We start from the raw sequence: 215942 nt of genomic DNA, 5'->3' as shown, positions 1-215942 counted from the left end.
ATCAGGAAAGAAGATCTGCTCACAAGTTATGATTATCCGAGGTGATATTTAAGCAATACCTGCTGCAAGAGCTGTGTGTGTGTGTGTGTGTGTGTGTGTGTGTGTGTGTGTGTGTGAGAGAGAGAGAGAGAGAGAGAAAGAGAGAGAGAGAGAGAGAAATCATTATTACTTCCTCTCCTCCGAGCCTCCGAGATAATAAAGAGCTGATTTAATGACCGAGTTTAGGAGATTAACTTCAAGGCCAGCGAGAAGGCTGAGAGCCCATACATGCACTTGTGATACTCCCTGTCTAGATTACACGGTGACATAGACTGTGACCATTTTCTTCCATTATTTCAGTCTCACATCTAGAAAGAGAACATTCCATATCCGAGACTTTTAGTTAAAAACCTAAGAAATAAGATATTAATTTTTCTTTTCTAAATCTTATGTTTTATCCAAAAGTTTGGCCACAAATTTCCAGCACATTGCTGAAACCAGAATTCTTCCAGTGACTACTTTTGTGAAGGAACCAAATGTTTTCATAAATCAAGTTTAAGGAGTTATGAGTCTAATAATCATCATTATTGTCATCATTCCAGATTTTCATGGAATGCTACTATGATCAGAATGGGATGCCTGAGATACTGCCTGTAGGAAGCAAAGTGGCTCAAGGTGGGAAGGACTTAATAATTCATAAAAATCAAAGCTCTACTGTTTACTATACATAGGGCTGAAGTGTCACATTGTTAAAGTATTAAATTGGTATGCATCAGATGTTGCTGCAGACGGGTTATGACTAACACCCTTTGAACCCAAATTATATAGACCCAGGCTCTTTCCTGTTTTCTTATCAGTCACTTACTGGCTCTACTTACTCACCTTGACAAACACCTGAAGGCTTTTTTTTCTGAACTGTCTGTGGTACTCACCTGCTTACTAAAACTCCAGCTATCACCTGAGACCTCTTAGGTGACCGCTCACTAACCTATGACACAATTTTGACGCTCCTTACAGACTTTTTGAAGGAAGTCAGCCAGGTTTCAGGGAGATGAATATCTGTCTGTTTCCTTCTGACTCACTGAAATGTGAGTAAGTGTTTGGAACAGACCTGTGTTTGGGAGTCAGGACAGTTCCTTTAATGTGAGACAGGAATTTGTGCTTTATCTCTGGGGGTGGGGGGAATTAACACGCATCCTTCTTGGGTTTTGTTCTCGGAACTGGACCAATTACCATTACACTGGCATGAAGTGCAGAATAAGTCAGGAGCTATGATTTTCCAGAGCCAGGTAAAACTTTTAAGAAACAAAGAATAAACTCCTGTCTCACATTAATTTTAAGAGGATAAAGTGTTCCTGAGACAAAGTAGTTTGAGAACCCCTTCTGGGGTGCTTTCCTGCCTAGGTGCAGTTGTGAGGGACACCACACTCAGAGCAGGAAATATGGAAGGTTAAGCTGGGGCTTCTCAAACTCTTTGATCTCAAGAGTCCTTTACTCAATAAGTCCTTTAACAAAAAGTCTATTATGTGTGAACATAAATCATGTATATTTTATGACAAATAACTATATTTCTGCAAATGAAAGAATCCAGGAGAAGAGTGGCATTGCTTTACATTTTTACTAATACTTTAAATATCTGGCTTAGAAACAGACATTTGGATCCTCAGATCTGCTTCTGCATCCAATCTGTTGTGGCATGTAGTTTTGGTGAAATTATATTGCTTAATCTGGTGTTACACAGATAAGGACTTAGAAAAACAGGAGATAATTCTGGATGGATAATCCTCTGATACTACACCAAAACTTAACAAGTGGTAGTTTCTTAAAGTTGCAATGTGGAATCGGAAACCATATCAATGGTTTCTCCTATTCCGTGGCATTAAAATTCACTGATCTGCTGGCCTCTTCCTGTCCCTCTCCCTTTCTCTTCTTGTGAGTGCCCAGTGATGAAGAATACGATGACCACCAGTCCCCATCCTTGTTCTTGCACCATCAGGGCAAATGTCAACACAGTGAAAAAGGCAATAATGTCTCAGTATTGTTATGAAAATAGTTTTGACTTCACTGGCCTCTTGAAAGGATCTTGAGAGACCCAGAGACCCTACTCCGAAAAGCACTCAGGGGTCAAGTGAGGCCTTTCCCTTTTTTTTCTTTTCCTAAGAAAATAATTTTGTTGGGAAAGATGGCTCAAGTAAGTTTCCCCAGTGTTTCCTTCTGATCTGTTGTATTGTCATGCCCTGTTCTCCTTTGCTTATCTCATTTTCATATAGACAATCACCCAAACCAGAAACCTCTGCTTTCTTCCCCAGGTGCACCACCAGCCCCGCTGCTAACATCCCATACCAATTCTATCTTTACACCCTACTAGGGTTTTCTGTGCCATCTCCTATTTTCTGTTCCACTGCTAATCTCTTTGGTTCAAACCCTTTTGATTTTTCACCATGATGACAGACTCCCAGATAACCTCTTTGTGCTTCCTCCTCTCCTGTTGCAGTTCATCTTTTATACCTGTTGTCATAGTTATCCAAAAATGCAGGATTGATCTGCTGAAAATCATTAGATGTCTTCAGGACCTTCAAAGTACCCTAGTGTTTAAGGTCACGATTTGGCCCCAACCCACCTCTGCGGCTCCGTACCTGTCTTTCCCTCTTACACACTATGTTTAGACCAAATTCCCCAATTCACTTGCCTGCCTTTCCCATTCTTCATGTCAATACCTTATTTTTCTACTTAGAATAGCTTTCTTTTTTTTCTTCCATTGTTTCAAATTGTACTTCAAGGCTTCAGTCAAATTTTATGTTATTAGCCCAGCCTTTCCTATCTTCTTCATTGAGAACTCATCATTCTTCTTTCTTGGCTCTGGTTTCCTCTAGTTTTTTGTTTTGTTTTGTTTTTTCCCCCAAATAAACTTTCTTTTGTATGCATTGCAGAGTAACTTAAATTGAGTTACATATGTATACCTTCTCATTTAAATGCAGCGTCTCTGAAATCTTATACATTTGTGTTATAAGAGGCTAGTCCTATACCTGGTAAATAAATTTCTAATAAATATTAATAGTTATTATAATACATTGAAATGAATTTCCTAACAATTCCACATTCTTCTTCCTAGACCTGAAAAGGATTGTAAATATGAACTTTTAGGTAAGTCGTAGTAAATCTGAAGTGAAGTAACCAGTGACTTCTCAAATGTTACTCAATGACTCCATGGCATGAGTAAGTAAAGCTTAGAATCCATTGAGCTTGACTCATACACAAGTCTCTAAGCACTGGCTGGGGTACATAATGGCCAAAATAAAAGAGACACTCCTAACTTAAATACAAACAAAACAAATAAAATAATTCTAGGTTTCCTAGCTTCCTGGACCTGTCAATGCACCGATGAATCGTATTCATATTTCAATTCTAGCACTACTACGGTTGACTGGCCTTACTTGTTTTCATGCATGTGGCAGACATGCAAAGCTATTTGCCAGCTCTGTTAATAGGGCTTTCTCAGAGTCTTCTACAATTCTCTTCTAGAAGACACTGAGTCACATAATCCTGCCTCCTTGTCACTAAGCCAAATACCTGACCAAGCTTGATCAATCAAATTCTTTCTCCTAGGGATTTATATTCATGGTACAGAGATTCTAGAATCTTTGCTGATGACATGAAATGGAAATTTGTGTTCACTTTGTACAGTCATTTTCTCTTTCTTTCTTTCTTTCTTTCTTTCTTTCTTTCTTTCTTTCTTTTGTTTTTGTTTTTGTTTTTGAGATGGGGCCTTGTTGTGCTGCCTAGACTAGAGTGCAGTGGTGTGATCATACTTCATTTCAGCCTCAAAACTCCTGGGTTCAAGTGATCTTGCTACCTCAGCCACCCGAGTAGCTGGGACTACAGGCATGCACCACCACACCTGGCTAATTTTTTAATTTTTCTTTTTATAGAGATGGGATCTCACTGTGTTGCCAAGGCTGGCCTGGAACTCTTGGCCTCAAGCAATCCTCCTGCCCCATCCTCCCAAAGTGTTGGAATTACACCCAGTCCACTCATTTTCTTCAATTAGTGTAGAAAAAGCCAGTCTGCACTGTTTATCAAAAACAGAGACAGATATGAGAGACCGAGAAACTGAGGTGTGCATGCATGAGACAGACAGACAGAGAAAGAGACAGACAGACAGAGGAAGACAGATACACAGAGAGATTGTTCTAGTTCTTTAATTTTGTTTGAAGTTGTGTGAGATCTGGCTGTTCTTCTTAGGTTTACTTCCATGAAATATCTGTGCATCATTCTATTACTTCTAATGGCAAAAACTACAATTATTTTTGGACCAACCTAATAATAGTTTCTCTTTTTCTCTGAAGCTAATTTGAGCAGGTTTCTAGTCCTTGTACTAGACTACCTTTAAGACATATCTGTCTCTCTTCTGGGAAATCTTAAGGACTTCCAAGTTAACATGTCTCATTAACTTCTTTCACTCACATTTCCTAAAATAGGGGCTGACATAGAGTTGATGCTCAATGAATGTTTGTTCCCCAAATGAATAAACATACTTCTTCAACTAGTGACTAATGTCTTGATTTGTTAAGATGAACCCAAAAAAAGAAGAAGAATTTTATCTCCATGGAAAAGCTCAACGAGGGGGAAACATTGTTCATCCATACTTTGGACTTTTTTTTTAAAGAAATGTGTCATATGAAGGATTAAGGCTGCTTATGGCTATCTGCTACTCTGCTCTGTGTGGAAAACTTGCATGTTCCAGTTAGAGAGCAGTTATTTTTCGGGCGGGGCGGGGGGGGAAATAAACAACATTTAAACTAGCCCATGTCAAAGAATAGTTAATTGCAAGGATATGAAGAAATTTCTGAGAACCCAAAGACAGGAATTATAGCCCTTGGGTACTTAAAGTGGAGACTGGGATGATAGGAACCTAATTAACTCTCTGCAACTTTTAGGGCATGCAGGACTTGTTGGCTTTGCTTCTCTGTGTGTACCTGGTCTATTCTCTTCTCTGTAGGCTGACTTCCTCCTTAATGACTCAACATTTCCATCACCCCAGAACTTCAACTTGCCAGTGCCTTTAGTTTTCCATGGCGCGTCTCTGGTTAGGATTCTGTAAGACCTAATTTTAACTTAGTAAAGAAAGGGTCTTCTTCAGTTTGATACACTATGTGACCACACTAGATGATTTTTTCTTTTTTTAAAATTTCCTGCCAAGAACACAAACTTTTGTTCTTTAGGTAGTTCTTATTCTTTTCTGAAGCCAAGACCTCTCCTTTTCAGCCATTTTGCAATTTAACTTCTAGTGCATCTTGAGTGACATTAACTCCTGTTTTGTTTGAAGTAATTTGTTGGTACCATTTAGATTGGAGTCTGGCCTTTTAGGTGGAAACACATTTCAAATGTGTAACATCAAAAAGTCAAACGGAGCCAATTTTACCATTAGCATCTATTTGACTGGCAGACTGGTGAACTTTGCTTGCCCATCAAAAGAATGGAATCAGTGAAGCTGGGAGAGCCTAGAAAGATTTTGAACTTCGGTTTTGCCAGGAATCTCAATTTTAATGACAATCTAAATCTTTTCTGCTTTCACATTTCCTACCATGCCGTATGAGAAAGCAACAGCTAGTATTCCTGGCTCACAAATGGTGGCCTATTTCATGGTCTCCTGATATTTTTCTCTAGGTTCTTTCATACTTCTTCTCCAGACTTTCTATCTCTTTTTCTCACAGATTCTTGTTGTTTCTAACATTATCTTTCACTTGGATTAAGTTGAGAATCTTGCAATCTCTTCAGTTTTTTAACGTTCACTCACTTACCACATATTTATTTAGCATCTACAATGTGCAAAGTATTGAGCCAAGCACCGTGTTGAGAACCAGTCATGACCATCCTCAGTGGCTGTGCTCGATGGGCTTGAAATCTCCTTACCAGATATTGTCTTCAGAGTCTTGTTCTAGCTGAAATCATATACTTGGATATGAGCAGAAAATACGGAAGTTCAGTCTGGTTCATGCTATTTAGTGGAATGCGTTTAGGCACCTTTTAAAAAAATTATTATTATTATTATTATTATTATTATTATTATTATTTTGAGACAGAGTCTTACTCTGTTGCCCAAACTGGAATGCAGTGGCATGATCTCGGCTCACTGCAACCTCCGCCTCCTGGGTTCAAGTGATTCTCCTGCCTCAGCCTCCTCCCAAGTAGCTGGGAGTATAGGTACACACCACCACACCTGGCTAATTTTTGTATTTTTATTAGACATGGGTTTTTTTTTTTCATGTTGGCCAGTCTGTTCTTGAACTCCTGACTTCAGATGATCTGCCTGCCTCGGCTTCCCAAAGTGCTGGGAATAAGCATGAGCCACCATGCCCAGCCTAGGCACATTTTCTTTAGATGCATCAGGAACCTTTATAAAAGTACAGTTATATGGAAGGTGGCTTGTACCATCAAAAAACTCTGTATGTGTAGATAAATGAAGACATTCTAAGGCTTAAATTTGAGAGGAACTAATATTTTTAAAGCCCCTAAAACCATAAGCTTTCACATGGTACATCATGGTGATGCAGTTTATTTTCTTCTTGTCATTGTGACCTATACATAGAGGCCCATTTCCTTCTTAGAGTTGTGGCCGATAAACCTAGAGGTAGTGACTTATACTCATTAGTAAACTGAAAATTATCAGCCTCACCAGCCTTTCGGTACAAATGAGGTCCTATCCATGCAAATGCCCAGATGTCCTCCTCTCACCGTTTCCGCTTGTATATATAGGGCCCAGCTATGGTCTGAATGTGTCCCCCCAAATTCATGTGTTGGAAACTTAATCCCCAATGTAACAGTGTTGGGAAGTGGAGTCTTTGGGGAGGTGTTGAGGTGAGGGCTCCACTCTCATGAATGGATTAAGGGCTTGGTAGAGAAAGCTTGAATCCATTTTGCCCTTGCATCTTTTGTCACATAAGGCTCCAGCAAGAAGGCCCTCACCAGTTGTTGGTGACTAGATCTTGAACTTCCCAGCCTCCCGAATGGTGAGAGAGTACATTTCTGTTCTTTATAAATTCCCAGTCTGTGGTATTTTGTTGTAGCAACACAAATGGACTAAGTTCCTCAATCCCTGAATTATTCCTCACTGTGCTTAGAGATCAGTCCTGGCTGCTGTTGGCCTGTTATTTGGCGGCCCATGTAATTCTCCATCACAAAATCGGAGTAGATCTCTGTCCATTTCAACAACTTGTGATGACACTGGATGTTATTGTGCCAGGTCTGCTTGTGAGTCTGTCTGAAAATGAGGAGACTGCTGCTTTCCCTCAGACTAACATTTTCTTAGAGGGATTCCAGAGAAGTCTTTCGTATGCCCCAAAGTGTTACACATCCTTATTTACCTGTAGTCAATTTCCCACGCCCCACTGGCAGGGTACCTATATGCATCCAGAATAGCTGGGTCATCAGCATTAAAATGAGAGGAACTACTGTAGACTCAGAAACACTATCTCCTCCTGACCTTTGGTTCTGTGTCTGAATCTGGCTCAGAATTTTCCCTCCACATTTCCCTGCAGTTTGGCTTCTGTTCTTTTCCATTCTCTGCCTTCTCCAACTACCTAATTCCACATTACATATATCACTACATCTCAGCTCCAACCCTACCACAAAACCCTGCTGCATGTGTATATTTTCTTTTAAGAATGAGATTTTAATAGTGATTTTATATATTTTTATTTAACAGCTGCATTGAGGTATAATTAACAATTAACTGCATACCTTTAAATTGCACAATTTGAGATACAAAATCCCTGATCACGCTCTTCAAAACTACAGGAAGAATCATCACACATATGCAGTAGGTCTTTTATACAGCATATAGGAACTGAGTACATTTCTTCCTGAATAATGCAAGGCATGTAAATATGTTCATACCAGGCATGAGTCTTCCTAAAGGACCGTATTGTCTGATAGGAAATACAAAGTGGAAAAAATCCAACTATGATATAAACAAAATCCCTTTCAACCCACCACACATACAAATATTACAGACAAGAAAACAAACTAATTGACATAATCGCAAAATACATCCATAGGATGGAATACTACTCAGTAATAAAAAGGAATGAACAATTGATACATGCAACAACATGAATGAATCACCATCACAAACGAATGCTAAATGAAAGAAGGCAGATACAGAAGGTGATATACTTTATGAATCCATCCATATGACAATCTCAAAAAGCCAAAACTAAAGTGACAGAAATCAGATCAGTTGCAGAGGCTGGGAATGGGGAGAGGAAGTTGACAAAAGGGGCACAAGGAAACTTTTAGAAGTGATAGTAAGATTTTATATCTTGATTGTGGTGGTGGTTACATGACTATATCAATTTTTCAAAACTCATTGAACTGTTGACTTGAAAAGGATAAAGTTCGCTGGGTATAAATTATACCCCAATAATTATGGTTAGAGCTTGAAAGTGCAAACTAAAAAGAAAATATAAGTCTTTAGAAAAGGAGACGAGTAGGGCAAAAAGTCTGGTCTACAGTAATGCCGTCTGGGAAGGAGCTGTGGTGGAAGGGGACCTTAGGATGCAATTGAAAGAAACAAAACGCCAATATTAATGCCACAATGTCTAGAAAAGGAAAGAAGAGAGACTAATTCTTCATAGGTAATTACTTACTTAAAAGGCATTTTCCATCTATCTAAGCACATTTGGCTGCCTTGACTAGAAAGCGATAAAAGAGAACGGATGTTTCTTTTTATACTCAGTGAAAATAATATTTAAACATAAAAGCAAAATGCCTCACTGGAGAACTAAGTAGCCGCTAGGGTGTCTGAAGCAGTCCGTCTTCCTTAATTATTCCTATTAATCCAAAGAAGCCTCCCTGACAATACCATCAAATGAAATTCAGTCATGTGCTGGAAAATCTGGTGTTCATTTTCGTTTTTGCCTTCAGCCAACTTTCAAACCCTGTACAGTAAGAAATGGTTCTTTCTTCATGCTAGATAGGTCCTGTTTTCTTCCATTCAACATGTATTTATTGAGTTCCTGTTGTGGCCAACTACTGCATGGAAAGCACAGTGGGGGAGAACCAGAAGTGCAACGCGTCCTCTCCTCAGGAAGCTGATGGTCAGCTGTGGAGTGAGAGATACTCATGCAGTAAAACCTCTGACTCTGGATTGGTGAGATAATTCACTGGGAGTCAACATGCTCTCTGGATTGAGGAGCCTCATGAATGTTGAACTTACCTTAATTAAGAAGACAGACAAAGCAATGACCTAGAATCTGAAAGAAGGGACTACTTTGATTACTGAAAAGTGCCTGGTCTGGCTTCTGTTGGTGAGCTAAAACAAAGAACAGAAAGAATTGGAAGAGGTTATTTCTAAGGGTCAGGAAGCAGGAGACTGCAGTTCACAGAGTGTCCATATATTCGAGGATATTTGTGACTGTTCATATCAGCCCAGTTTTACCTTCACATGGGCCTATAACAGATATTATATGGGTAAATGCAGATAAATAAAACAACATTTATGCCACAAGGACTGGGGTAGACTGTAATTGTCATTGAAATTCAGAGGAGGGAGAAGTCATAGACTACCCTGCTGTAGGACTTCCCTGAGAAAGATAAGATCTGAGCTCTGGAGTTGACATTTCACTCAAATCTCTGCAAAAAGCACTTTCCAAAGAATTGTCAGAAAAGAATGTTGTGCTAATAAAGCATCCTTTGATATCTCTTTGAGGGAATAGTGACATTCGGGTTCATTATCACACTTTGAGCTGATGATTTTCTGCAAATGGGTAGGTACTTAGAATTTCCTTTTGAAAATTATTTTATTTTTGGTCAGCTTTGTGTCCACAAAACAAAATTTACTAATTTTTATTGCAAATATAGAGAGTTTTGACTTGTATGCAGTCATACAAGTATCATCACAATAACAATGTGAAATTTTTCCGTTACTTCAAAAAACTTCTCACATGGTTGTTTGCAGTCAATCCTGTCCTTGTGTCAGCTATGGGCAACTGCCTTTCTGCTTTCTATCACTATGGTTTTTCATGTTCTAGAATTTCATACAAATCATTCAATATGTGGTGTCTAATGTGGTCTTCAGCATAATGCTTTTGAGATTAAACTATGTTGTTGAATATCAGTAGTTCTTTCCCTTTTTGTTGCGGAGTAGTATTCCATCGCATGGCAATACCACAGCTTACTTAATTACACTCAATTTTAAGCCATCTTAAATTGAATTTTCTGTTATATGAGGCCAAATAAATGTTTATTTATCCTTTTATGATAATGGAAGATGATTTGTCTTAATGTTTTGTAATATTTGGATATTATAGCTTTAATAGCATTTAAAACTTTGGAAAAATGTTAAAGGCACTTTTAGTGATGGAATTCTTCAAAGCCTCAATTCCCCATCCTCTGAACACCATTTAAAAATGTTTCAGAGGGTGGCTGGCGAGATGACCGAAAAGGAACAGCTCCGGTCTGCAGCTCCCAGCGAGATCCACCCGAAGGTGAGTGATTTCTGCATTTCCAACTGAGGTACCCAGTTCATCTCATTGGGATTGGTTAGACAGTGGGTGCAGCCCATGGAGGGTGAACCGAAGCAGGGTGTGGCATCACCTCACCTGGGAAACAGAAGGGGTTGGGGAACTCTCTCCCTAGCCAAAGGAAGCCATGAGGGACTGTGCGATGAGGAACACTGCATTCCAGCCCAGATACTATGTTTTTCCCCATAGTCTTCGCAACCTGCAGACCAGGAGATTCCCTTGGGTGCCTACACCACCAGGGCTCTGAGTTTCAAGCACAAAACTGGGCAGCCATTTGGACAGACACCAACCTAGCTGCAGGAGTTTTTTTTTTTTTTTTCTTCATAGCCCAGTGTTGCCTGAAACATCAGTGAGACATAATTGTTCACTCCCCTGGAAAGGGGGCTGAAGCCAGGGAGTCAAGTTGTCTAGCTCAGCAGATCCCACCCCTCTGGAGCCCAGCAAGCTAAGATCCACTGGGTTGAAATTCTCGCTGCCAGCACAGCAGTGTGCAGTTGACCTGGGACACTTCAGCTTGGCGGGGGAGAAGCGTCCATCATTATTGAGGCTTGAGTAGGCAGTTTTCCCCTCACAATGTAAATAAAGTCACCAGGAAGTTCAAACTGCGCAGAGCCCAACATACCTCCGGAAAGTCACTGTAGCCAGAGTGCCTCTCTAGATTCCTCCTCTCTGGGCAGGGCATCTCTAAAAGAAAGGCAGCAGCCCCAGTCAGGGGTTTATAGAAAAAACTCCCATCTCCCTGAGACAAAGCACGTGGGGGAAGGGGCAGCTATCGGCACAGCTTGAGCAGACTTAAACGTTCCTGCCTGCCAGCTCTGAAGAGAGCAGTGGATTTCCCAGCACAGTGCTCCAGCTCTGTTAAGGGACAGACTGCCTCTTCAAATGGATCCCTGAACGCTGTGCCTCCTGACTTGGAGACATCTCCTAGCAGGAGTCGACACATACCCCATACAGGAAAGCTCTGGCTGGCATCTGGCAGGTACCCCTCTGAGACGAAGCTTCCAGAGGAAGGAAGAGGCAGCAATCTTTGCTGTTCTCCAGCCTCCGCTGGTGATACCCAGGCAAACAGGGTCTGGAGTGGACCTCCAGCAAACTCCAACAGACCTGCAGCTGAGGGTCCTGACTGTTAGAAGGAAAACTAACAAACAGAAAGGACACCCACACCAAACCCCATCTGTACGTCACCATCATCAAAGACCGAAGGCAGATGAAACCACAAAGATGGGGAGAAACCAAAGCAGAAAAGCTGAAAATTCTAAAAATCAGAGTGCTTCTTTTCCTCCAAAGGAACACAGCTCCTCACCAGCAATGGAACAAAGCTGGACGGAGAATGATTTTGACAAACTGAGAGAAGAAGGCTTCAGATGATGGGTAATAACAAACTTCTCCAAGCTAAAGGAGGATGCTCAAACCCATTGCAAAGAAGCTAAAACCCTGAAAAAAGATTAGATGACTGGCTCACTAGAATAAACAGTGTAAAGAAGTCCTTAAATGACCTGATGGAGCTGAAAACCATGGCACGAAAACTGTATGACTCATGCACAAACTTCGGTAGCTGATTCGATAAAGTGGAAGAAAGGATATCAGTGCTTGAAGATCAAATGAATGAAATGAAGTGAAAAGAGAAGTTTAGAGAAAAAAAGAGTAAAAAGAAATGAACAAAGCCTCCAAGAAATATGGGACTATGTGAAAAGACCAAATCTATGTTTGATTGGTGTAGCTGAAAGTGACAGGGAGAGTGGAACCAAGTTGGAAAACATTCTTTAGGATATTATCCAGGAGAACTTCCCCAACCTAGAAAAGTAGGCCAACATTCAAATTGAGGAAATACAGAGTATGCCACAAAGATACTCCTCAAGAAGAGCAACTCCAAGACACATAATTGTGAGATTCACCAAAGTTGAAATGAAGGAAAAAATGCTAAGGGCAGCCAGAGAGAAAGGTTGGGTTACCCACAAAGGCAAGCCCATCAGACTAACAGCCGATCTCTTGGCAGAAACTCTACAAGCCAGAAGAGGTGGGGGCCAATATTCAACGTTCTTAAAGAAAAGAATTTTCAACCCAGAATTTCATATCCAGCCAAACTAAGCTTCATAAGTGAAGGAGAAATAAAATCCTTTATAGACAAGCAAATGCTGAGAGATTTTGTCACCACCAGGCCTGCCTTACAAGAGCTCCTGAAGGAAGCACTAAACATGGAAAGGAACAACCGGTACCAACAACTGCAAAAACATGCCAAATTGTAAAGACCATCGATGCTATGAAGAAACTGCATCAACTAACGAGCAAAATAACCAGCTAACATCATAATGACAGGATCAAATTCACACCTAACAATATTAACCTTAAATGTAAATGGGCTAAATGCTCCAATTGAAAGACACAGGCTGGCAAATTGGATAAAAAGTCAAGACCCATTAGTGTGCTATATTCGGGAGACCCATCTCATGTGCAGACACACACATAGGCTCAAAATAAAGAGATGGAGGAAGATTTACCAAGCAAATGGAAAATTAAAAAACAAAAAGCAAGGCTTGTAATCCTAGTCTCTGATAAAACAGACTTTAAACCAACAAAGATCAAAAGAGACAAGGCCATTACATAATAGTAAAGGGGTCAATTCAACAAGAAGAGCTAACTATCCTAAATATATATGCACCCAATACTGGAGCACCTAGATTCATAAAGCCAGTTCTTAAAAACCTACAAAGAGACTTAGACTCCCACACAATAATAATGGGAGACTTTAACACTCCACTGTCAGTATTAGATCAATGAGACATAAGGTTAACAAGGATATCCAGGACTGGAACTCAGCTCTACACCAAGTGGACATAATAGACATCTGCAGAATTCTCCACCCTAAATTAACAGAATATACATTCTTCTCAGCACCACATCACACTTATTCCAAAACTGACCACATAGTTGGAAGTAAAGCACTCCTCAACAAATGTAAAAGAACAGAAATTATAACAAACTGTCTCTCTGACCACAGTGCAACCAAACTAGAAATCAGGATTAAAAAAGTAACTCAAAACCACTCAACTACCTGGAAAGTGAACACCCTGCTGTTTCCGAATGACTACTGGGTATACAACAAAATGAAGGCAGAAATAAAGATGTTCTTTGAAACCAAGGAGAACAAAGACACAACATTTCAGAATCTCTGGGACACATTTAAAGCAGTGTGTGGAGGGAAATTTACAGCACTAAATGCCCACAAGAGAAAGCAAGAAAGATCTAAAATTGACACCCTAACATCACAATTAAAAGAACTAGAGAAGCAAGAGCAAATACATTCAAAAGCTAGCAGAAGGTGAGAAATAACTAATATCAGAGCAGAAATGAAGGAGATAGAGACACAAAAAAACCCTTCAAAAATTAATGAATCCAGGAGCTGGTTTTTTGAAAAGAACAACAAAATTCATAGACCACTAGTAAGACTAATACAGAAGAAAAGGGAGAAGAATCAAATAGATGCAATAAAAAATGATAGAGGAGATATCACCACCGATCCCACGGAAATACAAACTACCATCAAAGAATACTATAAACACTTCTATGCAAATAAACTAGAAAATCTAGAAGAAGTGGATAAATTCCTGGACACAAAACCTTCCCAAGAGTAAACCAAGAAGAAGTTGAATCCCTGAGTAGACCAATAACAGGCTCTGAAGTTGAGGCAATAATTAATAGACTACCAACCAAAAAGGGTCCAGGACCAGACAGATTCATAGCTGACTTCTACCAGGGATACAAAGAGGAGCTGGTACCATTCCTTCTGAAACTATTTCAATCAATAGAAAAAGAAGAAATCCTCCCTAACTCATTTTATGAGGCCAGCATCATCCTGATACCAAAGCCTGGCAGAGACACAACAACAACAAAAAATAATCTTAGGCCTGTATCTCTGATGAACATCAATGCAAAAATCCTCAATAAAATACTGGCAAATTGAATCCAGCAGCACATCAAAAAGCTTATCCACCGTGATCAAGTTGGCTTCATCCCTGGGTTGCAAGACTGGTTCAACATAAGCAGATCAATAAATGTAATCCATCATATAAACAGAAGCAAAGACAAAAACCACATGATTATTTCAATAGATGAAGAAAAGGCCTTTGACAAAATTCAACAGCCCTTCATGCTAAAAACTCTCAATAACCTAGGTATTGATGGGACTTATTTCAAAATAAAAAGAGCTATTTATGACAAGCCCACAGCCAATATCATACTGAATGGGCAAAAACTGGAAGCACTCCCTTTGAAAACTGGCGCAAGACACGGATGCCCTCTCTCACCACTCTTACTCAACATAGTGTTGGAAGTTCTGTCCAGGGCAATCAGGCAGGAGAAAGAAATAAAGGGTAATCAGTTAGGAAAAGAGGAAGTCAAATTGTTCCTGTTTGCAGATGACATGATTGTGTATTTAGAAAACCCCATCGTCTCAGTCTCAAATCTCCCTAAGCTGATAAGCAACTTCAGCAAAGTCTCAGGATACAAAATCAATGTGTAAAAATCACAAAGATCCCTATACAGCAGTAACAGACAAACAGAGAGCCAAATTATGAGTGAATTCCCATTCACAAGTGCTACAAAGAGAATAAAATACCTAGGAATCCAACTTACAAGGGATGTGAAGGACCTCTTCCAGGAGAACTACAAACCACTGCTCAACGAAATAAAAGAGGACATAAAAAAATGGAAGAACAGTCCGTGCTCATGGAAAGGAAGAATCAATATTGTGAAAATGGTCATACTGCCAAAGGTAATTTATAGATTCAATGCCATCCCCATGAAGCTACCAATGACTTTCTTCACAGAATTGGAAAAAAACTACTTTAAAGTTCATATGGAACCAAAAAAGAGCCCACATTGCCAAGACAATCCTAAGCAACAAGAACAAAGCTGGAGGCATCATGCTACCTGACTTCAAACTATACTACAAGAATACAGTAACCAAAACAGCATGGTACTGGTACCAAAACAGAGATGTAGACTAATGGGATAGAACAGAGCCCTCAGAAATAATATCACACATCTACAACCATCTGATCTTTGAGAAGCCTGACAAAAACAAGAAATGGGGAAAGGGTTCCCTATTTAATAAATGGTGCTGGGAAAACTGGCTAGCCATAGGTAGAAAGCTGAAATTGGATCCCTTCCTTACACCTTACACAAAAATTAATTCAAGATGGATAAAAGACTTAAATGTTAGACCTTAAACCATAAAAACCCTAGAAGAAAACCTAGGCAATACCATTCAGGACATAGGCATGGGCAAGGACTTCATAACTAAAACACCAAAAGCAATGGCAACAAAAGCCAAAATTGACAAATAGTATCTAATTAAACTAAAAAGCTTCTGCATAGCAAAAAAAAAAAAAACAAAAAAAAACAAAAAAAAACAAAAAAAACAAAAAAAAACAAAAACAAACAAACAAACAAAAAAAACTACCATCAGAGTGAACAGGCAATCTACAGAATGGGAGAAAATTTTTACAATCTACCCATCTGACAAAGGGCTAATATCCAGAATCTGCAAAGAACTTAAACAAATTTACAAGAAAAAATCAAACAATCCCATCAAAAATTGGGCAAAGGATATGAACAGACACTTCTCAAAAGAAGACATTTATGTAGCCAACAGACACATGAAAAAATGCTCATCATCACTCACCATCAGAGAAATGCAAATCGAAACCACAATGAGATACCATCTCATGCCAGTTAGAATGATGGTCATTAAAAAGTCAGGAAACAACAGGTGCTAGAGAGGATGTGGAGGAATAGGAACATGTTTACACTGTTGGTGGGACTGTAAAGTAGTTCAACCATTGTAGAAGACAGTGTGGCGATTCCTCAAGGATCTAGATCATGTGACCCAGCCATCCCATTACTGGGTATATACCCAAAGGATTATAAATCATGCTGCTATAAAGACACATGCACACATATGTTTATTGTGGCACTATTCACAATAGAAAAGAATTGGAAACAACCCAAATATCCATCAATGATAGACTGGATTAAGAAAATGTGACACATATACACCATGGAATACTATGCAGCCATAAAAAAGGATGAGTTCCAGTCCTCATGGAGGGAGCTGGAAACCATCATTCTGAGCAAACTATCACAAGGACAGAAAACCAAACACTGCATGTTCTCACTCATAGGTGGGAACTGAACAATGACCACACTTGCACACAGGATAGGGAACATCACACACTGGGGCCTGTCATGGGGTGGGGAGAGTGGGGAGAGATAGCATTAGGAGATATACCTAATGTAAATGATGAGTTAATGGGTGCAGCCCACCAACATGGTGCATGTATACATATGTAACAAACCTGCACGTTGTGCACATGTACCCTAGAACTTAAAGTATAATAATAATTTTAAAAAAAGAATCTTGAAAAAAGGTTAGAGGAATTGCTAACTAGAATAATCAGTTTAGAGAAGAACATAAATGACTAGACAGAGCTGAAAAATACAGCACAAGAACTTGTGAACCAGTATCAATGGCCGAATTGAACAAGTGGAAGAAAGGATATCAGAGATTGAAGATTAGTTTAAAGAAATAGTGAAGACAAGATTAAGGAAAAAGAATGAAAAGGAAAGAAAAAAGCCTCCAAGAAATATGGGACTATGTGAAAAGATCAAACCTACGTTTGATTGGTGTACTTGAAAGTGACAAGGAGAATGGAACCAAGTTGGAAAACATTCTTCAGGATGTTATCCAGGAGAACTTCCCTAACCTAGAAAGACAGGCCAACATTCAAATTCAGGAAATGCAGAGAACACCACAAAGATATGCCTTGAGAAGAGCAACTCCAAGACATATAATCATCAAATTCACCAAAGTTGAAATGAAGGAAAAAATGTTAAGGCCAGCCAGAGAGAAAGATTGGGTTACCCACAAAGGCAAGCCCATCAGACTAACAGCAGATCTCTCTGTAGGAACCCTATAAGCCAGAAGAGAGTGGGGGCCAATGTTCAACGTTCTTAAAGAAAAGAATTTTCAACCCAGAATTTCATATCCAGCCAAACTAAGCTTCATAAGCGAAAGAGAAATAAAATCCTTTACAGAAAAGCAAATGCTGAGAGATTTTGTCACCACCAGGCCTGCCTTACAAGAGCTCCTGAAGGAAGCACTAAATATGGAAAAGAAAAACTGGTACCAGCCTCTGCAAAAAGATATCAAATTGTGTAGACCATCAACACTATGAAGAAACTGCATCAATTAACGGGCAAAATAACCAGCTAGCATCATAATGAGAGCATAAAACTCACACATAACTATATTAACCTTAAATGTAAATGGACTAAATGCTCCAATTAATAGACACAGACTAGCAAATTGGATAAAGAGTAAAGACCCATCAGTGTATGCAGGAGACCCATCTCACATGCAAAGACACACATAGGCTCAAAATAAAGGGATGGAGGAAGATTTACCAAGAAAATGGAAAGCAAAAAAAGGAGGCATTGCAAACCTAGTCTCTGGTAAAACAGACTTTAAACCAACAAAGATCAAAAAAGACAAAGAAGGGCATTACATAATGGTAAAGGGATCAATGCAACAAGAAGAGCTAACTATACTAAATATATATGCACCCAATACAGGAGCATCTAGATCCATAAAGCAAGTTCTTAGAGACCTACAAAGAGACTTAGACCCCAACACAATAATAGTGGGTGACATTAACACCTCACTGTCAATATTACACAGGTCAACGAGACAGAAAATTAACAAGGATGTTCAGGACTTGAACTCAGCTTTGGACCGAGTGGTCCTAATAGACGTCTACAGAACTCTCCACCCCAAACCAACAGAATATACATTTTTCTCAGCACATCACACTCATTGTAAAACTGACCACATAACTGAAAGTAAAACACTGCTCAGCAAATGTAAAAGAACAGAAATCATAACAAACAGTCTGTCAGACCACAGTGCAATCAAATTTGATCTCAGTATTAAGAAACTCACTCAAAACCGCACAACTACATGGAAACTGAACAACCTGCTCCTGAATGACTACTGGGTAAATAATGAAATTAAGGCAGAAATAAATAATTTCTTTGAAACCAATGAGAACAAAGACACAATGTACCAGAATCTCTGGGACACAGCTAAAGCAGTGTGTAGAGTGAATTAATACCATTAAATGCCCACATCAGAAAGCTGGAAAGATGTAAAATCAACATGTCAACATCACAATTAAAAGAACTAGAGAAGCAAAAGCAAATAAATTCAAAAGCTAGCAGAAGACAAGAAATAACTAAGATCAGAGCAGGACTAAAGGAGATACAGACATGAAAATCCCTTAAAAATATTAATGAATCCAAGAGCTGTTTCTTTGAAAAGATTAACAAGATAGATAGACCACTAGCCAGACTAATAAAAAGGAAAAGAGAGAAGAATCAAATAGACACAATAAAAAATGATAAAGGGGATATCACCACTGATCCCACAGAAAGACAAACTACCATCAGAGAATTATATAAACACCTCTACACAAATAAACTAGAAAATCTAGAAGAAATGGATAAATTCCTGGACACATCCACCCTCCCAATACTAAATAAGGAAGAAGTTGACTCCCTGAATAGACCAATAACAAGATCTGAAATTGAGGCAGTAATTAATAGGCTACCAATCAAAAGAAGCCCAGGACCAGATGGATTCACAGCCAAATTCTACCAGAGGTACAAAGAGGAGCTGGTATAATTCCTTCTGAAACTATTTCAAACAATAGAAAAGGAGAGATTCCTCCCTAACTCATTTTATGAGGCCAGCATCATCCTGATACCAAAGCCTGGCAGAGACACAACAAAAAAAGAGAATTTTAGGACAGTAACCCTGATGAACATCGATGCAAAAATCCTCAATAAAATACTGGCAAACTGAATCCAGCAGCACATCAAAAAGCTTATCCACCACAATCAAGTTGGCTTCATTCCTGGGATGCAAGGCTGGTTCAACATACACAAATCAATAAATGTAATCCATCACACAACAGAACCAATGACAAAAACCATATGATTATCGCAATAGATGCAGAAGAGGCCTTCTATAAAATTCAACACTCCTTCATACCAAAAACTCTCAATAAACTAGGTATTGATGCAACATATCTCAAAATAATAAGAGCTATTTATGACAAACCCATAGTCAATATCATCCTGAGTGGGCAAAAGCTGGAAGCATTCCCATTGAAAAGAGGCACAAGACAAAGATGCCCTCTCTCACCACTCCTATTCAACATAGTATTGGAAGTTCTGGCCAGGGCAATAGGGCAAGAGAAAGAAATAGAGGGTATTCAGTTAGGAAAAGAGGAAGTCAAATAGTTTCTATTTGCAGATGACATAATTGTATATTTAGAAAACCCCATCATCTTAGCCCCAAATATCCTTAAGCTGATAAGCAACTTCAGCAAAGTCTCAGGATACAAAATCAATGTGCAAAAATCACAAGCATTCCTATACACCAATAATAGACAAACAGAAAGCCAAATCATGAGTGAAATCCCATTCACAATTGCTACAAAGAGAATAAAATACTTAGGAATACAACTTACGAGGGATGTGAAGGACCTCTTCAAGGAAAACTACAAATCAGTGCTCAAGGAAATAAGAGAGGACACAAACAAATTGAAAACCTTCCATGCTCATGGATAGGAAGAATCAATATCATGAAAATGGCTTTACTGCCAAAGTAATTGTGGATTCAATGCAACCCCCTCCAGCTACCATTGACTTTCTTCACAGAATTAGAAAAAACTACTTCAAATTTCATACAGAATCAAAAAAGAGCTCTTATAGCCAAGACAATCCTAAGCAAAAAGAACAAAGCTGGAGACATCATGCTACCTGACTTCAAACTATACTGTGAGGCTATGGTAACCAAAACAGCGTGGTACTGGTACCAAAACGGATATATAGACAAATGGAATAGACAGAGGCCTCAGAAATAACCCGCATATCTACAACCATCTGATCTTTGACAATCTTGACAAAAACAAGCAATGGAGAAAGGATTCCCTATTTAATAAATAGTGTTGGGAAAACTGGCTAGCCATATGCAGAAAACTGAAACTGGACCCCTTCCTTACACCTTATACAAAAATTAATTCAAGATGGATAAAAGACTTACAAGTAAAACCTGAAACCATAAAAACCCTACAAGAAAACCTAGGCAATACCATTCAGGACGTAGGCATGGGCAAAGACTTCATGAATAAAACACCAAAAGCAATGAATAAAAGCCAAAATTGACAAATGGGATCTAATTAAACTAAAGAGCTTCTGCACAGCAAAAGAAACTATCATCAAAGTGAATAGGCAACTTACAGAATGGGAGAAAATTTTTGCAATCTATCCATCTGACAAAGGGCTAATATCCAGAATCTGCAAAGAACTTAAACAAATTTACAAGAAATAAACAACCCCATCAAAAAGTGGGCAAAGGATATGAACAGACACTTTTCAAAAGAAGACATTTATGTGGTCAAGAAATACATGGAAAAAAGCTCATCATCAGTGGTCGTTAGAGAAATGCAAATCTAAACCACCATGAGATACCATCTCACACCAGTTAGAATGGTGATGATTAAAAAGTTAGAAAAAAACAGATGCTGGAGAGAATTTGGAGAAATAGAAACACTTTTACACTGTTGCTGTGAGTGTAAACTACTTCAATAATTGTGGAAGACAGTGTGGTGATTCCTCAAGGATCTAGAACTAGAAATACCGTGTGACCCCACAATCCCATTACTGGGTATATACCCAAAGGATTATAAATCATTCTACTATAAAGACACATGCACATGTATGTTTATTGCAGGACTGTTCACAATAGCAAAGGCTTGGAGCCACCCAAATGCCCATCAATGATAGGCTGGATAAAGAAAATGTGGCACATACACCCCCATGGAATACTATGCAGCCATAAAAAAGGATGAGTTCATGTTCTTTGCAGGGTCATGGATGAAGCTGAAAACCATCCTTCTCAGAAAGCCAACCCTTGAACAGAAAACCAAACACAGCATGTTGTCACTCATAAATGGGAGTTGAACAATAAGAACACATGGACACAGGGAGGGGAACGTCACACACCGGGGCCTTTCAGGGGGTGGGGAGCTAGGGGAGGGATAGCATTAGGAGAAATACCTAATGTAGATAATGGGTTGACGGGTGCAGCAAACCACCGTGGCATGTGTATAGCTATGTATACCTATGTAACAAACCTGCACTTTCTGCACATGTATCCCAGATCTTAAAGTACAATAATAATAATAAAAAAAGTTTCACCATTTTTCAATTTTTGTTAAAGATGTAAGCAAGCCAGCTAATGTTAAATAGTTGTGATGTAAAACATTTTACCCATTCTCATAATAATACAAAGATCAAAGACCTTAAATTGGTAGTATTTTTTGGATCAGCACCATATATAAGCTGCTATGCTATTTGTAAAATGCATTTCTGTCACCTTATAACTTTAATAATTCTGTCAAGGATTCACTTGTCTTGTCACTGTGAGAAAAGGTCATTAGATGCAAAATGCATCATAACTATGCCTTACTTATGTTTGCAGCATTATACGTTGTTTGGATTTTTATAATAGTTTATTATATAGTAATCTTTTTTTTTTTTTTTTTTTTTTTTTAGATGGAGTCTCACTCTGTCACCCAGGCTAGAGTGTAGTGGTGTGATCTTGACTCACTGCAACCTTCGCCTCCTGGCTCACGTGATTCTCCTGCCTCAGCCTCCCAAGTAGCTGGAATTACAGGCGTGTCCACCACACCGGGCTAATTTTTGTATTTTTAGTAGAGATGGGGTTTCACATGTTGGCCAGGCTGGTCTCGAACTCCTGACCTCAATTGATCCATCCGCCTCACCCTCTCAAAGTGCTGGGATTATAGGTGTGAGCCACCACGCCAGGGTATATAGTAATAATTCTAATATTGCTTTATTTTATCCAGATATTACAGCCCTAATACTGCTTCTTTATTTTTTGGATGAAGGAAAACACTGGTTTGAGAGTTCTGACAGTTAGTAGAGGGTAAATACATTGAGAGACATTAACTGGGGAGGCGATTTTAGGTATTAAATTAATAAGGAAATGGAAAAATTAAAGTCTTACTTTGCACAATGGGTAGTAAGTTTATGGAACTCATTGCCCTAAGTTAGATTTAATAGGTTAAAGAACACTTAGATAAATAGAGACTTTTGGTGATGCATAGCTAATATTAGAATTTGAAATAAAAGGATATACTCTCAAATAACTAGTGCTTCACAAAAGCAGAACAGAAGCTGCAGCTGGGGTAGTGAAGACCTTACGGTTGAAAGTGCCCAAGCATAGACCAAGTTTCACTGTTGGGGATGTTGTAAAGAAGTTTCCAGTACTGCATGATTTTTCAACTGCCTCCAAGGGTTCAAGTCTATGATTAGTGACCATTTTGTACGTTCATGGTTTCCTTGCCAAAGAGATGTAAGTGAGCTGAAAAAATATAACTATAAAACTTTATTCACCATCATGATATTCCCCACGGCATTGCTTCTGACTGACGAACTCACTTCGCTGCAAAATAAGTGTAGCAGTGGGCCCAGGCTCATGGACTTCACTAGTCTTACCATGTTCTCCACCATTCTGAAGCAACTGGGCTGGTGGAACAGTGGAATGTCCTTCTGAAGACTCAGCTATAGCACCAGCTAGGTGGCAGTACATCAGAGGGCATGGGCAAGATTCTCTACAAGATTGAATATCCTCTGAATCACTGTCCAGTATATGGTGGTGTTTCTCCAATAACTAGGATTCATGAGTCCAGCAATCGAAGGTGGAAACAGGAGTGACTCCACTCACTATTACACGCAGGGACCCGCTAACAAAATTTTCGCTTTCTGTTCTCATGACCTTGTGCTCTGATGGCCTAGGGGTCTCAGTTCCTCAGGGAAGAATCCTCCCACCAGGAGACACACAAATGATTCCACTGAACTGGAAATTAAGACTGCCACCTGGCCCCTTTGAGTTTCTTGTGCTTCTGAATCAATAGGCAAAGAAGTGAGTTATAATACTATACTGGGTGAGGTGGCTGATCCTCGCTACAGAGGAGAAATTCAACTGCTACTCCACAATAGAGATAAGAAAGAACATGCTTGAATTCGAAGAGATCCCTTAGTGTGTCACTGAGTATTACCTTACCTTGTGATTATAATCACTGAAAAGCTACAACATCCCAATCCAGGAAGGACTTCTAATGGCTCAGACTTTTCAGTAACGAAGATTTGGGTCATTCTACCAGGTGAAGAACCATGACCAAATAAGGAGCTTGCTGAAGGGAAAATGAATATAGAATGGCTAGTGGAAGAAGGTAGCTGTAAGTATCAGCTACAAGTGACCAGTTACAGAAAAAAGAGGATTGTAATTGTTATGAATAGTCCTCCTTATTTTGGTTAGAATGTGAATATGTTTTAAATATATTTATATTTGTATGTATTAAGAAAATATCTTTGATTTTCACTCTCTCTGATTCTTCTGTCATGTAACAGCAGATGTATTGACTTTATATCATAGGTAAGTATTGTTAACTTTCAATCATAGTATTTCAGTTACAAGACATCAAGGAGAAGAGTGAATTCCAAACACTTTGCCTCCTTTTCTGGGGAAGGGGTTAGTGCATTTTTGGTGGTATGCAGGATAGTTGTATCATGTTTGGTGAAATTATGACCCTGTTATTGCCTTTATTTTGAGGTTAAGTATGGCTTAAGGAGATGTGTACGGGTGACAAGTTCACAGAGGTGGATTTGTGATGATTAATTTTATGTGTCAATGTGACTGGGACATAGGGTGCCCAGATATTTGGTTAAACATTATTCTGGGTAAGTTTGTGAGGGTGTTTCTGAGTGAGATTAGCGTTTGAATTGGTAGACTGAGGAAAGCCGATGTCTGGTGTTTTTAGTCCTTATCCAGTCTGTTGGAGGCCTGAATGGAACAAAAGGCAGGGTAAGAGAGAATTTGCTCTCTCTGCCTGACAGTTTGAATTGGGATATCAGTCTTCTCCTATCCTTGGACTGGGACTTCCACCATTGGCACTTCTGATTTTCAGGCCTTTGGACTTGGACTAGAACTACACCACCAACTTTCTTCCACCACTTACATCATCACTTCTTCTGGTCTTGGGCCTTCAGACTTGGACTGGAACTATACCACCAGCTTTCCCGGGTCTCTAGTTTACAGACCGTAGACCATGGCACTTCTCAGCCTCCATAGTCATGTGAACCAGTTCCTTTATAATCTCTCTGTCTCTCTCTGTGTGTGTGTGTGTGTGTGTGTGTGTGTGTGTCTGTGTGTAAGATATAGACATCTCTCCTATATATACATATATATGTATATATCTCCTATTAGCTCTATGTCTCTGGAGATCTCTGACTAATAGAGTTGATCAATTCTTGCATCCATTCAGCAATAAACAAATATTTACTGAATGTTACTATGTGCCGAGTACTGCCAAGATAGATGTGTGTTCTCCTCTACCTCTCTGTTTTCATTTCTCTTCCAGTGACTTCCTCTCAATTTCCTGTCCCTGGGGAAATAGCTTTGGACTCAGATAGTTCTTGGTTTTTATTTCTACATCACTACTTACTGGCTTTAGAGCCTTGAAGTAGCTCCTTAGGTCCTTTGGGTCTCAATTACATCATCTGTATAATAGGAATAATAATAATAATAATATCATTTAGTGTTGCGGACGGGATTAAAAGGCGTGATGCTGGAAAATTGCCTAGCTCAATGCCTGGCATGTGGGAGGCAGACAACAAATGTTAGTCTCTTACCTTTCTTCCCCTCCCCATAGAAAATTGAGACACTTCACCAGTCACCATCAGTTTCATTCAAAACTACCTACTTTCCCTGTATTACTGTCTTACATGTCCTGCCACTTTCAGAATTCAAATGACTTCCCATCTAAACATACAATCTTCATTCATGTGTTTGCTCACATAGGGGCTCAGACATATTCACATAGAGATATATATTCTGCTTAATGGCAAGTCAAGCGGACAATAGTGAACTCAAACTTCAAAAAAAATTCTGACAAGATGTTGGCAACACAAGACTACATTCTTTACACCATTTATTCAGTGGTTCATCTTAAAAGGTGGAAAACCTGATCAGCCGTCAAACAATACACTAATTGGAATCTTTGTAGAATTACCCGCCTTTTAACAATGAGGTATGCAGAATGGGCAGGAATAAACGAAGGGCCTGAAAAGTGTGTGAAAAGGGATAACAGATGGTACTTGAGTGAAAGAGAATAGAAAATCTGAGTAAAGGAAGGAAGAAAACAGAAAACGAGAGATTGAGCATGCAAAGCTAAAGAGCCCTGGGCGTTTTATCAAGGATAGTTAGTCCTTGGACTGGCTAGCTTCCAGCTTCACTAATTACTGTCTGATGGCTGAATCTGGTTGCTATTTTTGTTTACCAAGTTGAGACATTTCCACTTTTGCCTTTGGAATGCCATTCTGAGTTGTGGTATCTAAGTGAATTCATGCCACACATTCAGTTGAAAGATACTACAAAAACAAAAAAATAGCTGAGTGAAGTGGAAGCTAAAGACAAAACCCACAGATATTTCAATGCTGCTTTTATTAATTCAAGCCAGCACTTGCCAGTGAAGTACAAACTAGAGACCTGGCACATGACCAAACTGCATACATCTGTAAAGTGCTTGGAAGCCCAGGTGCCTATGGACTATGATGCCTCCTCTATTATCCCTGTCATTGGGGTAGGAATTAGACCATGGTAACCAGAATCTGTGTAGGTTAGGGATCCCCCTACACATGAACTTAAGACAAATTTCAAAGTGGGGTGGCTCCGTGGATTCTTCCTTAATCTGAGTTTTATTTCGGGTGCCAATGGTCCTTGAAAATCTACAGGACATCAAAGTCAATCCAAACAAAAAGCTAGAATTTCTACATGCTTAGCAGATTTCCAGGGGTCTCTGTCTCCCTCACAAGATTAGAATCTTCCTATGCCTGAAACTAGACACATTTTAAAGTTTATTTTGTCTGATATAATAGAGCCACTTCAGCTCTCTTATGGTTACTATTTGCATTGTGTATTTTTATTCCATCACTTTTCCTTCAGTCCACTTGCATCCTTCAAGCTAAAGTATTACTCTTTTAGAGGGCATATAGATCAACTTTATTCTTTTATCAGTCTGAAGATCTCTGCTTTTTGATTTGAGTGTTTAGCCATTTACCTTTAATGTAATTATTGATATGCTCAGAGTTATATTTGCCATATTGCTGTTTGTTTTCTATATGTCTCCTGTCTCATGTGTTCCTCTGTTCCTTATTTACTGTCTTTTTTTTTTTTTTTTTTTTTGCTAATACTTGTAATGATGCCAGGTCTTTTGTTTCTGGCAAAAATTCTTTCTTTCTCTGGGATTATTAATAAAATAATACATTTGGTTTACATAATAAACAAGGCCAAATATGCTATCATTCTTGGTGATATTACCTTACCCATCTTTCCCCCTTCACTCTTTGCTCTTTGCCCCACCTCACTTATGCTTGAAGAAGTAGGTAAAGAAGTAATTATTCTCCATGCAGACTACAGAGAATTCTAGTGTGGCATATGTATATGTGTATAGTGGTTATTGGCTCAGAAGGAGAAGGAGGTGAGTAGGTAATTTTCTTCCTTATTGTCAACTTCAAAGCAAGGGAAAGTATTTGGTGACTATCATCCTTTTTTAATAGAGAACAATTAAGAAATATATTATTATATTTTTTAAAAGTACATAGTACTATATTCTTTATGATTTTTAGCATGTAATTTCTGGTACTGGTATGATGGCTATTTTAAAATTATTTCTTGTGGTTTTCAAATTACCTACATGTTAGAATATATCCCCCTTTTACCATAAATGTTTTCCTCATTTAAAATTAATATTCACATATTTTTAAGCAATTAAAATAATATTGCTCTTATAAAGAATAGACATAATCTTCAGTCTTCTTAATTCATGATCACTTCTGTTTGATGAATATTACATTTGACATCTGCCTATGAGGATCACATTATTTTCATAATCAAAGTAGACGAAGGTAAGAAAGTAAATGATATGCTATTCTCTGGATGTACAAATAATAAATCTTGATTTATACCATTTATTTTCCAGTGAATATATCCAGATCTTCCTTAGTAACTCCACCGTATTCTCTTCCTGGATAAGGGGTGAAGAGAGAGAAGTAGTACTTACTTTATAGTAAGGGAGAAAAGATAGGGCAGTGAAAATGTGCTCTGTCAAAACTTAGGCGGACAACCTGACATATAACCTCTTCATAATTCAGTCTGTGTCTTCTGTAACAATAGTTCCTCGCTCACCCCACAGCATAGTTTAGGACGAAATTTTAAATAAGATGGCCATGCGTTATTTTTACTAAAACTTCTTCCTGTATTTTCTTCTGGCCCTAATATGTTAAGTAATTTTATATAATAAACTATAAATTCAATAAAGAAAATAACTATTTTTAAATTTCTTGATTTTTTAAAATCTCACCTATGTAGTATAATCTATGATTATACTGAAGACTATTTATTATTAAAATAGCTCATTAAAAGAAGATATATAGTATTATAGATCCTGTGGTTTTTGTTTCAAGTTTGCAAAAAAACTATTCACATTGCTAAATCTTGTACAGGAAACACCACAGACAGACTTAATTTACTTTTTGCTTTTTCCTTTTTGAGCATTAAAGTGAAAACCTGCCAAAGCGTCAAAAAAAAAAAAAAAAAAAAAAAAAAAAAAAAAAAAAAAAAGGTTGTAGCTTCAGAAGTCATATTAATTTTGGAAAAAAATATATATACACATACAAATCACAGCAATCACATTCTTCTTTGAAAAAGTCATTTTTTTATTTAACATATAAGACAGGATGCTCATTTACCTTGACGTAAAATACACAGCTGATGCACCAGATAAGATAGAATTATACAAAAATACCAAAGCTCTGACCTTCAATCAGTGTACAGGATATGCCATACATAGGACATTCAGAATGCTTTTTTACTCTCTCAGCTGTTTCTAATTATATCAGATTAAATGACTATATTAACAAAATAATACATTTGGTTTGCATAATAAACGAGGCCAAATATGCTATCATTCTTGGTAATATTACCTTACCCATCTTTCCCCCTTCACTCTTTGCTCTTTGCCCTGATTTCTTTACAAAATGGGTTTAAATGAAGCATATAGTAAATTACTAGAATCAACAAAGGTTATGCTTCTTTGTTCTTGAATGCAATCGAAACATTTTCTTCTAATGAGTTTATCCAATTAATGTCTTGTAGAAATGCACATTCCCTTAAGTTATTCATTTTAGTGAGGCAAATAAAAAATGAGCAATGAAATATAACTTTATGTTAGATCAGGCACAACAGTTTATTGGAGTGACGGATGTTTCAGGGCAGTAGTTCTTGCATGCAATATTTTTTTTGCTAATAAAATGAATATAATTCTTTACACTGTTCATTAACAATTTTACAGTCTCACAGTAGTAATACACAGTATACCATTCTCCTTACAGGCCAATTTTTCCTAATAAGGAATGCAGAGCATCTCTTGCATCCTGAGTAATGTCAGGCAGTACCAGAAATAAAACAGTAAATGTTGAGTTCTCTTGTATAAAATGGTTCTTGAGTGAAGAGGGTCTGAGATATTGCTGCATTAAGTGATTGTTTGTACTTGAATCCAAAGTGTATTAAACTCCACGAAATTAGTCTTGCTTGGTTAATCTACACATCAGAATATACTTTTGCTCTTATTTAATCAACAATTTATTTATGCAAAGTACATGTGTTAGTATTGTGGGCAGGGTACATGGGGTCTGAGTGGGCTTAAAGTATTTTGAGGAGTAAGGATGTAGACATAAAAGAGAAATAGTCATCATCTCCCACTCCCTCATCCCCATTTTTTTTCCTGTCTCTCAAGGTGCAAAATGCTGCAGCAGCATGACAGAAAGATTGTCACCTGGCACCGGTCCTAAGTGTGGTGGCCCCCTTCTGCACAGTTATTCTGTAGAGGAAAGGGACAATTATGTTGGCTCACTGCTTCCCATTAATCTCTCTCTACCTCTTAAAAAACAAGGATGAGGACAAGTAATGCAATAGAGATATTTTTCAAGAGCACAGTTGGCTTTCATTGTGGTGTCATTTGGAAGATTTGCTTTTAAAAATCTGTCCCCAATCTAAGGGCTCAGATCAAACTGAAATAAAATGATTTAAACATTGGGTCTCAGTCTATTGCAAAAGAGTTCCTACAATTCCATACTTCGTCTTTTCCCATAAAGATATTACCTGAAATATGCTAAAGCCAAATGTAATCGTAGTTATGAATGTCACGGGTCTTTAGTTGACTGCCAAGATTTCCATGGTGTGTCAGATAATTAAAGTATCTTTGGGCATCTGCTCACCAACAAAGATAACATCCCACCACCCAAGACCCTGCTATGGGCACAAGGCAGAGAATAACCTTGCTGAGGAAGCCCCATATCATCCCCACTGTGCTGCTGAGAAGAAAAGGCAACTGGAAGGCCGAAGGAAGAGAGATCCTACAAATTGGCTCTGGCTCCTACTGCCCAGTCTCATAGCATTGAAATTCTCCAGCCTGTGGGAGGAGAAAAATGCTAGGGAGTCTTGTATAAAGTTCTAAATTCATTAGCTACTGGGGAAAGCTTTTGGTATACGTAAAGTAGAGAGAAAAAAAATACTGATCTCAAAGCAAGGAGTCCAAAGTTAGGAGTGATGAGTCACCCTTACATAGTTTTTGGTACAGTTAAAATATCAACGAGAAGCATTCCTGGGTGCCTGATGGAAGGTGCAGATCCTGGGGCATAAGAACGTTGGTGGGTTCAAGGGTTGAGCGTAGGCCCTTTATAATGGGAAAAGGATCCATTCCCATTAGTTAGGAACTGGACTTCCTGGGTACCAGCTGCTATAGGGGAAAACAGGGCTGGGGCTTAAGAGACTCCAGACGCTACTTCACATTTTCTTCTAGGTTAATGGTTAAAGGCTGTTACTTTGAATTTCTAAATTTAAGATTAAATTTTAACCTGAGGATCAAAGATGCTGATTTGTTCATCAGATTACAATGTTACAGTTTAACCCTATTTTTCTTATTCTCCCTAAGAGTGTTGTACAACAGTGCTTCCACTTAGAAACAGCAGCATTTAGCCTTTTGTAATGTGCCTTGGATTTCCTTTCACTGCAGTTAACAGAATTAACACCTGGTGATGGTTTCAGAAATTCTGTGTGAAAATGGTGTAGAATCAGCAGTCTGATTGGAAGGACTCACCTTGAAACTGTTTGCATTTAAAAGCCTGCTATTTAGAATTAAACTGTACATTTTAGTTATAAATACAGCATCCACGTGAAGATTTTAAGGCCCTTCTTTTCATTTTTTAGATGATTTCCATGGGTGAGGTTGGCGATTGTTGGGTGCATTTGGAGGGCCATTGAAGAGCTAAATCCTGCTAGCTTCCCCAGGCACAGTTGCTGATAGTATCCCATAACAGTTTGTAAATGTCTTAAAGATGTTCCAGCTTGGAAGTATATTCTGCTTTGCCCCTCCTCCATTATACTGCGTGAACCCTTTAGAACACCACTGCAGAACAAAACACTGAAATCCTGTATAAATGACTGAGTCACTGAAGCTGGAACTCAGAGCAAATGCTTTATTAACACATTTTTCTCTAGTAGTCTTGAAAATCTCCCCCGGGGGAGAAAACTGGCAAAAGGGGGCCTGAGAGTTGTTGGGAGAAATGAAGAGTACATAGGATGCTATTTTGAAAAACTGATTTGTCAGAGGCCACTTTATTTGAGCAATAATGTGACTGCACCTGGCACATGAGACAGGCTCTGGGCCTGTTTCTCAATTTGGTGGTGAAAAGCAAGACAGTCAGTTCCCATGGAGTAGATTGTAACGTGTCGGACAAGGACATTCCCCTGTGTGAAGGCACACTCCATGGAGCCAGCAGGGCCACCATTCACAGTGTGCAAGCTGTGGCCTTGGAGAGAACACGGGCAGGGCTTTCCCAGCCTCTACTATATCCCAGCTTTACTCCATTGATTACAACAATGGTACTTTTTTCTTTTGGTGTAAATATTTCCATTTTCCAATTGAACCTAGACTTTGATTTTATAAAAGGAAAAGAGAACATGCATATATGTAAATATCTACATGTGAGTGTATGTATATATGCATTTATAGATAAAATTATTATGGCTGCAGAAGCCTCAAATTTTGTGAAAATATCTCTTTACTACAAGCCTCTTTTCAAGCACACTTATGACACAGAAAATATTCAGAGATTAAATTGCCCATGAATCTAGTGCTCAGAGGAAAATAGCTTGGCACATTGGACCAATGAAGTTGAAATCTGATCACAGAAGTTAAAAATATTTACAAAGTATCATCTTTTGTAATGTGTCTCACTGGATTCTGGATTCCTTGTGAAAATGAGACAATTTTTTTGTGGCTGCTGTGTAGGTCTGATTTTCACTGTGGATCACCCTTTGTGTTTTCCTTCTTTCAACTCCTTCCTTCTCCTGCAAGTTCATAACATTTTATTAATATCAAAAGAAGGTTATAATTTTAGAAATCAAAATTAAAGAATGGGTGTTGTGTAGCACGATGTCTACTGGACTTGATATAATCAATACTTTTGGCATAATTTAAAATATGAACATACTGTGTGTCATTGGATATTTATATAGACACAACATATTCTCTATCAGTCTCTATCTATCTGTCTATCTGTCTGTCTATCTATCTATATCTAATCTATCTATTGTGTAATCTGTCTCAGTGGTGTGCTGAAGTCAGCTCACACTGGTTGGTAAGAGCTGGCAGATACATTTCCAAGAATTTTGTAAGCTGATTAGGGTCACTTTGGTAGTTTGAAAATGAAGAGAGAATATTTAGACCATGGAAATTGGCAAATGATACAAATCAGAGGCTTCCTTTCCTTCCTGGACAGTGTGTTGTTAAATAATTTACCAATATACCATTGTAGTTTGGTCAGAAAAGAGAGCGCATACATGGTTCAGTTTGCAATGGGAGCAATAATCAATTATTTAGAATACCAAAGTTAGAGAAAAAGAACATTTTTGGCAATTTAGCCAATAAGTTCATAAATAGTCTTAAATATCATTTTCTAATTAAATGTTTTAAAAGTAAATGATAGAGTCTAGTCTATTTCTTAATCATTAAATATGTTTTATAGCATTTGTACAAAGCTATTTTGAAACATCTGTTGACTTTTTTAAATCAAATGCTCTGAACTTGTTTTTTAAATAATTGCAGAACTATAAGTTAAACCTAAATATTAATAAAAATGAAACTATATGAAAAGCAGATGAATCAAAGTTGTCTTGCAAGTATAGCTTTTGTGTTTATTTTCTGGAAACTCTGTTTTTTGGTGTTACCGAGCTATTTTTGTATTCAATTTATATGTGTACATGTGTCTGCACATGCACACACACACACACACACAAACAAACCTCAACAAATTTTAATATTAGAGAAATGGGACTTTTGGTTCATGAAATAATGTACTTAATAGCCAGGAATGACTTATGTTAAAAATTGTGCCAGGTTTGTAAGTATCTCTGATCTGGCCAACAGCTCTTCCTCTCTTTTCTAAAAACTTCAAAATGCCCTCATTTCTATTTTTTACCTTTCAGTTAACAATTTAGTTTAAAAGTGCACACTCATGGTTCAGTAAATGGGCTTTGTCTAGTAGTCACAAATGCTGAGTATGAATTTCAATGGATCTGTTAGCTTTACTACTAAGAACTTGCTGAGATCGGAGCAGGGCTTCTGGGTAGGCTGAGCACTGGGGGTGTGCAACATGGTAACTCCGAATAAGAGAAACCCTGAGTTCTACTGGGCAAATAAAGAATAAGTGGAAGGTATGATTTCTGAACCTGGAGATAGCGAAAATGAAGGAAATTCCAAAAGCATGTATTTCCGAATAATGACAAGCTAGCAAGAGGACACCAAACCTCTAAAAAGAAGTATTCTTTCTTCCAGCTACTGATGGCTTTGGCGTCCCATAAGCACATCCCTTTGACTTTCAGGATCTTAGATGCAGATGTGGAGAGTCAAGAGGTAGGCTGACTCTGAATCTTCAGCTACATTCTTTGAAAATTAGTTTGAAAAAAATAAATTTATAACATTTAATTTCTTTGTGGATTTGCTCCTTTTTGAACAAAGCAGACCCCAGGAGTTTCTGGATAAATACATGTTCTGGTCTTGTTACAGGTTCTGGTAAATCAGGTGGAGAAATGGAGTTTTTGCAGAAATGTCAGCAAACTTTACAGCAGTAGTTCACACATGCAGCTACTATACATTCATTCATTGCTATTTTCCTAAGAAATGGAGCAACCTAGGAGCTTATGCTACAGTAGATTCCAATGAACCATAATGACTACTTCAAGAACAAAGAAGCACATACAAAGGTGTGTGATATCTTTATGTTGGTTTGAGTTTTCAAACCTGAAATTCTTTAAAATACATTTCTGGGATTTTATTTAAATATTGATGCACTGCACTTAAAAAGCAGTGACTTCTTGGTAAAATGTAATACTGAAATGGAATATTGTCTTTTCACAAAAATAAGAAATGTGTTTGGAAATTAAATACCTTTAAAAAAATTAAGAATAAACACAATCTCACAGCTTGGGGGTTTGAATGAACCCTGTACCAAGAAGTGGAGACAACTCCTTCTTTGGGTCACATACTGGAACCCTTAGCATTCAAAAGCTGCTCAGTAAAGATAATTTCAGCATTTCAGTGGCATCTTTCTCTGCTGTCATGTTTCATTCAGACATTTTAGCATGTCCCCCACATATGGCTTTTCATGACAAATCACTGTGATGCCATACAAAACTGCTTTAAGTGTTTTTTCAGTCTAAAAGAGTTTTGCATTTAGAGCTCAATCTCAAAATTAAGTATGTTCTGTAAAAGCTTAATTTAACCCATTTAGTATACTTGTTTTTAAATGAGTCTATCCTGATTTTCCATCGTAGATAAAATTTCAGCTCAATTGCAGTACTTTCCAATCACCTTGGGGCGGGGAAGAAACTTTTTAGGTATAGAACCCAACACAAAGATGCTAAATGTATTCTTTGTGACTTAATTTTCAATCCATATTGTATATGGATTCTACCAAGGGAAAATGCTCTCATTTGGATCGGGAGAAATGATCTTTTTCAGGTAATTCTTTTCTTGGCATTTCCAAGTGCTGACTGTCATGCTGAACATGGATATCCAACAGGAATCAAGGGGAAAAGCTTAATTTATATTGTTTTGAAAATAGATGTTTCCATGATCATAACAATCTTCTTATGTATTCCTTAAATATTTTGGATGGTGATTTAATACACAAACATATTTGTACAGGATTTTTTAAAAACACTTTGTAATTTTGCTTACTCAACAAAAGTGAGTAATTATGTAAAATATTTTTTATCATTTTATAAATTATGTCTTTTTGGTATTGTTTTTGGATAATGCAGGACCTGTCATTTTCCAAATAATGAATCCCTGATGGATTACATAGTTATATGACTATGTCATGAACTATACATTTCTTGTCACATATTTGAGGCAAACCTGAGGATAGATTATTGAATAATTGTTATTATTTTCTTTTGTAAAATATTTCATTTCTCCATTTTCTTTTTCAGTGGTCTTTTGAAGAATCCAATCTGTTGAGAAAACACAAAACATAACACAATTAACTATTTTAATTTAGGTAATAAATATTAATCCTTTTGGATAGAATTAAATTTAATAATATATTGGCAATGCTGGACACACAACTAATATAATTAAGACATATTTTCTCATTGACCTATTAATATTCAATGTCAAAAAATGACATTTATTAAATTGCTGTTTCTTTTTTTTTTTTTTTTCTTTTGAGAAAGAGTCTCACTCTGTCGCCAGGATGGAGTGCAGTGGGGTGATCTCTGCCCACTGCAACCTCTGCCTCCTGGATTCAAGTGATTCTCCTGCCTCAGCCTTCTGAGTAGCTGGGACTAAAGGCATGTGCCACCATGTCCAGCTAATTTTTGTATTTTCAGTAGAGACGGGGTTTCACCATGTTGGCCAGGATGGTCTCTGTCTCTTGACCTCGTGATCTGCCCGCCTCGGCCTCCCAAAGTGCTGGGATTACAGGCGTGAGCCGCCTTGCTGGTCCGCTGTATCATTTTTAACATTTTCATTGGTTAAATATATCATGACCCCTAGTAAAGTATAGTATACATATTGAACTAATTAAAAGTTTCTGGGAAAATATTTTGGGTGACAAACAAACTGAAATTAGCTAGCATTGTCTCAACTTTGCCGTCATCTTTTTTTTTTTTTTTTTTTTTTCAGGGATGTGGCAGAGAAATTTCCATCAAATGATCGATGACTGTAGGTTGAAGTCATTAGAGATGGTAGCGAATCTGACAGGTATATTATGACTAGAGCGTTAGGGAGATTTCTGAGTTGTCTGTATTAACTTTAAATGCATCAGGATGTCTGCTTAGATCTGATATAAAAAGCCTCTTGAAATACACTACGTCATTTGGAAATAAAAAATGAAGTCATTGGCCATAAGAGAAATTTCACATTGTGGTGAATGGTGAGCCATATTTCAGTACGCTTTGCAATTTGGGGCATCATAAAATGCTCTAAGTGTTGCAATTGTTTCCCATTCTATAGAATAACAAAACTAAGTATAGGGGATAGAAGGGATCTTTACAATGATCTAACCTAAAATGCTTAGTTAAAAAAAAAAAATTAAGGGTCATAGATAAGTGTTTTTTCAAATTTGTACATATTTTTTAAATTTGAGAGAGAGCTATAATAGATCGAGCAAAGGCAAGGAGTTAATTCTTTGAAAGTGTGGTACCTCTATATCATTTTAATCACAAAATTATGGCAAATTATGCCAGGGAACGATGTATTTATAAAATAATTATTAAGCAACTGAGGGCTGAGAGGGGATAAACCCTCAAAAATATGCACTTTTAGGTTAGAAAATTTTTATTCAGGGCTTATGTCTTCTATTATGCCATCATCTAGGTGGTGGTAGATGAAGAAAAGGTGGTAACAGAACAAATACACATGAAAACAATAAGTTTGTCTTCCCCAAATGCCAGCTCTCCTACATGTCTCAGGCTTTTTTATATGAGCCAACTGTTAAAGTTCCAGATTCACAAACCATTAGGCTTCTCAACTGGTGCCTGCATGTCCTGAGTCAAAAATAAACACACAAGGCTTCACAAAAGCAGGTGATGGATTCTAAGACTTTTTCTCCTTTTCGTTCTGCTTTGCTTCTGATCTCTCACAGATCTTTTTGCTTTTTTACAACACTCCTTGGCTTCTACACATTAAATGTTCTATTTTAAAATAACTTCGGTTATCTAAGCATTCCACCCAACCAATTAATATGGGTTTTTAAGAGAAGTTAAGTGACAAAGAGTGGAGATTAGGAGAATATAGTTTATAGCTTCAAGGTGGACTGGGCCAATCCTAGCCCAAATCTGAAACAAACAGTTTGCTTTCAGCCCCAACACTTTCTTTGTAGCTCTGGCTTTCCTTTTTTTCTTCCTGTGTTTATTTCATGATCCCTTGTTCAAAACCCTATGGCAAAGGGTCTGATGAAATGATCTCTGTCAAAAAAGTAGGTGCTTAATGAATATAACATGGAATAACTGCTGAATAAACAAATTCACACTAATGTATAAAAGACTAAAAAGTGGTGAGATACCAGTCCCCATCCACACCGCCCAGAACATGTATATTGAATGAAGAATAAACCTTTAGGATTAATAAATAAATCATCATTTGAGGAACTTCAGGCATCATTATGACGTCAAGTTAGGAGAGAGGAACGTTCTGAATCTCTCATGGTTCCTCGTGGGCTGAAGTCATTCTACTTTATTGGATATGTTGGCCTGGCTGGGCATCTCCCCCAGCGTGTAGTACCATATTTCAGGACAAGTTTCTCCACCTATTTAAACCTACGTCCCCTACAAGATTCCTCCCATCAATCATGAAGTGTACTAGGCAGCTACTATCACTTTGTCAAGCTTTAATTTTTGTCATGTGTATGACGAAGACAAAGATATAAAGACTGTGTCTTTTGAAACTGAATCTCTGCTCTAAGAGAAATTTTTGGCCTGTCTCTCACACAGAGACTCAGACTTTGGAGTCCAATGAACCTCCAAAGTGGTGGGATTCAGGAGAGGAAGGAAGAAGGGATAGTCCTGAGGTGTCTGATCCAGATCTAGTTAGTATAAAAAAGATGTCTGGGATAAGAGTAGCTCTTCTGAGCCTACTGCAACTGAATTCATGCTTCAGGGAGCTTCCAACTGAACTTTAAAGTAGGGGGTAGTAGGATTAGTCCTAATGGAACTACTGAAAGTCTGAATCCAACTAGGGACCCTCATTCCAAAACCAAAGACAGTATTATGTGTTTCAGAGAGTTCATGACCCTCTTGAACAAAACCCGACTCCTGGAGCTCCAGAGTAAAGAGCTCTGTTCTACAGCCTGCAGCAGTACGACATATTGGAAAAAGAAAGAGCTCTGTAGATCATTCCTTGAATCCACTCATTTACTAGCAAGTAATCGTGGGCGAGTCACTTTACTTCCCTTTGCTTTAATGTCCTCAGGTGTAAAATGTAGTTAAAATATTTGGTCGAAAAGATTGTTGCAAGGACACCAGAGGGAATGAAAGCAAGAGAGAACACGGAATGATAATAGTCAGTGGTTTTGGCACAGAATTCAGATCCTTACTCTGAATCTCACTATGTGTCTTTGGGAAATACACTTAAATTTTATGTTCCTCATTTACAAGAGGAGGTTCGTAAGACCTCATAAGGTTGATATGAGTATTAAGTGGAAATGCTTAAAGCAGAAGTGTTTAAAACAGTTCCCTGCACATAGTAAACATTCAGTAAGAGCTAGTTTCTTCCCTTCTGCTTTGGAATCACAGTTCTGATTGCTGGGCCTCCCAATGAAGTGGTTGAACTATTTCTACTGGGTAAGACAGCCCAAAGTTTGTCAAATGACATTCTTTTGGGGCTACAATAATAATAATAATAACCTAAGAAGCTGTCAGAATGTATCAACACATCATTATCTGGATGAAATAATGCGCTTATTTTTACATTTATGCTTTTTCAGACTACTGACTGAAAAATAGGTAACTGAAATTTCCTATTTGTTTGTCTGAAATAGAGGTACAAGGCTGGAAAAAACCTATTCAAATATCAGCTCTGGTTTTCCTCTTCTCCTGTCAGTGGTGTCCTAAAACCATACAGGTAAGTGCAGTGCTCAGAATAGAAGACTATGCTGAAAAAAATCAACAGTAACACTCTCTATTAGAGGTGCATAGAAATGAAGAAACCACTTCCTGTATTTCAAGTACAACCTTGACACAAATAAGCCAGGCCTTGGGTACCACACTGTGGCAAAGCTAGGTATTACACGGAGAACACTGATCCCTTAGAAGTAGAAGGAAGAGCTAGACATGGATATAGTGGAGAATTTTGTTTGGGGAACTTTGCTGGAGAAAAGCCGTGGATTCTATTTACTGAATTAAATGCCACTGACCTACATCTGGCTTTGTTTGCCGTCTCCTCTAAGACTAAGCCCCTCAAAAGAGGAAGTGAGTCATAGGAGAGTAAGAAAGGATAGGAACAGTTGGTATTTCAGTGGGAGAGAAACTTGCTGTTTAAACTATTTGATTAAATAATTATGTTGCTCAGGTAATAGAATAATTAATATGTAGCCACAATCTATATTTTTAACATAAGTTAACTATTTAACAAAATAATAGGTAAAATATAGGGGAATATTATGCAAGAATAAATACCTATTTGATATTTAATTGAAAAAAGGTTCAACTTTGTATGGGATGTTATTCTCTATTCAACTTATCCCAAAAGCTGTCATTTCAGTTCTGCTTAATGTGAAAATTATACAGTTTCTAAGAGTTTTAAAAATCATGTCTATTTCAGCCTAAGCAAAATATCTACATAAATATCCAGAGCTACTTGACACAAAATAGGTGGTTACTGACTTTTATCATAGAATTTGAAATAGGAGTCTGTGAAACTTAAAGACCTCCCCTACATCAGCTGATCCCACACCCTCCACTCAGGCACACAATTTATTACATTAAATGTTCCATGTCTATTTAAACATTAAAGAATTATTTGATGTTTAAGACACATAGAGATGTGTGATTAAAACAAGGCTTATGTTAACCATGAATCTACTGCTTATATATCCTTCAATTGGCATAGGAATTCATTTTTCTTTCTCTATAAAAGACAGTTTTCATTGTTCTCTACTTACAAAATAAATACATACTTGTTATAAAATTTTAATTGTTACAGATATATGAAAGTCCCTTATTGTCCTAACTCTAGAAAGATACTTTTGAGATTTTTGAATATTTCTAACCCCAAATAAGTTTTTTTTTCCTTCGCAAAAATTGGTTCAAGTTGTATGCAGTGTTTGAAATACACATTTTTCTTTTTTCTTTCTCTTAGTCATCATTTCAACATTTGTTTCATTGCTGTGATAATACTATATTGCATAGTCTGAATAGATCATAGCTTATTTCTCCAGTTTGCTCTTGATGGTTGAAGTAGAGAGTCAAAGGAATTTTGGTGTTTACCTTCCACAGTGCTAAAATGAGCAGCATTAACAGCAATAATCCAGCAAAAGCACTCAGCAGGATGACCCATAATGGCACTCTGCCCGGTAGTCCATCTTTGGATATTTGAATAGCAAGCTGAAAATTATTAAACAAGATTGTTAACATGATAAACACCTATTAGAACTCCTGGAATATTGAGTTCTTGCAGGCTACAACTCTCTACCAGTGCATTAATCTCGTTCCTATATACAGAGAAAACATTAAGTTTACATTAGAAAATGCCCTTCATCTAGTCTAAATCTCTAACTATGTCAAATTTATTATTACCGAAAGGTATTTATAATCTTATCCTTCAGAAATTTATACATAAAGAGTTAAATGTCAATGAATTGAAATGCTCAAAGGGAGGAGTGAATTTCTGTTTAACTCAGGGAGAACCAAAGTATTATGTGTGTTAAAAATTAATTAGTAGACTATTGTATTATCACAACAGCATTAATTTAGGTTGGAATGTCACAGTTTGTTGTCATAAAAACCTGAGAAAGTCTCCTTATTTTATTTCTAGCGTGCTTCATTTTTTGTTTATAAATTGAAAGTATAATGCATAAATCTCAAGTGTACGGATAAGTGAATATTTGCATATATATTCACTCCCAGTGTGCTCTTCATTATACCACAATGTCTCTTTTACTTGACTTAATACTGAGTCCACATTAAATCAGGTTTTAACTGAAGCAAACCTGTAAAATGGACCGCTTTTAGTGTTCCAGCTACTCAAACTCTCTCAAGGTGGCACTCAAACCTCAATGAAACCTATCTGCTCTGTGTCCCATCCCTGGGATATTTGAAAAAAGTTAATTTAGGGTAGATATCAATGGCTAGTAATAGTTTGAGCCCTGTACTTGCCTTTAACAGTAACACCTCAATTTCTTTACCCAGAGGGAAGATTAGGGAGAAAAATAAACCAATAGGGAGAGATCAAATCACTCCAGGTAGGTGACAGAGCTGGCAAGAATGTAGACATACACAGCATCAGACTATTATGACAGTTTCTTAAAACAAAACAAAACAAAACACAGACAGGGTTTCACTATTTTGCCCAGGCTGACCTCAAACTCCTGGGCTAAAGTGATCCTTCCATCTCAGTCCCCCGAATAGGCTAGGATGACAGACATGATCCACTATGCCCAGCAAGGCAGACTTTAAACACATGCAAAACAATTCCCTGAACTTACAGACATGGAAACTGGAATCTAGATAAGATCAGTGACTTTCCTCAGATCACACAATTACAAAATGATCACTTTTAGTAATTTTATCAATATAGATACATTTTTCCTTTAGGATGAATGCAGAACAAATATTTCCAGGGGAATTTTAAACTAATATTTAGGGGAAATAAAACTAATTATAAACTTTTAACACACATATTTAGGAATCAAAATCACTTTCCCAATATAAACCATACTCAAACTTTTTAGGTTTTAGTGATATGTTGGCTATTCTATGTAAGGAACAACTTTGCATTTTGCATTGCTTATGCTAAACACCCTTTATGACATAAGTAAACATTACATGCATATATTTTACTTTTTCTTGAAAAGTGTATACTTATCAGAAGTCATTGATATTGGAATAATTTGAAATAAGCAATTTGAAAAGAACATCTGAAAGTTAGGGAGCTTCCAAATTGAATTTTATGAGTCACATGGTGCTGTTTATCCACATGGGACATTTAAAGTCTCCCATGAGAAGGGGGGAGATCATGCTGAAGTGCCTGCATGTGTAACAAGTACTTATTTTATTTTATTTTTTTAGAGATGGGGTCTTACTCCGTCACCTTTGCTTATTAATTTATAAAAGGACAAGAGTGAAAAACTCAAACCTTTCTATTTTTACTAAGGACTCAAGTCCGAATTTGTATTAGGAAATACCATCTCATTTTTGTTTCAAATTTCTCAATGAAATTTGAAAGAAAACTTTAAAAAATGTACATGTTTTCCTGTACAATATAAAGGCATTTTTTATAAAGAAGTTGTTTTTTGAGGCTGCTCTTCAGATGTCAGCTGCATTTTATAATGTCAGCTTTTAAGGAGGAAAATTACAACTGCATCATTTGTTATCAAAGTGAAAGTAAAAACATCCATTCACCATGATAGTTATAAGTGATAAAGTCAAAAATGGCATGTGAATTGTAAATATCATGATTTTCCCAGTTTCTTACAAGGAAGAATAAGACTAAAATCACACTTGAAGCTAATGAAGTATAATTTGAAGCAAATAGTGTCTGTCACTTACTGAGAGCAATACCAGTCACTGCTTAAGGGACTATCAACAATTATAAAACATTATGTCACAAAATTCAGAGTGAAATGCATAATGTTTTCAAACTCATTGTTGCACTTACCTCTCTTTTTTGATTGCTGCTACTTAAAACCAGTGATGTATTTTCACTCCGAAGTTCTCCCCTTATAGTAAGATTTAAGCTGGAAAAATATGACTGAAAAGCAAATAGGATTTGTTCTTAATATATTATGCTAATCAAAATGACAGCTAGTCATGTTTGAGTGGGACATTTATAAAAGCTAAGATTTTTCTGAGAGATTAAAAATTCCAATTTTGTTAACTTCCAAATGGAACTGGTAGTATCAAATAATAACTGTGCACTTGTCCTCCCTCGTTTGCCACTGAAAATCCTTACTTAGATCCTGGTTATGGAATGAAAAATTTTTTTAAAATATTTTCTATTGATTTATCATTAGAAAAAACAAATCTCAAACTGCCTACCTTTAATGTAGCAAGACATGAAACAGCTACATTCTGGTGATGAAGTTTATCTAGGCACTTATTTAGGATTAAAAATGAAATTGATGATCTGGGGGGACAAGATGGCTAACTAGACACAGACATCTCTCCCACTAAGAGATGCCAAATTATCAAGTAGACAATATAATTTAGGCAGATCTGATCTCTAGGGAGAAAACACTGAGAGTGTGTGGAGAGGCAACACAGATGCCAAGGCTGAAGATGGAGAAGCTGGGAGCCCTGTGTAGGGTATCTGAATGCTTGGGCTACTTCCTGGCTCCAAATGGCTCCTGGAGAAGGGGTGAGGGAGGGGACTGAGGGACAGCTCACTCTAGCCACAGACATCTGGGATCTAAGCTACAGGGTACCCAACATCTCCAATGGATGTGTGAGCTGGCAGGTGGATTTTCCCAGGGAGTAGGTAGAGACAGGGCTTCAGCTAGTGTGCAGCCCAGGAGCTTTTGTGAGCAGGGCACAGACATAGGTGCTCATCTCCTCGGACTCCCCATCTCCTTCAGGGAGGCTCTAGCCCCCGGTGATCACAAGCCAGGAGAGAGCAGGCTTTCCCCATGGGGCTAGGGCATGTCTGTTCTCCAGCCTCTCCCGTCTGCCAGACCCTCCTAGAGTCCCTGCCTAACTGCCCCACAGGAGCATGTACACAGCGCAGTCTCTGCTGCCCAGTATGGGTGCTGCACCCCACCTGAGTACTTTCCCTGTGACCTGGGAGCACTTCGGATCCTCCACAGCAACCAGAGCCTGACTCTGAACTGTGGGGTGTCCTGGAGACCCAGAGATGGTATGTCCAGCTCAGAAGTACCAAGCTGAGATCTATGGCTGGCACTCAAGGGGGGAGCAGCCCCCATCTCAGACCACTGAGACAGGTAACACACATGTATTTGTGGGCCAGTGAGGGCCAGCACTGGGACAGGGCATGACTCCCTCCACAGGGCTGGTTCGGAAAAGGTGTCACCTATCTCCCTGCCATGGCCTCTGCCCGAGGGAGCCTGTGGCCCAGAACACCTAACAAAAGAAGCATGGGTACAGTGCCAGTGATCGGAGGAGGCCTCTCCCCACCCAATGCAGAGCACACCTGCAAAAATGAGCAAATACATGAGTGGCAAGACTAAGAGCCTATCTACTGCCCATTGCCCTTTAGTGCCCTCTACTGGATCACTGCTCAAACAACAACATCAAAAATCACTGCTAATAAACACTCCTGTGAGCATTCACCCACAAATAAAGATCCTGTACAGAGCCTTGGTCCTCTGAAAGCATCCAAAAAACAAACCCAAATGACCACACTCAACTTACACCACAGTTAAAGAACATCAGTCCCCCAATGACAGCATCAAAATCTCATATATCAATATGAACCCTGAATGTAAAAGGGTTAAACACCCCCTTAAAATACATAGAGTAGAAAGGTGGATAAAAAGACAAGGCCCAACTGCATGCTGTCTTCAACTCATCTCACAAGTAACAACACTCACAGGCTCAAAGGAAGCGGATGGAGAACAATGTACCATGCAAATGGAAAACAAAAATAGGTAAATTCCTGGAAACATGCAACCTCCCAAGATTGAAGCAGAAAGAACACGAAAATCTGAACAGACCAATAACAATTTCCGAAATTGAGTCAGTAATTAAAAAACGTATTAACCAAGAAAAGCCCTGGACCAGATAAAGTCACAGCTGAATTCTAACAGATGTACAAAGAAAAGCTGATACCAAATTGAAACTATTCCAAAAAATTGGAGAGGAGGGGCTCCTCCCAAACTCATTCTATGAAGCCAGCATCCTCTTGATACCAAAATCTAGCAGATACAAAAACATAAAAAGAAAACATCAGGCTAATATCCCTGATGAACAGAGACACATTTTTAACAAAATACCGGCAAACTGAATCCAGCAGCGCATCAAAAAGTTAACACATCATGATCAAGTAGACTTTTTTCCTGGGATGTAAGGCTAGTTTGACACATGAAAATCAATAAATGTGATTCACCCCATAAACAGGATTAAATGCACAAACCATATGATCATCTCAATAGATGCAGAAAAAGCTTCTGATAAAATCCAACACCCCTTCATGATAAAAACTTTCAACAGAGCTGGTAGGTGGATTTTCCCAGGGAGTAGGTAGAGACAGGCATCAAAGGAACATACTTCCAAATAATAAGAGTCATCTGTAACTAATCCTAGACAATATCATACTGAATGGTTCCAGCAAAAGCTGGAACCATTACCCTGGGGAACTGGAATAAGACAAGGATGCCCACTCTTGCCAGTCTTATTCAACCTAGCCAGAGCAGTAAGGCAAGATAAAGAAATAAAGACATCAGAATAGGAATAGAAGAAGTCAAGCTATCTTTTTTCACTTGTAATATGATCCTATACCTAGAAAACCCTTAAGACTCTGCCAAAAAACTCCTAGAATTCATAAATGACTTTAGTAAAGTTTCAGAATATAAAATAAGTGTACAAAAATTAGTAGCATTTCTATACACCAATAATGTTCAAGCTGAGAGTCAAATAAAGAACAACTGCATTTACAGAAGCTACAAAAAAGCACTGAAATTCCAGGAATACAACTAACCAAGGAGGTGAAAGATCTCTAAAAGGCGACCTACAAAACACTGCTGAAAGAAATTAGAGATGAGACAAATAAAAGAAAAATCTTTTCATTTAATATCATTAAATGGCCATACTGCCCAAAACAATTTATAGATTTAACATTATTGCTCTCAAAGTATCACAGAATTAGAAAAAAATATTCTATTATTCATATGGATCTAAAAAAAGAGCTCAAGTAGCCAAAGCAATCCTAAGTAAAAAGAACAAAGCCAGACCCATCACACTGCCTGACTTCGAACCCTACTATAAGGCTACGGCAATCCAAACAGTGTGATACTGGTACAGGAGAGTCACATGAGCCAGTGGAACAGAATAGAGAATTCAGAAATAAAGCCACATACCTATAGCCATCTGATCTTTGATAAAGCCAACAAAAGCAAGCAATGGGGAAAGGACTACCTAGTCAATAAATGGTGTTGGGATAACTGGCTAGCCATATGCAGAAGAATGAATCTGGACCCCTAACTTTCCCCATATACAAAAACTAACCAAGATAAATTAAATATTTAAATATAAGACCTTAAACTATAAAAATATTATAAGAAAACCTAGGAAATACCCTCCCTGACATTGGTCTTGGCAAATAATTTTTGGCTAAGTCTCTAAAAGCAATTGCAACAAAAAAATGGATAAGTGGGATATAATTAAACTAAAGAGCTTCTGCACAACAAAATACACTATCAATAGAGTAAACAGAAAACCTACAGAATGGGAGAAAATATTTACAAACTATGCATCTGACAAAGGTCTAATATCCAGAATAAGAAACTTGAACAAATCAGCAAGCAAAGAACAAATAACCACATTAAATAATGGGCAAAGGACATGAATAGACTCCTCAAAAGATGACACATGGGTGGCCAACAAACATATGAAAAAACTCTCATTATCACTAATCATTAGAGAAATGCAAATCAAAGTCAAAATGAGGTACCATCTCATTCCAATCAGAATGGCTATTATTAAGAAGTCAAAAAATAACAGAAAAACAGAAAATGGTGAGGCAGTGGAGAAAAGGAAAAGCTTATACACTGTTGGTAGGGATGTAAATTAGTTCAGCCAGTGGAAAGCAGTTTGGAGATTTCTCAAACAACTTAAAATAGAACTACCATTCAACCCAGCAATCCCATTACTGGGTGTATATACCGCAAAGAAACTGTTTACCAAAAAGACACAGGCAGTCATATCTTCATTGCAGTGCTATTCACAACAGCAAAGACATGGAATCAACATAAGTGCCCATCAACAGTGGCCTGGATAAAGAAAATATGTACATATACACCATGGAGCACTGCACAGCCATAAAAGAGAACAAAATCATGTCCTTTGCAGCAGCATACATGCAGATGGAGGCCATAATCCTAAGCAAATTCCACAGGAACAGAAAACCAAATACCACACGTTCTTACATATAAGTGAGAGTTAGGCCTTGGGTACTCATGGATATAAAGATGGGAACAGTAGATACTGTGGACTACTTGAGGGAGCTGACAAACTACCTACTGGGTATTATATCCACTACTTGAGCGATGGAATCTGTACCCTAAACCTCAATATCCTATAAATATATCCATGTAACAAACCCATGCATGTATATTCCCTGTATCTAAAATTAAAGTTGAAATTTAAAAAGTGAAATTGCCAATATTAACAGTTAATGACATAAAAATAGCAACTTACTATGATCAAATTCAAAAATGGCAATGTCATATGTTCAACTAAATACTTCTTGAGAAACAAATAATACAAAAAAAAAGTTTTAAAGTAGCTTATTGTCAGACAGATTTGGCTTTATAAGGGGTTAAAAATGTCTTCATATATACCTGTATATTATAAAATTACATATATAATAAAAGTCTGATAAAACACAGTAAGTCTATGGTATGTGTTAGCTCTTTCCCTTGTTCCTGGGGTCAAAGGTTGCCACTTTATTATACTCTGCACATTAATTGAGTTCCAAATTATTAAGATAAGTGCAAGCTTTGGTACTGGAAAGGTATTTATGTCTTAAGGTACAAAGAAAAAGGATAGGAGAGATTGAAAAAAGTGTGTCTCTCCAGAAGGGACCTTGGTAATATCTTAGTTCTTAACAGACAGGGAAGATGAGGCACACATAGCTGGTTAAATAGAGCTGGGGCTTGGTGACATCCTCTTAGACTTCCAGTCTCACATTCTTTCTAACAGCAGCATAGTGTCTTGCATATTCTAAGTGGTAAATGAATATATATTGATATTATTCAATCAGTGCATAGAACAATGTAGTTACTTACTTTTATAAAAGTTGGTTTCCACAAGATAAGTGAAACATTCACTTGGCTCATGTCAGAAGGAGTGAGATTACATGTGATGGTAGCAAATTTACATGGATTGCAGTCCTGTTTAAATGTCCAGAGATACATATCAGTATTCTTGCCATTTTATCAAATATACTATATTTAAATACTTCAGATGGTTTTTCTAGATTGATATCAATTTTATTCATTTGGAAAGCAAAAGGTAAAAATAGCATTTGTCTTAATTTACCAGAATTGTGCCTTGTTTGAGATGGTCAGTTGATGTAGTCATTTTCTTTCCAGAGTCTATACTGAAAGGATCCTCAAAGATATGGGGTCTGCAGTTTGCATTCTAGAAATGAAAATATTACATTTATTAGACAATGCCAGATATCAGAGGAAAAAATGACTTGCAGCAGTAGTGTGAATAATCTGTGAATGACAGCCATTGCCATATATTAAACATCCATCTTTGTAAGTGTGCTATATGGAAAAGGTTGTTGTGCACCAGCCATACATACATATATATCCACCCCAAGATAATATGTATTGTTACCATGCTACTCTTGAATTGTAATGGACACTAGTGAGGTTGTTATGGAAAAGAAAGAATGCTAATAGAAGTTACTATTACATGATTAATACATTCATTAATTTATTACTTTAATCAAAGATAAGCTTATGAATTCTATACTACAGAGAGAGAAAAATATTTAAAATTCTACCGATAAAAACAAAAACAATTGCCAGACATGGTGGCTCACATCTGTAATCCTAGCACTTTGGGAGGCTGAGGCGGGTGGATCACCTGAGGTCAGGAGTTTGAGACCAGCCTGGCCAACATTGTGAGACCCCCCCATCTCTGCTAAAACACAAAAATTAGTTGGGTGTGGTGGTGAGCACCTGTAGTCCCAGCTACTTGGGAGGCTGAGGCAGGAGAATCATTTGGACATGGGAGGCGGAGGTTGCAGTGAGCTAAGATCGTGCCATTGCACTCCAGGCTGGGTGACAGAGAGAGACTGTCTCAGAAAAAAAAAAAAAAAAAGGAAACAAAAACAACAAAAATACTTGTTCAATATTATGGCTCATGAAACAATTGAAAAGAGAGGGACCTTCATCTGTACTTACGTATTCATCCAATAATACTTTTGATTCCCTACCCACCAAGGATAAGACACTCAGTCTACACAGGAGGAAGACGTAAGCAGACAACCCGATAGATGTTAACATATTATGTTTAAATCCTATGTTTATAAGACAGCTGGTTCTAGACTTAACCTAGTAAACCTTTTGCTTCCCCAGTACTCTCAACCCTTGATAAAAGTTAGTAAGATTAAAGTTTCCTAAGCAGTATGAAAAGTACAATTTTTTTTTTTTCTCTTCTGGATTTTCACAAACCTGCCTTTTTGGATTAGAGGGAAATTCCAGAGGCTTATTTTTTCTTTGCCCTTAGGAAAACATTTAAGTGGTCACAAGCCAATTAGCACTGTTGCTATTTCTTGATTTCTGAGAATACTTTTGAAAATGCCTGCAAAGACAGATTTTCAAATTCTGAAATCATGCACACATTAATTCAATACTTACGATGATTTTTTTGTTTTAGACACTAAACCATAATGAACTATCATATAGTCTCATTCAATGCTAAAAATATAAAGGGGGTGCAATATTGCTATTATTTGGGATGTGAGTAAATACAATTATACTATTTTGTTTGCAGCTGTGCATGCTTAGGCACAATTAAGAAGCCACTTTATATATAGAGTTGTTTGATTACCACAAACCAAGGAAAAGGGTAACAAACATTTCATAACAATGGATTATCTAAAATCTGCTCTAGTGGATTGAACAGTGGTCCCCAAAGATATACCTAAATCCTCCTAGAACTAGTAAATGTGACTTTACTTGGAAATAGGGTCTTTGCAGATATAATTATATTAAGGATCTCCAGATGAGATCACTGGATTTAGGGTGGACCCTAAATCTAATGACGAGTGTGCAGAAACCCAAAGAGAGAAGGAGAACACACAGAAACACAGAGAAGGCCATGTGAAGACAGAGGCAGAGATAGGAGTTATGCTGCCGCAAGCCAAGGAATGCCTAGGGTTGCCAGCTGTCACCAGAAGCTAAGAAAACAGCATGAAAAAGAGTCTCTCTTGAGCCTTCAGAGGGAATTAACACTGTCAACACCTTGATTTTGGACTTCTGGACTCCAGAACTGTGAAAGGATAAATTTGTGTTGTGTTAAGTCACTTGATTTGTGATAATTTGTTACAGCAGCCCTAGGGAATAATACATCTATTAGTATTTGCTTTTAATTATCTCAATACCTGTCCATGTTACTTCGGTAAAACTCTTTATTACAAGTATCATGCCGAACAAAAGGCTTAAACATAAAGTGGAAAAGATAACAGTAATGACATAATTCCAAGGCACACATGACTTACATCAGAAGATGACAATCCAGTTGGGTATAGCACAGGATAACCATTTGATGTCATGTTGGGGAATGAAATTGACAGCTTAAGTTCTGGCATTGGAAAAGATCCACTTTTTCTAATCTACAAGAAAAAAATGGAAATGTAATCTTTCTTCCTCTTTTAATAGAATTCTTTCTGTCTTATGTAGGACTTTGTTTTCTAGCTGATGAAGTAAGTTGTGTAATATTTTGAATCCCCAAATGAATGTAGATCTTTTATGGTGCTGTACAGAGAATTGGCATAATTCAGCTAGCAAGAAAATACGGACACTTAACAATCAGTAGCTGTATATATCAGCTATAATCATATTGTTCCTCCATCCCCCATTCTCTTAATAGACCTGGGATTAATAGAAAAACAGAATTGGAAGTTTTTATCAGTTATTATGTTCTTGCCATGCTCATTTTTTTTTTTTAAACATACCACTCTTTTTGAAACTGGAAAGAAGGGAGGACCATGGAACAATTTAGATTTTTGGTTGCCTTTACCCAGTTTGACATAATTCCCTAAACCCATAAATCGTCTCTAATACTGGCTAGATGGGATGTATCACTACTATACAGGCAAACCAGACTCCCATCTGCTTCCCTTCACAATTCTACCCCCAGCTAGGGCTACTGTGCCACTGGCTGTTGATAATCTGGTTTTATGAGAGTCAGATTAATTGTCTCCATTCGTTTTTATCCACTAACCCAAAATTTCCACTTAGCATCATGTTCTGCTACCAGTAGTGAGTATAGCTCAGAGGAAAATGTGGGCAGGATGAAGTTCAACAGGAAACTGAACTCACTATCCAGAGGTCTTTGCCTGCTTAGAAGGTGCAACTGAACTGGGACAACCAGGTGCAGTGGTCCCCTTCTCACTGCTGAAGCATAATCTGCAGGCCCGAAGCTTACGGCATCCCTGTGCAGCATCTTTACCTGGGTAGGGAATCCCTTGATCTACATAGATAGATGCAAGGAAAGCCAGTGATCTACCCAACTGAGCCTTCCAGACTGATAGCTCCTCAGATCTGAAGCAATTTCCTGGGTTGGTAAAGATTAAATACATCCTTTAGTCCTGGAATTCCGGGGGTTTCTGACTAGCTGCGCCTGGACTTTTAAACATGCTCCCTAACTCTTATCTTCCTGATTTCCAGTCACATTCTGTTTCCTGATATTCAGTCAGAAATCCTGTGTTCTGTAATTACCATTTTTTTTTTGATTAAAATATGTTCCTTGTAGAAACATTGGAAAATACTGAAAATAAACAGAAAATAAAAGTTTCCTATACTTCAACTACCTTGGTAACATTTTAGTGTATGTTACCTGTCTTTAGTATTTACATATATGCATATTTATAAAATTTGTATCACAACAAAATACAAAGTTTCGTACCCTGTCTGTAAAATGTATTATGCTATAGCATTTTCCTTTAAATGTATAAGTTTATTGAGAATATGACTGTTCATAACAACCACAATATCAATATTGTTGACTATGTGCCACACACTGTGCTCATCTTCTTATATGCATTATTGCCTTTAACCCTGTTAACAACTCCAGGAAGCAGATCCTCTTATTATCTTTGTTTTTTCTATGAGGTAAGAAGGTTGGAATGAAAATTAAGAACTTTCTAAGATCACAAAGCTAGTACAGAGCAGCATTATGGTCTCTTACACCAAAATGTGCCTTCTAAAATATTACATAAAGTAGTTGGTGGGACTGTAAACTAGTTCAACCATTGTGGAAAACAGTGTGGCGATTCCTCAAGGATCTAGAACTAGAAATACCATTTGACCCAGCCATCCCATTACTGGGGACATACCCAAAGGATTATAAGTCATGCTGCTATAAAGACACATGCACACGTATGTTTATTGTGGCACTATTCACAATAGCAAGAACTTGGAATCAACCCAAATGTCCATCAGTGACAGACTGGATTAAGAAAATGTGGCACATGTATACCATGGAATACTACGCAGCCATAAAAAAGGATGAGTTCATGTCCTTTGTAGGGACTTGGATGCAGTTGGAAACCATCATTCTCAGCAAACTATCGCAAGAACAGAAAACCAAACACCGCATGTTCTCACTGATAGGTGGGAATTGAACAATGAGATCACTTGGACACAGGAAGGGGAACATCACACACCAGGGCCTATTGTGGGGAGGGGGAAGGGGGAGGGATAGCATTAGGAGATATACCTAATGTAAATGACGAGTTAATGGGTGCAGCACACCAATATGGCACATGTATACATATGTAATAAACCTGCACCTTGTGCACATGTACCCTAGGACTTAAAGTATAATGAAAAAAAAAAAGAAAAAAAAATTACATAAAGTCTCTCCATTGAATATATGATAATCTCTTCACTAAATATATGATAATTTATTTAAGTAATTTCATTGTGTTAAGTGTTTAGATTGTGCCCATATAATTAGTTTTTAAACTATTATAAATAACATTGTTAAGAACATCCCTGAAATCTTTGTTTCTATCACCAAAAATTTCCTAGGGAAAATTTCTAGCAGTAAACTTACTGAGTTTCATCTTAAAAAAAGGTCTTTTTAAAAAACTCCGTTATTCCAATTCTAGAATTTACTTCAGCAAAATAATCAGAGATACACACATAGTTTTGTGATCAGGAAGATTCCTAGCAATGTAATTCATATCAACACTTTAATAACAGAGAGCACCTATTTCAAATCTGGACCCTAATAAGTTACAATATATAAAGATCTACAACAAAGTCTTTTTGTTTTCTTTCTTTTTTTGCTGAATTTTCTAGTTCAGGGAAAGTGAATGGGGCTGGAGAAATCTGATAGCCTGAATTCCAAAAATCTATCCTAGAATCCAGTAGAGTGATTGGCATTTATGCCAATTTCCAGGGTATATCTTGTCGTAGGAATTCTAGCAAAGAGTACAAATTTTAAAAAATGAAATTAATCTTGGGAGTATGTGTTTATTTATATTTTGTGAGATAACTTTTTTTTGGGGGTTGGCAATTCCCAAAGGGATTGAGGCTATTTTCATTTATAATTTTGTTGCATTATCTCATATTTTTGAATACATATTTAATCCATTATTTGAATTGTGTTCTCTTTTTTCCTTGAGTAATTTTAACTTGAGTCTGTGTCAGTAACTAGCCATTACCTAAAATAAAATTCCATGATTGTTTGCCATAGTGGTTAGGAAGAGTTTGTTATGAAGGATTTAAAAGGAAAAATAAATGTAATAGAAAGCATCACTTAAGGAGGTGGTAGTACCAACATGAGTGATTGATAGTACAATGCATGTGAAAGGCAACAATAAGGAGAACATGATACATATTTATTTGTTGCGTAAAAAAATTTGCCAAGACAATTGTGATAACAAATTTCTGATATAGTCATAATTAATGAAAACGTACTTTTTTCAGTCAAACTGGGAAAATAATGCAAGTAAAGTCTACAGGTTTATTGGTAGCTACTATCTAGTTCCATAGTTTATATTTTTTTCTAGAAAGCCATTCTAATGGTATGTCATTTTGAGGAAATTAGAGACTTAGATCTCTAAATTGATTTGAAAATATAATTATCACAAATTTAAACATTCAGTGGAATTACAAAGAAAAACATAAATGGAAAATTATAATTATATATAATATGCTTATATTTATATTTATGAAATTATAAAGAGAATATGCTGGAATATAGAGACTAAACATTGAAGGAACATGTTTTTATGCATCTGTTAATACTTTAATTTATATATTTACAAATAATTCCATTAGAATACTATTTTAGAGGTAATTTCTTACCAGGTAGAAGATATTAATTTCATTTCCAATGTCCTCCGTAGAATTAATAACTTCAGGGACTGTCTCATTGGCAGCAATTGAAATGTGGTATTCACTTGCAGAGCTTAAAAGAATTAATTAGAAGAAGAAAAATAAAACATAATAAAGTTTAACTTTTATTTGGCCTCATTATTTTCTTTCTCCATATCATGTAATTCCACAAAAATATTTGTAGGGATTTCAAATCACAGGGGAATTCATTTACCTTGAAAGCTAAAATTAAATCTTTGAGGAGAGTGAAAAGGATTATATAATTTAGTTCAATAGTCACTGATGCTTATTTGTCCCCAAAATGCTAGAATATGAGTTTTAAAAGTTAAAATTTCATTGTTAACAAGTGAAAAATTTCCATAAATTCACTAATACCATTTATACCTATTGAAAAATGAAGTTAAAATGTAATGCTGAATTATAAATAGATTTAAAATTTTTGCCATTTCATAATTTAAAGTCCTATATTTACTGCTAAACTTAAAAGTTTAATCTTCTCCACACAGTCACCATCTTCTTTGGATGAACTTGGTAGAGTAAAATAGCATGTTTTTAAGCCGCACTTCAGTCAAGGGAAGACAAACATATTTTTAAGTGTTCGCCAAAATTTGATTTTAAGTAAATGGAAAACTCTTGGGGAAAAGTCAGTGCATCAATAGAAGTGCATACAGAAAAATAGAAAACAGCCAACAGAATTTAAAGGCTGAGAAATATTAGCACAATCTATATGTATATCCTATAATCATGCCATTTTTGTAGTCTCCAGTTAGTACAGAGAGAGTGCCATAGATAATAAATGAAGCCAGAAGGAAGATATTGAATGTTCCCAATGCAAAAAAAGATAAATGTTTGAGACGATGCATGTTCTAATTACCCTATTTAATTGCTATAAATTACGTGCATCACAACATCTCCAAGCACCTTATAAGTATGTACAATTATTATGTGTCAATTTAAAATAGTTTTCAAATTAAAAGAAAAAAAAAAAAAAAGCATGTGAAATGGTTTAAACTAACACTTCCTGAATATATAACCTTGGGTAAATTAGCCTCTCTGAACCTCAAATTCTTCAACTGGAAAATGGAGATAGTAGTTGTATTTGAACCATAGCATTATCATAAGGATCAGATAAGACAGAACACAAAGGCTCAATAAATGTTAGCCACCATTTTTAAAAAATTAATAAAATGATAAGACTTTTAGAATAAACCAACTTGCCAATGATTCTTATACTTTATATATACATTGCACATGTTTATTTAGCAAAAGCTTGGAATTCTGCTTAAGCAGGGAAAATTATAGAGAGAAAGTTTGTTAACATGGTTTGTGTTTGGATAGATAAGAAGTTCTTAAGAGAAAGAATGGTTTATGAATGGTGGAAGAAATAAACAGTTCTTATCAATGAGAAATGCTTTAATCTTGTGTGTCCAGATTGAGAAGACTGATCAGCTTCCACAGGATGAGAACAATGACCAAGAAATATGCTGGTGGCCTCTAAGAAAATATTGTGTTTTGTGTAGGATTTTTGGGTCTTCAACTTGCATTCAGGAGTTAATGCTGGACAGCGAATGCAATCTGGAATCACTAACACCTAACATTTTGGGTTATGCATTAGGATGCATGAGAATTACCTGGAAGGCTTGTTTAACCCCGTCCTCTGAGTTTCTGATTCGGTAGGTTTCGGGTGGGGCCAGAGAATTTGCCTAACAAGTTTCCAGAAGATGCTGATGCCCTTGGCCAGCCAGGGACCACACTTTCAGAACCACTGGGTTAATAGAAAGGCATCAACATAAAAATGCAGTTTTCTCTTACCTGTAAAACTGTAGTCCAACTTCATATTTTACCGGAATAGAAATGTTTACTACATTATCAGAAAGGGTTTCAGGAGGTTCTTCACTGTCGCTAGAAAATACACAGCACATTCAGACAAACCATTAAAATCTTGACTATTTAGAGATATTTCTAAGTGTTTGAAAGAGAAGCTTGTCCTGGCAACTAAATAAAAGCATCTAAGAGTATAATTTTTAATTATTTTTTAAATTGGGGTGAAGAAGGAGATCAGAAATGATTGGCATGGTTGAACGTTCCCAAGTTGATTCTGATGTGCAACTAGAGTTGACAATCACACTGACTTACGTTTTTCAAAATTTTATGACTATAATGATGAGAATCCCTGGGTTTAATTGTTAAAATACAGAGATAACTGGGCTTCCCTTAGAAATGTGGATGTAGTGGTTCCAACTTGGGGCCCAGGAATTTCTGTTTTTAACCACATATCTACCCCCAGGTGATTCTTATTTATCACAGATGAGGACTTAGCAAAGATAAGTGATTAGGGTCACACAGCTGAGAGTAAATCTAAAATCTTTCGTTTTCTTCTTTAATAGTCTTTCTATACTAAGTACTTGATGATCATATTATTTGTTAAGCACTGATTTATTCCTTTGATTTTGGTTATCACTTTAATTACATATTATGTAAACACATGTATATATGTGTATACACACATATACATACTTCTTCATATTAGAAAGCACATACAAATGATACAATGAGTAATGAACACTGGCTCCGGGGCCAGAGAATGGGATTGTTCTTGGACACTGATATATGTTGGTCAAATTACTCATCTGTGTTTGCCTTGGTTTCTTCATCTATAAAATGGGATATTAAATGAGTAATACATGATGATTAAATGAGTAATAAGTATAAAGTGCTTAAGACTGTGCTTAGGACATAGGAAATCTTCAGTGTTAGCTTTCATTATTACTATCACACATACCCCTCCACCAACTGACCAAGCACCTAACATATTGTCTCACAGAATGGGCATAAGAGTACTTTTTAATGACTCTGGTTATTCCCAAATGTGTAAAGTGGCTCAGAAGCAGCAGGACAGAGAAAGCTAGCATGCTGCCTTGGATTATAGGTATTTGTGTGACTCAGCTCTTAGCGTGAATGGTCCCCTTTTCTCTCACCCATTCCACACAGAGCCTTCCTAAATCAGTCTCCATGAGCAGCAGCTCTGTACAGATGACTTTACCTCTCAGAAACTTTACTGGCTTTTCATGGTCTGTTCAATTCAGAAATAATACCTTGACTGACATTCAGTGCCTAGCGTAATATGATAGAATGCACACTTCCTGCTTATTTCCATTGCTACTTTATGTATTCTTTATGTTTCAGGGAAAATTGATAACCTTTTTAATTAAGCTGTATATTTTGCCTGAAATGCTCCACCTAGTGCTATTCACTGACCTCTCTGTGAAAGGCTGTCTACCCTTCAACGTCTTTCTCAATTATAATTTCCTTGATAAAGCTTTCTTGGGTTCCCATTGCCAAGTAGAAATTATTTCAGCTTCCAGTAATTTTCTGACACAGCTTTATATCTCTATAATGGATTGTTTTTATTCTATCCCAGGTTACAATAATTTTATGCTAGTCTCAACCTCCTACTGTAATACTTACCTTATGTAATTTTTATATTCCTTACAGTGACTAATTCAGTATCAGTGACCGATTCAATATCTTGTGCATAATAGTTGTCAAATAAAAGTTTGTTGAGTTGACTTAATGTACAGAATTAATTAATCCATTAATTCATTTCTCCAATTTATTCATTTAGTCTACATCTATGTAGTGATTATAATATGGCAGGCACAATGCTAGTCACTGTGAATAAAACAGTAAAAGACACTATCTCACTGGAGACAGGTCAGTGGATAAATACAATTGGAAGAAAGACCACTATTTCACTTTCCTTATTGGGCCTTTGCTGTTGTTATTCTGTGTGTTCTATGATACCTTTCAGAAGTTCTGACTGATTTGAATAAAGTATATTAAATTACAAAAGGATATCACAAAACTTTAAGTCCATCTAATGATTCATTTGACCTCGATGGGCAGTCAGTGAAAGTTTTTAAATTATCAGTAAATTTTTTATGAATTTAAATGCAAGTTGGCAGATATAAATGATATGTGATTATGGTATCTTCTATAGCTCATTGATTTAATCTAGTTAGGTGAATCATTTCTATTAAATGAAAATTTCTTTATTTTACTAATCATTCATAAGGGTGTTTTTGTGAAGCAAAGTGGTTAATTGCCTTCCACTTCTACTGATCTCCTACAACCTGGAAGAAACTGTCAGTGAGTTTATAGAACAAAATATTCAAAATACACAGAAGCAGCGATATACATTCATATACTTATATTTATACACATGTAAACCCACCTTGTTGCATTTAAATAAATGGTCACATTTTCCATGAGATAGGATGTGTTAAACTGAAACAATATTTTGAAGGTTACCTATAAAATAAAAATAAGTCTTTAGTAACAGATAAGAAATTGTTTACTTTGACTAAAATATTCAATTTCCACAAATGACATTACCTAAACTCAAATTATGAAGTTATTTGAGAAACATTGTCTTACAAAATGAAACCTTATTGTATCTCAAAAATAGAATAATATATAATATACACATTCTTTTCAATGTGAATGTGTACCATGTTTTACATATTGCTATGATGTGAATGTTTCCCCTCAAAATTCATGTGTTGAAACCTAAACACCAATGTGATGATATTAGGTGATGGGGCCTTTGGGCAGCTGATGAGATCATAAGGGCAGAGCCTGCATGAGTGGGATGAGTACCTTGTAACAGGGGACTCAGGAAGCTGCCTCCCTGCTTCTGCTATCTGAGGATGCATTGAAAAGACGTCTTCTATGAAGCATGAAATGGGCCCTCACCAGACACTGGATCTATCAGTGCATTTACCTTGGACTTCCCAGCTTCCAGAACTGTGAGAAATAAACTTCTGGTTTATAAGCTACTCAGTTTATAGTATTTAGTTATAGCAGCCAGAATAGACTAAGAAACATGTTAAATAAAATGTATAGAAGGTCACTGGTTTGGACTGAGCTCTTGCTCTAGGCCCAACAGACTAAATAATGCTTAAGTTCCACACCATAAAGCCGAAATTGAATCACTTGTCTGAATTTTTGAGAGATGAGGAAAGTGAGAGATAATCACCAAATCCCCAGTCAAGCCAGTTTCAGACAGCATGATAAGAAAATCCCCTCTACTTTCACTTTTACAAGGAAAATAACTTTGAAATGACCAATCAACTTTTCGTTCTGTTTCTGCTTTCTTTAGACCTTTTCTGTCTGTAAAGCCAACATCCTCTCCTCAGCTCTTCCATCACTCATTTTATTTTACAGAATAAGGTGTTGCCTGATTCTAGAACTGCAAATAAAAGTCAATTAATATTTGGAAACTAAATTCATTCCATAGAAAAAGAAAGTAGATTAGTGGTTGCCTGGGATTGGGAGAAAGGCTGTTGAGGAAAATCAGAGTGACTGCCAATGCATATGTGGTTTCTTTGTGGTGTGTGAAAATGTTCTAAACTCAATTGTCATAATGACTGTACAATTTATAATTTGGTGAATGTACTAAAATCCAATGAAATACACACTTTGAATGAGTGAACTCTATGCTACATGAATTATATCTCAATAAGGCAATTGGTTTTTAAAAAGAGAGAGATGGAAGGAGAATTTCTGAATTAAGTTCTACACCAATCTATTTGAAGCATTCTTTTTCTTGAAGGCCAGAAACACCTACTACCTAGGAGACTCCAATAACAGAATCTCCCAGCTCCATTTTATGAGATATGTTATCTAATATAAATTAGATATATTACATAGTATAAACTTTAAATCTTGTCTTGGTGTTTGAGTTTGCCTGTGTGAGAAGTGTTACAAGGTTGTTACAATATGTTTCTGTTATTTATAAATTGCCTGGTATAACGTATTGTGTACCTTATACCTTGTACAAAATACCTTACACCAGGCAATTTATAAATAACAGAAATATTTTGCTCACAGTTCTGAGGGTTGGGAAGTCCAAGATCAAGGCACCAACAGATTCAGTGTCTGGAAACACCCAGTTCTCATAGATGGTACCTGCTATGTGTTCTCGCATGGTAGAAGGGATGAGCAGTCTCCCTCAAGCCTCTCTGATGAGGGCACTAATCCCTTATGAGAGCTCCACCCTCTGGACCTAATGACTTCCTAAAGGCCTCATCTTTTACTACTATCACATTGGGGATTAAGTATTAACATACGAATTTTGTTGGGGCACAAACATTCTGACCATAGCATATTCCAATCTGTCACAATTTTGAACTGAACATTTTTCATCTGTATTATCCTAAACTACCATTGGAAGGATTTATATGTTTGTCTTTGCACATACTACTTTTCATATTCAATTTCCACATGTATTTTGTATAACCTGCTCACCATCTCTCCTTTTCTCAGGAAGGGATATCCAACTTTACATGTGATATTATGATTGGATTCACAACTGTCTTTTTGGATAGCCTAGGAAGAGAAAGTAAACAGAATCAGAGCGGACAAGCAGCTGAAATACTGAAACGTGTTCTTTCAGAATTTTCCCAGATGTGTCTTGGTGACTGCCTTGCCAGTATTTTTGTCTTGATTTAGCTGGAAGAGGAACAGAATTCTGGGACCAGCTGTTCTACACTCATGGAAATCCTAAAACACCACTTGTGGGTGCCTGAAAGACAAAGCATATCTCACAATCCTGCCTACATCTTCAGTTTTAAAATGGAAGTACTAATAGCACCCCCTCACAGGGTGATTGCGGTGGCCGCATAAAATAATCCACACAGCCAAGACTGGCACAGAGCAGCCTTCATTGAATGTCAGTCATTGGAGGAGTTTAGTGCAGTGGATAAGAGCATAGGCTCTGACCCATGACCACCAGAATTTAAACCCTGACTGCACAACTGTTAGCTTTATCCTTGTTAAGATTCCTCACCTCTCTCGGACTGATTTTCGTTCAAGTGGTTTAGTCATATACTCTATTTTGTGCAATTTAAAATGCCATTGAACATGAGATATGCCATTATTTTTACATACCCATAAGAAGGAAAAATAACACTGCCAGGTAAATAAACATGTTATCAATTGTAAAATGCAATTACAAGAATGTTAAAACAGGAAAAAAAGGTTTTAGCTTCGCTTCTCTGCAGTACAGTCATACCTACTTACAAAATAATTAGTGAAAATTAAATAAGTGAAACCCTTAGAACAGGGCCTAAAACATGATGTGACTCAATAAATGGTTGCCATCGTTATTACCGTTGTTATTGTTAATATACACAGAAAAGATGCACTGTCAGATTTTTAGCTATGTCTCTCTGCCAGGCCATTAAATCAGCTGAGGAGGATATAGGCAATAGTTTTTAATAGAGAATAAATTTGTGGTAATATTTTCCCCAAGATTACTTTGTACATCTATATTTATAATTTTAATAATTATTATTATTTTTTGAGACAGAGTCTTGTTCTCTCTCTGTCACCCAGGCTGGAGTGCAGTGGAGTGATCTCGGCTCACTGAAACCTCCGCCTCCCAGGTTCGAGCAATTCTCCTGCCTCAGCCTCCCAAGTAGCTGGGACTACAGGTGCATGCCACCATGCCTTGCTAATTTTTTGTATTTTTAGTAGAGACGGGGTTTCACCGTGTTAGCCTGGAAGGTCTCAATCTCCTGACTTCATGATCCGCCCGCCTCAGTCTCCCAAAGTGCTGGGATTACAGGCATGAGCCACTGTGCCCAGCCTATAATTAATATTCTTAATTGAATCCAAAGTATAGTAATATAGGACATTATTTTTAGGTTTGTCTTAGTCATCATGTCTCTAAGTGACATCCTAATAGATAGAGAGAAATGTCCGTGAAATCTGAGTTTACAGAAAGTAGACAATAGTGTTTTAATACTACATATAATATTAATAAGTGCATTGTTTTTAATATAAATTGTATGTAATATTAATTAATATAAATATACACAAAATTTTAACTCAGTGGGATTCATTTGGAGATCAGAATTAAAAGCAAAGTTCAAATTTGGAAACGCTGATTACCTCTGATATAGCATCTTACACAGATTAATATAGTTTTTTTGCCAACATAACAAAAGAAACTTCTGTTACGAATCAATAAGACACAGTTATTTAATACAAGTATCTTGCCAAAGTAAGGACTTTGCATAGAAAGGGATATATGACATCTTGATTTTCCTGCAGGTAAAATTGTTTTGCTCAACACAGAGGAAACTCTCTGTACCTCTGGTAAACTGTTTTGGCTTTGACTGTTGTTGTTTTCCTTGACTCCGTTTCAGTTTCAGTGGTTTCAGGATTTTGTAAAACATACAATTTTTATACATGAGCTATCCTTTCCTCATACAGAATCTAAGAAAAGACATACATATTTGAATAAATAAAACTTTTTTAAAAAGCTTAATACTTTCACCATTGGTGAGGACTAATGTAAAAAATTCCTTCTATTCTTTTAAAATCAATCTAATAAAAGCAATTATCTCAGTAGCATGAAAAGTAGGCTCGGTAAATGACTGTTAAGAGAATAAATAAATGAAAAACTAAAAGTTTACCTCAATTCCTGAAAAAACTAGATTTGGAGAATAATGCACTATTGTCCTGGTATTGTAGGCACTGTCCTTTGTATTTTTGACTGTGAGGCTAACATTGAACTTATCATTCTGGGACCGGACAATTAGCAGGTCCTTTTCTGTGGTGGCGACATGCAGGCTGAGGTCCGAGATACATTTTTCCTTGTTTCCACAATCTTTGGCAAAAGGAATCTGAAATGATGACAGGAAAGAATTTTTCAAAATTTCGCTACGCATTATTGAAAATTACCCATCAATTTGTGTAACAAAAATGGCATACAGCCAAAGTAAGTTAAGCAACTCATAAAGAAAATTTCCCTGCAAAAATCTTAAGGGATTTTATAATTATCCCTATAATTATAGAATAAACTTTTTTTTTATTCTATAAAAAAAGAAGAAGAAACATTTACTTATGAATGTAAATCGTGCTAATCCTTTTAAGAATGAACAATTTTCATGGGTGCTTTGTACTGGCTTTTGTCTGCCAGGGAAGGGCAGTTTTGAAATACAAAGGCAAGTACTGCAAGATCTAAATCTATTCACTCTAATTATGAGATTTTTCTCTTAAAATCAATCAAATACTTAGGAATGTCATAAAGCTCAGTTGAGAGGGTGGAAAATGGTCAAGCCACAAATCTAGGAGTTTTGCTTGATTCTTCTTCATTGACAGCCTCTCCACCACCACCATATGTAACTCACCAAGCCCTGTCCATTCTACTCCTCTTCTAAATCTCTCTCCAATCCTTTCTTGCTTTTGCATTCCCACCACCATCTCTCGCCCAAGAATTCTCATTTCCTCCCCGAACTAAAGTAATAGCTTCCCACTGGGCTCCCACATCCACCTGTTTCCCTCCAACCACTCTTCACTCTGCTGCATCCTGTCCCATGACTGAACCAAATAAAAAGCTTCAAAACACCGCGCTGCTCTTTCAAAAGTTTAGAATTTGTGCAGCGGCACCAAGTCCCGAATGACATGGCCCCTGCCTTTACCTCCAGCCGCACCTCACATCCCCTCCTTTCTTGCTCTTTAGTGTCAGTCACACTAGCGAGTGTCGTTGTTCCCTTCATGCTCAGGACTTTCACACTTAGCATCCCCTCTGCTCCCCAAACTCCCCTAAATAGGGTGGAAATCGCCCTATCCTTCAGGGCTCCACTGAAATGGCACAACTGCAGGAGGGCTCTCCTGACTTCCCAGCCTAGGTGGAAGTTCCCGTAGAGCTCTGAAATCCTCCTCCATAGCATACGCTCTAATTACTACTTAATACCTGTTTCCAGTGTTAGACGGTAAGTTCCAATGCCTGGTGTGTATAAGATAATCAATATATCTGGTAGGAAGGAAGAGAGAGTGGAAGAGAGGTGTATGGGGAAAAAGAATTCCCCATCCCTAATGTCTCCTCCACTGGAGCCACGCTAGTGACACCCTCCCTCTTCTCTCCCCTCACTCACTCTCAGGGGTGGCACATGGACTCTAACTTTGGGAACAGGAACTAAGTGAACACAACTCAGTCCCCTTCTCTCGTTTCTATTCTCAGAGCAGCTGTGTACCCACAGGAAGCCCACATTTGGCTCTACTCCATCTGACAAGTTTTACAAGGTGGGCTCCATGAAGAAGGACAGAGATGGATCAGCACTGCTGATGATGTAGGTGGTTATCCGTGGTCTAAGTCAACGCTTCAGTGTGACGACTATCTTTATACCTAAACCATACACTGCAATCCAGTGCTAATTAGAATAACAGGGGAGATTTCTTTCCATTGGTCCTAAATTCAAGCGAGGTGAAAATGAGTGTCATTTATTAGTTTTCTTAAACTCCAACAATAGGAAATTAGAAGGATTGGGAAAAGTCTAGAAAAGTCTAATTCTTTTTTAAAACACTTCAAATTGATTTAGGGTTATGTGTGCATGGGTTTCAAGATTTTCCTAATGTTACCAGGGCAAACCTGGAGATATGGCTGAGAAAGTTCATTATTTTCTTAAACAGCAGATATTGTTCATTATTTTGTTACACAGTAGAAAGTTCATTATTTTGTTCATTATTTTGAGAAAGTTCATTATTTTGTTACACAGTAGATAGTTGAGAAAGTGCATTTTTTTTAAGCAGTTTTTTTTTTTTTTTTCTGTTGTATTTATCGGTAGGTAAGCTTTCTGAAAAACAACTCCAGATGGCCTGGGAGCTTCAGGACATTTTGCCAATTACCAGAGGAAGATAAAGCCATTGAGAAAATGGAGCAAACAAGAACCAGCAACCCCTTTTTACCTTTAGATCATTAACATGTCATTATAGGGCTAAAGTCCCTGCCATAGAAGAAAATGGCCACAATTTCTTGAACATATGTTGTATAAGGAAGCATGTTTATGATCTGTACTTGTACATCTGGAGTTTCTCTCTGGACATGCTTACGTATACCTCCCTGCCCCACATCTAACTCCTTAAAATTCCCCAGGTTTTCACAGCTTGAGGAGAAGGAGGTCTTTAGAGCAAGAGCTCACGCTTTCTCCATTCCTGACCAGGAATAAAACCTGCTTGCCTTTTTTTTCTTTCTTCCAGTTGGTTGTTCTTTCTTTGTGACCAATGCAGAGTAGTGAAAAAACACAGTTTACTAGTGACACTAAAATATTCACAAGTTGGTATTTTGCATTTTAAAGAAATCCGACCTACATATTCATGTACTGAGTTCGGTAGAGAATCATCAAGAACAGGCCCATTTTCTGGATCGGTAAGATTAAAGTCCAACGTTATTCTCACAGAGTCCTGAAAGTCATGCTTGTCCTAGAGGGTGAAACACAATATATCATTGGTATCATATTTACCAGGTGTTCTGATCTTGTTATGCCTCCTTATTATGTCCCCAAGAGTCAGGCTTACTGCAACATTTTTGTGCATCTAATCTGACATAAGATTTCATCAGGCTTTTACTTTCCTGGAGAGGGATTGGCATTCTGACAAGGGGCATAGGAAAATGTGGAGGTTTCAGAGTATGACCTGTTGACTCACTTTCAGCTCCTCAGAGGGCCTTGTTGTGTCAACATATGAGCTACCTACATCACAGTGTAGTTTTTCTTGAGACCTCAAGCCAAAGATCATTATGTAATGCTTCTGGGAACATTTCCTACCTTCAGAAGGGCAAACATTCTATAAAATGAGTTACATTTCATTAATATAATATGTACCTAGAGCTATAAGTTTTTTTTTTTTTTTTTTTTTTTTTTTTTGAGACAGAGTCTCTCTCTGTCACCCAGGCTGGAGTACAGTGGCGCAGTCTCAGCTCACTGCAACCTCCACTTTCCAGGTTCGAGTGATTCTCCTGCCTCAGCCTCCCGAGTAGCTGGGATTACAGGCATGCGCCACCACACCCAGCTAATTTTTGTGTTTTTAGTATAGATGGAGTTTCACCATGTTGGCCAGGCTGGTCTCGAACTCCTGACTTCAGGTGATCCACTCACCTCGGCCTCCCAAAGTGCTGGGATTACAGGCGTGAGCCACTGCGCCCAGCCAAGACTTTTATAATGTAAAATTTTTTGGAAAGGATGTGAATATGATTAATATTATTAACATGCCACCAATAACAATAATCATTTGTAGTATTCAAAATTATGAGCTTTATATACATTATTGCAAATTATTTCAACAGTCCTCTAAGATGAGTAACTATTATTGTCCTTATTTTATAGATGAAAGACTGAGCCTCTAAGAGAACCAACAACTTTGCCAAAGTCTCTCAGAATGTGGAACATTTGGGATACAAATTCGACACTGGCTGACTCCAGAACAAATTTCAAAGCGCTTATTCCAAACTCCAAAACAATTTTGGAAATGTTGAAAACATTTCAGTCCTTTAAACACCAGTGCCTAGACAGAGCTTAGACACTGAATTTGTGGACAAACATAGACTGAGATGATTTTTAGCAGGTTGGAGGCAATGCCATATCTGGTTTCATACCCCTTCAAATTTTATCCACATTCGAATTCCTAAGTGTTCAGTTCTGGTGAACTAAATAGGAGGGGCAACTCCAGTGTTACTTTATCAAATAATAGATTGATCCGGTGCTGACAGAATAAGCTTCATGATAAGTATCATGAAGCGTATCAACATGAAAATCACTGAGGAAGAACAAATGTGGCACAAAAGGATGCACATTTTCTGTCACTCCCCTGCCCCTAACTACAATTTTCAGAAAACAGACTATGAATATATCAGTAATACAGAAATAAGTCAGAAGTGGGAAAATTGGCCTGGTTCCTTTAAAGCTCCAAGTTCACCATCAAGTCTCTAAGTCTTAATGTCAGTTACTAAAATCAGTTTCCTCATTACCTTCATGCTGCTTCTTAATTTTATCACTCTCATGTACACTTTAAGAAAATGTTGAGGAAACTCCTGCCCTCTGTTGGGAACATTCCCCATCTACACAATGTCCCAACAAAACACATTTTAAATGGTTCACACTGGCTTACCAGCCATCTCTCAAGATTAATAGTTTGCTTTCCAAACCTCCCTCATCCACTAAAATTACAACAAAAACCAAAACAAAACAAAAAAACCCGAAGTAGCACAAAGCCTACAGATGATAGAAAATAGCAGATAATTTTCCCCTTTGCTCTAAAGTCAAACAGCGAGATATATAGTTACATGAATCCCAGAAAGCGTACAGCCCAGCAGTCTGCCCCCCAGAGCAGTCATTCACTTATCACCCACAACTGACAGACAAAGCCCACAGAAATTCAGTGTTTTCAAGTTGAAGGAATAAATGAATGAATGAAAGAAATGAAGACACGAGTAAGGTTTCTTGTCCACTAGAACACTGTGTCTTTTTTCTGCCGTTCCATACTATATGGATGTCACAACGCAGACAGGGAAGACTAGAGATAGTTTTACAAATATCTGGAAATGAGAAAATTAGACTTGCGATTTTATGATAAAAATGAACAAACAAGATAAAATTTCCTTTATGACATCGTAAGTGCATTTTGAAATAAAACAGTAAGAATTCGATTGACTTGAAATAAGACATCTCTACTATATTCTTGATTTGGAATAAGGCAGCTACGATATATGATTTACTTGCCAACATGTAGAAGGAGTGCTTAGTGCATTCTGATTTTCGAACTGTGATGTTCCTTTGAACTTTTCTCTCTTGAGTTCCAGAGAAAAAACTTCGTGATATTTGCCTTAGTGAATCTAGGGTGACACGGTACTGCAAATCTACAAAAATTTTAAAAAATAATTGATGGAAATGTTTATTTGAAGTGATTCTCATATTGTACAGATTATTAAATTAGCATTATAGAAAAATCTCTTCGGCAATCAATCGAAAAAGATTCTATTGTTCAGCATATCCACACTATAATAACAATGGTATTAGCAGTCATAAAGATAACCTTGAGGAACTCTATAGAACTGCTCTCTGAGTTCACTGTGCTTTCAGTGTTTAACTACATTTCTTGTTTATAATTCTTATACACACACATATACACACATGCACACCTATCATCTAATTTCCAGACCACCACAGTAATTATTATATTTTCACTTAAAATATTCCTTTTAACTTTAGAAATGCTGGAACCCTGTTAGAATATTGATTATGTTATATTTCAATAGAGGCAAAAATATACATTAGTTACTTGTTTACAAATATATACATTTTAATCTATTTCTATATAAAAGGATATTATCTCAGCTTATGTTCAAGCCACTATTAAGCTTCAATAAAATAAGCGTACTACAATAAAGAAAATAAGTGAAATCTTACACTTTATATGAAGGCTACAATAATCCTTATTTGATCACTTAGTTACTTTGCAAAAATTAAGTAAGACTGAAACAAAGTTACACATAAAACACAAAAGTCATTACTTTATATTCCTATATCTCATTGATCTTTCTAGTCAGGAGGCTATTTCAGAGCATATACATGCACATATGGAACAAATCAAGGAAAACAGATTTTAAGGATTAATGGTTTTTCTCATTCTGCTTATATTTGGTTACAGAGTAAATTTTTCTTCTGCAGTCAATGGTCTTTATAGCTTTGATTCGAGCATATTTCAACATCATTAAAAACCTGCCTTAGAAAGTGGAGAACAAAGGGAGGACGAGGAAGTACAGGCTGACCTGATGCACCTGAGAACACACACACACAGCAAGTCTGACTCTCAGAAACTAGGGTCACCTCAGTGGAGCAAAGGATCTCAGAAATGTGGGAATGGTGAAGTATTCGGGTTCTCTGCAATACCAGTCTTTCCCAGGAGGGGGCAAGAAACGGGAGAGAAGATTCTTTGCAGAAACCCACAGGAAGGAAAACTGGGCCCATTTGGGACCCAATTTCTAAACTCTACCTCTGAATCGGTATTTTTTTTCTTAAGCCTCTGATTGTACATAGTAAGTAGGAGAGCCAGACAGACACTATGCAGTGTTGAGGGCGCTGCATACAAGCATGTAATTTTTGCTCCAGAATTGACTGGGTTCCATAACCTATTCCTTTTGCAGCAGAATTTTTTTTCAAGGTTCTACATATTCACTGGGGCAAATATGATGTGCAGCTCACCATGGTGGGGAAAATGCAATATCCTGCTGGGTTTCATCATGCTGGAGCAAATACATCGTCCTCTACCCAAAAGTACTTGCTATAATTATTTTGCTTACCAGCTTCATAAATCGTGTCTTCTTTAGATTTTAATTTCACATCAAAACACACTGTAGCATTTATGCATACTGTTTCCTTTCCCTCCATATGGCAGTTTTTCTTTTGAATATTCACTTTATTTGGTTCAAAATTCATGGTCACTTTAACTACGGCCACATCTCGGGACCTCCAAACAAAAACAATGGGATTACTCACACATTTTTACATTTAATGAATGTTATCAGCTTGGGTGTGCAAAGTGAGGGCATGGAAGGGGGTCTGCTTCGTGTATAATACAGCACTCAGGACTCTGTTTATTTAATTAATCCTTGTGACAGAAGAGATTATATCTGATGTTCTAAGACATGCAGGTTATATTTGGAAACCATTTGGGGCTTTTGGTTCAAACGCCAAAGATCTAGTTTTGCCTGTGATGGAAAAGAGATGGAACCAAGTGCCCAGGTGAACCACAGAATCAACTATATTTTGGGGATTTACGAGTTTGTTCCCAATTTGAAAGAAGTATAAAGGTCCCTGAGTAATTCGTAGGCCCCTGCTATCTCTCATCTGGACTGTAATATTGTCAGTCCTTGTGAGTTCAGCTCTTCCTCTATTTCTAGGAAGGAAAAGCAAAATAACATTTGAGGCAGTGTGCTAGACATGGATGTTATTTCATTGAATTCTTAAGATTAATTATAAGAAACATCATTTCTGTTTTATGTTTGATAACTGGGGCTCTGAAAGGTTAAATATTTTACGCCAGGTCAAAAGCTATTAAGAGGAAAAACCTGGGATTTTAAACTCAATCGTTTTAACTCTAACGCCCAATGATGTCTACTAATCCAAAATGAGATCAGAGTAAGATCTTAGACATGGGGAATATATGGATCCTGAGGCCATTGTTTTATATCCAAGCTAGAACAATTATTGCACATTTTTACCTGGTTTCTGCCTTGTGGCCAGAGCTAGCCCCTTGTAACTACGTATCTTGTGAATAATGAAGTCACTACTTATGCTTTTGCTTTAAAAAACGGTGGTTTTCTTTTTTCTGTTAAAACAATGTACTCATAGAAAATATAAACATCATAGAAATGCATAAAGAAAACACAAATAACTTGTAATACTACCACTCAGCAATAGCCACCATTAACATTTAGTACACTCGGTGGTTTTTTCTTTACAGAAGAAAATGTGCATATACATATACACATGCATCCATATATATATGTACAAAAGCACATCTTCATATGTATGCATACATATTTTTAAAACATTATATTACAGTGAACAACTTTCCAATATTTACATTTTTCTGAGAATACGATTTTTAATGGAAGTTATTTTTTTTAATGGGAATAGACTATATCAGCATATGCACATACCATAATCTATGCATTCAGTCCCCTCTCATTGGATATTTAGCTTAATTTAAGAAAATGGTTTCTGAGTATAGTGGTAAATTTAACATTATTAAAAGGTAGTATTACATACAGTGCTGTGATGACATCTTCAATCGTACTTCTAGATTGTATCTTTACATTTTTAGGAAATTAAATCCTTGGTAAAAAGTAGGAACATTGGAATGCTTTTAAATACTTATTGATAAAGACCTTCTAATGAGTTTCAACCAGTTTACCCTTTCATCAGCAATGAATGAACATGCCTAGTTTCCTGTTTAGTAATAAGGATTCTCCAGGCATGAAGCTGTCTTGACCATTATCTACCCCACACATCCTCTCTGCCCCAGCCACATCTTTCTTGGGGGTCAGTCCAGGTCTCATGACAAGACCCTCACTATTTGCTTCCAAATGTTCTTCCTATTGCCTGTCATTTGTATACACTCTCACTTCTTGTTAGGCATTGTGAATCTTAGTCTTCGTGTCCCAGTTTTTTGGTTTGGTCCATTCTTCTGTCAATGGAGCCTGGACTATGCTAGAGAAATGACCATCATTTTGGCCCATCAATGCCTTGATTCGGGGCAGGAGAGGCCATAAATAGGTTTGCAAAGCTTTGCAAGAAGGCCTTGAAACAAAACTGGAGCATAAAAATCCTGAAAACATATTTTTAATATGAGAATTCATAAAATAAATATTTGTGAGCTAAAGGGAGCATAATAAACTAATTCAGGATTAACAGTTCAAACAAAATTGAAATATATACATTGTCTCTGACACTGCTGCCTTCTGGTTTTGAACCTTGGTTTCTGGCGAGTCCTCCCCAAAGTCCCAGCCACTCGGCTGCCTAATATTCCCTTTTCTTAGGTATCACCCCTCAGTCTTCTTTCCCCTCTACTGTAAAGTTTTTTTTTTTTAACATAGTGATTATTGTATGTGCACAATTTACTGTACCATTCTAACTTGACCATTAGTTCTTAAGCATTATGTTAAATTACAGCAAAGTCATTTATTTTCACCTCTCTATCTTCATCTTTCTTTCACTGTTTACTATTCTTCTAGGTAAATTTTTGGGAAAAAGAGAATTGAGGTATGTTTCCACCTGAATTACAGTAAACCAATGCATTAATTTAGGAGAATCAACATGCGGACTTCTCATAAGGTCACTTGGAATAGACATTTTACTTATGAAACTCTTCCTTTATATTTCTTAGTGAAATTTATTATATTTTTCAAAATTATCATGTGGGTTTCTCATTAAGTTGATTCTTGACTTCCTAGTAATTTTTTTTCAAACAGAACAGTTTTTGAAATAGGATATGTTAGCTGGTTAAAGCTATGGTTATTAACGTTATTGCTTACTAAATTATTATTTTATTCTTAATAAATAAAGCATTATGAATGTATGTATCTGAAAGAACTGGGCATATTGGGGGATGCGGACATTTTAACAGCTGAGCAAAGATATTACTTAAGATGCCTCTAGGCTTGACAACAATATAAACAGTCAGAGAGTGCTGCTGGATTATCTGTTTCTATGTATCAGACCAATGAATAAAAAGTCGATTATCTCTAAAACCTTGTAAGCAACCCAATATTAGGGATGGTTTATTGTTTATATACATCCTCTGTAAGATCTTCTCTTCCCCTATACCTCTCCTAAAACAGAATACCTATTTTAGTGTAAACCACATAATAGACACACCAAATTAAGAGTTCATTCTACTTGTTTCTTTCTTATAGCTTCTTTGTTCTTAAGATATATTGACTCTTTCAGCTCACTCAGCTGAATAACTTGTATCTGCATAGTGGAACACAAAAGGAAATAGATATTTGGTATGATACGAGCTCCAATCACGCTGGGAGCTCGGCAAGTTCTGGGTGACCCAGTCTCAGATTAACAGGATGTTATTAAAATACTTACCAGAAGAGGGCAGCACCACCAAGGCCCCCAATAGTCACATCTGTCAGGCCGTCACCATTTAAATCCATTTCTCCGTGGATAGACTGGCCAAAAAATTTCAGTGTCTCACCATCCCCACCTGATGGAATACGCTGTGAGAATCCAAAAAAAGAGTTTCATATGAGAAGAGTCTGTTCAAAACAGTTTCAAATAAATCTGAGAATTTAAATTGTTTAACAAAATCAAAATTAAAGATCTTTTGGGAATCCGCCCAAGAGGTCCCTCACGTGGAGATAAGAGGAAAAACTCAGATGTTCCCAGAGGATATTGCTCTTTTTATAGTACAGACAAAATCATTTCAAGGTCACTGACACCAGAGACAGAGGGAAAAATTATATAATGTCATTTTGTCTAATCCTCAAAGGAAACAGTATGAGTAATTGGTTCTGTGCTTTCTGCTTCCTAGCCAATCCCATCACACAGACATATTTAAAGGTACTGGAGATCTTGAAAACATATCATATTAGGACAGCGGGGAGAGGAGTAGAAGATTGCTCTAGGGGTCAATTTGGAGTTCACTGAACTTTGTGGCTGGGTATAAATGATACATCCCATCAAATACATTTTCCAATATGTAATCTCTACTGTCCTTCAAAAATTGTCCTAAAAGTTGAGGGCACGAGACTCAATTCCACTCACATGTATTCACAACGTTGAGATGGCACAAATGAATATGTCTTGAAGACAGATCTGTGCATATTACCATACATAGTATGTTTGATATCTGTACTTCCTGACTTAGCATTGGTTCAAGCTGAAGCTAATGCTTTTAACAGAAGTCCATGGCAAGCAGACAGGACTTACAAACCCTCCCTAAACTTCAAGTCTTCTCAGATTCTTGTTTTCCACATAAAAAACATAAAATAAGAAGCCCACTAAGGAAAACCAAATGGAAACAGTTTTCATGCTTAAACAGGTTAGGCTCATTTTAAAGTTGTTTTTTGTTGTTGTTGTTGTTGTTGTTGTTTTTGAGACGGAGGCTCGCTCTGTCACCCACGCTGGAGTGCAGTGGCGCTAACTCAGTTCACTGCAACCTCCGCCTCCCAGGTTCAAGCACTTCTCCTGCCTCAGCCTCCCAAGTAGCTGGGATTACAGGTGCGCACCACCACTCCCGACTAATTTTTTGTATTTTTGGTAGAGACGGGGTTTCACCATGTTGGCCAGGCTGATCTCGAACTCCTGACCTTGTGATCTGCCTGCCTCGGCCTGCCAAAGTGCTGGGATTACAGGCATGAGCCACTGCACCCAGCCATCCTCATTTTTTTAAGCGAAGAATTCAGGAGATATCTGCCTCATTGGTTCTATGGGCTTGACTGTTTGATTCTGGATTATCCCACACATAAGCAGCATCTGGTTCTCATGGAAATGAGTAAGCACATCTTCACCTATTCCTTCAAAAAGCATTTTGCCAGTAATTAAACAAATCCAACTCTAATATTCTTTTTGTTGTTTTTGTTTAAAGTTGCATCTTGATTTATCACTATTTAGAAAACAAGTTGTTTATGACAATCTATTTCATCTCACAATGATTTAGCTTTCCTTTTCTACTTCAAATGCTACCCCATTAAATTTACAGGATTGACACTGAAGGAGTAAAGTGGAAGAATATAAGAAAGAACTTCTTCCTGTGTTTCCTAATTCCATCATGCCCCAGTCATTAATATTGCCTGTCTCTTGTTACGTAAATAATGCCATAAAGATTTTCAACAGAAACAAATTATTTATCAAATGGCTACAAGTGCTCTTATTGAAATAAGCCCTTTATTCTGTTCACTATTGTTGTTATGGTTTTATGAAAAATCACTCATGTTTGCATTACATGAATAGATTTTGAGAGCTCTGTTGACTACAGAACCAAAGAGAACACTCAAATAGAAAATGAAATAATTAACATTCTGATTTCTTTTCAAACTATGTAAGTTAGAAGGTAGTGAATTCTGTTTTATTTGTAAGTAGCTGTTCAATATCTAACCGACTATGATTACCTAAAAACAGACAATTACGTTCAAACTCCTTTAAATTATTTTGTTTTTATAGTGCATTTAGCACTTTTGTAACTTGTTATTTTTCTAATGCAGGAAAAAAATACGCTTATGGATTAGAGCTGTTAACTGACAACAAAGTACAAACAAGAATAACAGAAGTTCCCTGCGGCTTAAACTTAATATTCAGATTTATTTTTCCTAAGGATTACTTGTGAGAAAATTATAAATCTTTAGAAATCCTAATTCACTTGAGGAAAATATAACAACTTAATGGATAAATATGAACTTAATGCAATTTATTATAACAGCATGAACATTAAATATAAAATCAAGAATCGAATTTCCTTTATTGGTTAAGTCATATAATTATTTTTGCCTTATTCACAAAGCAGTGCCCTCTATTTAGAATGGGACACACTGAAGATGTTCAACAGCATTGTTACAAAGTATTCTTTTGTTTTTTACTGTTTCAAAAAGTCAAATCCTGGAGACATGGAAAATAACAACAGAAAGGAAATTAGATAAATGTATAAAATATAAAGTAATTAATCTATAAGGAGCACTTAAAGAGAATTAAATCTAGTTTCCCAATAAGGTCAGGAGGAAGAAATTAAATAACTCATGAAGTTAGACAGGTAATACCTGGCATCGAACTGACTTATCACTGAAGGGTGGGAATCTGTAGGTTTCAACTCTTACTTGTGCATACTCTTTCCTTATCGTCTTGCCACTTCCATGATAAATGTACACAGCTCCCCCGTGATCATCTTCCAGCGGAGCTCCTATCACGATGTCATTAAATCCATCAAGATTGAGATCTTTTACAGCAGCAATAGCAGTTCCAAAACGAGCCCCGCATGGCTCATTTTTGTTTTCTTTTGTGCATGAATTGTGCTGCCGAGATGAACAGCACGTCTGCTTAGTAGGTTCCAGGCTCATTTGATATTCAAACCTTGTCTGGAAGAAAGATAAACAGGATATTTACAGATTTCCATCATTACTACAGCAGAGTAAAAATTTTAAAGTATACTAAATCAGTGCTATTAACAGCCATTTGTACATTAGTGGTAAGGGTGGTAAAATTTCTTTAAAATTGTGCCTATCTGAGAGCAAAGTTAGGGATTCCAAAGAGCAGATTGTAGAAGTGTGGGAGACATACTTTAATGGAATCTCTCTTTAATGCAATTGAGTGAGTATATAATTCAGAGCATCTTTTTCAGGCCAAATAATATTTAAATCCTTAATTTGTACCACTATCCCCTCTTCACCCAATATTGTGCAAAGTGAAAATTTATTCTGCTTTAAAAGGAAACTTTCTCTAAAGCTGCCTAGCGTGGAAGAAAAAAAAAAAAATCCCAGACAGAAAGTACTAGCAAAGGTGATCGAGAATACACTTTCTTGAAAAAGAACACAACAGCCTGGGACAAAAAAAGTTGACAGGAGGGAGCCAAAAAATGATAGGAAGAAAGATATATGATTTATTATTTAAAATAATCAATTTAGGAGAGAATGTACATATTTGGAAAAGCTAAATAAACACTGGCTTTGCTGTAAAGAGCAAAACATTCTTCTAATGAAGAAATTAAAAATTATTTAACTTAAAAAATGATGTCTAAAGTCAGGCATGGAAGACAAAATCTCACTCCAGCCCAGTGAAGTATTTCCTGGAAGTCTGCAGTGTCGCTGCCTTGAAACTCATGACTTTTCCCCCTCAACCCTATCCGATTTAGCTGCTGAGGTTATTATCCACCTCCAAGCCAGAGCTGATAAGCTTCCCAGCCTAAATAAGCCTTGTGGGTTTATTTAACAGTTTAGTGAGATTTATATTTACCTCCTTTATCCTATACAGTGTTAAACATAATTCATGTTTCCAAGCAGAAAATATCTAAGGGTTGGAGCTACTTTATTATAATTATAAATGGTCATTTCAAAACTGAGGGGTTGGTGGAGTGAATAAATCCTGATAGCTTCTTTGCTCTGTTTTTTCAAAGTGAGTGAAAAAGTAGAACCTATTATTCAAAAATGAAGAGAAGGAAGAGATTTTACTGGATTTCTACCAAACTCAGACACCATTACCTGATTGAGAGCATACACATACACTTTTCCTTGCTCCTCTTTCTCCGTTCCCATGTACATAGGGGCTCCGACTAGAAGAATGTCAGTATTAGAATCCTTGTCAATGTCAATTGTTGTTAAAATACTGCCAAAGTAGGAACCAATCTAGGACACAAAATGAAACAAAGCAGCCCAATGAACATCGGAAATTCTCAAGGAAGCTGAAATCTACATTTGTTTTACTTCTAGCAATCTAGTAGAGGAGCTAGTTGGCAAAGGAAATGAAAGATAGAAATTGATGCTCTCTGAAAGTTATTTATTGGCTCTTTCGTGAGGATAAAGAATATTAGTCGGTTCCATCTTTGAGGATGAACAGCTGTTACAGATTTCATTGCTTGACAGTAACAAAATGAATTTCTTTAGATTTCACTCTAACCTCTCTTTCTTCTCCACAAATCAGAAAAGGTCAGTAATACTATAGTGATTTTTTAAGGAAATAAAATTAGATAAGCAGTAGAATGCATTCTGTAATGGTTGCATATATGTTTAAATACATTATAAGGAACTGAGTTGTCCTGGAATACTGGTGTGGCATATTTCACCTCATAGTCTTGGAAGATTGTCTTCTCAATTAAATGATTAAGTGTTATCCCAGCAGCTATGGGATATAGAAAAATATGGAAGGATTGCAGGGGGATCATCCCTTGTAGCAATATGTTTTCTCTATTTAGACAAAAGCAGAGAACTTACACTTCATTACCTAAATGCTTAAACAAGTTTTTCAAATATTATTCTATGTTTAATATTTGATGCTCTTAATAATTATCTTATTGTACATCTCCCTGTAGTGGCTTCTGTGATTTTACTCTTACAATCTTGCTTCTGCCCCTGTGGCATAGACACTCTTTCATATTTACTGGCTTCTTCCCCCACTCCCATTTTCTGAATTTTGGCCTTTTCTAAAGCTCAGACATGTAGCTTTTTTCCATTCTCTTACCCTAGATAACCAATCCTTCTTAAACATTTCTACTAAGGCAATTGCAAATATCATTCTGTCTTCCTTCTCAAGGCTTCAGTTCTACATTTCTAGACATTGCTCCTAGGCATGTGGGCAAAAGACACTGCCTTTTGAGTGCACTTTTCTCACAGGTTTTTGAGGGGCTTAAGAGGTCTTTTTAAAAGTTGAATTAATTATAAACATAAATAAAATAGAAGATCTTGCAACACTGGGTTTTCCTTCCCATATGGCAACTTGGGTCAACTGGAGCTCGGTGGAATTTTACAAGCTGCCCAGGGCCATGATTCCCACCACTTCCTGTGTTTTTTCACCCAGCAGCTTTACTCATTGACTTTACCTATTTTGATTTTACTTTACTGGCACATGCAAATATCTGAATTTGTGCTTACTGTTACAAGGAACATGTCTAAAAGCCAAACGTCACTGTTAAAAATACCTAAATTGCTTGAGGTGTTGACATTCTAATCATGGAGCCACCTTTCTTTCAGATTCCCAGGCTGAAACTGAAGTCATTCATGATTTAAATCATTCATGATACTCTCCTCAACTTTCATAGGTAAATTTTCATAAAATTTGACACTTCTTGTCTTGTAGACAATTAATGGAGTGATAATGGAACTAAGATGTCATCTAAAATGTTTCATTTTACTATTGCCAATTTCTTCTTATTGATATCTGTCATGCCCCTTCCTTTTCCATTTTTACTGCTGACGTCTTATTTTACGTTCTTCTTACCTCCAGTTTGAGCTATAACAATAGCCTTACTCTAACTGTTATGCATTTTCCGAGTATAAATGTGGGCAAAGAGTTAATAAAACCCTTTCACCTGATACATGAGGATCTGACCTTTAGTTACTCTAACTCTGTTGCCCTGGGAATCTGCTGAGGCTGGGATTTCAACTTTACCACTAAGGCTAAGCTGTTGCTTTTACCCCTGATGGGGTAAAAATAACCTCTTATTGGGATATTGTATTCAGGCTGTGTGGAACTATAAATGATTTATAAGGACCTGATGAAGATGACATAGTTTTGACTTCCCAGAGTGCAGTTACTCTTGTAGCCAGCCTGCCCTTTGTAGAGACCCTGGAAGCTATGTCTATGGTGCTGTCATAAAAGATACTGCTCCTGCGGGGCATGGGGCTAGAAAGCCAGTGCAGTCTGTGGACGTTACTAATGTGAATATCCCCGCACCTGAGCTTTACTGCTGCGCTGGGCTGCAGCTCAGACTCCTGCAGAACAGCAGGGCTGATGCGGCCCTGCCCCTCTAGTCTAAAAGTTGGAATATTTAGTGAAGGCTAAGAAGAACCCCTCTCCCACCCTCTGTAAAAGGACCGTGGAATAAAGTTAATAAATCCTCCTTGTAGAACTGTTGAAAAATACAGAAAACTTTTTAGAGATAAAAGTTCCCTGAGCTATCACAATTCAAAAATAACAACAACAAAAAGCATGGTTAGATCTTTCTTTCAGTTAATATGTATGTGTGTGTGTGTGTGTGTGTGCGCGTGTGTGTAAATGTTTGCATATTTATGATGTTTCTTTCAGTTTATATATATACATATATAAATGTTATTTCATGTATAATTTCCCAAATTTCTTTTAATATTCAATACCACCTAATAAGAATTTTCCAATTTTAAATATTAGAGCCAATTTCCCATTACCTCCAGGATAAAATCCAAGCTCTTAATTTGCCATTCAAAACCTCACATAATATGAGTCCATGTTATCTTTTTAACTTTCTCTTTCACTGCTCTTCCTACCTATCTATATTCTATCATCCCTTGTAGATTCAGCCCAAATTTCATCTTCTAAGAAGCTCTTCTGCACCAATCCTAGCTTAAAGCAATCTCATCATATTCTGACTGTATTGTCTGGGCCACTGGTAATTTCGTACCTCTTAATGTTTTGGATCTCTTTTCTTGTGTATGTATTTGTATGTCTGTATCTACATCTATTCTACATCTTTTTTTTTTTTTTTTTTTTTGTCTGAGATGGGGTTCCACTCTTGTTGCCCAGGCTGGAGTGCAGTGGCACGATCTCGGCTCACGGCAACCTCCACCTTCCAGGTTCAAGCGATTCTCCTACCTCAGCCTCCCTAGTAACTGGGATTACAGGCATGTGCCACCACGCCCGGCTAATTTTGTATTTTTAGTAGAGTTTTTTTCTCCATGTTGGTCAGGCTGTTTAGTAGAGTTTGGTTTCTCCATGTTGGTCAGGCTGGTCTCAAACTCCTGACCTCAGGTAATCTGCCCGCCTCAGCCTCCCAAAGTGCTGGGATTATAGGTGTGAGCCACCGTGCCCAGCCTATTATACATCTTACCTCCACCCCCATCCAACATGAAGAGAAAGATACAGACACTATACATCACTTCCAAAGAACCTAACATGGGGCCCTGTTCCCAGTTTTTACTGAATATGTGGATAACACATTTTTAAAAGTTTAGGACAATAGACAGTAAACATACATAGAGTATGAATAGATTAGTTTAAATAAAACAATATTTTTCAAGTTTACCTGTTCTCCACTGAGTGTCTGGAGAATTTTGATGTTTCCATCTTCCATCCTGTAGATAATGACCTGGCCTGTATGATTGTACCGAGGCTGTCCAGCAATATAGAGCACATCTCCAGAAGAAGCAGTAGCAGAGTTTACAGTGTAACCTAACAAAAGAAAGATTCCAGATATACCACCTGGACCCTTAAAGTCTTCATGTAATAAATTAAAACTCTTTCTAAATGACCAAGAGAATCATTTTTATATGGTTATATTTTGAAAATAATATTTTTTCTTCAGTGCATGTAAGAATTTGTTCTGGTGGAGGCTTTTAATGTGCTCTCTATCTACCACAATTGCTTTCTCCGGAGAATCTATTTACCCCCAGTCTGAGTTTTTCATTATTTAAAATCACAAATGATACAACAATGATGACACACACAAAAACATTGCACACCCCCACCCCATTTTGTAATAAATCGATTGTATTTCATTTGGATATATGTGTCTGCACTACAGAATTTAATACTTTTTATATAATTAGATCAGAGAAAATGTAAACTTTTTCTGTGCTGCTACTAGCTTTTTAAATTGTAATTTTAAATAATTGAAGATGATTTCTCTTGGTTAAAGCATAAAGACATTACATTTATATTACATGAGCATTTCCCGATAAAACACTAGAATTCAGGTGGTTTTAATATTTTTGGTATTACACTTAAGATTTCAAAGACACCTTGGTGCATTTAAATTTGTCCCTCTTCTGGATTTTTTGACAGTAAATTTTAAGGAATAGATCACTGGATCAAGTTTTTAATGATTCTTATAGTGTCTAGAAAATTGTTTCCAGAAAATTTGTACTACTTTGTTCTATGAACAGCCATATGAAAGACAGTTTCATGAAACTGTCCCAGGCTTTGTGTATTATCACTATTATTTAAATTTGTGTATGTTTTAATAGGTGTTAAACATTGTCTAACAACAGTACCTTGCTGTGATTTTAATGTGACTTTATTCAACAGAGAGCTTGAATCGTTTTTCACATATCTGATCTTTCCTCTTTTTAATTGAGCTTCCATGCTCTTTAAAATTTTGAATTGTCTTTTTTCTACTTTTGATTTTATTTGCATATATTTTATATTGAAGTTATTCCTGGGTCATTAATTTTGTTTCTTCAGTTTCTTCTGGAATACCTTCTTCTTCTGCGCAACCTCCTCCTCTGGTTTAGAAAAATCTGTTCTATCTCAGTAAGCATCATCTCAGTGCGGTGGGTGCGACAGTGGGGGTGGAGGTCACATGTGGGTTAATCTGACCATGAGCCCTGTAAATAGAGCCAGTGCATCTTGGCTCTATTTCGCCCACCTAGATGTACACAATGATCAAGAGAATCTACATGCAAACCTTTAAGATCAGCACTGTTTTTTATATTTTTAAGCATGTGCAACAAACTTTCAGCACTCTTTTGGGGCCATAAACCTTCTGTCCAGCTCCACTGTTTGGCTTCGGGCACATCTACCAACTCCACCATTGCAATGATAGAACAGCACACACTGCTTCTGGAAAGTCACATCTTTCAGATACTTGCTGGCTTTTCAGATATACACACTCTTGATTGCCTGGGTATTTTCATGGATGTTCTTAAAGTGAACATGAAGATTTGAATCTCTTGATTTGCATAATTTTTTGGGTTGTTCTGGGTCAAGTGAATAGTAAACCATTTTAAGAGATCATCTCAGGCCGCTTACAGGAAGAGCATAAATTGTGTCTTTAAGATTAATTTTTGAGTGAAAAATCAGATTTGTTCTTTGTGTTTTGAGAACACAGCAACATCAGTGAATAAAATTATCACATGCAGATTTTGATTTTATAAAAGGAATAACTCTTCTAATAACCAGATTTCTTCAGTGCAGTAGAAGTCAGATTATTTTTCAAAATGCCACAGAATAGCACTTCTCACTGAGAAAAATATCATTTTCTAACTCACTTACCAAGTATTTTACTATAAAGTAAGTTTGACTTTCTTCCAAAAGTGTTAAAAAGGAAAAAAAGTTTTATACAATATGTTTATTCTTACAAGTGCTAAAGGAACACAGTTACACACGCATATTATCCTTTATGAATATTCCTCACATTCTCATTCCTTCATCTTTCTTTGAGGGTTTTTTTATTATTATACATAATAGAATCTAAAATATTTTTTCAAACACGTAATGTGTTATATGTTTATATTACTAACAACAACATTGTTTTAAAATGAATCTTTCAGGCCATGTTTATACATACATAAAATGGAAAAGAAGAATGTGCAAAACGAAGGCCATTTTATTTCATGCCACTCTACTAAGAACTATAAAGAAGGGAGTAGAATGAGAGTGTTAGTACGTGTGTGTGTGTAATTTGCAGAGCTGTGAATGTAACTTGATAAAAGGCCTCTTTTAAAAATAAGTTGAAAATTTTGTTTGAGGCTAGGAGTTGTGAGATTATTTAGTTAACTCTCTTTGATGACTAATACTTCATAAATAAAAATATTAGTTGAAATAATCTCAGGGACAGTTAGCATAGTTACTAATTGAGGCTTGGGTGTCTAAAGACAAGAAAGAAGAAAAGAAAAAGAGAGCCAGAGCCAAGTAAAGCCTAAATTTAGTAGAAGGAAAATAATTATAAATATTTAAGCTTAATAGTGTTTCCTGAAAAAGAAAAGAATAAGATGGACAAAAAGGGCTGGGCGCAGTGGCTCACGCCTGTAATCCCAAAACTTTTGGAGGCTGAGGCTGGTGGATCACCTGAGGTCAGGAGTTTGAGACCAGTCTGGCCAACATGATGAAACCCGGTCTCTACCAAAAATACAAAAACTTAGCCAGGGGATGGTGGCAGGTGCCTGTAATCCCAGTTACTCGGGAGGCTGAGGCAGGAGAATCACCTGAATGCAGGAGGTGGAGGTTGCAATGAGCAGAGATCGTGCCACTGCACTCCAGCCTGGGCAATAAGACAGAAACTCTGACTCAAATTAAGAGAAAAAAAAGAGGAAGAAAAGGCCAAAATGGGTGGCATAGCCCTTTGCATGAATTTATGAAGAATGAATTCTGTCAGTTCTCATAATTCACTTCTGGAGTAAAGGGCCAGGATCTAGTGAGGTAATGGGAAACAGGTATGATCTGTCTTGATGCCAAGACATTGCCTCAGATCTTTCCTTCTCCTTTGGAAGCTGTTGGCAGGAATAGAATTCAGCAAACTGTGGGTGGAGGAAGCGGGGGAACATAATCCCAGCTGTATTCTCACCACCAAATCCACTTGCAATGCATATTGGCATAAGGCAGTTTGGGTAATAGAAAGATAGGGGTACGATTATGTCCCGAGACAGATGTTTGACAGCTCACTGATCATTATGGATAAGCATGGGATTTTTCTAATAGAGCCTCTGCCTCTCTGCTTCCTTCATAAGATTTTTCATAGTCTTACAACTTGCAATCCATACAGATTTACGAAAAAATACATTCAGTGTCTTCTCAATTTGTGACCCCCACAAAGAAACATTTTGAAAACTTCATTTCAGATTTAGAATATTATTTTGGGTGAAAAAAAAAAAACCAAGGTATTTGTCCTGCCTTTTGGATGCTTTTCTATTTTGAAAGAAATCCTACATGTATTAGACTTTATGTTGGCAAAATGTCACATACCCTCACTTGTGAGTAAGCTAATGAAATAATTTCTGAAACAGAAAAGGAAATCTCAGCACACTGTAGAAAACATATCCAAAAATTTCCTTTTTGGACAGAGAGAAGTCATATATTATAAATACTGTGGTCAGAAATGATTCTTTTAATATTTTCTCACTTACAGTGCCATCTTTAAGTTGAATTATCCAAGTCTGCTTTAAGCAACGTTTAACCAAAGCTTTTTGGGAATGACAAACTTAGGATTCTTAAAAGTTTACTTATTTTAAAGGAATTTAATCACATACAATTAAGAATACCAAAAACTACAGTGCTATCAATTAAAATATGTGGGCTTCCTAAGAGTGGCAACAATATCATACACATCTTTGTGGGCTTCACACAGTGTCTTTAATTTTGTAAATACTCAATACTTACTAGTAATAGTACTAATGTCAGCTACTATTATTATTTTGTATTATGTATGAGTTTTCTATTGCTGCTGTAACAAGTTACTAAAAACTTGGTGGCTTAAAGCATCATAACTTATTATCTTACAATTCTGTATATTAGAAGTCTGGCATAGAGCTTCCTGGACTAAACATCAGGATATTGGCAGGTCAGTGTTCCTTTCGGGAGCCTATCAAGGAGAATCCATTTTCTTGCCCTTTGTAGCACTGGAGCCATCCATAGTTTTTGGCTTGTGGCCCCCCTCCATCTTTAAAGCCAACAACATTGCATCTGTCTGACCATTCTCCCATAGTTCTGTCTCCCTCTGGCCACATCCAGGAGAGGTTCTCTGATTTTTAGAATGCTTGATTATATCAGGTCCAGCCAGATATCTGAGGATAATCTTCCCATCTTTTCCTTAATTTCATCATATCTGAAAAGTCCCTTTTGCCATGCAAAGTAACCTATTCATGGGTCCAGGGATTAGCACATGGACATCTTTGGGGATCATTATTCTGCCTACCACAATACTAATAAGAGGAATGTTTATTATATAACATTACATAATAAAAAATACTAAATAACATTTACATAATAAAATAATAGACAACACCCATTGATTGTTAACTGTGTGTCAGGCACAGTACTAAATACAGTCATTACTTAATCTAACAATCCAAATGATATATATGGTGTAATTATTTCCAGTTTAGAAATAGTAAGATTGAGGCTTTCAGCGGGAAAGTAATTTCCCTAAAGCCATAGCCAGAGGCAGAATCAGAAAACAAACTCAAGTCTCTATGACCTCATGGCTATCGCTAATTGTACATCTTGTACCATAACTGCTTCAAGTCTTTAGTATCAGCAGCTTTATAATTTTTATTTTTATGAGTGTACAATATTTGTTAAGTGGATTTACTATTTACTTAACTATCTGCATATTTTGGGGCATTTAGGATAATGGCATTTCCCTTAATACCATAAATAATAATACAGTGGAAATAACTGTTCACTTGGCATTCTTAAATATTGGATTTTTTTCCTTAGGTTAGGTCCACAGAAGTGAAATTTCTGTATAAATGTGGTATGAACATTTTTATAGCTCTGTAAACACACTGTCAAATGCCTTTCACAAGGAGTTTTACTAATTTATATGTCATCCATTATATAGGAAGATAAATGTTCTATATTTATTCTACATAGAATACAAAGAAGCCTCAGGTTAAGCTGGTTCTTGATTCCAAGGTATTTCACGTAAACAGTCTCATAGAACCTTAGGATGTAGCGAACTTTTAGAAGATATCTAATCTAATCCCCAGCCCTCTTTTTTTAGATATTCTGTGTCATAGCACATATCATACTGATAGCGATTGCTTGTTCCATCATTGTCTCTCACCCAAAAAAGTAAGATTTATGAATGTAGGAATTGACCTGCCTCATCTATCTTCTTATTCTCTATAAACTCAGTGTTTGGCACATTGCTGGTACTCAGTATTTGTGCGGTGCTTTCTTAATCAACCCAGAATCAGTTATTTCAATATTGTGATATGAACACTGACATAAGAATCAGGAAGTCTCAATTGTGGTTTCACACCTGTCATAGGCAGCTGGGACACAATTGTTCTATCTCTCAGTTTCTCAATTGGAAATTAAGACTACATGCTCCATAGGATCTCTTTTAATGCTGAAATTTGAAATGAATTTTAAGCCTAACCCCTATATTTTATATCACAATCCTCCAAATACTTAAAAGACATGCAATGCACACTTTGTTTTCTAACCTTCAATTTCTTTAAGTTTTGGAGAGAGTGAGACTTGTAGCAAGGAATTGCTTCTGGAGCTAACTTCTCTATGTAATCTTTTACTGGCACATCCTAGTTTGTCATTTTCTCCCTCTAGCATGTGATACTTAGAACAAGATACTCTAGCTGTCGGCTGACCAGAGTGGAATGTAATAGGATTTCTATGAGAAACAGAGTAGACTTTCATTCATGCAGTTCTACATGTCTTAAGAGATTTTAGCAGTCACAGTGTAGCTGCTGTTGACTGTTACATTTTTAGTCATCTAAAACTATAGTCCTTTTATTCTTCTTAAGTCCTGCTGCCCCTACAGCTTTAATAGGTGTCCTTAAATAAGGAGATGTATAAACACCGCAGTAAAGACCTGCCACCTTCCTGGTAAAATAGAAAGCAACTGGGACAGAGAGAAAAAGACTTGCCTCTGGGACAGAAAGATCTCAGAGAGGAATGCTAACATGTGAAACTGAATGCTTCCAGGCCAAGGTATTCTTTTTCTTTATCACTGCATCCCCAGCACTAAGATCAATGCCTGGGGCAAAAGAGGAGCCTCCAAATATTTGCTGAGTGAGTACGAGCTGGGAATCCATATCCTGATGGTCCTTTCTATTCTAGATCCTCCCAATCGTTCACAGAGATCTTTGTTCAGTGATGGGAGAGTTCCCTGGCATCCCCTAGGCATTGCTCAGCTTGGTATAGATCCCAAATAAAGTGGTACCAGACATATACCTCCTCATTTCTGGCAAGACACTGGGAAAGAGGATCATGTTACATCACTGGGTTTAAGTTCAATATTTGTCTGATTGTGAATGGAGCTATTAAAGAAGAAGTTACATGACAAAATACATTTTTCTTTTCCAAAATTAGGACCCATAGAGAGAAATTAATGATAGGAGACATTTAAGACAATACGCGAGTTTGGTTTTCAGGATATAGGAGAAGTTGAGGTTTCCTTTTCTACTCTCATTTCTTGTCCACAGGTTCAAAGCTCTTCTTGAAGTTAAAATTGATACCAGATACAGAGAAACTGAACATATCAGAAAGGGTACATATCATCCAAAACCATTCCCTGCATTAGATAGCCCTGCTAACAAACAGTGTCTTCCATGTGTGTCATTTTGACTAACTAAAGCTGCTCAGAGGCCTGAAACTTTGCATGGGTTCTGAAAAATACCCGACTCATTGAAATAATCTTGCTATATGGTTGCAAGCCTATAGAAACATAAGCAAATAATGCTAAAGGTAAAAAATTGAAAAGTAAGACAACTCTTTTATAATTATATCCAAGCCTTACCTAAATAAGAAGCAAGCGGTTCATTCTTTTTGGTAGACTCAACGTTAAAGGTTGTGTTTCGAGGGATGATTATTTGACTAGCCTTCTGCATGACAACTGTTCCATTCCAATCATAGGCTCCTACTGCTCCAAGCATGACCCAGTCCTTACATGCAAACGGATAAGATAATTATATTTAATAAAAATAATAAGGGGAAACACTTAAACACCATTAACAATGTGTATAGGTATACCATTCAAAGTGCTTCACATTTATTAGCTCATATAATCCTCATGATAACTCTATGGGCTAGATGCTATTGTTACCATACCTGTTTTACAGAAAAGGAAATCGAGGCACAAATAACTTGCCCAAGTTATACAGTAAAATTGCACAAAAAAATGTCCATATTCTGGACCCGGGACAGCCGAAGAGGTAAGGGAGCCAGACCTACATCGCATTGGGGGGGATCTGAATGGGCCTTAGTTATAAATTTCTTTTTAAAAATAAACTTCTTATTATAATTAGAAACTGTACCAAGGATGGTAAGATTGTTGCTCAAAGTCACAAAATCAGGTAGTGACTGTCCTCTAAGTTTGATCTCTCTACCCACTTGCCCATTGGGGTTTTCTATTCTGTTTTTTCACGTATCAGGATCTGGACAAAAACAAACAAACAAATAAAAAAGCTTTCTTTGAAAAAAAAAAAGTCCATATTCTTTTGCAAGGACCATTATGCCTTTTCTTTCATTACCTGCAAATGATATATTTTTAAATCTCGCCTTTCTACTTTATTCTGGGTGCCAAGAATTGTAGGTCTTGAACACGGAATTGTAATAAGACCGTTGAATTCCTTGACACTGTGGAAAAATTTCCACATCTGTAGCAAATATGTTAAATTATTTCATTTAGACAGATACATAATTACAAGGCACAGCTCACACTGTCTGATTCACAACTATTAATACAACAAAACGAGCTGTGTGAGAGAACATGTTTTTCTAATAAGAAGCTTGTGAAACGACGTTTTCCTGTTTGAATTAGCAAACATCACCATAGCCTGCATAATTGTTTAAGCTATGAACTGCACGTTGCACTTACAGTCCTGATGGCTAGATGTTGGTTTTGGGAAAGGAAGTCTTGCAGACATATATTTCATTTTCCACAAACTGGTCAACATACCTGTGAATAATGAGCACTGAAGCCAGTCTGAGACATTTCCATTTCAAATGAAGCTGCTGACTGGTCAGCTGTAGCTATAACATAGGAAAATATCACTGTAAATAAGTAACAATGCCTTTTCATGCACTACTGACTTGCAGAATACAGATACCTTGTAGGACTTGTGGTCTTACCAACCAGAACTTCAAACATTTTAGGGCGTTTTCAGCCATACATTTCTCAACTCAAAATTTCTAGGTAGGCCTGGGTAGAAGACAGAGAAAGATAGTCAAAGGGCTCATGTCTCAAATTCTTGCTCATTAGTGGCCCTGTCCTTGCTGGAGAGGTTGAGAAATCTCCATTCTTATACTGTAGCATGTTGTGGATCCTATGGTGCTTTGGGTCCACATGGTTTAAGTTGGATGTACTACAGGAGGAAATTCCTATCCAAATCCATGCCTTGGGAACACTGCCAAGAAATTCCCTTAATATGTTACGGGACTGAAAAAAATTTCATTCACATGTTTGAGGAGGTTTCTCAGCTCCATCAGTTCCACCCATATTCAGGCCATAGATCCTGTCAGAGTTTCATTGAGAGATAAAGGGTTTAGGTATTTTAGTATGCATTTATTTGCTCTAATCACTGCTGGTAAGTGTCACTCACAGATCAGGAGGGGTCTTTGGATAGGGCTGCCCACATGCCTTTCAATCATATATATTTAAAAGATCCTGTAGCCATTTTGAAGCTCTTTATTGAAATGCAGAGACAATTCAGAGCATTTTATGGCAGTCTGCTACTCTCAAATTATTCTCAAAATATTCACAAACCCAAAGCCACAATTTCCTGAGGGAGTTGATGGAATGTTGATTTATTTGCTTGCACTAGGGGTTACTGATTTATTTGGTCTTGCAGATAAGTTAAAAATAGCACTTAAGAAAGTCAGTCTGCCCTTTCGTTGAGGCAAGAGAATAATCAAATTTGTGAAGGTAACTGTATTTGTTAGTTATTTACATGGATAAAATTGTGAACAAATACATCAGTAATTACCTTTGTAGGACTAGATTAAATAGGGCAATCAATAATTCCAATATATCATTTTAATCTCTTGTACGAATTGTCCTGTAATTTAAATGACTGAGATGCACTTTAACTTTAATTTAAACATGTATTTTTAGTCCACAATGCTTTCAGGGGTTCTCTCACTTATCTGCAAGATCAGTAAGAATGCAGCAACAGAAGCCTGCATTATTTCCAGCACCTGCCCTGCTGCTATTCTGTCTTCAGCTGAGAACAGACAGAAGGAAGCTATGTGAAGTTCTTCCTGCTGCAGTGGCATCATGATAAGAGGTCACTATATTCTCCTGGGCTTCTTGTTGCAAACTCCTCCCTGGACTGTTCATGGGTGTTTGGGCCAGCCCCTCTAACCACTATGCAGCCTCTGGTTAGGAATGTTGGCATTTTCTCCCAATGCTCAATGGGAAATGGAGACAGTAGACCATTTTCTGATGTACTAGGCAAGTCCTTGGCATACTTGCCTCAATAGATGGCACTGTCCTTGACAAGCAGAAATTTCTTAATCACAGCTATTTGTCATCTTAAGATACATGTTGACAGGAAATGGAGATTTCCCAAGCAACAAGGAAATAAAGTAAAAATCTCATGAAAAAAAAAAAAAAAAGAAATAATCTAGTCAAAACACTGCTTTTGGTGTAGTGTAGCAACAAAGATGATACAGAAGACATTTTTAATCTGTAAAGTTCCTTATAAAATGATGTCATATTTAAATATAGAGACTTCTTGGAGTGTTTGGGCTCTTCAACATGTCACCTTTAACCCATGGTGTAGTCAGATTAGAAACAATCTGAAATGTCATTTCAGATCATTGATCTCCCCCTCCCCCAGCTGATGTGGGCTTCATTTTTGCCAGTCTTAGATTACTTGCTTATTTAAGAGGAGATTTAGAAATGACACTGTATTCTTTTGAACTATGAAATGTAACTATGTAACTTTTTTAAAAAATTATTTTTACAGATTGTTTCTATCATATCTTAGCCCATGTTATTAAAAATAAAAGTACACAATGAGTTGGAAGACCTTATGTATTTTCCTTAAGGCCAGCCAAGTTCATAATCTGGTTTATTGGTAAATGACACCGGGATAGCTGTTGAGAGACCAAAGCCACTTAAAAATGACTTGTACACAGAGCACAAGACAGCTGAGTTCTTCAGAAGCAGCTGTAACTCCAGACTCATAAACAATTAGAGTGTTCTGTTTCTAAAGGCACAGGGGAAAGAGGCCAGGGGAAAAGGGAGGCAGAGAAATTCAGTCTGGCTGGGCAGTAGATTCCTATCACCTCTAAATCAAATGTTCTAAGTACGGATTGTGACCCAGTCATGAAATCAACAGACTGAGTATAGCCAGCATTTGTTTTCATTGAAAGAGATTAGGGTAGAATGGAAGAGATGAGAAGCCATCACAGTGTATCACAAGATAATAAGAATTATCTTGTGAAACTTTGCCTTATTTTTAAATGTATATATTTATGTGCACTGGGTCAAAAAGCAACATGTAGTTATTATTGTGAGTCACACTCAAAAAAAGTTTGAAAGCCATAACTCTAAATAATCTTCTTTCCTTTCTAGACATTTTCATAGTCTCATTTTTCTGCATTTTCCCAGTCCCTTGATGCTCAATCAAAATGGTCCACTTTCTTCAGTTATGTCTCATTTCCATTTTGTCTTTCTGTTTCCTATTATCAATCATATCAGGGAGACCAAGAAGGTGCTCTTAAATTTCTGCTTTTAAGATGCAGAAATAACAGTCTTTTAGTGTGTCCTTACAAGGACACGATCAACTGGATTTGGATGTAGCCTAAGGGGAAAAGAATTCTCTGGTGGTTTCTCTCCCTAGTTGGAGAAAAGGCGCATGTTCCCTGAGGCTAGAGATCATCAAAGAATGTGAAGAAAGAAGCTTTGCCAGTTTGCCTGGCATAACAATTCTGAAGATTTTTTTAGGAAAGATCTAGTTCCAAAGTAATTAGCTACTTGACATCCTCTACCGAAGGCAGAATGGGGAATGCCATAACTTGTTATCCTTAACAGCAAGTCACCATTGAAAAATCAAGGGAAAATCTGCAAAGAAGTAACATGATTTAGACAAATACAGTGAACCAATGTTTCATTGCCATGGATTTTAAGGCAGAGTTCCATGAAGACCTTTAAACTGGGCAAGGAGCAAAATACAGAGAAAATAAATGAACAAAGAAGTTATTGCATAAGAGCACTCTTGCATGTAGCAGCTCAATATGAAACGAAGAAACAATTAAAAAAAAAACAAAACCTGAGATAGTACCCTCATTTTCTAAATCTATGTTACAGAAAAGGAATAAAGCACATGGAAACATTTTTGTCCTGGCACATATACATTGACCATTGTCTTCATCGGCTGTCCCATCAGCACTGTCCTACCGTGCCCTTACAAAGAGAGCCTCTAGCAGACACAGCGTTCTGAGAAACAGCTGTCTCAATGACAGATTTATATAAAAGAGCATTGTTCCATGCTAGCTATTGTACACAGTAAAAAAATGTATTACTGATGTGTTAGGAATAAATACAAAAATCCCGTTACATTGATTTTGAATTGCAGAGAGAACAGGCAGCAATAAGATAAATAGACATACCTTCCAGGGCAAATATTCTTTCTCCCAGAGTTTTAACAATGGTGACTAGAGCCAATTCATCAGAGACATTGAAGAAATGCTTTTCAGTGGGTTCGCTTGCAATTGATTTTATTTCCTCCACAAATTTTTCAGTGCTTAAATTTCCTCGGTTATAGCTGCCAAGAATCTAAGACACAACAGGAACAGCAAGAATATATTTTAAATTATATGTGTTAAATAAAGGATCTCAAGCATTTTGTCAGTAAACAACAGGGTAGAGTACCTTAGCATAAAGGAATTTTTATGTACTTTCATATTTATGGAAGATTGATTTTCAAAATTTGTAGACTCCCTAATATTAACTGTTATATAAACACCACAATTGGTGTAGAAAAATATAAAGGGCAATTGTGTATGTGTGTGAAAATTTCTCCTCTTGTACTCTGTGTCCCTGTTACTAACAGCTGTATTTTAAAAATCTGACAGTTCAAAAGTAATGTTATATTCATAGTTTCTGAATGTCTTTGATATTATTCCAGCTAGTGATGTCATTATCTGCTGGCAAAGGCAATCAGCAAGTGAGTTGCCTGCTCTTGAATGAGCAATTCTTCCTGAAACTCTTACCAAGGCACAGCCCAGCACATATATATTTTAAACACATACTGGACTAAGTGGTGATCTAAATTGGCAATCTAGACAATAAACAATTGAGATATTCTTGTTTGAAACCAAATGCTGGAGACAGGGACATTCTTTTTTATAGAGAGGAGAGAGAAGTAGGAGTTATATATGATAGTTAATTATAATTATTTAGCTGTCCAAGCAGGTTTTCTCAAACATTTAGTTTTTTTTTAGGTAACGTTTATTGCAATAAATTATATACAGTAAAATTCACCCTTTTTAGATGTACAATTCTATGAGTGTGACAAACCAATATAGTTGTGTTACTGCCATATCATGTAGAATATTTCCATCACCCCAAAAAGCTCCCTCCTGCCCCTACAGTCAATCCCTTCCTCCCCTCGTCCACCTTTGGCAACCACCGATCAATTTTCTGTCCTTACAGCTTTGATTTTTCCAGAATGTCAGATTTAAGGAATCATATAGTATGTAAGCATTTGTGTCTGGCTTCTGTGACTTTGCACAATGCTTTTCAGAGTCATCTGTGTTGCTGCATGTAGCAGTAGCTGGGTCCTTTCTGTTGCAGAGTAGCATTCCATTGTATGGATGCACTACAATTTATTTAATGAGAACATCTGAGTTGTTTGCAGCTTCAAGATATTCTGAATAAAGCTGTTGTAAATATTCACACATAGGTCTTTGTAATAGACATATATTTCATTTTCTCTTGAGTAAAGAACTAGGAGTGAAAGTATTGGGTCATGTAATAAGTGAATGATTAACTTTATAAGAAATTGCCAAACTGCTTTCCACAGTAATTGCCCCATTTCGCCATTTTACTATTCCCATCAGAAATGTATAAGAGATCCAGCTGCTTTGCGTGCTTGTCAATACTTGTTATTGTCAGTTTTTTGTTGTTGTTGTTGTTCACTTGTTAGTTTTAGCAATTGTGTTGATGTGTAGTGGTGTCTTATTTAATTTGCATTTCTCTAATGACTAATGATGTTGAGACTCTTTCATACACTTATTTGCTATAGTATTTCTTCTTTGGTGTAGTTAGTGTCTGTTCAAATCTTTTTCCCCTTAAAAGACAATGAGATGTGAATTTTCCCTTAATTGTGTTGTAAGAGTTCTGTATATAGTCTGGATGCAAGTCCTTTCTGTGTTTTGCAGATGTTTTCTTCCTGCCTGTGGGTTGTCTTTTCATATTCTCAACAGTGTCATCTGAAGAGTAGAAGTTTTACATTTTGATGAACTCCAACTAATTAGCTTTGTTAAGGTTTGTACTTTTTCTGCCTAAAAAAAATTAGTTTTTAATGTAAAAATTTCATATTATGTTAAAACTTAGTTTTTAATATAAAAATGTTTAAGATAATGAAAACATTTTTAAAACAATATGTAAAATTTAACATGCAAAAAGTTTAAAAATCCCCAATATGTAGATATGACCTAATTCTATTTTTTAAATCACATAACTACATGGGCATTAAAAAATGTGAAAAAATGTGTATCATAATTTCTTATTTTTTATTTCTGTATATTAGGACACTAAGTGTTTCCTTATATTTGCTTCAATATATTTTTTAAAACCTTATAATAGAAAATCACTTTTGTAATAAATAAAAAATTAGTTTTTATCCTAACATTTGTAGTTGCAAGCATTACCTGCAGATTATCACTTTGGTTTTTATTTTTTTATATAAAATTTTAAAATTCTATAAATTTTTAACACTAACAATGTATATTATTATATTACTGTTATTTACAACAATAACTCAAACTGGACACGAGCAAAATATCTGTAAACAGTAGAGTACAAATTGTGGTCTATAAAATAGATAACAATAACAAAAAATGAACCCCCCGTACACAAAATATCACAAACAATAATTATGTTGAGTGAAAAGCTAAACACACAGTACATACTATACAGTTTTGTTTATTTGAAATTCAAGAATTGGCAATCTAAGTGAGCTATAAGTGGTAAGTCACATCAGTGGTTACTACAGGGGGTGTGTATTTAAAATGAAAACAAACAAACAAACAAAAAAACATTGCTGGGTATATATCCCAAAGAAAGGAAATCAGTATATTGAAGAAATATCTGCACTCCCATGTTTATTGCAGCACTGTTTACAATAGATAAGATATAAAATTAATTGTAAGTATGGATCAACAGATGAATGGATTTAAAAAAACATGATATGTCTTCAGAACAGAATATGATTTATCCACTAAAAGGAATGAAACTTTGTCATTTGCAGCAATATGGATGGAACTGAAGAGCATTATATTAAGTAAAATAAGTCAAGCACTGACAGACAAATATCATTACATTCTCACTCAAATGTGGGAGCTGAAAATGTGGATCTCATGGAGGTAGTGAAGAGAGTGGTGGTTACTAAAGGCTGGAAAGAGTAGTGGGGAGGAGCAGGGATGAAGAGGGGTTAGTTAGTGGGTATAAAACTACAATTAGATGGAAGGAATAAGAGCTAGTGTTCAGAAGCACTGTAGGGCAACGACAGTAAACAAGATTGTATTTTTCAAAACAGCTAGAGGAGAAGATTTGGAATATTCCCAACACAAAGAAATGATAAGTGTCTAAGGTGATGGATATTCCAACTGCCCAGATTTGATCATTACCCACTGTATGCCTGTATCAAAATGTCACAGGTACCAGGTAAATATGTACCATGTATCCATAAAAATTAAAAACAAATTTTAAAAAAGAAAGCACAGGAAACTTTCTGGGAGTGATGAAATTGCCCTATATCTTGATTAAGGTCTTATGTGGTTGCACACAATTGTCAAAACTCACCAAATTGTTCACTTCGTGCACACTTTTCACACTGAAACCTTGCATTTCACTGTATTGTAAATATCACCTCAATTTTTAAAAACAGAATGAACTATATGGATACGCAACAATATGGATGAATCTTAATATAGTATTAAGTTTCAAAAGTTCCAAAATATTATATACAGCATTACACCCCTTTTATAATGTTAAAAGCAATGAAATATTCTTAAATTTTTTTTTTTTTTGGATATGTATGGGTGCCTAAATATTATTTTGAAAAGTAGAGCAAGCGTTGAGGAATATAGAAAGTGGACTGATGGTTACCCAAGTGGAGGAAGGCAGGTGGTAAATGCGCTCACATGTAGTTGTCAAAAAAGAGAGCTAGCTCTTGATTTGGGTGGTAGGTTCATGGATGCTTATAATATTATTAAAATAAATACACACAGATAGTTCTAAACAGAGAAACAAATAAAGTGAGTCACACTTCAACAAATGATTACAATGTGGCCTGAACAAAGCAAGGATCAGGATTAATTCAAGGCTATGCTCCTGGAATCCGAAAAACGAAGGAAAGACACTGAGCCCTTTTGTATTGTTTGATTTTTTTTTTTTTTTTTTTAATAGAATATCCGAATCCTCTAAGAAGCAGGAGAGTCTTGGCCTCCAGTGACCATTAAGGTACAGGGATTTTCTGACTTCACATTTCTTTTTCCAATAATAGCCTTGTCTGGCATCATTAAAAATGCAGAGCTCCATGGTGCTGCCTTCAAAGTCCTGTTACAAAACAGACCTCAAACACCCTTCTGACCACAGTTCTGCACTGTGGCCTGGAAAGATAGTGGGCACAAGGGCAATAGGCTTGAGGGCTGCCCCCACCCCTTTCCTTCAGGTCCGAGGCTCCCCCTACCTACCCGAGTAGCTCACCCCCACTGTACATCTACATGTAGTTTTTTAAAGTTAGATTTATAATGATAAATTAAAAAACTGATATTTTGATTAAGAAGGATACAGATTTTTCACTTATAGAAAGTTAGAAAAGAACTAAAATTACTGTTTAAAGTGTTGCTGTTTATGATCTACAAAATATTTGTTTATTTGTATCATTAAAGGGATAGTGGGCTGGGTGTGGTGGCTCCCGCCTGTAATCCCAGCACTTTGGAAGGTCAAGGTGGGTGGATCCCCTGAGGTCAGGAGTTCAAGACCAGCCTGACCAATATGGTGAAACTCCATCTATACTACAAATATAAAAATTAGCCAAATGTGGTGGTGCGCACCTGTAGTCCCAGCTACTTGGGAGGCTGAGGCAGGAGAGTTGCTTGACCCCAAGAGGTGGAGGTTGCAGTGAGCTGAGATCGTATCACTTCACTCCATCCTGGGAGACAGAGCGAGACTCCGTTTAAAAAAAAAAAAAAATGGATAGTGGTTTAGAGCAACGACTGAAATACTATAATGTACACTCAATGTTAATGTGAGAAAGTGAGTCTTGCAGGCAGTGCAGTGGCTTTTGAATGTTCCTTACTAGAGAGAAGGCAGTGGTGGATTTATTCTCAATTCTTTTCTTTTGCTTCAGTAAGGCTCTCATCCTTTTCCCTGGGGAGTATCAGTGACTATCCCAGAGGAAATACCACATGTCTCATCAGAGGACTTTAAGCCAACTCTGCTCCCATCGTCTGGGACCCCCCAAGTCACTGGGTGCCCTTGCCTCTTTCTCAGCTCCCTCACCTGCTGTTCCATGAAGTTACGGGAATAATGAGGTTACAGGAGTAATGCACTAATGTCTGGGAAGAACTTCAAGCTGCTTTGAAGAAGCACACTGTTAAAGAAAACTAGAACTGGCTCTGAAGTAATTGGCATACCATTTGGGCAACTTTTTTATTTTAGAACTTGTTCCCCAATAGAATGTCTACATTTTAGGTAGAAAGGTCTACACCAGGAGCTTACAAATTGCATCAGAAAACAAAAATTCATTTCCTGTCTACTTCTCCGAAAAGCCAAGTGTCAAACATCAGAAGTTATTAATATTTAAACAGAGATAACTGGCACTTGCCCACACTTTAGCTAAGTGATGGGGGAAGATAATTAATGAAAAAGATAGTTGAAAATTGCTCAGAATGGAAAGGGAAGCCCAGTGGCCTCTGCTCTTGTTATATCGAACAAATCCTCTCTCTTATTTAAAAAGGCAAAGGCATTTTTCCCACCTTCCCACCTTGTTCCCTTCCTTTCCTTCTCCTCGTTTTCTCTTCTTTTTTTCAGTCCTCTTTTTCTCACCCTTCCTTCCTTCTTATGTTTTTGCTTCCTTCTTCCTCTTTTCATCTTTCCTTATTTTCTTCCTTCCTCAGTTTCAATGATTGTTTGTTGAGTGTCTGTTTGGCCTGGCATTGTGCTGGGTACTAAGACCCAGAGGGAGCAAGATCCAAGTCTGTCCTCACAGGGCTTACCTTCAAATGGAGACCTTTCTCTTTTCCAACCTGGTTTGTGTGACTTTCATAAAATGACCCCAATATGCACACAGCTCTTCTCTACACCCAAGAGTTTGAAAACATCTCTAGCAACACACTTACAGCTATGGAAAACCGTTGAATGTTTTCATCTTCACAGTCTTGAATGACCTTCTTCAGTCGATGGTTGTCATGGGACTCTCCATCCGTCACAATAACCATGACTTTTTTAACTCCTCTTCGGGCACCCCGGGCTTCCGTGAATGCCTCCTTTCTGAAGTAATCACAAACAACAGAGAGGTTGACCAGACACCACTTTACAGTAGACAAAGTAAAAAACTAAACAAAAACACTGACTACTCTAGGTAACCTGGTGCTTCCCTCCAAAATTAGCATCAATGCCCATCATTCAAGCTGGGAGGCTTGATGAGCCTTGTTTGTAAGAGTTTTCAATTTATTTCAGATGATGGAGAGGTCTCCATTTTGCTAATCACCACACATCCTATATATAAAAAGGCGCCAGTATTTTGTTCTTTGGAAATTTCAAAGGGAGAGTGTGACTGAGGCATACATCAGGGTCAGAGAAGGCCAGATCTGTAAACACTCCCCTAGCCGCTCCTTTCTCTGTAAACACCCCTTCTCTCATTTGACAGGTCTCTTTTCTTCTGCTTCTAGCAGAAACTTTCGCTTGAGACTTCGCTTCCCCCACAGCTACTCTGACATTTGTAGAATGGCTCAGAAATCCTCTAATCTGGGGAGGAGAGATGAGAGAGAACAGAGTATTAGTGGGGCTGTGAGGGCCTGAGAGTGTCCTGGGTATAGGGACATCTGCAGTCTTTCACATGGGAGTAAAAGACTGCAGATACTGATGGTCTGGGTCCATGGAGTAGTCAGTCGTGTTTTAGGGGTCAAAAAGTGGTTGGCGGAGTTACAAAACATTTGGCCTGAACTATGTGTTAGGACACAGGCTGCTGAGAGCAGGGTGGGAGAAGATGGCATGGAGAGGAGGGGAAAATGCTATAACCCAACTGCAAAAACATCCGAATTTCAGAGAGGCCGAGGCGGGCAGATTACGAGGTCAGGAGATGGAGACTATCCCAGCTAACACGGTGAAACCCCGTCTACTAAAAATACAAAAAATTATCTAGGCATGGTGGCGGGTGCCTGTAGTCCCAGCTACTCCGGAGGCTGAGGCAGGAGAATGGCGTGAACCCGGGAGACGGAGCTTGCAGTGAGCTGAGATTGCACCACTGCAATCCAGCCTGGATGACAGTGCGAGACTCCGTCTCAAAAAAAAAAAAAAAAAAAAAAAAAAAAAAAGCCAGAAATAAAACGAATTTCAATTTAATTAAACAGCGTGTATGGAAAGAAACAGAAGACAGGGAAATGGAAAATTTTTGTCTTTTATGTATTCTATATAAATATATACACACACTTCTCCCCTCCCCCTTTATTTCCTTTTACTCAAACCTTTTCTCAAAGCTGGAGTCTTGGGAGAGATGAGTATATTTTATTTAGGACTAAAGTAATGAAAGGATTTCATATATTTCTAGGATTTTGGTACAAAGTACATCGATCTTTGTACTGAATGGTCCATTTAGATATTTGGTTGTACAGACAAACTGCTGTCATTAGGGATAGATTTGCTAAGGAAAGGCCTGTCTTAAGCTAACATTCCAAGGAGTTTGCACAACAGATACACAGTAAATATACCATAATTGATATCTTTAAGCAGGAAGAGAGGATTCTGGTGAAGTGGGCAAAAGGATTCTATATGATTACTTTTCCCTTCAAAGGACTTAAAGCAAATATGACAAGATGTTGACAACTGTCAGTTCTGAGTGTCGGATATACAGGATATACAGTTGTACTAACTTTTTACTTTCTTTGAGTAACTATATCTCTCTGCCCTCTATACTTGACAAAGACCCTCTCCTTGACCAAAACTGAGTCTGGCTCCTTTATGTCTTCTTCTAGACTGGGCTCTGACCCTGGGCTGTGTTCTTTACCCACTTAGTCCAGTTTTAGCAAGAATCTGGCTTAACCAATTTAGTGGAAATCCCTCATCCTTGTTATCTGATCACATTCCTCATTCCCCACCCTCTAAATCTTATTACCCTGTTCTGTGATATTATCTTTTAAAAGAATTGAATTTATAGGCAATTAGGCTGAGATAGCTCCTGTGACTTATGTTCCTATGTAAGCAAACCAAAATCCAATTCAATGTAAACAGTAAAACAAAACTTAAACATTACCAATTAGAAACTGCCAACTAACTTCTAACTAGAGACTTTACCAATCAGAACCTGGCAAGTAACCTCTAATTAGGGACTTTCCACCAGATCATACCCAAATAAGTTAAATGCCTAGCTGTAGCCAATCAAGTCATTTCTTTAATTTGATTTTGCATTCAGCCCATAAAAGCCTATTGCTCACACTACTAACATGGATCTTTCCAAGTCTCTTATGGTTCTGAGTGCTGCCTGATTCATGAATCATTCTTTGCTCAAATAAACTCTGTCAAATTTAATTTGTCTAAAATTGTCCTTTAACATATAATAAATATGTATTTGGTCTCTGCCTCTGGTTTCTGGTGCAGAACTCCTAAAACTCTTATAATTTCCTGAGCAATACTGGTGCGAGGAGCATCTTTTGTTCTAATATATGGCCTTTAACCTGGGTTTCTGACGTAGATATTCTAATCTGTTGAATTTTCTGGGTGATAGGAGTATCTTTTGTTCTAATGAAGTAACTCTTGGTGGGCTCCTAAATGGGAGTTGGTCACCAGAAGGACCAGGCCATGATCAGAAGCTTGAAATGTTCAGCCGCAGCTCTCATTCTCCAGGAAGAAGTGAGGGGCTAGAAACTCAGTTAATAATCAATCATGCCTATGATCAAGCCTCTGTAAAAATTTCTGAACTACGGGTTTCAGAAGTTTTCCAGGTTGCTGAACATGTGGAAGGGGGTACACCATGAGAGGGAATGGCAGCTCTGACCCCTTTCCCTTATAGCTTGCACTATGTATCTCTTGCTGTTCCTGAGTTATATCCTTTTATAATAAACTAATAATAGTAAGTAAGATGCTTTACTGAGTTCTGTGATCCACTTTAGCATATAATCAAACCCAAGTAGGGAGTCTAATTTGTAGCCACATTAGACAAATTGTGGGTAACCTGGAAACCTTCTGGCTCTAAATTGGAGGGAATTCTTGAAGGACCGAGCCCTTAATCTGTGGGAGGTCTGCACAAACTCTAGTTGGTGTCAGAACTGAATTGAATTCTAGAACACTCAGCTGATGTCAGATAACTGGTCAATGTGGGAAAAATCCACACATCTGGCATCAGAAGTGATGTGTCAAGTGTTGAGAGCATAGAAAGAGAAAAACAGTTTTATTTTTCCTGCTATTTATCTGCCTTCGGCAAGAATCCTGTTGAGCCAGTCTAGCAAGAATCCCCCAGCCTTGATGTTCTCTCCAATCCCTGCCCTGCTCCTTGACTGCAAATGCCCACTTGTCCTCACTGTAGCCAAAGCTGAGCCCAATCTCTCTTCCCTACTGCAATACTTTCATTGTAAAGTCCCTCTTGAGTGATGTCTTCCTTACAATCTTTAACAAGTGTCATGAATAATTTTTAACATACTATACAGGTAGATTTTCTGGCTTTTTTCTTTCTTTTTTTTTTTTTAAGGCAGAGTTTCACTCTTGTTGCCCAGGCTGGAGTGCGGTGGCGTGATCTCGGCTCACTGCAGCCTCTGCCTCCCGGGTTCAGGTGCTTCTCCTGCCTCAACCTCCTGAGTAGCTGAGATTATAGGCGCCCACCACCACGCCCGGTTAATTTTTTTTTTTTTTTTTTTGTATTTTTAGTAGAGACAGGGTTTCACCATGTTGGCCAGGCTGGTCTCAAACCCCTGACCTTAAGTGATGCAGCCACCTCGGCTTCCCAAAGTGCTGGGATTACAGGCATGAGCTACCGCACCCAGCTGATTTTCTGAATTTTTAATGTATACAAACAAAGGTGAAAACAGATGTTACACATTAGTCTTTAACAGATCTTTGTATTTGAGTATCATATAAGATTCAATCATTTTTGAAATTCAAATTCCTTAGATCACTAAAACTTCCTAATTCTCCTAAATATCAAGGTTACAACTGAACTGAATGAACATCAGCTGAAGGAGATGATTAAGAAGCCTTTCAGAAATAAAATGTGGCTGTTCTAAAATCAGGGCTGGCTTTACGTAATGGAAGATTAGCCATTGGCAGAACTCCTGAGTACACCGTTTCTGTTTCAACTACATTCCTTAACAAATTGTCCTTGTCCTCAAAGTACCAGTATCCAGTGTCCTTTCTTGGCACTAAGCACTGACTTTCCTGCATGCTTTAAAAAATTAAAATATAGCAATAGTGTCCCTTTCTTTGAGACAGGAGAATCCAGGCCTTATGATTAAGTCCTGTAAGTTTACTGACAAAAGTAAAAATTCGAGATAGGGAGAAGGGAACACACACACACACGAAAATTTGAACTGGGATTTACTGAAAATGAAGGCAAAGAATTCTAAAAATATTAAAAATATTGTTTGCAACTGGCTCTGCCTGAAAGGGATAAAAAACAATTAAAATGTGCTTAAACATGAAAAAGTAATTAATGTAGGAGAAAAATACTTGGTACTGTCACTACAGACTTTTAATGTATAATCAACATTCAATCAATTCTGTGTCCCACAGCTATACCCTTTGTGAAACACAGAGGCAAAAAACATATAGGGACATGGTATTTAGAGCAGTATTGATGCAGAAGCCAAAGCAGCCAGAATATTTCTTCAGTTAGTTTTCAAAGATGAGTATTCATTCTTAAATGGTTGCCTTTGGAAAATGTACAGCTCCCTACAGGCTCAGAGGTTTCAAAGAACACTTTGACTTACTTCAAATGCACAGTCACATTTAATCAATTATTGAAGGGGGTGCATTCAGTACACCTAAACATGTGCACTCTGTGTGTATGCAAATTGGTGATCCAATAGTTAGGTAAATGTCAAATTACCTCCATCTGTTTGTGGTTATTTTCTCTTGGGCCCCATATAACTAGAACCACATGACTTTCTAACATTCACGAGGCAAAAGCTGCACATGAAATTTTAAAATTTTGAATCCCATTCTTCGCAGGATCATTATTAACTTTTTTAACCTCCTTAAAACACTCATCTTAGCAGGCAGATGAAATGAGAGCATGGAAAATTAGCTTTCCACCTGAGGTGAGAGTTCAGAAGTTGAAGACATTCAGCAGAAAGATTCTTAACATTAGTCAAATTACTTATTACATTTCCTGTGATTTTTGTATTGTTTTGAATTTGTTCAGAAGTTTGCTAGTTTAATAAATGAGATAAGAGAACATACAGGAAATAAAGTGTTCTACATTTGTAAGAGAGGACAATTCAGTTGGTTCTTATAAAATGAAATTCAACCACAGACTGAGTTATGTGTTCACCATAAAGAAAACTGCAGATGGAAGAAAGGAAGGATTGTAAATTGAAGGGAATCTAAAGAAAGAAAAAAAGGAGAAAGAGAGCATTACAAATGATAAGATCCTTTCCATTTCTTTCAATCTTTGCACTAAAAATGATTTCAAATAGACAATATTTAATTTGGCCCCTTAAAACCTCTTATCTGATAGCTTCAATAGCAGTAAATCAAGTACTGAAAATACATGGACAATCTAGAATATAAATATATATTGAGTACAGGTAGACATATTTTTAATCCATTCTTTTAGATTAAGACTCCTAGAGCCTGAAAACAAAAAATAAATGAAAACAAATATTACCTAATATTGTCTTAGTATCCAAGAATATGAAGTTATAGATGCAGTGATATTTTAAAATGAATTCTCTATCAATTAAACCCTTGTAAGAAGAGAAGGATAAGAAGGATGGTGAGATTGTGTTATAGAAACATCTGATCTTGTAACCATTATCTAATCTTCTGAAGCTCTTTTTAAATAAAATGGCTTTAAATATTGTCATACTAAACTTTCAATTGATATGCCAAAGGACTAAATCATGAGCAGTTATTTTTGCAGTCTTTTACTTTAGTTTATTTTTTTATCCATATACCTTGCTGTGTCTATTCCAAGAGCTGTCATAGTCTGGCGGCCACCTCTCTGGACTATTTTCTTTGCTGCAACAAGTACCTCTTCGGTGGAAGAATACTTATTGAGGTTGAACTCATGGGTCACGTTTTCTCCATACTGTACAATTCCAACCTGAAATACCAAGCCACTGTGAGTTATAGATCAATCCAAATTTCCTGTTCAGATTTCTTCAGTTTAAGCATGTGAATCAGATATAATACATTTTTGTGTTTCAGATGAGTTTGCAAACCTATCAATACACAAATCCTTCTATTTTGACAGTAATAAGCATAGCCATTCTGTGACTCTTCATAGTCCAAAGAACAAAAGTAAACATGCTGTGATGCTGTTACTAAACTTCTCAAATGATTGGTTTATCTAATTCAACAGATTTTGCAGAGTGACTCTGATAGGCCTTGGTATGTAGAATATGAAACACACTGATATGGTCTCTGCCTTCATGGAGCTTCTCTTAAGCTAGAGGGAGAGAGAGATTAAAAACGTGATCATTCAAATACATGAACAATTGCAAACTGTTGAAAGGATGGTATTGGAAAATCCCTAATCAACAAATATAATCTAGAGGCCAGATTGAAAATGGGGGCCCAGGGAAGGCCTCTCAGAAGCTGAGACTGCAAGAGTGGGTGCTAGAATGGCAGAACGTCCATACAGAGAAAACCGTGTATGTGAAGAAGACCAGGATGGGAAAGAGATAGATCTACCCTAAGAACGGAAAAAAAGACAGTGAGCCATGGCCAGGGCTGTGAGGAAAGAAGAGGGCACCATGAGGAAAGAAGAGGGCACCATGAGGCTGGAGGAATCAGCAAGTTATGTAGCCTGCAGAGTTACACACTTGAGCAGTGTGCTTTGTCTAGCCTAGCAGAAGCCTCATTTCTCCCAAATCAGCCTTTCCCAACTCCACCTTCTTTCCTTGTTGTCTTCCTTTCCTACCACCTTCCTCCTTTCATTCCCTTTAGTGCACAGACCATATAATGCAGGCAGCTAACTGCAGAGCCTTCATGAAGTGAAATACAGGAGGGAAAGTGCCCTCAGATTCGATTTCCCTTGCTCCATATTCTTCCTCTTCCCACCTGCCTCCTGGCCCCAGAAATGGCTATTTCTCCTACCCTTTTTTCCACATCCCCCTTTAAAGGTTGATGTGAACCAATAAACTAATCTGCATGAAAAATTGTAGCTGAAGATGACTTTTTGTTTAACCATCCTATCTCAAAATCCAGACTCAGACAATTCTTTGCCCAAAGGAAGGTCTCTTTAATTCAGGAATTTCAGGTGCTTCATTACTTGGGTAGGGGAGGTAATTTGCAACAAGCCTGCCTTCTTTCCAAGGCAATTGCCTATTTTGCCTGTTGGTGAAGTTGCCTCTATTACTTGCTTTAGAGCAAATCCTATTTCTGAGTCTAACCTTATTCTGAAGTAGCAAGAAGGCTCAGTAACTGGTTTCCAGCCTCGTCTGCTGATATCACTGACGTCAGAAAGTTTTAGTATTAATTTCATGTCTGATTTATACATACATTTTCTCACTGGGTCTTTTGGAAACTAAAAGCATAATCTGATGTTTTAGAAACAAATACGAGAAGCCAAAATTTAAAGCAATTTTTATCATCTTTGAGTTACCCTCTAGAGTACACTGGTTATCTTGGAGCAATTATGTCCTTATGCTTAAATAAGAATACTATGATATGTATTTAATGGTCTTTTTAAAACTTTTTTCTCTAATTATTTAAATTATAATAATAGAAATATGATCATGTTTTATAAGTGAGGAAACTGAGTTGAAAACACCCCATCCCTATAGTGAAGTGATGGAAGGGGGGTCTAGTCTAAGATGTGTATCCCTTATCCCAGGGTTCTTTCAATCACCCTACTTCCTTTCAGTAAAAAGGCATCTATCCCAAATCCTCCATTCTTTAGTCACCTCTGTTGTGGGAAGTCAGGAACCCCGAATGGAGGGACCTGCTGAAGCTGTGACAGAAGAACATAAATTATGAAGATTTCATGGACATTTATTAGTTCCCCAAATTAATACTTTTGTAATTTCTTATGCCTGTCTTTACTACAATCTCTGAACATAAATTGTGAAAACTTCATGGACATTTATCACTTCCCCAGTCAATATTCTTGTGATTTCCTGTGTCTGTCTTTAATTTAATCTCTTAATCCTTTCATCTTCGTAAGTTGAGGAGGATGTATGTCGCCTCAGGACCCTGTGAAGATTGGGAGGATGTATGTCGCCTCAGGACCCTGTGATGATTGCATTAACTGCACAAATTGTTCATAGAGCATGTGTGTTTGAACAACATGAAATCTAGACACCTTGAAAAAAGAATAGGATAACAGTGATGTTCAGGGAACAAGGGAGATAACCATTAGGTCTGGCTGCCTGGGAGCTGGGTGGAACAGAGTCATATTTCTCTTCTTACAAAGCGAATAGGAGAAATATCACTGAATTCTTTTTCTCAGCAAGGAACAGCCCTGAGAAAGAGAATGCATTCTTAGGGGGAGGACTCTGAAATAGCCGCTCTGGGAATGTCTGTCTTATTATTAATGTAGATAAGGGATGAAATAAGCCCTGGTCTCCCGTAGCACCCCCAGGCCTATTAGGATGAGGAAATTTCTGTCTAGTAAATTTTAGTCAGACTGGTTGTCTGCTCTCAAACCTTGTCTCCTGATAATATGTTATCAATGACAATGCATGCCCGGTGGGACATGAAACTTCATTAGCAATTTTAATTTTCCCCTGGTCCTGTGATCTCGCTCTGCCTCCATTTACCTTGTGATATTTTATTGCCTTGTGAAGCATGTGATCTCTGTGACCCACACCCTATTCATACACTCCCTCCCTTTTGAAATCCATAATAAAAACTTGCCAGTTTTGTGGCTTGGGGGACATCACGGAACCTGCCAACACGTGATGTCTCCCCGGGACACTCAGCTTTAAAATTTGTCTCTTTTGTACTCTTTCCCTTTATTTCTCAGACCAGTCAACACTTAGGGAAAATAGAAAAGAACCTACGTTGAAATATTGGGGGCTGGTTCCCACGATACACCTCAACCTGCTAGCTTCTGCTGAGTGCCACTGCCATTTAATGGCTACTAAATGAATTTGACTAACTAGCTAGTTAACTGAGATATGTTAGAGTATATGATGCAACAAACACACAAATACATATATCGTATTTTGTAAAAATAATAGAACATATAAATTCTCTCCTAAAGCTGCTTAGTTAAGTATAAGATTAATAAGAAATAACTAGAGAATATACGTAATTGTAAGAAGAGGTTATATTATCAGCTGAATGAACATGCACTCTGCTCAATCCACGTCCAGGTTAGCCGTGTTCTGTGAATTTATCTTTCACCCAATATCCTTTACCACCTATTCTGAGAGAGCTACTATATTCGGAATAAAGGTGGCCAGAAGACCCTTTGGGAACAAGATAGGATACAGCCAATTAATTACACAAAAATAACAAAGTAGATAAAGACACATCAATGACTCCAATTCAGGATATTTTCTTGATTTATAATAAAATGTGAAGAACATTTTTATTACCCTCTGCATAAATTTAAAATTATTTTTTTCAATCACCCTAAAGCTTTTGATTAGTAATCCTTGGGGACATTGAATAATTATTAAGGGACATATCCATGGATATACATGTCTTTGTGTATATAAATGTTAAGTGTAAATAAAAGCAAAATGGTTTTGTTACTTGGATAATCATTATGGCTAATTCTAGGTATCAAAGTGAACAAACACTGTCGTGGAAGTTAATTGCTCATCAATTAAGGACATCTCACAGAGTCTGCTTTGTTTTTATTACCCCGTGTTTTTATCTGATTAAGTAAGAGGCTAAAGAACTTTGAAAATTTTCCCTCTTACTCCTGTGGTTTTACTTGAAAATTTTAGAATCTACTTAATAATCTATCAATCTAATATCTACTGATAATCTATTGAATATACTAGTATCTATTTCTTTGACCTCCCCAGCATCAGTAATGTTTCCTCTAGCCATCTTCTCCCAAGGTCTTATCCTTGACCTTGTCATTTGGAAGACCTTGTCAGCAGCTGAATTCCAAGTTTAAATGTCCTTCTTTTTGACCATTAACTTTGGCTTATTTCACTAATTCCTTGACTACATCGAGACCTCCAACTAATTCATTAATATTGCCATTTTTTTGTACTTAGACTAGATTCCATGGTCCAATCACTATAATCATTTATTTGCAAACATTTAACTCCTTTAACCTTTTTTTTCCTCCATTGACTCACTTGGCTAACTTCCAACTCTGGTTAAATCCAATTATCTCCTTCTCTGTATATGCTTCTGTGGCTTTGAATGCTGCTTGACACAAGTCACACAACTTGTAACCTGGTCTCCTTTTAAAGGAATGACCATGAATCTCAAAGGAGGTTGCACATTTGAGTGCCGCCAAACACTACTACTATTTTTTTACTAATGAGTGCACGTTGCTCTCATTTATTGGTTTTAATCTAATTGTCATAAACTGCCAACTCCTTGAGAAAAAGGATTATCTCACTTATATGTGGGGATGAGCTCACATGAGAGGAGTTGAAGGGATGCCAACTTAACAAGACTGCTTTGTGCCACATGTGTGTTAATACTTTACATTTACAACACACTTTACATATCTTAAATAACCTACTATGAACTACTGGATTATCTGGAAAAATTATCTTCACATTAGGAATAGTAAAAAACTCAAAATGTTGATAAGTCAGAAATCAGTGCTTTAAATTTTACATCTCTATCATCCACCTATCCACCTCCAATATGTGCCTGGCTTCTAAAAGCTTATTCTTTGTAAATCTTAAAATATAAGATGAGTTATAACTGCCTATTCCCTTATCTGCTCTGGATACTTTGCTTCTAACAACTCTACCTGAGACTCTCTTCAGATGACTGCACTTGGGCTACTAGACTGCTTTACCCCAAAGACTGAAAGAACCAGGAGTGTCTGGGAGTCCCCTGCCCTCCCCAGCTCCCCACCACCCTGATCCACAGGTAATGCTGAGTGCAGGAAATGAGAAATCAGCCCCGTGACTCAAGTAGAAACTCTCCTTCCAGATCAAGCTGAGGCCTGGATTCCACTTGAAATTGCACTTTCCTTTTTCCTCTGTTGATACATTGTTTTGCTTCCCCAATTCTTCGACTGCTTTCTGTTGGAAATGCTTCCTCACAAATAAATCACAATCATGTGAACCGTCCTCTCAACGTTTGCTTCTGGGAGCTGGACCTAAGGCAGCTGTCAACTGTGTCCCTTCATTCCTACTCATGCAGGACAGGTGAGCCCCAAAATGGGTCTCAGCCTATAAGGGTTCTTGGTTTTTGCTCAGGAAAGAATTCAAGGGCAAGCCAGAGGTGGAAGAAAACACCTTTATGTTGAAGCTGCAGCGTTACAGCTCTGGTGGCATTACAGTTCTGTGACTGCTCCTGCCAGACAGGGCTACCTCACAGGCAGAGAGGAGCAGCTCAGGACAGTGTTGCAGTTATATTTATACTTAACTTTAATCACATGTACATTAAGAGGTGGTGTATGCAGAACTTTCTAGGGAAGGAGTAATAACTTTTGAGTCCTTGGGTCATTGCCATGGAATGGGACAGTAACCCCTGGTTGTTGCCATGGCAATGGCAAACTAACATGGCACCCTGGTGGGCTTGTTTATGGAAAGCACCTTCTGCCTCATCCCTGTTTTAGCTAGTCCTCAATTTGGTCTGGTGTCAGAGCCCGACTCCAGAGTCAAGTCTCGCCTCCTACCTCATTACCTTAGCTCAGGCCAGACATCATTGCTTTGAAGTTGGACCATGGCAATGGTCAATCTCTTTGCTGCTGATTTCCCTCTCTTCATTTCCACTCTCTTCAAATCCTTCTACATATTCCTGGCAGACTAATTATCCTGAAACTCTGCTGTCATCCTATAACATACTTGTTCAAAAACCTCCAATAACTCTCCATTGCCTGTATCAATGACTTTGAAATGTACTTTAAAAGATAGATTTTTATTCTAATATATTTTAAAATAGATAAAACTTCAAGCTACTCCTTGAAATACTAGGTCCATATGTTAAAATCCAGTTTTCTCCCCTTGACCTTCAGTCCCTCAATATTCCAGTGCTAAATTCTCCATTCACCCTCATCTTCAGGACACCCCAGTAAGAATTCCACTCCTACCAAATGCTCTTCTTTGTCCCTCCTACTAAGCTAATCCTGTAAGATTTAATTCAAGTTCCATCCTCTCTGCAAAACTTTTCTTACCTTGTTGCCAAGGTAGCCCATATTGAGCTTCCCCTTCTTGGAACTCTGAAACAAACTTGTCTGTGAGTATTACATTCTTCTCAACTGTTTGAGTGCACACTTTATCTTCCCAAGTACATCCTAACTTTATAGGGACAGGCAGGGGTAAAGAGTATGGACTATGTCATGGCTTTTGATATTCCCTTATCCTTCACTGCTGTTTTGCTTTGCTCACAGCTGACCCTAAGACATTCTTACTAGATGACTGTAACATTTTGCATAAGCAAATGGAAAACTGAGATAGCAGGGAAATAATGATAAGCGGAAAAAGAGAGATACAACAAAGTCTGGGAAATGTGAAGAGGGAGCAGTGGAAAAACTCAAGTCTCAGGGAAATGACATTCAGTGTAGGTCCCTGGCTGATACTGGGGTGCTTGTTTTCCTAGGAACCAGACAGAGTCAGGTCTGCTGTGAATCTTTCCCAGAAAACGGTACCATTTATTAAAAGTAATGGCAAAACCGCAATTACTTTGGTACTAACCTAATATTAATTTTCATTACAGGCAAAGAGTCAAATCACAAAACAGACAAATGTAATGTTGTGCCGAATATTGGTGAGATTCAATTCAACAGAGATAGTTTCCATGTCACCTTAGCTTATAATTTAAGGCTAATAAAACAAGCATAAAATGTATATGTATGTAGCAGAATCAAATAAGTATGAGAATTAAATAGCAAGTTAAAAAGTAAGGCAAGTAATGAATATTGTGAGGAAGGAAGAGGAGAGAAAATCACAAGCATAGTTATTCTCTCCCACTGAAAATCCTCAAGGAGGAAGGAGGACTCAGCTTCCTGAATCTGAAAGCCAGCTCAAAAATAGCCAAGAGATTATGAAAGTACTATGGAAGGAAACAAAGTGGCCTCAGCCTGGAAAATACGTCAGAGATGATAATTAAAGGAGTTTAAGTCATCCTAGAAATTGAGAGGAGAAAGGAAAAAAAAAACAGTAATTGTAATATTTGACTTGAAATAGCCAATTACATTGGAGTTATACAAAAGTCAGAGTGGAAGTTGGATAGAGGGCTGGTGACAACAAATAATGGAGGTGGAAATATTTTAGGCATTTTGATGAATGGAAATGGGTATGCAGGGATGACAGCTAAAAGATGCAAGTGGGTTGAATGTGGACATTCTTTCCCAGAGATTGTAAAGAGCAGTTTATGGTATCAGTAAAAGAGTAGATGAATATAGAAACAACAGTCTCTTATAATATCAAGGGGGATAAGGAGTCACATGCGGAGGGAAAATTCCTTTTCAGAGACAACTGAAAAGGACACATTTACCTCCTGAGGAGATGTGTTTTAAACCTCTTGATTAAGTAGAACAAAATAAATAGATGGGTATATAATTACAGTCCAAGGCCGAAGAGACCTAAAGACTGATTCAAGCTATGGCATAAATCAGGTACACAATTGGCTATGGATTTTGTTACATGAACAAGAGGTTTGTAATATTTATTAGAACATTCCACTTAAATATGAGATTTACAATCATGTTTTCAGGTAAGTCCCTAAGCAAATATCCACTCACTTTTTTTTTTCCCAGGGAATACTAGTATCCCTTTGTATGTTACTAAGTTTGATTTAAAAAAATAATTTTATGGTCAAATAATCTTGGAAAACAATAAGTAAAATAAAGTATATATCTTTATAGCAGACTCCTCCCCATCTCTACCTTTCTCCTATCACTATGAAAACTGTCACAAATTGCAAATGGTGCAAAAGAGTAAGGTTTTCTCTTAGTCCTATCCCCACTTGTTCTATCTAGACTTATAAGCAAATTCTTTCAAAAGTTTTCTCGGAGTCTTTAAAAACAGGTATTGTGGATTACTTATTGGAAGACCTGGTATATTTTATTCTTATTTAAAGTAATATTTTTTCTGAGGATCATATTCAACATCTCAGACTGGGAAACATTGTTCTACAACAGTAAGAGTTACTTAATTGTCAAGATCAACTAATTGTTCTGTGTTTTAAATTCACCTTCATTATATTTATGACCTACCATCATGCATTGTAGCTGTCCCAATATACGATTTTACCTCATTTCTAAGTTGGAAGATTTTGAGATCAGGAACAAGATTTCAGTGATTTTTTTTATTGCTCTTCACAGCTAGCAAAATACCTGATCGACCAGACACTTTATAAATATTCACTCAGTTCTGTAAAATTAATTATCCAATGACTTCATTTCTTTCATGGGTAGAGAAGAAAGAGGGAGAAAAGTGAGTGTGAGAACATGAAAGGAAGGACACTATCAGAAAACACTGAAAGGAGGGCCTTTTGGATTAGTCTTTTACGAAACTGAAAGTCATGTTTAAGACTTTAAGAAAGATCTTAAATGAAAAGAGTGTTTAAGAAAAAGAAGTGTCTAAAGTAGCTATGAATTTCTGCTATGGCTTGAATATGGTTTGTCCCCACCAAAACACCAAAGCTCAGGTTGAGGCTTGGTCTCCGATGGAGTGGTGTTGGGAGGTGGTGCCTTTAAGAGGTAAAAAAAGAGTCAAGAGGGACTTTATCACCGGAGTGAGTCCTCACTCTTGTGGGAGTGGATTAGTTACTACAAGAGAGCAGGTTGTTATAAAGCGTGGCTGCCTCTTGTGTTTCATCTTTTTGTATATGGTTGCTTCCTTTCCTGTTTCTCCACCACGTTATGACACAAGCGCAAGGCCCTCACGAGAAGCTGAACAGCTGCAGCCACCCTACCTTGGCCCTCCCAGCCTCCAGAATCATGAGCTAAATAATCCATCTTTTTTTTTTTTTTCTTCAAATTATCTAGTCTTGGGCATTTTGTGCAAAGTCAACTAGGATAAGTATATTTAGTAAAAGAGTTATGAAGGAATGGAGTTATTTATTCATTAATAATCATATTATTATCTTCTATATCTATCTTGTTAAGTCAGGGTTACACCAGCACCTAAATTTTAATGCCCAGCATAAGCTAAGTTTCTGGGCTTTCATTCAATTACCAAGTCAATGGTTTCGTTAGGGAAGTAATGACAAGGTGAAACAATGAGGTTTTTTTGTGTGTTTCTGTAAGATGCACAATTGCTTAATATGAAAAGAGCTCAGGCTTTATGTCTGGCCAATGTATATTTTCTTTTATCAAACTATGCTACAAAGCCCTACCCTACAACATGCTTCCAGTGTGACTAAGTCAGGATATGAATGTAGTAATTATACAGGCTACAATCCCAGTTAACTGTTAGCAAAAACCATTCTGAAGCTACGTTGGCAGAGGCCAGGTTTAACATTTTGTCGTTATAAAGAGGGATATAAATGGGACTGATTTACAGGTAGACGATCATTTCCTAAGGAAACAAGTTTTCAGAAACATAATAAAGTTGATAAATAATAGATACAGGCTCTAGAAAAAGGGTGTCTTTATCTGGCCTCTTGCTTCATGGAAGATGCTACAATGAAAGTGACCTAGGCTCAAAAATGCAACGATAGGAGAGGTTAAGATAAAGTTAATTCACTGTGTTTGTGGAGAAGGGAGAGGGCTATAGGAGAAATTAGGTCTGAGGGGAATGGGGCTAGATGGGTAAACACTTGCAAAGAAAAGACTGAAATACAATGTAAAGGGTTGTCCAGGGAAATCCCTAACAAGCAAGTAACTTCCAGCTCAGTAGATCAATCAGACTTCATGAAGCAGAGTAAGGGAAAGACGTCATTAAAACAATGATTTTATACATGAGAAGGTAAAAATTCAAAAACTCTCATTTTTTCAACATAAAAAAGGCTCACGTCATGTGCTAGTGTATTTATGTATTCTAAAACCCTAGACTATCTTCCATAAATGAAAAGATTAAGGCACAATTCTGTCGTCATGGAATTCATAGTCTACTGGGAGAGACAGACCCAAAAAACAAAGAGCAAAGCTACAGAGTGATAAGAGCAGTAAGGAAATATGCTCTCACGGTTGCAGATGCTATGGGAACATAGGAGGTGAAGGCATTTTTCTCAAGAGCAGTGGGTAGGATAATCATAGAAAATTACAGAGAAAGTGACATTTGAAGTTCTTCTAGCATACAGTGCTTGAGACGGAGCAGGGAATCTCAGGAAAAGCAAATAAAAAGAGCACAGCACTTCATGACCAAGGAAGGCAAGGGCCCAGGGATGGCTGAAGGGTAAGCTACTCAGGAGACCGAGGCAGGAGAATAGCTTGAACCTGGGAAGCAGAGGCTGCAGTGAGCCGAGATCATGAGCAAAACTCCATCTCCAAAAAAAAAGAAAAAAAAAGAACTGAGGTGGGTATAAGGGGAAGTAGGATGCATGAGGAGTGGCTGGGCCAGGTAGTCAGATGTCAGTTAGTGCACTAGAGAGCCTGGATATTATTTAGCAAGGAACAAGAGGAGTTGTTTGTTTGTTTGTTTGTTTGTTATTAGGAAAATGTTCTGAACTTACTTTGGAATGATTATTCTAGTGCCTGATGGCTGGAGGGGTGGGAGAATGGAGACTAGAGGCTAGTGAGAGAGAAGATTCACCCCATTCCCTATACCACATTTGGAAACTGTAGCCAGACTGACAAAGGTATGGCTGCCTGGCTCCCTCAGGCTTCTTTTCAGACCTGAAAACAATGAATCAGGCCTCAGATTTAAGGCTTCTAGGGAAATGGCCATAAAATCAGCAGTAAAAAGAAAGATAAATAATATTCCTAAAATTTAATTAATTTCTCTCTTTCATTTTGCCTGGTTTAATGCTACGCTTACACTTTTGATGTGAACAATCTAGACATTGTTCCATTAGTATATTTCACTTTTATATCAAGCTTCACAATTTACTGGTTTTATTTAGGGTAATGCACTCGTATTTGACATATTTATATTATCTTCATTTATTATTAAAAGCAATGTTATGTTTAGGTATTGAGGATCAATAAGACCTCTATAATGTTTTACCATCATATCTTTTATGGCAAGCTCAGAGTGCTTCAGGTTTGTTTTTATAGGTGTTTTTTAAAAGGCAATTTTATAGCCTTTACTCTGTCTTGGGTAAAAAAATTGGGTGACAAAAATTCCTTAACTATGCTTGCAAAAGTCTTAACTGGGCCACACAGAAACATAGAATGGATTTTGAGTAACTATTTAGAGTGAATATATTTCCCTAATGCATACTGAATTGTCACATGGAAAACTTAATATAAGTTTCTTTCCTTTCTTTCCTTCCTTCCTTCCTTCCTTCCTTCCTTCCTTCCTTCCTTCCTGCCTTCCTGCCTTCCTGCCTTCCTGCCTTCCTGCCTTCCTGCCTTCCTGCCTTCCTGCCTGCCTTCCTGCCTTCCCGCCTTCCTGCCTCCCTCCCTCCCTCCCTTCCTTCCTTCCCACTTTCCTTTTCTTTTTTTCTATTTTTGTTTTTTGGAGGTAACAGTTACTTTGAGAAATGTTCCATATCTTTGACTCTGCCTTTTTATTGCTTGCAATTACTAAATGACAAATCTATGACTGCAGAGAATAGGAATCATATTCAATCTATATCTATTGTACCAAATGTGTAACTAATCAATACAGCAAACAAAAATACAGGAGGTGTAATTAGAATACAACTTTTATTTGTGGCCCACCAGCCCTTCAAAATTTATTCAAAGTGAAGTATTTTCCTATCCCTAGATGGAAAGATAAATATCTTAAGATTTTTTTTAATTCTTAGTTTTAAAATGTCTGTTAATTTACAAAGTTATATATTTTAATTTAGCCTGTACCAAATGAAACTGCTGTATTTGTAGGTTGGAAAGAAAAGATCAAATAGCAATACTTTCATGTGGTTCTGTCTAAAAACCAACAAGGCGAAACATCAAAGCACATTTGTAGTTAAATCTTCTCTCCTACTTCTACTAAGGGCTTACATGAGGTGAGAAGCCTGTAGTTGAGAAAGATGCATGACTGGCTTTTATTTGTTTTCCTACTTGTTTTCACTCAGATTGCTAACTGTGATTTCTGCCCTTCCAGGGACAGAGGTAGGGAAGATAAATAAGGATAGAGAAATTATTACTGCGTTGGTATTATCCTAAGATAAATCAGGTCCTAATAGGTATGTACAACTTTTTCAAGGGTTCTTTGGAGAACTTCCTTCACTAAGATGTCTCACGTACACCCCTGCCCTGAGTGAATGCATCCCACTGCCTCAGTCCCTAAGAATTACAGAGATCTTGTGCGTTCTCTGCAGAGGCAGCCACTCACTTCCAGTAATCCCTATGAACAGGCTCTGACATGACCTCACGCTGGCTCTTCCTTTTGAGTACCCATGCCAATTCTGGGAAAACACATGCATTCTAACAATCTCTGGGGATGCAGGCCGACTCCAGTGCAGTGACCTCTGCTCTGACTTCCCTGTCAGCAGCTAGACGTAACAGCTGCTGTCATGCTCTGACAATTCAGGCAGGAGTTAGGCATTAGTCAATCAACTACGTGTCTGAACTCCAGTATACACATACCAAGATGTGTATGACCCCACTGAAGTCTTTCTGAGTAGGCTCTTTCTACAGAGAAATCTTCTCTACAAATCTTATCAACTACATTAATAGTCTTTTAGAAATTTGGTATGGATGAGGAGTCTAAAAGTTCTCTGTCTGGCTCTTAGCTTTCTATCTTTTGCACCTTCCTCTGGGTAATCTTTCTCACAATTCATTTTTATATCTGCTCCTTTCAGAAATGGAGATAGAGAGAATACATAAAGGGGAGAATAAATTCCAGAAGCTAATTTTGCCAATCATAGGGTGGAACTGAATGCTTTCATTAAAAGAAACAAATAAAACTAAAAACAAACAAACAAAATCAAACAGATTTAAATTACATTAGCAACAAATCAATAAAAAGAATTGGTTGTCAAGCAAACTGTTTTTGGAAAGAATTACTGTAAGACTACATGAAAAGATAAGCATGCTTTTCAGCACACATTTTCTTTGAAGAGAAAATGTCTTTCCAAATTTTCTATGACTAGATTTCTTTTCTGAATCCACTGAATGATGATCAAACTTTAAAAAGAGTTTACATGCATTATACTTAAAACCCTATTAAACGTGGTTTAGCAAAAGCAATGGCTTGGTAAATATGTCCTTTCCAATCTCTTTATTTTTTTTTTTTTTTTTTTTTTTTATTATTTTTTTTTTTTAATTTATTTATTATTATTATACTTTAAGTTGTAGGGTACATGTGCATAACGTGCAGGTTTGTTACATATGTATACTTGTGCCATGTTGCTGTACTGCACCCATCAACTCGTCATTTACATCAGGTATAACTCCCAACGCAATCCCTCCCCCCTCCCCCCTCCCCATGATAGGCCCCGGTGTGTGATGTTCCCCTTCCTGAGTCCGAGTGATCTCATTGTTCAGTTCCCACCTAAGAGTGAGAACATGCGGTGTTTGGTTTTCTGTTCTTGTGATAGTTTGCTAAGAATGATGGATTCCAGCTGCATCCAAGTCCCTACAAAGGACTCAAACTCATCCTTTTTTATGGCTGCATAGTATTCCATGGTGTATATGTGCCACATTTTCTTAATCCAGTCTGTCACTGATGGACATTTGGGTTGATTCCAAGTCTTTGCTATTGTGAATAGTGCTGCAATAAACATACGTGTGCATGTGTCTTTATAGCAGCATAATTTATAATCCTTTGGGTATATACCCAGTAATGGGATGGCTGGGTCATATGGTACATCTAGTTCTAGATCCTTGAGGAATCGCCATACTGTTTTCCATAATGGTTGAACTAGTTTACAATCCCACCAACAGTGTAAAAGTGTTCCTATTTCTCCACATCCTCTCCAGCACCTGTTGTTTCCTGACTTTTTAATGATTGCCATTCTAACTGGTGTGAGATGGTATCTCATTGTGGTTTTGATTTGCATTTCTCTGATGGCCAGTGATGATGAGCATTTTTTCATGTGTCTGTTGGCTGTATGAATGTCTTCTTTTGAGAAATGTCTGTTCATGTCCTTTGCCCACTTTTTGATGGGGTTGTTTGTTTTTTTCTTGTAAATTTGTTTGAGTTCTTTGTAGGTTCTGGATATTAGCCCTTTGTCAGATGAGTAGATTGCAAAAATTTTTTCCCATTCTGTAGGTTGCCTGTTCACTCTGATGGTAGTGTCTTTTGCTGTGCAGAAGCTCTTTAGTTTAATGAGATCCCATTTGTCAATTTTGGCTTTTGCTGCCGTTGCTTTTGGTGTTTTAGACATGAAATCTTTGCCCATGCCTATGTCCTGAATGGTACTACCTAGGTTTTCCTCTAGGATTTTTATGGTATTAGGTCTAACATTTAAGTCTCTAATCCATCTTGAATTAATTTTCGTATAAGGAGTAAGGAAAGGATCCAGTTTCAGCTTTCTACTTATGGCTAGCCAATTTTCCCAGCACCATTTATTAAATAGGGAATCCTTTCCCCATGTCTTGTTTCTCTCAGGTTTGTCAAAGATCAAATGGCTGTAGATGTGTGGTATTATTTCTGAGGACTCTGTTCTGTTCCATTGGTCTATATCTCTGTTTTGGTACCAGTACCATGCTGTTTTGGTTACTGTAGCCTTGTAGTATAGTTTGAAGTCAGGTAGCGTGATGCCTCCAGCTTTGTTCTTTTGACTTAGGATTGTCTTGGAGATGCGGGCTCTTTTTTGGTTCCATATGAACTTTAAAGCAGTTTTTTCCAATTCTGTGAAGAAACTCATTGGTAGCTTGATGGGGATGGCATTGAATCTATAAATAACCTTGGGCAGTATGGCCATTTTCACGATATTGATTCTTCCTATCCATGAGCATGGTATGTTCTTCCATTTGTTTGTGTCCTCTTTTATTTCACTGAGCAGTGGTTTGTAGTTCTCCTTGAAGAGGTCCTTTACATCCCTTGTAAGTTGGATTCCTAGGTATTTGATTCTCTTTGAAGCAATTGTGAATGGAAGTTCATTCCTGATTTGGCTCTCTGTTTGTCTGTTACTGGTGTATAAGAATGCTTGTGATTTTTGCACATTAATTTTGTATCCTGAGACTTTGCTGAAGTTGCTTATCAGCTTAAGGAGATTTTGGGCTGAGACAATGGGGTTTTCTAAATATACAATCATGTCATCTGCAAACAGGGACAATTTGACTTCTTCTTTTCCTAACTGAATACCCTTGATTTCTTTCTCTTGCCTAATTGCCCTAGCCAGAACTTCCAACACTATGTTGAATAGGAGTGGTGAGAGAGGGCATCCCTGTCTTGTGCCAGTTTTCAAAGGGAATTTTTCCAGTTTTTGCCCATTCAGTATGATATTGGCTGTGGGTTTGTCATAAATAGCTCTTATTATTTTGAGGTACGTTCCATCAATACCGAATTTATTGAGCGTTTTTAGCATGAAGGGCTGTTGAATTTTGTCAAAAGCCTTTTCTGCATCAATTGAGATAATCATGTGGTTCTTGTCTTTGGTTCTGTTTATATGCTGGATTGTGTTTATTGATTTGCGAATGTTGAACCAGCCTTGCATCCCAGGGATGAAGCCCACTTGATCATGGTGGATAAGCTTTTTGATGTGTTGCTGAATCCGGTTTGCCAGTATTTTATTGAGGATTTTTGCATCGATGTTCATCAGGGATATTGGTCTAAAATTCTCTTTTTTTGTTGTGTCTCTGCCAGGCTTTGGTATCAGGATGATGTTGGCCTCATAAAATGAGTTAGGGAGGATTCCCTCTTTTTCTATTGTTTGGAATAGTTTCAGAAGGAATGGTACCAACTCCTCCTTGTACCTCTGGTAGAATTCAGCTGTGAATCCATCTGGTCCTGGACTTTTTTTGGTTGGTAGGCTATTAATTGTTGCCTCAATTTCAGAGCCTGCTATTGGTCTATTCAGGGATTCAACTTCTTCCTGGTTTAGTCTTGGAAGAGTGTAAGTGTCCAGGAAATTATCCATTTCTTCTAGATTTTCCAGTTTATTTGCGTAGAGGTGTTTATAGTATTCTCTGATGGTAGTTTGTATTTCTGTGGGGTCGGTGGTGATATCCCCTTGATCATTTTTAATTGCGTCGATTTGATTCTTCTCTCTTTTCTTCTTTATTAGTCTGGCTAGGGGTCTGTCAATTTTGTTGATCTTTTCAAAAAACCAACTCCTGGATTCATTGATTTTTTGGAGGGTTTTTTGTGTCTCTATCTCCTTCAGTTCTGCTCTGATCTTAGTTATTTCTTGCCTTCTGCTAGCTTTCGAATGTGTTTGCTCTTGCTTCTCTAGTTCTTTTAATTGCAATGTTAGAGTGTCAATTTTACATCTTTCCTGCTTTCTCTTGTGGGCATTTAGTGCTATAAATTTCCCTCTACACACTGCTTTAAATGTGTCCCAGAGATTCTGGTATGTTGTATCTTTGTTCTCATTGGTTTCAAAGAACATCTTTATTTCTGCCTTCATTTCGTTATGTACCCAGTAGTCATTCAGGAGCAGGTTGTTCAGTTTCCATGTAGTTGAGCGGTTTTGAGTGAGTTTCTTAGTCCTGAGTTCTAGTTTGATTGCACTGTGGTCTGAGAGACAGTTTGTTATAATTTCTGTTCTTGTACATTTGCTGAGGAGTGCTTTACTTCCAATTACGTGGTCAATTTTGGAGTAAGTATGATGTGGTGCTGAGAAGAATGTATATTCTGTTGATTTGGGGTGGAGAGTTCTATAGATGTCTATTAGGTCTGCTTGCTGCAGAGATGAGTTCAATTCCTGGATATCCTTGTTAACTTTCTGTCTCGTTGATCTGTCTAATGTTGACAGTGGGGTGTTGAAGTCTCCCATTATTATTGTATGGGAGTCTAAGTCTCTTTGTAAGTCTCTAAGGACTTGCTTTATGAATCTGGGTGCTCCTGTATTGGGTGCATATATATTTAGGATAGTTAGCTCTTCCTGTTGAATTGATCCCTTTACCATTATGTACTGGCCTTCTTTGTCTCTTTTGATCTTTGATGGTTTAAAGTCTGTTTTATCAGAGACTAGTATTGCAACCCCTGCTTTTTTTTGTTCTCCATTTGCTTGGTAAATCTTCCTCCATCCCTTTATTTTGAGCCTATGTATGTCTCTGCGTGTGAGATGGGTCTCCTGAATACAGCAGACTGATGGGTCTTGACTCTTTATCCAGTTTGCCAGTCTGTGTCTTTTAATTGGAGCATTTAGTCCATTTACATTTAAGGTTAATATTGTTATGTGTGAACTTGATCCTGCCATTATGATATTAACTGGTTATTTTGCTCATTAGTTGATGCAGTTTCTTCCTAGCCTCAATGGTCTTTACATTTTGGCATGTTTTTGCAATGGCTGGTACCGGTTGTTCCTTTCCATGTTGAGTGCTTCCTTCAGGGTCTCTTGTAAGGCAGGCCTAGTGGTGACAAAATCTCTAAGCATTTGCTTATCTGTAAAGGATTTTATTTCTCCTTCACTTATGAAACTTAGTTTGGCTGGATATGAAATTCTGGGTTTAAAATTCTTTTCTTTAAGAATGTTGAATATTGGCCCCCACTCTCTTCTGGCTTGTAGAGTTTCTGCCGAGAGATCTGCTGTTAGTCTGATGGGCTTCCCTTTGTGGGTAACCCGACCTTTCTCTCTGGCTGCCCTTAAGATTTTTTCCTTCATTTCAACTTTGGTGAATCTGGCAATTATGTGTCTTGGTGTTGCTCTTCTCGAGGAGTATCTTTGTGGCGTTCTCTGTATTTCCTGGATTTGAATGTTGGCCTGCCCTACTAGGTTGGGGAAGTTCTCCTGGATGATATCCTGAAGAGTGTTTTCCAACTTGGTTCCATTTTCCCCCTCACTTTCAGGCACCCCAATCAGACGTAGATTTGGTCTTTTTACATAATCCCATACTTCTTGCAGGCTTTGTTCATTTCTTTTTCTTCTTTTTTCTTTTGGTTTCTCTTCTCGCTTCATTTCATTCATTTGGTCCTCAATCGCTGATACTCTTTCTTCCAGTTGATCGAGTCGGTTACTGAAGCTTGTGCATTTGTCACGTATTTCTCGTGTCATGGTTTTCATCTCTTTCATTTCGTTTAGGACCTTCTCTGCATTAATTACTCTAGCCATCAATTCTTCCACTTTTTTTTCAAGATTTTTAGTTTCTTTGCGCTGGGTACGTAATTCCTCCTTTAGCTCTGAGAAATTTGATGGACTGAAGCCTTCTTCTCTCATCTCATCAAAGTCATTCTCCGTCCAGCTTTGATCCGTTGCTGGCGATGAGCTGCGCTCCTTTGCCGGGGGAGATGCGCTCTTATTTTTTGAATTTCCAGCTTTTCTGCCCTGCTTTTTCCCCATCTTTGTGGTTTTATCTGCCTCTGGTCTTTGATGATGGTGATGTACTGATGGGGTTTTGGTGTAGGTGTCCTTCCTGTTTGATAGTTTTCCTTCTACCAGTCAGGACCCTCAGCTGTAGGTCTGTTGGAGATTGCTTGAGGTCCACTCCAGACCCTGTTTGCCTGGGTATCAGCAGCAGAGGCTGCAGAAGATAGACTATTTCTGAACAGCGAGTGTACCTGTCTGATTCTTGCTTTGGAAGCTTCCTCTCAGGGGTGTACTCCTCCCTGTGAGGTGTGGGGTGTCAGACTGCCCCTAGTGGGGGATGTCTCCCAGTTAGGCTACTCAGGGATCAGGGACCCGCTTGAGCAGGGAGTCTGTCCCTTCTCAGATCTCAACCTCCGTGTTGGGAGATCCACTGCTCTCTTCAAAGCTGTCAGACAGAGTCGTTTGCGTCTGTGCAGAGGTGTCTGTGTGTCTTAGTTTACTGTGCCCTGTCCCCAGAGGTGGAGTCTACAGAGACAGGCAGGTTTCCTTGAGCTGCTGTGAGCTCCACCCAGTTCGAGCTTCCCAGCAGCTTTGTTTACCTACTTAAGCCTCAGCAATGGCGGGCGCCCCTCCCCCAGCCTCGCTGCTGCCTTGCCGGTAGATCACAGACTGCTGCGCTAGCAACCAGGGAGGCTCCGTGGTTGTGGGACCCTCCCGGCCAGGTGTGGGATATGATCTCCTGGTGTGCCTGTTTCCTAAAGCGCAGTATTGGGGTGGGAGTTACCCGATTTTCCAGGTGTTGTGTGTCTCAGTTCCCCTGGCTAGGAAAAGGGACTCCCTTCCCCGTTGCGCTTCCCAGGTGAGGCAATGCCTCGCCCTGCTTCAGCTCTCGCTGGTCGGGCTGCAGCAGCTGACCAGCTCCGATCGTCCGGCACTCCCCAGTGAGATGAACCCAGTACCTCAGTTGAAAATGCAGAAATCACCGGTCTTCTGTGTCGCTCGCGCTGGGAGTTGGAGACTGGAGCTGTTCCTATTCGGCCATCTTGCTCCGCCCCTCCCAATCTCTTTATTTTAGAAAATTATTTATGAAATTAGTCACCGATATAACATAAGCCAAAATAGAAAAGAAGATTAGAAAAGACTGAACACTAGAGAATCAAGTATAAAGTAATATACTTAAAATAATTTTTAAAATACCAGTTATAGAAAAAAGACTTATTAAATGTCCAATAATCAGAGAAAAATCCAAAACTGGACTCATTATGATACAAACATTTATTCAACAAGTGCTCGTTGAGGGCTTACTATGCTACAGTAAACCACTGGGCTGGCCACTGGTGAAGACAGGAAGATGATGCAGCCTTTGCTCTTGAGGTCCCTACTATCTACAGTATGCAGCAAACACAGATAGACAGACACACACACACACACACCCACCAATATAATAATTATGGCTTAGTCCAGTGTTTCTCAAACTTTAATCTGTTTAATAATCATATGGGGCCAGGCATAGTGGCTCAAACCTGTTATCCCAGCACTTTGGGAGGCTGAGGCAGGCTGATCATTAGATCAGGAGTTCAAGACCAGCTTGGCCAACATGGCGAAACCCTGTCTCTACTAAAAATACAAAAATTAGCTGGGCATAGTGGCATATGCCTGTAATCCCCGCTACTCGGAAGGTTGAGGCAAGAGAATCGCTTGAACCCGGGAGGTGGAGACTGCAGTGAGCCAAGATTGCACCATTGCACTCCAGCCTGGGTGGCAAGAGAAACTCCGTGTCAAAAAAACAAACAAACAAAAAGAATCATATGGGTTGCTTATGTATAATGCAGGCTCTATGGCCCCACCCTCAGAGATTCTGATTTTGAAAATTTGGGGTATAGTTCAAGCATCCCAGTGATTTGGAAGCAGAAATTCCATGAGCCATAATCGGAGAAACATTGCATTAGACAGAAGCACCATTAAGGCAGCAGCCTTGTCTGTCTTATTCCCCACTATTATCCAAGCTATAGCATAGAACTTGGAACACAGTAAGCCCTGAGTACATACATCTGAATAAATGAATGAATGTATATGGTTAAGCTCCACAATCAATGATGCAAGCAAGATGTGACATAAAAAAAATAAAACAGAAATATAATCAGCTTCTCTCTTTAAAAAGCAGGTTTCCTTGGATGAAGTCAGAAGATACTGTAAACGACACTGTGCAGAGTGTTTCATTCAGAAATATTCTTCTCTGTGGAATGAGGTTCTGAATCTGAGTAAATGCAACTGAACTCTTCTGCCTCAGGGTAAGATCATTTTCCTCCCATTCAGTGGTAGCATCTGGACCCCAAGGGCACTCCTGCATGTGTCTGAATAGAGCCATTGTTCCCTCCAGGAAAGACATATAACTTCATGTTGCCCACCCTAGCAGGCTAGAATTCCTCTGGTGGACAAGAAGAATAGCTCCTCTTTTAGGACTCTCAACACAGGAATGTAAATTAATTATAGTTCTAACTGAAAAACATCAAAATTGCAGAAGAAAAGTTGAGCATATAAGCAATTGACTGTTATTTATTTCTTTACAAAATGGAGTCACTGGCATAGATCTTCACAGAAGCTGTGATCATTAGTCTAAAAGAACCATATGGATTTTCTTTCTAAAGTTGTGGACTGACTTCAAACATGTCACAGCTGCACTGATTTTCACAAATAGCTACTAACAAATTAATTTTTAGAGTAATATATATAAGTGAATTTAAAGGTAAAATAAAATATTTAGATGGCTGTATAATAAATTTTTAAATATATTTCAAGAATGTTATTAGCTTTGGAAGGAAAAAACTGGATAAGAAGATCAAATGGGATGGACAAAACAAGAAGAAGGAAAGAAAGCACATCATGGGCAAAAGTGGAGAAAGCGGGAACACAAGCCATTTCATTTCAGGTATGTTAGTGCAGGGAGCGAAGCATTGCCAAGCTTAGCATTGTTTCAGCCAAGAGGCTGCCTGAGGAAGGATGAGGACAGTCATCCTCTTGAGATGGAAAGGGATTGAAATCTACTATTTAGGGGCATTAGATGGTACGGGCTCTGAAGCTTCTCTAGAAGTAGAGCTCTCAGAAAGAAAAACAACAACAACAACAAATTCAACTACAATTAGAGAACTGTGTGCTCTGATCTGCCATCAGCAAGCAGGAAGACCTTAAACAAGTCAGTTAGCCTCCGTGTCACCTTCATAAATTGAGGTTTGGGGTCAAATGACCTTTAAGATTCCTTCCAGCTTTAATTTTATGACTCTATGCTATCTTATTGGCCAAGGAGAGATGGGATAGAGGAAGAGAGGAAAGGAGGAAGGGAGAGTGGTCCTCAGAAGGGAAAAAAGGAGGTCCATGCAGAACAGGTGCCGGAAGGAAGAGCAAGTCACATCCTGGAGCGGGTCTGTTAAGATGCAGACTGCCCTGAACCCTGTACAAGAAGGGATAAAAGGTCCCCTACCATCCACTAGTAATTTCACTTGAGAAGGTCAATCGCAAATAAGTCACTTCCACGGAAAATTACATTTTGTGGTATGTAAAAGCCCATTTCATTTTTAATGATTTTACCCTGATTTCAAGAAGTTTTCTATTGTCCAGTAGGATGTATATAACCTTACCCTTCCACTTGCTCTCTACAGAAACCTATTCAGTCTTGGAATGCACTAATACATTTCACTTTGAGGTCTGAGTTCAACTTTGAAATTTTCAACCACCATCCTTTTAGAAAATTATACCTACATATATATTAAAATATAAAGAGAGACATAAATAGACACAGACACATGAAGACACATGTATGTATATATATGTGCATGTATTATGTTCCAAATTTAATGTAGGTGTGGCAAACATTAATGCACTCAGACCGCTTTTTCAGTGCCTCAGAAACTTCTTCCAAAGTAAAGCCCTCAGGAAAAAAAAAAAAAAAAAAAAAAAAAGATGATCACTGTACTGATTGCAGTTCTACAATCTTAAAGTCTCCTATGCTCTCCACAGCTTTCAAACCACACAATAACCTTTTAGGCTCTGATTCTAGGGCTAATTCCTGACCTGAGGCATCGATTTAATTTTGACATTTTATTTGCCTGTTATCCATTATGTCTGCTCTGTATTTTAATATATATGCCCATATAAGTTTAATAAACATTAAATCAGTCAAATGTATTTAATTAAATGCAATTAAACTCAGTATCTAAAGTGGAAAAGCTATGTGAGAAGTTCCACTTCATTTAGTGGCAATAAAGGAGATGTGTTTAGAAATAGATATTAATTGGGGGAATAAACGAACAACTATTTGATTTTATGGAGAGATAGCCAGGGGCATTTGCTTTTAACTTAGGGAAAAGAAATTATTAATAGAGAGGACAACATACTTTAAGTAGTATCCTCTGGTCAGTTACTAACTTATTTATATAATATGAGAAGAGAGATTATAATGTGATGGGTTCTTTGGGATGTCAGATTGGTTTCTACAAACTCTGACACCCTGCTCTGATATTACCAAAAGTAGCTATATCCATTTTAAGTAAGAATTAAATTATGAGTTTATAGAAATCTATAGGAGTTATTTTCCAAGTGCATTACAAATGGCAGCTTTCATAATATTTTTGTTTAGAAAATAACACAGCCTAGGTTGGGCACAGTGGCTCACGCCTGTAATACTAACACTTTGAGAGGCAGACACAGGTTGATCAACCAGAGGCTAGGAGTTTGAGACCAGCCTGGCCAACATGATGAAACCCCATCTCTATTACAAAAATAAAAATTAGCCAGGTGTGGTGGCACATGCCTGTTAACTCCAGCTTCTTTTTTTTTTTTTTTTTTTGAGACGGAGTCTCGCTCTGTCACCCAGGCTGGAGTGCAGTGGCGCGATCTCGGCTCACTGCAAGCTCCGCCTCCCGGGTTCACGCCATTCTCCTGCCTCAGCCTCCCGAGTAGCTGAGGAATATGAATTGTTTGAGCGTGGGAGGTGAAGGTTGCAGTGAGCCGAGACTGCACCACTGCACTCAAGCCTGGACAACAGAGTGAGACTCTGTCTTAAAAGAAAAAAATAGAAAATAACACAGCTTAAAGTAATGTCCTTTTTATCAGAAATAAGAACAGGAAAATGGATATAAAATTCATTCTCAACGTTAGTTGTATTGATTAATTTGCTTTCAGAATAATTAGTTTTGTTAAAAATTTTTGCATTTTTATCTTTAGAACAACAGAAATCAAAACACAAAGTCACATACCTGTGTCTGTTTAGGACCAATATCCATTCTTTCAAGAAGGTCATTTAAAAAAGCTGTAACACTGTCCCATGGGTAAATACTGTTGGAACCATCTAGCACTATGACTATGTCCAGTTGAGTGCTGCATTCTGCAATAAAAGGAGTCAATTGTGCAAATTTGGAATCTACTTTTTTGAGAGGCATATGAAGTGCTTTCATGGATGAAAGAAATTCATTTTAAAAGATGAACTGATGTTCTACAAAGTAGATACACTGCATTAGCAATAAAAAATAGTTTTAGAAAAAGTAAAGGTGATAAAAATATTAATTGCTTTCAATAACAAGTGGTGTGGGGTCTGTATCAAGTAAAATTCATACCTACTGAGTTTTAATTAATTTTGCATGAGAGGCCGGGCGCGGTGGCTCAAGCCTGTAATCCCAGCACTTTGGGAGGCCGAGACGGGCGAATCACGAGTTCAGGAGATCGAGACCATCCTGGCTAACCCGGTGAAACCCCGTCTCTACTAAAAATACAAAAAAAAATTAGCCGGGCGAGGTGGCGGGCGCCTGTACTCCCAGCTACTCGGGAGGCTGAGGCAGGAGAATGGCGTGAACCCGGGAGGCGGGGCTTGCAGTGAGCTGAGATCCGGCCACTGCACTCCAGCCTGGGCAACAGAGCCAGACTCCGTCTCAAAAAAAAAAAAAAAAAAAAAATATTGCATGAGAGTTATCTTTGCAAATTTTCTCAATATGAATTTTATATAACAGTTTTTACAAAACAGTTTTTGTGCATATCTCAAATTAAGTTACTTCTTTCCTCAAAGAGACCCACTCTTTAAATATAAGCAGCATAAGAGCTTCATCTATGAAGTTTAAAAATGACTTTGAAAGTTATTTACACTAATATCAATTGCAAAAATAGCAGTCAGATTTTGTTATACACTGGTAAAGCAAACATTTACCTAAATTGGTAATGCTGGTAGCTAAGAAAATACTTTAAGCTTTTTGGTATGCTCCTTTGTATACATATGTGTCATTCATTGCTTAGGCTTTTCAAACGTGCAATAACATTGCGTAAAATCTGTACCTCTTACAGGGGCAATGGAATTCACGACTTGAAATGTGGGACTGACGTCAGAACAGATTCCAGTTGTGTAATGCAAATGTCCACATCTATAGGCATATAAGGGCCCACATGCCTTTAAAAAATTATTTTAAAATTAGAAATCATTAGACTGAAAATTATATAACAGATCTTACAAAGACTTAAAATGATAGTATATCTGTTGTCAATAAATATCATTATTCTTTCAGTTCTTACCAAAAATCCTCCGTTTGGGTTGGTGACTAAAGTTGATCCAAATGTCATGTTCTCTTTTACTTCTGTGACATTGGGAATTGATGTATTAACTAAAAATAGAACAAAATTTTACGAGGGAGAAAAGTTTCACAAAGTGAAATTAAGCATCTCTCATTAAGACATTCTATTTGTTTTGCTCATATCATAGCACATTCTTCTTTTGGTTCAACTAATTAGGCTTCCAAGTATTCTTAAAGAATATAATGAACAAGTTAAGGCTGAAGAGTTGGCCCATGTCCCAGAAACTATTTCAGATAGTTTTGCTGAACTGTGAAAGAATGCAGAACTAGTAGGGCAATGAGAATGTGGGATTGATTTTTGCACGTTCTTGCTAATTAAAACAAAGTTTTAAGTCTCATAACACTGTAGTTATAATGTAGTCTCATAACTTTGTTATAAAAGACCAGTGATGAAACATGATTTTTGGTAAGAAAAGGGGAAATGGGTAGAAGATCAGAAAAGAAAACTCAAACATCAGTTTTTTGACCATGACTTCCAAAATCATGAGGACATCCTTTGGGTGACAAAGGAAACTAGAGGAATATTAGAGCAGTGTCCAGGAAGTTTCAATAAAGAAAACACAGTAAAGAGACTACATTTGACATTCTGAAGGGAATGTTGGGTCCTGAAGCATGAAGCATGCCAGCCTGACAATATTGGTAAGAAGTTCCACTTTCTCACACTAAAAAGAAAAAGAAAAAAAGACTGGACAGGAAAAAAAAGAACTTCTAAATCTTCTTAGTAGAGTGGAATATTAGAAAGAGGCAAAATTCAGGTTGAGAAAGATTTGTCTCACTGTTTGTTCCAGAAGTTGTTTGCACGTTAAGACTGTATATGGATTTAAAGTGGGGAATGGAAGCAGAGATTCTGAAATGGTCAGTTGGACTTCCTGATCTGAGCAATGATCTTTGTCCAAGAGTTTAGTCTGGTTTGCTTTGAAAGCACCTGGAGCTGGGTGATTATATGCACTGATCTTGAGTAATCTGTATTAGAGTTTTATATACAAAGCTTGACCCAGGAAAAGCATTCCTGGGACAATTAGGGAGTACAATGGAAACTTCCCTACTGTTCTTGATGTGGCTAAAATCTCTAGGCTAATTTTAAAACTATTCTAATTTCCAGTAAAGAAGGAGTAACTCCTATCAAAACAGCTCCTCTGCAAACCACAACTATAAATTCTCGGAAGAATAAAAAAAAAAAATTACATGAAACAATCACCCGAAGGCACTAGAATGGCGGCAGAAACTGGAGGGGAATCCATACTTGGAAGAAGATACTGGCACTAAATGAGTTTCCTGTCTTTGTGTTTTGTTTTGTTTTTGTCCCTCACCCCAACACACCCCCCCACCTAGGGAAGGTCCTAGTCAGTGGCTAAAACTCAAATAGAACTCCTAGTCTTACTGTATTGAATAAAAAGAGAACAGAGATTAGGGGCAATGGCAGCAACTGCAAAGTGAGGAGGAGAGTAGTATATCTTCTAAAAACAGCCACAAAACAGCAGTTCTATAATATGCATACATATTTTATCCAAATAACTAGATGACTTGCATAGTAAATGTACAGAGTATATTTCAAATAGCCCAGCTGAAATAAAACCTGAATAGAGATTTTAACTACTTGTCATTGCAAGAAAGTCAATGCTTGGAAATTGAGTTGAGCCAAGTAAATTTCCTGCTAATAAGAAAAGTTAAGACTATTCACAGGCATATAACAGAATATAGAATCTCCACACCTGTAATTAAAAAACATAATACAGGTTATGATCCAAAATTACTACCCACAAGACAAGACAGGAAAATGTGACGCAGCCTCAAGGAAAGGTAATAAATGGAACGTGATGTTGAGATATTCCAGATGTTGGAATTATCAGGCAAGGATATTAAAGCAGCTGTTATAAGTATGCTTATGCATGTAAAGAAAAAAAAGTTCATAATAACAAACAAATAGAAAATTGAAAAAAAGAGAACCAAAAAATACAATATCTGAAATAAACTTGTGGGACTATAAATCATTTCCATAGTATGTAATATTGTATATAACATTGACAGGGTTCTAATTTCTAGATAATTTTAGTAGGAATTTTCCAGTCATGTTCCAACTATTTCTGTCAAATACATCTATTTCAATATAAATTTATCTTGTGCAATTCCATTTTTAAAATTAAATCTATCTATTACAATTCCTTTGATTCTATTTCCTCTTGGAAATCAGGCACTAAGTTAAATTTTGTGGAGGGAATGTGGTGGGCAGGTTTATTTGGAGAAGTTCTTTCACATTACCAGTGAATTAGAAAGAATCCTGAAAAATGCAGGGAGTTAAAAGTTATAAAATTAGTAAGATATTCTAATTTATGTATGCTCCTTGATGACTTTCTAAAGCAAATTAAGGACAGAGGGAATCGAAATGGCATTCTCTGTGAATCTGCAAGATAAATGATTATAGAAAAATGATTATACATTATAAATGATTATATGAAAAATGATTATAGATTACTTCTAATATTTTCTTGAATTGATTTAAATCTGTTTTCTTTTCTTTCTTTCCTTTTTCCTTTTTTTTTTTTTTTTTTTTGAGGTGGAGTTTTGCTCTTGTTCCTCAGGCTGGAGTGCAATGGTGCAACGTTGTCTCACCGCAACCTCTGGCTCCCAGGTTCAAGCGGTTCTCCTGCCTCAGCCTCCTGAGTGGCTGGGATTATAGGCATGCGCCACCACGCCCAGTTAATTTTGTATTTTTAGTAGAGACGGGGTTTCTCCATGTTGGTCAGGCTGGTCTCGAACTCCTGACCTCAGGTGATCCGTCTGCCACGGCCTCCCAAAGTGCTGGGATTACAGGTGTGAGCCACTGCACCCGGCCCAAAATCGGTGTTCAGTGAGAATACTGGGTATAATTTAAGAGCAGATTTTTTTTTTTTTTTTTTTTTTTTTTGAGACAGGGTCTCACTCTGTCACCCAGGCTGGAGTGCAGTGGCACAATTACCATTCAGTGCAGTCTCAAACTCCTGGGCTCAAGCGGTCCTCACACCTCATCCTCTTGAGTAGCTGGGACTACAGTAGTGCACCACCCCACCCAGCTGTTTGTGTATTTTGTAGAGATGAGGTTTCGTCAGGTTGCCCGGGCTGGTCTCAAACTCCTGGGCTCAAATGATATGCCTGTCTTGACCTCTTAAAGTGTTGGGATTACAGGCATGACCCACTGCACCTGGCCTAAAACCAGATTTTTTTATTTTACATACCTGGTAGATCCATCTTTACACAAGGTAATGATTCACCTCTCCCAACTGGACACTTATAGACATCTCCAGTTCTGTTTTTGGGTTGGCCAACTAAAGGAGAACCAATAAGCACCCTGAAAGTCAAATAAATCAATAAACAATTTTGAACATTGAGAAACAGTTTATATGAGTTGTTTTAAGACTGATTTTAAGATAATTGACAGTAACACTCATAATCAGATAATAATCATGCTATTAGTAATTTAATGTTATCTGAACTAAGCAGAGAGCCTACTTCTTGCATATTGATGTGGATTAAAAAGTATATATAGACACACACACATACATATACACATATACACACACGTATATGTGTGCATATACATATATATGTGTGTATATACATGTATGTGTGTACATGTAGGAAAGATATTTCAGAGATTTTGTTTCATTATTTTGTTTATCACTTTATCATATTTTTTACTGGGGCATTGACATAATCAATAGTTATTGGCTAAGTCTGCTACTGTATTAGCTTATAAAACACACGTGGAAGTATAAATGACTTTTTCTGATGATAAACTGTTAATTTTATAGAGAAGTCAGGAAATATAAACATTGGATCATCATAAGATTTAATATTAGCATGTGCTAGTTTATAATTGCTTAGAAAATAAGGATAGTTTATGAGATCCAGGTTAAAATCAATTACTTTCCTTTTAAACAGAATTATAAAACCATTCTAATAATAATTAATGGAAAAAATATATAATCACAACTGATTTTAGTTCCAACAAGTCATTTAAGTCAACCATGATATCTTCAGGAATTGAATGAATTGAAGTAAATAGTAAGATACTTGGGTGGATCCACTGTTGCTGATTTACTGCTGGCCAAGTAGCCATATCCAAAATCTCTGACTGATAGCAACCAAAGGACTGTAATTACGTAATATGATATTTTGTACTTGGGATTGTGTTAGACTACAATTTTATTTATTTTTTAATTAATTAATTAATTTTTTTCTTTTTTTTGAGACGGAGTCTCGCTCTGTTGCCAGGCTGGAGTTCAGTGGCCCCGTCTCTGCTCACTACAACCTCCGCCTCCTTGGTTCAAGTGATTCTCCTGCCTCAGCCTCCCAAGTAGCTGGGACTACAGGTGCGCGCCACCACACCTAGCTATTTTTTGTATTTTTAGTAGAGAGAGCGTTTCACCATGTTGGCCAGGATGGTCTCGGTCTCTTGACCACGTGATCTGCCCACCTTGGCCTCCTAAAGTACTGGGATTACAGGTGTGAGCCACCGCGCCAGCCAGTTTACAACTTTATTAATGACTTTAGTGAAGATATAGAAAGTATAAATATACTTATCAATCAGCACCGTAAGACAGAGCAAGAAAAAAATACTTATCAAGTTTATCAATATACATACTTGGGAATTCAGATGAATCTCAACATTCTGGAACAATAAACATAAATAAACTAAAGTTTACTTAGAACCTACATAAATAACCTACATAAATAACAATTGCATACTATTATTTATATCAGTGCAGGATGTGGGAGCCCTCACTTAATGGGAGTTCATGTGAAAAAGGCGTGGGGGATTTAGATGACAGCACATAAACATGAGCAACAGCGTATTTTAGTGCCAAAAATGCTAATGTGACTTTAGTCTGCAGTGCTGGAAATAGATGCCCTGGTCAAGCAGTGATAGCCCCTCTGTGTTCTGTGCTGGTCAGGCCATGTCTGAAATATCTAAATTAAGGGGACATAGGCACAATGGAATGTATTTAGGAGACTATGACTCAGATAGTTAGGAGTCTGGTAAATTTGTCAGACAAAAGATGCTGGGAAAGTTCGGGACGTTTGGCATGGAGAAAGAATGTCTGCAGGAGAACTGAGAAGTTGCACTGAGGTACAAATGGATTAGGCATACATTTTGAAAATTTAAAGATTTGAAAGTCTGTCATATTGAAAAGAAATGGGATTTATTTTGTGTAGGCGCTGTAGGCATACTAGTATTAATGAAAATAAATTTAATAAAACAATTGTAAATATTAAGCTATTGAGACTCTAAAACATAGTTTTAATATAATGCCTTTGGAGAGCAATTTCTGATGTGTAGAAAGAACTATGAAAATGTTCAAACCCCTTAATACATAATTTTTACTTCTGGGAAACTATCCTAAAGAAAATGACCTAAAATAAGAGGGAAAAGGTTAATGCACAAAGATAATGCTCATGGTGTTATATATAATTATGAAAGAGTAAAAGAAATATGGTAAATAAAAACTAATTATTGGCCGGGCGTGGTGGCTCACGCCTGTAATCCCAGCACTTTGGGAGGCCGAGGTGGGCGGATCACAAGGTCAGGAGATCGAGACCATGGTGAAACCCCGTCTCTACTAAAAATAGAAAAAATTAGCCGGGCGCAGGAGCGGGCGCCTGTAGTCCCAGCTACTTGGGAGGCTGAGGCAGGAGAATGGCATGAACCCGGGAGGTGGAGCTTGCAGTGAGCCGAGATTGTGCCACTGCACTCCAGCCTGGGCGACAGAGCGAGACTCCGTCTCAAAAAAAAAAAAAAAAAAAAAAAAAAAAAAAAAACTAATTATTACAGGATCATTCTATAGCATATTGTACATTCATCGTATGGTAGGATGAAAAATTATTTATGATCAAACTCAAAGTGAAAATTTATCTAAGTAAAAATCTGTGCCCTAATTTAAGCTGAAAGATACCAAATTACTATGTTCATTATACTACCACTGATAATAACAGCTAGGCTTTATTGAATTTATACCGTGTGTTAGGCCCTGTTCTAAGTGCTTTCTGTGTATTAAATAATTTAATTTTCTCCATGAAATATAGCATGAACTTTGGTGCCAGCCTATATGAGTTCAAATTATGGCTTTACCATTTACTTAGCTGTATGGCTTAGGACAAGTCAATTACCCTGTCTGTGATTTAGTTTTTTAATCTATAAAATGGAGATCATTTCAGAGGATCATCAAAAAAAAAAAAAAAAGTTAATGTATATAAAATGCTTAGAACAGTATTTGGGTTATAGTATGTGCTGTCTAAATGTTAGTTCTTTTTATTATTATTATTATGTATTTATTTCAGATGATTAAGCAACTAACATGTATGTTAAAAGATTAATCAGGAATATATCAAGAATATAACAAATTACATTAATGAGGCTATGATTATTTTTTCTAATATTTTCACTTTTAAAATATGTAATGGAATAAATTAGTTTTATAGTTAAAAACAGTTTAGAGAAAAAAATGATCCTACAATTATAGAAAGTATTTAATTTGAGGCTAGAGTAATTAATGTTCATTAACAACATTTTACATGCTGGGCATTTATGCCAGGTCCTGAGGATATAAAATGACATAAAAGTGAATAAAACACAATTTTTAGTTTGCTTATAACTTGGAGAGAGAAGCACAACTATACATGTACTATTGCAATACTGAATAGGTCTGAACTTGATGCAACTTCAGCAAAGTCTTAGAAGTAAGAAGAACACCACTGCTTTGATAAATGCCAAGTAGCTCAGTATAGCTGCAGTAGAAGTTGAGTCTAGAGAGGTAAAACAAGTCCAGATCATGAATGTTCTCATAGTCAGCTTTAAGAACTTCGGCTTTATTCTATGTAGGGGGAAGTTGGGAACCACTGAAGCTATTAAAAAGGGGTATAACATGATCACCTTTTTGATTTACAAAGCTTATTTGCTTGAAGTTTCATGAGTAAATTGAAGAGGAACAAAATCAGAGTCAAAGGACAAGATACGAATTCCTAAAGTAATCCAGAGGAGGATTTGAATTCAGGAAGTACAGAGGATGGAAGGACTAACTCTATAAATATTTAGAATATAAGCTGTCTTAGTTCCGGTTTCTCCAAACGTAGATCCAAGGCAAAAAACTTTGGTACAGCTAAGTTTTTTGGAGGCAATTCCAAGTATGCATAAGTGTGGAGATGGGGAAAAGAACAGGGGGAAGGAAGAAAGGCCAAGAAAGGATGCACTGATAATGAGTTACTCCTGTGGGCAAGTGGACTCAGTCTTGCTGGGGAACATCTCAGAAACCATGTGGAACACGTATGAGCATGATATGAGCATGGTTGAGGCCCTAAAAGTCAATATTACCACCTCGAAATATAGTGAGAAGAGCATAAAATGCTGACATCTGAAGGTGAAATAACACTTAAGGTTTCAATGAACAAAGGAAGAAAACTAGGTAACAGCAATCAGAAAGCGAGCAAGAATCAGAAAACAGTGGTGTCACAGAAACCAAACAAGGAAATAATATAAATAATAGGAGGCAAGAATGAGAGGTATATGTTTGTGGCAAATTTCATTTCAAGTAACTTGGCTAAAAATGAGGGAGATGGGCAGTGTTAATAAATGTGGCTTTTTCTTTGGGGGGGGGGGCAATGACAAACCATCTTGAGGTGTGTCTAAATTTATCATGGAGGCAACCTGCATATGGCTAAATGATGGCAAGAAAGAACCAGTAACAAGAGAAACCCTGATTTCAGAGGAGAGGGAGTAGAATCTCTGAGCAGGTAGACAGGGTGGATCCAGAAAGAGAGGTTTGTCTTAAAAATGAGGAAGAGTGACCATTCCCTAGGCAGCACTCTGGGCGACCCAGTATTGAGCTGTTTGCAAGGGTGGTTGATGGTTTGGAATTGTGTACATTTTTGCAACATGACTTTGACTTTTATTATTTCATGAGGTAGAATCTGTTTTTCCACCCATTGAATCTAGGATTTGTTTTGATAAATAGAATACATCAGAAATGATACTATGACTTCTGAGGCTAGGCCTTAAAAGGCCTTTATAGATTCCATTTTACCTGTTTTTGAAATCTGAGAACATCATGATATGAAGAAGCCCAGTGTCGCTTAATAGAGGATAAGAGGCCACATGGAGCAGAATCGGTGCTTTAGCTGACAGCAGGAACTTCCAGACATGTGAGGAAAGCCAGCTTGGACACTCCAGCCACAGTTGAGGGACCAGATGATGAGCCCAGGCAATAGGGGAATGCCCATTCAATCCTCAGAAATCTTGAGAAATTATAGACCATTGCTGCTTTAAGTCACTAAGTATTGGAATGATTTATTATGCAGCAATAGTTAAGTGAAACAGGAAATGAGGATTAAATTTTGACCTAGTAGCTTCTCTCTCTCTGTCTCTCTCTCTCTTTTTCTTCTTTGGAAAATAGTAGCTGCAGTCACCTAGTGAGATTTAGGGAAGAGGTAGAGGGGTGCTGGGCTTGCGGAGAGCGATGAAGATTTAAAATGATAAGGCAAATGTAGATCTGTCAGGCAGCTCCTCTGGTCAAGATGAGGTGGGTTGCAGCTGGCCACGGATGTTTCGGAAAATGGTTTTAATAGTGGATGGGAGGTAGGCCCTCAAAGTCCTTTCCAATTCTAAGATTCCATCATCTGACTAAAACAAATACAAGTTTGTAGAGAAGAATTGACTCACTAGTTGGAAAACATGTAATATCAAGTGGGGAAAAATCTAGGATAACTGATGAAAAGTGAGTCTTGTACAGCATGCTAATAGGAGAGCTATTGTGGATTGTAAGGCAGAAGGAAAGGGAGATATGGATAGCTCAGGGAAAAGTGTGGAGACAGGAGAATGAAGATTGAAAAAGGAAGATAATGAGAAAGTATGGGTGTTTAGAACTCAGGATAAAGCTTGCTTATACACAGGAACAGGGAGCTTGAGATTTGGCAAGAATTTAGCTTTGAAGGAAAAGATCTGGAGTTTATGTTTGACCTCTAGGGCAAGAGAAGTACTTAGAGTATGGTGATAATTGGAAACTGACCTGATAACAGCAATCTCAACCACGGCCTATTGCATATTGTAATATAAGTGAAGACTGCCGAGTGAGCACTCAGAAAGTGGTAGAGTATAGGAGCCCAGGATTGAGACAGGGAATTTGGGAGTTGGGACTAACAGTAAAGACTAGGTTAGCAGATCGTAGGACTGCTAATTTTCTGTATTTTCCTAGTATCTGTTTTCTCTGAAAACAAACATGAAACTTTTAATAACAAGCTTGAAAGTACATGTATCTTACCACTTTAATCCTAAGTAAGCCTCACTTTTCTCAAACTGCATCAAAATAACAAGATCCTAGAAAAGTGTCAGCATAGTGTTTATAGAATTTCAGGAATCTCCAGCATTCTCAATCTATTATCTTGCTCAGTTTTTTCTCACAACACTGATCCTATTCTGGCATTTGATGTAAACTACCTGTTTATTAACTTCATTGTTTATTTTCTGTTCTCTATTCCCTAAAAGAATATAAGCTCCACAATAGTAGGGATTTGTTTCTCTATTTTGTTCACTAACACATCCTTAGTGCCTATACTAGTACCAAGCAAAAAATAGGCATTCAATAAATATCTATTGAATGAATGAATTAACGACTGTGTCAAGTACTTAAGAATCTGAATAAGGCAGACCAGGGAATTTACACTTATGTGACCAGCCAAGAGATCTGGATTGCAAAATCTTTTTTTCCATTTTAGAGGATATATATTCTGCATAAGTGGGATGCTATACATGCCTTTGAGTGACACCAAAGGCATTTCTCCAGGTCAAAGAGCTAGAGAATCCTTATTGCTAGAGGTAGACAATTGACTGAAAAGTCAGAAGGCTGGTGTTCCATATCCTGACCCCGTGACATACTTGCTATATTAAACCTTTGGACATTCATTCTCTGTTCTCAGTTTCCTGTCTAGAAAATACAGATGATAACAATCATATCCACCCAAACCCACAGGGTCAATGTGAAGGCCCAGGCACATTGTTTTATAAACTATGAGTATCATTATTCTAAAATTTAATGCAAGTTAGTTTTAACTTATTACATTTTATTTCTATTAGATCTTGCTTTTTATATGGCAGTTTTGCAATGACCTGTATGCAGATTAACAGGATCAAAACATGTTATGGATATCATTACTGATTTCTGGAGAAACATCTGATCAACTCAAGGATCATTAAAGTGAGAGAAACATATTTCTCCATGAAAAAACTACAATTATAATAATATTTAGTAAGCAGAAATATTTGCTATTCACAATAGTCATCTTGTTATTATGTCCATTATTATATTTATTTCAAGAGTAGCTGGTGTCTGATGTCTCTGTTTCATATTTATGTTTTATTTCCTGTAAAAGATAGTTTCTTGGAGAAGAGCGTCTTATATTTACATTATTTCATTAAGATCCTTTTCACCTAACTTTACCTTGATGTCTAATACATAGATCAAGCCAAAGTCACTCTCAGAATGCCAAGCAACTTCTGCTCGCCTATTTCTTTTTAAATAAATGGAATAAGCATTTTTTCGTCTGAGAGAATGAAACTTACATGGTGACCCCGTCAGCTGCAGTGATTTGCTCATAAAAGGCGGAGGGGTGGAAAAGAAGGGAGCCAAAGAAATGACGAGTTTGGCAATGAGGAAATTTCAACCTCAAAAGGCACAGAAGCAATGTAAAATAAGCATATTTAAATCTGTAACAAAAAATTGTGTAAACCCTTAAAATGTCTCTCCTCCCCAGTCTGGAATAGTTCCATATCAGCCGGGATTCTTCTTTTCTTTTACGGTACAGACATATTGGGAATAGGGCATCAATCACATGAGCCCATTGGTACCCTGACCTGGCATAAAGTAGTGTCCTCTAGGGAAAAGGCATGAGTTCAAGATAAACATTGGGTTGAAGGTTGGCAAGGATGGATCCTGAAAATCTACTTTGCGTTCAGACAGGTCCAGTGAAGTCACTGAAGCCCCCAAGAAAGGTTGCTTGAAAGGCAATTAAAAGGGTAGGCATACATGCTGGAAGGAATGAAGCAAAGCAGCAACAGATTAGAGTGGAAAGCCCCAAACAGACATCTCACATTTTCCCATTCAGCTGAGACTTGGCCATGCTGATGTTTACCACTAAATCTGGAAATCTGGAAGGCTTGTGCTGTGCTGAGCATGTTTGAATTTCTTTTCCTCAAAGCAAAATTATGAAGGCAATTATGTACTTTCTGAATTCTTCTGAACCACATTACAATTACTTGGATGCTCCAGCTCATGCTAAACATAATGAACAACGGCTGATCTTAATCAGATGTATGATGTGTTCTGCTACTGAGAAAACATGTGGCTTCTGAGCCAAAGATATAAATTATACTTCACAGCAAACTTCTGAACAGCAAAGAGGACATAAGGCTACCTTTTCGGTTAACTTATATTTCTTTCGTAAGAATTAAAGCTATGTTTTCAAATACACAGACTGTACTTGTCATGGGCCAACAAGTGCTCCTTCTATAGGTGTACTATAGCCACAATGTAAGATGGGTCAGAGTGATTTTTTTTTTAAATCTGAGGTTATGAAATTCAAAAGCATGAGCAGTAAATATGACTTATGAAGGTGCCTACCTCTAGAGATAATTAAATAACAAAATCCATGTTCCTCCAAATATGTCGATTATTCTGTGGTGCATTTCTTGAAGTAAGTCTGCAATCTATCTGATTTTATAGGCACTTACAGAACATCCAAACATGTTTCTACATTTATTTTGCACTACCAGATCCCAGATCTCTTTAGAACAATATGCTGCTACCATGCCATCTTTAAAAGTTGGGAAATTTAGGTATTTGTAATTTGCTTACTTTTAAATTCAATTGCCCATATCTTATTGGTTGCTCTGATTTTTCACAACTTTTCCATAAAATCATTGTAAATAATAAATGTCAGTGTGAGATTTAGGTTTCTGATATCATTGACATTCAAATGCTTACAAATGCACACATATTAATATGTAAAGTCTGATACCTACCACAAAAATAGGTTTTAACAACATTTACTTTTAAATATAGTTCTAATGAAGAAAAAGGCACAAGGCGGAGTGTAGAGATGAAATCTATTACAGCTCTGGTCCTAAGTAGTTTCATTTCCCTAGGAGAGCCACATTTAACTCTATTTTTTAAGGAGCTTTTTTTTTTTTTTTTTTAAATTGATGATAACAAAGTGTCAAACTAGATTTAGTTGTTCAGCCAACAAATAATGATTGAGTGCATATTATGTATAAGGCCTCATGCTAGATGTGGGGTAGTGCCCAGGGTTACAAGTGGGCTGCAAAATCAGTCTTTGTTTTCTAGGCATTTCCGCTAACACATTAACTTCTCCCTCTTACCTACATTCCAGTTTGAGGTTTCCCACTACCTAGAAATCACCTTGAACTCAAGCTATTTAAAAACAGACTTATCCACTTCCTGATAAGTCGATTTCCCTTTCTCTGTCAATGACAACCCACTTCCCAATGAGCGAGCACAGAAATTTTGGAATCTATCTGACCTCTCCTACACCTTCACTGACCATTTCCAAACTTCCACCAAGACTTACTGATTCATCTTAATTTGTCTTGAATACATCTTTCTTTTTTTTTTCCGGTTGCCCCTAATACAGCCTGAAGGCTCATCCTTTAAGTAGCAGATTATAGTTCTTGAGTGTCTATATATTTCCTAGTTTTCAGGCACCCCATTATCCAATCCAATTTATATGTAACTTCCCAAATGAAGTTTCATAAAATGGCAACTTACGATGGCTTCTCAATGTCCTCATATTAGGTCCAAGCTCCTGTGTTTGTCTTTCAAGATCTGCCACCATCCTTTCCTTTTCTTTCATCTCAATATGAGGCCTGTTTACTTACCAACACACTCACTTATTCTCAAGTCTGTGCCCTTGCTCTTGTGGCTTCCCAAGCTTGGAGTGACATTTTTCTTCTCATATTGAAAGTTAAGTCATCTTTCAAGATTTAAGTCAAGAACCAAGAATCATCTCCTCATGTTTTGAATTCCCGTTGAATTTATAGTCTTTTCTGCACTGGTTGTTGGCACTATTCCCTATTCCTAAGCATTTCATGTATGTCGTTGATTAGGTTAAAGCTTTTATATTTGCTTTACATGTAAACATTTCCCATGGAATTTAGCATAATGCCAGACACATAAAATGTATTACATAAATACATGTTGATTGACTGACCCACATTTATGCTATGGCTAAATAAAAATACCTTAACCCACCAACAAACATTTTCAGAGACAATTCAACTCAGTTTTATGGGTAAGTCAAGATATAAGGCATAGTCCCTCATGTCTTATTAACATTACTTCACAAATGCATGTAGAATTCTGATGGTTCAGTCCAGTCTAGATTCATTCAGACAGACCATTAGCAACATCCTTTTTGCAACCTTACTCTTACTATCCAATGTATGCACTCTTTTGTTCCTTTCCCAGTGTTGGCTGTCTTCCTTTTTCCTCATCCATACCTTAACCTTCTACAAAGATAGAATAATCTTAGCAAGGACATTCCTCATTACATCAAGGCTTCATTCAGGCCTGGTTTCTCAATTTTCCACTGCTTTGACTTCTGGTGCCTTGAAAGGAGGGACTGTAGAATTTAGAGGGTGGAAATCTCACAATAGGATAGGTTCTTATAATGAGAAACAGTGACTGAAGAGATCAAATGGGGGCACTAAGGCTTCTAAAAAGAAATATGAACCCCTTTTCACTCTACTAAGGTTCATTCATATAATTAAGGACTTCTGACATCAGATTTTTCTAAAATCACAAAGAAAGGACTAGATGAGAAAGAAAACATATAGGTTTTTCTCATACCAGAAACTGAAAATGAGAATTTCATAAAATATTTTAGCAATATTTAACCATCCTTTAAAGGGACACTTCATTTTAAGTAGGTGGTTTAAGTCTTAAAGCTTGCTGTTTACTATATTCCTCTTTAAAATTTGTGTAACTATTAGTAATTAGTGAAAATTAACTTTTATGTGTTTATGTAAAGTTAAGGTTTTGAAGAATAACATGAACTGCATTTCTGTTTATTATAGCTTATGCACAAAGTCTGGCCAGTTGGTCTACTCACCATTACTCTCCCAGAGGTACCTGAATTGAAGGTATAATTCCTAAAAGAATAAAGTTGGTGTCTAGAGGGACAGCTGTACTCATTTAACCTTAAAAACTGGGAGATGGGATGGGTGGAGAGTATAGGAGGGAGGGAAAGATAACTTAAAAACTTAGCGTCTAGCATTAGGTTTGTTATCTGAGATATATGTAAGGAGAATGAAAGAGTGAAGTATCTCAACAAATTCTACTTTATACCTAGCATAAAATAATGTACTTAAAAAATGTGAGAACTCATTACTTTTTATAGTCTTTAGGGCATTATTATCAAATTAACCAAGTCTAAAAGATAAAATGCAGAAAATCCACATATTTTTATTAGTGAAATAATTATAGTGATTCATAGATCCTTGTTATCCAAGTAGATATAATCTGTTTTTGCTTATTATTATAGCTACTAAAAATATAGGCTTGTTTAGTTTAAATTATTAAACTAAAGTTTAACTAGCTACTGCTCTTTTTTTCTATAATGTTCAATTAAACAAAAATTGCATTTACTAAAAATTCTATTAAATATTAAGCAAAAGAGCTCTAATATTCAGTTTATATAATTTTCAACAAGTTAGTTATACTTTAAAAATCATATCTATGGCCAGGAGCTGTGACTCTCGCCTGTAATCTCAGCACTTTGGGAGGCTGAGGCAGGTGGATCACGAGGTCAAAAATTCAAGACCAGCCTGACCAACGTAGTGAAACCCCATCTTTACTAGAAATACAAAAATTAGCAGGGCATGGTGGCACGTGCCTGTAATCCCAGTTACTAGGAGGCTGAGGCAGGAGAATCACCTGAACCCAGGAGGCAGAGGTTGCAGTGAGCTGAGATCACACCACTGTACTCCAGCCTGGGTGACAGAGCAAGACTCCATCTGAAAATAATAATAATAACAATAATATCTACAATGAACTTAACCAATATTAAAGGGTTTGAAGGTAGATATAAGAAACCCTATAAAGTTCATTATAAACGTTAGACCAAGCTCAATAAATCAGTAAAGCCCAAACTCACGGAAGTGATATTAACCCTTTCAGAGCACCACCTCATTTGCCTCCAAATCCTTCCTACTGGATTTCAAACAGGTGCATTTAAGCTACTCTGAAATGAGAACAATTAAAGAATTCTTGCCAAAAGAACATAATTATGGAACAATAGCTTTTTTGGATACAGAACTTCCTTGAGGTCAATCCAGGCATCAACAAAAATCACTAATCCCTTCCTCTAATATTGCCAAGGAATTTTTTTTTTTTTTTTTTTTTTTTTTACTTTAAGTTAGCTTCCATTGCCAAATGACTAGATTGCATTTTCCACCATAAATAATTCATTCTGTTAAAGTTTCGTTCATAAAAGAAACTGTAATCAAATAACATTTCCCATTACCTTGTAAAATAAGTAAACAACAACAAAACCCACGGACTTACCATTTTCCTTCTTCATTTTCATATTGTTGAACAGTATATCCAAACATGTCTTCCACTGGGCCGCTGAAAGTCATCGAATTTTTCACATCAACATTGAATGATACGCAGCAGCGTAGAACAACTTTAGGAGAAAAACAAAATCCAGTTACATAAAGTTAACTAAGATTCCATCATGTTTTGAGTTATGGAAGGCATTGTTGAGGTTACCATCAAAAGCTGCTTCCATTAAAAAAAAAAAATGAAACGGAAGGTCCCCATTCTTAACTGTATTACTAACTGTAAATCAACATAATGATTTTAAAGAACACAAATACTAACATTCAAAAAAATTCCATACTAATTTAATATCTGTACCATTCCTAGAGCTAAGGATTTCAGAATGTGTGGAAAAGAGCAGGCAGAAACTCAGATTCTTATATGACTAATACAGTTGCAGATAGTTTTCCAGCAGTGAGCCCTGCAGAAAACCATGGCCATCAGTGAACTCTGAACAGCTCATTTTCCCATTTCAACTATAGAGAATGCACATATCACCATGTAAAGCTTTATAAAAATAGTTGTTCTCCTTGCTGCTTCCAAAGGAAAAGGCAAGCTGATGCTTTCCACCCAGAGATGGCTTCCCATGCAGGCCTGAGATTTGCTGTGTTTCCCTTCCTTAATCAAGTGTTGGATGGAAACTTATACTAATTCTCTGAAGCTTCCTTATAATATTGGTGTTGATAAATTCACCAGTTGTTATCCAGATTAAATCACATGATATATCTAAAGGGTCTACCCAACGCCTGGCACATACTACATATTTGATGAGGGTTAATTCTTTTTAATTTTCTCACAGTACAGGTTGTGGAAACTCTTAGTAAGTGAGACTGTCTCTTAAAGAAGTTCTAGAATCACCACCTCAAATGGATGGTGCCAAATTCCTGCTTTGGTTTTGGTTTTTAAAGTATACTTATGAAGTTCCAAAATATTCTTCTCCTAGATGTAACTAAGAATTCTTTCCAGGGGGCCACAATGGCTCATGCCTGTAATCCCGGCACTTTGAGAGGTGGGTGGATCACCTGAGGTCAGGAGTTTGAAGCTAGCCTGGCCAACAGGATGAAATTCCGTCTCTACTAAAAATACACAAAAATTAGCTAAGTGTGGTGGCGTACACCTGTAGTCCCAGCTAATCGTGAGGCTGAGGCAGGCGCACCGCTTGAACCTGGGAGATGGAGGATGCAGTGAGCCAAGATTGTCCCACTGCACTCCAACCTGGGCAACAGAGAAAGACTGTCTCAAACAGACAAAACAAACAAACAAACAAAATTATTTCCAAAGAACACTGTCTTATAAAATTATAGAGCCTCATCAGGTACATTCAGAGGTGGCTAAATTCAGTCTCCCTTGTTAAAACCACCATATAGCCACATAGATTCTGAAAAATTATCTTTTCTAGTCTTATAAATTGTGAGTGGATTAAATCACTCTAATATTTTAACCCTTGCTCACTATGAACTTTTTTCATAAATGTACTTTAAGTCCACACTACTCTAAATTTATAATCTTTAAATTTTGGCAACAATAGTAACTGCTTTTTCCTTGAAGAATAAATTCATCAAAGAAACAAAAAAAGATACACCTGTGTATCTATCTGTAAAGTCTTTCTTGACCTCCCTACCTAGAAGTAATCTTTAAACTTCTAAAACCTCCTTTCTTATTTTTTAAGAAACCTCTCATGGAGATAATTATTGAATACTATACAGTTATCTGTGTGAGGTTCCCCCCCTCCCCAGATTGGAAAATTCCTAGAAAACAATGACTCTCTTACTTACCTTTTTTTAATCCTTTATCAAAATCTCGCACAACTCCTTGTACACAGATGGGCAGTAACATATTTTCAGACTGACAGATAACACGTTGAAGGAAGAAGTATGCCACCTCTAGTTAAAGATGAACTGGCAACTATTTCATCTTAGTTAAAGAAGATTTTATGGAGATAGAAATTTTCAACTAAGATTTTTAAAGAGAGAAAGAGATGAGATTTGGCAGTGAAAAGAAAATGTGTACCGAGGATTTGAGAGGGTCTCTGCAAGTATTAAGACACAGGTCAGGACAAATATGGTTGCAAGATCATGAAGAGATTTGTCTAGCTGGCATGAAGGAAGCAGAAAAAGAACGGGTGAATTGCATGGGTCCTTTTATGAACATTCCCTGTTCATTCTTCAAGGGTGATAGAGAACAGCTGGTTACCATCTTCTGCATAATAGTCTTTCATATATTTGAAGACAGTTTTAAATGCTGCTTACTCTCTAAACTAAATAGTCATGCACTGCATAATAATGTTTCAGTTAATGACAAACTGCATATACAATGGTGGTGTCATAAGATTATAATACAATAGCTTTAGTGTACCTGTACTTTTCTATGTTCAGATATGTTTAGACACACTAATATTTTACTTTTTTTTTTTTTTTTCTTTTTTAAGGCTGAGTCTCACTCTGTTGCGCAGGCTGGAGTGCAGTGGTGCAATCTCTGTTCACCGCAACCTCGTCTCCCGGCTTCAAGCTATTCTCATGCCTCAGCCTCCCAAGTAGCTGGGATTACAGGTGCCTGCCACCTTGTTTGGCTAATTTTTAAATATTTTTAGAAGAGACTGAGTTTTGCCATGTTGGCCAGGCTGATCTCAAACTGCTTGGCCTCAAGTGATCTACCTGCCTTGGCCTCTCGAAGTGATGGGATTACAGGTGTGAGTCACTGCGCCCGGCCACCATTGTTTCCGTGGCCTACAGTATACAGTATAGTAACCACCTGTAGAGGTCTGTAGCCTAGAAAACTTAGGTGATATACCGCCTAGATGTGTAGCTCTAAAATCTAGATTTGTGTAAATATACTCTATGATATTCGCACAACGATGAAATCACCTAAGGAGACAGTTTGCAGAACACATCTCCATCACTAGGTGATGCATGACTGTAGCAGATGCTCCTATTCTTTGCTCATAGGTTTTGTGTATCTATTTTTTGAACAATTTCAACGAAGTATTTTTTGATACAAGAAATGCATAAAATAATACTTCTGTAGGAGGGTTTCTCAACTTTGGTACTATTCATGTATGGGTCATAAAATTCTTGTTATCGGGGCTATCCTGTATACTATAGAGTGTTTAGCAGCATCCTTGGCCGCTACCCACATGAAGCCAATAGCGCTTCATGAATTGTCATAATCAAAAATCTCCAGACACAGCCAAATTCCCATGAGGCCAAAATTGTCCCCAGTTGAAAACCACTCTTGAACAGATGAAGCGCAGAACATCACCACCAATTATTTTGTTGAAGAAGATGACTGAAAACCAACCATGGCTCATAAACCAGCAGAATCTGCATCACCTGGGAGCTTGTGAATAATGCAGAACCTCAGGCCCTATCCAGATTCCCCGAATCACTACCTACGCTTCCACGAGATCCCCAGGGCAATCATGCCTATTAAGGTTTGAGAAGCACAGCTCTGTAACGTGGTATCTCTTTTTCATAATGTCAATACAGATAACCTAAATAAAAAATACTCACTATGCTGTAGAGAAAAGGGGAAAAGGATCCTCTTTAATCAGGGTCAATTTCACCCCCTTGAAGGATTTTTCTAGCATGTCATCATCTTTAGTACATTTTCTCCAAAAGCCATTTGTGGTACCCCTCCTCAACGTAAGACCAAGCAGTTTTGGTTTCCTTTTTGGGCCTGTTTATTTATTCTACATGTTGTGTGGAATGCCCGGGGGTGTGTGCTGTACTTCTTTTTTCATTTCCTGTCCTTAGAGTTCTACAGGCAATTTGCCCAAAATGATTGTAAATCAGACTCTTTTATGTTTTCTGAGGCACCAAAGAGCCTAAAGAACAGGAGATGACATAAACAAAATAGTTTACATCTAGTTCTTTTGATTTAAAGGAGTGAGTAAACAGTAAAAGTAGCCTTTCATAACTTTTAGTTCAATGTGCATTTTGTTATACTATACTATTCAGAACTTTATGTACCAGAAGTAAAGAAAAATTGTACTTATTCACAACCGAGCCTCTGTTTCCACTCCCAAAAAAGCAAAACACAGAGGTGGTTTCAGAGACAACATAGAAAAAATACAAAAGATAATGGGAAATAAACATAGATAAGACAGATATCAAAAGTAAATTCTGATTTCACATGTACCAGCAATTGAAAACCAGTATTTTTTCCCCTAGCAAATAATAACTATATTGTGTACTGACCAAGTGTTACTCTCATTTAATTTGCCAGCAACTCTATAATTAAATACCATTATTATCATCATTCTGAAAATAAGAAGAAAGCTTGGGAAGGCAGAGAAATGTGCCCACATTTCCACAGGCTTCCAAGTCCAAAGTAGTGACCAATATTCATATTAATTCAATTTTTACATCTTAGGCCTAAAACTAGAAAGGGCTATGCAAAGTGATATGAGGATGAGCTTAGAAGACAGCCACATATTAGTCTGCATAACTGCATCTCCTGAGAGGCAAATTTGGGGAGGAGACTTTTCTACAATAGCAATGGGCTGGAAAGGATTTGGGGAATGAGTGGAAAGGCTGGGTAAGGAGAGAAATCCTGGCCACAGAGCTCCAGATCTAACTTCTTGAAGGACTTCAGCTACAACTTATAGGTCTAGGTAGAAAAGAAATGAAAAGACTTGCTCCCATTCAAATATGGTTATATATGCGATATATGTAAGTGTTAAGAACAAAAGAGAAAGATGAAATTGCTGGTGTTGAAGGGTATCTCTTATAAAAATAAATTATGAGCAATTCCTTTACCCCAGGATGGAATTTGATATGTAAGAAAACTAAATGAGAAAGAGAGAGAAGCAACCTACAGCTCTACCGTACTTTCTGCTTACAAACATTTTAAAATATAATAACATAATAATAATAATAATAACCGTAATGATATTGAGCTATTCAAACATTTGTGGAGGTGAGGCAGGACAGCAGACATTCCCCTCTTTTTGTATATTAGGAAACTGAAGCTCAGAGAGGTTGAGTGATTTGCCAAAGGCCAGCCTGCATTAATGGCAGAGGCAAGATTTCAACATTGATCTTATGAGGCCAAATCATAGGATTTCTGTAACTAGAGTGCTATTGAGTTGGTCTGATTAATAAAAATAAAAGTAAAAATAACCCAGCTCACAACAATCCTCAAAAGGCTCATGATGGCTCTTAATCATCTTGTAGCTCTGGAGTATTTGACAATAGGACTGGCAGAAAAAGGATAAATGGAGGTGACAGAGGCTGTTGACAGATGGAAGGAAGCCACCCTCTTGTACGCATCCTTGAGTTCCAAGAAGTGTTACTGTAGCCCGTTTAGTTGTTGGCTTCTTAATAAAGAAAGTCTGTCTTTGGACCAGGTAGGTCAGACTGAATCCCAATCTAGTAATATCCAGATGGGAATATTCAACAATGAATGCAATTCTGAATATTGCAAATTTCAAGCCAAGGAAAGAGGATATCAAATAAATGATGACAAGGTAATGTATTAAAATGCTATTGCTTTATTTCAAAGCTTCCTATATATGTTTATCCTATTTAGAAATAGAAGAAATCATAGAATTAACATTATTTTTATTATTTTTAACATAAATAATGAAATAATGACATAAGATTAAGACAAGACATAATCATAATTATGTTTTTATAGTGAATTAATGGTTTAGGGCAAATTCCTTGGCGATAAAGAAAGATAGTCATCCCTGGAGACACAAGAACTAATCTTTTCATCTATATTATTTATTAAATCATTCATATATTCCACTACTCCACAAATATAACCAAGTGTTTACTCTGAATTGAATATATGGTAGGCCCTGGAAATACAGTCATAAAAAGATGGTGCTAGGCCAGGCACAGTGGCTCACACTTGAAATTCCAGCACTTTGGGAGGCCAAGTCAGGTGGATTACCTCAACTCAGGAGTTCAAGACCAGCCTGGCCAATATGGTGAAACCCTATCTCTACTAAAAATACAAAAATATTAGCTGGGCTTAGGGGTGCACACCTGTAGTCCCAGCTACTCAGAAGACTGAGGCAGGAGAATTGCTTGAACCTGGGAGGCAGAAGTTGCAGTAAGCCGAGATTGTGCCAATGCACTCCAGCCTGGGTAACAGAGTGAGACTTCATCTTAAAAAAAAAAAAAAAAAAAAGATGATGCTCCCAGCCCCCCCGCAAAAAAGGCAAGTGATTTCACCTCTATGAACCTCAGTTTATCATATTTGAAATGAGCTTACAAATAACTTTCAGGTATTAATTGCTGCAAGAAATACAAATTATGCATTTAGCAAAAGATAATATTCAAGAAATGAGCTAACTGATTTCATAGGTAGAATCCAAATAATCAATATACCATCTGGCAATTGATTTTTCTTTCAAAAGAGGACTCTTCCCTCATTTTGATGACTGTATCTTGAAACACAATACAGGTATGTTACATCAGTGGGGATGAGAGAGCAGATTCTTGGACTCATTCTCATAGCAAATTTCCTGTTTCTAAACTTGGCTGCAATGACATACATAAAGAAAATCTAAGATGAAGGTGTCAGGCCTTCCAAGTGGAAGAGCTAGCCAGGGAGAAGGAGTGCAGATGACACCAGTCCATTCAGTTAGAACCCTTGGATTCTCATCTCAGTTGCTCAAAACATGATGCATATCTGTGATACCACCTAGGATCTGAGCCAAAAACAAGTTGGACCTTCTTTCACTCTAAGGAAAATTTACTCCCCTCTAACCTATTTTAAGGGTTGCAAGTCTATTAAAAGACAGGGTGACCCTGCGGTGCCTCTTTCTAGTATATTAATGTCCTACTAATGAATTCACAGAACTGAACCACCTGAGAATCAGACAGCATATCTAGAAAGTATGAGCTCTATAATGAAGAGCTGGAGAGGCCCCTCCCTTCCCCAAGCCTGAGCCCTAGTACATTCTTGGTAGCTCTTACCTCTTGTGCCAAAGCCTCCTGGTGGAAAGAGTTAATTCACCCCATTCACATGGTAGAAACTGCCAACGTCATATATTCTCACTACAACTAAAAGGTGATATATTAAGTATTTTCTATAACTCCAAATCTACTTTCAATCTCCTAAATTCAGATGAAATATATTCCATTTTGAGGCATTACAGGGGGTTGGAAGAAAAATTTTTTAGTAATAAGAGTTTGTGAAAGTTGGAAGCCCTTTTCCTTAATGTATAACAACTTTATAATATTAGTCTTATGGGTCAGAAATTTTAATCAGTTTTATTACTCTTAATAGATTGAGTTTGATCTCAGTTTTGATGTATATGGTTGCTGTAAAAGATAACATTTGACTCAAAGTGTAACTGAATCCAAAAACTCTATAGTACTACATGCATTCTAGTTGGTTTGAAATCTAAAATGAGTATTTTTATAGCACTATAACCTTGAGAAGGAGGAGCCACAGACCTCTAGTGGTAAAGATACGAGGAACAAAGATAATTAAAATATGACAAATAGTTATAGGGCCTTGTCCGATGAGCACAGAATCAATACAACCATTTGGAAATGACATCATAATCTCAAATACAGAAAATTCATATATGATGTAAAAAATAATATATCCAACTTAGTGTCTCCTTCAAACAATTGGAACTTCCCAATACAATTGATGTAAGAAGAAAATCTGGCTCAATACATCTTATCAAAGTTCTTTCATCAGAAATGATGTAATATGTCAGCAAGACACCTACCTCCATCAACAAGTTTAGAAAAGCAAATCCAAATAAACACCTCAGTATTCAAGCATTTTCCAAGTTTCATCCTGGGAAGCTGCTTTTTAACTTCATCTTGCCATAGCGATCTAATTGTTTTGACTTTTAGTGCTAAAGTCCTGTGGCTCTCCAGTTATTACAAATGGTATTTGAACTTCAAAGTGAGTGTGCATATATATGTATATCTGTGTCTGGTGGAAAGGAGGCAAGGAAGTATAGTTTTTGATACAAAGTAGCTGTTTAATACAAGTTTGTTAAATGGGACAGGATGGAATAAATCGAAAAAAATAAAGACTTTTAGTATAAAGGTCATTCTGGCTGTAAGAATTTGTCCCATTTTATAAGTGCTACCCAGAATAACTCCTAGAGTGTTTCGCAAACATCCTTTGTTAAAAAATCTTCCTTTAAAATTTTTCTACATAAGTTTGTTCTTTCATGGTGTTTATTTTCCTTTGTAGTATCTACAGACATCTGCTCTTTCCCCATATCCTCCCACCACAAATAATTGCCTGCTTTGCCAGCTCCTCTCAGACCTACTCTTGATCTCTAAAATTCTTAAACAGTTTCAGAAACCAACCCCCTTCACCACATCAGCATCATCTTTCAGATCTATGTTTTACCAAATAAAAAAGCTGCAGAACCTCAGGGGTCCCTGGATCCCACTGTGGGAAGCACAACTCGTGTGTTTGTGTAAGCCACATGAGCACAGAACTCTGTTCTCCAGCTGCCCTGGCATCCTGAATGCTGAACTCATTAATTTCTGTGACTGCACAGCATGGAGCACTGCATACGCAAAGGCGTACTACACTTCAAAACAAAACAGGGTGGCATCCTATTCAAGTATTTACCCAGAAATGTGGTATTGTAAGCCTTCACATGTATAAGAGTCTGAATAAAAGTGGTACTTTTATTAGTGGAATATTTTCCATGAATTTTATTCATTTACTTACAATTTTTTTCTCAGTAAGATATTACCAGTTATAAAGGTATTTTTGTTAGTATATACAACAGGTAGCTTTGAGGGTCAGTAAAGCAAAGAGGTAGTATACACTGTAAAACAAATTATTTTTAATTTATCCACTAGCTTTAACCGGCAATTGCAAATTCCAGGCACTAAGAGATTCCATTGTTGATTCTCCTACACTATTTAACAGGCTAATTTTTCTGGATGACTTGGATGTGAGCTTTTGAAGGCATACACATGTCCAAGCATGAGGGTGAAACAGGAGACACAGTTACTACTTCACCTACTTTCCTTGCTTCACCTGGGGACAGTGAGTTATCTTCTCTTTTGTTTATTTATAAGTTTAACAATTCCAGTGGAAATTAGAGAACTGAAAATCATTTCCTTAACCTTGTATACTATTTCTGCTTTCCTGGCCCATGAAACTACCTGTTGTGCATACTAACAAAAATAACCATAGGACTGGCAATGTGTTGCCAGCTCACATATCTTACCGAGAAGAAATTATATGTAAATTAATAAAATTCATTTAAAAGAACCTGCTAATAAAGTTACAACTTTTTATTCAGGTTATTTCTTTTAAGGCATCAATGGACAGAGTACATAGGATAGTTGGGTAAGACTTGACCCTGAGATTGAATCAATGACATCCTAAAAGTGTGCAAAAGACAGTACCCAGTTACCTAATGTTCAAATACTACAAGAAGAGCCAAAAGCTATTCTCCCTTTCCCTAATAGTACAATTTGGAGTTTGGAGCTAAACTTGTTTAGCGAAAACACATTTAGATGTAAGTAAAAATAAATAGAAATTAATGAAGAAGAATAACATTTTCAAATATACCTCAAAGTACTTAGTTAGATCATTGAAATTTAGGAGTCAAAGTATAAAGTTTTTTAGAAATATGATCATTCACATATCTTATGGTATCACCTATAACACATAACAGCAATTCTTCACTTAGTGAAACTCCAACATATGAAAAAATCTACTAAATTATGTTGTGACTTTGTTGTTGTTTTGAAGCAGGGTCTCACTCAGTCACCCAGCTTAGGATGCAATGATGCAATCATGGCTCACTGCAGCCTCAGCCTCTCCAGCTCAAGCCATTCTTCCACCTCAGCCTCCCAAGTAGCTAAGACCACAGGCACAAGCCACCATGCCTGGTTACTTTTTGTATTTTTTGTATAGAAAAATACAAAAGTGCTCATGATGTTGCCCAGACTGGTTTTGAACTCCTGGGCTCAAGTGATCTGCCTGCCTCGGCCTCTCGAAGTGCTGGGATTACAGGCGTGAGTCACCACACCCTGACTCAATGTTGTGATTTATTTAGATTGGAAAATAATTACTGGCATTTTAAATCATCTACCACCTTATTTCAAAAATGGAGCATGCCTAGACTTTTACAGATTAACTTTTATACAAGGTTTTCAGGACATATTCAAAACATAAAATGAGGTCTACCTATGTTTTCTTTTCCTGTGAGCCTTAAAGAGGTGTTAGATTTAGTTTGCCTTCATCTCTCTTTTTTTAGTTGCCATATTTCTCAGAAACAGGAGGCAAAATATATAGATTCATAACATTTCTTTTCTGATGGAATTCAATTGTCTAAATACTTTCTAGTTTAACACACAAACGGTCAATCATTAACATTAATAAATTAAAGTTTTCATGAAGCTAACTAACAAAATGAAATACTCTGCACACTCTGACAATGTACCTCAACCAAAACCAAAAATCTATTTAAAAAATTGTCCATCCTAGAGTCACCTAGTAGCTTTAACTAGCAATTCCATATTCCGAGATGCCATTGTTGATTTTCCTATGGTGTGTAATAGGCTATTTTTCTTTGTCTCAATACTGCTTCTAATCATACACTGCCACTTAAACTAAAATGATTCTGTATAATTTCTCTCCCTTCTTAGCTACTTCCCAGCTACTTATTATAGCAATTTTCCATTATATCATTCACTACCAAATATTTCCTTCATTCAGAAGTTTTCTGGTTCCTCTGCTTAACTAAAAACTTACCCATTTTATGAAGAGAAAATAAGTCAAACGAATGTAACTTGTTATTCACCTGAAAACACTTAGAAAAGAAATCAGAAAGTATTTTAAAGGACATTAAAGTTTGTTTATAAGAAAATAAGAAAAGTCTCAGTAGCCTGGAATGTTGAAATATTTCAGAAGCCAAGGGTCACTAGAATGCTTGTTTTTGTTTCAGAGGAAAGAGATAACTTTTTGATGCTTTCTTTTCTGTTTTGAGATAACTCTAAACTTTGTTTTCTTAGTTATAATTGCTGTTGCTAAGACCAGGATGATCTTCCAGCACTTAGAACATTAGTTGGGCAGTAACATCCTTTGGATCCAAACTCTATTCCTATCTAGTAGCATCATCTTTTACATTCTTTCCATTAGTCTACAAGAGTATCTTGAAACTGAAATAAATACAGATGTTATAGTCAGTATCCCCAAGAACAAGCAGCCAATATTTCCCTTAAATGGAAGTATTCTGATACTTAGAATCGCAACACTAGTGACTAAGTATTTGTTATATATAAGGATCTTAAAATTCAGGGTAGAGGTTACGTCTGCATGGGGGAAGGGGAGAAAAAAAATAGGATCTAAAAGGAAATAAAAACATAGCTTTATCTTTGCATGTTTTTAGAGGGAAATGCTGACTTTCCACTTCTGACATTTCCTTCCATGGGGTGAGTGCTTCACCGGTTGTAATACTTAACAACTGGTTAAGGGCTATTTCTCAACCTGCCCTTCCTTCACACTTAACTGATTGGTGAGTCTGGAAGGAGACACTGTATGGGCAGCCCCGTCCTCTCTTTCTCATTTGCTTTTAGAAGTGAGCCTGCCTACGTTAAGAAAATGCTTTGCTTTGTTGTTGCAGTATCAGGCTCTCAGCTGGTGCTGGAGTGTAGACAGCCGCGTCTGGGGTTCAGTAGTGGGAATTTAATTCCTCAGCCATGCTGATTCATCAGTCTGATTCTTTGTCATTTCCCAATTGGTTCTGACCTCAAGTAAGGAAGAGGTTTGGTCTTTACTGGACTTTCTCAAAAATCCTAATAAAGTGTTATTTCTTGTGAAAAATAAACAATTATAGAAAAATGTTTAGATTTTGCAAAGCTGGGTAGAGGGCACACTGCTATTTGATACATTATTCCTCACAATTTTCTAGTTTGCTTGAAGTATTTCATGATAAAAATGCTTTTAAATTTTTCCAGTATAATTATCATTAGACATTTGAAGATGTAGTAACAGGATACTTCTCTAAGACTTTCTAATTGTATTAAAATTGTCTCCTATTTTCTTAACTAATTCAACAATGAAATCACAGTGCCATTCTTGCTTCTTAGAGAAGCAAAAAGGCACAAAATAGAAGAGCTTGATTGAATGACCTTTATTATCTTTATCCATTTCCTATTCTCTAAAATCTTAATACTTTCAGCCACATTGAGAACAAGGAATGGGCCAGCAGCAGCAGATCTGAGAAGGTACGAGGAGGAAAAGGCGGAGATGTGCTAACTTCAGAGGTAGGCAAAGTGAACAACCAAATGGCAGAAATCTGGCCAAGGGTGATTTGTTGTGGGAGCTGTCATCTCGCATTCATATTCTGGTGTACATCACTGAGACTCAATTTCCAAGGGGGGACAAAAAAAAGACAAAGATTTTGGAAATCAAATTGGCATTCTGATTAAAGTTCAATTTGCTTACACAAATGTACTGGCCAGAAAAGATACTGACTTGCTAGAATTTTCACTAGTTTCTCTTTCCATAATTTTGTCAGTACTTGTCCACAGTCCACTTTCTTATTTTATGTACTAGCTCTGTGCTATTTTGTCTGGTTGGGCCATTGCCTCTTCAGAGATGTGCAAATAATCCTCACCATGGAACTGAAATTTTCTTTAAGAAAGAGACACATGTGCTGCTCCAGGAACTCATAATTCCTTACTCTGGGAGAAACTGAATAAATAGGGAAGTAAATTAAGTAACACTTACTGACTTTCTACTGGCCATTTCTAGTTCATGAACATTAAGCATTCAGGGAAGATGCAAAATAAACAGGTGATCATCCAATTTAGGATTGGTCAGCATGCAAGAGGTGGACTGAACATCTATTTCTAATGATATCAAGAAAATATAAAGATGGAAGAAAGAAATGCCAAGGAGTTTCTACAATTATCAGCAAAGTTCAACAGGATATAGAAAGATAAACACAGATAAATGAGAATGTGCATTGGACAATTTTCCTTATATATTGCAATTTTTGAAAGCTTTCTAACATCAATCATTTCTCACCATTCCATATATTCTTGCAACTCCTTGCTTTTAAGTTATGATTTGAATCTTGAAAAGGACAGAAATTAGAACAACCGAACCAATAACAACAACAAAACCAAGATCTTATGATATCAATATAATCTAATAACTTACTTCCTCAGAAGGGATTTCTTATATCAAAATACACACACACACACACACGTCTATAAATTCATCACCCAATAAATGCTGCCCCACTTTTTAAGCACCATTTTAGACCCATTAAAATGAGGGCTCATTTGACCTTTCCAGTCTCATTACTACTCTGGCTCAGAATGTCAAGTTATGGCCACCCTTTAATATGTGCAATTCCCTGACACATTTTGTATTCTCAACTGAACTTCTGCTAAAATTTTCCCTACTTCTGGAAATTCCTTTATTCAATTCTTAGCCTGGTGAACTCTCAACCATCTATCAGAGGCTACCACAAGGTCACTCTCCCCAGCTTCCCCCATTGATAATCATTCTTCCTTTGTTTCTGCAGAACTTTTACACATTTCTCCCATAGGATGTATTGCTTTATATTAAAGGTAACTGGTTTACATGTACTAGTCTCCTGTTAGACTTGGAAGTCCTTCAAGTACTTAAAGATAAGAACTTATATTCTTATCCTCAATGCCTAGCACAATTTTTGGATGTAATTAAGAAGGCTTGTTAGCTCCTAATGTCCACTTTTTTCATTAGTAATAAAATCTTTACTTGGGGCAGCAGTACACACAGCTAGAAGACAACTTGTAGATATGCATAGCTGTATGACTAAATACTGGCCCCAAAAAAGTAAGTGGAAGTATTGTGTGGGATATTCCAGAAATCCCCTGTGTAGAACTGATTCAACTCAGAATGCCCTTTATGTCCTTCTATTTTCTCTTTATCCTTCTTATACCTTTCTTCTTTGTCCTTCTCTCAATTATGAACTCTTACTTAACAGTTAGCATTCACTCAAGAGTGAATTGTGTCCCCTGAGATTCATATGTTGCAGCCCTAACCCCTAAAGTGACAGCATTTGGAAATAGGGCCTTTAGGGAGGTAATTAAGGTTAAATGAAATCACAGCCAGTGGGGCCCTAATCTGATAGGACTGTTGTCCTTATAATAAAAGAAAGAGATACCATTTTTCTCTCTCTTTCTCTCCTTCCTTCCTTTTTTCCTTTCTTTCCTTTCTTTCTTTTCTTCTTTCTTTCTTTCTTTCTTTCCTTCCTTCCTTCCTTCCTTCCTTCCTTCCTTCCTTCCTTCCTTCCTGTTTCTTTCTTTCTTTCTTTCTTTCTTTCTTTCTTTCTTTCTTTCTTTCTTTCTTTCTTTCTTTCTTTCTTTCTTTCTTTCTTTCTCTCTTTCTTTCCCCTCCCTGCCTTTCTCCCTTCCTGCTTTCCTCCCTCCCTCCCTCCCTCCCTCCCTCCCTCCCTCCCTCCCTCCCTCCCTTCCTTCCTTCCTTCCTTCCTTCCTTCCTTCCTTCCTTCCTTCCTTCCTTCCTTCCTTCCTTCCTTCCTTCCTTCTCTCTCTCTGTCTCTCCCTCTTTCCCTGTCTCTCTCTCCCCATCTCTCTCTCTCTTTCTCTCTGTCTCTCTCCACCACGTACACAGAGACAAGGCCGTGTGAGGATACAGCAAGAAGGTGGTCATCTACAAGACAGGAAGGGAAGCCTCAAAGGGAAGCCGCAAAACCAAGCTGAAAGCAACTTATTTTGACCTTCTAGCTTCCAGAGCAGAGGGAGAATACATTTCTGTTGTATAAGCCACACAGTCTGTGGTATTCTGCTATGGCAACTAAGCAGACTAAGACAGGCTTCAACTGCCCTGTTGGACTATGAAGTGAACTTGAATGGAAGTGATGTGTGCTAGGTGCTGGAGCAGAAAGATGAAAGTAACACAGGGTTATGCTGATGATAGAGCCACCACACCAGCAACGAACTGCCTTCACATGGATTGTCTTATTTGTTATTGTACATTGTTCTATATTGCTAAAGTACCCTATCTTCATAGATTCATTGGCAGATGATGTGTTTAATAAAATTTGTTGAATGAATGAATATGTCATATGAATATTCTTTTTCCATTAGGTGTCTTATTGAGTCTAATTATTATCTCATGTAAGTTTGCAATTCTACACTACCTCATCCAGCCACTATTTTTCTTTTTTTCCTGTTCTTTGTATTTAATGGCACAATTCCATAAAGTTAATATATCTCCCCCCTCTAAATGGTCACATCATAGTTAATTAAGCTTTATTTTAATTTAGATAAACATTTATCAGAACAACTTCAACTTGCTTAGAAAATATTACTCCTAAATAGACTCTTGCAACAAAATAACCTTGTTCTAAGCTATAACTTTATGATCACATAAAGAAAAAACTCAATACCAACAAAAATAGCCCAGGAAAAGTAATGTTAGTTAACACTGAATAAGTTTTCAGAAAACTCTTAACTCTAGCAAGAGCAAAGTAGTAAAATCAGATGGAATCATTTAAGAGAAAGATAAAATGTCTAGGATATGTATGTTCACTAGGAAACATTTTTCCAGAAAATATATTGTAATAATGTTTTATGGAACCCATAATACAATTATATAATATTATGAGGATTTCTTTTAAGACCTGTAGAGTTATACAAAAAGCGCATCTTACAAAACTGTGTGAACAATTAAGTTGCATTAGGCTTGGTTGTACTCTTTATGAGGTAATAGTCAGTATACTAAGGGTTCCAGATAGTAGCGTTTCATAGTAAAAGTCTATTTTACTGTCTTTTCAAAGATGGTCTTTTAAATTGTAGTACACACAGGTAAAGACCAATTTCAAAGCATGTTTCCTTTTTTTTTTTTTTTTTTTTTTTTTTTTGAGACAGTCTCGGTACGTCACTCAGGTTGGAGTGCAGTGGCACTATCTTGGCTCACTGCAGCCTCCACCTCCTGGGTTCAAGTGATCCTCCTACATCACCCTCCCAAGTAGCTGGGATTACAAGCGTGCACCACCACACCCAGATAGTTTTTGTATTTTTAGGGAGATGGGGTCTCACCATGTTGGCCAGGCTGGTCTCAAGCTCTTGACCTCAAATGATCTTCACACCTTGGCTTCCCAAAGTGCTGGGATTACAGGCATGAGTCATCATGCCCAGCCCAAACTCAAAGTTTTTGATGGCTTAACAAAATGAAATAAAAAAGTAACCAAAGAAAACCTACCAAAAAAAAAAAACAAAAAAAACCTCTTTTGAGAAATAGCACCAGAAAACACACACACACACACACACACACACACACACACACACACACACACACACACAGATTTATATATTTCTGCCAGAATCAAAAGGGTATTTTCAATACCTAGAATAGTTTTCAGTATTTAAATCTGCTTCCAAGTTTCTAGTGATAGTGTTCATTCTTTATTCTAATATAGTGTATGTAATATTTGGTTATACAATTCTTGCAAGAGAGACGTATTTGACCATAGGTATAAGAAAATATTGAGATTAGAAGAACTTGCATAGAATTATTTTTGACCTCCTCCTAATATGTGATTGTTTTAGCGATACATCATAGAATTTTATGGGTGGAAGGAATGAGACACCTCAGCTATTATTTAATTTGACCCTTCCATTTCATCAGAAGCCAACAATTACCTTTTTTGGTATCTATTCTACTTCAACCAAAGATTTCTGAAGGTGCCACAATGTTTTTAAGTGACTCTGCCACCTGGGCCACAACTGACAAGTCCAGGAATGAGTATCAGATCTGAATGAGCCATCGAGTTTCCTACGCTCTTGGCCACAGTTGATTAATTCTATGGGGACCAATCAGAGTACTGAACTCTCTAATCTCAGGTTCGCAGCCTGGAGTAGGCTCTTGTCTTGGTGGAGAGATCCAGGGAATAGGAGACTCAAGAGCTCACATGGGTCTGATTCTCTCCAGGAAGCAGGGTTGTAGTGTGACCTAGTGAAATCAAGATGAGGGAAGGAGAGAGTTCTAAAGTACAGAAGGGAACTGAGATTGGGTGGTCCAATCTCCATACTCCAGTAATGAGCCCCCAGACAACTTTATTTCTCTACCACGGCTGGGGGAAGAATGAGGAGGAAGAATGAGGCAACAGAGCTAAGAAATCTAGATGGCTACAAAGACAAGACTCATTGTTTTCTTCTTACTTTATTTTCCCCAAAACCTCTTAAATTTTTTAAAAGGACAGAGAGTAAAAGAGAAAGATTGGGCTTACTCTGTATGTAGATAACAAATATGTTAATCAATGTATAGACATGACTATATTATGAATATGTTATATTCGTTCAGCAGACATTAATAAAAGTCCACCATATGAAAGGAAAGGTAGAACACCTTCAAGTGATTAAAAGGTAAAAAAAATAAAATATTGTCCCTGACCTCAAAGAATTTGTAGTCACTTGTGAGATATATTTAAAGTATAATTAAATTAGCTAATCTGAAAGGTTAAAAAAGAAAGAAGAAAAAATTCTTAGGCGCTATAAGTGATTACTGTCATTGTGATGCCAATTTTATGAATCCTAAAAATTCTAGAGTTTTTTTTTTTCTTTTTTCTTTCGTATTTAATCTATGAAAAGGTCTACGCTATCTAAAAGTCATTAGAAACAGGTATCTTGAGACTTAGTTTGGGTAACACTCTGTGTATCATTTTAAAAAGTGCGACTTTCTGGCTGGGTGCAGTGACTCACACCTGTGATCCCAGCACTTTGGGGTGCTGAGGTGGGCGGATCATTTGAGGTCAGGAGTTTGAGACCAGCCTGGCCAACATGGCGAAATCCCATCTCTACTAAAAATACAAAAATTATCTGGGTGTGGTGGTGCACGTCTGTAATCCCAGCTACTTGGGAGACAGAGGCACGAGAATCGCTAGAACCCAGGAGGCGGAGGTTGCAATGAGCCAAGATTTCATTATTGCCCTCCAGTCTGGGCAACAGAGGAGACTCTGTCTCAGAGAAAGAAAAAAAAGTGTGACCTCTTGTAGTTGATTAGACAGGTGATTCCTATATAAAAAACTTCCTAAAAGGTCTCTATATTTCAAGTTGGAAACTCTCTGTGTTAAAAGAGAGTACTGTGTTAAAAGAACTACCAGAAAGTAAAATTATAGCAGGATGAAAACATGACGCAGGACTCACACTGACTTTCATCGCTAGGTCAGATTTAAAGTTGAAATCTTCCATTATGCATATAAAAATACGGGCAAGATGGTGGTGATGTCATCGAACAATAATTGCTGCTTTGTGTCAGGATGGTCTTATTAGGAGGGCAGAGCTGAGGGAGGCCCCAGTTTGCCTTTCCACAAACTGACAGCCCTGCCTGGCGTTTAGATGGAAAATATGTTAGGGTGAGTGCTTCTGCTGTATGTCAGTTATTTCAAAGCCAAACCCTGTAACATATTTTTCCTTCATATCTTGAGTGCAACTACTATTCCACATTATGATCAAAGATCAGTAACACAATTTACATCAACACTTTAGGAAATACTTGGCCTTTGACTAATTTAAAAGTATAAAAAGAGCTTTGTGAAAATTTTCAAAAATCGGACTCTCTTAATTTTTAACCTTTACCAACATGGAGTAACTTTCTGGATGAACTGCAATCAACTTAAAAATGATTATTTTTTAAAAAAAAACAACTGTCAAATAAAGCAAAAAAAAAAAATTGTTTTAAGGTATACCGTCTGGTAAAATGATTAGGATTTATTTAAAACATTCTTACAGTCCTACCTATGAAAACTTTCAAAGTTTACCTTTGAAACAAGTTTTGTAGTGGGAACAATTTGAAAATGTACTAAATTAAAGCCTCATCATCTGTTTCTTAACAGATAATACTATCCAAAAAAGAAAAAATAAGAGAAAAAAAGAAAAAAGACATGCTTCCAAAATAGCACTACAATCTAAAGAGTAGTCTTGTAAGCTTTTAGTCTTCTGAATAAGGCCATTGTCCAAAGTTTTAAATTCATGTGTTCTGATACTGATTGCTTGTCACAGAGCTACTGGCTTTTTGATGTTTAGGGACTAAAATAACTTTTAATCTATTGAATCAAATATCACTCTTGGGAAGAAAATATTACTTCATCATATATTTATTTAACTGATATATGAAATGAGACCCAACAAGGTTGATCATCAGCCACGTGTCATATGAAAATACAAAGGTGCTGAGGCTCAATATTAAGTATAATATACCTTTTATGACTTGAATCTGCAGCCAGTTATTAACAAGTCCAAAGGTAAAGATCACAAAGTTCAAAATGACCAAATACCAACATTATTGATCACTTAAGGACAGAAACAAAAACAAAAAACCAGGAATGTGCCGTGGGTAACAGTGTGAACACACAAAAAAAATATGCCTTCTGGAAATTTTAATAGAATTCTCTGTATTTGTCAATACTAAGAAATATGCTTTTTAATGTCTTAAAAGATATTCTCTACATACATGAGTATTGAACTGTTTTCATTAGCTTCCTCTCAAAAAAATGAAAAAAAAAAAAAACCCACAACAGATAAATATCCTTTGAAAGTCTTTTTAATAAAAGTTCCCTTTCCATCTAACTATGCTTTTTAAATAGTGAGATCATTTTTCAAAAATTAAGAATTTATAACTTTTATGGTGGTGAGCATCCTGTAAATTTTTTTGCACCCTAACTTAAAGATATTTTGACTCAAAAATCTAGATTACCACATTTTTCTAGTTTTCTTTTTCCTGTTTTTAAAATTTTTATTATCTTTATTACTTTTTTTGGTAAAGACAGGTTTCACCGTGTTGACAAAACTGATCTTGAACTCCCGGCCTGAAGTGATCTAGCTGCCTTGGCCTCCCAAACTGCTGGGATTACAGGCATGAGCCGCCACACCCGACCAGTAAAATTGCTTTCCATTATATTTTTTAAAGCCATCTTTTAAAAACTGAAGCCTAACAAATGTTCATTATAGTGGGCCGAATTGTGTTCCCCCACACAAAAGATGTCTAGTCCTAATTCCCAGTATCTGTAAATGTGACCTTATTTGGAAACAGGTTCTTTGCAGAAGTACTTAACTTAAGGATCTCTAGATGAGATCATCCTGATTTTTAGGGTGGGCCCAAAATTCAATGACTGGTTATCTTATAAGAGAAAGGAGAGGAATATTTAAGATACCTAGACACACAAACAGAAACATGAAAGAGAGAGAAGACCATGTGAAGACAAAGTTAGAGATTAGTATCAAGTGTCAAGAAGCCATGGAATGCTAAGGATTGCCAGGAACCACCAGAAACTGGAAAAGGCAGGGAGTGATTCTCCCATAGAGCCTTCAGAGGGAGAATGGCTCTGCCAACATCTTGGTTTTGGACTTCTGGTCTCCAGAATTGTGAGAGAATAAATTTATATTGCTTTAAGCCACTAATGTTTGTACTAATTTGGTATAGCAGCTCTAGGAAACTAATACATTCAGGAAAGGAAACACATGACATTTTTGACAAATATATAAGTGCACAAATTACCACAAAGTGAACACATCCATGAAACCATCACCCAGAGACAGAATATTTCCCATGCAACTAAAGTCCTCTTGGGTCTGATTTCTTTTAAAATAAGAAGCAACTCAACGACAAAAAGGCAAGCAACCCAATTAAAAAATGAGTAAATAATATTAATAGAGATTTCTCCAAATAAGTTATACAAATGACCAAAAAGCACATAAAAAGATGCTCAACAGCATTAATTATTAGGGAAAGGTAAATTAAAACCCCAGTGGGATACCACTTCACACCCAGTAGAATGGCCATAATAAAAAAAATACAAAACAGAAAATAAGTATTGACAAGGACGTGTAATAATTGGAACTCTCATACATTGTTGGTGGGAATGTAAAGTGGTAATGTTGCTGTGGAAAATAGTTTGGCAGTTCTTCAAAAAGTTACACTTAGAGTTGCCCTACAAGTCAACAATTCTACTCCTAGATATATTACTCCCAAAGAATTGAAAACACATGTTCACAGAAAACTTGTTCACAATTCTTCACAGCAGTACTATTCACAATAGCCAAAAAGGTGGAAATGACTCAAATGTCCATCTAAATAGATAAATGAAAAGTGGTATATCCATACAACAGAATATTATTCAGCTATAAAAAAGGAATGAAATACAGGCACACCACAGAGATACTGTGGGTTTGGTTCCAGACCACTGCAATAAAGCAAGTGATGCAATTTTTTTGGTCTTCCAGTCCATATAAAACTTATGTTTAAACTACAATGTAATCTATTAAGTGCACAAAGCATTATTTCTACAAAAACAATATGCATACCTTAGTTTTAAAATAATTTATTGATTAAAAATGTTAACAATCGTTTGAGCCTTCAGTGAGTCATAATCTTTTTGCAGGTGGAGGGTTTGCTTCGATGGTGATGGTTGCTGACTGGTCAGTGTGGTGGTTGCTGAAGGCTGGAGTGGCTCTGGAAATTTCTTAGAATAAAATAACAATGAAGTTTGCCACATTAATTGACTCTTCATTTTATGAAAGATTTCTCTGGAGCATGCAATTTTACCCACGGTTGAATACCTAATGATTAATGCTGTTGAGCATCTTTTTTATCACACTTTTCCCACAGTAAAACTTCTTTCAAAATTAGAGTCAATCCTCAAATCCTGCCATTGCTTTATCATCTAAGTTTACGGGATATTCTAAATTCCTTGTGGTCATTTTAACAATGTTGACAGCATCTTCACCAGGAGTTAATTTCAGGAATTGATTTCATCTCAAGAAACCACTTTCTCTGTTCACTCTGAGAAACAACTCATCCACTAAAGTTTTATCATGAGATCACAATAATTCAGTCACATTTTCAGGATCTATTTCTAATTCCAGTTCTCTTGCTATTCCCACCGTATCTGCAGTTACTATCTCCACCGAAGTCTTGAACTCCTTAAAGTCATCCGTGAGGGTTGGAAATAAATTTCTACTAAATTCCTGTTAATGTTGATATTTTAACCTCCTCCCATAAACCAAAAAAAAAAAAAAGAATAAGTTCCTAATGGCATCTATAATAACAAATCCTTTCCAGGAGGTTTGCAATTTGCTTTTCCCAGATCCATCAGAGTAATCACTGTCTATGACAGCTATAGTCTTATGAAATGTTATTTCTTAAATAATAAGACATGAAAGTCAAAATTACTTTTTGATACATGGGGTGCAGAATTAATGTTGTATCAGAAGTCATTGAAACAACATTTATCTCTGTACATCTCCATTGGAGCTCTTGGGTGACTGGGTATACCACCAATGAGCAGTAATATTTTGAAAGGAATCTCTTTTTCTGAGCAGTAAATCTCAACAATGGGCTTAAAATATGCAGTTAACCATGCTGTAAACAGATATGCTGCATTCTAGGTTTTGTTGTTCCATTTATAGAGCATAGGTAGATTTAGCATAGAGCTTAAGGGCCCTAGGATTTTTGAAATAAGCATTGGCTTTACCTTAAGGTTACCAGCTACATTAGCCCCTAAGGAGAGTTAGCCTGTCCTTTGAAGCTTTGAATCCAGAATGACTTCTCCTCTCTAGCTATGAAAGTCCTAGATGGCATTTTCTTCCACTAGAAGGCTGTTTCACTTACACTAAAAATCTGTTGTTCAGTGTAGCTACTTTTACCAATTATCTTAGCTAGATCTTCTGAATAACTTGCTGCAGCTTCTACATCAGCACTTGCTGCTTCACCTTGCACTTTTATGTTATGCAGATGGTTTATTTCCTTAAACCTCATGAACCAACCTCTGCTAGCTTCCAACTTTTCTTCTGCAGCTTCCACCCCTCTCTCAGTCTTCACAGAATTGAAGAGAGGTAGGATCTTGCTTTGAATTAGGCTTTGGCTTAAGGGACTATTGTGACTAGTTTGATCTTCCCAGACCACTCAGCTTTCCACATATAAGCAAAAAGGCTGCTTTGCTTTCTTATCATTCATGTGTTCACTGGAGTAGCACTTAATTTTCTTCCAGAACTTTTCCTTTACATTGATGACTCAGCTAACTGGACCAAGAGGCCTAGCTTTGGCCTATCTTGGCTTTCAATATGCTTTCCTCACTAAGCACAGTCATTTCTAGCTTTTCATTTAAAGAGAGAGATGTGTGACTTCCTTTTACTTGAACACTTAGAAGCCATTGTAAGGTTATTTTAGACTAACTTCTTTTTTTTTTTTTCTTTGACAGAGTCTCGCTCTGTCACCCAGGCTGGAGTGCAGTAGCATGATCTCAGCTCACCGCAACCTCTGACTCCCTGGTTCAAGCGATTCTCCTGCCTCAGCCTCCCAAGTAGCTGGAATTACAGGCAGGCACCACCTCGCCCAGCTAATTTTTGCATTTTTAGTAGAGATGGGATTTCACTATTTTGACCAGAATGGTCTCAATTTCCTGAGCTCGTGATCGGCCTGCGTTGGCCTCTCAAAGTGCTGGGATTACGAGCATGAGCCACCATGTCCAGCCGATTTTAGCCTAATTTCAATACTTTTGTGTCTCAGGCAATAGAAAGGCCCAAGAAAAGGGAGAGAGAGAAGGAAATGGCTGGTCAGTGGAGCTATCAGAACACATACTTATCAAATTTTTCATCTTATATAGGCACAGTTCCTGGCACCACTGATCACAAGGCCCCATAACAGATATAATAATAAGGAAAAATTTTGAAATTGCGAGAATTACCAAAGTGTGACATAAAGACATGAAATGAGCACTTGCTGTTGTAAAAACAGCACTGAGAGACTTGTTCATGTGAAGAGTGGCCACAAACCTGCAATTTGTGAAAAACGCAGTATCTATGAAGCACAATAAAGTGAAGTGCAATAAAACAAGATGGACCTATACTGATACATACTGCAACATGAATGAATCTTGAAAACATCACACTAAGTGAAAGAAACCAGACACAAAACACCATTTTATTGTCTGATTTCATTTATACGAGATATTATTTAAAGCGGCATATTAATAGGAACAGAAAACAGATCTGCATTTCCCAGGAGCAGAGGGAAGGGAGGAATAAGAGTGATTAATTAACAGATAGAGAATTTCCACTGGATATAGTAACAAAAGTTCTGAAACAGACAGTGGTTCACAGTATTGTACAACCTTGTAAATGTACTTAATGCCACTGAATTATAATTTTAAAGCAGTTAAAATGATACATTTTCTTTTATTTATATTTTACTATAATAAAAATAAGAAGCAGCTCAATTATCCACCTTAATCATACAATAATAGGCTTTGTTTAAAAATTAAACTTTTCATTTTGAGGTAATTACAGGTTTACATGCAGTTGTAACAAATAATATATAGAATTCTCATGTACTATTTATCCAGTTTGCTGTTTAAAGGATCTTCTGTCTTTATTTTTTCTATTTAAATAATGTAATAAAATTTAAAAGTATCTTCTCTTTGGTGGCTAATAGAGGAGTTTGTAACTGGGCATTCTGCAGCTTGGGCTTCCTGCCTCTAGCATGGGGTAAAAGTACAATATGTTTTACTTGGTTACTTATCAGCCCATTAAGAGAGAACAATCTGGCTGGGCACAGTGGCTCATGCCTGTAATCCCAGCACTTTGGAAGGTCGAGGTGGGCAGATCATTTTAGGTCAGAAGTTCAATACCAGCCCGAGCAACATGTGAAACCCCATCTCTCCTAAAAAATACAAAAATTAGTGGGGCGTGGTGGCACATGCTTTTAATCCTAGCTACTCGGGAGGTTGAGGCAGGAGAATTGCTTGAACTCGGGAGGCAGAGGTCACCATAGGCTGGGATCATGACACTCCGCTCCAGCCTGGGCAACAGAGCAAGACTCCATCTCAAAAAAAAAAAAGAAAAAAGAGAGAACAATCTTCTCAGCTATTTTATCATTAATGGGAGACAAAAGGAAACAGAAGTAAGTATAGATATTAAAATGTGGATGATTCATATATATATTCATATGTACTTTCCATATTTAACTCCTTCGGTAAGTGACTTATAATTATTTTATTTAATGATTACTATATATGTGTGTGTGTGTGTATATATATATATATATTTAAAGCTCATGAAACAAAGCATGATCAGGACTGAAGAAAATTAGGTCCCAGATCATTAAGTATGAGAACATAAAACAAATATAGTACTCTCAAAGTGAGGCCCATTTTCTTCAAGCTAGAGCTCTTTAAATATCTGACATACTATCACCAGAATGTGCTAATGATATTCTGTATACTTGTAAAATAAATTGGCAAGTGTTGATAATACGTTTAATTTCTTTGAAAGCTACCACAGACATACAAAAGCCAATTCTGTTTTCTAAGCATTTGGAGAGAAGTTAAAAAGAAATGCTGAAAGCACTTTCCCCTTCTTTTTCCTTGTTTTCTCTTAGTTTCTAATTCTTTCTTTTCCTTTGTCTGTGTTTTAGCACTCTCTGTACTGCTTTCTCAGTCTCCACTGGGATATTTAAAAGCCAACCACAGGCTAAACATTGACTAAGTAAATAAACGTTTAACTGGTGTGGGTTCTGCCTACAGCAGGATCATGTGACAAGATCTTAGGAGTTAGAGGACCTCCATTTTCCTAAGACAGGAAAAGGATGAGATGCCCAAGAGAATAAGATGAACTTATTGGACATAATCATCACCATTTAAAATGATTTGACTAGGTGCCATGGCTCACGCCTGCAATCTCAGCACTTCGGGAGGCCAAGGCAGGTGGATCACTTAAGGCCAGGAGTTCGAGACCAGCCTGGCCCACAGACGAAAAACCCCATCTCTACTAAAAAATACAAAAATTAACCGGGCATGGTGGTGCAAGCCTATAATCCCTGCTACTCGGGAGGCTGAGGCAGGAGAATTGCTTAAACCTGGGACGCAGAGGTTGCAGTGAGCCGAGATCACACCACTGCACTCCAGCCTGGGCAACAGAGCAAGACTGTCTAAAAAATAAAATAAAATAAAATAATTAAATACCTCATACAGATCTGGTGCTACCATTTTGGTTATTCCATGGGTATCTCTCTCTGAGGCTTGTCTAAGATTCAGAAGGATGTCAGGAAAGTCGGGTCACCATTGAGAGACCTCACTCACCTTAAAGCTTGTTAGACCTGGTTCCTTGGAGCCCTCTTTTGACAATGCAATACAAACTCAATGTGTCCTTGAGGAATCTCAGAAGGCTATAGCTGGAAAAGTCCCTATTAGACCATCTAATGAGACAGTGTCCTCAAATGATGAGAACATTCATGCCCAAGCAGTTGAAATATTTTGCCTAATATAGTGTGGCTAGTTTAAGTGACCAAGCCCAGAGCAGAAAACAATTTTCTTGCTCTGATTCAAGTTCCCAGTCCACTATCTCACACTAAGAAGCACATGAAAAGCAGTGATGAACCATCTTCATTATGTGTCCCTGGAGTGTAATTACCGATCATACAAAGCAGAAAGATTCGAAGCAACAGACCTTCTGCAGCTCTTGCAGCTGTGTTTCCACTGGGTGAGACAGTGTCAAGGGTAGAGGCTACAATACAAACCAGTGAGGGAGGAGAGCCAAGTGACAGACTTCCAGTAAGCAACAGGCTTGGGCCACTTGGCCAGGAGCCACCTAAGTGTCCCATATCCCCTATGCAGAGCAGCCAGAATACCCAGCTTCCAGCTCTTCTAGGAAACTAGCAATGCAGATGCCTTTATGAGTTTGAGATTGTCTAGCTCTGCCCAGTCCAAGCTGAAGTGTCCCTGAATCAATAGGAGGAAGAGGAGAGGCAACTGGCTGGATGAGGACTGAGTTGCATTTTAGTTATCTTTGTATCTGCAGTGCCCTAAGTAAAATCGATGCTCAAATATGTTTATTTGAACAGAGTAACTAATTATAGCCAGAATTTTGTCACCAATCTACCTTAGGCAAAACATTTGTCTCCTCTGAGCCTGGATTTCCAAGTCTATCAACTAGGAATGTTAATAATGATCCTTGTAGTATTGTTTAAGGATTGACATAAAATTGTACATATGAACACCACTTGGGAACTCTAAAGCACTCTAGCATGTAAAGGATAAAAGGTCAGGAAACGGCCTCCACATGGCAAATTCTCAAATAGGCCCATTGCCAATTTTGTTGTTGACATTCTTCCATTCATAAAATATATGCAATTTAAGTTGCAAGAAAACAGGCATTTCTACTATAATGTGATATATTCATTCCTAAAAGCAATCTTGTGTTTTCTACAAAATCACTTGTAAAAATCATAGAGCTTATGATAAAAACAGAGTTGGGGCAGTCAACTCAAAGTCCATACACCTTTTTAGCCAAAACACAAAGTCAAAACTACTCAAATAAAAATACTAGCATAATTTTAGAGGCATTTAGATTCCTAATTAATTCTATACTAAATAAAGGATTGCAATGGAATGAAGTAAGAAAATGTTAAGGCTGAATAGTTGTGGGGACAAGGGCAAAATGAACTAAGTTTGGGGCCAATTATACAAGCCATTCCAAGAAATCACATACAGCAAAACTAAGCAAAGAGGAAGAATCCAAGGAGAATGGAATTCTTTACAATACTGTATCAGTATATGCTTACTGTGTCCAGCTCTTAGTGTATTTGGCATTCAAGTGGCGGTATTGGTAGTATAAACATTAAGGTGCTGGGGAAAACTGAATTATAGTGACTTATGTATTTCAGTGACATCATTTTTCCATTTACCAATTCTGTATGAGCAAATTTCCTTATAGTAACATTCATTGGGAGGGAATATTCTTCTTATTTTTTTTATGAATATCAGTGGGGCCATCTTCACACTGAATGGTGTGAGGAGAGCTGTCTAAAAACATTATTTTTTGACTAATATAGGTTCCTGGACTTCAGAACAGATTTAACAGTTCAGACCATTGGACATAACTTTGAGAAACACTGACCCAAATTAAGCAGTCTAAAAATGCAAACTAAAGCCAGTCACAGTCATCCTTAATCTTCATGCTATTGATTGGTATCAAACTTTACTGAATCCAAGTCTTCGTATTTGCTGGTATATATAAACGTGTCTTTATCTATTAATCAACCAACATTTATTAATAGATAAATCTGTGCTAGTTGTTGTCAGAATACATAATTGTTTCTTGCAATGACTGTAATGGCAGAAACACACACACACACACGCACACACACACACTTAGAAAGTAGGCTATCAATACTGAAGAGTACATGAAATCTATCCATTTAATGATAGAGATATTAAGGACTAAATAGACGAGAGTTTCATCTTTCCACTGGGCTAAAGAGCAGATGGTTTTACTCAAAACAGACAACCTTAAATTGGGAAAACTAGTAGAATATAGCAAATATCCTCCCAGCATATACTCTTGTTAAAGTCAATTTAAAAAAACTGAGATAATACTATAAATTTCTTATTCGTCTTTACCTGATTGATTTCTAGTCTCAGAACAGAACTAAATGCTTCAAAAGTTTTTCTGTGGCAGTTAGGGCTCACCAAGTATCACCAAATAATTATGTGCTTGTCTGTATGTCCCAGAGCACCTGGCAGTAGTTGGAAGCCATGTGGGCTGGTTCTTGTCAATGAACAAGGATCAGAACTGACAATGTATTACCTCCACCTCCAGCCAAGGGAGTCAAGAGCAAGTGTGCCGTTTTCTATCTACAACTCTCTCCTTTGACTGTAATCATAGAGGCGTGTATTCCCAAGGGCATAGTACAGGAGGGAGTGGGGTTATCTAACTCACACAGGAAGGAGACACATGAGCAAAATAAATCATTGTGGTATGAAGTCACTGATATTTTGGGGTCTCTTAAGCTACGTAATAGTGTTTATCTTGTTATTAGTCTTGCATAAAGGTTCTGATTCCTAGATACTTTCAAAATGGAATAGAATTAAAATTTATAAAAATAGAATCTCAAAAAGATGAGGAATTAGATACCTTTCTAATGTAAGTGTTGGTGCTGGATGCTTTGTCAGGGCACTGAGGATTAAGTTGGCTTGCTCTGTTACTATGACATAAAAAGAAATTAGCATTCTCTACTGATTTATATTCTCTAATGGTCTAGACATTTCATTATTTGTAATCTCTTCCAGGAGAAAAAGAATCACCAAAAACCATTTCTAAAAGGCATTGTTTAAGGTGAATGTGGGAAATAGTTATAAAACCACTGAGGGCCAAGCCTAACTAATTCAATTCCTGCAGGAAATTCCTTATAACACAATGACTCGGATGCTGTCAGGTCAGTGATACTTGAATACACTTCCCAGGAAATTCACAGAATATTCTTGTGCATCATAAGGAAATCCTGCCTTGGCCATTTCTGAAATGGGTCTGAATCAAATTTCAGTATTTGTCTATCACAGAAAAACAGTAAACCCTAATGTGCAAATAAGCATGGTTGTATGTTAGAACTTCAAAAAGTAATAGTGAAATGTAGGTCATTTACAATATGAGTTACACACCAGCAACTCAACAGAATGTAGTTAGAGAATCATACTATTTTTTTTTCAACTCAGCAAGCCTTGATGCTAAAGGAATAGACGTATGTACTACAGTTGTGTTTATTCAATTGCTGAGTTGATCTAAGCATATACATTATTTTTCTCTTCAATTAGTTATCTTAATTATTCCCAGTTTGTAAGTGTACTCTATATCATGCTCTAGGCCAGGATTCAACAAACTATATCCTACAGACCAAATCCTGCCCACTACCTGTTTATGTCAATAAAGTTTTATGGGAACACAATCATATCCTATTATTTACTATTGTCTGTGGCCCTGAGACCTGCTTTTGCCGTACAATGACAGTCCACTACAGAGCTTGTGTGGCCTGCAAAGGCTAAAAACTTTACTATCTCTGACTCTTCACCAAAATTAGGTTGTCTGCTCATGCTCTAAATTTCACTGAAGCAAACTTTAAAAATATGTATATTATAATTTGCATATGCAAAGATACATATTTATAAATATGTTAGCTCTTTATAAGTCTATACTGTCTTAGTTTCCTATTCTTAAACTAATCAAAGGCAAGAAATAGGGTAAGATTCTGGTAGATGAAATAAATGTTATTCTGACTGCATTATTTTTAATCTTTGGTGCACTAAAGTACAATTGTGTAATTTTGCAGATTTCTAGCCTTTCCTTGGAATGATATTTGTCTTCTCAATCCATTTTAGTTTCTTTGGAGGGAAGATAATCTCTATATGGCCTGGGCATAAAAGCTTTGATAGTACCAATTCATTTTTACATTTCCTAAAAGAAGGAGTTTTAACAAAGCTTGTAACCATATCACTCCTAGGCTACAGAGTTAATATTTATTGAACACCTATTCTGTGTGCCAATTACTTACAGAAAGACCTCATAATTTAATCTTTATCCCTACTTCATAAATGAGGCTTACGATGGCTTAGTAATGCTCAAGGTCACAAAATCACTTAGTTGTAGAACCCAGGACCTAGCTGTCTTGAAACCAAATCCGGGACACTTTCTACTCTACCTCTTGTGTTCAGTCCTTTTGTTATATTATACTCGACCGACTTTTACAAAAAGAAAGAAAAACAAATGTTGAAGAGATTAGCATCTTACTAGATTTAAGCCAGACTAAATGTTTAATGGAAAAAATTCCTCAAATATGATTTCTCAGTGGATAGCATTGAAAGCTTTTGAATGTGTCACGTTTGAATGGTTTTAAACTGTTCTAAATTGATTCCAAACTGACACAGTTTATCACCCCCAGTGTTTCCATCTCTTTTGCTTTTAGGGTGCCAATTCTGTCAAGGCAAAGGAATCCAGCTGCTAGGTGATACCACTTGAAAACATTACTGAGAAGAAAACCCCCACCTGCTGTAGCCAGTCATAATACAGACAGACTTTTATTATTTACCCTGTGTTTCTGAATAAAAGTGAAAAGGCCTGGAGGGGAATATACTCACTACTCTCCAGAAATGCGGAGTGTTAGAAAAGTGCTTTGCTATCTCCCTAAGAAGGTTATACCTCAGGGATTCTGGGAGGAGGTGTGCCAGGCAATGGACCCTAAGACCTGCTCCAACCCTCTGGATATGGCCACATGGTCCTTCGTTGGTAACAAGAACTCCAATCTCTCAGAGAGGTGTGGCTAGAGTAGTTAATGGTGGACCTATTCAACACTCCTTCAGCCTGTGAGTGAGCTCTTAACAAAATGTCTATTCACTAGCCCCCAGCCTCCCTATCGCTCCCTAAGAATGAAAGTTTCTAGTGTGTTTATGTGGGTTGGGGGCAACAAGAAGACTTCATGCCATGGCTGGGAACAATTGTTTTCAGATTAATAAACACTAACTTCATGGTTTAAACCTGTGACTGTGAGTGGCTAACACTGAACTATCTCTAAAACATCTTTAATTTTCAACTTTCTCATAAAGAAATGGTCTTTATTTGAAAACAAGAATATTTGCTGTGTTTTTGCTGGCATATCGGTTTCCTTTCTGAATTTAAAATATGTTCAATGTGCATGGATATATATTAAGTCCCAAAAAGATTAAGTTTAAATTTAGCATATAAAATAGGTAAAGTGTTTTGAGCATTTACTCTGGACCAGGCATTATAAAAAGTGTTAATAATCTCAATCAATTAAAAAAACACAATAGGTTGTAACTTAGTTTGTAGGTGAGGAAAATTCAGTAAGTCACCACAATAATCAGTGTTAGATATTGGACCCAGGTAGTGTAATTCCACAGCCTCTACCCTTAGCCACTACTTACTACTGTCTCCCTGTTATATGTTACTCCTGTCATCAAGGAGTTTTTGTGACTTAGTTTCTATTTAGTTACACATTTTAAATTAAGCTTCTTTAATTTATTAAGATTATAAACTCAGTTGTAGTTACTTATTACTAATTTTATTTTCTAAGAGAATCTCACATTATCAAATTTCATCATAACCCCAACTACTATTACTGTAAGGATGTCTTACAATTAGGCACCTTCTTGAAGTAACATTATTTTAAGATACAAGAATCATCTGGAAAAGATGATCGCTAAGTAGACATTCATTTATATTCAAGGCTATTGTTGAAAGGCTTAGACCAGTGTTTTCCAAACATAGGGAAGGAGATCCCTATTCCATTTGTTGGGAGAATGGTGCCCTTTCTTATGGAAAGGGCACCATTCTCCCAACAAAGGCTCCAGACCAATCCTGGGAAGGAATACATTCACCAGGCTCCGCCCAACATCTATCCAGGCAAAGATCTCTCCTGCCCAAGCCAGTCATGGCCAGAGGAGTATGAAAGTTGAATATCAGGATGCAGGGTTGCTAGATACTAAATTACATTTGAATTTCAGATAAACAATAAGTAAACTTTTAGAAGAAGTATTTCCCATTCACTGTTTTGAATGTTTTATAATAAGTATGTTTCCTTTACCGTTTTCCCCCATCCCCGGCTCCCAAAACCTGGCAACCCTAGGAAAGCAGGAGAGAAACACTTGCTTTATTTTTATATTTTTAACTTTGGCTCACCTCCAAATTTAGATTTTTCTTTAGGAGAGTAAAAACCCTAGTGAATCTTGTTTTCTTGATTAAATATTTTTGGCCTATTCTGCTTAGCATTTGGTGCCCAGCAGGAAATCTGGATATATTTGCTAGCTGATATTTTCTCTTCCTCTTCCATACTTGAAGACTGACAGCTGGATTGGAAAACAATGTTTAGGCTAAAGACAAGTGTGTGTTGTGAGTGGGAAAGTACAACATCATCTTCCTCTTTCCTGATTTCCATTTCATTCCAGAACCAACTGTCAGCTAAGGAAAAGCACAGATAAGAGATGTAAGTGGCCTGAGGTGACCCCAGGAAGACCTGAGTCTGTAGAAACTGAGTTTCCTGTACTTCCATGATGCATCAGGGCTAATATCAAATTCGTTGCTGAGATTTTCCCAGGCTGAAAATTTAGAGACTGATAAACTTTTAATATTTAAATAAGCCATTTAAAATCTACCAATAAGACTGATTTTTTTTTCCTTTTTTATTTATTTTTATTATATTTTTAATACTTCTCAGAATATGCAGAGGACTAATTCTTTTCTGTGGAGGAATCAGATATCTGTTCAAATATCGGGGGCTCATGAGCAAAATGAAGCCAGGATTAAGGTAGTTTATTCAGAAAAAAATCAGATAAAAGGAAAAATAATTTTGTATTACTCAACTAATTTATATGATTAGGTAATTTACAGGATTATGCTTTTTTCTAAGCAGATATGAAGCCTGAAAGGGATGCAGTCTGTTTTCCTAACAAACTGGCATCTCTGATGAGGATCACTAAGTGTTAAAAACTCATTGAGGGCTGGCACAATTCTCATGCCTATAATCCCGGCACTTTGGGAGCCCGAGGAAGGCGGATCACCTGAGGTTAGAAGTTTGAGACCAGCCTGGCCAACATGGCGAAAACTCGTCTCTACTAAAAATACAAAAATTAGCTGGGCGAGGTGTTGCACGCCTGTGGTCCCAGCCACTTGGGAGGCTAAGGCACAAGAATCGCTTGAACCCAGGATGCTGAGGTTGCAGTGAGCCAAGATTGCGCCACTGCACTCAAGCCTGGGCAACAGAATGAGACTCCATCTCAAAAACAAACAAACAAACAAACTGAAAAACAACTCATTGTGAATTAAAGCCTGAGACTAAAGATAAGTGAAATCAGTCCTACAGAGCTACATAAAAGAGTGATATGTCAACAGGCTCTGGAGTCCTGCCAGTCCAGACTCAGCAAGACCATTCATTGTTTCTTCCAGCAAGTGGCTGAGCTGAGATTTGAACAATGCCAGTCTGACTACAAGGTACTAATAACAGCACAGTATATCAGTTCCCCTAATACCAATGCAATGTCTGGCTTTGGCAAGATATCTGGTAAACGTTAGTCCCCTTACTTCAACTCCTTTAAAATGGTTAGTGAATATTTTCTTTTGTTTTGGCTAACCAGATCTACACTCTTCCTGGTTGGGGAAGGTACATAGGAGATGGGGATGAGAAGAGAAGATGTAGGCATATAGAATAGTCCCTTATCCTGCCTCCTGGTCCATAGAATGTGGGCATGCGACCTTTCAATAGTCAATCTGATGTTCACACTCAGCGATTATTCTCAGAAGCTCTGATTGAGTCTCTCAGAAGCCCCAGTGTACTGGTGATGGTTGTCTGGGGGTGGCTATTCCATGAGCTGCATTGCCTTACATAGGTGATTTCTATAGCAGGGTTCTGACTGTACCTTCCTCTCTTTGTTCCTATCTGAGTCTCTTTACCTTCTTCGGGAAAATTTCTTCACTTCTTGTATTATAAGACTTGGCTCCTGTTGTTTGCAAGCAACTTATAAATAGTAAGATAATTGTAGTTTATGACTTACATATGGCTGAAACACCCAGGTATAGAAGGCTGAGCCGTTAAGGAAGGAGATTCATAGGAACTAAGATAATTAAATGGAGGGAAGGACAATATCTAACATCTAACCTAATAGCTAATATTAATTTTACTTGATTGGAAGTTTAATGAGGGTCATGGCTGCTATAGAATCAGCCTCAGGGATGAGTTTCTGTGGTTTCCATAAGCAGAGTCAAGACCTCCTAGCATTCTGTGTGCACTCAGTGGTATCCTTGAAGAGGTTACTATTCTTGGCATGAACATTACAATTGAAATGTGCTCTTCTGTACTCCTCTTCATTTGCATGTATAACTCACAAAAGTGTGTACTTTGCCAAATTTAAAGAAATAAAAATATTATAAAGACAAAGAACCATCTGCGTAGCCTGTCTCATGCTGAGGGTAACTCTGGACTGAGTGGGTCCACTTGTTCAGGTTTGAACACAATCTCTGACAGAGAGTTTTGGTAGAGAGAGATTTATGTTGGGAACAGGCATGAGGCAGATCTTCTGCATCATATTTCCATGGCTGATCTGTTGCCTAAGCGGTATATGTGGCAAAAAAAAAAAAAAAAAAAAGCAATAAGAAGGAACAAAATGAACTTAAACTCTCAGGAACTTTCAGGTATTTTGCTTCTATCATATCATTTATTCCTTGCAACTCTGTGAGGGAAGTTTTATATTTTTCCATTTTACAAATTGAAGCTCACGAAGCTAAATTTGGGGATCATAAAGGTAATATGACTTGCCCAAGGTCACAGAGCTCACCTGTGGGCGATCCAAGATTTTCTAGTCCAGAGCTAATATCCTTACATACCGGATAAGTGAAAAACATTCAAAGGGTGCCCAGAACCAAGTACCATCTCCTCAGGTGATTCTAGCCAATTGTAATGTCTTCCTGTTCTCAGTGATATTAGCTTTTAATCTGTGTAACATGTGTGATTTTTGTGTCTTATCTTACACAATTCTTGCACCTCAAAATGATATAAGCTTTAAGAAGTGGGTAGGATCTGGGTTCTCTTTCTGTAGGCCCCCTCCCATTGTATTTAGCAACACATATGCATGAAAATGGCATCAATAAATATTCACAAATTGATCAGTGTTGGTATTAATTGTGAATTTATGATAGTAATTTTAAAATACATAAATGTATAGACAAATCCCACAGTGAGGCATTAAAGCTAAAGAAATACATTCCCCTCAACTTTTTAAAGTTGCCTTTTCAGAATATCTATGTCCATCTCTTTTCTTAACCAGACGGCTGATTGGTATTGTCGTCACAGGACACATTAAAGCCAATAGGCCAATCAGTGATGACACTCCTGGTTTAACCTGGCTGCAGATAAGAAGCACCTGGGGAGCTTTTATAATGTGCAGATGCCTGGGCTCCTTTCCCAAATATTCTGACTTAGTTGGGGTAGGGCTCAGGCATCACTATGATTTTAAAACTCCGTAGGTGATTGGTGCTGCCTGGTTTGAGAAACCTCTGGCCAAATGGAAAGAGCATTCCAGTAAAAATGAAGACCTGTTTTTTCTCACTGCCGGTTTCTTTGGGAGAGTGAGCAAAGTTGATAGGGGAGGAAAATAACAAGAAGAAAAGTGGCAGGACCCTGAAACTTGGCATGCCATTGGAATGTGGCAAACTATTAAAAATTATTTGTAAACCTCAAGATTTTCATGCACGTATTGACAAAGTGGTTTAAACAATTGTCCTCCCACCCCATGTTCAAGTTTAAAGGCTCCCAACAACTTTAAAAATAGGGGAGTGTTTGGCAAAGCATTCCAAATAAATGACCCTCAGCTCTGGAATTTGCTCCTTCTAGCAGGCTGCTCTCCTTAGTAGTCAGCCAAACCCCAAATCTGGCAGCTTTTAAAATAGGGTGCAAAAAAAGATTCTTTTTAAACCTGAGAGTCACTAAAGATTTATTTTACTGGAAAGACATGATCGCAAACATAACAAGCAATTATTGTTACTGCACCAAGTAGAATCAGATATGTGCAAGAGAGATTATGAAATCAAGAGCCACCCTTCTTTGTTCATTCTGCAGATGAAGAAATCAACTCTCAAAAACATGAAATGATTTTCTAAAGTCACACAACCTAGTGGCAGGGCCTGGTCTCACGAATCACAGTCCAGTTCTCACACAATGACTTCTGAGAATGACATGGATGATTTCTTACTTGTATCATACTTGTTATTCACAAATGCAATGTTCTTGCAAATGTTAATATTATAATCTTTGTAACTGTAGCAAATAATCGTTGAATTATTTTGTAATTTTTAGTGTGCAACATCCTTTCCAAAGTCCTAAATTTCATACAAATATGAAAGCTGGTTGCACTACTTTCTTGAGCCTCACAATTAAAATTTCTAATTCATCCAGAAGAACATATGTGAATCTGTATGAAATACAAGTCTAAGTATTTTAAATTTACAACGAATCATTATAAAAAGGCCTTGACCTTCTCCAGATTTCCTACCTACTTGCCCATTTCCTATTATATTTTACTCTGACCTAGGGAAAGTACAGGATCATCAGAGATAAAGGTGAAAATTATTCCCAGAAAGACAGGAAAAATTTGAACACTTATTAAGCTCTATTAAGTTTTAGACAAGGAGGTAGGCCCAGAGTGAGAAATTTACTGTGGTGATAACAGGCTCATTTTCTTGAAAATCTACTAGTGCATTTAATGAGGCAGATAGTGAATTTTGCGTCAGTTCTTCGCACTTTCCCACATTCCACATGCTATCCCATTTCCTTCCAGTTCAGGCTGAGAACACACTGACACACAAAGGGTCAGAGAACTATTCCCAGATTTCATTCCTCCTCCTAAAATTGATTGTGGTTTTTTTCTCCCTTCTGCAGAAAATGTTCTTTCCTTCTACCACACCCAATCCATGTTCACCATTTAGTAAATGAACAACTTAAAAGATAAGTTATTATTGTTTGTTAAAGGTGTTTTCCTGAGTTTTACAACCAAAGATAAAATGTTGAATAAGAAAATAGAAAAGACCCCAGTGGGTCTTTCTAGCGTCCAGCCCCAGGGCCTTTCTCAGGCCCCAGCTAGCTCCCTGTCACTTCTTTATTCCTGACTTCAGTCCCCAGGGGTCAGTTTCCCTTTCCCTGAAGTGGCTCCCGCCAACCAGTCAATCCTGGACATTCTTTCTTCTGGGAATGGCTGTGGAAAGGGACAGAATGTCTCAAACTCCCCTTTCACCATCCCCGTCTTTGCTGTCCTAGAAATGAAAGAAGCTTCCTTTTTTCGTTTAACCAGTCAGAGCTTAGTCATGTCGAAACGCAGAAGAGACAACAAAAACATGGATACTCTTATACAAAGGTTCCACAATCTTTCAGAGTCCTTTCGGTTATGGTCCCTGGTCGGTATTTGATTCCACGTACACCTTTTCACTTATGAGGGTAGGAGGTAATGGAATCTCCTTCTCCTTGATGTCTCCTCTCAGGTTTGTTGACTCCACAGTAAATATTTAACATTTAGAGAGATCAGATAATACAGAGACCACTGTGTAGAAGAAAAATATTACCAAAGTAAAGTTGAGGCCAGGTGCAGGGGCTCATGCCTGTAATCCCACTTGGGGGGCCAAGATGGGCAGATCACTTGAGGTCAGGAGTTTGAGACCAACCTGGTCAACATGGTGAAACCCTGTCTCTACTAAAAATATTACAGTCAGCTGGGTGTGGTGGCATGCATCTGTAATCCCAGCTACTGGGGAGGGTGAGGCATGAGAATTGCTTGAACCCGGGAGGCAGAGGTTGCAGTGAGCCAAGATTGGTCTCCTGCACTGCAGCCTGGGGGACAGAGCAAGACTCTTGTCTTATAAAAAAAAAAAAAAAGTAAAGTTGAGAGGTCTTAAAAGAGGAATGCTCTCAGGTCCTTTGCCTGATAACTCTAGAAACTAATGGAAGATCAGTGTGGGCTTCTGGAACTTGCCAGATTAAACTCTGGGAATACCTCCTCGCTAAAGTCAGGCTGAGTTAGGAGCCCTCTGAGCTCCCATGTTCCTGTGCCAGATTGCACTGCTATTACTTCTGCTTTACCATTTGTTGCCCATTGTAGACTGTGTATTTTTGCAAGGAAGGGACTGTGAACTTTCTTTACCTCCGATCACTGGGGGCTATCAGAGTCCCTGTCACATAGTAGGTACTTAGTGCATGATTTTCAGGATAATGAAATCGTTCTCAGAAGAAAGGCAGGAAGAGTTCCTATAGGGAAATATAAATACTCCTCCAAGGAAGGAATAAGACTTCAAAACTGAGTTTGAGTCTCAGCAATGCTGCTCAGAGAAAAACTGCCTTGCCACAAGGTGATAATTTGATAAATAAGGAGGGTTTAAGGCATTTTTGAATCTTGCATTGTTCCTTGTTCCTCTACCCCAAACTACTCAATATGAATAGGTGACAAAAAATAGGTAACATTGGAATCAGATGTATCAAACAGGAATGTGGACCCTGTGAAAAACTCCTCTTGTGTTTGAGCAAGTTACCAATACATCTGTAACATGAAGTAACTAGGTCCGAAAATTATATAAAGTTCCTTACGGCTTTAACCACTTATGATTCTAAATGATTCAGAGTCATGTATTGAAATGTATTTTAGGCTTCCTCTTCAAACTGAAAGAAAGAAAGAAAGAAAGAAAGAAAGAAAGAAAGAAAGAAAGAAAGAAAGAAAGAAAGAAAGAAGGAAGGAAGGAAGGAAGGAAGGAAGGAAGGAAGGAAGGAAGGAAGGAAGGAAGGAAGGAAGGAAGGAAGGAAGGAAGGAAGGAAGGAAGGAGGGAGGGAAGGAAGGAAGGAAGGAAGGAAGGAAGGAAGGGAAAGAAAAGAAAGAAAGGAAGAAAGAAAGAAAGAAAGAAAGAAAGAAAGAAAGAAAGAAAGAAAGAAAGAAAGAAAGAAAGAAAGAGAAAGAAAGAGAGAGAGAAAGAAAGAAAGAAAGAAAGAAAGAGAAAATAAGAATTATACCATAGTCAACAACACACTTGGGGAGGAAAAATAAATTATAAATTATGGTCATCAGATCAAATGAGCTGAAACACAAGATTAAAATGCTTTCTATCCACAGAGCAATTTTTCATAATGGTGTCAAACAAAAAGTTCTAGTCAATGTTTACACTAGGACTTGATGAAAAATTCCAGACATAAAACTTCTGGTACGTAGACTTGAACTCAGAAGGACCTCCTATCTCTGAATGAATTGTACAACTAAAACCTACTGGGATTTTTTTTCCTTAACAAAAATTCATCCTTCAACAATTATTTGAGTTTTATTACTGAGACTATTAAGGCATAGTAAAACTGGTTATCTGGAAGTCATTCTACGTATGACAGCTAAAGACTTAAGTACAACTACTTTTGGATGAAAATCATTTTGAAAGACATTACATGTATTTAACTTCTTTAACAGAATACACTGAATGTAATTTGATCTTTTCCTCAATGTGAACACCAGATACTGGTATTGTACTCAGTAACATCCTCAAGCCCCAACGAAAAACTCTATAATACCCTAAGCTTTTTTCCTTTTGACAGCGTTTCAGGATCCACTCCCACTATCAGCTGTCACTTTTGACTGCTATCAATTCTGTTAACTTGGTCACTTGTGGTCATCTCCTGCTGCTATCTAATTTCAAGATTAAAGGCAGGGAAAACTGTCTTAATTCATCCTTGCATACCCAGGGGTAGCATAGTGCTAGTTACTTAAGGTGCATCATTAAGAAAACAAGGTTGTTGAAATAGTGCATGACTTAATTGTAGGTTTAAAATTAAACAAACAAAAAAAGCTTGCTGAAACTAGGTGTGAAAAAACAATAAATGGATGCTGGGTAATGCTTGAGGGGATTGCTTTAATACACAGATTTGCCACATTTTCTCTGCTTTTTCTAATTTTCCACTATGATCCAGATAGATTACAGGACCATAAGAATTGAGTTCCTGATTTTTCATGAGAGATGACAAAATAATAAAAACATAAAAAACACATAAACTTTAGCTGATTATATAAAATTTAGTGTCATCAAATAATTTATTTTTATTTTTAGATACGTGTTTGCCTACTCCAAACTGAAAGCTGAGAAGAACTGGCATTCTTAGTTTTTTTAGGGTGATAGCTGAGGGAGCACCACATCACACCCACTAGCTATGTTACTTTGGATAAATTATTTAACTTTCTTTAATTTCAACTTTTTGCATCAGAAAATAGTAAAGACAAAACCATTCTAACAGGGTTCTTGAAAGACTAATGCATTTTAAAGCACTTACCATAATACCTGACACTTAATAAGCACACAGTTACTTTTGTTATAACAGGTTGTCCATTCCTGGAGTGGGGACAGTAGTACCAACCCTGGACAAAGCCAGGCAATATGACTGCCAAAACATTTTGCTCTTGTATTTGCTACTTGGCAAATACTGCTCTTGCCTCAGTATCAGGTGTTTTGAAAACACATGTGGCACCCAAATAGAAATAAGCTTTAAATTCCTTAAATCTCTGACATAGAAAAAAGGCATTTCCATTGAACTAACATTCTAAAGAATGGGGTTTTAATGTAGGCAATTTTAGGAAATAAAGGAAATTTAAAAGAAGACTGATATCCAAGTCTTCACAATTTATCATAAATGTTATCATCCTTAACAAACAAAATCTGAAAATTTAAGACCTTCCCATATCAATGCCAATTATTATAGAGTTAAAATATTCATTGTAAAAAGCAAACACGGCAGCCTCAAATTTGTATGCAACTATACTACTACACACAAAGGTGTTTGTCCTTACAGAAACTCATTCATTTCTCAATTTAAATTAAAACATTCATAATATTCCAATCAATCAGTGTTATTTATCTCAACACAATATAAAAACATGTTACCAAAAATAGAGATCTACTGCAAAATAGTTATTTTACAGATTATTCTTAGAAATTTAGAAATAATATTGTAACATGTGGATGAGAATATAGATGGTGATACATATCACACACTTTCTAAAAAAGTCTAATTCTTACTATATAAAGAAAAACAATGAATGAGACTTTATCATCTCCACTGAAAAGGTATTTCCATTAACAAATACCTTCTCGTAATGTTTCTGAATGGTATTTTCAACCTAAATAAATATCTCTTTACTGAACTTGGACAATTTGTTTTTATTTCTAAGTAAAGTTTACTACTTGATGACCATATTTAGTAACTTCTGATTGTTCTCCTTGTTAAATCCAAAACTACTATTATAGATTTTATTTTCTAACATCTTCATTAGCTGTATTTTTGAATTCTAAATCTTTTCCTAAAAAGGCATAATTGATTCACAAAAATATTATAATTGCATCCTAGCTCCTTTATATATCATGTTGTTGGCTTTGTAGTAACACTTTTACACTAAATTTCTAAATCAATTCAATTCATGAGAGATACATATAATACATTAGGAAAATCTTGAAGAACACTTTTCTAAAACACTAAATCTCTTAGAGTATATAAACTGAATCACACCACAAAGTTTAAATATGCTGACATCAATTGTAAGAAAATTATTTTACTGAGCATTTTACCAACTTTACTGGAATTAATAGTTCTTTTTTAAGTTGCTCGTCAGCTCTTCCCTTTAGTTGCACTCACTGCTGGAGAATTCATTTACTTAACGTGATATACCAGCAAAATTGTGCTCTGGTCAAAATCAATTTTTGAAACAAATTAGTTTCAAATCATTAAGAAAGATGTAAATCAAACTGCAAAATTGATGCCACAGTTCATACTCTTGTGGTTCTTCAGGGAATAAAAAGGGAAGTGAAGAAAATGTCTGGTGAGACAAATCAGAGATACCACGTTCAGATGGGGAGCACAAGGCTACAGGGTCCACTAGCAGTAACTGGTTGGCCTGAATGAGATACAGCTTGCTAATTCCTGCACTATGGGAATCCTGACAAATATTTTTAGTAAATTTAACCACCATCATATAAAACATTTTTTTTAATTACCATTTTTAAAGTTACAGTTTGTGTCATCATCTCTCCCACCACTCAAGAAATCTGAGATTTACCTTTGGATTCTACTTTTTTCCATAACTCTAAACAACAATCTGCAGTCATGTCCTTTTGATCCCATCTCTTAATATTGCCTATTGACTTCTGTTCATTCCTATTGCAAGGAACATTATCGCTGCCCTTGATAAGGCCATTGTCATTTTTCTCTCGTATCTTCCTAACATGCATTTGTTTAACCAGTCTTCCCGCCTCCAGTCTTGCCTCCTCCAATCCATCCTTGATGCTGCCGAAGAGTGATATTTGTGAAATGCAGTTTAGCATGCTGCTTAAATTTTGTAATTGTTTCTCCTAATGGTCAGACCCAAACTCCTCCTTGTGGCACTGAAGTTCTTAGGTGATTAGCACACTTCCCCTCCCCATATTCCCACTTAATTTCTCCATATTTCTTCTTCCCATTTTAGGTAAACTTAGTGGTCCTTGCTCTATAAAGTTCCTCCTAAAAGTGACCCCTTTCGGCACTGTGTCCTTTTAGACACTTTGTACAAGTTACTTATACTTTTAACAGTGATTTGCTTACATGTTTGTCTTCCCCACATCTAGCCCAGTGACTGTTTCAAAAAAGGCACTAAAAAATGGATAAAAGTAAATATATTACTCTTAATGAGTAGTGTAATATAAATATAGATATTACTATATTATATTACTAATATTATATTAGTAATACTAATATTACTAGTATATAAGTAATACTAATATTAGTATATATTAGTAATACTATATTACTAATATATACTTATATATTAATATAAATATAAATATTACTCTTAATGAGTAGTGTAATATAAATATAGACACCCCATATGTCTATATTGTCTCTATATGTATATAGAGCTCTTGCTCTAAGAAAAAGGGTTCATCTCACCTCAAGCCCTTAGAATCACTTTAGAAACTCTTCAACTTCTAATTCAACATATTCTGACACTAAACACAAATAGCAGTCTTAACTCGCTTGGAAAACCATATGATTTAAATGTACTATAACCCTTTCCCAAATAAGAGCTGCTATTATGGGGGATTAATGTACAGACCATTTCATATGTATACCTGGTTGTTTAGGAACACAGATAATTTCAGTTCCAGAATATATGAATTCCAGAATTAGTAACTTCTGTTAAAGATAAATGGCAGTTAAGAGAATTAGGGAAACTGAAAAAGGAAACTAAAGTTAGAGACAGAAACTAAGTAAAGATAAAGAAAAATGAGCTTTACAGAGCTACTCTAGTGGCATCTGGGAAGAGAAAGATCCAATCTAAGAGGGTAATCAAAGTGAAATCCAAGATCAACAATCTTGTCATTTTAACAAGGCATTTAACATATAAATGGGGGACCAGGAGTAGCTAAGTGTCATTTGATATGTATCGTATCTATAGCAAAATGAAATAACGTGCAAGCTTCTCATTTACTGAGTTTAGTGGGCATAGCAAATCTTTGTTTGTAAGCACGATAGGAAATAGAAATTTACAGTACATTAGAGAAGGTACATTGGAGTTATGGAGTTTTTATCACATATCCAATACTTAATGAGTAGCAGTTGGAATTAGACTACTGTATATGCTTTCCAGAGACCATTATGTCTTCTAGAAAAGTCAAAAATAATTATTTGAATTTTTAATTTGCTATCATTTTGTCATTTTCACCTATGATCTAGTAAGAATTGTATTCTTGATAACAGAAATGTAATTTCTTAAAAATCAGTTAAATTTTATTTAATTCATAGACATAAAAACAGAAATTTTTAGAGGTTTTATAGTTGAGTATGGCCAGTTAACTCTTTTGAAAGACCTTAATACTCCAATCTTTTTCCTGACTGGGGACCCCTGCCAGATATTTACCAGCATAGGAAAAATAACCTATTGCCTTTATCAGATTTTATTATGCACAGGAATCATCCAGAGATGTTGGTACAGGTAGCGTCTGTCTCACTAGGTCTACAAAAGATCCCTGAATTCTAGTTTCTAACAAGCTCTCGGGGATGCTGCTGTCTATGGACCATACTTTTGAATAGAAAGGCCTGAATCAGTGGCTCTCAGCCTTGATGCCTATTGGAATCATCTGGGTGGCTTTAAAAAAAAAAAACATTTCTAGGAATAAAACATTACTTAATTAGTCTGGGCTACAACCTGGACACTGAGGGTTTTAAGAGCTCTCAAGTTGAGGTGAACAGGTAGCTAAATTTGAGAACCTATGGCCTCACATGTATTGGTTATATTTATTAGGCCTCATTTCAGTACTGCATAGGTTATGAGAGTAAAAATGTCCAAAAATCTCCAAATCCTTACTGAAAATATAATTATCAATCAGGTTCCAACTTTAAGAATCTCAGTGGTTTCATTTCTATATTCTTATTAAATTATTTAGTAACATATTTAAACAGTAGTTTAAAGATAAATACTCATGGAATTATAATGAAATGACAATCTCAATTATTTTTAAATTAGGAGGTAGATTTATAAAAATATAAATATGTGAGTTTTAAAGTATAGAGAAATGTCAGTTCCCTATAAGAAATAAAAAGGTTCAGACTAGTTAAGAAGCTTACAAAAAATCCCGAAGTCTTTCACACCAGGAAGAAGGCCCACAGACACAGGAAAGAGAGGCAAAAGTTTACTTAGTATCACTACTTGAAATAGGCCTTGCTGATCCAGCAGTTAAAAACTGAATCATGACTATTAGATCATTACTAATTATTTTGCTAAATTGAGGTTTGAAAAGGTCAAGAAGCAATTCCATCACTGAAGCTCCTTCCTTAACTTTTAGAAATGTGCACCAAAAATACTTAATAAAAATAATATTTTAAACTCGGAGGTATTTGCACAATTCCATAATTACAGTAAATTGTACTGGAGTTTAATGATTCAATGATAGTAAAGAGTACTGGAGTTTAAGTAAACTGCCACGTACTAGTCATGTGACTTAAACTTTGGAACAGGCTTCTTCACAACTAAAATAGTCCAATAAAAATGTGCAAACCCAAATTAATGCCACATACAAATATAAAACAGAATAAAGTACAACTTTGACAAGGAAAAAATAAATAAATAATATGGCATGTTTTGGTGCAAAGAGCTAAAGTCCTGACTGGGAATGACTTCCAGCTTTGCCACTAATTAGCCACATAACAAGCAAATCACATACTTCAATCTCATTTTAAAAATAAAGATGCCTCAAGATTATTTTGACAATCCCTAGCAGATCAAAGCTCTAAAAATCTAAAAATAACTGATTAAGTTACCCTCTAAATCAAATATGACTAATGCTAACAACAACAAAACAAAACCAAGAATTTCCTTTTAACATGATTGGTTCAACAAGCCTTTGAAGAAAAATATTTAAAACTTGTCTTCAAGTCTACTAATTGTACGGCAATCATTTAAAATAGTAAAACTATTTAAATCTAAAAAATATGTAGTGTGTGGAGGTGGGGAGAAAAGGGATCATTAAATGCAATGCAAGAACACCATGCAGAATTAAAATAAAGAAATAATGCAAACTGAGGATAAGTTAGCAAAAGCTTTTTCTAAGGAAAACTGTTTCAAAGCATGCAGTGTGAAATTTTACAATTTACCCCAAACAACATACTATATAGGCATCGTTATTAAATACACACATTTTCTGTTTCCAAGTACTACAGATAACTCGTAATTCCTATAAAAATTACCCAATTTAATAAAGATGGTAGTACGTGGAGATTATTTCCTTTTAGTTTATTGTTTAAATACATGTTCTGGCAATCACAAAATATCTAGTGTAGCCAAATACATAAGAAATCCCTGTATGAATAAAAAAGTGCCATTCTTGCAGCTTTCTGTCACAAGGAAGCTGAGAAATGTACTGTAACAGTTTAGGAGACACAAGATTGTCTCAGTTTTAAGTTTCAATCATTAATCCTCTTCAGAACTGGAATCATCCTCTTGGTCAGAGAGTTCGGGAACAGGGAAGCGGAGAATGGCAGCTACCCCAGTCAACTGGCTGAGCTGTTCCCCAGAAACGTGAAGACTAGAGAATATCCTAACGGTGCCTGCATTCTCTTTCACACTGTCCACCAGCCTCACATACCGGCTCCGTGTGGCTACATCCTGATGCCTGAAGAGCTCATCGCTGATGAGCAATGTGTCAATTGCCATGGCTTCATTGGCCTTCTCCACCTGCTTGAGTCCATAGAAAGCTCGATCCGGTTCATGTTGTAACATTTTATAGAAGTCATCCAAGGCCTTGACTTCCCCAGCAGCTTTAGTGTCTGAAAGGCGGCTAGCTACAGTAGGGTCACAAAGGGCCTCTTTCAGGGAGTACTTGTGTCCGGAGGAGGCATGTACCTAGAATCACAATTATAAAAGTTAGGCAAAAGAATCTCTCAGAACACCCATTGATCAGCCCACAAAGGCTTAAAGCCAAAAGCGCTAATAAGGCTTCATATGTTTCAGCAAAGTTGACTCCACAAATTTGCTAGATATCTAACATTCTCTTTTTTTTAATTTCATTATCTCATGAAAATTCCAGGTAAGTAAAGCCTTTCTCCTCTTATTTTTCCCAGTTCTAAAACTTTAGGAGTAGTTTATACCAATCCCTCTGCCCATTCTTAACTATCCCTGGGTAAGATTGTTTTACCTGAAGAAATTTGGACCGGTTTTCCAGGAGCAGTTTGTTGTCGGTCTTCACTGCTTGTTGAAACATGTAGTCGCAGAACTGCTCCCTCACAAATCCTGGGCTGGCCACCAGGATGCACTTTACAACATCAAAGTGTATGTGGCGCTGGATAGCCTGGACCACCTGTTCATAGAACCGCTCCAAGGCCCGGTCATGCTGAGAGCAATTGCCTTTCCTTTTCCTAGGGATGTTCACCTCCACCTTGGCCCGAGTGAGGGTCATGCTGGGAGTGACTAAGCAGATATGGGCGAGGCCTTCCTGCATGACCACAGCTGCCACATCAGCGCTCCAGGCTGGGTCACAGGCCTGCTCGATGCGCTCCAGAACCACACTATCCCACTGTTTCTTGGCTAGGGTGAACTGGCGGTTGGGCTCCAGCTCGATAGTGTGGTAAGCCCCCATCTTGACATACTCATTCTCTTGGATGTTGGTCCCCTTAACCCGCAGCTGGCAGGCTTGAGAGTCGAAGTCGATGGCCTCCACGCAGAGAGTGAGGGTAGTGCGGACCCGATTGCTGCCCACGCTGCCCGTGGAGGACTCGGTCTGTACCTTGCGGATGGTGGAGGCGCGCAGGCTGTCGCCCACTTGCACGAGGTTGTAAGTGTGCCACATGTCCTCAGGCTCCTCGGGGACCAGGGTCACCTGGCCTGCATTATCCTTCTCGATGTTCTTCCTCACGAGCTTCATGACCAAGGAAGGGGCTCACTGACAGAACTACAGGAACCAAGGAGGTCCTCACCTCCGCCCCGTAGAGGAGACGGGAACGCAGGCCGGGAAGGGGGCGGGGCCCGGTTTCTATGGGCACTTGCCTGGTGGGAAGGAAATACTCTTGCTTCGACTCTTGCAGCCTAGGGGAGCACTTCCTCTATCCTTTCCTCGCTCAGTCTGCGGGCTCGCTGCGCCTAACAGGCACGGGAAACACAGCAGCGAAAATCGTCCACTCCGCGGTTCCCGCTGGCAGCCCGAGGCAGCGGGCTGACGTAATGAAGGCGCATGCGCAGCCCGCGTCCCGCGACCCGACGCACGTCCACGTCCCCAAGGGGGAGGCGGGGCCGCAGTCCGCGCACGCGCAGGCGCACTAAGCTGTGAGGCGCTCGGGACGAATGAACTCCCTAAAGAAGGTGCAGAGTGGCGGCGAGTCCTTTAGTTTAATGCCAAACTTGAACTTCCTAAGTTTTCTCTTCCATCCCTGTCTGTGAAGAATCCGGGGAGTGTGTGAGTGCAAATATTAGTTTTACCTGGCTGCGGCTGCCACTCTGAAACGCTTCCTTCTGGGTAAATTAAATTTCAAAACTTAGCAGTAAAAGTAGCTCTCAGAAGTGCAGATTTGGCCCCAAAGGCCCAAACTATTGTCGTTTTTGCACTTGCCTTATCCGCACTCGGACGCTACAAGCCTGTTGGAGCTGGTATTTAGACGCAGTTTCTGAGAACTACTGATCACGTTCTGTCTGGGCTCCCAGCAACATGTCCAGCTGTTTTCTGCGCCTAGTTACCGTGTCTGCACGATCTCATTAACCCAGATGTTAAAGCGCTGGTCCCAAGAGAGAAGAAACTATGTGAGGAATTTACCCCTGGGTGGACCTCTCAGTTGCTTGACCTGATGTCCTGAGAAACCTAGGCTCCAAAGTTGGCAGCCTCAGCTTTCCGCAGTCCAGTAGCCTGTGAAATGTTTAGGGTGGGGGTTGGGTCGCAATAGCTTAGGGCCAGATCTTCACTGCCACAGCTAAGCTAAAAGTCAAGGCTATGGGAAGTGGGGGAAAACAATTAACTATGACTGACCCTGATTGAATAGCTACATAATTTAAATACAATCCTTAAGTTACTCAGCATTCTTTATTAGGAAGTGGAAATGGAGAAGTGGGATTGCCTCTTTAAAAGACCGATGAATAGAAAAAACAAACAAAAAAATCCAAAAGTTTCTTGAGAGCTTAGATGGAGTGGAGCGCAGAAGAGTCCTGCACACATAGCTTCTCACTGTCTTTTCTGTTTTACTCTGTGTGTATTGGAAAGGGGAACTAATCAGCCTGAACAGATGAAACAGGGATGAAAGGAAGGAATCTGAGTTTGGCATAGGCTTGTGAAAGGAAAATAAATCTCGGATCCCCAAACTGATTAAGCCAAAGGGAAAAGTTAAGCTGGGAACTGGGTCACACAAAACTGCCTTGCCTCTTGGTTTTTAAATGAGATGGCTACCAGATGAAAAGCTACACACGTCGCTCATATTTTGCCCACAAGGAAATTCTCAGTGAGCGCCAAAATCTTTACCCTAAAGTGTTTATATTAAAATTTACCGTGGGAATGTAAATGGATAGCTTCTGTTTTCAGCCTCTGCCCACCTGACACAAATGCATATCTGATTGTTCTCCTGCCCCATTTATCTATGTTACCTTATGTAAAAATGCAGATTCAGACTCACTATGCCAGATGGGGGCATGAATGATTATTTTCCCCCTGCCAACTTCTCACATGAAAACTGTATTTCTCAGTATCCCACCCTTTCCCCTTTAAATTTGGAGCCCTCAAAATTATCTTCCCAGAAAGGCATAGCCGGCGCGCGTCCTTAATTTTGGCAAATAAACGTCCTAAAATGATTGAGACTTGTCTCAACATTTTTCTCAACTGACAGGCTTCACAATTTAAATTTAAGTGTCAATTATCTTCCTAAGAGATTATCAGGGGACGGAAAGGTCCCCTCCAAGGGGAAAGTCCAAGTAAGAACCACTACTTATTAATATTTGTGGCCTCTTTTCTCTTTGTTTTTCATTCTCTATGTCTCCCCTTACTTCCTCCTTCCTTCCCACCTTCCAATCATACTGAGTACCCTCAAGAAGTTCCTAATTCACATTGCCTTCTTCCAATTCCAAGAGAACCCAGCAACTTTTCACTAAGCAAAGAACTGATCACACTGAAGTGTGAAGGTGATTTGCCTATCCGAAGGACACTGTATTTTTTTAAGAAAGTATCTTGTTAACTTAAAATTCCTACCTAATTGGTAGGGCGGAAGTGTGCTTGGGTATGTATGTGTGAGAGTGAGAGAGAGAGAGAAGAAATAATTTTGAACTGGGGCTTTGAAGTGCTCCTCGATCATCTTTGTAAGTACAATTCGTCTTTCCCATAGTCTGCCAAAGATTAAAAGCCACAGAATCACAGTGGTAAGCACACAGTAGGATCTTAACAAAAGGTTTTTATTGAAGAGCTATCACTTACTGAATGTTTATCAAGTTCTTTCCTATGCTCTAATTCTCCCTTGTAAGGTAAATATTCGTTATCCTAATTTTATAGAAGAAAATCAACCATGGGGAAGTTAAGAAATGTTTTCAAGATCACATGACTAGCATTGAAATTCAGGCCTGCTTAACTCTATACCCTCTCTTTCCACTACCACCATCCTATATTATGAATGTTTGTAATCATCTTTGTCACTGCAAATTATGTGCTGTTATCCACTGTCACTTCCCCTCAACTGTCACCTTTACCAGTTAAACAAAAACTCACAGCTTGGGAACCAACCTAGAGGATTTGAAAGGCACTAGTCCCTTTCCTGCTCTTTTATCACCTCTTAAAATTGTTATACTTTTGTCTTCTACATAGTTTTTTTTTTTTTTTTCCTTCTGTCCAGCCTAGGTGATCATTACACTCTTAGAGAAAGATCTAATATTCTACTTTAGAAAAAAAAAAAAATATATATCTATATATCTATATATCTATATATCTATATATATATATATATATATCTACATTAGAAACCTGTGAAAAACCCTTATTGACTCTTAAATCCATGGTTTAAAAAGTTTTATTTTAAGTTATGAGACAAACCACTTCAGGCCATTTTAAAAAATATCAGTACGCTTCCATAATTGAGCATACTATAAAATCTTTCATAGAATTACTGTTTTATGTGAAACATCTGCAATAGTTGGGAACTTTTTTTTCTTTTTTTTTTTTTTTTTGTAATTTAAACCTGTAGTTGACTATTAGACGTTTTCACTCAGATTTTGTGTTGTGGATTAGTATTTCTAGACCAATCATTATATTTTTATTTTGATTCATTTTGGATTCTCATTCCCTATGAATTAACGTCTACAATCCCTCTCTACAATCCCAAATTGCACTGGCCTTACAAATTTACTTCCCGCTTTTCCCCTCAGGGCATCCTATATTCCACCTTGAAAGTAACCTTTGTTTCCTACATATGCTAGGAACTTTCTCATTTGCTACCTTAACACATACTAACTTCTCTATTTAAAATGTCACTTCTTTTCATCCCTGCTTCCATTAATGCTGCCTATCTTTAAAGTCCAGCTTAAATGTTGTCTCAAACGTGAAACTGTAATCTTGAAACCATGTTAATTTAAACACATATCTTTTTTGTTGAACTCTGGAAGGATTCATCTTTATACTCTTTTGTCTTCTGAAAGGTCCTTTGCGCATAGTATACACTCATGTATTAATGATAAGCTAGGTGAGTCAAATGTAAAGTATGGCAGCTATTTTAACATTATTGCAGACATTTCCAGACATTTCTTAAGGCATTTATATTCTTATTGACTGTATTTCACTTAATAATGGTAGTTTAGAAACTGCTGTAGTTATATATTTATTTTCATTTTTTTTCCAAATAAGCAAAATATTGAGAAAACTACCAGTGCTTTTAGCTCTATTGCTTTAAATACTAATTTTATACTTATTTATTGGCTGTTTAAAATAGAAATCTTTATATCAGTAACTTTGTATAAATCTTTACATCAGTAACTTTAATTATACCTATTTTTCCTACAATTTATATTAATCTCTTCATAAGGGGAAAAAAAAGTAATGTTACTTCTAAAAGTTTTTGATTTGTTGCTCTTGAGACACTTCCAGTGTCTCAAAAAGAGAACTGGGCTAGAAGTCAAGCATCCTGGATTGTAGTTCTTACTCTTCAATTGTTTTTACTGTAACTTTTGGCAGTACTCAGTCTCTTTGGAACCCAATTTATTTTACTGAAGAATTGAGGGAATTGAATTCAATAGTTAAACTTGTAACTAAAAATTATGCTGCAGTAATATTTTTTAAATGTTTAAACAGCACCTATAATCTCATCCTAACATATTTGTTTTCAATTTTGCATGCTATCTTTCAAATCTGATTTTTCTAAGACCCATTTCGGTGGTGGAAGACTGATTCGAAGTTTCATACTTGTGGACCAAGAATTGGCAGACGTCAAATATGGTCTTTCCTGGATGGATTCTACCAACTTGAAATAAGTCCCAGACCGCAATAAAGCTAATTATTTTCATTCTAAATTATAAATAAGATTATTTGTCCTGCTCTCTCATTTGACCATCCTTATGAGGTTCTAGGGATATTATGATACTTGATATTAATAAATTATAGAGCTCTAAAAATGCCTGACTTGAAGCTAGAAAACTGGATCAGACAAAACAAGGGACAAGAGCTCATTTTAACATGATCATGATTATTCAGCCTTGGAAAAATAACTGATTTGGTAGAGTTGACTGATGGATAATCTTTGGGGTACATTAATTTATGTTATCACCCCCCTTTCAGGGAAACCATAGGTCAGCTCTACTGAATGAAATGGTTCATGGACCTCATTGGTGAGTTGAATTACTATCTTTCCTATTATAATAATATGAAATAAATGTTTTATCTGATATGAAAGGGAATTATGGGCTCCTGAAAGATGGAAATTTTGTTTTAATACCCTCTGCTTAGCATGTGACCCTTAAACAGGGCTGTATAAATTGTCTTGTTTTCATCTTGTATTTTATTTTGGAAGGCTTACTTTCCTGCAACACAAACCTAATCCTTTTGTTACTCCATATAAAGCACCTTGGGAATCTCTCCCACCATTGCTTCTTTCCATGTCTACTACCTCTTCCACCAGTAAAGGCAGAGACTTACTACGTTTTATCTGTCTTTGTGCTCCTGGAACACAGCATAGCAAGTGGCACATACTCATATTTTTAGTATGCAAAAATTAATGGTTATTAATTTGTCTTTAATTCAGAGTTTTTAACTTGCCTATAACTGACATTCTAAAATTAGGGAATCACATTCTGTTTTATAATGTTACTAAAAATTTTAAAAGAAGGTTACTCTTAAGGTAAGTTTATATATAAGCCTATTTCAATATTTGAGATAGCCATGCTTAGGTAAGAAAATGGTAATTTAAAATACATCTTCCCCAGGAAAAGTTCTTAAAATGTTTTAAAATAATACATAATGGCAATTAGTTTTATTATACATGGTTTGGAAAGTGAACTTTACAAAATAAGAAGCCAGAGCTCCAATTATGAATATCTAGTGATAAATGCAATTGTTTATTTAGAGAGAATGTGCAAACCTCAGATTGTGCGAAGGTTCCCATGTGACCTCTACCAACAAAGCTAAGTGGATGACTGGGAGGATTAGTTAGCTAATATAGACAAAAAGGTAAAAAGTAAAAGAGAAAGTGTTTTTTGGGTTTTTTTTGTTTGTTTGTTTTAAGGAACTTGTTCTCACTTACTATGTAAATTTTTCATGATGGAAAATGCTTACTTGCAGTTGTCACAAAATAATACAAAGCCTCCTACCAAATAAAGAAAATCCTATCAACAAAAGTATGTGTGTGTGTGTGTGTGTGTGTGTATTTCTATTTGCATGTATTCTTACACAGCATAAGATCATTTCACCAAAAATATTATAAGTAAAATGTATAACACAGGTATTTTTAAGGACTGGCCAGTAGCCATGTATTTCTAGACTTCAGTATTTGGTAAAATAAAAGTCAAATTAATAAAATAATTTTGAAAGTACATTTAATTTATAATAAGGATATATGATTTATAACAAAATATATAAACCATCTTAACTATTGATGTTTTAAATTGATTTAGGTGCTATATTTAAATGTAAGAATTTGCATTTATTTTAGGAGATCTCATATGATTCATACAAAAAGAATATGTGTATATCCACTCCTTTGCATATTTGAATTACAATGATTTTTCAGTTCAGATCTCTTACTTGTTTTGTTAATAGGGATCTCCTGTTTGGATAAAACTGAATTTTTTTAACACGTAAAGTGAATTCTTAACAACAACCAGCATGTGCGTTTTAATTTCCTTTTAATATTTAGTTGACTTTTTTATCTTCCTTTTAAATCATAGGAAAGTTTTGATGAAAATTAGTCTCCTTCCTATATACACAGCCCTGGAGCCTACCACCAACATGACAAAAGGTTAAGAGTTTGCCAAAGCTAGAGTCATTAATCCTGTGCAACTGGAACATTATTTGATCACTTTATTGTCACCTTTCTCCTGAAGCTCTCTTCCAAAGATAGAGCATTTGGAGGAAGCTCTGTTTTGGGGATCTGGTGACGCTGTTGGTGCCAGAGGAGCAATTATCCCCTAAATCAGATACAAACTTGGCACTTGAAGAGAACTTAGAGGAACAATGTCATATCTTTGTATCTAGATGGGGTTCACATATTAGCCTCTTCGAAATCTTATGACAGAATGTTTAAGTGTCCAAAGAAGTAGAAAATTACCATGTAGCTATACTGTGTATTATTGATCATAATTTTCAGATGCACTTTTTTCCCAATTTCAACATCTCTGAAACTAGGAAGTATCTAACAATCTAGCAATTATAATTGGAGTGGGAGCGGCTTGTCTTTCTTAGTGGTACATAAAATATGGTGCATCTTTCAATTGGTGGTGTCTTCCATTCCATTATTTATAAATTTGGGTATACAGAAATATTTCAGGTGGAGGTATAATAAAATCAGATGAAGGTATATAATAAAGGGACAATCTGATCCCTTAAGTATTTTATGAGTTTGTCAATAGTCAATTCTTTTGTGATTCATTCAATTAAAAAGTGTCTATTATTTCTGGGTGCTGTGGTTAAAGATCCTACCCTCACAGAGCATACAGCAAGCTGGAAATCAGACAATTAGATAGTTAATTATAATACCATGGCGCGTTATATAATGGAAGCAAAGGTGCTGGGATACACATGTCCTAAGGTAGGGTTCAATCTACTTCAGGGTCTTTTGGAAATGATGTTTATTCAGGGATTGAGATCAGTAGCAGTGGGAGTAACTACTTATGCAAAGTCCCCAAGGAGACTTTAGAGTAGCTGGAAGAATGAAGGAGCTGAAAGAAGCTCAATAATCTTGAAGATAGAAATATATGCAGTCATTTGCATCTCTTGATACTCTACTGTACTTGCTTTGAGGGCGAGTACAATTCTCCAGTCACAGACTGCTCTGAATAGGCAATCTATTCTGACTTTAGCAGTGTGGCAACAGTTTCAAAATATCTTTCATCTCAGTTTCTTAACATGAATTTGAGTACACTATTTTGTATTTCATTCAACAGAAGAGTAGTGTAGGTAAAGAATAGCATTTTAGCCCCCAAGTTTTCTAAATATATTTTAAACATGAGCTACTTTATTCTACTAAGATAGGTCAAGAGATGGGGAAATTCAGCAAGTTCTAAATCTAGTGGAAAGTTTATTGGGTTGGAAGTGGAGGAACACATTAGAGGAGCATCCATCTACTAAAGTCAGAACATCAGTGATAAGCTGTAGCCCAAGAGCTCGTGCTTCAAAATAGCTGGATAAGTGTTATGACAGGAGGGAAGAGAAATAGGTAAATTAGTGTAGCATATATATGTGTCTCATGGTTACTCTCGTTGCCTGTTTACTAAACAAACAAAAATCCCATGAATTCATTGCTGCCTTTACAAACATCACAATGAGTAAGACAATTTTCACCATCTTCAGCAATTCCTGACAGTACATTGTCTGCCACTGGGAGTCATTCTTTGTTTTGAATAGGTGGCTGACTTCCTCCCCATATTCAGCCATCTCCCGTCTCCTCACTGGATTTCATTTTGAATAGGAACTCTTGCCTGTGAAAAAAGTCACAAAAGCCGGGCGCGGTGGCTCAAGCCTGTAATCCCAGCACTTTGGGAGGCCGAGACGGGCGGATCACAAGGTCAGGAGATCGAGACCATCCTGGCTAACCCGGTGAAACCCCGTCTCTACTAAAAAATACAAAAAACTAGCCGGGCGAGGTGGCGGGCGCCTGTAGTCCCAGCTACTCCGGAGGCTGAGGCAGGAGAATGGCGTGAACCCGGGAGGCGGAGCTTGCAGTGAGCTGAAATCCGGCCACTGCACTCCAGCCTGGGTGACAGAGCGAGACTCCGTCTCAAAAAAAAAAAAAAAAAAGTCACAAAAGAAGACCCTTGCTTCTAGGCCAACCAAAATGTTTCTAGGGAAGACAGACATATAACTTAATTAGAGGTAATTCTATATTTATATTCTTAATAACAAGAGATAGTAGTCTTATTTGAGTTACACTTAATGCTGTACACCTAAAAATCATGGAAATAAAAGATTGATGTATCATTAATTAGGTCTTTAAGTCTTTTAGACAATTATGTTTGGAATTCACATTTAGAGGAGTGAGCAAGAGACAATGAACTTATCTTTAGGCAGCCTATATAGCATATTATTTTAGAGCATTTAATTTGAGGTCAGAGATAGGAATTGAGTAGATTTGTCATTAGTTCTTCAACTTTGGAAAGGTGAAATTAACTTCTTAGTACTGTATTTTGATTTCTTCATCTCTAAAATATGGATAATAGTTATAACGTTTTACTTTTTTTCTTTTCCTTTTTTCAAGGCTAATCAACTGAAGCAGAAGGAGTGAAAAAAGAACAAAGAAATCTGTGACTGGTTGTGATCAATTAGTAAACTTACTTTTTTAGATTAAAATGAAATAATACATGCAAAGCCCTTGCACAGTGCCTTGCACATAACACATTTCGGGGTTAAGTTGTGCTAGTTATTCCGTTATTGATTGTCTTGCCCTTTGTCCTCTGGAAGGTTGGATCTTGCCATTTGGGTATGGCCAATGGGAAGGCTGAGCAAGACATCAGAGGGTGGGAGGAAAGGAGGTATATTTATTTTCCTTACTCCTTCTCTGCTAGGCTTCAATTTTGTCACGAGCTGCATTCCTTTTTATGACCACAACTCCAGTCTAATGGCCACCCTCCCATAGCTAGAGTTCATAACAGACTAACACTGCCACCTCCTCAGGCCTAGGAATGGTCATGGTTTTTCTTCTCACTGTTGCTTCAGGTTCTTTTTTCCCACCGTTGCTTGCGCTAGATGTTCCACCCTCTTTTCTTGTTCCTTTAAGGCCTCTCTAAACTGTCACTTTATGAAACTGTCTTCAGTTAAATTCTTTATATGTGGCATTAGTTTATGCTGAGACTTTGATGTACATAAAACAACAATACTTTGTTTGGACATCAGGAAGGACATCTTTTTGATGAATCATTTTAGTAAATGTTGTAAGGAGCTAATATGAGACATTCTAAATCAAATGGGAAGTTTATTGAGATGCTGGTGGTTTGTTGTTCTGATGATGTAAATCCAGCTTTGAAGGCTGTAGAGTTTGTTTAGATGGCAGATGGTTGTAGGAAGGAAAGGTGGAGTTCTTTTCTTGATGCATAAAACAAGATCATATCTTCAGTGGCAAAGTGAACATGAGGATTATGGAGAAAGTAAATAAAGGTGATTGGCTATAATGGACACTTTATGCTTAAGGGTTGTAGTAGGCAGAATAATGGTCTCCCAAAGATATCCATGACCTAATGCCTGGAACTTGTGAATATGTTATCTTAGATGGTAAAAGGGACTTGGAAGATGTAATTAAATTAAAGATCTTGAGATGATGAGATTATTCTGTTAGGCGCATTGTAATTACAAAGGATCCTTAGGAAGGTAGTAGGGTCAGAGTCAGAGAAAGAGATATGATGATAAAGCAGAATCACAGGGGAAGAGCTGAAGATTCTACCCTGCTGGGTTGAAGATGGAGAAAGGGGCCACAGGCCAAGAATGCAGGTGGTGGCCAGAGGCTGATGAAAACAGAGAAACTGACTTTCCCCTAGAACCTCCAGAAGAAATGCAGCCCTAGTGACATCTTGATTCTAGCCCAGTGAGATTTCTGACCTACAGAATTGTACAATAGTAAATTTATGTTGTTTTAAGGTGGTGATCTGTGGCAAGTTGTTACAACAGCAATAAGAAACTGACATAGGAGATAGAGAAAGCGTGTTGGATTAGGGCAGTCAGTTGAGAATTTTGGATATTATCTTAAAGCCAACAAAGAACCACCAAAGATTTTTTACTAAAAACAGATATAATGAAAATGATGTATTAGGAGGGTAGACTAGAAGTTGGGTTCAGACTGAAGACAGAAAGATAAGCTCTACAGTGGTGTGCATGGATAAGTATGGTGATTAGTACCCAGGTTACAAATGGACTCTGTTAATTGATAAGAAGTTTCCAAATCTGAAAGAGATTGCTAAAGAAGAGCCTACAGAATATAATGACTGATGGGGAATCAGCAAAGGAAAGCAGTCCAATTTCAGATGCCTCATGTGTTGTGAAATGGGCATAAAACACACAAGGGTTCTAAATATTTTAAGTCTCTTCCTGGATTCACCAATGTATATTTCACCAACATATATATGAAATTGTAACTTGCTAAACTTCTCTGTTACATCAAGTTTCACTCTTGTCTTTTTAGAGGATATGCAAACCTCATTTCATCATTTCTACTCTAGAGACTGCTTATTTGGTAGAATGAAATAGGTACAACTCAAATAGTTAGTAAACTACTGTATTCAGATTTTGCACAAAAACAACAAAATACAATCTAAAAACAATTCAGTTGGAGAAGACTCATAGGTTAAGTATGTGTAAAGAGTAGTGGCAGTAGCTGGTAAGTTAAACTACTCACTGGCTATAATGCTGTTCAGCAGTTGCCACTGTTTGGATTATTGGACATTTCCTGAGTAGTGGGAAATGTTTGGATGAAAAGCCAGTAGCTCATTATTAACTCTCTTTACATCACCTCCCTTCTGAAAAAAGCTTTGCTTGCTGATAATCAACTTCTAAATGATCTTCATAAAAGTTAACAATGCTTGGACATCTAAGGCAGGTCTAAACTGGCTGGCTCTACCTTGTTTTTAATGGTAAAAATGCTAAATTAACTAGTACTAATAACCATGCCAGCAGTAAAAACACGGAACAATTGAATATCAATGATATGTTAAAGCCAGCTGTTAATTATCCCATTAAAAAGATGATTTTCTTTCACACAGAGATTCTATCGATACTTTCCCCCCACCTCCTTCCATTTTTCACCATTTCAACTTCCCACCATCCCAATCAGTAACTGGTAAAAAAGATCTGACCATGAGTTAATTATTGGGAAAATCTTAGAAAATACTATATTTCGACCTTTTCCTAAATTGGATACAACTTTGCATTTCCACTATGTTTTTAAGTCCCCTCCTTAAAAATACACATTTATGTACAAATAACAATAGTATATTTTGCATCTTAAAAGTAGACTGCACTGTGATATTGACAGAGAAAATGTTCACCATTCCTTTCTACGTTTCAAAATATCCCTCCTCTTGGATGCTGACATAGAAACATCATTTTGGAACAAGTGGCAGTTTTGCCTTGCATCCCTGTTTTTTCTTGTTCTGCATGGGAAAAAAGTCTGAATAGTAGACAGCAAGAAAATTCAATAATGTCCACTCTGGAACAACCCGAGGGTAGGAATTTTGCGTATGTATCAGGCGCCCTATAAGCATCACCCTCTCATCCCATGCCATAAAAAAGGGTGGAGGGGAGGAAATATTCAGCGAAGTCCTAAAATACAATGTGTATTGTAAAAACAACTTTAATTTTAAAAGTCAATTCTACTTTGTAAGTTTTCAGTGCTGCTTCACTCCTACTCCTAGGGTGAAGGACTTTGGAGAGACACCAAGACTAACTCACATCAAAACCAGAACGCGAAACTCCTGCCTGCTCCGTAGCCTGGAGTGCCCGAAAGTGGAAGGGCACTCTCTCCTATCTGGCCCATGGCTCTGAGGACCTCCCTCCCCGCTCCAAGCCCCAAGCCCGCGAATCGGAGATGCTCAGAGAAAAGCGAGTTGCTCACCAGTGAGGAGCCAGCAGCAGGCGACAGCGACCCCTGGGCGGGCGCGGGGCCGAGGGGCCATGGCCGGAGCGGCCTCAGCGCCAGGGGGCCGCGCTGGTTCGCAGGACAGGACCTGGCAGGACCGGGCGCGGGAGCTGCGCGCTCTGGCCGGGCCACTCAGCCCGCTGCCGCGGTTCCCAGTCCTCTGCCCCAGTGGCAGCGGCGTCCAGGAGCGGGAGAGGAGTGATTTCCTGTGTTTTCGTCGAATGCCTCTAAGTGCGCTCCACGCTTTTCACATCCCAGACGGATTGCCACATCGCCCGCCCCTGCGCGCTCTTGATCTCTGAAATCTCACTGGCAGCTTCCCAGGCTCTGTCCGAGACATGGACAAATAAAGCCAGCTTCGCGGGTCCGTGTTTAGGCTAAAGTCCACGGGCTGTAGAAGCAAACCTTAAAGGGACATCTGCCTTTCATTGAGAGGGTGATCTCGTTCTCCGGGCCAAATCCCCTAAGGTGGTAGGAAGGCGGGTAAGGGCTGGACTTCGGGAGGGTGTCGCCAGCCAAGTGGCTCCGCCTTCACACCCCTGACTTCTCCCGGTCCGGGTAGCGAAGGAGCTTTGGCAGTACCTGGGCGCCCTTAACGGGAGGCAGCTTTCCGAGGTCCATTACGCAGAGGGATTAGGCCGTCTGTGAAAATGAGAGGATCTGGAATCCCCCCTTCCATCTCCTGCGGACACTTGAACTTCACCGTGAAGTCGTTTTGCACGAAAGGGGGCGTCCCTACCACCCCGACAGGCTCCACTGAGGGCTTTGCTTTCGCTTATTGGGAGCCGGGGTGTGGGGAGGCTTTGCTTAGTTTATGGTAATTCGTGGTTAAACGGTGGTTGCAGATAAGCTTTTCTTTGAGATAACTATGATAAAGGAAGAAAAGGAGAAGCAAGACCGAGGAAAAACAGAAAGAGGGAGAGAGAGAAGAGAAGAGAGGAAGAAAAGCAGCCTCTTTTGAAATGGAATGTGTGTGGGCTATTTTGTTTAAGTGAATTAGGATGTTTGTACACTGGTAATTGAATCTAATAAAGAACTCGGGGCACTGCTTTATTTTTTTCTTGCTTGAAACTTTTACGAGTAAAAATTCGTTAAGAGTCCAGACCTGCTTAGGAAGTAGCAATGCTTCCCTTTCCTGGTGAGTTGAACAACCTGGCTGAGTCAAAAGCCATATTCGTGCTAACTTCAACCAATGCTTGCTATTTTCAAAATAGCTGTGTCTTAGCGGTTTGGAGAGTTTCAAAGAACAGAAAAGATGAGTGGATTTGTGTTTAGAGGAATCTGAGGGGAACAGTTCAATTCAATTCACTTCAACTCAACAACTAATTGAGCATCTCTATCTAACAGAACTAGGGCTAGGCAGGACAAGAGTGCCACCCAAAGGAGGGTTCGTTGAGCAGAACACAACACAGGTAGCACAGAACAGGTAACACGAGGGACAGGAAGGAAGAAACCCACAGGGATCACTGGATACACTGCCAGTTAGAGGATCGCAGCAACTAAAAGCTGGAGAAGACAAAAGCTGAAGAAGTTTAAGGAGGGTCAAAAATGGGGTGGGCAGACCCAAGGAAGTTGAAGGCCATCAGATCTCAGTATGTTGACCCATTAGTCAAGAAATTCCTTTTCTATTATGTATCTGAACTGATTCACTATTTAGTGAATACATTAAAAATCCTGTTCTCAGATGTTTTTAGTTTTTATAATGTCATTTCTCAGTTCTTTCTTCAAATGTACACAAACGAGTCTCTAGAAAAATTGCATTGTGTTGGGTCACAGTCCAATCCTATTGGACTTTACTTGAGTTCCTTTGTTTATGTTCAATGCTCTCATATCCTGCCAAGGAATTCATTTCCTGTGTACATCTCATTTCCCTGTCCATAGTATCAGTTATGTCTTATGCCTCTCAGTATGACTGTCTTTGCTTTGAACAGTAACCAATAGATATTGATTAATGCATAGACATTTAAAAATCATAAGTACTTTCCCAGTGATACTTCTCTAAATTGCTTAGTTTTCAAAAATATGTAATAGTGTGTCTATATATACACAAATATATGTGTGTGTATGTATGTGTATATACAAATGTACAGCATATACATACATATGCAAATACATATATGACATTTTAGCAACTTGCAATATATTTCATTAGAAAAAAACAAAGAGAAATTGTAAACTATCTTACTGAAATAAAGTAGGGTTAACATATAATATGTTCGAGGTTACAATCACTGGGAAATTTACCTTTCTTCTGGGGGCTAATACATAATTTCAATTTTGATATTTTTATTTCCTTTAGGACTTACAAATTATTGGTGATAACCGTCACTAACAGTGATATTGTTACAATTAATTTTCACATGTTACAAATTTTATGTGTACATATTTAGATATTTATGAATCTTTTTTATGTCTAGTCAATACAAATGTGGAGACTGAGAGATAACTATTGTTGGAGAATTAGTATTAGAATCAATGCTTATTTTCTGAACTTCAATAAACCCAAATACAAATAAATGTCAAGCCAGTTATTTTCTTAACCAATTTTATTCTGACAGAAAGACATGTCATTGAGTAAAGATTTAGAGAAGACAAAAACTTGCCCAGAGGCACAAACTAGTTATTGATATGAGATACTTGATGACAAATGTTTCAGCTCTAGACTTTATACTACATACTTTTCTATTTTAAGTGAGACTTGATCAGATCTCTTTTAGGATTTGGAAGCATGAGTAGGAGCATGAACCTTATTGTGAACTGCATACACTTCTTATGAGAATCTAATGCCTGATGATCTGTCACTGTCTCCCATCATCCCCAGATGAAACTGTCTAGTTGCAGGAAAACAGGCTCAGGGCTCCCACTGATTCTACATTATGGTGAGTTGTATAATCACTTCATTATATATTATAATGTAACTATAATAGGAATAAAGTGCAAAATGAATGTAATGTGTTTGAATCATCTTGAAACCGTTCCCCTCATCCCTGGTCTGTGGAAAAAAATGCCTTCCATGAAACCGGTATCTGTGCCAAAAAGGTTGGGGATGGCTGTGCTGAAAGATTAGAGACTGAACAGATTAAGAATTTGGAAAGTGGGTGTCTATTAAATGAGGCAAGAGTAATTGATATTATTAACTAATAATCTCAAAAAGAAAAACATATACTTAAAACCAAAGTATTCTTCTTGGAGTTAATCTAATATACTGAGTAAAGTAATTAGAGTAAGTAAGGTTCTGGAGTTCCACTGCTTGGCCTCAAGTCCTGGCAATATAGTAGCCACTATATTGTAGTCCTACTACAATATAGTAGCTGTGTGATTTGGGAAATGTCATCAAGTTTATCTAGGCCTCAGTTTTCTCAAATGTAAAGTGGGAATGAAAATCCTGTACTACCTCTGGTCTGAGGATTGCTGTGGGGATTAAATGAACTGAGCCTCTAAGCATTTAGCACAATGCCTGGATTAAAGTAAGTGCTCAGTTAGTATGAATCATTCTTCTCCGTAAATAGAAGAATTGGTATTAGACAGACCATGGAAACGGCAGGCTCTGTGTGTGGTAGACCCTGTAGGAAGTGGTGAAATTTGACGGCCATCACAAGAGGACACTTTAATGTCTGCCTAAAAATATCTCCATCAATACCTATTATTGTTTCTGGAATCCTCACTTTAAAAATATTTACCTTGGATTAGGGAATTATCTTGAAGATATTTCTATAAAATGGGCATGCATGAAGACATCAAAACCCATTGTAACATTCACATGAATTTGCTTTTCAAATTGGCTGGCCATCAGAGGTTACATTCCACTAAGGTTGGGAAGAGAAGAGGGTCTAGAACTCCGTGTCTAATGTATGCCAGTGTTCTCTAGCAGTAAGATTATGGGTTCTCAAAGCCACAGGATGAGTAAGGTACTCCCACCTGGGTAGTAGAGGTGGTGCTGATTTTACTCAAAAGTAAATAATTTAAAAATTGTTTGCTAAAATAACAGATTTTTATAAGAAAGATTTTTAAATCATGTTTTCTTTTTAAAAGTCAAATATGACATTTTAAATGCATTTTAAGGTAGCATCAAAGTGTGGTTTTACTCCAACCCCATCCCCTCCGCTCTCAGGTGTTAGGGGTAGGTGGAAGTATATAGAACTGTTTCCGTTTTTACAAAGATTTTATGAAGATTTGAATTTTTAAGTTTTACTGTGTAAGCACTTAGGGGAATATACAGTGGGGCTAACTCACAAAGCTAACTCATATGGACAACTTAGTCTAGTTAAATAATTTTTAATTTTCTGGCATATATTGGCTCCAGGGCTGTGTTCTACAGAGGCAAAAATGGATAGAACAGTCGTTATTCCACTGCAAACCTGCTATTCATTAATTTCTTTCACTTGTAACTAGAAGCAGAAAATAAGTAGTTTTGTCCTCAATTCTAACATTGGCATATTTCATTTTAAGCCTATTAAATTAAGCAGTCTAGTGAAATTATCCTAATAGTTGTTGTTGATATACCTTGAGAACTTATAACTGCTTCCTCTCTGACCAAAATAAAGTCACAGTGTTATGGAACTTAAACTTCACCATGAGCCAACCATTTGTTTTTTGTTATTACGTAATATTCCTGTGTGTTTTTTCACTTAAAATATAAAATAGGTGTTTCTCCCTCCCTACTTCCTGAACAAGCCTGTGCCAGAAACCTTGTCCAAAGACATTTGGGCAACTGGTATTTAAGAAAAAAAACAAAAACTTGACTTCAGAATCCTGGTGAGGAACAGTTCTCAGCACTATAGGAAACTTCTTTGGACTTACTGGCAGACTTCAACATGAGTGACACACCAGGGCTGCAGCAGGGAAGGGTGGACCAGGGTGGTGCCCTGGCAGGAATGTTCAATTCGTGGCATTCTATGACTCAGAATAACAACCACTGATGAGCAGTAACATTTTAGCTGCGTTGCTGGGCCCCTTAATTTGAAATACGACTTAATTATATTTTAAGCTGTTATGCAATTCTAGGATCGTTTGGACAAGTTGATTTAATTATTTTCTTTTAACTAATATGTAAAAAGTTAAATAAAGTAAGTGGGCTCTAAAATCCCAGAATTACAACAAAAAATGATTAATTCGTATTTCAAAGCAAGACTGGCGTTTCTTGTGGTAGGACTGGGTCAGTAAACACATGTGTGGGGAAATACCCTTTGTCTTTAATACAAAATAAATGCATCAAGGGAAGGAAGTCTGTTATTTGGCTCTGAAATAATAATACTTACATAGCTTATTTTACAACAATGTGCCCATTTTTCATCTTCTCTCCTAGATCATGATCTATACAATGATAGTCAATTGCTAATGTTTGTTCTCTGCAGCATCTGTGCTCATGTAATGCACTGAAACACTTACGAAGTTACTTCTATTCAGGAGGAAGTCTCTTAGATACTGGGGAATCAGAGATGTTGAAGTACTAGGCCTTAACCTCAAGAATATTCACAGGCTACATAGAGACAACATACATAGAATGATCTAATTGCATCTGATCCCTGTAATAGAGAATAAATAAAGTCAAGGCTTTCAAATAGATGATAGCACTGAAATTTAACCTTGCAGGGAGTGGGTAGGGGATTTTATAGGTGGAGAAAAAGGTAATGGACATTCTATGCAGAGGTAACATGAAAATAGATGAAGAGACTGGAATAGAAGTTAAGAAAAGTGAGTGAAGCTGAGACCAGATTGGAAAGGATCTTAGAAAGATACCAGGGAATTTAGGCTTCTTATAAGCATAGAATATTTTCACAGTTCTTATTGACATATACAAACATTTTTTTTTTCTCTCTCTTATTTGGTTTCTGAAGTGGCTTGATTTTTATCTTATTTTTGTAGTAGAAGGGATGAAATATATCATATACAAGAAGTATACTGTGAAACTTTTATACAATGAAATTTAATGTAATGCCTTCTGTAAAGAAATTTATTATTATTTATTATAAATAAATAAAATTGTATGCATTACCAGAATAAAGCTGTAAAAGTGGACATTTGTCTCTGATGAGAGAGCATAAGCTAGAAGAATAATCCTTGGTGATTCTTTTAAAATTAGAAGAAGATAAAAGTGAAGCAACTTGTAATGGTACCCAAAAAAGCTTTAAACACTTTTGTTGAACAACATATAATAGGTATTTAAACATTAGTAAATGGATGCTACCAATATTGGCCATTTTAAGTTTTTTAGGGGAAGGCAAAGTAAATTACTGGGATGGAGGGACTGTTAAATCATTATCATCCAAGTCTTTGTTTTGTGGGGTGGGGACTGCTTTTAAAGCCCTGCATGGTTAGAGGAGACCTTGGGGCTCTTCAGAAAAATAGCCATGACTAGTTGATTGCTCGCCAGAAAAGAAAAGTGCAGGCAGCCAAGGGGACAGGGGCAGATTGTGAGTTAAAAACCACTGAAGACACCAGGGTAAAGCAAGAATGAAGAGTCAAGTGCGAGTTGAAGATGAAGCACTCTAGAGCAATGTTTGGACCAGAAGGTTTGAAAAGTTCAAAATTAAGGCTGTAAATATTAGGGTCTGCTCAGGTTTTTGTTTTGGTTTTGTTTTTTTCCTCCAATGTGGGTCCAGATATGCCACAGAGCAAAAAGGGCAAGAGTTTTAAGAATCTACTGTGAAATTAAGGCTAAATATATCTGAACTATAAAAAGTAATAGGATAGGTAATTGTAATATTAGCAAGGCTAATAGTAAAATGAGAATAATATTAATTAAACAATTACATGATTATACAGAAGGGAAATATCTCAAGGTCATAAAAAGAAGAGGTATAACAAAGGAAACTTTTTAAGACTACATTTTTCTCTCAAGCTCCTAATACAAGAGATAATTTAGTGTTCCCCCTCCTCTTTTTTTTTTTTTTTTTTTTCCTGGAATTGATTAAAAACAAAATTAACTCCTGCTGAGAAGAAAAGAAAAATGGAGGATTACATGGCCAAAGAGTTAGTTTTCTTTTCTCCAGGAACTACAGAATGTTACAGAACACTTTAGGATGAAAAAGAGTCTCATAAAGGATATGAGAATGAAGAGAAATTGGTGGATCCTGTAATGGGGGATCTGGACCTAGAGTGACTGCACAAAAGGGTGGAAAGAGCATCCAAACATGGGCCCAATCCATACTTAAAGCAGCAGCATTATTTGGTAGCACCTGGTAGCTGTTCAGGTGCCCATTCAGTGCCTTCTTGCTACTCATGGGCCTATCAGTTGCTATTTGAAAAAGCAAAGTATATCATTTATTTTAAGACCCAGTAACCACCATCAGCCATGGCCAGCTGTTGTGTTGACTTGGCTGTTGCCTGAGTCAATCCACATCTGACCATCCCTGAAGATAACATAACTCTCAACAGTGTACAGCACTTAAAACACCTTAAGAGTGGGTGCTATCCACCTGGAAAAGTGGTGGTGATGAAGAGAGGAAAGTAACTACTCCCTCCCAACCTACTTATGTTTGAAGGAAACTGACTGAACCAGACTCAGTCTTCATTTGACTTGGGACGGAATGAAAGCATCTGTTATACATTTATAAAAAATACATTGTATTTAATTAGTCTAGGAATGATTATTGGTGCTTAGCAAAATTGGGCATTAAAGGACTTAGAAAAAAGTCCTGAAAAGTTACAAACAATGTGTATCTGGCATTTGACTACATCATAACTGGATATTTATATTAATGTTTTACAAGATCATATAATTTATTTTTACTATGACCCATACCTCTCATAGAAAAATAAACCCAGGTCCAGGTGTGGTGTCTCACTCTGTAATCTAAGTACTTTAGGAGGTTGAGACTGGAGGATTGCTTGAACCAGGAATTTGATACCAGCCTAGGCGACATAGAGAGATCTCTACAAAAAATTTTCTTAAAAAGCTAGCCAGATGTGGTGGCATACACCTGTAGTCTTAGCTACTCAGGAGGCTGAGACCAGAGGATTGCTTGAACCCGGGGGTTGGAAGTTACAGTAAGCTATGATTGCACCAATGCCCTCTAGCCTGGGTGAGAGGGCAAGTCCCCATTGCTAAAAAACAAAAAAGAAAAAGCAAAACAAAAAAATAGTGTAAAATGTTTAAATATAAATTCAGTCTAGCTAGAGTAGCAATATTTAGATTTTCCTTATTATAGCCACAATACTTAGTTTTGAGATTGTTTTGTTGTTTATATCACCAGGAGTTAGGGGAAATGAATTAGAATTTTCTACTTTGTGTTAATCAAAGTCAAGTCTTAGGAATGAAAATGACACTTTAATTTCATTAAAATATTTTAATGAAAAACTTATCTTGTATGGACTATATTAATAGGCATATTTGTGCAATATTAAAACAAACAAGAGGCTAGAAATATTTCTGGAATTGTGGAGGAAGAACCTCCAAACATTTTTTCCTCGATAAAAGCAATGAGAATATTGGCAAAAATGGTCAAAATCAACTTTTTCAGAACTCTGTAATTAACCAAAGACTTGCAGAGATTAACAAAGAAATCCAGAAAAACAGCAGAATCTTGAAAAACAGAAAAAAACTCTGTGACATTTTGATTTGTTGTATTTCCATTTTCCCTCACTTCCTAGCTCTGTGGTAGCTCTGAAGGGGAATGGCCTTGGAACCATGAAAATCAGCAGTCTAGTAGTCACTGGAGGTGATAGAGAACAGTAGTCTATCTAGCAGCCATTGGAGTTGACAAAGCAGTCACTTTTGGAGCTCCTGTAAAACCCCATCCTGAGAAAATTATTGCTATTTGACCTATATGGCAGGCAATTTCTTGAAAAGCTCCATTCTCAAGATTTGTCTTTATTTGGACTGTCTTAGAGCTATCTCTATAAAAGCAGCTATATTTCAAGTAAAAAAAAAAAAAAAAAAAAAAAAAAAATCTGTGGCAATTGTTTAATCCCACAGCAATCTGAGGCAGTAATACCAGTCAAGGTATTGGTGATCAAGTAATCTGAAAGATGTCCATAGGGAACTTTAGAAAGGTTCTACATGTTCCAGAAATCCCAAAGGACATGTACATGTATGGGTCTGTTCATATGGCCTGGAAAGACCTGAGATCCCAATCTCTCACCTCTGACTGACCTTAAGGCTTTGTGCCATCAGGAAGTGATAGCTAAGGTAGAGTTGTGAATTGCCCACTGGTGCATTGAAGATGTACTTGCAACACAGAGAGAGAGAACCCTTCAGCAAAGGCTAGGAGATTTATTGTTTCTTTAAGATATTAAAGAACATCTCTGTTTAATTATTAATTAACCATTAAGCTAATGAAGGAGAGACTTCAGTAGCTACAGAAAGACTTTATAGAATTAGTCCAAGAAAGTCACTAAATAAACACAAATCATCATTATCATCATCATCAGCAGCAGCAGCAGCAATGACAACAGCAGCAGACAACAATAAAAATAAACTCTAGGGTGGATAATCTTATTTAGAGTTTCCATATGATAATATTTAAAATTTCCAGTTCAACCAAAACAATACTACAAAGAAATAGGAAAGTATAACCTAAACACAGTAGGGGGAAAAAAACAGCAATGGAAACCATTTATTAGGAATCCCAAACGTTGGATTTGTTAGAAAAAACTTTGTCAGGCCGGGCGCAGTGGCTCAAGCCTGTAATCCCAGCACTTTGGGAGGCCGAGACGGGTGGATCACGAGGTCAGGAGATCGAGACCATCCTGGCTAACACGGCGAAACCCTGTCTCTACTAAAAACACACAAAAAAATTAGCCGGGCGAGGTGGCGGCGCCTGTGGTCCCAGCTACTCGGGAGGCTGAGGCAGGAGAATGGCGGGAACCCGGGAGGCGGAGCTTGCAGTGAGCTGAGATCTGGCCACTGCACTCCAGCCTGGGTGACAGAGCGAGACTCCGTCTCAAAAAAAAAAAAAAAAAAAGAAAAAACTTTGTCAGCTGTTGCAAACATGTTTAAAAGAAAAAAAGTCTAATTAAATGTAGTCTAATTAATTTAAAAAAGTCTAATTAAATGTAGGAGAATCATCTCTCATCAAATATAAAATATCAATAAAGATATAAATGTTGTAAAAACTAGGAATTATGAAGTAGAAAAAGCACAGTAACTGAAATAATAAGTTCACTACATAAGCTCAACAACAGATTTGAACTGGCTGAAGAAAGAATCAATTAACTTCAAGATAGGTCAATTGAGATTATTCAGTCTGAAGAACAGAACACTAAAAAAATAAAAAAGAAAGAAAGAAAAGAAAAAAACAGAAAAAATAAACAGAGCCTCAGAGATGTGTGGAATACCATCAAGTATACCAACATATGCATGATGAGAGTTCCAGAAAAAGAGATTTTCAGAAGAAGAGGAGAATAAGAGTGGAAAAAGAGTATCTGAAGAAATAACGGCTGAAAGCTTTCCAAATCTGGTGAAAAATAATAATTACTTTCTGAAAGCTTAATGAGTTCCAATTAGGATAGAGCCAAAGAGATTCACACCTTGATTCAATAGTCAAACTGCCAAAAGCCAAAGAAAAAGGGAAGATTATGAAAGCAACAAAAGTATTCATCCTATGCAAGGAGTTTTCAGCTGACTTCTCCTCGGGTATCATGAAGGTCAGAACAGAGTAGGATGTTATAATCAAATTGCTAAAAGTAAAAAGACTATTAACCATATCTATGAACACTATCTTTCAAAAGAAAAATTGAGACATTCTCTGATACAGAAATACTTAGAGAAATCATTGCTAGCAGAATTGTTCTTCAAGAAATGCTAAAGTCGTCATTCATTTGAAGTGAAAGGACACTAGACAATAATTCAAATTCACATGAAGGAATAAAAAAACTCTAGTAAAGGTAACTAC

General features: G+C 37.3%; 2 protein-coding genes and 2 long non-coding RNA genes across 8 annotated transcripts; 2 read left to right on the top strand and 2 right to left on the bottom strand.

Annotated features, from left to right (window-relative positions):
• Positions 1–28409: 28409 nt before the first annotated feature.
• On the bottom strand, positions 28410–205558 carry ITGA1 (integrin subunit alpha 1). 2 transcript variants are annotated; one of them, XM_005556876.5, is made up of 29 exons: positions 205084–205558; positions 145015–145135; positions 132625–132737; positions 129354–129442; positions 129120–129231; positions 128054–128181; positions 104246–104394; positions 98261–98411; positions 92300–92465; positions 88641–88714; positions 87480–87624; positions 80307–80452; positions 76795–76938; positions 75418–75675; positions 72695–72825; positions 69397–69563; positions 67817–67953; positions 65412–65522; positions 62735–62944; positions 60561–60641; positions 58486–58562; positions 56064–56153; positions 54222–54324; positions 50402–50515; positions 48205–48306; positions 47952–48056; positions 42650–42742; positions 40261–40377; positions 28410–35286 (listed from the first exon to the last, which is right to left on the bottom strand). In XM_005556876.5, the coding sequence occupies exons 1-29, from the start codon at positions 205142–205144 to the stop codon at positions 35242–35244; spliced, it is 3540 nt and encodes a 1179-aa protein (XP_005556933.1). In that variant the 5' UTR covers positions 205145–205558; the 3' UTR covers positions 28410–35241. The 2 variants fall into 2 exon arrangements, 1 of the variants encoding a protein (XP_005556933.1); XR_012413654.1 differs by having other exon boundaries at positions 35067–35286; positions 67813–67953.
• Positions 114500–125730, top strand: LOC135971286 (uncharacterized). Its single transcript, XR_012413655.1, has 3 exons — positions 114500–114850; positions 124966–125092; positions 125601–125730. It is a non-coding gene; the product is annotated as an uncharacterized lncRNA (long non-coding RNA).
• On the top strand, positions 157182–160078 carry LOC141406993 (uncharacterized). Its single transcript, XR_012413656.1, has 2 exons — positions 157182–157274; positions 159637–160078. It is a non-coding gene; the product is annotated as an uncharacterized lncRNA (long non-coding RNA).
• On the bottom strand, positions 191111–205558 carry PELO (pelota mRNA surveillance and ribosome rescue factor). 4 transcript variants are annotated; one of them, XM_073993434.1, is made up of 3 exons: positions 205084–205558; positions 192024–193803; positions 191111–191731 (listed from the first exon to the last, which is right to left on the bottom strand). In XM_073993434.1, exons 2-3 carry the CDS (start codon positions 192747–192749, stop codon positions 191300–191302), a joined length of 1158 nt encoding a protein of 385 aa, XP_073849535.1. In that variant the 5' UTR covers positions 192750–193803; positions 205084–205558; the 3' UTR covers positions 191111–191299. The 4 variants fall into 4 exon arrangements, with proteins under 4 accessions (XP_073849535.1, XP_073849534.1, XP_073849536.1 ...); XM_073993433.1 differs by having other exon boundaries at positions 192024–193721; XM_073993435.1 differs by having other exon boundaries at positions 192024–193593.
• Positions 205559–215942: the final 10384 nt, after the last annotated feature.

Source organism: Macaca fascicularis, chromosome 6, assembly GCF_037993035.2.
Source record: "Macaca fascicularis isolate 582-1 chromosome 6, T2T-MFA8v1.1".
NCBI lineage: Eukaryota > Metazoa > Chordata > Mammalia > Primates > Cercopithecidae > Macaca > Macaca fascicularis.
This window is presented reverse-complemented; position numbering and strand designations above follow the sequence as displayed.

What these genes read in the sequence shown, in the direction of transcription:
- ITGA1 (XM_005556876.5), bottom strand. Translation starts at nt 205,144, where the DNA reads ATGGCCCCTCGGCCCCGCGCCCGCCCAGGGGTCGCTGTCGCCTGCTGC. An exon ending in GTTGGACTACAGTTTTACAG is followed by an intron (nt 54,325 to 56,063) that starts GTAAGAGAAAAC and finishes AATTCTTTTAAG; the next exon opens with CTCTGCAAGTGAATACCACA. An exon ending in TCAAACAAGGCACAATTCTG is followed by an intron (nt 48,057 to 48,204) that starts GTAAATTAAGAC and finishes ACATTTAAACAG; the next exon opens with GACTGCAATCCATGTAAATT.
- PELO (XM_073993434.1), bottom strand. Translation starts at nt 192,749, where the DNA reads ATGAAGCTCGTGAGGAAGAACATCGAGAAGGATAATGCAGGCCAGGTG. An exon ending in ACCGGTCCAAATTTCTTCAG is followed by an intron (nt 191,732 to 192,023) that starts GTAAAACAATCT and finishes TTGTGATTCTAG; the next exon opens with GTACATGCCTCCTCCGGACA.